This window comes from Sciurus vulgaris (genome assembly GCF_902686455.1).
Source record: "Sciurus vulgaris genome assembly, chromosome: 12".
In the NCBI taxonomy this organism is placed as follows: domain Eukaryota; kingdom Metazoa; phylum Chordata; class Mammalia; order Rodentia; family Sciuridae; genus Sciurus; species Sciurus vulgaris.
In genome coordinates, this window is record NC_136473.1 from 60,702,167 (window position 1) to 60,966,768 (window position 264,602).

Here is a 264,602-nt window from a genome sequence, read left to right on the forward strand (position 1 = left end):
AACTGGCGCCTTCCTTTTCTTTTTACACCCAGCCTCTTTTATCCTAATTTAACCATTCCTCATATCTTTGGTTTTGTTCAAGTTCCCCGCTAAAACTAATTCAGTATTCAAACTGGGAGCGGCTGGAACGGTTGGACGTGACAGACAAAACAACAACAACAACAAAAAAAACAACAAAACACAAAACAAAACAAAACAGAACAAAACAATCCAAATTAACCATCAACTGCAGACAAGAATCCCCGAGTGCCTAGGTCGGAATCACCCCTCCAGCTGCGGCGGGTCCACGTCCACCCAGGTGGGAACCAATAAAGTTGAGCGTATTCAAAAGGGGCCTAATCATCCAGGGCGTCTTGGACAAGCCTGGAAAAAAAAATAATGCTCCAAATTCCCTGAGGTTTTCTTCTTCTCTTCTCCAAGGAGTCTGCCCGCCCCTCACTCGCAGTACTCTTGTCTTGAGGAGAACGACTCGGGTTAGGCCGGGCGGGGAGCATTTCGGGTGCGGCGAGGACGGCGATTGCCGCGGACAGCTCCGAGAAGGCCCCCGATTCATGTGGTACCGGCGGCCGGAACTGAGGCCTCAGAGGTAGACGCAATGAAACCCAGACCCGCAGTGTTCGTGGATAATAAGCTCAAGCAGCGAATCATCCAGGTGTGTATTTTCCTTGGTTCGACTTCGCAGTGATCCCTAGCCCCTACCCCACAGCGTTGCTTTTCTTTTTAAGGGCGAACTCGACTAGCTTCCTGCCTTTTTCCCTTCCAGTCTGGGTTCGGGCGTGTGTCTGTGGACAAGTCTACTCTTTTGAGGGTGAGACAGGACCTTTTCTGTCCACGGTGGGGCGGAGAGTGGAGTTCGCCTTCCAGTGACAACCACCTTGGTTTGTTAAGTTGGGACAGACACTTTCTTCAGACGCCCACGTTGTACGAAGGCCTCAGAGGGTCATAAAGAAAACATTAATGGTCTATTCTCAAGGAGGTAGCTGTAAATTGTGAGACGGTAAAAATAGGAAGCACGGGTTAAACATTATAGTAGGTTCCTTACCTGTTTTTTGTTTTTTCATTTTAATAACCATCAGTTATTGGCAAATGATAGGTCAGCAAACCATCTAAATTTAAAGGAGGGAGAGATTTTCCTTCACATTGGAGTTTGTGACCTATGTACTCAACTTGTTTTGCCTTTACTTCATTAGTCACTGTGCACTTTCCTTTTAGGATCCTTTTCTACCAGCCTCGAAATGTTGGAAGTGGCCTTAGTTTTTGCTTCCTTGAACCTGCATCCTCCTTCCTCAGCTTCTCCTTCCTCATCCTCCTCACTTATCTTTCTGTATTTCGTAGTTATCTCATCCAGATTACTACCTTCAAATATTGTCTACATATTCATGACTCTTAAATTTGTATCAGCAGTCTAGGTTTTATCTTGGATTCCAGATTAGTATATCCAGCTGTCTAGTTGACTCTTCTCTTGAATGCCTGTCCAGTAGCTATCTCCAACTTAACATGTCCCAAACCAAGCTTTCGATTTTTCCTCCAAATATATCTTAGTGTTCTGTATTTTAGAAAATGACTCCACCCTTCATCCATTTGTTAACAAAAACCTCAAGAATCATTTTGACTCCTTTCTTTCACTCCTATATCCAATTCATCAACAATCTGTTTGACTTTATCTTCATAATAGTGTATATTCCAAATCCAAGCTCTTACTATTTCTCTCTCCAGCCATCCAATTCCGAACCTCTAATCTTCTTGTTATATAATTGCAAAAATCCATCTAACTGATATCTTTGATTCTACTTTTACCTAAAATCTATTCACTACATAGCATCCAGAGAAGTTGTTTTAAAGGCTAAATTGCAGCTTGTCAGAGCTCTGCTCAAAACCCTTCAATAAACCAAGCTCAGTAATCCTAGCAGCCCAGGAGGCTGAGGCAGGAGAATTGTGAGTTCAAAGCCAGCCTCAGCAACTTAGTGAGACCTTGTCTTTAAATAAAATATAAAAAGGGGTGGGAATGTGGCTCTGGGTTCAATCCCTGGTACCAAAAACAAAGCAAAACAAAATCCTTAAGTGAACTTTGAGATACCTGGAGTAAAATCCAATCTAAAAAAGCTCTATTTTTTTTGTCTCAGCAGTTTTCTTGCTTACTCTGTCTTAATCACCCTGACTTTCTCTGACAGGACAAGCACAGGACCTTTGCCCTTACTGTTTACTCACTCTTGAATTGCTCTTCCTATAGATATTCCCACAACTTACTACTTCATTTTCTTCAGGTCACTGAGCAGAATCAAGTGGTCTGTTCTCAGTCAGGCCCACACTTGACTGCTTTTCAACTTTTGACATTATCAACTTTATAGTTTTCACTTGCCTCAGCCTCCTGAGCTGCTAGGATTATAGGTGTGCACCACCGTGCTTGGCTTATTGAAGGGTTCTGAGCAGAAGTCTGACAAGCTCCAATTTAGCCTCTAAAACAATCTCTCTGGCTGCTCCATAGGGAATAGATTTTAGGTAAAAGTAGAATCAAAGACATCAGTTAGGTGGCTATTGCAATTATATAGCAAGGAGATTGGTTTGGAATTGGACGGGCTCATTTGATCTGACACTATTGTCAACAGATAATTTATTAAGCATATCTAGTACAAGACTCAGAATTTTCCTAAATGTACATTTCTTCCCTGAGAGTTTATTGTGAGGTTATGGAGACACACATATAATGGGACAGTTATCATTTATGAAAAAGAAAAAAAAAAGATGTAGGGTTTAGTTTCTATTTTTTAAAATTGTTTTCAGTATTATTTCAGGTCTTATTTGATTTAAGACAATATTAAGTGCAGCCTATTGTGTTTGTCACAGGGAAGCAGGGAGCTGAAACTGCAAGCCTCGATTTTTGTATTCTGACTGAAAGAAATTTTAAAGTCATACACCAACAGTCATGCAAGAGAACTTTATTATAAGAGAAATTGAGGTGAAAGTAAAGTAGAAGCAAAGTGAGACTTAAGCTCTTAACATGATTTCCAGCTAGCTTCCTTGCTTTTATTTTCTACAGATAAACTGCCACCATTTGATTTCTTGTCCACCCTTAAGAGAGTTTAAAGAAGGACCCTAATTTAAAGAGTACTTTGTGACCTTACCACGCATTTCACTGCTCATTGATAGCTACCACCTGACATTTTGAAGAACACAGGGGATGAGAGAACATGTTAACATAATTTTATCTTCTCTTCCAAGTCACTCATGACTTATCCCTCAGAAAGAGCTCAGATCATATCCCTACTCATTTCAGTGGTTCTAAGCTGAAGGCTGAATTAAGTGTAGATTTTCCACTCTGATTTTTAGTATTGGTCCACTTGACTCCAGCTTCATTTCCCACTTCTTCACTATCTGTCCTGTGTCTTAATTGTGGTTTAAACTCCTCATTCCTTCCTTACCCCCAACCCCTGGCAAACACCATTCTACTTTGTATCTCTATGATTTTGACTACTCTGAGTATGTCACATAAATGGAATCATGTAGTATGAATTTTTGCAGGCCTATTTCACTTAATGTACTTGAGGTTCAGCCATGTAGCACATATGAGAATTTCCTTCCTTTTTAAGACTGCATGCTACTCCATTGTATGTGTATGCTACATGTTGCTTATCCATTCATCCATCCATGGACATTTGGGTTGCTTCCCAGTTTTAGCAGTTGTGAAGAATTCTGCTATAAATATGAGTGTACAAATACTTCTTTGAGATTCAGGTTTCAGTTCTTTTGCATATATACTCAGGAACAGGGATGCTGAATTAGTTACTCCATATCTTTGCCAACACTTGTTGTTTTCTGTGTTTTTATACTGGTCAGCCTGATGGATGTAAAATGTTATCTGGTAGATTTGATTTTCATTTTCCTAGTGATTATCGATATTGAACAACTTTTCATGTGCTTATGGGCCACTTGTATATCTTTGGAAAGTCTGTTCAAGTCTTTTGTCCATGCGTGAATGAGTTGTTTTGTGTTGTTGAGTTTTAGGGGTTCTGTGTACCTTATGGATCTTATTCTCTTGTCAGATATGGGAATTGAAAATATTTTCTCATAGATGGACATAATACCTTTAGTTTGTTTATTTAGTTTTTTTATGTGGTGCACGGGAATGAACCCATTGCTTCACACATGCTAGGCAAGTGCTCTACCAATGAGTTACAGCCTCAGTCCCTGGGCCTTTACTTTTATTCATTTATTTATATTTCGTGGTAAGAATTGAACCCAGTGCCTCACACATGCTAGGCAAATGCTCTGCCACTGTGCCACAATCTCAGCCCAGTGTTTTTTTTTTTTTTGTTTTGTTTTAGTTATACTTGATAGTAGAGTGTATTTTGACATATCATACGTACATGGAGTATTACTTCCTATTGTGGCTGTGCATGATGTGGAGTCATATTGTTTGTATGTTCATATATTAACATAGGGAAGTTATGTCCAATTCATTCTACTGTTTTTCCCATTCCTGTCTCCCCCCCACCCTCAATCCTGTGAACCTTTATCTCATCCCTCCCATTGTGAGTTAGCATCCATATATCAGATGGAACATTCGGCATTTGGTTTTTTGGACTTGTCTTATTTTACTTAGGATAATAGTCTCCAGTTTCATCCATTCACTGGCAGATGCCATAATTTCATTCTTCTTTATGGCTGAGTAATATTCCATTGCATACATGTACCATCAGAAACTGACTTTGAACTTTAGAGCCTCCTGCCTCAGTCTCCCAAGCCTCTGAGAGTTACTTAATAGTAGGATTTGTGTGCCCATTGGGCATTGCAGATTCTCATACCTTTGAATCAGATTTACACGGCCATTCTTGTTTCCTGTTTTACATTGATATTTGCTTTTCATCACTATAATCTTTAAAAAACAAGTTTCGTGAAGATACAGTGCCATTTATGAGGCGATTTAATGTTGAAATGAATTTCCTCAAAGTTAGTTTCTGCAGGGTCAGATGACATATGTCACTTTGTTCCCTTATTTAAAATATCTGATCAGTTTACTGCTGTTCTGTTGTGTTTGGGAATGTAGAGTATAGCCTACACTCATTACTATAAAGATGTTCTAGTTATTTTTTTATTTTTTATTTTATTTTTTTTTGCGGTGCTGGAGATTGAACCCAGGGCCTTATGCTTGTGAGGCAAGTACTTTACCAACTAGATGATCTAGTTATGAATATTCTTGTGTTTTCATTCATGGTGATAATGTTAATTCTAATTTCATATTGACAATTATTTGGTGACTTTTTAAATGTTTTTGGTATACTTTATTAATGAAGAGTTTAAAGTATAATATGTTTCAATAGCTTGATCTCTTGTTTCTTGATAAAATCAGAGTTTGAAATATTAAGTGTTTTGTGTTTTTCATATTTTCTGTTTTAGTACCTCACCAGTAATAGATGTGGCAAATATGTGGACACTGGAATCTTAGCATCTGATTTGCAAAGAATGTACAGGTAAAGAAATGTAGTTTCTAGATCCTTGCTTCTTCACCTCTACCATTTTAGAAGTTTCCATGGAGCTTAAATTTCCAGTTGATATCAATGGCTGCTGGCATTACCTCTTTGATCCATATGCTTAGAATTAAATTCATGTTATATAGACATCTGTAAGCATCTATTATATGCAGTGAGCTATCCTTTTCACTAGGGGTGATGACTACTTTTTACTTTTCAGAATCTTACACAGTCTGGTCAGAAGATAGAGATATTACTTTCTTTCCTGCTTTATTAGAAAACAAAAACTATCCGTAATGATCTCTTTCAGTTTCCTATCTAGAAATATATCACTCAATGAGACTTCCCACTGAAGATTAAATTCTTTTTTTCTTTTTTTCTTTTGGTACCAGGGATTGAACGCAGGGGCACTTGACCAGCGAACCACATCCCCAACCCTGTTTCGTATTTCTTTTAGAGACAGGGTCACACTGAGTTGCTCAGCACCTCGCTTTTGCTGAGGCTGGCTTTGAACTCCTGATCCTCTTGCCTCAGCCTCCCAAACTGCTGAGATTACAGGCATGTGCCACCATGCCCGGCCTCTCTTTCACTATTAATCCCACCTCTTCTCTTTTTCATTGGTTCATTGACTCTGCTTCGTATGTTTCAGTGTATTTATATTCTTTTCCTCCTTAGCCTGTGAATTAGTTTGCTGTGGACTGCTATAACAAAGTATATTGATTGAGTGGCTTAAATAACAAATTTAATTGCTCACAGTTCTGGAGGCTGGAAGTCCAAGTGAAGACATCAGTAGCTTTGTTTCTTTGTCTTCACTTGGACTTTGCTCTGTGAAAACCTTTCTGTATCCTAATCCTAACACACCAGTCATATTGGGTTAGAGTCCACCCATGTGACCTCATTTTACCTTAATTATTTCTAAACCCTCTATCTCCAAGTACAGTTATGTTCTCAGGTACTGGGGATTAGAACTTTAACATGAGTTTGTGAGAGACACAATTAAACTCATTGCACAAGTAATTCATGTCCTTCCCAAATTCTTTTCCTTCTCATATGTGGATATATTCATCCATTCCAGCAGCCCCAAAGGTCTTAACCTATTTCCTTTTTGCTTAACAGTTCTTTAGTTTATATCTTTCCTCTCACATTGTACTATGAGCAGCCAGGAGAAACCAGGCCACATTTCAACATTTTGCTTATAAATCTCAGCAAAATATCCATTCTTCCTTACAGTTCTGTTTTCTACAAAAATGGAAAATAATTCAGCCAAGTCCTCTGCCCCTTCATGACAAGGAGCATCTGTCCTCCATTTTCCAAAGACATGTTTTTCATTTCTGAGACCTAAGAAAAACATCTTTAGCGTTCATATTTCTACAATCTGTTCCTGATGAATATATATCTTTAAGACTACTGAAGTTTCCTTTAGGTTCTTTTTTGTGATCCTTCCCCAGAATCCCCTTTAATGTCTATATTTCTATCAGTAGCTTCCTGAAAGCAATGTAGGGGTTTTTTGGTACTGTGGATTGAACCTAGAGCTGCTTTATCACTGAGCTACATCCCCAGCCCCTTTATAATTTTGTTTTGATGTAGAGTCACCCTAAGCTGCCCAACTGGCCTTGAATTTGTGATCCTTCTGCCTCAGCCTCCTGAGTAGCTGGGATTACAGGCATGCGCCATGGCGCTAGGGTCTAACTTGACATTTAAGTGACTCTTCACCCACTGGATAAAATTGAACCCCTTTTTCTAAAATAAACATATCAACTCTTCCAGCCTTGTTAATTTGCCACTTTCACATTTGTACTTTACCATTCAGTCTACAGAGCTTTATAGAGTATAGGCCTTAAAAGTTGAACAGCCCAGGCGTGTGCCATTGTGCCCAACCCTTTTTAGTTTTTATTTTGAGGGTCTCCCTAAGTTGCTTAGGGCCTTGCTAAGTGTGGCAAGGCTTCTGATTGTGGTCTTAAACTTGAAATCCTCCCACCTCAGCCTCCCCAACTGCTGGGAATAAAGGTGTATGCCACTGCACCCATCCCAAAATTACTTTTTTAAATGGCCATGATTTCATACAATATTTCTTTTATTAAAACTTTTTATTTTGATATAATTTCAAATAAAGAAAAATTGAAAGAATGGTAAACTTAAAGAAAAATTGAAAGAACAGTATATAGAAAGAGTACCCTTGTACTCTTTACCTAGAGTGCCTGTATTATCTGTCACCAAAAGAACAAAGATTTGTGTCGGGAGGTATCAGGGATTGAATCTGGGACCTCTAGTTTGCTAGGCAAGCACTTTACCAGTGACCTATACTCCCTATTCTTTTTTAAATTTTATTTTGAGACGTAATCTTGCTAAGTTGCCAAAAGGCCAGACTCAAATGTGGATTCTCCTGCTTCAACCAACAGAGTAACTAGAATTATAGGTGTGGCCATTGTGTCCCTAGAAGAGTAAAGACTTTCTATTACATAACTGTAGTTCATTTATTTAAACTAGAAAATATGTTGGTTGTACAATAATATTATCTAATTTGTATTCTTATTTTGCTTATTATGTCATTAATGTCCTTTATTATTTTGTGTTTTTTTTTTTTTTCCCTAGACCAGAATCTAATCCATGATCATACTTGGTTGTTCCATCTTTTTAGTCTTCTTCAATCTGTATTGGTTCCTCAGCTTTTCTTTGTTTTTCATGATTTTGACACTTGAAGATTATAGGATCGTTTTTATATCTTAAATCCCGAAATTTGGATTTTTCCTCTGTTTCCCCATGGTTAGAATCAGGTTATATTGTTTGAATGGAATATCATAGAAACAATGTGACCTCAGAAGCCACAGAATGTTTGTGATATTAATTGCTTAAGTTTGTTTTACTTTTAAGGTTATATTTATTGGGTCAATCTGTTTATTAATTTGATATAAATAATTTAAAAGAATTTACTCAAGTTTCATAAATATCTGTTCCTTATGAAGCTTTTATCTGCCATCTTTACTACATGATCTTGCTAGAAATGTTTAACTTGAACTTAAATAATGAGGAAATAAAAAATAAATCTAGACCTGGGGATATTTTATGAATTAACTGGTCTGAGCCTTTTAAAAATGTGTCTGTTTGCAGAAGATCCTAAAAATTCCACCAAGAAATTGCTAGAGCTAATAAACAAATTCAGCAAGATAGTAGGCTACAGAAGCAATCGTTTTCCTATATACCAAAATGAATGAACTGAAAAAGGCATCAGGAAAACAATTTTATTCACATAAGCCTCAAAACAAAAACAAAAATTTTAAAAACCCAACAAAACCCTAGGAATAAGTCTAACCAGGGAGGTGAAAGACTTCTACAATGAAAACTATAGACCACTGAAGAAAGAAATTGAAGTCCTCAGAAGATGGAAAGACCACCCGTGTTCATGGATAGGCAGAATTAATATTGTTAATATGACTGTACTACCAAAAGCAACATACAGATTCAGTGCAGTCCTCATTGAAATATCAATGACTTTCTTCACAGAACTAGAAAAAACAATCCTGAAATTCATTTGGAAGAAGAAAAGACCCAGAATAGATAAAGCAATTGTAAGCCAAAATAGCAATGCTAGGGGCATCATAATATCTGACTTCAAATTATACTACAGAGCTGTAGTAACAAAAATTGCATGGTACTGGCATAAAAACAGACACATAGACCAGTGGTACAGAATAAAAGACAAAGACAAACCCCACACATCTGCAGGCATCTGATCCTTGACAAAGGTATTAAAAACATACACTGCTGGGGAGATAGCTCAGTTGGTAAAGTGCTTGCCTTGCAAGCACAAGGCCATGGGTTCGATTCCCAGCACCAAAAAAAAAAAAAAAAAAAAAAATACACTGGAGGAAAGACAACCCTTTTAACGAATGGTGCTGGGAAAACTGGTTATCTACATGTAGAAGAATGAAACTGGACCCTTACCTCTCACCTTGCACAAAAGTCAACTCAAAATGAATCAAAGAAAGTGTAGGGTTAAAACTGCAGCATATAGGCACAGGCAACAACTTTCCCAATAGGACCTTTAAAGCTCAGGAAATAAGGACAAGAGTTAATAAGTGGGACGTCAACCAATTAAATAGCTTCTGCACAGCAAAGGAAACAATTAAGAATGTGAAGAGAAAGCCTACAGAATGGGAGAAAATCTTTGCTAGCTGCTCTTCTGGCAGAGGATTAATATCTAGAATATATGAAGAACTCAAATTTTTTTCACAAAGAAATCAAATAAACCAACTAATAAAATGGGCAAATGAATTAAACAGACACTTCTCAAGAGAAAAAAATACAAATTTCTAACAAATATATGAAAAAATATTGAACATCATTAGCAGTTAGGGAAGTGCAAATCAAAACTACAGAGATTTCATCTCACACCTATGAGAATGGCAGTCATCAAGAATTCAGATAGTTATACTGGAGAAAAAGGAACACTTGTACACTGTTGGTGGGATTGTAAAGAGTATAACCACCAAGGAAATCAGTTCAGAGGTTCCTCAAAAGAATAGGCATGGAACCACCATGTGACCTACCTAGCTGCCCACTCCTTGGTACTTTATCCTAAAGAATTAAGGTCATCACATTATAGTGATACATGCATACCCATGTTTATAGCAGCACAATTCACAGTAGCTAAACTATGTAAACTGCTTGGGTGTCCTTCAATGGATGAATGGATAAAGAAAATACATACATATATAGATATATACACTATAGCGTTTTATTCAGCCATGAAGAAAAATGAAATTATGTTGTTTGCAGGAAAATGAGTAGAACTGGAGACCATTATGTTAAGCAAAATAAGCCAAACTTGGGGCTGGGGAGATAGCTTGGTCGGTAGAGTGCTTGCCTTGTAAGCATAAAGCCCTGGGTTCGATCCCCAGCACCCAAAAAAAAAAAAAAAAAAAAAGCCAAACTCAGAAGGTCAAGGGTCATATGTTTTCTTTCATATGTGGAAGCTAAAGAGGAAAAAGGAAAAGAAAGATGGTGGTGGGTGTGATCTCATGAAAATATAAAGAAGATCAGGAGAGTCACGAGACTAGGGGGTGGGCAGAGGGGAGGGGGAAAGTGCTGGAGAGTGATACTGACCCAAATTATATTGTTATATTGTGAGTATATGTGAATATGTAACAACAAATTCCATCATTATGTATAAGCATAATATGCCAATGAAAAATGTGAAAGAGAAAATGAAAAAAAGTCAGTATCAAAAAAAGAAAGATGATTATAATTTAAATGAGTCTGAAGAGATAAGAAAGCAAAGTGAATGCATGAACCTTGACTAGACCCTACGTTAAAGGAAGAAAATCTAAGAACATCTTGGGGAAACAGTTTTGAAGAAATTTTAATGTAGATTGTTTATTAAATAATATTTTATCAATATTAAATTTCTTGCGTGTGCTAATTTTACTACAGTTATGTAGATGAATGTCATTTTTTACAGAGAGGCATGCTAATTTTTGAGGTGAAATGCCTGTAACTAATTTTCAAATGATTCTGCCAAAAATATTTTCTCTGTATATAAGAAGTAAAGTAAATCTGGCAAAGTTAACAATTTGAGAATACAGGTAAAGATTATATGGAGATATTCATTACATTCTTTCAAAATTTTGGTACGTTTGAAATTTCAAACTATAAATATTCTAAGAAAATGAACTAGTAAGAAAAGAATAATATTGAGAAAATGCAGGGTAAAAATATAAACATAAAAGTTCTTTAAAAATAGGTTCATGGGTGCTGGGGTTGTAGCTCAATGGTATAGGACTTGCCTAGCATATATGAGGCACTAGGTTCAGTTCTCAGCACTGCAAATAATACATAAGGCTGGGAGATAGCTCAGCTGGTAGAGTGCTTGCCTCGCAAGCACAAGGCCCTGAGTTCGATCCCCAGTACCGCCAAAAAAAAAAAGAAAAAAAATACATGGGGGCTGGGGAGATAGCTCAGTCGGTAGAGTGCTTGCCTTGTAAGCACAAGGCCCTGGGTTTGATCCCCAGCACCCCCCCCAAAAAAAAACAAACAAAAAAAACTACAAAACGGTTCATCAACAACTAAAAAGATACTTTAAAAAATAGGTTCATGTCAGTGTGAAGAGTGGCATATTTATATTTATGCAAAATTATGTGATTCATTTAGATTGAGTTTAATGAAAAAATAAGACCACTGTACTAAAATTTCTTCTTCCTTTTTTTTTTTTTTTTTTTTTTTTTCCAGTATAGACTATGGTCGAAGAAAAAGAAATGCTTTTAGGATTCAGGTAGAAAAAGGTGAGTCTTCTTGTCAGAGCTAAATCTATAGTTTGTAGAACTGTTGTAGCTCATGGCATTTTTGTTTGTTTATTTCAGTATTTAGCATAATTAGTAGTGAGAAAGAAGTGAAGAATCTGGCAGAATTAGAAGATGAACATGTGGCAAAAAGAGCAAGGCAAGGTGAAGAGGATAATGAGTGAGTATTACAAAATGGAGGATGTTTTCCCCCCTGAAATGTCATATTCATACTTGTAAAACTTTCAGTGTTACTTCATTGCCAATCTGGCCCTGTGTAATACTTATTTCTACATACTTTGTCTGCCAGATTTATAGGATGCTTACAGCTCCCCGAAGACTTCAGATATTTTCTTTTTGCTTTTCTATGGTGATTTTCTGTGAGTGTGGTATTCATTTTCCTTTCATAAGTTTCTACTCATCCTTGAAGAGTCTAGTTGAAGCTGGGTGCTGTGATGCATATTTGTAATCCCAGCTACCTTGAAGACTGAGGAGGAGGATCACATGTTTGAGGCTAGACTTGGCAATTGGCAAGCTCTGTCTCAAAATAAAATCTTTAAAAGAGACTGGGGATGTAGCTCACACTTAACTATTATGTGTGAGAACCTGGGTACTGTTAAAAAAAGGGGGGGATCAGTTGAGATGTTCTTAAGATACTCTTTTTTGGGAGGGTTCTGGAGAGTGAATGTAGGGGTACTTTATCACTGATTTACACCCATAGCCCTTTTTATTTATTTTTAAAATTCTGAGATAGGATCTCACTAGGTTGCCCAGGTTGTCCTCTAACTTGTGATTTTTCTGTCTCAGCCTTCCAAGTTGCTGAGATTATAGGTGTGTGCCACCATCCTGACCTTCTTAGACATACTTTTTAGTGTTTCCTTATATCCTTGTTTCAGATGTTTATTATAATCATTAGTACATCATATTGCATTCAAATTATTTGTGTACTTTTTAGCATTACCAACAGAGCTCATTGTTATTTTTGTTTTTCTCTGCCCAAATATAATGCCAAATACATTAAAAGTTGTCATTTAATTTTGTTGCTTAAGAAATAAAGTCAAGGCCATGCATGTGGGGACACACCTATAATCCCACTGACTTGGAAGGCTGAAGTGGGAAGATAGCCTAGTTTGAGGTCAGCCTGGGCAGCTTAGCCAGACCCTATCTCAAAATAAGATAAGGTATGGGGATGTTGCTTTGTTAATATGCCCCTGAGTTCAAACTACTTTTTTGAAATCAATCAATCAATCACTAAATAAATAAATAAAAAGGAAGAAATAAAGTTGAGGATTTTAAAATAATTGAAGTTATAATTGAGATAGAATAAGCCGTACATTTTAAAAGTGTACAATTTGTTGAGTTTTGACATATGTCTATCTCACTAAACCATCACCGTAAGCAAGATGCTAAAATTTCCCATCTACTCCAAAAGTTTTCTTGTTCCTCATTGTAATTTACTTTTCCTTCCATCCTGTTTCCAAGCAGCCACTTATCTGTTTCCTGTCTGTGCATGTTAGATTGCATTTTCTAGAACTTAGTATTTGCTTTATTTATGTGTAGCATCCTGAATGTAGGGTTTTTTGCTTGCTAGGCAAGCACTCTATGCATTGAGTTAAATCATCAGCCCTTTTTATTTTATTTTGAGACAGTGTGTCTTCCTGACTTCAAACTTGCCTTCTTCTTGCCTCAGCCTCTGGAATTGCTGGGGTTAATAGGTATGCACTGCTGTGCATGGCTCAGTATATAACTTTCTTTTATTTTGACACTGGGGATTGGACCCTGGGTGTTACTATTACTGAGCTACTGCCTCAGCCCTTTTTATTTTGAGACAGAGTCTCACTAAGTTGCTGAACGTGACCTTAAACTTGGGATCCCGCCTCAGTGTCCTGAGTTGCAGGGCTCATAGGTGTGTGCCACCTCATCTGGCTCAGTATATGCTTCTAAAATTTGGATTCTTTCCCTTAGCATAATGATTTCAAGAATGATTAGTTTTGTTTTGTAATTGGAAGGGATTCAATAGGTCCCTTAGAGGGGAACCTACCTCAGGACAATGGGGTCTTGACAAATGCCGTAGAAAAGGATTTCTAGGTGCATCAAATATGGAGGCACAGAGATTATTTAGGAAAACTAGGAATACATATTCAAAGGAGAATGGACAATGTGGAGAGTGAGAGATGCTTTTGGGATTCTGAGGCTCTTCTAAAGGAAACTTGGTAAACGATACCCATAGGAAGGTTTGTGGGAATAATATCAGTGTGGTGATCACATGATGTTTTAAGTTGCTTTGGCAGTTCTCAGGATCCTTAAGTTGATATCTCCATAATCTGATCAATAGGTAAGGTTAGGAAAGTCCCAATGTTACAGGTTTCATATCTCCCTGTCCTCAAATTATTATAAAAATACATGCCTTACTGGGCTAATTATTATAAAAATGCATGCCCTACTGGACTAATTAATACTTCAAAGGGCAATCTTTATTGGCGAATTCCAGTAACTTTAAGATTATAAGTAAAGATTTGTACATTTGCCAGAAATTTGTGAGTCTCAGACTTGGGAGGAATACTGGCTTTGGGAGTGAAGGTATGAGGAACATTAGTACAGACTTTTAGATTAGAGTTATTCCTTCCTTCCTTTATTCCTCTTTCCACTAGGGATTTAACTAAGAGGTGCTCTACCACTGAGCTACATACCCAGCCCTTCTAATTTTTTTTATTTTAAGACATGGTCTCACTAAGTTGTTGAGGCTGGCCTTGAACTTTCCATCTTCCTGCCTCCCAAGTAGGTGGTATTACAGGTGTGTACCACCATGCCCAAATGAAGTTGGAATCTTCTTTATCTTTCTTTTTTCTCCTTTGTGTTTTATAAAATTTCGTCTTTCCTATGTTGTAGATATATAATAGTTCATTGCTTTTTATTGGTGATTTTGGATATACCACAAATTTTTTTTATTCATTTGTCTATTCAAGAACAGTTGTATTATTTCCAGTTTTGGGCTATTATAAAGAAAGCTGCTAAGAGCATTTATATCCAGGTCTTTGAAAAGTGTTTGATTTCTTTTTTTATTTATTTAATTTTTAATGTTTTTTCATTAAAATATTTTTTATTTTTATAGACATATTTTGATTCATTGTACACAAAGGGGGTACAACTTTTCATTTCTATGGTTGTACACAATGTATATTAATGCCATTCATTTAATCATACATGTATAGGGTTATACTGTCTGTTTCATTCTACTGTTTTTTCCATCCCCACTCCCTCCCATCCCTTTTTCCTCCTACACCATCCAAAGTTCCTTCATTCCTCTCTTCCCCCCACCACCCCCCATCGTTATATATTGTCAAGCACTTATCTGAGAAAACATTCGGCCTTTGGTTTTTTGGGCTTGGCCTATTTCACTTAGCATGATATTTTCCAGCTTCATTCATTTACCAGCAAATGCCATGATTTTATTCTTCTTTATGGCTGAGTAATATTCCATTGTGTACATATACCACAGTTTCTTTATCCATTCGTCAATTGAAGGGCATCTAGGTTGGTTCCACAATCTAGCTATTGTGAATTGAGCGCTGTGAACATTGATGTGGCTGCATCACTGTAGTATGCTGATTTTAAGTCCTTTGGGTATAAACCAAGGAGTGAGATAGGTAGGTCAAATGGTGGGTCCATTCCAAGCTTTCTGAGGAATCTCCATACTGCTTTCCAGAGTGGCTGTACCAATTTGTAACACCACCAGCAATGTATGAGTGTGCCTTTTTCCCCACATGCACGCCAACACTTATTATTGCTTGTGTTCTTAATAACAGCCATTCTAATTGGAGTGAGATGAAATCTTAGGGTGGTTTTAATTTGCATTTCTCTAATTACTAAGGATGATGAGCACGTTTTATGTATTTGTTGATCACCTGTAGATCTTCTTCTGTGAGGTGTCTGCCCAATTCCTTACCCTTTTATTGATTGAGTTCTTTGTATTTTGGGTGTATAGTTTTTTAAGTTCTTTATAAACTTTGGAGATTAGTACTCTGTCTGAGGTGTGTGTGGAAAAGATTTTCTCCCACTCACATTATTGTTTCCTTTTCACATTATTAATTGTTTCCTGGGCTGAGAAAAAAACTTTTTAGTTTGAATCTATCCCATTTATTGATTCTTGCTTTTATTTCTTGTGCTATGGGGGTCTTGTTAAGGAAGTCTGGTCCTAAGCCAACATGATGGAGATTCAGGCCTCCTTTTTCTTCTATTTGGTGAAGGGTCTCGGGTCTAATTCCTAGATCCTTGATCCATTTTGAGTTGAGTTCTGTACAGGGAGAAATAGGAGTTTAGTTTCATTTTACTGCATATGAATTTCCAATTTTGCCAGCACCATTTGTTGAAGAGGCTCTTTTCTCCATTGTAAGTTTTTGGCACCCTTGTCTAGTATGAGGTTACTGTACTTATGTGAGTATGTCTCCATGTCTTCTATCCTGTGCTATTCTGGGTCTTTTGTTCTTCCAAATGAATTTCATGATTGCTTTTTCTGTTTCTATGAGAAATGTCGTTGGGATTTTAATTGGAATTGCATTAAATCTGTGTAGCACCTTTGGAAGTGTGGCCATTTTGATAATATTAATTCTGCCTATCCAAGAACATGGGAGATCTTTCCATCTTCTAAGGTCTTCCTCAATTTCTTTCTTCAGTGTTTTGTAGTTTCATTGTAGAGATCTTTTACCTCTTTGGTTAGATTAATTCCCAAGTAGTTTAATTTTTTTGAGGCTATTGTGAATGGAGTTGTTTTCCTCATTTCCCTTTCAGATGTTTCATCGCTTACGTATAAAAATGCTTTAGATTTATGCGTATTGATTTTATATCCTGCTGTTTTGCTGAATTCATTGATGAGGTCTTGAAGTTTTCTGGAGGAGTTTTTTGGATCCTCTAAATATAGAATCATGTCATCAGGAAATAGTGACAGCTTAAGTTCCTCTCTTCTTGTTTGTATCTCTTTAATTTCTTTAGTCTGTCTAATTGCTCTGGCTAGTTTTTTAAGTATGATGTTGAATAAAAGTGGTGAAAGAGGGCATCCCTGTCTTGTTCCGATTTTTAAAGGGAATGGTTTCAGTTTTTCTCCATTAACAGTGATGTTGGCCGTGTGCTTAGCATAAATAGTCTTTACAGTATTTAGGTATGTTCCCACTATCCCTATTTTGTCTAGTGTTTTGAGCATGAAAGGGTGTTGTATTTTGTCGAACGCTTTTTCTGCGTGAATTAAAATATCCATATGATTCTTATCCTTAAGTCTATTGACATGATGGATTATGTTTATTTACTTACGGATGTTGAACCATCCTTGCATTCCAGGGACGAACCCCACTTGATTGTGGTGCACAATTTTCTCAATGTGTTTTTGGATATGGATTGCCAGTATTTTGTACTGTCTTTTTTTGTTGTTGTTGTTGCTGGGGATCGAACACAGGGCCTTGTGCTCGCAAGGCAAGGACTCTACTGACTGAGCTATCTCCCCAGCCCGCCAGTATTTTGTTAAGGATCTTTGCATCTATATTCTTCAAGGATATTGGTCTAAAATTTTCTTTCCTTGATGTGTCTTTTCCCGGTTTGGGAATGAGGGTGATATTAGCTTCATAGAATGAGTTTGGTAGGGTTCCCTCCTTTTCTATTTCCTGGAATACTTTGAGAAGTGTTGGAATGAGTTCTTTGAAGGACTTGTAGAACTCGGCTGAGAATCCATCTGGTCCTGGGCTTTTCTTGGATGGTAGGCTTTTGATGGCTTCTTCTATTTCACTGCTTGATGTTGATCTGTTTAAATTGTGTATGTCCTCCTGGTTCAGTTTGGGAGGAGCATATGTCTCTAGAAATTTGTTGATCAGGCTGGGGAGATAGCTCAGCTGGTGCAAAGCTTGCCTCGCAAGCACAAGGCCCTGAGTTCGATCCCAAGTACCGCAAAACAAAAAAAAAAAAAAGAAAGAGAAAGAAAGAAATTTGTTGATGTCTTTGGCATTTTCTATTTTGTTGGAATATACATTTTCAAAGTAGCTTCTCATCATGTTATGTATTTCGGTGATGTCTTCGGGATATTTTCTTTTTCAACACGAATTCTAATAATTTGAATTTTCTCTCTCCTCTTTGTTAGTGTGTTAAGGGTTTGTCTATTTTGTTTACTTTTTCAAAGAACCAACTTCTTGTTTTGTCAAATTTTTGAATTGTTTCTTTTGTTTCAATTTCATTAATTTCATCTCTGATTTTAATTATTTCCTGTGTTCTACTACATTTGGTGTTGTTTTGTTCTTTTTCTAGAGCTTTGAACTGTAATGTTAGGTTATTTAGTTGTTGACCTTTTTATTCTTTTCTTTTCATTGCTCCATGCAATGAATTTTCCTCTTAGTACTGCTTTCATAGTGTCCCAGAGATTTTGATATGTTGTATCATCATTCTCATTTACCTCTGAGAATTTTTTTATCTCCTCCCTGATGTTTTCTGTTATCCGTGTTTCATTCGATAGCATATTATTTAGTCTCCAGGTGTTGGAGTAATTTCTATTTTTTATTTTGTCATTGATTTCTGATTTCATTCCACTATGATCTGAAAGAACACAAGGCAGTATCTCTGTTTTTTTTTTTTTTTTTTTTTTTTTTTGCTTTTCCAAACGGCTGCTTTGTGGTATAACATATGGCCTATTTTCAAGAAGGTTCCATGTGCTATGAGCACATGTTCCATCGCTCATTGATAGATGGAATATTCTATATATGTCTGTTAAGTCTAGGTTATTAATTGTGTTATTGAGTTCTGTGGTTTCTTTGTTTGGTTTTTGTTTGGAAGATCTATCCAGCGGTGACAGTGGTGTGTTAAAGTCACCCGAAATTATTGTGTTGTGGTCTGTTCAATTCCTGGAATTGAGAAGGATTTGTTTGTTGTACATGGATGCACCATTGTTTGGGACATAAATATTTATGATTGTTATGTCTTCCTGATTTTTGGTTCCCTTAATAAGGCAGTGTGAAATGTCCTTCTTTATCCCTTCTGACTAACTTTGGCTTGAAGTCCATTTTATCTGAAATAAGGATGGAAACTCCCACTTTTTTACTGAGTCTGTGTGTGTGGTAGGTTTTTTCCCATCCTTTCCCCTTTAGTCTATGGGAGTCTTTTTCTATGAGATGAATCTCAAAGGCAGCATATTGTTGGGTCTTTCTTTTTAATCCATTTTGCCAGTCTTTGTCTTTTGATTGATGAGTTTACGCCATTAACATTCAGGGTTATTATTGAGGTATGATTCATATTCCCAGACATTTGGGCTTCTTTTTGGTTTTTAACTTGGCTTGTTTTCTCCTTTGAATGGATTTTTCTCTAAGGTAGTTCCTCCCTTGCTGACCTACATTGTTGTTTTTCATTTCCGCCTCATGGAATATTTTTTGAGAATATTCTGTGTCGCAGGCTTTCTATTTGTAAATTCTTTTAACTTTTGTTTATCATGGGAAGATTTTATTTTGTCTTCAAATCTGATGGTTAGATTTGCTGGGTATAAGATTCTTGATTGGCAACCATGTTCTTGCAGAGCTTGAAATATGTTGTTCCAGGCCATTCTAGCTTTTAGAGTCTGGGTTGAGAAATCTGCTGATATCCATATTGGTTTCCCCCTATGTGTAATCTGATGCTTTTCTCTCACAGCCTTCAAAATCCTATCTTTATTTTTTTGTGTTCGGCATTTTCATTATCATGTTCCTTGGTGTGAATCTGTTGTGATTTTGTGAATTTGGTGTTCTGTAAGCCTCTTGTATTTGATTTTCCATTTCATTCTTCAGGCTTGGGAAATTTTCTGCTATTATTTCATTGAATAGGTTGTTCATTCCTTTGTTTTGTTTCTCTGTGCCTTCTTCAATTCTGATAATTCTTAAATTTGGTCTTCTCATGATGTCCCATAGTTCTTGGAGATTCTGTTCATGATTTCTTACCATCTTCTCTGTTGGGGCAACTTTATTTTCAAGATTAAATATTTTGTCTTCATTGTCTGAGGTTCTGTCTTCCAAGTGGTCTAATCTGTTGGTGATCCTTTCCATTGAGTTTTTAATTTGGTTTATTGTTTCCTTCATTTCAAGGATTTCCGTTTTTTTTTTTTTTTTTTTGAGAATCTCTATCTCTTTGTTGAAATGATCTTTTGCTTCCTGCAGTTGCTCCTTCAACTGCTTATTGGTATTATCATTCATTGCCTGCATTTTTTTTCTTATCTCATCCTTTGCTTCATGAATCATCTTAATCATGTATAATCTGAAGCCCTTTTCTGACATTTCTTCTAATATATTGTCACTGGATTCTATTAATAAGAATCTAGATTTGTTTGGATCATTTTCTTCCCTTGTTTTTTCATGTTGTTCATGTATCTTCCCCTCTAGCAGTGCAGATCTGGGGTATTGCAGTTTCCCCCATGTAGGCTTATAGTGACCCTATAGGTTTCCCAAACCTTTTCTTTAAGGTGGAGATCAATATTAGCAGTGCCCAGTTCAGACAGTATGCAACCCTAGACCATCTAGCCCCTATGAGAACGTTAACAATATTGTCATAATAAACAGATTGAGTTCAATTATTATCTTTAGTGTAACAAATAGATATGCAGTAAGTCTGCAGTTTCTAATGGAGGACAAAGAGAATGCAGAGGGGTGTAGGATGTAGCTGTTGATGGGATAAGAAAAGAATATATAGAAGTTCTAGGTAATAGAAATAGTGAGAGTGTAATCAAAAGAAGTTGGTTGTTAGTATGCGAAAAAGGAGGTGGGGTTTGGTCGGTCTGGTTTCTGGAGGCAGGGTGCAATCAGTCAGTCTGGGGCTCCTGGTGGTGGGGAGCAGTTTGTTGATGTGAGGGCCCCGGAGGCAGGGAGTGATATGTCGGGCTGACGGATTCTGGAGATGGGACTCGGTCAGTCTGGCCAGGGTTCCTACGGGGCCTGGCTATTGTCTCAAAATGGTGGCAGGCATGTGTAACCAAACCTGCAGGTACCGTGACAGTGAACTTCCCAGGCAACAGCGGGCAGCTGGTGTTCCACTTGCAGTCTGTGGTCAGTTTGCTGACTGCTGTGGGATGATGGGTAGTTGATCCTCTGGCGGTGGGTGATGGATAGGTGAAAGGCAGGCAATGGACAGGCAAGAGGCAGACAAATGGCAAATGATAGGCGCCTGACACTAAGCAATCTGCACTCAAAAAGGTGTCGATGTGCTGGCAGACTGCAGGTGATCGCAGTAGACAAATGGAGTAAATAGCAGGGGATCGATAAGCTGCAAAAACTGCCTCACCAAGAAACAGATATCCTCGGATTGAAACCTGAGTTACAGAGTGACAAGGAACACAGCCTCCCTCTATCCGCCATCTTGGATTTCCGTGTTTGATTTCTTTTGGTAAATACATAGAAATGGAATAGTTGGATTTTATGTTAGTTGTATATTTAACTTCATAAGAAATTTCCAGACTGTTTTCCAGAGTGTTTATTCTATTTTTCTTTACATTAGCAGTTTATGAGAATTCTATTTGTTCCAAGTATTACCAGTATTTGGTATGATTGGTCTTTAATTTTAGACAGTCTTTCTTCATAGTTTGATTTTTTTTTTTTTAATCATGAGTAGGAATTACATTTGTCTGATGCTTTTTTTGTATCTATTAAAACCTTAGTTCACTGGATAAGCCAAAGGGGAATGAAGGTCAAGGAGGGGGAATGGGAATAGGAAAGAGTAGAGTGATTGGAGATAACTTTCCTATGTTCATATATGTATATATGACCAGTGAAATTCCATATCATGTATAACCACAAGAATGGATTCTAATTAGAGTAAGTTATACTTCATATATGTATATGTCAAAATACACTCTACTGTCTTGTATATCTAAAAAGAACAACAACAAAAAATTCTTATGGGCTGCATGGTGGCGCACACTTGTAATCCCAGCAATTTGGAAGGCCAAGGCAGGAAGAATCCCAAGTTCAAGGTTAGTCTCAGCAATTTAGTGAGTGCCTGTCTCAAAATAGAAAGGGCTGGAGCTATATAGTTCAATGGTAAAGTACACCTGGTTCAATTCTTAGTACCAAAAAAGAAAAAAAAAATTATATGATTTTTTGTCTATTTTTTTTTTTAAATAAATAGTACCAGATATCAAACCCAGGTTCTCACATATAACAGACAAATACTGTACCACTGAATTACAATCTCCAAACCTTTTTATTTTGTTTTGAGACAGGGTTTCTTTTGCTAAGTTGCGTAGGGTAGCCTCACAGTTTTAGAAAGTATTTTAAATGTTTGCATTTGTTGTAATATTGGTCTGAATTTTTTGTTTCTTTTCTTTTTTTTCCTACCCCAAGTTGGGGTCTTACTATGCTGCTCACTATTGGGCCCAAGTGATCCTCCTGCCTTAACCTCCTGAATATCTGGAACTACAGGTGTGCACCACCATGCCTGGCTATTTTTTTTTTTTTTTTTCCTTTCCTTTTTTTTTTTATATGTGGCTTTATTTTTGGACTTTGAATTCTATTCTATTTATCTGTTTATCTCTATGTTTATCCTTATGTCACTACCATAAAATCTTTTGTTTTGTTCTATTTGTGGTATCAGGGATTGAACCCAGGTTGCCACTCATGCTAAGCTTGCAGTGTATCAGTGAGCTACATTCCTAGCTCCTAAATTTTATTTCTTCTTGTTTGTTGTATCTGTCAGGTTTTAGGTTATATTGGCCTCAGTATTAATTCAAAAGTGTTCTTTTGTTCTGTTTTATGACTCCTCCTTAAAACTTTTTCTTCTTAAGTGTCAATTTTGTTGATTTTTTTTTTTTTTTTTTTTTGGTGGTAGGGATTGAACTCAGGAATACTCTACCACTGAGTTATATCCCCAGCCCTTTTTATTTTTTATTGGGAGACAGGATCTCACTAAATTACTGAGGCTGACCTAACACTTGTAATCCTCTCACCTTGGCCTCCCAAGTAGCTGGAATAATGGGAGGCACCACCAAGCTCTGTAGTTGTGTTTTTAAAGAAATTTGTCCATTTCATCTGAAATGTGGAATTTGTTGGTATAATTATACCAAGAGTTTATTTTTATATTCTCTCTCTCTCTCTCTCTCTCTCTCTCTCTCTCTCTCTCTCTCTCTCTCTCGGTTCTGAGGATACCAACTATGACCTTGTGCATGCTAGGCAAGAAATTTACCACTCAGCACCGCCCCCCCCCCTTTTTTTTTTTTTTGTATCAGGGATTAAACCCAGGGCACTCAACCACTGAACCACATTCCAAGCCCTTTTTTGTGTTTTAAGACAGGATCTCACTGAGTTGCTTAGGACCTTGCTAAGTTGTTGGGGCTGGCTTTGAACTCCTGCCTCAGCCTCTCCACCTACTGGGATTATAGGTGTGCTCCACTGTGCCCAGCATTTTTTTTTTTTTTTTTTTTTTTAATTTAAATTTTGAGACAGGATCTGGCTAAATTGTCCAGGCTGGCCTTAAACAGGTAATACTCCTTCCTTAACCTCCTGAGTGGTTGGACTTACAGGCAAGCATGACTGGCTGTTTTCTTCACTCTTTATAGCTGAATCTTTTTTCATTTGTATTTACAATAATTATTTTAAATTTTAGATGTTAATGAACCTTTATTTTATTCATTTATTTATATGTGGTGCTGAGAATCAAACCCCACTGCCTCACACATGTAAGTGCTCTACCACTGAGCCACAACCCCAGGCCTGTATTTACCATAACTTCTTACCTAGTTTCATATTCATGGATATTTGGTTGTTTCTTATTTTACAGTATTGCATAATAAAAAATTCTTTAGTAACAGTATCTGTACAAATCTCATTGGTTTTGTTTTTTGGAACTGGGGATTGAACCCAGGGCTTCTCTTATGTGAGATAAGCACTTTGCCACTGAGCTACATCCCAGCCTCATTTCATTATTTTTTTTAAAATTTATTTTTATTTTAAACAAATGGTATACATCTTGTTTCTCTGTACATGAAGTAGAGGCATACCATTTGTGTAATCATACATTTACATAGGGTAATAGTTTTTGATTCATTCTGTTATTCTTTTCCTTCCCCCTATCCCTCCCTCCCATCATCTCATTTTTTATGTTAAATTCCTGAGATGGAATTTCTAGGTTCAAAGTTTTTTTTTTTTTTTTAACAACTCTAGTACATTTGAAGTTACTTTTACAAAATGGTTGCCTTAGTGTATACTTCTGTCAATTTTATATCAAAGAAACTTTTATTTTGCTGCACTCTTGAAATCCCAGTTATACTGTAACAGTATTGGTTGTCTGAAATGCTTGGGACCAGAAGTGTTTCGAATTTTGGGTTTTTTTCAGAATTTGTAATATATACATAGACACAATGAGAGATCCAGGGATTAGGACTCAAGTCTAAACATAAATTCATTTATGTTTCAGGTATACTGTATACACATAGCCTGAAGGTAATTCTATTCAGTATTTTTAGTTTACCAGCTTTTTGACTGTATCCTATCATATGAGATCAGGTGTGAAATTTTCTACTTTTGGTAGCATATTGGTGCTCACTCAAGAAGTTTTGCATTTTGGGGAACAGTATAGATTTTGGATTTTCCGATTAGAGATATGCAGCGTATTTACTCTTGGCTGGTTTTACAGGCAGTCATATCATTTTTGGTTTTCTTCTTTTTTTTTAAAGGGGAACTAGGGATTGAACTGAGGGGTGCTCTATCACTGAGCTCCATCTGCAGCCCTATTTGAACACAGCGCCTGCCCTTAAACTTGGGATTTTCCTGCCTCAGCCTCCCAAGTAACTAGATGTGTTTTACTGTGCCTGACATTTGTATTGTTTTTATTTGGAATCTTTTGATAACTTACTTGTGAGGTTAGAGTCTTTTTAGGTATTTTATATTTCCTTTGTGAATTGCTTGCTTATGTTTTTTTCCCCTATTTCATTTGTGAAATCATTAGGATTCTGCATAAAATAATACCTCTTCTGCCATGCAGTGGAAAACTTTTCATTTTGCCATGTCTTTTATTTTTGTTTATGTCTTGATTAGTGAAGTTGTGCATTTTTACCTATTTAAATTAATTAATATTTTCTTTTATGGTTTATGCTGATAGGCTTAGGAAGATCTCTTTCACAGGAATATATATGACAATTATATATACCTATTTTTGTTCTTCATGATATTTTAATTTTTTTTTTTTTTCCTCTTTTGGTACTAGGGATTGAACCCAGAGGTGTTTTACCACTGAGCTACATTACCAACCCTTTTTATTTTTTGAGACAGGGTCTTGCTCAATTGCTTAGGGCCTTGATAAAGTTTCTGAGGCTGGCCTCAAACTTGAAATCTTCCTGCTTCACCTTCCCAAGATGTGGGATTACAGGCATGCACCACTGTACTTGGCAATATTAACTCTTTAATCCATTTGGAATTAAATTTTGGGGGGCACATTTTTCCTTCCAAATAGTTGATAGTCTCATTTTTACATTGATTGGAAATGCCCTAAGTAGTATTAACTGGATTAAAAAAATTAATGTCTTAATTATAAAGGTATTTTTATAACATTTGTATAAACATTTTTACTTAGGAAAAGTTTTTTTATTTTGGTACTAGGTATTGAATCCAATGGTGCTTTTACCACTGGGTTACATCCCCAGTCCTTTTTATTTTTATTAGGGTCTCACTAAGTTACTGAGGGTCTTCCTGAGTTGCTGAACCTGGCCTCAAACTTGGGATCCTCCCACCTCAGCCTTCATGGTCCCTGGAATTACAATGTGGGGCCACCATGCCCAGTAGGAAAAGTCCTTTTTTATTTTTTATTTTTATTTTTTAAAAATATTTTTAATAGTTGTTGATGGACTTTTGTTTTATTTACTTATTTATATGTGGTGCTGAGGATCAAACCCAGTGCCTCACACATGCTAGGCAAGTGCTCTACCACTGAGCCACAACCCCAGCCCCGAAAAGTCCTTTTTTAATTTAAATATTTCCTAAAGAAACCATTAGGTGCTGGGGTTGTATCTCAGTGGTAGAGTGCTCGTCTAGCATGTGTGAGGCACTGAGTTAGATCCTCAGCACCACATAAAAATAAATGAATACAGTAAAGGTATTGTGTCCATCTATAACTGAAAATATTTAAAGAAAAACCATTAAATAGAAGCAGCGTATAGTAACCTGAAACTATTAGATATCAACTTTCAGGTATATTGAGCTGAGACTAAATTCTCAATTTATAGTTATTAGGAGTTAAATTTCTTTTTTGATAAATTATATGAAAAATTTCTTCACAACCTCATTCCTTCTGAACAAACACAAAGTTGTATTTGGTTGCCTGGCTTGAATTGTGAATTTGTTATTCCAAATGCTTAATTATAGCTTGCTGAAACCTGAGTTTGATACTCCTAAATGAGCCCCTTGGATCTGATGGGAATTTGTATTTCACTTTGATTTGTTGCTAGGATAAAGATAAAACTGCAATTTTTTTTTTTTTGTGGTGCTAGTGATTGAACCCAGGGCCTTATGCTTATGAGGCAAGCACTCTACCAACTGAGCTATCTCCCCAGCCCCCAAACTGCAATTTATTTAGCCTTTACTATGTACTAAGAACTTTGAGATGGATGTTACTTATTATTTTATAGATAAATCAGAGACATTAGGTACATATAGTCTACTAATTGGTTGTGCTAGATTTTTGTATCCCAGTTTCTCTGATCTTTCTTTTTTTTTTTTTTTTTTTGGGTGTTGGGGATCGAACCCAGGGCCTTGTGCTTGCAAGGCAAGCACTCTACCGACTGAGCTATCTCCCCAGCCCCCCCAGTTTCTCTGATTCTAAAACTTGAACTCTTTACCACCATAATATGTTATCATAGTATATTTAATTTGCTTTGGGTAGTAATTTTCTAGGATATTGGAGAAAGCATTTAAAATATTTTTCTTCTTTTTTTCTGAGGTACACTGAAAGCTCTTCTGAGGATTATTCACTTGCGGAAGATCACCCAGATCCACAGGTAATCTAAACATTTAATGGTCTCACCATGATTGTTTTTCTTAAACTTATGATACTTTTTAAGGAAAAAAATGAGTAAAAAAGTAGAAAAAGACTTTGGACATACTTATCAATAAATAATTGAATACTTCCTACATATTCTTTTGTTGATGAATTAACCATCCTTCCAGTGTTTGTGTTTATAGTCCATTATTAAGGGAAAAAGAATGGAAGGGAATAGCCAGAAATAAGAGCAAACAAATAGAAAGAGAATTAATAGTAAAATTGGAGAAAAGGATATATTTTCTGTCTAGGATTTACTGATGAATAGGCTTGACTAAAGAGATGTGAAAGTAATACATCAAGTTACTCATAACTTGTCTTCTGTTTTTTCCCTTGATAAATCAGTTTTTGGCTATATTAATCAAGTAATGATGACACACGGTTATATTTGGTTCATCTTTGAATCGATGGAATAGTAGTGACTCTCAGTGACTACCCATTCATTTCCATACTTGATTCTGTTATATTTTTAAAAAGCAACCATGCTTATATTATTTAATCATCAATTATGAATTGGCCCTCCATTAACTTGGAGTGGTGGTGAGAGTATATCTTTTTGAATAGTAAACGCTTATTTGTAAATCATCTTATAAATACCTATATATTCTGACTGTAAATGTCAGGTTGATGAAAGCAAAATGTAGAAACCTTATTAGTATGGATAATGTAACTTTTCTTGAATACCTGAGTAATTGATGCTAAAATCATGTTTCTGCCAGTCAGCAAATCACATGAACAGTTCGCTGCTCTCTTTATATCGGAAAGGAAATTCTGATTCTGTTTCACATACTCCAGAGGTGGAGCAAAGAGAAACTACTGCTTCAGCACCACGACTAACTAAAACAGGCTCCATTCCTTTGAAGACCCCTGCAAGAGAATCTGAGGGAGGATGGTTTATTGATACAACCCCAGATGGAAAAAGAGACAGTTTTTTCTTGGACCTATCAGATAAGAAAAGTAACCATAAGAAGCCAGTATCTGACATCCAGGTATTTTCATAGTGAACTTTTAGCCCCGTGTAGTTGGAATATGTTACAGTCTTTTCTTTGAATCATTATTAAGCAGACACTTGGGTTTTACAGGTCATAGGAACTTTGTAATACATGGAGTACCCTTCACACTATTGCTGTTATTGCCTTCCTAGCCTGAGTCTCTTTCTTGCCTTAAGTATTAAAATAGACTTCTAACTGAAATCCATTCTTTCTTGTTTCCCTTGGATTATTCTTCACGCTGAGATATCTTTTTTTTTTTTTTTTTTTTTTTAATGAGTTAAGTAAGGTCCTTACCATTCTTCTATTTACAGCCCTTTAGTTGTTTCATTCAGTCTCAAATCCAAAAACCATAAAACCCTGAATGATTTGGGTGTCCTGCTATCTCTTAATCTCATCTTCTACCATTGTCTTTCCTCACTGCCCTGCTTTGCTTTGATGATGGTGGCCTCTTGCTTTTTCTAGAACATACGAAGTGTCTCCTACTTGGGCATTAGCACTTGAACTTTCTATCTGAAACACTTGCCAGTTTTTCTTGTGGTTCACTTCATCACTTCACATCTCTTTTTTTCATGTCATCTTTGTAGAGAGGCCTTTCCTCTCGTGGGAGATAGCATATTGTTAGGTACTCTGTTTCCTAACCCTCTTTTATTTATTTAATTATTTTTAATTATCTAAAGTCATTTAGAATGTAAGTTTCTGGAGAGCAAGGACTTTGTTTTGTTTAGTACTGTGTCCCTAGCTAAAATATGTCTAACACTTGGTAACCAGTTTATTGAATTAGTAGTGCCAGTTGAACTTCCCAAGATATATTTACTAATGAGAGTTAAAAATTACTGCTTTAGTTATATATTGCACAGTAATAAATTTAGGAAGAAGGGATGATTGCTGCTGAAACAGTATTGATTTATGTTCAGTTCAGGATAACACCTTAAATCCTGTATACATAGATTTATGTGAAAATGTATAGAATAGGCAGGTGCCTTTATTTTGTTTGTTTTTGTTTTTAAGTTAATTCAGAGGCACTCTACCATTGAGATACATATCTGACCCTTTTTATTTTTTATTTTGAGGCAGGGTCATGCTAAGTTGCCCAGGTTGGCCTTGAACTTGAGATCCTACTGTCTCAACCTCCTCAGAGACTGAGATTACAGGCATGTGCCATAGCACCTGGCAGGCAGATGCCTTTTTAAAAACCTTTTAAAAAAGATTTGAAAGGAAACTTAGGAAATGTGTAGATTGTTAAATTATCACAAAATGAATATTCTTGGTACCTTTCTTAATGATTATTTTAATGCATAGCAGAATGCGAGGGGGTTTAAAACCATTCATCTCATGATTCAGTGACTGGGTATATGGGTAGTGCTAGTAGTCACATGTGGCTTTTGAGCCCTTGAGGTGTGGCTAGTGCAAATGAGGAACTGATGTTTTAATTTAAATGTGAATTTAAAGCTTATAGTTATTTCAGTTTTTGGAAAGTCTCAATATGTTTGAAACAACATGAATATGTCATTCTATGTTATCAGGGGTAAATTTTATAAAATTAAAGTACAAATCAAGTGTTTTCTATGAAAATTTAGTGTCAAAAGTTGAGGTGTACTATAAACTTAAAGTACACATTAGATTTTGTTTCTTATTATAAAACATAGAAGGCTGAGGATATAGCTCAGTTGGTAGAGTGCCTGCCTTGCATGCAGAAGGCCCTGGATTCAATCCCAGCACCACAAAAGAACAAAACAAACAAACAAAAAACTATAAAACATAGAATGTAAAGCATCTCATTAGTAATTTTTTATGTTAAGTCTGTGTTGAAATGAGAGTGTTTTGAATATACTGAGTTAAATAAAATAGATTATTAACTGGGGGTATAGCTTAGTGATAGAGCCGGTGCTTAGTATGTAAAAGGCCATGGGTTCTATCCTTAGTGCTCCCTGCCACCTCCCCGGGAAAAAAAAAGAAAAAAAAAAAAATTATTATTAAATGAATTTGACATGATTCATTTTTTCCTTTATATAATTTTGAGACACGGTTCCACCAACTTGCCAGGGCTGGCTTCAAACTTGAATTTCATCATCTTGCCTTAGCCTTGTGAGTCACTGGGGTTACCAGCACGCATTGTCTCACCTGACTCCATTTTTAGTGGCTACTAAACTATATAAAATTACATGTGTGGCTTGCTTTATATTTCTTTGGACAGTGTTGCACTAATTAGTTTCCAAACACAGCCATTGATTTGGGGAAAACTTTTCCCTTTGAATTTTTAATTAGTGTACCTTTTCCAAATGTCTTTGCTTTAATCATACATCAATGAAGAACATTATTATGACTGGGAAGACCTTGACTTTTATGTTGAATTATGCCTTATGTTTTAAACTACCAAGGCAACTTGGTAATCATGTTTTCTTGAATCATCAGATTTCAGCTAAAAATTAAAACTGTGAATTACCAACTCTAAGTAGACTCAGTGAGAGTAAAAGATGATTTTAGTGTCCTAAATGAAGTAGCTCACGATTCAGGAACGAGACATAGACAAATTAATCACTCAAATACAAAACTGACTATGTTAGCCTATAATACAGTTGCAAATACATTGTTCAGGGAGTGTGAGGAGAAGATTAAATATAATTAAAGAATATGGAAAGAAAGTTTCCAAATATTAAGATTTAAACCTATCTTTAAGGTTATGGGAAAGGAGGCCATCACTAGCAGATAGCGTCTTTAAACAGAGAGATTGAAAATCATTAACAGAGAAGTGCTATAGAATGAAGGCAGGAATGGACTTTTTTGTGGTGCTGGGAGCCCTGCTCATGCTAGGCAAGTGCTCTACCACTAAACTACACCCTAGCCCTAAATCTCATCTTACAAAAAGCAGTGTGTGTGTGTGTGTGTGTGTGTGTGTAAATTGGCATTGTAATTTAAAGTATGGCATATTTAAATTTATTTTCTTTCCAGGATTCAAAAGATTTTTCTTTTCTGGAGTGTGATAACAAAAGGAAGGGCAGGCTAAAAGGCAAAGGAAACAAAAGAAAGAAGGAAGATCTTCAGGAAGTAGATGGAGAAATAGAAGCTGTCCTGCAAAAGAAAGGTGAAGTACAAGTCTTGTGGGTAGGAGTGGTTGTGTTTGCCTTTTTTTGTGGTGTTGGGGATTGAACCCAGGGCCTTGTGCATGGGAGCCAAGCACTCTACCAACGGACCTATGCCCAGCCTGGGTGTGTTTGCTTTGAGAGAATTATCACTGTCCTGACGCCAAGCTGTTTTGCATGGGGGACTTTTTGTGTATAGAAACATTTATTGGAAAATATTTCTGTCTAATTGACCTTTAATTATGAGTTCATATTGAATCATTAATCTTTTACCTCCTCTCTTTTTGTTTACCAGCCAAAGCCAAGGGGCTAGACTTGCAGGTATCCAGTGTGAAGTTTGAAGATGTTGGAGGCAATGATACTACATTAAAAGTTAGGTCAAATTCAGAATTTTACCTCAAGTGGGTATATTGCTGATCACTTATACGAACAAAGTATGTCTCTTTGTTTATAAACATGAACTGGGAATAGAAACGGAGATTGGGAAGGTGAGAAGGGCAGACCTAATTTAATACCCTTTAGGATATTGAGAGAGAAAAGAAGAAAACCATCCTTTATCTTTTCACCTTTTAAAATTAGATAGTATGTAAGATATGTGCTTTCTACGTAATATTCTTTAACAGTAGTAATAATTAGTTTCACTGTTTTACTGTCTTCTCTTTTCTGGTTACTATGCAAATTTCTTTTTGTTATACCTTAAAGGTAGGTATTTTTATGGCTTAGGAAATAGTGGCCCAAGAGGCTATTGCTGAAGTCATCCAGTAGGTATCAGAGCCAGGATTCAAACTCAAAGACGAAGCCCAAAGCCTGTACTCTTATCTACTCAATTTTGTTGTTCTGAAGACTATGACATTTCATTCCACTTTGATTTTTTTCTGTCTTGGGCAGAGGAAGACATCTTTTGTGCTTTTTCCCTGATAGGAGGTCTGCAAGATGCTTATTCACATGCGCCACCCAGAAGTGTACCACCACCTGGGCGTTGTGCCCCCACGTGGAGTTCTCCTTCATGGACCACCAGGCTGTGGGAAGACATTGCTTGCACATGCAATTGCTGGGGTGAGGTTTCTGACACTTGTTTGCTTTTGCTGTTTTTATTGTTATTATTTTGTTTTTGTTTTTTCTTCTTTGGTCAACTGCAACCAGACCTGGTATCTCTTTGAAAGAAAATATGATCAGTGAAAAATGATCTCCCCCAGTTTTTAATTTCTCTTTTGGTGGTACTGAGTATCAAACCCAGGGGCACTCTGCCACTGAGATACATCCCAGCCCTTGTTATTTTTTTGAGACAGGGCCTCAAGAATTTATCCAGGCTGCCCTCATATTTGAGTTCCTCCTGCCTTAGCCTCCATTGCTGGGATTACTGACTTATCCCTTTTTCATTTACCTCTTTCATTCTGCTATTTGTGAGAGTTTTTAAAAAGTGAATACAGTTAGTGCTGGGGTTGTAGCTAAGTGGTAAAGTATTTGTATAAGCACATGTGAGCCACTAGGTTTGATCCTCAGCACCACATAAAAATAAATAAAGGTTTTGTGTTCATCTACAACTAAAAAAAAATAAAATACAAAGTGAATAGACCTACTTATTGCTCACCGCCCGACGTCCACCTCCTGATCACCTGCCATTAGCAGCCTGCCAGCAATTGCCTGCTGTCTACTGTTGTCTGGAAGTCCATTGTCACAGTACCCACAGGTTTGGATACATGTGGCCACTGCCATCCTGGGACACCAGCCAGGGCCTGCAGGTTTGTTGCCACCACTGTCACCATCTCAGGGAGTGGCCACCTCTGTCTGGGGACACAGGCCAGGGCCTGGAGATATATTCGGGTATCTACAGGTCTGGTTGCACCTGAGGTCTTTCTGCTCCGTGTGGTAGTGGCTGCCATCTGACTGCCTCTTTGCAGGGTCACTCTTTTGTGTGAGTGCATCCTTGGTGGTCTCTCTGCAATTGAAAGACCTTGGGACTGCAGCAAGATGGGGCTTGGGGAAGCTGAAGCCCAGGTCAGATTGCAACTGGGTTTGCATGGACCAGTCTGAGTCTGGCAAGCTTGTGGAAAGCTGGAGGCCAGGGTCATTTCCCTGGGGGGAGCAGAGGTTGAAGATACTGGAGAAAACCAGACTCTTCTCCAGCTCAGTGACTCCTGAAGTATGCAGGGCTAGAAGGGGCCAGCTACAACCCGTGGGAAGAATGGAAGAGGGGCATTTTTACTTTAAAAAAAGAATGGAAGAGGGGCATTTTTACTTTAAGATGAGGGCATCTTGCTATTGGCTCACCCACCCAACTGGTCTGGCACTCACTGGACTGGAGCTTACATCAGACTTCAGATAACCCCATCATAGGTGAAGAAGGGAAGCCAAGAAAATTTTTGAAAGCCAATGGAATCAATCATTCAATTTTCCATTGAGACTTGCCTTTTTTTTTTTTCACCTTTGTCTCATACCTTTTCCATCTTTGAATCCAAATATTTTTCATGCATCAATTTACTGTGGGAGTGGAATGTCTGAATAGTATATTATACTTTTGTTGTGTGTTCTTATATTTTTACTTTTTTTAAATCTGTATATATTTTTTCGCTCAACTGTCTCCCTGGATTCTCTTTCTCAACATCTCTCTTAATAATAGCCAACCTCTATTAATTCCTCCCTTGTTTTTTCTATAAATTTTTACCTCTATCTTCTCCCCTTCTCCTTCATAAACATCATATCTTACACTACTTCTGTTCCCTCATTGTCCATCATTTAAAATGGTAAACCCTTTTAGCAAACTTATTGTTCATACTGTAGACAATTAGTGATCACTTCATTTGTTATAATTGCAACAAACCTGTAAATACCTTAATAGGAGCCATTTGGTTTAAGGTGGTGTATTTGCATTGGGTGCTGTTAATATTGATCTCTTAAATGTAAGGTACTAGAAGCCTTCAGGGACACTGTAAGCGACAGGGTAGAATCTACATTGCCTCAGATCCATACCACTAGATGAGAAGACACACAAACAACCTGAAAAAACAAGGAACCAAAGTACCTCAAACAAACCAAAATGTTCCAACCATAGAATCCATAGATAACACAGTAGAAGAAATGTCAGAGTTTAGAAAATAGTTAGATTGATCTTTGAAATAAAGTATGGTATCAGAGAGAAAATATAGGAAGTGGAAGATCAATCAAGAGACAGAGATTTTATAAAAAGGAATCAAGCAGAAATCCTCAAAAATGCAATGGAAAGTATCACCAACAGACTAGACCACTTGGAAGACAGAAGAACCTCAGACAATGAAGATATAATATATACTCTTGAAAATAAAGTCAGCCTCACAGAGATAATGATGACAAACCATGAACAGAACTTACAAGAAAAAATGGGATTTATTGGAATAGATGAAGGCACGGAGATACAGACCAAAGGAATGCACGATCTTTTCAATGACATAATATTAGAAAATGTCCCAGATCTAAAGACTGAAATGGAAAATTAACTAAAAGAGGCTTACAGGATCCAAAATGTACAAAATTACAGCAGACCCACACCAAGGCACATTATAATGAGAATGACTGATATACAGAATAAGGATAGAATTTTAAAGGCTGAGAGAGAGAAAAAAATCAAATTACGTATAGGAGGAAACCAATTTGGATTTCAGGTGATTTCTCAACCCAGACCCTCAAACTGCCAGGAGGTCCTGGAATAACATATATCAAGCCCTGAAAGAAAATGGATGCCAACTGAGAATTTATATCCAGCAAAATGAGGCTTCAGATTTGAAGATGAAGTAGAAACCTTCCATGATAAAAGTTAAAAAGAATTCATAATTAGAAAGCCTGTACTACATAACATTCTCAGCAAAATATTCCATGAGGAGGAAATGGGGGGAAAAAAATGAAAATAGGCAAAGGGAGGAACTACACTAAAGGCAGGGTCCATCCAAGGAGAAACTAAGTCAAGTTAGAAACCAAAAATAAACCAAGAAACTGAGAATACAAATCATATCTCTATAATAACCCTGAATGTTAATGGCTTAAACTCATCAATCAAAAGACATAGACTGGCAGATTGGATTTTAAATAAAGACCCAACAATATGCTGTCTTCAAGAGACTCACCTCCTAGAAAAGGCATCCACAGGCTGAAGCAACATTTCATATTGCTTAAGGGAATTATACACCAACAAGACATAGCAATTGTAAATATTTATGCCCCAAACAACGGAGCGTCTGTGTACATCAAACAAACTCTTCTCAGTTTCAAGAATCAAATAGAGCACAATACAATAATACTGGGTGACTTTAATGCACCTACCTCTCTCACCACTGCATAGATCTTTCAAACAAAAACTAAACAGTGAGGGCCGGGGTTGTACCTCAGTGTTGGAGCACTTGCCTAGCATGTGTGAGGTACTGAATTTGAGTCTCGGCACTGCATATAAAGAAGTAAAAATAAATGTCCATCAAGAACTAAACAAACAACAACAACAAAAAACTAGAATTAAATAATATAATCTGTGATTTAGACTTAATGGGCATATATAGAATTTCATTCATCATTGAGGGAATATATTCTTCTCAGCAGCACATGGATCCTTCTTTAAAATAGACCCTATGTTATGCCATAAAGCAACTCTTAGCAAATGCAAAAAAATAGAAATACTACCCTGCATTCTATCAAATAATAGCAGAATGAAACTAGAAATCAACAATAAAATAAAAAACAAGCTACTACAACAACTGGAGACTAAATAGCAGCTATTGAGTGATGAATGGATAAAAGAAGAAATTAGGGAGGAAATAAAACAATACTTAGAGGTAAATGAGAACACTGATGCAGCATATCAAAATCTCTGGGACCTGTGAAGGCAGTGCTAAGAGGAAAGTTCATTGCATTGAACTCATACATTAAAAGAATAAAAAGTCAACAATAAATGATCTAACATTATATCTCAAAGCCATAGAAAATGAACAAATCAGCACCAAAAGCAGCAGAAGACAAAAATAATAATTAAAATCAGAGCTGAAATCAGTGAAATTGAAATAACAAACAATTGACAAAACAAAAAGTTAGTTCTTTGAAAAAATAAATTGATAAACCCTTAGCCACACTAACAGAAAATTCAAATTACTAAAATGTGTGATGAAAGCAGATATCACAACAAATACTACTGATATACAGAAGATAATTAGAGACTATTTTGAAAATTTATACTCAAATAGAAAATGTCAAAGACATTGACAAATTTCTAGAGACATATGAACTACCCAAACTGAAGCAGAAGGACATACACAATTTAAACAGATCAATTTCAAGCAATGAAATAGAAGATGCCGTCAAAAACTTACCAACCAAGTAAAACCCTGGACCAGATGGATTCTCAGCCAAATTCTACGAGACCTTCAAAGAAGAATTAGCACCAGTACTCTTCAAAGTATTCCATGAGATAGAAAAGGAGGGAACCCTTCCAAACTCATTCTGTGAGGCTAGTATCACTCTGATACCAAAACCAGACAAAGACATCAAGGAAAGAAAACTTCAAACCTGATGAACATAGATGTAAAAATTGTCAGTAAATTCTGGCAAGTCACATACAAAAACATATTAAAAAGATAGGGCACCATGATCAAGGGGGTTCATCCTTGGGATGCAAGGAGATAAATAAATGTAATGCATCACACATCAATAGACTTAAAAACAAGAATCATGATTATTTGAATAGATGCATAAAAAGCATTTGACAAAATATAGCACCTCTTCCTGTTCAAAACACTAGAAAAACTAGGGATATTAGGAACATACCTCAACATTGTAAAAGCTATCTATGCTAAGCTGAAGGCCAAAATCATTCTAAGTGGAGAAAAATTGAAAGCATTCCCTCTAAAAACTGAAATAAGGCAGGGATGCCCTCTCTCACCACTTCTATTCAACATTGTCCTTGAAACTCTAGCCAGAGCAATCAGAAAGACAAAAGAAATTAAAGGAATATGAATAGGAAAGGAAGAACTGAAACACTATTTGCTGATGACATGATTCTAGAAATTAAAGAAGACCTTAGAAGATGGAAAGATCTCCCTTGTTCTTGAATAGGCAGAGTTAATATTGTCAAAATGTCCATACTACCAAAAGTGTTCTACAGTTTCAATCTAACTCCTATTAAAATCCCAGTGATCAAGCAGTCATGAAATTTACTTGGCAAAATAAGAGACCCAGAATAGCCAAGGCAGTCCTTAGCAAGAAGAGTGAAGCAGGAGACATCACAATACCAGACTTTAAACTATACTACAGAACAATAGTAACAAAAATGGCATTGTATTGGCACCATAATAGACATGGAGACCAATGGTACAAAATTGAAGATGCAGAGACAAACTCACATAAATATGGTTATCTCATACTAGACAAAGGTGCTAAAAACATACATTGGAGAAAAGATAGCCTATTCAACAAATGGTGCTGGGAAAACTGGAAATCCAAGTGTAACAAAATGAAATTAAACCTCTATCTCTCACTATGCACAAAAATCAACTCAAAGCGAATCAAAGATTTAGGCACTAGAACAGAGACCCTGTGCCTAATAAAAGAAAAAGTAGGCCTAAATCTTTGTCATGTTGACTTAGGACCTGACTTCCTTAACAGGACTTCTAGAGTGTAAGAAGTAAAATTAAGAATTAACAGTATGGAGGAAGGAAGTACTGTATAGAGGGTAAAGAGGGGTGGGAGGGGTGGGGGGAAGGGAAAAAATAACAGAATGAATCAAACAACATTACTGTATGTAAATTTATGATTACACAAATGGTATGCCTTTACGCCATGTACAAACAGAGAAACAACATGTATCCCATTTGTTTACAATTAAAAAAAAAAAAGAATTAACAAATGGAGTGGATTCAAACTAAAAAGCTTCTCAGCAAAGGAAATAGTAACGTGAAGAGAGAGCCTATAGATTGGGAGAAAATGTTTACCACACACTTGTCTCCAGGATATATAAAGAACTCAAGGGGCTGGGGTTGCGGCTCAGTGGTAGAACATGCCTAGTGTGTGAGGCACTGGGTTCAATTCTTAGCACCACATATAAATAAATGAATAAAATAAAGGTCTGTCAACATCTAAAAAAAATTTTTAAACTCAGAATACCAAAAAACAAATATCCAATCAATAAATGGGCTAAGGAACTGAAAAGACACTTTAGAGAAGAAATACAGCCAATCATCAAATATATGAAAAAATGTTCAGCATCTCTAGCAGTTAGAGAAGTACAAATCAAAAGTACGCTAAGATTTCATCTCCAATCAGAATGGGAATTATCAAGAAATCAAGCAAAAATAAATGTTTGTGAGAATGTGGGGGGGAAAAGGTACACTCATACATTGCTGGTGGGACTGCAGATTGGTGCAGCCACTCTGGAAAGTAGTATGGAGATTGCTCAGAAAACTTGGAAAGGACCCCCACCATTTGAGCCAGCAATCCCACTCCTTGATTTATACCCTGAGGACTTAAAATCAGCATACTACAGTAATGCAGCCACATCAATGTTTATAGCAGCTCACTTCACAACAGCTAAACTATGGAACCAACCTAAATGCCTGTCAACAGCTGACTGAATAAAGAAAATGTGGTACATGAGTCTTATCAATGAATTTTTAAAATCTTACGAAAATTGAATACAATTATTGTATATACGATAAAGGTTAGGTAGGAAGCAAAACAGTATAGCTATAATGAACCTTTTTTAAATCATGCAGTTTAGGTTTTAGTTATTTCTTTCACTTTAAGCTGATAATTATTAAGAGCAGCAACATGAAAACTAAAGATAATACTTTTTTTGGTGGTGGTGCTAGGGTTTGAACCTAGGGCCTTGTGCATGCTAAGCAAGCACTCTGCCAACTGAGCTATCACTAGCTCCCCATACTGATTTTTATAGAGCTAAATTTATTAACAATTTCTTTTGAGTCATGTTCTTATATGATTTATAATGTTGAAATATGCTTTCTAAATGGTAATGAAAAACACTTGCTTTGCCAGATAAAGTTAGCATTCTTATTTTAGCCCTTTCAGGTTTTTCAGAAACTATATTGTTTAGTAAAATGCGAAATATCCAAGTAACTTCAATTAGTGGATTAGCATAGTAACCATTAACAAATTTATGCTTTGTCAAACAAAATCGTTTTTAAAGGGGAACTTGATTGGCTCATTTTTGTTGAATAATTCTTTTGTGTAACCCTTGCACTACAGACTTTGGTATGTAGTAGTAAGTACCACAAATCTAGTTTTAATGTGAGAGAGATATTAAAGTCATTCAGATGAATAAATGCTGTATACAGTAACAGTTATAAAATGTGGAAGACAGAAGTGCAGAATACAGTGTAGACTCTTGGAATACCCACGTTATAGTTGGGGTCAAAGAATGTATTGTTGAGGAAGTGAAATTTTCATAGACCGAAGAATGAGTAGGAGTTAGCCAGACTTGTTGCCAGTCATATTGATGGAACAAAAATAGTTTCTCTTCCTTTTCTTAAAAAGTCTGCCTCTTCTGAGGCAGTAAATGACTCTCTGGGTTAGCAAGGAGAGGAATGCTGAGTGTATGGAAAACAACTGTGTTACAACTCTTGCTATTTCCTGTCCAGTAGATAAATGACAAATACAGTTGTTTTGGTTCAACCCTGTCAGAGGAACCATTTCTTGAAATTCCAGAGAGAAAAGAATTTTGAAGTGTCATCTATAAAGTAAAAAGAAGTAGAAAGTATCTGCTTAAATGTGCTTACATAAATCCGTAGATTTTTCAAGAGTGTTTTTTATAGGGCCCACACACAAAGTTGAAATTCTTCAGGAAAATAGTCATTTTGGAAATGTGATTTTGGTGGAGTAGAGAGGATGAGGGAAAAGTCAGGAGGTTAATATTTGAATATTTGGTTATTCTGTTATGTGTTTGTGCACAGGAACTTGACCTGCCAATTTTGAAAGTAGCTGCTCCAGAGATTGTGTCAGGAGTTTCTGGGGAGTCCGAGCAGAAACTCAGAGATTTATTTGAACAAGCTGTGGTGAGTCAGTTAATTGCTTACATCGTTGTCAGATTTTATAAACTTGTATTTAAAGATCCTGCCTGTTGCTGATGCTGGTACTTGTTATCCCATTCACTGGCTGTTATTTCGTAAGCATAGTAATTTGTTTTGCATGTTGGCTAAATATTTAAAATGGATTTAATGATACAGATTATTGGATAAAAAATCTATTTCATCTGAAATGAAATAAAGATAGTTGATAGGAAATGTTGGACTTTCATACCCAGTAGTCATATATTGAAAATATATCATTCTTATGATATTTTCATTCACTTACTTTCCCCAACTTTAGTTACACCAAAGAACTACTAAACAATATGAAAATGTTATATATAGGATTATCATATTATAAAAGTAACCATAAACATGGCAGGATAAACTCTTCCCTATTTGTAATATGAAAGCTGTGAAAAGAAAAATTCTTTTACCAGAGAGAAATTTCAGATTGGATTTTATCCTAAGTGTAATTTGTGTTATTAAAATTTGGATGATGATATTTACATCCTATTAAAGCTTTATTTTCAGTACAGGATAGTGGCTACATGTCTGTACTTTCAGTAAGAAAGATGACTTCAAATCCTGTGCCATTGTGTGTGATGGTGAACTAGAGATTTAACCACTGTACCCACAATTTCCTTACTAGTAAAACAGGGTATTAATAATACCTTTGATTTCATGGAGTTGTTGAGAGTATTAAATGAGAGAATTCTTTTTTTTTTTTTTTTTTTTTTTTTTTGGTACTAGAGATTGACCCCAGGAATGCTTTACCACTGAGCCACATCCCCAGCCCTTTTTATTTTGAGACAGGGTCTCCCTAAGTTGCTTAGGACTTGGCTAAGTTGCTGAGGCTGACTTTGACCCTGTGATCCTCCTGGCCCAGTCTCCTGAATCACAGGGATTACAGGCATAAGCCACTACTCTCAGCTTGAGAGTTCTTACAAAACCTTTAATATAATGCCTTGTGCACATGCAGCCCTGTAAATATTAGACATGCTATTATGTATACTTACTTGAGCAAATACAAGGCACTGTAGCTAAAACTAAAAAGTAATGAATGACAGGTTTAATTTTATGTCCTTACTTATATTCAAAGTATGTAGTAGCTGATGAACCTGGCCAATACAACTGCTAGATGCTGATATGAAATTAGAAGAGAAATTCTTTCAATAGTAATTGAGAAAAATATTTTAAGATAGCACGAATGGAGACATTTGCTTGATTTGTTGTGTAAACTCGCAATGAGAAAGATGTGGGCAGCACAAGGAAGGAGCAGAGAAAGGGTGGGAAAGGCAGTTTGCACAGCTAATTTTCAGGTGTCGCCTACTTTCCAAAACCTGCCTGATTTAGTTTTTGATTTGGCACATACAGCCAGAGAACAAGTGGTAAATTTCATGTGTGGGTGGTTGTATTAAAGTTTCTTTGTAAACCAGTACTGAACCAGTATGATATCTGACAGGAGGTATTCAGTGAATACATACCACCTTTCACTGGTTCCCTCTTCCCTAGTGAAAGGGAGTACAACAAAGTATGTGGTTTCAAGAACAGATTCCAATTACATCAGGTAGTTCTTTGCAGAAAATGATATGCCACCTTTAAAGGCCAAATTTATTTTTATTTTTAAATTTTATTTATTTTTTTCCGTGGTGCTGGGGATTGAACCCATGGCCCTATGCTTGCAAGGCAAGCACTCTATGGACTGAGCTATCTCCCCAGCCCTGGCAAATTCTTATGTGTTTATTTTCTGAGAACTTTGCTCTTTGTAACTTTACTCTTTTGTAACTGAGTAATGTATCCAGTTGTCTTGGGTGCTGTTTTACAAACATTATCATGAGGAGTACTGGGGAAGAGAGCCAGCTAGGAATTATTCTTGCATGTGGCTTTAAGAAATTTTAGCTAGATTGACAGTCTGATTCAGCATAGTCAGTGTTACTCCTAACGACTGAATAATCGAGAATGATTTAGATTGAACATCTAGATATTTTCCTTTAAATTTTTCATTGAATGCTTAAGTCTCCCTTTTTTACGGTACATATTACAAAATTTATCATTTTTACCTTTTTTTTTTTTTTTTTGTAGTGTTGGGTATTGCACCCAGGGCCTTGTGCATGCGAGGCAAGTATTCTACCAACTGAGCTATATGCCCAGCCCCATTTTAGCCATTTTTAAATGTACAGTTCAGTGGCATGAAGTACATTCACATTTTTGTGTAAATAATCACTAGCATCCACCTCCAGAACTTTTTCATCTTCTGAAACTGAAACTCTGTATCTGATAAACAATAATCCTCCCTACCTACAGCCCTGGCAACAAACATTCTAAGTTAGCTCTTAATGAATTTGACATTAGGTAACTAGGTAATTCTTACTTCCTTACTTATTCAATCTGAACCCTGCCCAGGTTTTTTTTATGTTTGTTTGGTTTTGGTTTTTTGGTGGTACTAGGGATTAAACCTGGGGGCACATTATCCCTGAGCTGCATCCCCAACCTTTTTTTTTTCCTCCTTAATTTTGAGACAGAGTCTTGCTAAATTACCTAATCTGGCCTTGAACTTGTGATTCTCCTACCTCAGCCTCCCAAATAGCTGAGATTACAGATATGTGCCACTTGGTTCCAGTGCATCTCAAATTCCTATATAGCCAATTCGAAATAAAAGCTTGGACATTTTTATTTTGGTAGAAACATATAACACTTCTAAAAAATTGGGTTTTCTGACTTAAAGCTTTTATACTTACTGTTTATGTTTCATAGCATAGCACATATGTCTGATTTATAAAAAATTTCAATAGACTTGGCAGAAAACATGGATTGATGAAGACTAAATGTGTTACCAGATCTGTAGTTATTTACTGTCCTCTTTTAAACATCTTGGTTCTCTTCAGATAGATAAAAATCAGAAGTAACACACTATGAACTGCCTTCCTTAGGAGTTATTCATGTGGTGAATAGTCCTTGAACCTTTAAGATTTAAAAAATTGTGTATAGATGCATGTCTGTAATTCTGGCAACTTGGGGGCTGAGGTGGGAGGATTGCAAGGTCTGGGCTAGTTTGGTCTAGTGAAACCCTGTCTCAAATTTAAGAAAAACACGAAAAGTACTGGAATGTAACTCAGTGGTAGAGCAACCCTGGGTTTAATCCCTAGTACTGCAAAATAAATAAATAAATAAGCCTTGGGGGTGTAGCTCAGTGGTAGAATGCCTCTGAGTTCAATCCCAAGTACAGAAAGAAAGGAAGGGAGGAAGGGAAGAAGGGAAGGAAGAAAAGGAGGGAAAGAAAGAAAAAAGATGTATGTACTTAACTATGCATCAATATAGGGAATGCATTCACAGCCATCTTTTTTGACATTTTTATTTCTAGTCAAATGCACCCTGTATTGTTTTCATCGATGAAATTGATGCTATTACCCCTAAAAGAGAAGTTGCTTCAAAAGATATGGAACGAAGAATTGTAGCCCAGCTCCTAACCTGCATGGATGGTTGGTTTGAAACAATTAATTCATTTTAAGATAATAAATTTCTTAAAATAGTGTAGGTCATACACAAAGATAAAATATTCAAACCATAAATCTCATAGTGTAAATAAAGAAATTTTTTTCACAAAAAATTATGCCATTAATTTAAAGTGTATACTGTAGTTATTCTTAATGTGTTTCTATAAGTATATGCTAACATATTTTGCTTTTTTATAATTCTGAGATTGCATTATAGACATTCTTTAACTTACTATTTGTTCCTTAACAATATATCTTGTAAATGGAACATTGCAATGGGAACCATTTTAATCTCTTTTTAACTGATGCCATGATATTCTTTAGGATAGATTTACCATGTTGTACTTAAACATTCCCACATTAATGGATATTTGTTTTCAATTTTTTGTTTTGCAGTAGGTTAGGGAGAATATCCTTAAAAGAGTATTTTTGGTGCACATGTTTATTTCTGTGTGATAAATATTAGAAATAGAATTGATAGTTGAAAATTATACATTTTCAGTTTTCATGGGAAATGGCACATTGTATTCCATAAGACTTTGCAGTTTATATTTCCACTAGCATTATATAAAAATCAGATAGAACTTTTGGAATTAGAGTCTGCCTACTTTGAAATAGCACATTTTGGGTACACAAGAAAATTTGAAGTAGTACATGTTTTGTGTTCCTTGCCATGCCGGGTTGCAAGTTGCTTATTCTTCTATTTTATATATATCTAAAATTTTTCTGCTGTGTTTTTGAGGCCTGTGTTCTGAGAAAAGCCCTCATGTCTTTCTGTTAGCTAAAAAATAAACTGCATAGCTGGGAGCAGTAGTGCCCACCTATAATCCCAGCAGCTTGGGAGGCTGAGATAGGATGATCATGAGTTGAAAGCCAGTCTCAGCAACTTATCAAGGTCCTGAGCAACTCAGTGAGACTTATCTCTAAATAAAATACAAAAAAGGATTGGGGTTATGGCTCAGTGGTTAAGCGCCCCTGGGTTCAATCCCTGGTACCAAAAAAAAAAAAAAAAAAAAAATAGAGAATATACTGCATAAACGCACAATTTAATTAGTATATTACTATCTTCTTATTTCTTGTGAGGGAATATAACCTGACTCCTTGCTATTTAATCCTGGTTCAGTTGAGAGAAAGAAACTTAGGAAAGATAAGTTTTAAGCCCTACATTCTGTCCATCCTTGAAAATCCATTTCTAGATTAAGCCAGAGCAGCTTAAATTAGTCCCCCATTATTGTTATTATTATTCCAAGACATGTTACTGTCTTCCCTAGTCTCCTTGTGGTTGGATTGATGACCCTGCCTAAACATCCCATGCAATTTCCAGCTCTATGCTTTCACTCATGCTTTTTCTTCTATGTAGAATTTAATTAGCATCTCTCTCTGCTTTTTAACATCATATTCACCTTCAGTATTTACCTCTTCCATACACCCTCCCTTATTCCTCAGTTGGAATTCACAACATCTTCTGTTTTACTGTGGCATTTCATTTTCATTACCAATAATTATATTTCATAAAACTTGACTTACAGCCTATGTTCCTAATTATACACTTAATATTTCTGAATACATTGTGAATTGCTGAGAACAAAGTTTGTATTTTATCTTCTTTATACTTCTTATATATCAGACATTTAATGTTTGTTTTATTCAAAGCGGTAATACTTTGTGTCTACTCATTAAATGATTTCTGTAAGCATTATTGTTTTCAGTGTTTAGGTATCTTATTCACCACTTTTCTGTGTCTGGTTCTTACTAGATTTGAATAACATGGCTGCTACGGCTCAGGTCCTGGTCATTGGAGCTACTAATCGACCAGACGCATTAGATCCTGCTTTGAGACGTGCAGGAAGATTTGACCGAGAAATATGCCTAGGTATCCCCGATGAAGTATCCAGGGAAAGGTATATTGTAAGAGAATGATGTTTGTATGCTACTATATCATCTAAATATTAAATTTTTTGAAAGTAAGGGATAAGAAATACTATGTAGCCTTCTTTCTCAGTGAAATTGACTTGTTAAGAAAAAAATCCCACATCAAATTAATGCTTAAGAATACAACTTACTGGGTCTGGGGTTGTGGCTCAGTGGTAGAGCACTAGCCTAACACATGTGAGGCACTGGGTTCCATCTTCAGCACCACATTAAAAAAATAAATAAATAAAGGAATTATGTCCATCTACAAATGAAAAAACAATCTAAAAAAATAATACAACTTACTAATCAGTAGAATAGGTTTTTTTAGTAATAATAATAAACTTACGTATTCATACTTATTTGTCTGGTCTTGTTAACAATGGTTTGTGTCTTTTGCTGACCAGCTTTGTCTCGTCCAGTGAGTATAATGAAGACTTGGGTCTCAAATGAAGTTTTAAGGTCTTTATTTTTATGGGAAAGCTTCTGAGCCGAGTGCCTGGTTCTTCCTCCTCCTCCACCGCCGCCGTCTTCTTTTTCTTCTCTTGTCGCGCAGCTTTCTCTCTCCTTCTTCTCTTGTCGTGCAGTTTTCTCTCTCCTTCTTTTCTCTCGTGCAGCTGTCACTTCTCTCTTCTTCCTCTCTCGTCGCACCACGGCCGCCTCTCCTCTTTTCTCGTCCCGAAGCTGCTGCCTGCCCTCCTTGCCTTGCTTGCTCTGCCTTGCTTGCTCTGCCTTGCTTGCTCTCCCTGCCGCGCAAAGTACGCAGCTTTATGGGATATAACAGCCAATCACCTTAATGGGTCAGGCGTTTGGCTCGTGGAGACTTAATGGTGGGTAATGAGGACATGTACTGATCACGAGCTAAGCACGGGCGCAGAGGAGATCAGTCAGCCAATAGAAAGCACTTGCAGCTGGGCTTCTCGGCGCCATAGGGCGAGGCCAGCCACCACTGCGGGCCCTACAGGGCAACGGCCCCCAACAAGCTTAGGGTCAGTGTCTTGAGCTATGGAATAGAGCATTGCCATCTGGTCCACATTTAGGTTTAATCTGAGTACAGTGCTTTAATCTGTCATAGTATTTAATCCGTAATAGTAGCCTGACTTAGACCATGATCCCATGACAAAAAATGAAATGGCAGTCAGAATGTTGAATGTTGTCTATTTTTGCTGCAGGATCAGCCTTTCCTAGTAATTGGGGTGGAATGTTCATAGAGCATATAGATGTCCATCAATAACTAAAAATATCTCAAGAAGTACTGTTAGTTAAATAGAGTAGAAATCTAGTGAAGAAATGTTCTGAAATATCATGTTTATAATGGCTTAAGTTAATGACATTAAAATTGGTGTATGTGCAGAAAGTTATCCCAGCTCTGCCTCATGGTATCTGTGTTCTAGCTATTAAACATTTCTAAACTTTAGTTTATTTATTTGAATTACAGTAATAATAATTTATCTGTAGGATAGTAATAATATCTTAGCTTAAAGGTTTCTTGTGAGTACTGGATTAATGTAACCTAGCATATCTTTTTTTTGGCAGGTCCTGGGGATTGAACCCAGGTCCTCACACTTACTAAACAAGTGTTTTTCCACTGAACTTCACCCCTAGCTCTAGAAAAAATGTTTAAGATAGTTGTTAATATTTCTCTGATGTACTGGGATTGTGACTCAGTGGTAGAGTGCTTGCCTAGCATGTGTGAGGCACTGGGTTCGAGTCTCAGCACCACATATAAATAAATATATAAAATAAAGATCCATTAGAAAAAATATTTTCTGAACTTTTTCTGGAGGGTGGGGGAATGGGTAGTAGACATTGGACCCAGAAGCGCTTTATCACTGAGATATATCCCCAACCCTCCCTTTTTTCCCCTTAATTTTTAAATTTTTTTAAAATATATTTTTTAGTTGTAGATGGACACAATACCTTTATTTTATTAATTTATCTTTATGTGGTACTGAGGATTGAACCCAGGGCTGAACATGTGCTAGGCAAGTGCTCTACCACTGAACTACAATTTCATCCCCCTTAATTTTAAGACAGGTTCTCACTATGTTGCTTAGGATTTTGCTGAGTTGCCGAGGCTGGCCTCAAACTTGTGAACCTCCTGCCTTAGCCCCCAGAACTGCTGGGATTATAGGCATGTGCCACCAAGCCTGGCTTATTTTTCTGAACTTTAAAAGCATTTTATTGCAGACAATTTTCAGTGCACATAAAAGGAGACTCATGTAATTGTTCTAGTTCCTTTTTTTTTCTTTTGGTACCCAGGAGTGAACCCAGGAGTGCTTAACCACTGAGCCATAGCCCCAGCCCTTTTTTGTATTTTACTTAGAAACATGAGTTGCTTGCTACGTTGCGGAGACTGGCTTTGAACTCATGATCCTCCTGCCTCAGTTTCCTGAACTTCTGGGATTACAGGTGTGCACCATGTGCCCAGCCTAGTTCTTATTGCTCCAAAATAAACTATCCCAGAACTTAGTGGCTTAAAATAATAGTCATTTCATTGTATTTCATAATTTCTGTATGTCAAGAATTTTAAAAAGCCTTGGCCAGAGGCCTTTTCTATCTCTTGGTACCATATGATTCTAGTAACTAGAGATAGAATATTGAGGGGTGTCAGAACCATGGGTTTATATTCATCAATCTGTGTACCTATTTATTTGACCCATTTTATCTGTGTACCTACCTAATCACTCTCCTCCTCTTTCTTCTACTGCCACCCACGTCCCGAGAAAAAGGAAAAAGGTTTATTGTTTTGCTAGCAAACAAGAAACACAGGGGACTCCTGTCCCAGACTCTGTGATTCTCTCCTTTTTCTTCTTGTCAATTTAGAGCTTCTTGTGGCTAATTTGGGCTTCCTAACAGCCAGGTATTCTCATTGTGATAAAATGATTACATAACAGCTTGGGGCTGCAGCATGAGGTTTTGTTGACCAGGCCAAAGTGGCATTGCTGTTACTGACCTAAGCATAGAAATCATATACCATCACTTCCATCATACTAGATGGTTGATCAGTCACTAAGGTCAACCCAAATTCAATGGGAAGATACTTCGACCCTCTGTCACAATATAATGTGGATCAGCAATTAGTGAATATGCTCTAAAACCCTTACGTAATGAACCCCGATGTACTTACTATCCAGTTTCAACAATTAACATTTTTAGTATTTGTGGACTGTAAAAAGAATCAAAATGAACAAGAATATCCAGGTTTATCTTAACTATGTCTTGTGCCAGACCTGGAATCAGACATTGTTCTTAGGAGTATTGGTTCCTTTTAATAGAAAATGGTACTTGCACTTGTGTATGTGAGTGTGTGTGTGTGTTTGAAGTGGCACTTTGTAATCATACTCTGGGCACGGGGGATGTTTGTTACTTTGAACTTAGTAATTTTTTTCTAGGCCATTTCAGTGAATGAGGTAGCAAACACATTCATAGAAATACTACATATGCGTGAACTATATGTGTATTTAATAAAATACATGAGGAGTCTATACTGATTCTTCCAGTTCTTGTCTAGGACTTCCTGATTTTTATGTAATTTCATTGGTCTTTTGATCCATCTTATTGTTTTGTGAATGTATTTTTGGAATAGATTCTTAAAACAGAATTATTGGATCAAAGACGAATGTATGTGTACTTTTGGTCCCTATCACCTATTTTCCCAATAGGTTTGTACCATTTTTTTTTTTTTTTTTAAAGTGGTACTGGGGATTGAACCCAGGGTTGCTTTACTACAGAGCAACATCTCCAGCCCTTTTTAATTTTTATTTTGGGACAGTCTCATCAAGTTGCTGAGGTTGACCTTGTACTTGTCAACCTCTAGTTTGAGCCTCCCATATTGTTGGAATTATATGTGTGCACTACCATACCTGGCCATTTCTGCATTTCCACTATCATTGGACAGTTTTGTCTGTTTTTCCTCAATCTAACCAACTATATGCTGTCTGATCTTTACTTGTTTCCTTTCCTTTTCCTTTCCTTCCTTCTTTGATTTAACTCAGGACAGTTTATCACTGATTTGCATCCCCAGCCATTTTTTAAACATTTTGAGAAAGGATCCCACTTAGTTGCCTAGGACAAATTTCTGAGTCTGGCCTTGAACTTACAATCCTCTTATCTCATCCTTTGGAGCTGCTGGTGTATGTCTCTGAGTTTCTACTATAGAATTAGTACCTTCTCCTCCTCTTCTTCTTCTTCTTCTTCTTCTTCTCCTCCTCCTCCTTCTCCCTTCTCCCTCCTTCTTAAGATTTTTCGTTGTAGATGGAGAGATACCTTTATTTTATTTATTTTTATGCAGTACTGAGAATCGAACCAGTGCCTCACACATGCTAATTAAGTGCTCTACCACTGACCTACAACCCCAGCCCTCTCCCTTTTTTTTTTTTTTTTTTTTGCCATTTTATTTATGGAAGAAACAGGTTGTTGTCCTATAGAACTTCCCACTTTCTGGATTTGGCTCATTGTATCCTTTTTTTTTTTTTTTTTATAATGTATTTTTTTATTGTAAACAAATGGGATACATGTTGTTTCTCTGTTTGTACATGGCGTAAAGGCATACCATTTGTGTAATCATAAATTTACATAGAGTAATGTTGTTTGATTCATTCTGTTATTTTTTTCCCTTCCCCCCACCCCTCCCACCCCTCTTTTCCCTCTATACAGTCCTTCCTTCCTCCATACTTGCCCCCCTCCCTAACCCTAACTGTAACCCTAACACTAACCCTTCCCTCCCCCCATTATGTGTCATCATCCACTTATTAGCGATATCATTCGTCCTTTGGCTATTTGAGATTGGCTTATCTCACTTAGCATGATATTCTCCAATTTCATCCATTTGCCTGCAAATGCCATAATTTTATCATTCTTTATGGCTGAGTAATATTCCATTGTATATATATACCACAGTTTCTTTATCCACTCATCAATTGAAGGACATCTAGGTTGGTTCCACAGTCTGGCTATTGTGAATTGAGCAGCTATGAACATTGATGTGGCTGTATCTCTGTAGTATGCTGATTTTAAGTCCTTTGGGTATAGGCCAAGGAGTGGGATAGCTGGGTCAAATGGAGGGTCCATTCCGAGTTTTCTAAGGAATCTCCACACTGCTTTCGAGAGTGGCTGCACTAATTTGCAGCCCCACCAGCAATGTATGAGTGTACCTTTCTCCCCACATCCTCGCCAACACCTGTTGTTGCTCGTATTCTTGATAATCGCCATTCTAATTGGGGTGAGATGGAATCTTAGGGTGGTTTTGATTTGCATTTCTCTTATTACTAGAGATGTTGAACATTTTTCCATATGTTTGTTGATTGCTTGTAGATCTTCTGTGAAGTGTCTATTCATTTCCTTAGCCCATTTGTCGACTGGATTATTTGTATTCTTGGAGTAGTTTTTTGAGTTCTTTATAGATTCTGGAGATTAGTGCTCTATCTGAAGTATGAGTGGCAAAGATATTTTCCCACTCTGTAGGCTCTTTCTTCGCATTGCTGATAGTTTCCTTTGCTGAAAGCTTTTTAGTTTGAATCTATCCCAGTTATTGATTCTTGCTTTTATTTCTTGTGCTATGGGAGTCCTGTTAAGGAAGTCTGGTCCTAAGCCGACATGTTGAAGATCTGGACCTACTTTTTCTTCTATAATCTGCAGGGTCTCTGGTCTGATTCCGAGGTCCTTAATCCATTTTGAGTTTAGTTTCGTGCATGGTGAGAGATATGGGTTTAGTTTCATTCTGTTGCATATGGATTTCCAATTCTCCCAGCACCATTTGTTGAAGAGGCTATCTTTTCTCCATTGCATATTTTTGGCACCTTTGTCTAGTATGAGAAAATTGTATTTATTTGGGTTTGTGTCCGTGTCCTCTATTCTGTACCATTGATCTACCTTTCTATTTTGGTACCAATACCATGCCGTTTTTGTTACTATTGCTTTGTAGTAGAGTTGAAGATCTGGTATTGCAATACCCCCTGTTTCACTCTTCCTGCTAAGGATTGCTTTAGCTATTCTTGGTTTCTTATTCTTCCAGATGAATTTCATAATTGCTTGCTCTATTTCTGTAAGGTACGTCATTGGGATTTTAATTGGACTTGCATTGAATTTGTATAGCACTTTAGGTAGTATGGCCATTTTGACAATATTAATTCTTCCTATCCAAGAACATGGAAGATCTTTCCATCTTCTAAGGTGTTCTTTAATTTCTTTCTTTAGTGTTCTGTAGTTCTCATTGTAGAGGTCTTTCACCTCTTTTGTGAGATTGATTCCCAAGTATTTTATTTTTTTCGAGGCTATTGTGAATGGGGTAGTTTTCCTAATTTCTCTTTCTGAAGATTCATCACTTATGTATAAAAATGCGTTGGATTTATGAGCATTGATCTTGTAACCTGCTACTTTACTGAATTCACTTATGAGTTCTAAGAGTTTTCTGGTGGAATTTCCAGGTTCCTCTAAATATATAATCATGTCATCAGCGAACAGGGGTAGTTTGAGTTCTTCTTTTCCAATTCGTATCCCTTTAATTTCTTTGGTTTGTCTAATTGCTCTGGCTAGAGTCTCAAGAACGATGTTGAATAGAAGTGGTGAAAGAGGGCATCCCTGCCTTGTTCCAGTTTTTAGGGGGAATGCTTTCAGTTTTTCACCATTTAGAATGATACTAGCCATGGGCTTAGCATAAATGGCCTTTACAATGTTAAGGAATGTTCCCACTATCCCTATTTTTTCTAGTGTTTTGAGCATAAAGGGGTGCTGTATTTTATCAAATGCTTTTTCTGCATCTATTGAAATAATCATGTGATTCTTGACTTTAAGTCTATTGATATGGTGAATTACATTTATTGATTTTCCGATGTTGAACCAACCTTGCATCCGTGGGATGAAACCCACTTGATCATGGTGCACTATCTTTTTAATATGTTTTTGTATGTGATTTGCTAAAATTTTGTTGAGAATTTTTGCGTTGATGTTCATTAAGGATATTGGTCTGAAATTTTCTTTCCTTGATGAGTCTCTGTCTGGTTTAGGTATCAGTGTGATATTGGCTTCATAGAATGAGTTTGGGAGGGTTCCCTCCTCTTCTATTTTATGGAATACTTTGAGAAGTATTGGAATGAGCTCTTCTTTAAAGGTTTTGTAGAACTCGGCTGAGAACCCATCTGGTCCCGGACTTTTCTTTGTTGGTAGGCTTTTGATGACTTCTTCTATTTCAGTACTTGAAATTGGTCTATTTAAATTGTGTATGTCCTCCTCGTTCAGTTTAGGCAATTCATATGTCTCTAGAAACCTGTTGATGTCTTCCAAATTTTCTATTTTGTTGGAGTATAGATTTTCAAAATAGCTTCTAATTATGTTTTGTATTTCAATCCTGTCTGTTGTGATATTTCCTTGTTCATTCCGAATTTTAGTGATTTGGGTTTTCTCTCGTCTTCTCTTTGTTAGTGTGGCTAAAGGTTTATCAATTTTGTTTATTTTTTCGAAGAACCAACTATTTATTTTGTCAATTTTTTGTATTGTTTCTTTTGTTTCAATTTCATTGATTTCAGCTCTCAGTTTAACTATTTCCTGTCTTCTACTACTTTTGGTGCTGGTCTGTTCTTCTTTTTCTAGGGCTTTGAACTGTAGTGTTAGGTCGTTTATTTGTTGAGTTTTACTTCTTTTATTAAATGCGCTCCATGAAATAAATTTCCCTCTAAGTACTGCTTTCATAGTGTCCCAGAGATTTTGATATGATGTTTCTTTGTTCTCATTTACCTCTAAGAATTTTTTAATTTCCTTCCTAATATCTTCTGTTATCCATTCATCATATAATAGCATATTGTTTAATCTCCAGATGTTGGAATAGTTTCTGTGTTTTACCCTTTCATTTATTTCTACTTTCAATCCATTATGATCTGATAGAATACATGGTAGTGTCTCTATCTTCTTGTATTTGCTAACATTAGCTTTGTGGCATAATATATGGTCTATTTTAGAGAAGGATCCATGTGCTGCTGAGAAGAAAGTGTATTCGCTCTTGGTTGGATGGTATATTCTATAAATGTCCGTTAAGTCTAAATTATTGATTGTGTTATTGAGATCTGTGGTTTCTTTGTTCAATTTTTGTCTGGAAGATCTGTCCAGTGGTGAGAGAGGCATGTTAAAATCACCTAGTATTATTGTGTTATGGTCTATTTGGTTTCTGAAATTGAGAAGGATTTGTTTGACATACATGGATGAGCCACTGTTTGGGGCATAGATGTTTATGATTGTTATGTCTTGCTGATTTATGCTTCCCCCTTAAGCAATATGAAATGTCCTTCTTTATCCCTTCTGACTAACTTTGGCTTGAAGTCCACATTATCTGAAATGAGGATGGATACTCCAGCTTTTTTGCTGAGTCCATGTGCATGGTATGTTTTTCCCCATCCTTTCACCTTTAGTCTATGGGTATCTTTTTCTATGAGGTGAGTCTCTTGTAGGCAACATATTGTTGGATTCTTCTTTTTAATCCAATCTGCCAGTCTATGTCTTTTGATTGATGAATTCAGGCCATTAATATTCAGGGTTATAATTGAGATATGATTTGGTTTCCCGGTCATATGGTTCGTTTTTTTAAATTTTATTTATTTATTTCTTTGACACAACTTGTTTCCTCCTTTATTTGACAATTCCTTTAGGCTAATTCCTCCCTTTGCTGATTTGCTTCTTTGTTTTTCATCTCTTCCTCATGAAATATTTTGCTGAGAATGTTCTGTAATGCTGGCTTTCTTTTTGTAAATTCTTTTAGCTTTTGTTTATCATGGAAGGATTTTATTTCATCGTCAAATTTTCATTGTATCCTTGATATGTCACTTAACCTGTTCTTTTATTCCTGTATTTTCCTACAAACTGGATGTTAAATTCAAGGGTTTGGTTAGATGAAGCTTTGTTCTTTAAGCAAAATTCTTCCTTAGATAATGCTGGTATTTCCTGTGAATCATGTGAGAAGACTCATAAAGTAGTCTCTTCTCATGCTTTTAGTGACGTTCATCCTGGTTATTGGTTTTAAATTATTTTTTGAATTCTTTGGTTTCTCTTTCATTAACCAGACTTTTTTAGGTTGATTAAAAAATACAGGATGATAATTGGCTTTGAAAAATGCAAAGAAGGCTTGGCATTCTTTTCAATGACTCTTATTACAAGCCACATTTTGGAAACCTGAGAAGTTCTTATTTCTAGGGCTGGAAATTTTGAAACCCTAGACCAACAGTGGTCCACAAATAAGCTTCATACTCCACACCTATGCTTCTGAATCACTCCTAATGTCTGTATAATATGATTTGTGTTTATTTTTCCTGGACTTTGTGGAGTATGTAATATGGTAAAAAATCACTTGACTCATTCTTAGTAATGTTGAATTACTTTCAGAGAGGGTAATGTTTTCACGTTCCTTAAGTTTGAATAGTTTTTAAAGTTGGTGTTTGTAGGATTGCATAAGTATCAAAATAATATTAACATTTAATGCAAAATTTGACATTTTCCCTTTTATATTGGAGTTCAAATGTGAGAAGCCATGTAGAAGCCATGTTTTCTCATCTTTGTAGATTCACTTGGCACATAGTTAGTGCTTGTTTCATATTTATTGAATTAGGGACAAGAGTTGTTATTTTTCTTTTTTTAAATTTTTTTATAATATTGATAGACCTTTATTTTATTCATTTATTTATATGTGGTGCTGAAAATCGAACCCAGTGCCTCACACATGTGAGGCAAGTGCTCTACCACTGAGCCACAACTGCAGCCCCAAGAGTTGTTACTTTTCAATCTAGCTTCATACAAAATTTTTTTTTTCTCACAGCCTTTTTTCCTTAGTAGTTTTTTTCTTTTTCTTTCTTTTTTTTTTTTTTCCAGTGAAGGTACTTTTGTACATAGTCAAAAGCCAAAGAGTGATAATAAATTTTTTCAAAACATGGTAGTCCCCTACCTGCTTCCTTCTTCAATATTATACCAGAGCAGCAATACACTTCTTGTCATGTTTCTTATTGACCAGTAATGTTAATCATTTCCCATTGTTTTCTGTAGATACTTTGTATTAGGTAAATTCAGAATTTTCAGAAAAGTATCTTCAGACAGTATTGTGGGAGTGTAAATCTAACCACTGGTCTTCTGATATGGGCACTGGAAGGAGGCTAAGTAGTTGGACACATGATACATAGACTTAGACCTATTTTCCCTATGTAGTTGATTTTATGGTCCACAAACCTGGAGCTTCCCTTAACTGGTTCAGTTATATCCAAGATCAAATTTCTGGTGTTCTGTTGGTGGAAAACATGCAGAGCATGTGGGGTTTTAATACTTCTTATGCATATTTTCAGATAATTCCTGTGTAATACTGTAAAATTCTAAAAGAAAAATGTTTTGAACATCTTTGTATTCTTCCCAACACATAGTGTAGTTCTTAACAAGTAGATATCTACCATGATCCTTTCTGGAATAATGTGAGATGTAATCATGATTTAGCATTTGTTGAATGAATGAAATATTTGATCTTATATACTGCCTGTTATAATGTTGACCAACTTTAACATAATAAAGCTCTTCAAATAAATACATTTGACTACGTGTTTTTTCTGTTAGGTTAAGATCTGAAATTTGTTCTCTGTCTTTTCTACAGGATACTTCAGACTTTGTGCCGAAAACTGAGACTTCCTGAGACTTTTAATTTTTGTCACTTAGCACACCTGACTCCAGGCTTTGTTGGTGCTGATTTGATGGCACTCTGCCGAGAGGCAGCTATGTGTGCAGTCAATAGGGTCTTGATGAAGATACATGAACAGCAGAAGAAAGATCCTGAGATTCAGTGTTTGTCACCTGAAGGAGGCCAGGAAGAAAGACTGGGAACTGAACCCACATCTGAAACTCAGGTTACTTACAGATATTTATGTTATAGTAAATTCAAGTAAATGTTAGTTCTTTTTTTTTTTTTTTTTTTTTTTTTTTTTGTGGTACTGGGGATTTGAACCCAGGGCCTTGTGCTTGCAAGGCAAGTACTCTACCAACTGAGCTATATCCCCAGCCCTAAATGTTAGTTCTTTACAGAAAAACCTTGCCAGCCCATGTCAGGACATTGACATATATTTCCTAGTTAACTTTTGAGTAGGTGGACTATGGTAGTTTGCTAGCATAAACAAATCCTTGTTTCTATCTGCAGTCAGCTCTGGAGATCAGTTGTGTGAATGTGAGATGAAAATTTATCAGTCCAAGATCAGTGTTATATTTTTGAGTAAAATCTCAGTAAAAAAAAAAAAAAAAAAATATATATATATATATATATATCATTTTATAGTTTGCACAGGTGACTTCCAATATAATCTTGTGAAGAGAATATTATTTTCCCCATTTTATCATCAAAAACCTAAGCCTACGATGTTGGGACTTGCCCCAGGCTGCACAGCCTCTACTTTACAGAGCAGAGTCTTTAATCCAGGTTTTTTCTTTTCAGATCTTTTTTGTTGTTGTTATTGTTGCTTATTGGAAGTCAACATTTTTGTTAAAAATAACAACAGATTCATTCTTCTTATAAATTGCGTATAAGTTAGGATTTTTTTCTCAAAGTTAGATTTTTTTTTGTACCAGGGTTTAAATCCATGGGTGAACCACATTCCAGCTCTTCTCTTTTTTTTTTTTTTTTTGTTGTTTTTGTTTGTTTTTTGTTTTTTGTTTTGAGATAGGGCCTCACTAAGTTGCTTAAGGCCTCACTAAGTTACCAAGGCCGACTTCGAACTCATGATCCTCTTGCCTCAGCCTCTTGAGCCACTGGAATTGTAGGTGTGTGCCACCACACCCGGCTCAAAGTTAGAATTTTAAAGATTGAATTTCTTAGAGTTACTCATGTATTACACCTCTCCCTTCATGTTCTTCCCCAAATCAAGAATCTTGCCTTTGAAGTTCAAGATTCATAGTACTAGGAAAATTGCCTGCTCTATATTTAGTTAATAAACCATCAGGGAATTATTTAATGAAATTATACTGTCACCAAAGTAAGTAACTTTGCTTTAATTTCATCAGAATTTAGCTGCTTCATAAATATTTATAAATGAAACGGGAAATATCATGGTTGATGAAATGGATATTTGCCAACTCCTTGTGATTGCTATATCTAATCCTAATATAGTGTGTAGAAATTATTCTTACATTTGATTAGTTGATTTACCTTTACTTGATCAGGCATGTGAACTGTTTAGAATAAAATGAACACGTCTTGTCTCAAAGAGAGAAAGTTATTTATGAAGTTCACTGTAACTTAAAGAATATTGGAGTAATAATTTTTAAAAGTACAACTTGTAACTTTTTAACAAACTGATAAAATGTTATAACAAGCTTTCCCCCACCTCAATTATTTCCTTTAAGGATGAATTGCAAAGGCTGCTGGGGTTGCTAAGAGACGAAGATCCCCTTTCAGAGGAGCAGATGCAAGGACTATGCATTGAATTGAATGATTTCATTGTGGCTCTAGCCTCAGTCCAACCTTCTGCCAAAAGGGAAGGCTTTGTCACTGTCCCAAATGTGACATGGGCAGATATTGGTGCCCTGGAAGATATTAGAGAAGAGCTCACGATGGCAATATTGGTAGGTGTATCAGTTACTAAATGCTGTTGGTATGTTTGGTAAGTTGAAAATCAGAAATAAAGGTACATACACAATGACCAGGTTGTATGTCTAAAGTGACTTGACTATATGTTCTCTTTCTTCCTCTTTATTTCTACTTTTTCAATGAGTTTTATTTTTAGTTAAGTCCTGAATCAGGGTCCCAGGGTAGGGGTACAGGTTCCTCTTTACCACCTGTAAAGGGAAGAGGATCGGGAAAGTGGAGTGGAGCCAGTTCATATTTTCCCAGGAAACATAACCTTGTGCCTGGTTATCTCAGGTTGAGACCCCAGGAGGGCAGAGGGACTTGCACAAGTGTCAGTACCACTCACATACCTAGATCATGAGATCACTGCCTTTTCACAGCAGTGGAAATTCAGGTAGTCCTGCCAGCAGTTCCTTGTGAGGTTCTTTGTGGGTAAGTTTTAGTTACAAGGGGCATTCTTTTTCTGTGTATGATATTGGGATTGAACCCAGCAGTATTCTATTTGTGAGCTACATCCTCAATCCTTTTTTAGAGAGGAATCCTGCTAAATTGCTAAGGCTGACCTCAAACTTGGAATCTTCCTGCCTTAAACTCCTGAGTACTTGGGATTATAGGTATGCACCACCATGTGTAGGTCAGAAGGGGCATCCCCCCCAAAAAAACTAAGCATCTTTTATTCATTCATTCATTCATTCATTCTTGCATGCATGTGCTGCTGGGATTGAACCCAGGACCTTGGGCTTGCAAGGCAAGTATTCTACCTACTGAGATATAGCCCCAGCCCAACCTCTGTTTATAGACAATGTAAAAAGACAAGCCACAGTCTAGGGACATTCCCCCCCCCTGCAAATTAGCAATTTCTATTTATTGACAGCATAACAAATCGAGCCACAGTCTAGGGATGTAGCTCAGTTGGTAGAGTGCTCGCCTTCCATGCACAGGGCCCTGGGTTCAAACCCCAGCACCACACATACACACAAAAGACAAGCCACAAACCAGAAGAATTTTTTTTCAACACTTGTTAGTTAAATTAAAAAGTATTCTATATAATTATAAAACTGTAATAAAAAGACACATGAATCACTAGAAAAATGAATATACATTTCACAGAAGAAGAAAAGACAGTGACTGGTAACATAAAAAGATGTTCAACTTCATGTGTAAAAAGGGATTCTTTTTTTTTTTATTAAAATATTTCTTATTTTAACAGACACATTTTGTACACAAATGGGGTACAACTTTTCATTTCTGTGGTTGTACACAATGTAGATTCACACCATTCATTTAATCATACATATATATATATATAGATATATATAGGGTAATACTGTCTGTTTCATTCTGTTTTTCCATCCCCACCCCCTCCCACCCCTTTTTCCTCCTACACCATCCAAAGTTCCTTCATTCCTCTCTTCCCCCCACCACCCCCCATCGTTATATATTGTCAAGCACTTATCTGAGAAAACATTTGGCCTTTGGTTTTTTGGGCTTGGCCTATTTCACTTAGCATGATATTTTCCAGCTTCATTCATTTACCAGCAAATGCCATGATTTTATTCTTCTTTATGGCTGAGTAATATTCCATTGTGTACATTTATCACAGTTTCTTTATCCATTCGTCAATTGAAGGGCATCTAGGTTGGTTCCACAATCTAGCTATTGTGAATTGAGCGCTATGAACATTGATGTGGCTGCATCACTGTAGTATGCTGATTTTAAGTCCTTTGGGTATAAACCAAGGAGTGAGATAGGTAGGTCAAATGGTGGGTCCATTCCAAGCTTTCTGAGGAATCTCCATACTGCTTTCCAGAGTGGCTGTACCAATTTGTAACACCACCAGCAATGTATGAGTGTGCCTTTTTCCCCACATGCACGCCAACACTTATTATTGCTTGTGTTCTTAATAACAGCCATTCTAATTGGAGTGAGATGAAATCTTAGGGTGGTTTTAATTTGCATTTCTCTAATTACTAAGGATGATGAGCACGTTTTATGTATTTGTTGATCACCTGTAGATCTTCTTCTGTGAGGTGTCTGCCCAATTCCTTACCCTTTTATTGATTGAGTTCTTTGTATTTTGGGTGTATAGTTTTTTAAGTTCTTTATAAACTTTGGAGATTAGTACTCTGTCTGAGGTGTGTGTGGAAAAGATTTTCTCCCACTCACATTATTGTTTCCTTTTCACATTATTAATTGTTTCCTGGGCTGAGAAAAAAACTTTTTAGTTTGAATCTATCCCATTTATTGATTCTTGCTTTTATTTCTTGTGCTATGGGGGTCTTGTTAAGGAAGTCTGGTCCTAAGCCAACATGATGGAGATTCAGGCCTCCTTTTTCTTCTATTTGGTGAAGGGTCTCGGGTCTAATTCCTAGATCCTTGATCCATTTTGAGTTGAGTTCTGTACAGGGAGAAATAGGAGTTTAGTTTCATTTTACTGCATATGAATTTCCAATTTTGCCAGCACCATTTGTTGAAGAGGCTCTTTTCTCCATTGTAAGTTTTTGGCACCCTTGTCTAGTATGAGGTTACTGTACTTATGTGAGTATGTCTCCATGTCTTCTATCCTGTGCTATTCTGGGTCTTTTGTTCTTCCAAATGAATTTCATGATTGCTTTTTCTGTTTCTATGAGAAATGTCGTTGGGATTTTAATTGGAATTGCATTAAATCTGTGTAGCACCTTTGGAAGTGTGGCCATTTTGATAATATTAATTCTGCCTATCCAAGAACATGGGAGATCTTTCCATCTTCTAAGGTCTTCCTCAATTTCTTTCTTCAGTGTTTTGTAGTTTCATTGTAGAGATCTTTTACCTCTTTGGTTAGATTAATTCCCAAGTAGTTTAATTTTTTTGAGGCTATTGTGAATGGAGTTGTTTTCCTCATTTCCCTTTCAGATGTTTCATCGCTTACGTATAAAAATGCTTTAGATTTATGCGTATTGATTTTATATCCTGCTGTTTTGCTGAATTCATTGATGAGGTCTTGAAGTTTTCTGGAGGAGTTTTTTGGATCCTCTAAATATAGAATCATGTCATCAGGAAATAGTGACAGCTTAAGTTCCTCTCTTCTTGTTTGTATCTCTTTAATTTCTTTAGTCTGTCTAATTGCTCTGGCTAGTTTTTTAAGTATGATGTTGAATAAAAGTGGTGAAAGAGGGCATCCCTGTCTTGTTCCGATTTTTAAAGGGAATGGTTTCAGTTTTTCTCCATTAACAGTGATGTTGGCCGTGTGCTTAGCATAAATAGTCTTTACAGTATTTAGGTATGTTCCCACTATCCCTATTTTGTCTAGTGTTTTGAGCATGAAAGGGTGTTGTATTTTGTCGAACGCTTTTTCTGCGTGAATTAAAATATCCATATGATTCTTATCCTTAAGTCTATTGACATGATGGATTATGTTTATTTACTTACGGATGTTGAACCATCCTTGCATTCCAGGGACGAACCCCACTTGATTGTGGTGCACAATTTTCTCAATGTGTTTTTGGATATGGATTGCCAGTATTTTGTACTGTCTTTTTTTGTTGTTGTTGTTGCTGGGGATCGAACACAGGGCCTTGTGCTCGCAAGGCAAGGACTCTACTGACTGAGCTATCTCCCCAGCCCGCCAGTATTTTGTTAAGGATCTTTGCATCTATATTCTTCAAGGATATTGGTCTAAAATTTTCTTTCCTTGATGTGTCTTTTCCCGGTTTGGGAATGAGGGTGATATTAGCTTCATAGAATGAGTTTGGTAGGGTTCCCTCCTTTTCTATTTCCTGGAATACTTTGAGAAGTGTTGGAATGAGTTCTTTGAAGGACTTGTAGAACTCGGCTGAGAATCCATCTGGTCCTGGGCTTTTCTTGGATAGTAGGCTTTTTGTGGCTTCTTCTATTTCACTGCTTGATGTTGATCTGTTTAAATTGTGTATGTCCTCCTGGTTCAGTTTGGGAGGAGCATATGTTTCTAGAAACAAAAGGCTTCAGCCTTTTGAGTAGCTAGGTAGGATTACAGGAATGAGCCATTATGCCAGTTGAAATATTGCATCTTTATGTCTAAAATGTTCTTAGAATTTATAGTTAAGTGAAAATTTCTCAAAAGCAGTAACTTTTCTGTTTAACATCATGAAACTCATGTTTGAAACTGGTAATCCAGTCGCTGCTCATATCTTTAGGCCTTATGGCCAGTGTTGAAAATACATGTCTAGAGGTGAATTTGAACATACAGTATAAAAAGGACACTTGTCATGGATCACTGTATTATTCTTCCAGGCACCAGTACGTAACCCAGACCAGTTCAAAGCTCTTGGACTGGTGACTCCAGCAGGAGTCCTCCTTGCTGGTCCTCCTGGCTGTGGGAAAACTCTTTTGGCAAAGGTATGGTATAAATTTAACTTTAAATGTTACTTTTAGATAAATCTTTTGAATAATTTCCTTAGAAATCCATTTTAGCAAAACTGATCACTTTCTTCAGGGAAGTTTTCCCTTCTCTTTAAATTACAAAAATCACATAATTGAAAAAATGTTTAAATCAATCATAACCCCATCAGTTTTCACACAACATTTATCATATTTCTGTGTATTCTAGCTTTTTTGGGGGGGAGGGGGAAAGTACGGGTGAGCTACATCCATACCCCCCCCCTTTTTTAAAAATTTTGAGACAGTGTCTTGCCAAGTTGTTGAGACTGGCCTCTCCAGTGGCAGGATTATAGGTGTGTACCTGGTCTATTCTAGCTTTTTTGTAAGTATTTTTATATAACTATAGTTTGTAGCTGACTTTGTATACTACTTTGGTGTAGGTAAGTATTTTCCTGTATCTTTTTTTAACAGTTATTTTAAAAATTGTTTTTTAATAGGAGGAAATACAAACAAGCTAAGGGGAAAAGCACTGTTTATAATACCTTCCACTAATATGTTGTCAGTCCTCCCACATATTTTTCTATGCATATGTATCAAGAAAACTGAAACAAGATACTATACATTGATTTTTACAAATAGATTTTTAGACATGCTTTTGTCACTTAGCAATGTTTTCTGAACATCTTCCCATGTCAGTATAGATACACATCAATATTCATTTATTTATTCATTTGGTACCAGGGATTGAACCCAGGGACACTTAACCACTAATCCACATCCCCAGACCTTTTTTATATTTTATTTAGAGACGGAGTCTTGCCCAGTTGCTTAGTGTCTCACTGATTTACTTAGTGTCTCACTGATTTGCTAAGGTGGCTTGGAACTTGTGATCCTTTTGCCTCAGCCTCTTAAGCCACTGAGATTATAGGTGTGTGCCACCACACCCAACTCCACACCAGTATTTTAATGCCTGGATAATATTCTACCATTTTTTAATAATTTATAGTAATGATTCTATATTAGAAACAAAACTACCTTATATAATCTTTGCCTACATTTTGTGCTACAGAAGCACTCTACAGGCCTTTTATTTTTTATTTTGAGACAGGATCTCACTATGTTCTTCAGGCTGGCCTTCAAGTTTTGATCCTCCTGCTTCAGCCTCCTGAGTAGCTGGGATTACAGGCATGTGTCCCCACACCCAGCAGATTGTACTTTTTTTTTTTTTTTTTGGTACCAGGGAGTGAACCCAGTGACACTTAACCATTGGGCCACATCCCCAGCCCTTTTTAAATATTTTTTAAAAATTTGAGACAGATTCTTGCTACGTTGTTTAGTGCCTCACTAAATTGGTGAAGCTGACTTTGAACTTGTGATCCTCCTACCTCAGCCTCTCTAGTGCTGGGATTACAGACATATGTTGCCTCACATGGCTAGAATACACATTTTTTAAAAATTATTTATTTATTATTAGAGCTATTTTTAAATTAGTTTTTTATAGTCTTATGTACGTTTATATAAGTTTATATATATATATATACACACACACACACATATATATATATATATATAAATCTCCTAAGGGAGAATGCATGTTTTTAAAGCTTTGTGTACAAGTGTGTTACCAGGGTTTGAATCCAGTTCCTAGGGCATACTAGACAAGCACTCTACTACTGAGCCAGTTCCTAAGGCATACTGAGCCATGTTTCCAGCCCCTTTTCTTAAAAAATTTTATTTTGAGACAGGGTCTTACTAAATTGTCTAGGGTGGCCATCAACTTGCAGTCTTCCTATTTTAGCCTCCAGTGTAACTCAGATTATAGGTATGTGCTGCCTCACCTAGCTAAAGTTTTGAGCTCTATTATCAAGGTACCAACAAACAAATAATAGACTTCCTAAGAGTTTGTACCAGACCCCTATCAATACAGTATGAGTATTCTTTTCCCCATATCATAAATTTGCAGTGGTCCTTAAAATTGCTTTCAGTATTTGACAGTCTAATATATAAAAGTGGTATCTTAGAGTTTTTAAAATGTATTTAAAAATTATATTGATTGACTTTTTTTCTGAGTGGTCTGTTCATATTCTTTACCTATTCTACTGGTATAATATGATTCTTATGATCAATATGATTCTTTTATAATTACTATTTGTTAAGATCTGTTATATTTGTAAATACGTTTTTCAGTTCATTTTTGCCTTTTTAGCTTTATTAATCATGTTTTGACACATTGGTTTTTCTCATTCATTTGACCTTTCTTTCTTTCTCTTTCTCTCTCTCTCTCTCTTTCTCTCTCTCTTCCTCCCTCCCTCCCTCCCTCCCTCCCTTCCTTCCTTCCTTCCTTCCTTCCTTCCTTCTTTCCTTCCTTCCTTCCTTCTCAAACCCAGGGCCTTGTGCATACTAGCCAAGTGCTCCACAACTGAGCTACATCCCCATTCATTTTTTATGTGGGCAAATTATGGACTCTTTTTCTTTTAAGATCCCAGGTGTGGGAGGCTAAGGCAGGAGATTTGCAAATTCGAAGCCAATCTCAGCAGCTTAGCAAGGCCCTAAGCAACTGATGATTAATAATATTTTAGATAAATACCACAGCAGCTAAATAATTTTTGATTCTTTGGTACATATCAACCCATTTGTCCCATGAACAAAACTTGATTTTACGTAATTACTAAATTCCTTGCCTAGTATTAGTACTCTTATGGTATTCCTGTCAGGGAGCTAGGGGCAGAGGAGAGAACAAAGAACTCAGTATTTACATTTTTCACATTCGTTTCAGAATGTCAGCTAGAAAAGAAGTCATACATGTCACTGTGTAAATTCACCAGAGCAGTTCCTACTCATGCATGCCTCTGTTTTTGTTTTTGATTTCATTATATCTCTTTGATTAGTCTTGTTCACAGCAAGACTGGAGAAGTGTATATAATTTGAATGTCACAGATAGAAAATATCATAGATCCAAATTTTTCCTCCTCTTCTTCCTACACCAAATGGCCAGTAATTCAAAACCACTTTGTTTAATCACATTTCTGATACCTGACTTTGCAGAGCAGTGAACTTTACCTAGGATTCCATGGATAAACTCGAAGCTTCAGTTTATCCATGAATGTAGGACATATATTGTATGTTTATGTATTATTTCTGGGGAAGAATATTTACAACATTCATTAAATTCTCCAAGGAATGAATGACCACATGCCACAAAGTCAAGGAATAATAGAAAATGTCCTTGAATGGCATAGGCAAAGTGTTAACTATAGTAAAATCTTGGAACCATCTACATATCATTACCTGATAACTTAGAGTCAGATATAAAATTAGGTTTTTGGCTGATCTTGGTTGTTTTGTTTAGTCATAACAATAAAATGGTACAATTTTTTCTAAGCACCAGCATGTAGTAAGTAAATAGCATAAAGTAAGCACATGTGATTGCTGGAGCCAATATATTGGAAATTAATGAGGAAAACTGGAAAGAGAATAGTATGAACCATTTTGTTGTCTGAAGATATATAATGTAGAACCAAAAAGCTGCTGACACTTAATGCAGGATTCATTATGTGCAAGATTCCATCATAGTGAAACAAATTTTTGTTCACTATATTTCATTTAGAAGAGAAGATTTCCACCAATTTCAGAAACTATTTGGTGTTTCAGTGGGTTTAACCCTAGTTAGCTGACATATAGATGTTGAAAACCTGTGCCTGAGTTCCTTGATGTGTGTCCTGTCTGTGCTTTGCTTAAAGTTTTGAGCAAGAGGTAGGAAAGTCATGAAACTGGCAACAGACGAGAAAAATCAACAGATGTGGATAATTCACGTATTGAAATGCTTTTGCATAACAAAGCATTTAAGCATGTCATTGGTTCATCAGGCATTTATTAAACCTCTTCTTTGTCAGAAATTGTTTGAGGTGCTTGGGATAAACTAGTTAACAAGATGACTTTTCTAATGAAATTTGCTATCTACTTGGAAGAGAACAGCAGTAACAAGTAAAACAATAAAATTGCAGGTTCAGCTAAGGTATAATGGAAGCAGTGTTGTGATATGATTGGTAGCTACTTTAGATAATGGTGTTCAAGAAATGGTGACATTTTAATAATATTGAAAAACCAGCATGAAGAAGAAGGCAAAGTGGGGGAATAGTTTTCCAGATAGAAGGAAGAATAGTTACAGAATAGTTACAGAAGCCCTAAGGCATTTAAGGGCTTAGTGAGTTAGAGAGACAAGGAAGGAGCAAGTAGTTAGACTATGGAGAAGATGTCATGTCCCAAGACGTGAATCATTCGGCTCGTGAATCATGGTAAATATTTTGAATTGTACTTGAAGATGAATGGGACATGTACCAAGAGAATATGATCTCATTTACATTTTTACCAGAGTACACTTTTTTTTATTTCTTTTTGTACTGGGGAACGAACCCAGAGGCACTCAACCACTGAACCACTTCTCCAACCTTTTTTGTATTTTATTTAGAGACTGGTTCTTGCTGAGTTGTGGAGGCTGACCTTGAACTCTGGATCCTCCTGCCCCAGTTTCCTGAGCCACTGGGTTTACAGGCATGTGCCACTGTGCCTGGCTCCCAGAGTACTCTTAACTGCTGTGTAGAAAATGGATTGGAGGAAAGCAAGAATGAAAGGAAAACGGTTAAGGGTTTTTTATCTGTCCTGGCAAGAAAGGGTGGTATTCTAGATGAGGGTGATGTAGAGATGTAGAAAAAGTATCACACCCTCATATATTTTAGCATTAGAGCCAACAGAACTACCAGATGGTTGGGGTAACATGACAAGACATGGGATCAGGGGGATACAAAGGGTTTGGCCCCAAAATCATATTTACTGAGATGAGATGTGAGAGTTTGTGGGTAAGGTTTGAAGGGAGTTGGGAGAGAAAGAATCAGTTCTGTTTTATAAATGATAGGTTCAAATACTTGTGCAATTGGAGTGGAGATGCTGAATATATTGAATACAGATCTAGAGCTCAGATTTCAGATTCTAGTATGTAGGAATAGAAAAGAACTGTTCCTGATCATTTTGAAGTCCCAGTGGTTTTATTCCAGATTTATTTCTGCATTTATTCTTAGATTCTTCTACACATACATGTTTCTCAGTATGGACTCTTGGCAAAGACTTAGAATAAGTTTTTATTTTTTTTATTTTATTTTTTTTTTAGTATGGTACAGGGAATTGAACTCAGGGTTGTACCACTCACCTATGCCCCAGCTCTTTTTATATTTTATTTTGAGACGGGGTCTCGCCAAGTTGCCAGTCTGACCTTGAGCTTGTGATCTGCCTTGGTCCCTTGAGTAGCTGGGATAATACTGAGACTTTTGAATTTTAGTTTGTAGATTCATGGGTGATTGCTTTTACTGCACAAGGCATTTCTTAAATACAAAACTTGGAATCTCACATTCTAAACTAGAGCTCTAAAAGTATTTACAGTGTCATAAAACATGTTTATATAAACAAAATGTATTTTGCCATTCCCATATGATTTGTAGCCTGCCTTAGCAATTCTTTTAGTAAAAGCTAACATTTACTTTCTTTGGTTTTCCTTTTGTATTTTTCTTTTTCCCATTTTTCTCTTTTCCTTCTGATGAGAAAGAAGTATAAAAAGGGAGAAATAAAGCCAAATTATTATTATTTTGTTGATTATTTGTCTTATTGGTGGTGTCTTTTGTTTCCTCTTGGTAGGCTGTGGCAAATGAGTCTGGACTAAATTTTATATCAGTCAAGGGCCCTGAATTACTAAATATGGTAAGTTGTGCCATTATTTTAATTGGGAAAAGTAATGACCATGCAGATTACAGTATGAAACCTTCTCAGATCTTAATCACTGCTCTAGGAATGAGCTGATTTTGTTTTGCTGTGCTCCACTACTTGGGATATATAAATGCTTTTTTAATTAAATGTGGTAACCTCTCTGACCCTGAATCTTCACAACTAGAAAGAGAAATAATTTATTACAGTTGTTGACCGTTTTAGGTATATACTGAACACCAGATATTGATCGGACACTTCACATTTCTTATTCTTGAAAAATTCTGTGAGATATGAATTATTTTTTGTTCTGAAACACAGAACGAAGTTCTTGGTATGTTGATGCTATGTATCTTGCCAAAGGTTGGCAACTGAGAAGGCCAAGTAGTAGAGCTGAGATTTTAATCCGGATTATCTGGCTCCTGATCTGCTTCCCTATCCAGTTCTCTTGCGTTTCAAATGAGTTAAGTATTAGTAAATAGAAGTACTTTAGGGAAAAGAAGTCACTGAAGTCACTAAAGTGCCACCTTCTTCCTTCATTTAAGCAGTTTATGCCTCAAATTTAAGGACTTTGTTATTTCCAATCCATTCCTATGTTATTTCCAATCCATTCCTATGTAAGGAGTAAAATTGTCATGCAGTATTTGTAATATATTCCAACAAAGAAGAAATTAATGATATTTGACTTACAGGCTTTTTATTTTTAATAGTACTGGGGACTGAACCCAAGTGCTCTACCACAGAGCTACACGCATAGCCCTTTAAGAACAAGTTCTTTTTACTTTTTTTCTTATTTGTTCTTTTTATTTATACATGACAGTAGAGTGTATTTTGACATATACATCCAGGGAGTATAACTTCCCATTCTCGTGGTTGTACAAGAACAAGTTTTTATGCCTAACTAAAAACTGAAACCATATACTTATATAAAACTTGTGTATTACTTGGTCCAAATGTTATTGCTGCTTGTGAATTGCTCTATTTCTTGACCTCTATGTTTTGATTTAGTTTTAATGTACAGTAATCCATTGTGAAACCTGTGAGAAGCCTAGCTGATTCACTTTGACTCCTCCGTTGCTGTAGGACATCTTTCCCTTTTTTAGCAAGAGGTATAGAAATAAGAATAGAACAGTAATTTGATTTGAGTATTTAAAATACTGTTGAATTAATGAAAATTATTGCTGGGTATTTTATATGCACAAGGCATAAGTGATCAGCCCTAAAATAAAATAGAATACAAAGGATTTTTTGAACTGGAGAAAACCTTGTATTCTACTTAGTCTTCATTTTATGAATAAGGAAATTCCTAATAAATTTAAATAACAGTTAATTTTAGTAAGTTGAATCTTATGAAATTGGCTGTTTTTGTAGGTCAGCAGTGATTTAATGTCAACATTTGCATATGTTTAGTCTAATAACTTTTTGGACTATGACATTTATTTTTAAATGTCATTTGTAACTAGTTTTACTATCATTTGGCCCAAACCCCACATTGAACAGTGCTGCATTTTATTTATTTATTTATTTATTTTTGTATATGTTCAGTATGTTGGTGAGAGTGAACGTGCTGTACGGCAAGTTTTTCAGCGTGCTAAGAACTCGGCACCCTGTGTGATATTCTTTGATGAAGTGGATGCTTTATGTCCCCGAAGATCAGAGCAAGAGGTTAGTATCATAGTTTGGTGATTTGCAGATTGTTTTTTCTTTTATACACCATAAATCTTTTTTAGGTTCCAAGTCAGGTACTTTTTATCAAGTCATTCCTTGGGAACATTGCAATTCTTTAAATGAAGAAAGTTAGTAATTTGGAATCAGACCTTAGAGATAACAGTTGTATTCCATAATAATTTTTTTCCTATTCTGTGTATTATTTTGGTTGCACAATGTGTAAGTAATCCTGATTCACACAAATGAGTAGTTGGGAATGGAAGTGATAGTAACCTTGGATACTTTGCCTTGAATCTTGTAGTCTTACGGTACTCTTCAGTTATATTGGTTCTTGAGACAAGATATAATTTAAGACATCATGAACTCCAAATAGGATCAGATTATTAATTTTTAAGACCCAACACCATTACCTTCTGGGGAAGATAAATGACCTGCATTGATACTATTTGTTTCAACAACACTGAATCACAGTTCTTACACACTTCACTACAGAAATTATAAGAAAGAGTTGTTATCAGGAGTGCTATAATTTAAGAATTTGAAGCTTAGTAGAACAGCATAAACAATATGTAACCTTTGTGTATAACTGTAGAAATGAAAATGTACCTCATTTGTGTATAATGAATCAAAATGCATTCTGTAAAAATTTTAAAAATTTAAAAAGAAATCTTTGAGGCTGTGGTATTGGACAGTGGCTAAGAATGAACAGATGTTCTTTGTTTTCTCAGATATTTGTGGATGTAGAAAGTTCAGATGATATTTCATCAACACTACTCTGAGACTGTGAAAGGAATATACCTTTTACAAAAACAAAAAGAAAAGTGTGTCATGCTAGGAAAATATAACACCTAATTGTCAGAACATGTTCCATTTCCAATAAAGTACCCTTTACCTTCCTGAAAAAAAAAAAAAAAGAATATATAACTTTTTTGAAACAGTAAACTATTATTAATAAGTACATTTATTTCATGGTCACTGAGGAGATTACTTCTAAAACCTGGGACATCTTTTGTGATTTATTTTCAAATATTTATTCTGTGTGTTCTTAGATTGTGAAACATTAAATACCTCATTTCACTAAAACTCTTCCAAAGCATTCAAATGTTGCAAAAACAAAAATTGACTAATATGATTGTGACCCATGTAGCAATTTTGTTTCCTTATCCAACAGTCATCAGTACCATCACAGGTCATCTTTCTTATAGTTATCTCCGGTAGTGATGTCAGTGCCTGAGGCAGAAAATTATCCTTGGTTCTCCTGTTATATGTCCAGCTGGTTGGGGCTTGATTTGCTGTGGATTTTGCTCCTGTTTATTCCTTACTCTTTTAGTGCAAGTAAACATTTCACTTGTCCATTGCCTTTCAATGGTTTGCAGCTATTATCAGCTGGTAAATATAAATTTGGAGAGGTTTATTGGCAAATACTACTCTCAGAGAATTCTGCAGCCACATAAAGTATAAATTAGCATTTCTAATTTCTAGGTTATCTGCTGTCAAACATTTCTGTGCTCTGATATAGATGGTTGCTTTTTTCAACATTTTCCCCTGAAGGGATTCTAAAAATATTTCAAATTTGAATGTATTCCTTTTTAATTTTATTACTTATACATGAATGCATGCTTGCAACAACTTCGTGTGTAGACTAAAAGTCAGCCAGGTGCCAGTGGTACATGCCTGTTATCTCATTACCTTGGGAGACTGCAGCAGAAGTTGGAGGCCAGCCTTAGCAACTCAGCAAGACCCTAAACAACTTAGAAAGACTCTGTCTCAAAATAAAATAAAAAGGACTGGAGAGGTAGCTACTCGATAAAGTGCCCCAGGGTTTGATCCCCACTACCAAAAAGAGAGAGTAGAAGTCTTCCTTTCTGTTCTTATTACTTTTCTTGAAGGTTGCTATTGCTAATTATTCAGTGTTAAGTATATATGATACTAGAACTTTTTCCATAAATTCATGTATAGTTTATACTTTTTTGTATAAATGTATTCTATCTTGATGATTTTCCTATGTAATAACTTATCATTGAATTTACTTAATTATTTTAGATATTTGCATGGTTGTCTGGTTGTTTCTTTTACAGACAGAATTATTAAATATATTACATATTTGTGTGTACATGTGTGAATTTATGTGATAGAGTTTGAGAAGTGTAAATCATAGTTGAAGATGTATATGAATTAAATTTTAAAATATAGCAAATACTATGTCATCTTTCAGAAATCTATCAGTCACATATGCCAGCCAACTGTTGGGTGAAAATGACCATTTCCCCCCCTTTTTTTTTTCAACAAGGTTAATACCCATCTTTATTTTTTGTCAGTTTTATTGACAGAACACTAAACTTTAGTATGCATGTCCCTGATCACCAGGAAGACTAACAATTTTCAGTAAATCTGTATTTCATCTTTTATAAGTTATCGGATTATGTCTTTTCACCCTTTTGTTATTGGATGTTTTAAAAATTGGTTTTTTAGAGCTTTCTATCTTGGTACTGAAGTTGAACCCAGGGGCACTTTACCATTGAGTCACATCCCCAGCCCTTTTTAAAAAAATTTTGGAACAGTCTTGCTAAGTTGCTTAGGGTCTCATCAAATTGCTAAAGCTGGGCTGGCCTCTAACTTGTGATTCTCCTGCCTTAATCTCTTGTGTTGCTGGGATTATAGGTATGTGCCACTGGCACCTGGAAATTTATTAGAGATTTTTATGTATAATACATATTAGTCCTTTGTCCAGTTATGTATTCTGATACTATTTTTCTCCATCTTTTCATTTAAATTTTGTTCTACAGAATATAATAATTTTAAGAGTGAACTATCAATCTTACCTATTAGGAAGGTTGATATTAGATGAAGGAAAGGTACCTATTAGATCTTTGATTAAGTTTCATCTCTCCCTTTATCTAAGCCTTAGTTTCCTCATCTAGCCTGTGAATAACAACAGGATTGCTGAGGAATCCACTGATTACAACTTGTTTTATACAGTGCTGCCACATACTGACTCCTGAGGAAATGGTCATTGTTCTCTCTCTTTCTCTCTTTCTCTCTCTTGAAACTGAGGATTGGGCTATATCCCCAGACCTGTTCATTTTTTAATTTTGAGATAGGATCTTATTAAATTTCCCAAGCTTGCTCTGAAGTTGCCGTCTTCCAACTTCAGCCTCCCTAGTTTCTGGGATTATAGCTGGTATTCCAGGTGTGCATAAGCTACTGTGTCCAACTGTTCTTTTGTTTATTTATTTGTTTGTTTATTTTTTTGTGGTGCTAGGGATTGAACCCAGGGCCTAGTGCATGGGAGGCAAGTACTGTACCAGTTGAGCTATATCCCCAGCCCTGTTCTTTTATTTTTAAGGAGACGAAGTCTCAATATGTTGCCTAGGCTGGCCCCAACTCTTGGTCTCAAGTGATCTTCCTGCCTCACCCCCACCCCTGGAATTGCTGGGACTATAGGCACATGCCACTGTCATTGTTATATATGTCATCAAAAGCCTTCAGACTAGTAAATGCATTCTTTTAAACAGAAAAGTTGTTCTTTCTTTGTATTGAGGATTGATGGAACTATTCTTTCTTTTTTAAAGTTGAAAACTAACTTTACTTACAGCTATACTTTTGTAGGTACAGTCTTTGGATAGAAAGCATGGCTTTTGTATTAGGAGAGACTTTGGAAACAATATCTGTATGGCAGCAATGATTTCTGGAATTGTATCAGCTGTATGATTTACATCTCAGAAGTTAGGAGGTTCAGGATTTCCCTCCATCCATTGTTCTCCCACCATCCTAACTCCATGTAGAAAATGGTCTATCTTCCCTAGAGACAGAGCAAAGGCACAGGAATATAGAAATCATTTTATGATGAAGTCTTACGAAACTTCTTCCATAAGCTTCTCAGTAAAATTATTTTATATGAAGAGAGTTCATATTTCATTTGCCACAATGTTTAATTGGTTGGTTGGCTATTTAAACTTTTTTTTTTCTTCTATTTGTATATTTCTACGCCCTTTGCAATGAGAAATATTGAGGGTTATGAAAAGAGATAGGCTTAGAAGTACATCCAGGAACAGTTCTGTCTTGTGCTGCTGATTTCCCCCCACATGTCCATTCCTTGGTTTGGATCTAGAAGTCCTACAGTAATGACTCAGGTTATTTCCAAGGTCATAAACCTGGGCCTCTCTGATGTGACTCGGTATGAGAGTGTCAATAGTAAGCAAATAAACACCATTCATCTTAGTCCTAAGGCCGGTGTTCTATTCCTTGAGGAAACACTAGAGGCATTTTCAGTAAGATCTGGAATACAGCCAGGTGTCTGCAATCTCTGACATTATTCATCAGTGTATGAGAAGTGTGTCCTACGGCAGGGGTTTCAGACCCCTTAGTCCATAGACGGCCAACTTCATTGCGCTGGGCCCAAGGTGAAGCAGAACATCATGACGCAAAGGGTGTGGTGGAGGAAAGCAGTTTAAGACATGATGATCAGGAAGCAGAGAGATTTGATTTGTTTTATTTTTTTTTTTAGACAGGTGCAAGTGTTCGGGTGGTGAATCAGCTTCTTACAGAGATGGATGGTCTGGAAACACGTCAGCAGGTTTTTATTATGGCAGCCACTAACAGGCCGGGTAAGAAAGAGGAACATCTCACAGATGAGTCTGAAAAAACTCACATTTGTTAACAGTTTAGTTTATGTACATCTTAGTAAAAGAATATTTAAATATTGGCAATTCCTTTTTTGGTTCATAAGTTGAATAAAACCTTAGAAAGTTTTTGTATAAGCTGCAATAAAACATAGTATTATTGCCTGGATCCCACTAGATTTTTTTTCTCTGTTAGTGTTCAGAAAGTTGTTTTGTTGTCAGAACAGTCGAAACACATTTGTTAGAGCTTTATAATTATACGTAGTATTTGGGTTCATTTTGACAAAATAATACATGCAAGGAATTTGATTTTAATCCCTGTCTACCCCCTTTGCCTCCCTCCTCCCTCCCTCTATTCTCTCCCCTCTCCTCTATTGATCTTACTTTCATTTCTTTCTTTATTTTTCTTTGTTTTTTTTTTTTTTTTTTTTTTTTTTTTGGTACTAGGGATTGAACTCAGGTGGTTATCCGCTGAGCCACATCCCTGGCCCTTTTTTATTTTTATTTTGAGACAGGGTCTCACTTAAGTTGCTTGGGGCCTCACTAAGTTGCTGAAGGAGGCTGTCTTTGAACTTCCAATCCTTCTGCCTCAGCCTCTTGAGAAACTAGGATTATAGGCATGTACTACCAAGCCCAGCTATTTATTTATTTTTGATTGATATTTTCATATATATTTATATACATATACATACAGGTGAAATTTTGGGGGGTACATTTACATATGTATATGACATGATATTATTAAATTAATTCCATATTTCTATCCCTTTCCAAACGTCTTTCCTCCCTCCCTCTCATTCACCTTCTTTTACTCTACTGATCTACCTTATGTCTTTATGATATTCGATCTCCTTCCCTGCCACATTCTTTCCCTTATTTTGCTCTAGCTTCCACATATGAGAGAAAAAATTTGGCTATTGATTTTTCTGAGTCTGACTTAATTCACTTAACATGATTTTCTCCATTTCCATCCATTTATCAGCAAATGCCATTATTTCATTCTTCTTTAGGGCTGCGTAGGATTCCATGGTGTGTGTGTGTGTGTGTGTGTGTGTGTGTGTGTGTGTGTACACACCACATTTTCTTGATCCATTCATCTGTTGATGGGCATCTGTTTTTATCCCATAATTTGGCTATTGTGAATTGTGCTGCTATAAATATTGAAGTGACTATCAGTATTACATGTTGATTTTAGTTCTTTTAGATAATACCAAGGAGTGGGATAGCTGGGTCATATGGTAGTTCCATTCCTGGTTTTTTGAGGAATTTCCCCACTGCTTGCTATGGTGTTTACACTAATTTTCATACCCTCCAACAATGTATATCTTTCCCCCCATATCCTCTCCAACATTTATTATTGTTTGTTAAAACATGTTTTTGACTCCAGAAACATCCTAAAAATTTGTTCTGTGGTTTCTCTCAAACTTATAGAAAACCAGAACCACACACTCACTATAAAATTGAAAATAGATTTTAAACTGAAGTCATGTTCCTATACCTACCCTGAACTGTGATTTAAAATTGTTTTCACGGGGCTGAGGTTGTGGCTCAGTGGTAGAGCTCTTGCCTTGCATGTATGAGGCACTATGTTCTATTCTTAGCACCACATATAAATAAATGAATAAAATAAAGGTCTATCAACAACTTTAAAATTTTGGAAAAAAATTGTTTTCAATGTTTAACATTCTGTGAGGAATATAGAAAAGACTTCAAAAATGCCATAGATAACTTTTATTTGCTTAATGCTTTGCTCGTAATACGAGCCACTCTTTCATAACTGTTCCTACCATGTTTGTGGTAATTATATCTGTTAGCCTTGATAAGGTACATTTGTTGTTTAAGTGGATTTTTCAGTCATCAAGCTGGTATAATATTTTCCTTTCTTGTAAGTTAGTGTGGAAACCCAAACCATCATGAATTATTTACCATTTCATTTTATAATGAAAAATTGAGAGTTGGTATAGTTTATAGGTCAACTGTGGTAATAATGAAAAACAGGATCTGACAAAACAAGGTTTGAGTCCTGGCTATAACATTTTATATCTTATTAACTGTTCTGTTTCAATTCCTGCTGGTCTGACACCGGCTAGGTAGACTATAATTGAATTCTGACAATAGTGGAGTTATGTCAGATTCACCAATTAATGAGAATTCTTTGGAAAACTGTGCCTACTTTACGTGCCAGCCACAGTGGTCTTCTCAGGATACCTGCAGTTCTGACCAACCTGTTTCAAGTTTGGAGATTCCTATGACCCTCTTAGGTTTAATAATTCACTGGGACAACTGATAGATGGCAGGAAGGAGTTATATTTACAGTAACAGTTTTATTACAAAGCATATACATAGGGTATGGTCTGGGAGGAACATAGAATTTCCATGTCCCCATCCACCCCCTGTTGGAATCTGAGTGTGTATCACCCTCATGTACTAGGAAGTGTTATCATGCTTTGGTGACAGAGGTTTTGTTTTTTACAAAATGCACACAGTTTTTATTGGGGTTTCAATATATACATATGTTTGATGAACTCTATGGTCACATGATTGAACTCAGTCTTCCACAGAGGTCAGAGAAAGTTCAGAGTTCCAACCCTCTGATCATATACTTGGTCTTTCTTTTGACCTGTATTCATTCTGAAGCTATTTTTAGGGTTCCATCATGAGTCATCTTATTAGCACAAGGACATTCTTGTTGACTGGAAAATTGTAAGGATTTTTGAAGCTCCACCAGGAACCAAAGCAAAGAACAGATGTATTCTTTTTTTTTTTTTTTTTTTTTCTTTAATGGTACTAGAGATTTAACCTAGGGGCACTGTACCTCTGTGCTATATCCCCAGGCCTATTTTTTAATTTTATTTTGAGCCAGGATCTCACTAATTTGCTGAGGTTGGCCTCAAACTTTCCATTCTCCTGCTTTAGCCTCCCTAGTTATTGGGGTACCATGCCCAATCAGATGTGTTTTTTTTTATACTGGCCATATATTACTTCATCTTGCTGACGATCTTGAAAGTAATAATATCTAATCGACAGGCTTGTCACAAAGGTTAAGTGATGTTGATAATGTATCTGCTATATTGATGGCAAATACCAGGAATATATAATAATTTTCACAGTGTTGGGCAGTTTTGATAATAAAAATGGAAATAGTCATTAAGTCCTAAAATCTCAGTCATCCTAGAAGAAAACTTAAGGATCTCTCACATTTGTACTGAATTACATCCTACTTTGTGGGTTTTTGTGGGTTCTCTCTTCACAGTCCTCATTGTTTCCTTTGCTGTGCAAAAGCTATTTAATTGATGCCATTCTATTTATGAACTCTTGGCATTATTTCCAGAGCTGAAGGGATCCTATTTGAGAAAGTCATTGCCTATGTCTATATACCAGAGTCACTGTTGAGTTTTGTGAGTTCTTTATATATTTTAGATATAAGTCCTATATCAGATATGTGATTTGCAATATTTTGTCCTAATCTGCAGCTTGTCTTTTCATCCCCTTGACAGAAGAGATCCAATTTTTGAGTTTTTCTTTTGATATATTATGCTTTTCGTTTCATGTTGAAGAACTGTTTACCAAACCTTACGGTCTCATTGTTTTTTCTTCAGTATTTTCTTCTACAAATTTCATGGGTTTATATCTTAATATTTAAATCTGTGGTATACTTTAGTTGACTTATGTGAAGTTTAGATTAAGGTTTATTTTTTATTTTTATTTTTTTAAAATTTTTAGATGTCAATAGACCTTTATTTTATTCATGTATTTATATGTGGTGCTGAATCTCAAAAGCAGGGTCTCACACATGCCAGGCAAATGCTCTACCACTGAGCCACCGCCCCAGGCCCAAGGTTTATTTTTTGACCTTTGATTATTCTACTATTCCATCATTGTTTGTTTAAAAAAACTATCCTTCCTTCAATGTATTATTTTTATAACTTTGTCAAAAAATACTTGACATATACCAGCAATGAATAATTGAAATTCAAGGTATAATATCATTTGCATTAGCAGGAGTGGGAAGGAAGGATAGAGAAGGAGGAAAATAGAAAGGCTCAGGTATATATCTAACAAAATATATGCCCATCTATGTGAGGAAATTATAAAACTGATTAAAGAAATCAGAGAAGAGCTAAATAAATAAGATATTCGGTGTTCTTGGATGTGAAGATTCAATAATGTCAAGATATCAGAGCTTTCCAACTTAATCTGTAGATTTAAAACAATCCTAACCAAATTTCCAGCAAGTTATTTTGTGGAATTGACAAACATTCTAAAGTTTATGTGGAAAGGCAAAAGGATAACACATAATTTAGGAAGTACAAAGTTGGAAGATTGAGGTTGCCCAACTTAAAGACTTAGTATATAAGGTCCTGTAATCAAGACAGTGTGGAAAAATAGATAAATAAAGAAAAGAGTAGAGACCAGATGTAGACCCACATAAATATAATCAACTGGTCTTTGGCAAAGGATCAAAGGCAGTTCAGTGGAGAAAGGATAGTCTTTTCAATAAATGATGCTGGAGCAACTGCATACTCACATGCAAAAGAAAAGTAATAATCTAGACATAGACCTACACCTTTCACAAAATTAACTCCAAATGAATCACAGATCTAAGTGTACAGTGAGAAACAATAAAGCTCTTAGAAGGTAACGGAATAATTTAAGTGACATAGGGTTTGTTGGTAACTTTTTAGATACAACACCAGAAATGTAGTCCATGAATGAAAATATTGATATATTGGACTTCCTACAGTTAGTAACTTATGCTTTGCAAAAGGCATGATTAGGAGAATAAAAAGAGAAGCCACCAACAGTGATGCAATATTTGCAAAACATATCTATAAAAGTCAAAAACAATCCAGCTTAAAAATGAGTCAAATAACCTCACCCAAGAAGATGGATTGTAAATAAGTTTATGCTAATGATCAATATCATATATCATTAGGGGATTGCAAATTAAGACAAGAAATAGCGTTACATAACTACTAGAATGACTCAATTCCAAAATACAGTTAACTCAAACTGCAAGGATATGGAGCAATAGGAACTTCCTTTTCATTGCTGGAGATACAAAATGCTTCAACCACTTTGGAAGACAGTATGTCAGATTTTTTAAACAAAACTAAAAAACTTTTATCATATAGTCTCCAACTAAAATTGTGTATTTTTCAATTCCTTTTTACATTTCTGTCAGTTTTGCTTCACGCATTTTCTGTTCTGTTGTGCATGCCTGTTTAGAATTGTTGTCTTCTTGGTGAATTGATATTAATATCTCTTTCTGTTCCTGAATGTCTTCATTCCATTGAAGTACATTTTATTGCCTGCTAATATAACCACACCTGCTTTCTTTTGATAAGTGTTTACATGGCTTATCTTTTTTCATTCTTTTGCTTTCAGTCTACACTTACATCATTATATAGAATTGATTTTCTTTGTAAATAAGCATATTGTTTGGTCTTTTTTCTAATCCACTGTATCAGCTTCTCTCTTTTAACTGGTGTGTTTAGACCAATACATTTATTATGCATATGATATTTTAGGGTTTTAGATTGTCATTTTGTTTTCTGTGAAGTTTTTTTTTTTTTTTTTACAAGCTCAACTTATATTTTATTTATTTTTTTTCTTCTCTTTTTATTGTAAACAAATGGGATACATGTTGTTTCTCTGAACATGGCATAAAAGCATACCATTTGTGTAATCATAAATTTACATAGAGCAATGTTGTTTGATTCATTCTGTTATTTTTTCCCTTCCCCCCACCCCTCCCACCCCTCTTTACCCTCTATACAGTACTTCCTTCCTCCATACTTGCCCCCCTCCCTAACCCTAACTCTAACCCTAACACTAACCCTTCCCTCCCCCCCATTATGTGTCATCCTCCACTTATTAGCGATATCATTCGTCCTTTGGCTTTTTGAGATTGGCTTATCTCACTTAGCATGATATTCTCCAATTTCATCCATTTGCCTGCAAATGCCATAATTTTATCATTCTTTATGGCTGAGTAATATTCCATTGTATATATATATATATATATATATATATATATATATACATATATATATATATATATATATACCACAGTTTCTTTATCCACTCATCAATTGAAGGGCATCTAGGTTGGTTCCACAGTCTGGCTATTGTGAATTGAGCAGCTATGAACATTGATGTGGCTGTATTTCTGTAGTATGCAGATTTTAAGTCCTTTGGGTATAGGCCAAGGAGTGGGATAGCTGGGTCAAATGGAGGGTCCATTCCGAGTTTTCTAAGGAATCTCCACACTGCTTTCCAGAGTGGCTGCACTAATTTGCAGCCCCACCAGCAATGTATGAGTGTACCTTTCTCCCCACATCCTCGCCAACACCTGTTGTTGCTCGTATTCTTGATAATCGCCATTCTAATTGGGGTGAGATGGAATCTTAGGGTGGTTTTGATTTGCATTTCTCTTATTACTAGAGATGTTGAACATTTTTCCATATGTTTGTTGATTGCTTGTAGATCTTCTTCTGTGAAGTGTCTATTCATTTCCTTAGCCCATTTGTCGACTGGATTATTTGAATTCTTGGAGTAGAGTTTTTTGATTTCTTTATAGATTCTGGAGATTAGTGCTCTATCTGAAGTATGATTGGCAAAGATATTCTCCCACTCTGTAGGCTCTTTCTTCGCATTGCTGATAGTTTCCTTTGCTGAGAGAAAGCTATTTAGTTTGAATCTATTCCAGTGGTTGATTCTAGCTTTTATTTCTTGTGCGATGGGAGTCCTGTTAAGGAAGTCTGATCCTAGACCAACAAGGTGAAGATTTGGACCTACTTTTTCTTCTATAATCTGCAGGGTCTCTGGTCTGATTCCGAGGTCCTTAATCCATTTTGAGTTTAGTTTCGTGCATGGTGAGAGATATGGATTTAGTTTCATTCTGTTGCATATGGATTTCCAATTCTCCCAGCACCATTTGTTGAAGAGGCTATCTTTTCTCCATTGCATATTTTTGGCACCTTTGTCTAGTATGAGAAAATTGTATTTATTTGGGTTTGTGTCCGTGTCCTCTATTCTGTACCATTGATCTACCTTTCTATTTTGGTACCAATACCATGCCGTTTTTGTTACTATTGCTTTGTAGTAGAGTTGAAGATCTGGTATTGCAATACCCCCTGTTTCACTCTTCCTGCTAAGGATTGCTTTAGCTATTCTTGGTTTCTTATTCTTCCAGATGAATTTCATAATTGCTTGCTCTATTTCTGTAAGGTACGTCATTGGGATTTTAATTGGACTTGCATTGAATTTGTATAGCACTTTAGGTAGTATGGCCATTTTGACAATATTAATTCTTCCTATCCAAGAACATGGAAGATCTTTCCATCTTCTAAGGTGTTCTTTAATTTCTTTCTTTAGTGTTGTATAGTTCTCATTGTAGAGGTCTTTCACCTCTTTTGTGAGATTGATTCCCAAGTATTTTATTTTTTTCGAGGCTATTGTGAGTGGGGTAGTTTTCCTAATTTCTCTTTCTGAAGATTCATCATTTATGTATAAAAATGCGTTGGATTTATGGGCATTGATCTTGTAACCTGCTACTTTACTGAGTTGACTTATGAGTTCTAAGAGTTTTCTGGTGGAATTTCCAGGTTCCTCTAAATATATAATCATGTCATCAGCGAACAGGGATAGTTTGAGTTCTTCTTTTCCAATTCGTATCCCTTTAATTTCTTTGGTTTGTCTAATTGCTCTGGCCAGAGTCTCAAGAACGATGTTGAATAGAAGTGGTGAAAGAGGGCATCCCTGCCTTGTTCCAGTTTTTAGGGGGAATGCTTTCAGTTTTTCACCATTTAGAATGATATTAGCCATGGGCTTAGCATAAATGGCCTTTACAATGTTAAGAAATGTTCCCACTATCCCTATTTTTTCTAGTGTTTTGAGCATGAAGGGGTGCTGTATTTTATCAAATGGTTTTTCTGCATCTATTGAAATAATCATGTGATTCTTGACTTTAAGTCTATTGATATGGTGAATTACGTTTATTGATTTCCTGATGTTGAACCAACCTTGCATCCGTGGGATGAAACCCACTTGATCATGGTGCACTCTTTTTAATATGTTTTTGTATGCGATTTGCTAAAATTTTGTTGAGAATTTTTGCGTCGATGTTCATTAAGGATATTGGTCTGAAATTTTCTTTCCTTGATGAGTCTCTGTCTGGTTTAGGTATCAGTGTGATATTGGCTTCATAGAATGAGTTTGGGAGGGTTCCCTCCTCTTCTATTTTATGGAATACTTTGAGAAGTATTGGAATGAGCTCTTCTTTAAAGGTTTTGTAGAACTCGGCTGAGAACCCATCTGGTCCCGGACTTTTCTTTGTTGGTAGGCTTTTGATGACTTCTTCTATTTCAGTACTTGAAATTGGTCTATTTAAATTGTGTATGTCCTCCTCGTTCAGTTTAGGCAATTCATATGTCTCTAGAAACCTGTTGATGTCTTCCAAATTTTCTATTTTGTTGGAGTATAGATTTTCAAAATAGCTTCTAATTATGTTTTGTATTTCAATCCTGTCTGTTGTGATATTTCCTTGTTCATTCCGAATTTTAGTGATTTGGGTTTTCTCTCGTCTTCTCTTTGTTAGTGTGGCTAAAGGTTTATCAATTTTGTTTATTTTTTCGAAGAACCAACTATTTATTTTGTCAATTTTTTGTATTGTTTCTTTTGTTTCAATTTCATTGATTTCAGCTCTCAGTTTAACTATTTCCTGTCTTCTACTACTTTTGGTGCTGGTCTGTTCTTCTTTTTCTAGGGCTTTGAGCTGTAGTGTTAGGTCGTTTATTTGTTGAGTTTTACTTCTTTTATTAAATGCGCTCCATGAAATAAATTTCCCTCTAAGTACTGCTTTCATAGTGTCCCAGAGATTTTGATATGATGTTTCTTTGTTCTCATTTACCTCTAAGAATTTTTTAATTTCCTTCCTAATATCTTCTGTTATCCATTCATCATATAATAGCATATTGTTTAATCTCCAGATGTTGGAATAGTTTCTGTGTTTTACCCTTTCATTTATTTCTACTTTCAATCCATTATGATCTGATAGAATACATGGTAGTGTCTCTATCTTCTTGTATTTGCTAACATTAGCTTTGTGGCATAATATATGGTCTATTTTAGAGAAGGATCCATGTGCTGCTGAGAAGAAAGTGTATTCGTTCTTGGTTGGATGGTATATTCTATAAATGTTCGTTAAGTCTACATTATTGATTGTGTTATTGAGATCTATGGTTTCTTTGTTCAATTTTTGTCTGGAAGATCTGTCCAGTGGTGAGAGAGGCATGTTAAAATCACCTAGTATTATTGTGTTATGGTCTATTTGGTTTCTGAAATTGAGAAGGATTTGTTTGACATACATGGATGAGCCACTGTTTGGGGCATAGATGTTTATGATTGTTATATCTTGCTGATTTATGCTTCCCTTAAGCAGTATGAAATGACCTTCTTTATCCCTTCTGACTAACTTTGGCTTGAAGTCCACATTATCTGAAATGAGGATGGATACTCCAGCTTTTTTGCTGAGTCCATGCGCATAGTATGTTTTTCCCCATCCTTTCACCTTTAGTCTATGGGTATCTTTTTCTATGAGGTGAGTCTCTTGCAGGCAACATATTGTTGGATCTTTCTTTTTAATCCAATCTGCCAGTCTATGTCTTTTGATTGATGAATTCAGGCCATTAACATTCAGGGTTATTATAGAGATATGATTTGGTTTCCCGGTCATTTGGTTCATTTTCAAAATTTTTTTATTTATTTCTTTGACACAACTTGGTTCCTCCTTTATTTGACAATTCCTTTAGGATAATTCCTCCCTTTGCTGATTTGCTTCTTTGTTTTTCATCTCTTCCTCATGAAATATTTTGCTGAGAATGTTCTGTAATGCTGGCTTTCTTTTTGTAAATTCTTTTAGCTTTTGTTTATCATGGAAGGATTTTATTTCATCGTCAAATTTGAAGGTAAGTTTTGCTGGGTATAAGATTCTTGGTTGGCATCCATTTTCTTTCAGGGCTTGAAAAATGTTGTTCCAGGCCCTTCTAGCTTTTAGGGTCTGGATTGAAAAGTCTGCTGATATCCGTATTGGTTTCCCCCTGAATGTAATTTGGTTCTTTTCTCTCGTGGCCTTTAAAATTCTGCCTTTATTTTGTATGTTCGGTATTTTCATTATAATGTGCCTTGGTGTGGGTCTGTTGTAATTTTGTGTATTTGGAGTCCTGTAAGCCTCTTGAACTTGATTTTCCATTTCATTCTTCAGATTTGGGAAATTTTCTGATATTATTTCATTGAATAGGTTGTTCATTCCTTTGGCTTGTTTCTCTAGGCCTTCCTCAATCCCAATAATTCTTAAATTTGGCCTTTTCATGATATCCCATAGTTCTTGTAGATTCTGTTCATGATTTCTTACCATCTTCTCTGTTTGTTCAACTTTGTTTTCAAGGTTAAATATTTTGTCTTCAATGTCTGAGGTTCTGTCTTCCAGGTGTTCTATCCTATTGGATATGCTTTCTATGGAGTTCTTAATTTGGTTTATTGTTTCCTTCATGTCAAGGATTTCTGTTTGTTTTTTTTTCAATATCTCTAACTCTTTATTGAAATGATCTTTTGCTTCCTGTATTTGCTCTTTTAACTGTCGATTGGTGAGATCATTCAGTGCTTGCATTTGCTCTTTCATCTCATCGTTTGCTTCTCTGATCATTTTAATTATGTACATTCTGAACTCCTTTTCTGTCATTTCTTCTGCCATGCTGTCATTGGGTTTTATTGATGTAACATCTAGATTTGTTTGCAGCATTTTCTTTCCTTGTTTTCTCATATTGTTCAGGTGTAAGTGGACCGCTGAGATATTGCAGATTTCCTCTAGTGACTTACAATGTCCCTGAAGATTTCTATATATATCCCCCCTTAGCCTTCAGTAGCCTGAAGTCTTGGAGGAAGTTGATAATGTGGTGCTTCACAAGGAAGCTGCCTCTCTAGGAGTGGTGGCCTTCAGGTGGGGTATAATCCCTGCTAGTGGGCAGAGGTGCCTCCACTTGTTGACCAATGGTCATCCAAAGGGGACCTAGGCTGCGGGCTGAGGCAAGGCCTGTTTGGGCCTGAGTCTCTAGTTTTCTGTTAAGTTTTTCATCCTCATTTTTCTTTTATCTGCTTTAGTGTGGATTACTGGAACAGTTTTTACAATACTATTTTGATGTGTCCGTGTGTTTAAGTTTCTCTCTGTATAGCTTTTCTGTGGATGCAGCAGATATTATACCATATGTACATGTTTTACTTTATGTATTTAAAAGTATTTCAAAAGTGTTTTATATAAAGTTAACTGTTTTAAAGAAGTTTTTTTTAAAAAAAAGATGGTGAATTAGAAGAAATACAGTCCAAGGAAGAATTGGTGTGGGCTTGTTGGAAGAAGTAAGAAATGGTGCTGGGCATGGTGCCTTACTCTGGTAATCCCAGCAACTTGGGAGGCTGAGGCAGGGGGATCACAAGTTCAAGGCCAGCCTCACAACTTACTGAGGCCCTAAGCAATTTAGCAAGACCTGGTCTCAGAACTGAAAATAAAAAGGGATGGAGATGTAGCTCAATGGGTAAAAGGTCCCTGGGTTCAATTCCCAGTCCCCCCCCTCACCCCCCTCTCAAAAAAAAAAGTAAGAAGTGGTAAAATTGAATATATTTTGAAGGCTAAACTAATAATAGTTGGTGAAATTAGATGTGAGATGTGGAAAGGAAGTTAGATTTTTGGCCAAAAAAATTAGGTAAAAAGTTTTGTCACTGAGAGAGGAAAGTCTTGAGAAAAAAATGTTTATTTTCAGCTACAAAAATAACTTCAAGGGACTGGAGTTGTGGCTCAGTGGTAGAGAACTTTTTATTCAATTTTCTTTGCAAGTCCATACTTAAAACTCGTTAATGGTGAGAACAAGGCTCTTAGAGCACCTACTGAATGCTAGGTGCTCTATTAAGTTCTTTACTGTGTTTAATCTCACAGTAATTCTGCAAGAAAAGTACATGTAAACGTATATGGCTGTTTCAGAAATTAAGAAATTAAGGATTAAATAATTTTCCAAGGGTACTGATAAGTGGTAGAGCAGAGATTTGAATTTCAGTCTGACTCCAAATAATTGTAATTATCTTATGAGCTCTTCTGTACAAACCACTACAATAAGTAAGTTCCCATGTTATATCATTAAATCCTCACAGAAAAATTCTGAAATAGGTTCTAATTTACTTTGACCCCTGGGAAATTAAAAAACTTGGCATTATCAGATGGCCCCAGGAATCTACTGAATTGTACTTGTTCTAAGGCACATGTTCATTTCCTTTATATTCTGTACCATAGTCTCCTTCACATAATGGAATTTGTTATGTCTCCACTTGTGAACAGTGTCTTTTTTTTTTTTTTTTTTGACCTGGGTTCTATAAATTGACAAGCTCCATAAGAGAGTGGGCAGAATCAAGTCTCCGTGGTTGTAGATCTGATTAGTAAATGGTATGAAAAAGAGAAACCCATAGAGGGAGACATCAGTTTAAAAATAAAAGAACATGAAAAGCTTATCACAAAAACTGTAGTTTTTCATCCCCTGCCCTGAGGTAACCACTATCAATTTCTGAGCTATTTTGCCCTGTATCTCCTCTACATTTTCAAATATTCATACTGCTATTTCTTATCAGTTTTAGATACTGCCCACTAACTTCCTTTTAAGGAAGATGAAGATTTGGTATCTCACATGCACCCTGTCTCCACACTCACCCCCTCTCCCACCCCCACCGTATCACCCACATCATCTGTCCTCTTCTCCATCCTCCCAGTATTATAATATAGTTTTTTCAGAACTTTTGATTAAACCACTAGTCAAGTGTTCACATTACTATGACTGTAAATATTTCTGGAGACCCAAGCACGACACCCACTGATTAGATTGCCTTTTTCTAACTTTTTAGGCTTGAATTCAAGAACATTTTTTAAAAAATCTTTTGCTTTGTTTTCCATGTTCATGTTCTCACATGTGCTATAGAACAGTCAATATTGTTTATCCAGATGATGTATCCATTCCATGTGGTTGGTTAGTTGGTATCTCTCTCTCTTACTCTCTTATTCTCACTCTTTCTTTCTCCCCTCCCTCCTTCCCTTTCTCCCTCTGTCCTTCATCCTTCTAGTTGAGCCCAGGTACATTCTACTACTGAGTTAATCCCCAACCTTTTTTATTTTTTATTTTTTCCCACTTTTTAAAAATTGATGCATTGTACATACTGATTGGATTTTTTTGTTACATGCTCACAATACATAACATAATTTACTTATTTTTTTTTTGAGTCAGGGTCTTATCAGCTTGCCCAGGCTGGCCTCAGACTTTTGAGCCTCTGCAGTAACCTGTCAAGTAGCTGAGATTACTTCTAACCCAGCTGTTGATTGTTTCTTGAGACCTTCCTTCTGACGCTTTCCAGCCTACTCCAATCTAGATTGCTTGGTCTAGGCCTGTGCTATAAACAGTTCTTATTTCAGGGCTTTCCTTTACTGTTTTTCCTCTTGTTACTAATTTTATTTTCCTCTCCCCCAACATGTACTCCCTTATTTTGCTCAAGCTTATTTTTTTTTAATAGCTTTTCTAAGAAAGATCACATGGGCAGGCGGTGGTAGTTTGTTTTTGTGGGTTTTTGCTTATTTGATTTTTTTTTTTTTTAGTTCTTATGTAATTGAAAATGCCTTTAATTCCACAATCACTTTGATTGGGAGCCTGGCTAGCTCTAGAATTTTGAGTTGAAAATTAGTTTTTTTCATAATTTGCAGACATTGCATTTTTCTTTTAAAAGTTCTGTGTCATTCTGATCCTTTGTATTTCATTTGTGTGCTTAGCTTAGAATCTTCTCCCCCATTTTCCACCTTCTCTTTGTCATTTTTCCCCCTAGTTTTTCAGCTATTACTTTTTTGAAAGTAGTGTCCACTGTTCCATCTCCGATTGTTCTGAACCCTCTTCTCATGTGTGGTATACTAAAGTCCATACCCTGTCTGCAATTAAACCAGCTTCCTGTACTTAGCCAGAGAAGGTACTGCTCCTCCTTGTACACATCACTGCTAGGCCACAGGGACCCTAGTTTGAGTCTGTCCTGCACACATCTGTGCATTCCCTTCTTCAAAAACCAGCCCCTGTGGAAAATAGAGAGGCTGTTTATTTCCTTACAGTAAGATATTTAGACATTTAAGGTCCAAGTTAAACAGACTATCCCTCACTTCTAGTCTGACTGGTCTTGGATCACGGTTGAATGCTTCTTGGAGGCAGTTGGAACAATGACTTCATGCTGTGGTCAGGCCTGTACACCTTGCCCTTTGACAGAGCACTACCCTTTTAAAATTAACTTGGGCTCTGGCATATTTCTGCTGATTTGTAGGTATGCTGGTATGTAGTAGACTCATAATTGTTTAATCAGTCATAAGAAGAGACTAATTCTGTTTTATGTAGGTTGTCTGATATTATGATAATTCTCTTGATACATGGTCTCATTAGTTTGAGGATCTTTTTTTTTAAACCATTTAATTGAAATATATCAAAATTTATACATTTTTTATATTAAAGAGTAAAGTGAAATTTCTGCCTAAATTCTTTTTATCCTGTTGTGGTATATATGAATTTTCAAATATTATCTGAATAAAGTTTCCATCCTTGATGAAGTTTTTAAAAATTTACCCATTTTAGGCCTACATTTTAATGATTTTTAATATATTTGCAGAGTTGTACAACCATCACAATTTAGTTCTAGAATATTTCCATTCCTTAAAAAGCATTCATTTACTTGTTAGCACTCATTCTTTTTACCTCATCTCCAATTCTAGGTAACCACTAACTTACTGTATCAATAAATTTGCCTGTTCTGTGTATTTTATGTAAACGAAATCATATAGTGTGGGCTTTTGTTTCTGTTCTTTTACTTAACATGATTCTCAAGGTTCATCCATGCTATGGAATATCTCACTCAGTATGTTATTCCTCTTCATTGCCAATGATATTCCATTTTATAGCTATACCAGTTTTTTAATTTACCAGTTGATGGACATTATGAATAAAACTGCTATGAACATTCATGTGCAAGTTTTTGTGTGGACATATGGTTTAATTTCTCTTGGGGATATATACCTAGGAGTGGGAATGCAAAGGGATGCTGAAACCACAATGTTTGATAACTTCTACACTATAGACACAGAAGACCACTAGGCAGGTTTGTTGTGATGTACTAGTTGGATATCAAAAATGTTTTGCTGTGTATGTGTGTGTATATAATATATATATTATATACATATTATAACTTATTTTCAAATGGTACATCTTGCCATCCCAAGAGAAAGTTCGACAGCGGTTGAATATTCATAAAACTATTGAATAAGGATATACTTTCCATTAGGTGGTTAAACAGTAAAACTAACAGCTATAAAGAGGACTAATTGTGCCTCTTTGTGGAAGAGAAAATTATTGATTAAGTTGCAGTGTATTTATTAGAAACATGAACTTCATTATTTCTAGTTAGGCTTGTGTGTGAACAGTGGTCTTACCATTGTATGCTATAAGAGCTGTCAATTTCATGCTCGAATTAACTGTTGAAAGTGATTTAGCTAAAAACTGGATTCTGTAGAGAAGTCAGGGATGTTCCTAAGGAGCTTCGTATCAGGCACGGTGTGAGGCTTGTGGTGCTGCTGGCACCAAGAGTGCACGCACCAGGGAAGGAGAGAGAGCCTTCCTCTGGGGAGATTCAGGAAAGGAAGGTGGTGTGCTTTGAGAATTGCAATAGACGTGAATGGGGGTGGGGGGATTTCAGAGGACGACGGCACAGAGAGCAGAGAGGGAGGCATGAACGTCTGAATTTTTCAGGGAACAGTAGGAGATCTGGTAACTAGTGTTTTGGGGGCTGGGAGGATGTGGGAGAAATCAAATAGAAAGGAAGTTGGAGAGGTCCTGAGGGCTTTGCTGCCATGGTAAGAAATGTAGCCTCCATTCTGTAGTAGGGAGCAGGAGTGAGAGAATGGACTTGTGTGTTAGGCAGATAACCCTGGCAGCCTTGAAAGGGGGCCCAGGGAGGGGATGTTTACAATCTGGACCAGTAGAAGGACTTACATTTTCTTGAACTTATGGTTGAGGTAATCAGAGGTAGACTTGATGGAACCTGTACCTGTTTAGAGGGAAGGGAAAAACTTGTCTGGTGTTTTGGGGTGGCAGTGGGGGTTCATATGTGAGACTGGGAATCTTGGAGAAAGAGCAGGTTTGGGGCTAGAAGGTGGGGTGGACTTTTCAATTTCTTTTAAAAACTCATTCTTTAAAAACTTAAATTTCATTTAAGACTTATTCTCCCTTCTCCAGATATCATCGACCCTGCCATTCTGCGCCCAGGTCGGCTGGACAAAACACTCTTTGTGGGTTTGCCACCCCCAGCAGACCGTCTTGCCATCTTAAAAACTATCACCAAAGTGAGTAAAGAAAATGGCGTATTCTTTTAGTTCTCTCAGTAACTACAGTTACAACAGGTACTAATTCAGGATGACTGAATACTTTCTTTACTCTAGCTTTAAATATTTGTCCAGTCTAGATCTCCCAAAAAGGTAGGTGAACTATTTTTGGTCATTGAAAATCCTTTCATTTTTGTTTTTATTTGCTTAAGATGAAAGTAATTTAAATAAATTAGAAAACTGAGAAAGCAGAAGGATATATTTGGAGGTTAATGTTCAATGAATATATTAGACATATCACTGAAATGACATTTTCTATTCCTTTAGATGGTTGATTGTTGCTTCTAGAAGAATTAACATTAGCTCATGTTTGAAATGGAATAGAAATATTTGGAGCTGAAAAGTACATAGATGTAGGCCCAACATAAACATCCAGAGAAAAATTCAGTTTCAATAACACCATGTTGAATTCTGTCCTCCACATTCATGTATTTCAGTGTTTAAAAAAATATATTACACAAAACAGTGGGTTCATTTATAATAACCATATATAACATAGTTTGCTCCATTTCAACCCCCCAATTCTTCCCCTTTTCCTCCCCTCATCCCTCCCCCAGATCCCCTTCCTCTACTCTACTGGTCTTCCTTCTATGTATTTATCATTTTATTAATTTGTGTATTATAGCTGTATGTGAAAGCTAAATTCATTGTAACTTATTCACACGTGCATGTAACATAATTTAATTTCATTCCACAGTTCCTTCCCTTTCCCATCCTTCCTCTGTCCCCCTCAGTTCCCTTCCTCTTTTCCGTGCTCCCATTTGCACGAGGCTCTTGCATTTCTAAAATGCTTATTTCTCTCCAGTTTCTGCATATGAGAGAAAACTTTTGACTCCTGGCTTTCCAAATCTGACTTATTTCACTTAGCAAGATGTGCCCTATCAATTCTGCCCTTTCACCAGCAAATTATTTCCTTCTTTATTGCTGAGTAAATACCATAGTTTGTTCATCTACTCATCTGTTGATGGGCTCCTACGCTTGTTCCTTATCTTGGCTGTTGTGAAGTGTGCTGCTGTAAACATTGCTCTGCATGTATCCCTATAGTCTGCTGATTTTAGTTCTTTTGGATAAATACCAAGAAGTGGGTTAGCTGGGTCACAAGGTGGTTCCATTCCTAGTATTTTGAGAAGTCTCTATCCTGGTTCCCAAAGCAGTTGTACTAATTTGCAAATGCACCAACAATTAATGAGAGTACACTTGCCCCACATCCTCAACTTTTCCTTCAGAATTATAGGTTATCAATGACTTATTTGTACCCTATATCCTCAATGATCTGCAAATTAAATAATATGCATATATACTCACAATATTTTTAGCAAAATATAATATTTTTCAGTAAGTTGGGGAGCAGTATCTTCCCAAAGCAGATACATTTTTCTCTGGACAATATTTATAAGGATTATTTTAATCATAAACTACAGTGACTTGACTTTTGATCTGCATCTAAAATAAACACACCTAGTAACAAACTGTTACTCTCTATGTATTCCAACTTTTAAGATGCCTATATAGAGCTGGGCACAGTGGCACACGCCTGTAATCCCAGTGGTTTGGGAGGCTGAGGCAGGTGGATTGCAAGTTCAAAGCCAGCCTCAGCAAAAAGTGAGGCTCTAAGCAACTGAGTGAGACCCTGTCTCTAAATAAAATACAAAATAGGACTGGGGATGTGACTCAGTGGTGGAGTGCTCCTGAGATCAATCCCCAGTCTCCCCCATGCACCCCCTCCCCCCTAAAAAGAAAGATGCCTATACAAAATTGATGTTTTTAAGAAAACACTAATAAGAGTTGGATGCAAAATACAAAGGAGAAAGTAAGTCACCCCAGATTGCACTATGTAAATAATATATATTGACATTTAGTGCAGCCATCATTGCAAACCTCCATGCAGCAGGGTCGGTGAGTGATTAAATGAATAAAAATGAGGGGGAATAAACATAATATGTTATTTTTAAAAAATTAATTTTATTTGAGAATTAAAAGAACAAATTGAAAGAGATTAATTCTTAAATATTTCTTTATTATAGTAGGTTTTCTTAGTATTCCAGGAAATAGAAAAGGAGGGTTCCCTACTGAACTCATTCTATAAAGCTAATATCACCCTCATACCCAAACCAGGAAAAGACACATCAAGGAAAGAAAATTTTAGACCAATATCCTTGATGAATATAGATGCAAAGATCCTTAACAAAATATTGGCAAATCATATCCAAAAACATTAAGAAAATTGTGCACCATGATCAAGTGGGGTTGGAATGCAAGGATGGTTCAACATTCGTAAATCAATAAACATAATCTATCATGTCAGTAGACTTAAGGATAAGAATCATATGGTTATTTCAATTGACGCAGAGAAAGCATTTGACAAAATACAACACCCCTTCATGCTCAAAACCCTAGAAAAAATAGGGATAGTAGGAACATACCTGAACATTGTAAAGGCTATTTATGCTAAGCCCATGGCCAACATCATTCTTAATGGAGAATAACTGAAACCATTCCCTTTAAAAACGGGAACAAGACAGGGATGTCCTCTTTCAACATTTCTATTCAACATTGGCCTCGAAACTCTAGCCAGAGCAATTAGGCAGACTAAAGAAATTAAAGGGATACGAATAGTTAAAGAGTAACTTAAGCTGTCACTATTTGCGGATGACATGATTCTACATTTAGAGGATCCAGAAACCTCCTCCAGAAAACTTCTAGACCTCATCAATGAATTCAGCAAAATAGCAGGCTATAAAATCAACACACATAAATCTACAGCATTTTTATACACAAGCGACGAAACAGCTTAAAGGGAAATGAGGAAAACAACTCCATTTGCAATAGCCTCAAAAAAAATAAAATACTTGGGCATCAATCTAACCAAAGAGGTAAAAGATCTCTACAATGAAAACTACAAAACACTGAAGAAAGAAATTAAGGAAGACCTTAGAAGATGGAAAGATCTCCCATGTTCTTGGATAGGCAGAATTAATATTGTCAAAATGGCCATACTACCTAAAGTGCTATACAGATTCAGTGCAATTCCAATTAAAATCCCAATGACGTACCTCACAGAAATAGAGCAAACAATCATGAAATTCATCTGGAAGAATAAGAAACCCAGAATAGCTAAAGCAATCCTTAGCAGGAAGAATGGAGCAGGAGGTATCGCAATACCAGAACTTCAACTATACTACAAAGCAATAGTAACAAAAACGGCATGGTATTGGCACCAAAATAGACAGGTAGATCAATGGTACAGAATAGAGGACACAGACACAAACCCAAATAAATACAATTTTCTCATACTAGACAAAGGTGCCAAAAATATGCAATGGAGAAAAGATAGCCTCTTCAATAAATGGTGCTGGCAAAACTGTAAATCCATATGCAACAGAATGAAACTAAACCCCTATTTCTCACCCTGCACAAAACTCAACTCACAATGGATCAAGGACCTTAAAATCAGACCAGAGACCCTGCATCTTATAGAAGAAAAAATAGGTCCAAATCTTCACCTTGTTGGCTTAGGATCAGACTTCCTTAACAGGACTCCCGTAGCACAAGAAATAAAAGCAAGAATCAATAACTGGGATAGACGCAAACTAAATAGCTTTCTCTCAGCAGAGGAAACTATCAGCAATGCGAAGAGAAAGCCTACAGAGTGGGAGAATATCTTTGCCACTCATACTTCAGATAGAGCACTAATTTCCAGAATATATAAAGAACTCAAAAAACTCTACACCAAGAATACAAATAACCCAATCAACAAATGGGCTAAGGAAATGAACAGATACTTCACAGAAGAAGATCTACAAGCAATCAACAGATATATGAAAAAATGTTCAACATCTTTAGTAATAAGAGAAATGCAAATGAAAACTACCCTAAGATTCCATCTCACCCCAATTAGAATGGCGATTATCAAGAATACAAGCAACAATAGGTGTTGGAGAGGATGTGGGGAAAAAAGTACACTCATACATTGCTGGTGGGACTGCAAATTAGTGCAGCCACTCTGGAAAGCAGTGTGGAGATTCCTTAGAAAACTTGGAATGGACCTACCATTTGACCCAGCTATCTCACTCCTCGGCCTATACCCAAAGGACTTAAAATCAGCATACTACAGAGATACAGCCACATCAGTGTTCATAGCAGCTCAATTCACAGTAGCCAGACTATGGAACCAAACTAGATGCCCTTCAGTTGATGAATGGGTAAAGAAACTGTGGTATATATATATATACAACGGAATATTACTCAGCTATAAAGAATAATAAAATTATGGCATTTGCAGGCAAATGGATGAAATTGGAGAATATCATGTTAAGTGAGATAAACCAATCCCAAAAATCCAAAAGAGGAATGATCTCACTGATAAGCGGATGATGACACTTAATGGGGGGTGGGAGGGGAACAAGAATGGAGGAAAGAGGGACTGTATAGAGGGAAAAGAGAGGTGGGAGGGGTGGGGGGGAGGAAAAAATAACGGAATGAATCAAACATCATTACTCTATATAAATATATGAATATGCAAATGGTATGCTGTTACTCCATGTACAAACAGAAACAACATGTATCCCATTTGTTTATAATGAAAATAAATTAAAAAAAAAAAAAAAAAAAAAACAGATTACACCCTACTCCCAGAGTTCTTGCCAGTGCAGATAGGTCCCAAGAATTTGTTTCCAACAAGTCCCAGCTGACTTTACTGCTGCTTGGCTGCTTGTCCAGGGACACACTGTGAAACCACTGCCTCATAAGTTTCTCCTATGCTTATTGATAAACACGTTGCATTGACTGTTAGGGTACCTTATCATTCTGTACACCTGTTTGGCTCGAACTAGATTTTGAAATCTGGGAGTCCAGATGTCATTGATTTGAAGATGATGGTTAATATTCCTGTACCTTCTTAAACACTTGTTAATTACCTATCACATAAAAGTCCTAATTGATTAATTTATTATTCATTACTCTAGCTGGCAAAGCAGCATCCCTCAGATGTAGTTTGCAAATTCAGAAGTGCATTCTGGGGAATTCAGTGATAGAATATCAGATGGTAATAATAGAACTAAAGGAAAACATTTATCTGCAGAGTCAGGAACATATCTGAAATCTTCTACTGAGTATGCAAGGACTCTAACCATGAATATATATTCAGTTTAATTCCGTAATTATACCTTTATTTCCCCATTGCTAATGGTATGTCCTATTCTTTATTACCTTGCCTATATGTCCCATTGGATAAGAAGTTTTTGTTATTTCCCTTCATATCTAATACATTTTGGCAAGCCTATTTCTACAAATAAATGCTTCTTTGTAGTGTCTTAAAAAAAAATAGGTTTTCTTTCCTAACAGAAAGTTAAAAAAAAAAATTAGAAAACTGAGAAAGCAGATGAAATTATTATTTTTAAGTATACATTTCAGACAAATCAGTTAATAAGATAATCAACCACGATCATGTCCATCAGTCATAATCATAGCTTAATATTTAAATAGATCTAGTACTTGGAACAGCAATTTCACCACAATTGTTTCTAGTTAATATTGAATCATCTTTTGTTTGTATTTCCTCATTAGCCTTATTCTTTTATTCTGTTTATTAAGTGTATTTTTCTTGAATTCTTTCCATGATCAAATACATCTGTCTGTTGTCTTTATAGCTGGATAAAAGTTTAGCTGGAAATAATTCTTGTTTGGTCACAGTTTTCACTATTGTCTTCATAAGTATTGCAATGTGATTTTTGGATTCTGAATGTGTTTGTAAAGATGTCTGAGTCCAGTGATCTCACTCACCTGGCACCATGTCCCAGGGTTACACAGTACCATGAGAAATGGTGTGACTTTGTAATTCCTCCTGATTCTGATGAAATTCCCTTTTTGGTGTGTCTGAGGACTTTAACATTCTCTACGAATATCTTCTCCTCAGGCTGTTTTCCTTCATAGTTGAGTATCAGTGGACATTCACAAGACTTTGTCACCTTACCCTCTTTCCTCACTGCTCCTTCCTGGCAAGGGAGGTTTGATTATGAGTCATCCCTGATTTTTCTCTTTCCATTCCCCTCCATTTTCTTTTCTTGTTTTCTTTCTTTCTTTTTTTTTCTTTTTTTCTTTTTTTTTTTTATATATATATTTTGTTTTAGTTGTAGGTAATACCTTTATTTTATTTTTATGTGGTACTGAGGATTGAACCCAGGGCCTCATGCATGCTAGGTGAGCGACTAAGCCACAACCCCAGCCCACCCTCCATTTTCAACATTTGCAACATGTGGGTTTTCCTCTTTCTTTATTTGGTTGCTTTGAGTAAGTTTTTAAACTTCTAACTGTTTTTAGTATTTTCTTCAGATATTGGCAAAGGAAGGTCATGATCCAACTTCCGTGGGTCATCATAACCTGAAACTGCACTGGATAATGTTCATAACTATCTCCAAAAGAAGGGAGGACAGATGAGAAGAGAAGGCTGCTCAGCTTTGTGAGTTAAAAAGTTCCCACCAATGGAGGACAAAGGTGGAAGACAAGATGGTTCAACCAAAAACTGAAATTCAGCATGCCAGAACTAAGGCAGTATCAGGGAATAGCAAAAGGGGCTCAAAAGGAAACTCTTTAGAGTATTTAATTAACAGGACATTGGATAACTGTAGAGTTGAGGGAGAACAAGAAAGCAGGTAAATTCTCTTCATGAGCATTACCCAAGTGATGGTGTCTAACAGGAAGTTGGATTCATGGCTGGGAATTCAGAAGAGTCCTCTGGTTGGATTATGGTGTTGCCTGCCATTAGCATATTGCTGGTAGTCAAAGCTGTGAAAATGTATTGCTTAGTTCAGTGTCAAGACAGTTTTACCACCACCCTACTCCACATCCCAGGGAACATTTTGAATTGTCTTTGAGATGTTTGTCACCAGGAAAGGGAGTGTTGCTACTGTCAAATATCCTATAGCAAACGGGAGAGCCAAACACACAACCCAAAGAATTATCTAGCCCAAAATGCCAATATCCCAAGGGTAACAAAGCCTGCTTTGCTGTATATACTTATTTCTCTGTATCAAGCAAGTTTAATGGCATTTTCTTTGCATTTCTTTGGCTCCATCATGAGGAACTCCAAAAATGAAATTTTGTTCATTTTGGTTAATGTGTATTTAGATACATGTATATATAAGTAAGCACACACATATACACACACATGCAGTTTCTTCTATGAATTTCCCGTAGTCATGGTGACAAATGAAAATGACACACTTGCATATGGGATATCACCAGCTAAAGGCAATGAATAGAGTGCCATCCATTTTTAGATGAGAGGCCTGTGGTGTTCGGAGCCTTACAGATAAGGATCCAGTAGAATGATCACCTCATCATTTCAGAAACTGGTTCATTCTTGTAATGATACCCTCATCATGGAATAACTTTACACTTCCTTTTTTTAGAATTTCATCACCATTTCAAAAAATTATGAACCCTCTTACCAAGGTTTGAATGCTTCCACATATCTGCTTCAAGAATAAAATGATAAAGGAAATAATGTCATAAAATATTTACCTAAAATCAGCACTCTTTTACTTAGTTGACAAGTGCTCACTAAAAACTAAGTCTATCCTTGGGCAGACCAAGAAACAAAAGACACAGTCCTTAGCAGTAAGGAACTTGCCTTCAGATGAAAAGGTCATATGAATGTTTATGAAACAACAATAGACATATTAATCCACTCCTGAGGAGGGGAAATAAAGTGACTGAATAGCCTCCCAATTTCAGTTTTATCATAGAAGTATAAAGAAAAAAGTCAAGAAGAAAGCACGCTGAAATATTCCTTGTGCTCGCTGTGGGAGTAGGATTATAGGTGTTTTTGGCTGTCAGTGCTGTCCAGCCAGTGAGCACCAGGAACATAGCTGAGCGTGTGAGTCTGTTGTTAGAGAGGGAGAACGCACTCCAAGAGAACTGGGGAGAAAGGCGTTTGAGTAAGAGGGTGTTAAAAGGGGCTTGTGTTAGATTTGGGAAGGGTTTAATGTGGGGCCTTGCCCTCAATTGCTGTCAGAAAGCAAGTGTAATTCTTTGGTTTGTTGTCCTCTTAAATGTTACCTAGAAGGGAGAAAGACATGTGATTGGTAAAGAAACAGCCATTCTTTCTGTTGGCCAGGATGGGGGCATCGTTTGGTCATTTCTGTCTTGGACACTGTTCATGCTGTGTCCGTGCTCGGACGTTACAGAGTGGCCTGTTGTCTTGATCCATCAGGGTCATGCAGTGGCCTCATCTGAAGGCCACATTCTGAGGAATTGTGTCTGTTCAGCAGCTGAATGCCCCAGCATCCCTGTGGGGGCCCATCTGATCATCTCAGGCCACTTGTTGGATGTCAGGGGCTGCTTTTCTCTTTCTCGACTGCTTTATGTGTCCAGGTTTTCTATTCTGAAGATGTATGTACATATTCTGTTTGTTTGCAAGAAGAATCATCTGGCATAAATGTGGAGGTTAGAGAGGAGCTGAGAATTAGATAGAAAAGGACTACAGCCTCCAAGTACAGAGTTAAGCATATGGAAGGAAGGAAAAGCCCAAAAGAGACATTTTCATGGAAAATCAATTTGACTTTGAAAGCAACTTCTGTAACATTGTGGTTTAGGCCCTTCTCAGTCTCAGCATATGTGTGTGCTAAACACAGGTGGGTTTGGAGGAATTTTTCTCTTTTGCTTTAGAGTATATTTTTGTTTACATCTTGATTATGCCCTTTTCTCAGCCTTGGAAACTTGCTGAACAGAACTGCTCAGGAGGAGCAGTACCCACATCCAGCTATCCTTTCTGCCCTGCTGGTCCCCATCCTCTGATGTCTCTGAGGAGAGTGGTATACTGCAGCTTCACATTCCCATCTTCCCGTCTCTCTCCAAAGGTCCCGATTGCTTTTATTTAAAGAATGTGTGGATGGCTAAAGCAGGGCACAAGTAGAGGAAGGAAAATATCTCATTCCAGAGGGATAGTCCATAAGTCAGATTTCTGTCCACATAGATTCTCTGTAAATCAATAGAAAGTGAGATAGATTGGCTTTTCATGGGCCGAGTATGTAGCTTAGTGATAGCACACTAACTAGCCTTGTATGTGCAAGGCCCCGGATTTAATCACCAACATCACAAAATAAATAAATGTGTATATGTGCACGTTTGTATGTGTGAGAGTGAAAGAGCTACCTACTTTTTAAAAACATCTTTCAATGCTTAATCTATTTCACAGTTCCCAATTTTTGACTTTAATTTTCTAGGCTGTCCTATATAGTTTTCCCTGTCTGTTAATATCTGAGAGAATGGACTAAAATTCTGTAGTCTTGTTCTTAAAAGTATGATATGATTTGTTGATTGGACCAACTTCTTGGTATCTTTTGGTATCAGAGTTTCTTTAAGAAGGATAAGGATGATATTCTAATCTTTTTAAATATTTTATGGTGATGATTTGGGGTTTCTTTTTTCACATAAGATTTTTATTAGACATACAGTAAAGGAAAGTTTGAACATATTTTTCAGTGGCCAGTGTTAAAAATAAAGATTATTCATAAAAATAAGAATCACTTTTTTCCTATAAAAGGGAATTAAAGAATTATAAGAATTTACACCTCTTGCCATAGCTTCAAAGATTCCATCAGAGAAGTAAATTATGTGGGTGTTTTAAAAATTCTTAAAGAAGACCATACACATATACCCAATTTTACCTCAAGTGCAAAAGAATATATGTTCAAGGTAATTCAACTTTCATTTCTTCCTAATTCCCAGCCATGTTAGGCCACGATGATATGTTCAACAAGAGGCCTATTGCTAAAAACCACCTTGGACAAGTAGATTTTTCCACAACTTCTTTCTTGTGTCATTAAAACTTGTCCTTATTTCAGAAAACCACAAAGATTTTTTGATGTCTGCAAATAGTTTGAGAGAAGGCATACAGGCTTTAAAGTCATGATAAAAATGCCACTAAAAAGCCAGTATTCACAAAATCATGTATTTTTAACATTTTCTTGTTGGAGGTAACAGCATTCTTTTATAGTTCCAGCACCTCTGGAAGTTTTGGAAGGAGTATTCCTTGAGCCAAGGAATTCAAGGCCAGCTTATGTCGAGACCCTGTCTCAATAAATAGAAAAAACTCTAGCATCTCATAAGACTAAAACATAATATTAACATTTCACCTAAACATTATCTATTAAATTCTTATGACTGGTAATAGTATCTTATTAAATATTTGATATAATAGTAACTAGCATTTATTAAGTATTTACTCTTCTCTTGGTACTATTTTTATTCTAAACATAAGAATATTCTTACACTTTGAATCTACCCTTTGAAGTATTTAAATACTTAAATATTTTACTGGTAGGCAAATTGTCACCAAAAAGCAGGATACAAAGTCATGTTTTATGTGTATGTTCAAAGACTATGAAGAAATTGTAGAATTACTATTACTGTGTTATGGAGTTGTGACCGGTTCATTTATCCTTCTTTAGTTTTTCACAATCAGCTATGTAAATAAAATTAATCACTAATTCCAGATTCTCTGTAACTAAGAGTATATTTGTGTGACTAAATTAAATTTATAAAAATAGTAGTTTACCTTTAATTACTTTTTGTACATGTGGTTCCATAACAGTGCTTCATTCAGAATTAGAGAAAGTATTAGTGGAAATTAGCTATAATTCCTTTTCTCTAAATTGTGGTGCAATGTACATAAAATTTACTGTTTTTTACTATGTGGTTCTGTGGCGTTAAGCACCTCCACCCGGCTGTGCAACTTTATCACCATCTTTCCCATTCTCCCAAAGTGAAACTCTATTCCCTACGGCAACCCCTGGCAACAAGCATTCTACTTTTTTTTCTGAATTTGCCTACTCTGAGTAGCTCATAGAAGTACCTTTATGAAGAGGTAATACAATAAGTAGTGTAGGAAAACAAACTTAGTTACACATGATTCTAAGTATTTTATAGCCTAGTGCCATTTCAATAAATGATTCTACACATATTTTATTTTATACTTTTTTAAGATGCCATTAAAAAACATGATTCATCAGCCTTATTTCTACAAATGGGATAATAATGTTACTCTGGAAACTTTTGGAGGTATCCTATATAGACCACACCTCATGGTCCCAGAAAAAGGCAATCTGTTACTTTCTTTTATGTGAAAATATTTTTCAAATTATTTATTTTTTGAAGGATTAATTTGCTAAGCTTAAGAAAACTTGTGTGTCTCTAGGGGCTGGGGAGATAGCTCAGTCTGTCCCTGGGTTCAATCACCAGCACCGTGAAAAAAAAAAAAAAAAAGAAAAGAAAACTTGTGTGTCTCTAAATAGGTAATAGTTGGTTTTCTAAAAAATTCATAACCCATCTCATTTAGTTATTATGACTCATTATGTATTGAGCTTTCTTTCATAAAATATTTTACTTAAACAAAGGAGACCCTAAGTATTGAAAACTTATAACAGTTCTCAACATGCAGATGGTAGAAAAATTCCTCCTGAGTTCTCATGGAGAGCCGCAAAACATGTGGTGACCAATGTCTTCAACAGAATCCCTGAAGTAAATACAGAAGCCTCTCAGATTGAGCTAGAATGAGCCAGATCATTCTCTTATGTAAGTTGTGAGGATGTGACTCAAAGCCAGTTCATTTAGATATTGGGAAGAATAAATTCATTGTCTTCAGGTAATCCCTGGTGAATTTATTTCTTATGATTGGACTTTTGATTAAACAAGGCAGTAGATAGTTTGGGGTAAAAATCTCCAACAGCACATGGGGTATACATTGGGAAGAACCATGTGCCATGTGATAGCCAAGGTAAGGCTGGGAGGTTCTATGAACGTTAAACCCCTCATAATAGCTCATGCCTTCCTTGGTAGCCCTCACCCCCTTACCCCACACCTCCAAAAGTGATGGCTAGAGATGCGCAATAAGATGTGTTCCAGCAGGAGCTTTCTAACTCAGTAACTGCTTGGACAGTCCCAGTTCTTCTCCATTGCAGTACCCCTGTGATATGTTACCATCACTATTTAAACCAGTTCCCCCCTCCCTTCCCAAACAGATCATGAAATTATATATATTCAATTAGAGATAAGGTAGTATCTCCTTCAGTGATCAAAACATTTTAAAAGGGCTGGGGATACAGCTCAGTAGGTAGAGTGCTTGTATTGCAAGGCTCTGGGTTCAATTCCCAGCACTGCAAAAAAAAAAAAAAAAATTAATAGAGATTAAAGAATTTTCCAAGGATGCATTCAGTTGCAAATTTGAACTTTGGAACTCGAGTTTCTGTTGCCAGGTCCAATGTTATTTCTGCATTTTTTGTCTTCTTTATTGAGCCACAATGGACATATGGAAAAGTGAACATGTCATCAAGTGTTCAGCTCCATGAATTGTTACCAAAAAAGCCTCCATATGGAGAAAGAATATACCCTTCAGATTCACGGAGGGAGACAGTAGAATGGTAGTTACCAAGGGCCACGGACAGGTGTCAGAGTGGGAGGCATGGTGAACTAATGTCTAATGGAGGCAAAGTTTCATTCTGGGAAGACAAGAAAAACTTCCCAAAAATCTCTGGAGAATGTTGATAGTTACCCACCAATGTGGATGTACTAATACAAGAATCTTCATGATTTATCAGATCACAGCAGCTAACAGAGCTGTGGATTTTGCAGGTCTTGAATAGGCCTGTCTGGTAGGGGGTCCTGAGAGGCTGGTGTGTAAGTGGGCAGAGTGACTGGTGATTGTACAAGGTGGCGGCTCCAAACCTGGCCTCCTGGCTCTCTGACAGAATCCCACTCTGGGAGCACTCTGCAAGGCTGATATTTCGCACTAAGATAATAACTTTCATGGCATGTTTATGCACTTGGGTGTATGGGTCCTCTTACAATAGTTATTTCACAAGTTAACACATGCTACAAAGGAACGACTGTGTACAGTACAGATGTTAGTTATGAATCAGAACGATAAACACTGATGAGCATACCGTCTAGCTGCCATACATTGTAAGTCTTTTAAAACAGTGTTTTGTTTGCTTATGTCCTGTAAGCTACAAAAAATGTTTTTGAATGTGTACTGTTGTGTGCTTGGTACTTTGCAAAGTGTTGAGATTCTGAGATGTTCTGATCCTTGTCACTTCAGGTATCTCTTGATATGAGCTGAATGGGAATTGGCTCCAAAGTCAGGGTTGTTTTTGATACAGGATCAAAGAGAGAACATATTGGGCCCAGAGGCCTTGGGGCTTTCAGCGCAGAGCAGGTGGGTTAGTGCTCATTCCCACCCGCCTGGGTTCAGTACTATTCCCTCCTCACAGCCAGCCTGGGATCAGAAGTCAGCACTGCTCCAGTGACCGCCTTGTTTTATCAGGGAACAGAAGCGCTTCTTTGGGCTGAGGCTGTGGCTCAGTGTTAGAGCACATGCTTAGCATGCGTGAGGCACTGGGTTCGATTCTCAGCGCCACGTATAAATAAATGAGTAAAATAAAGGTCTATCAACATCTAAAAAAATATTTAAAAAATAAAAGAAGTGCCTCTTCACCTGTGGAGAGGTTGAGCTGCTGGGCTTTGTTCTTCCTGTTTGCTGGGACTGCACATGAATTCTTCAAACTTCATAACCACAAACGACTTGCCTCTAGCTTTCCCATGTTTGGAGTCTGCTCCTTACCTTCATTTCTCAAAATTGAAACTCTGTGGCACGCGTAGCACTGGTTTGGAAGTAACAACTGGTTTGGGAGTTGATCCTCTTCCCTGAGTTCAGCAGCCACTCCTCTTCCATAAGAGCCTGTGATGTGGATGTGTAAGGGTCTTTAAAGTCCCAACAAAAGCTCGTGTTTCTGTCTTCTTCAGAATGGCACCAAACCTCCCCTGGATGCAGATGTAAATTTGGAAGCAATTGCTGGTGACCTTCGCTGTGATTGCTACACGTAAGTGTTTAACCCTCTAGTCAGTAGACTCTGTGGGGCTGTTTCTTCCTCTGCAGAAGGAGGGGAATGATGCCCATCTCCCCGGTTGTTGGAAGGTTAGATGAGATGTCCTGTGAGGTTCTAAGGTAGGACCTGGCTGGTCCTTGCTGCTTCTTCACAGAATTCCTGGGAACGGGGAGTTGGGTCAGACGTTGCCTCTTGGCCCTCAAGGTTCCCTAACCACATTGCTGTCCCTCACACGTTGTGCTTTCAGAATGTTGGTGCAGATATTATACTCATGACTGGCTGCCACATTATCCAGGTGCCTTTGGAAGTGACACAAAGTACAAATGCCACATTGTCCATGCTGCAGAACCACAGGAGGCATTTTGTCAGCACCCCTTCACACCCACACAGCCTGCAGTTCCAGCAGGAAATCTGACATCTCTGCCTCAACTTTCATATCCTTGTGGTTGTTGTAGTTTTAAGGTTTTTCTTCCTCTTTTTTTTTTTTTTTTTTTTTTTTTTTTTTTTCTTTTTTTTTTCTATCAGGGATGGACCCAGAGGGGTCACACTGAGCCACATCCCCAGCCCTACTGAGACAGGCTCTTGCTAAGTTGTAGGGCCTTGCTAAGTTGCTGGCTTTGAACTTGTGGTCCTCCTCCCTCAGCCTCCCAAGCTGTTGAGGTTGCTGGTGTGTACCACTGCGCCTAGCTGATTTTCATATTTGTAAAATAAATTTGTTAGTTTTCCCAATTGGGGAATACAGGGAAGGAAGTGGAACACATGTTTTAACAGAGACATCACCCCCACCTGTTAGCCCGTTGATTGTCCCTAATATGCTTGGTTTTAGGACATACCTCTAAGGCATGGCCAAGTACGTGGTGCTTTCCCAGCCATGTAAGGCAAGGTAGTTTATGTCTTCATCTTTGAAGGCTTCTGGGGTTTGTTATTCAACAGTATAAATTTATGTCTAATAGCATATCCACTGGTAGTGATTAATGTGCCCAGTTGTTGCTAGTTCTGATTGTGGAATTTCAAGTAACCCTCTTTTATTCAAATATTTCCACTTGAGACCATGCTGATGATTTTTGAGGAGTGTGATCAGGATACGTGGTTTAATCTCTACTTTTTTCATGTGTGGTCATCTAGGACAGGGAATCTCAGTGTTTCTGCCAATCCAGCGATCCTAAGAGACATAATACATGGTGGCCAGCAGTCATATCTCACAGAGTGAAAAACAATGATTCACAGTGAAGGGGAAATAGTGAGGGTCTCAGGCAGGGATTGTGTGGGGCTTACAAATTAGTCTTCCTCCACTGAAGTAGGATGCATCTAACCCTCTAATTACTGATCATACCTATAATCGTGTTTTACCATGTGATCTTGCTTCTTTGAGAAAAGGTATAAGCAAGTAATGAATGATAAACACAGTTTTCATGGCTGAATTTACCCTGGAACAAGTCTTGTGGATCACATCAAATACAGCGTCAGATTATAAAGAGGCTGGTGTTCATATTGACAGTACACATTTTGGATTTTAGTGCCACCATCATCATTTTTTCTTTGTTGCTTATTTACTTCCTTGCATGTTTTTTTTGTTTTTGTTTTTATTTTTGATACTGGAGATTAAACCCAGGGCCACTTAACCACTGAGTTTGACTTTTAATTTACAATCCTCCAGCCTCAGCCTCTTGGCTCCTGTGATTGTAGACATACACCACCACACCCGGTGTTATAATAATTAATGCTTTTTTTTTTTTTGGCAGTGCTGGGGTTCAAACCCAGGGCCTTGTGCTTGCAAGGCGAGCACTCTACCAACTGAGCTATCTCCCCGCCCTAATTAATGCTTTTTGAAAGACACTTCACCACTATTGCCTTCAGTTGTCTGCATTAGTTGACCAATGTAGATTTAACATTAAGAATAAGAATGAATACCTCAGGATATTATTCTTGAATAATGTTAAAACCTCACACTTAGCCAAGCAACACATTGTATGTGAATAGTAATTTAAACTTTGGTGGTCTTTAGTTTCGTGTGTTCTGTGTATCATATAATAAAGATCGTGTGTGGAAATGAGGTTTTCAATTCTGAAATTTATACTCCTTCTCAAAGATTCTTTATAAATTGTTTTAATGCTATAATGGGCCATGTACCATGGGCCATGATGCATGCCTATAATCCCAGTGACTCAGGAATCTGATGCAGGAGAATTGCAAGTGCCAGACCACCCTTGGCAATTTAGTGAAATCCTATCTCAAAATAAAAAGTAGAGGTACTTTCTGTGATAAAGTACCTCTGAGTTCAATGTTCAGTACCAAAACAAACAAAAAAAGAAAGCTTTTAATGTGGTAAAACACTAACACCAGTGCCTTTCCTCCTATAACTGTGCTAAGTGAGCATGTTATTCCATGGAATAATCACATAAATGAGGGTCTATTATGTTTCCACTCAGCTTGACTTTGAATCAAGGTGAAATTTTTCATTTTGTGTTTTTCTCTTTTCAACTTGGAGGTTTTGTTTTTTTCTTTCCTTTTTTTTTTTTTTTTTTTCCTTTGTGCTACTAGGGTTTGAACATAGGGATACTCAACCATTAAGCTATATCTCAAGTCTTTTTTATTTTTTATTGTTGAGATAGGGTTTGGTTAAATTGTTCAGGCTGGCCTTGAACTTGGGATCCTTCTGCCTTTCACTTTTCTGAGTAGTGGATTATAGGCTTACACTACCATGCCTGCCTCATAATTGACTTTTTATATAAGCTTACTTTAGATATTATGTAATATATGAGTTTGGTAGTCACTTGACCTTATAAGTCAAAATACTACAGTAAATATATGTAAATTTCTTTCGACAAGATCTTTTATATTAATATTTGCTTATGGCTCTTAGGAATGTTTATTTCTCATTGCATTGCTTAATCCATAAGGCTGAAAAAATAGTCTCTTTCCTAATTGTTTAATATATGACCTTAGAAAATTGTTACCTGGCTCCTTTTGGGGCTTTTGTAGTATCTAAGAATAAATAAGTATGAACACTTCATGTGTTACAGGGGTGCAGACCTCTCTGCTTTGGTACGAGAAGCTTCTCTTTGTGCCCTGAGACATGAAATGGCAAGACAGAAGAGTGGAAATGGAAAAGGTATGATTCTCACCAGTCTCTCAATTTGTCACTGACTAGTTAAAACCACTGTTGCCCTGGAAAATGACCAGTTTTTAGTGTCTGTTTTCTGTTATAATAAAGCTTAGCATGACTGATGTGATCCTATAATATGTATAATTAGAAAAAAATGAGAGATTATACTCCATTTATGTATCATCTACCAAAATGTGTAAATGCATTCTACTGTCATATACAACAAATTAGAACAAATAAAAACATTTTTTAAATAAAACATATTTTTAATGAGACCTTTAGAAACTGTTCTATAATATTATAAAACCTGTTTTTGATAGTATAATAATAGCAAAGCTAATCATTATCTCTCTAAAATCAAGAGAATTATATTTTGTCATCATATACAAGCGATTAAGTAGAGGCAAGTCTATTCACTTTCTTCATTATGGGTGTTCCACTTACCAATTCTGGAAATTCTCATCCTTTTGCTAAAGTATTATCTACTTTCCTGTTAAAATGCAACCTGGGAAAGAGAGAAAAAAATGCAGCCTAAATTGCAGAGATTAGAAATATACATGAGATGCAAAAATTAGAATACCTTTCCATACTGAGATTTCCTTTCAAAATAAAAGATGGGCTGGTTGTATAGCTCAGAGCAGAGCATTTGCCTAGCATGCACAAGACCTTGGGTTCCATCCCAGCACTACACCCCAACACTACAAAAAATAAAAAGGAAAAAAAAACACAAACTACTAGTACTAATAATAAGTCCATGTAGTCCATTATGCATTCACTTGGGACCATCTCAACAGCTTTGCAACATCTTTCACTTTTGACAATGAATGTGTTACGAATGAAAAGATTTGTGACCTTCATTCCAACCATGCCATGTACTCTTTACTTTGCTTGGCTCCTGTGAACAGTAATTTGGCCAGTTGCAGTTTGTGAGTGTGTCTGCAGTTTTGCAGAATACCTTTGTTCACAGAGATGTACTTTGTCCTCTGCACTTGTACTTTCATGTGAATGTCAAATGTATATTGCATTTCTCTCTGTAGATTTTCAAAATATGTCTTTGTGCATTTATGTTGATTTTCCTTTTTTTCTTGCCTTGTAAGAATCTCAAAACTGAATTCTTTTTAATAGTTAAAGCAGCACATGCTTAGGTTAGATTTGACAACACACATATCTTCATTATTAAGTCCCTGAGGTTTTTCTTGAGTAATTTTTTAAATTTAAATTTCTTATTTTACAGACTGCATTTTGATTCATTGTACATAAATGGGGTACAACTTTTCATTTCTATGGTCGTACACAGTGTAGATTCACACCATTCATGTAATCATACATATACATAGGGTAATACTGTCTGTCTCATTCTACTATCTTTCCTTCTCCCACCCCTCCCACCCCATTTTCCTCTACACCATTCAAGGTTTCTTCATTCTCTCCCCACTGCCGTCTGCCATCCCCTTCCCCTCGTTGTGTATCGTCATCCACTTATCAGTGTGTTGGTTAATTTCAAGATAATTATCTAGTCATGTGTAATGGCACATACCTGTAAACCCAGGTACTCAGGAGGGTGAGGCAGGAGGACCGCAAGTTCAAGGCCAACCTTAACAATTTAACGAGACCCTATTCAAAATTAAAAATAAAAAAGAACTGAGGATGCAGCTTTGTGATAGAGGATCTCTGTGTTCATTACCCAGTACATCCAAAAGAAAAGAAAAATCAATTATCTAAATTTCTTGTATTTCTTTTTGGAAATAGGTAATATATCTGTGAGCAAAATTAGAATTTTTTTTGGTGGTGGAGAATAGCCAGGTATTGAACTCAAGGGCACCACTAAGCCATATCCCCAGTCCTATTTTGTATTTTATTTAGAGACAGGGTCTCACTGATTTGCTTAGTGCCTTGGTTTTGCTGAGGTTGCCTTTGAACTTGTGATCCTCCTGCCTCAGCCTCCTGAGTCACTGGGATTACAAACCTGTGCCACCATGCCCACTAATTAGAATATTATGTAACATGAAAAAAATCAAAAATCAAGTATTCTATCTGAAAGATGAATCTGATTATTTTCTTGTTATATGTTTGGTTACTAAAAACTAACAGACCCCAGCACACGTATTGGTGCTGCTACTATTAATTTTATTTGAATATTGTTTTATATATGTTTATAAAAAATTCTGACATCCTTGGTTTATACTTACCTACAGCTTTACACCTCTGCCTATGTGCTCTTTGGGGACTTTGCACTGATATCTTACCAAAACCAAAGTTAGTAATACTATTCAACTTCTGTGTATGTTTAGCAACACATTTTATTTTATGTTTAGGTAATAATTCCTAATTCTGTGGAGAAAATTTATTATTTTTAATTGTCAGATGAGGCATCATATTAATATTTGAAACCAAACTGTATTTTTAACATTAAATATTTTATTTCATTTACTTATTTAATGGGTAATCTGTGTGTTATCCAGTGTTTTGATACTTTGGTATATGTATATTAAATATAAATGATTTTCTAACTCACATCATATTTTATGTTATGCACTGTTAAATATTGTGAAATTTCACTTTCCTTTCCCAGTCAAATTTATTTGAATCATCATGAAAAAGAACAATTTTGCTCCTTCTTCATAAACATCAGCATTGAGTTAAGTAGAGCAAAGATGGCCTACAAAGGATTATTTATGAGTAATAAGTCTGTTTGGGTGGCACTGCATTATAAACCTATGAGCTGGATGTTTCTGGCTTGAATACTTTTTGGGGAAAGAATAGAATCAATCTCCATCATTCATGTCCTCAGTTTTCTTTGATAGCTTAGACATTTTCCAAGAGAAATTAAGATATAACTCACAGTTAGTGTTCTCTACTGAGAGGTATATATTTATGCATTTTCTTCACAGGTGAGCTCAAGATTAATCAGACACACTTTGAAGAAGCTTTCAAGAAAGTGAAACCATCTATATCAGTAAAGGTAAGAAACATACTTCTGTGTCTTAAAAAAAGATTAGAGGTCAAACCAGTAGACATAAACTTGTGAATCATAAACTATTTTTGTATATCATTTCTTCTGAAAGAAATTGCATGTTAAATTTTGACTAGGAAACAAGCCAAATAATGACCTTTGTGAGTATTCGGGAGAAATTTTAATTCTTACTGGAGCACAGTTCTTCTCTATGTTCCAGCTCCTGTTCATTTCAGAGATAATGACCACTCGTGTATGTTTCCACAATCTCAGAATTCTTACTCATTGACATTCAAATATTATTTGACCTACCCCACCTTTTTTTGATAAATGGTTTCTTATTGTCATGGAGCTGGTCTATACCCAAACTAACCCATAGAGATTACCCTTATATTTCAGGGAAGTGAAAATATCTTCACCATAAAGGAGAAAAAATGTTTAAAAAAATCACTCTGACTTCTTCCATAAAGTGCCAGACCTTACGTGTTTCTTCCTGTATTCAGGTTTTTTATTGGCAATAAGCTAAAATGGTTGCTCTAAGTGAAATTAGGTTATCATGGTGATTACAGAAGGTTGGAATAGAAATAGCTAACTTTAAGAAATGTCTCCACTGGACACAGTTGTGATGTTTTATTTGTTCACTTGGGATTCATAACTTTCCAGAATCTGCTTTAGCTATGAAGACTGTTGGTTGACTGTGTTAACCTTCTCTTAAATCATTAGTCATTTATCACTCCAGATTCAGCAATTCTCATTATGATTATTGATTAAAACTCTTTAAGTCAGAGTCCAAAGCAGTTGCATAAATTGAGGTGCTATGTTTCAGTGCCCCGTGGTCCACATGTTATGTTAGTTGACCATCTTATCACTTTAACTAAAATGAGTAACCCATAAAGGGTTTAGGCTGGTGTGGTATCCTGTGGGCATATGACTTTTTCAGCTGGAGTAAGGAATAGCTGACCTCACTGGACTGTCTTCTAGCTTCCCTGGAAAGCAACAGTCTGCATTGAATTCTCAGCATCTTGCATATGAGGGAAAATGTTTTTCTTTTACTGAAAATCCTTGAGTAAAATACAGTCTTACTCATTATAATCAGAGCAGTTTTGTCGGTGATATTGTTGGCCCTTTTCATTCTGATGTACAAGAGAACAGGGGCATAATTTTTCTCTCAAAGATTTGATGGTAGAATTTTTTTTTCTTTTAATGGAAATTATTTTTTACTTTGAACCTGGGTTTTAGTTGTTAAATTGTTAGGACATAATGATTTAGCTCCACATTTGTCTCTCTCATCTCTAGCCTTACTTTTTTTACATTGAATTTTAATTTATATACAGTAGCATATAAGCTTAATTATACCATTACTTGAGTCTTGCCCATTGTTACCAGCACTACCATCAAGGAACAGAACATTTTCATCAGTTCAGAAACTTCTGTGTTCTTTTGTAGTCAATCCCTTCCCAAACCCAACTCCATATAACCAGCCACTGATAGAGTCTGCCACCATATCTCATTTTGCCTGACTTAGAACATTTTATAATGAAATTGTAAAACTAATACTCATGTCTAGCTTCTTTTGCTGAGTGTGATGTTATGATATTCATCTGTTCTGTTTTTCAGTGGTTGAGTCCATTCTGCTGCTGAGCTGTAAGCCTTTGTATAAATAACCCATGATTTTTCTTATCCTTTTACCTGTTAGTGGACACTTGAGTTTTTCCAGCTGTGGCTTTTATGAATAAAGCTACTTATGGATAGTCTACACACACGTACCTATTTGCATGAACATGTGTTTTTATTTCTCTCAAGTGAAAAACTAGGTGTGAGGAATTGCAGGGTCATATGGTGAGTGTATATTATTACACATACACTTTAAGGAAACTGACAGTTTGTTTTCTACAGTGGCTGTTCCATTTCATATTTTTTGAGCATTCCCTTTCTCACTAACACTTGGATACAGTGATTTAATTTTAGCCATGTAGACATTCTCCTGAATGGAAATATCTGGTATCACATTGTATTTTAAATTTCCATTTCCATTTAAATTATGGAGCATATTTTCATATACTTATTGATCATTTGGATATCTTATTTTGTATTCTCATCTTTTGCTCTTTTTAAAAAATTAGAGTTATTTGTTTTCTTATTGAATTGTAGATAGATTCTTAGTTTTTCCTGAGTTGAAGTCTTTTATGAAATATACATATTGAGGATATTTTCTCCTAACCTGTGGTTTATCATTTTACACTTTAAAGGTACCTTTGAAGAACAGGAGGTTTTTGTTGTTGTTGTTGTTGTTGTTGTTGTTTTTGATTTTTTTGGTTTTTTTGGATACAGTTAAATTTTTATTTATTTTGCATGGTTTATGTATTTCTGCCATGAGAAATCTTTCCTATCCCAGATGTGCAAAATTTTTTACCTGTATTTTTTTTCTTTAGAAATACTGTAGTTTTAGCCTTTACATTTGTATGTATTTTTCATTTCAAATTGTATTCATCGATCAGTATGTGTGGGGGACTTGTTCCAAGATCCCCATGGGTAACAAAATCCATGGATACTGAAGTTCATTCTGTAAAATGACATGGTGCTTGTAAATTGTGCACACACCCTTCCATATATTGTAAATCAAATCTAGAACATTTATATAATGCAATGTACATGCTATGTAAATAGATGTTGCAGTGTATAGTTAAGGAACTAATATGTTCCTGTATCGTACAGACCTTTTTGTGGGGTGTATAATATTTGTATGACGTCTGGTAGGGATGGTAGTTACTTTTTTCCATGTGACTATCTACTCTGGCTCTGGCGAAAAGATGTTTCTGTCCTCATTGAACTATCATGCTCTATTTATTGCTCTCATATGTATGAATTTATTTTGTCACTTTCTTCTGTTCATTGAGCTTCATCTCTGTACCATTATGTCTTTTTGCCATTGTCTCAGTCATTACAGATTTATAATAAGTCTTGAAGTTAGGTTGAGTACATGTTCCAACTTTGTACCCCCACCTTTTTTCCTGTTTTAGGTCCTTCATATTTCCATATAATATTGACATTTGGCCTATTAATTTCTACAGAAAAAAACCCTGATAGGATATTGAATGGCATTTTATCAAATCTGTAGGTCACTTGCAAGAACATCACTTGGAAGGGTATATGTGTGTTCTAGTAATGTGACTTGCTTCTGTTGTTTTCTGGGTATCTTTGGGGAACATGTCATATACTTTATATATTGATTTCTGGAAAGCACCTAAGGATCAACTACTTTACTTTTTGAAAAAAGGCATAGTATTAATTTTGAGTGAATGTAAAGGAGAAAACTTACATGGATTCTTACTGTTTGAACCTTTGAAAAATAAGAAGTATCTTCAAGGTCAAAAGGCTTCCTTTCTTTTTTTGGCTTACTTAACTAGTCTTATTAAAGACCCTTCTCAAAGTAGTCATAATGATTGCTCATGGGGAAGGAGACTGAGTGAGTGGAGGATGACATTTAATATTTTAAAAATTATAATTTTAAAATATTTTTAAAATCACAGTTATAAGTTGTAGGAGGTCAAGGTAGTAACGAGAGTTGTCTCTGTGAAGGATTATTTTTATTTCTTTTATTCTGTGTTTGTAGTAGATAAGGTTTTGTAACAAAGATACTTACAACAAAGGAATTTCTTTAGTCTGATTAAACAGAAGGTTCTTAAGATAGCTTTACTATGTTATTTAATGGTGATATTGAGAAACAAAGACCTTTTCGTCCTATTTAAGAGTTAAATCAGTATTTTAATAGTTCCCTTTGGAACAATTTGAAAGGTACTTGAAAAGTTTACTTTTTTCAGGAAATGGTTTTTTATTTTGAATGAAATATTTACTCAGTCACTGTGTCTCGGGCTTTCAGCGCTGCTGTCTCAAAAATACCATAAACTTGTGACTAATAAACAACAAGCATTTGACCAAGGTGTAAGGAAATAGACACACTCTTATTCAGTTGGTGGGTTGTCCATCATTCCAGCCCTTGTGTATAGCAGTTTGGCATGTCTGCCATTGTAACAGAAGGTGACCCACCAACTCTTTTCCATGAATTTAATCCTCACTAATATATGTAATAATAAAGATTAAAACTAAATATTCATATAATGAATTATGACATAACTTTTCTAAAACCTAAGGAATATCTCCCAAATATATCATTACATTAAAAATGTAGGAATTGTATGTATGAAGTACTACCGTGTTTTTTATAAACAAAAAGAAATAGAGGATAAAATAATGAATTATAATATTTGTATATTTAGAAGGAGAAACTGGAAGGATAAATTACATTGGTTGTGGGGGAGGAAAGTATGGGAGAGAGTCTTTTTCCCTTCATATTTTTATATATTTTTAATTCTTGTAAATATTGTACTTATACAAATGAAAACTTTATCACAGTTGCCTTTTGAAATAGATTTCAAAGGACTAGGATACAAACAAAAACATGCAACAAGTTTTTCTTTCAGATAAATATATAGAAGGAGAATTACCACTTAAGACATTCCATTATATACCTTTCAGAATGAAATAAAATTTAATGGATTGACAGCACCAAACAATACCAAGGATGTGAGACAACTAGATTGTTACTTATAAACTTAAAATGGCACATCCACATTGGAAAATATTTGTTGTTTCTTGGAAATGTAAATATACTTTAAGAATGTTCTGTTTTTGCCTTGTGTTTTCATCTGGATTCATGCTGCTTTAGAATTGTGCCTGCTTTACTAATTAGATATTGGCATAAAAATCTATTTATTTATTATTTATTTATTTACTTAAGCTTTATTTTTTATGTGGTGATGAGGTTCGAACCCAGTGCCTCACAAGTGCTAGGCAAGTGCTCTACCACTGAGCCACAATCCCATCCCCTCTTGATTGATCTTTCAAGGCAAAGTTTAATGGACAGTGATGAAAGTCACGTCAAATACACATTCTCAGGTCCTGGGGATTAGGGCTTGAACCTCTGAATTTGAGGGGCACACCATTTGGTGTGTAACCATCCGTGATCAGCTCTATATTCTGTTTTCTCCCCTCCTCTCAGGATCAAATGATGTATGAAGCTTTGCATCGCTCCCTCAGCCAGTGACATATTCAGCAGCTGCTTGGAGGAGTCCATCCATCAAGCCAGCAGAGCAGACCACCTGCTCTCAAGTGTCCATTTCAGTTTGACCCAGATGTGGTCTCATGTAAGCTTTTTATTTTCAAATGAATGTATCGAAACTAAAGCTGAAGATCCTTCTCATCTGGCCAACTTCCCTACTTTATCTTTAAGACATGTTTTTTAAAACTGCCAAAATAAAACTTTATTCAAATAAAATTTTTATTTTGAATCAATATATTCAAAAGCTGCACATTTTCCCCCTGAATCCTCTGAAAGTATGTGGCCAACCCAAGTTCATTTTCAAGTTTATTCATGTGAACCTCCTACACACCATAACCAACCATCAAAATCAGAATATTAGCATTGGCACTTTGCTGCCATCTAATCCACAGGCCCCATTCAAGTTTCTCCAGCTATCCTAATGAGTTGTTGAGTCTCTTTGGTCTTATAATGTGAAAACGTTTCTCTGGCTTGACTTTTTGCATCCCCCAATTTTTTATTTAGTGCCCAGTATTGAAGCTAAGACTGTGTTCATTCTGAGCACGTGCTCTGTATTCAACCTAGAAGTAGACGTGCATGTAACGTCCCGGACATTCAGTCTCCCAAGACCAAAGTAAGTGTCAGGCTGGGAAAAACCAAGTGGACTTCAGGAGCTTCTCTCTACCTCCATCGGCACAGCAGCTCTTCCCCACATCCTCCTCGCCCAAGTGGAGCTCTTCAGTGCTTCTGATTGTCCTCAGACACCAATTATTTAGACATGTTCCTGAAATCTGTCCCTTGGATTTTCACAGCACCACCCTAGTGTAGGCTGCCATCACCTTTCACGACTCCTGCTGTGGCCCCTAGTTCATCTCCTCCAGTCTCCTGTACATGGACACCAGGTTGCCTTTGTAAATACAAACTGATGATGTCACTGTCTACTGGACAGCTTCATCATCGGGTGGTATATGGATTTTGTAACCTGCCATCAGCCCACCTTTGGCAACTGTCCCTTCTCTTTCCTTGACTAGGTTTATTGCCATTCCTTTAAAACATTATGTTCTTTCACACCTGGGCCTTTGCTCATGAAGTTTCCTCTTCTCAGAATGCCTACTCCCTACCCGCCACAGAGCAGGCTTTTACTGAAATATCATCACCTGAGAAGCTTCACCCTGTCCTGCTTTCTGCTCAATCTACATTTTGTGCTGACCTCACGATTCCTATATGTCGGCCATTTTAAGCATAAGATTGAGACTCTCAGTGGCAGGGCCCATGCTCGTCTGAACATTTATAGCAGATGACAATAGAGTGAAATCACTTTAAAAAATTTATATATATATATAAATTATATATATAAATAATATATAATATATAATTTATATATATAATTTATATATTAAATATATATATATTTTTTTAGTTGTTGATGGACCTTTATTTTATTTATTTATTTATTTATTTATTTATTTATATGTGGTGCTGAGAATCAAATCCCCCCAGTGCCTCACACATGCTAGGCAAGTGCTCTACCACTAAGCCACAAGCCCAGCCCTGAAATCACTTTTTAATTGGATAAGGGAATCAGTTAATCCTGAGGCACAAAGTGGTTAATATTGGAGAGACTGATGGAGATTTGATAAAACTGGCATCTTTGGAGGAGAAGCTTCCTCTGATGTTAGCCATTGCTGGTCAGAGCTGTGGTAGCAATTTTTCTTTTGTGCTGTGGAGCCTATGGGCCTGAGATGGTCAGGACATTCAAAAGTGTTTCTAAGATCCTGACCTACATTAGCGTTCTGTAAAACAGAAAGCTTGAAAGAAGATTATAGATATTTACTACAACTGAAATTCTAATTAACTTCTTTTGTACAGGCAGCAAAACCTGCTCTCCCACTTTGGCTGATCCTGAGCCTGGTAAGCAGTGGGTCAACTTTGTAGGTTTTGCTAGCTTGATCCCTGTGAAAACTAATATTGTAGAAAACTAAATGAGTTTACAGTAACTGAGGGCTTTGGAAGGGGAGATACTATGTGAGGGAATTATCTGAGTTCAAGAAACTATAGGAATGTTGTTCCATAGCACATTGGAAATAAGTTCTTCAACTTAAAAAAAAAAAAATCCCTATTTGAAAAGGAGATCAAAAGCAAATTAATTCAGACTGAGGATGTTGCTGTACAAGGTCCTGGGTTCCATACCCAGTACCTCAAAGAAAAAAAGGTAAATTAATTCAAGAAGCTCTTTTTAAGCACCTAGTGTAAGAAAACCCACGAAAATCACACCGGACACAGGAAATCACATAAGAGGGTTTATTAAGCAAACAGTGCCTCCCTGTAGGGTAAGAGAGAAAATGAGAGGAAAAGAGAAAGGGTGCTCACTAGAAAGAGTGGAAAAGCGAGGAGGAGAGAGAAAGCAAGTGAATGGAGAGAGAAAGCAAGAGAAAAGATGGTGGGGATGCTATCCTTAAGCAGTTTAATTCCACCAGGTCAACAGGGAACCAATAATGGAGAAGGATACTTGCAAGCTGACTGATGAACCAGTAGCTAGCTAGGATGTTCACAGACTGACAAGTAGTTGGGAGGCAGGGAAAATGGCTGCAGCAGAAAGGGCTGCGAGGAACAGCTTTCAGACTGACAAGCTAGGTTGTGATGCAAAGAGCAGGGGAGCAGCTTTGTATTACACCTAGCTCATGTCTAGTTTTGTTTCGTTTTTGTGTTTTAAATTGTTTTTGTAGTTGTAGACAGAGTGCCTTTATTTTATTTGTTATGTGGTGCTAAGTATTGAACCCAGTGCCTCACACATGCTAGGCAAGCGCTCTTCCACTGAGCCACAACCCCAGTCCCGTCATGTCTGGTTTTTTAAATTGTCTTTTCTATTTTCAGTTCACTGAAAAATCAAACCCATTTGTCCCATTGTCCTGGATGTGGAACATGTATAAAAATTAAAGATAGTACATAATTTATAATTTTATGACATAATAAGAATATAATTATAGTCAATGGTAACTAATACAATAATATATAAGCTCTGTGTTATGATTTCCAACATATTTTAATGTACCTTCATTGATTTCTTTGAAATATTTACAGAATTGGAAATTTGGGATTATTGAGTTAAAGTAACAGATTCTCAAGTGCTCAGATTCCTGTATTCATTTATGCCCACTTTAATTTGGTACCTTGCATAGCTCTGGTTTAAAGCATCTTGTTGTTTAAGAAACAAAATGTCATCAGCTTTATCACCTGGAAATATCTGACAGAAGAAAAAAGAGGAAGGTGGATTTGTGAACATTAACCTACTATTACACCAAAGTGAATGGATGTAACTATTACAGACACTTTTAAAAATATGCAAACCACTACCCTGCAAAATCATATGAAGTTTCCATTACTTTAGGTCAAAAAGATAAAATAGAGCAGTGTCAGGTGTTCTGCCAAATATGATTTCCCTTTGTGCCTTGTCACTTGGCATCAACAATGATCACCTCACACCTGCTCTTATTTCATCTGTTTCTTCCTCACTATTCTCCACCTAAGCTTGTTTGGAAGCTTATCCCAGACAATGTATCACTTAATTCATATGTATTCTAAACAAGTTATTTTTAAATGGGTAGGGTGGGAGGTGAAGAAATAGCCTAATCCTATCATCCAGTCTCAGGAGTGAAAGATTTAAGAAAATGGGCAAATCTTGAACTCTAGGGATGGTGGTAAGTGCTCACATCTCTTCTCAGGCATAGTCAGTAGCCAGGGCTGGCTTTGTAGTTTTTAATCCAGTTGAATTCTAGAGAACAATGGATATATCTTTCACAAGACTGTATGACCCAAGTAATGTTACCATTGGAGTTTATTTTACAAAGTATTACCCATGGTTATCTCCTTGTCATCTCCTTGAGCTAATGGGAGAATTGTATTGTATTGCCATACAATTGAATTGTAATGCCATAAAAGGCCTTAAACATCTGTCTCAACTGGATGATACAGGATTCAACTAGGGTTCACAATTACACTCCCTGGACCCTGCTGCAGAGCCTTGTATCATAGTCTCCAGCTGGGGCAATTCAGCCTCAGCTTGTTCAGTGTTCTTGGAAGATTCTGATTTATACAGATAATTATGAAAAAACAGGGTAGCCCAGTGTGGTAGCACATGGCTAAAATCCCAGAGACTCAGAATGCTAAAATAGGATTGCAAATTTGAGGCCAGCCTCAGCAGTTTAGTGAGAGGCTGTCCAAAAAAAGGATCAGGGGTTGGGTGTGGAGGAATGCTAGGGATGTAGCTCAGAGGTAAATTGCCTTTGTGTTCAATCCCCAGTCTGCAAAAAAGAAATAACCAGTGGTTTGAAGCTTGGGGAAAGGTAATTAGAAGTAAAAGAAAATGAAGTAATCTGTGTTCCTCTCCTGCTTAATCAGATCTCATACCTTTCGTAAGATCTGTGTTCAGAAAATGACATAATTGCCAGGTGCAGGAGCACACGCCTGTAATCCCAGCAACTCTGGAGGTGAGGCAGGAAGATCGCAAGAAGACCAGCTTCAGCAATTTAGCAAGTCCCTAAGCAACTTAGTGAGACTCTGTCTCGAAATAAAAAATAAAAAGGGTTGTGGATATAGACTCAATAGTAGAGCACCCCTGAGATCAATCCTCAGTACCAAAACAAAAAAAACAACAACAACAAAAAAATTGCAGTATTAGTGTGCTCTGATGATGGTGTTGAGAACAGGGTGATATCTGTGCAGCTAACTGTCTTAATCACCAGGATGCTGGCAGTTGCGACTGCACCCTCAAGAGCCAATACAGCACAAACAGGACTGCTGGGCGCCCATTCTTATCGAGGTTGTTAAGAGATATTTGTCTGAGGAATGTGCAGCTGCCTGGAAACCTTATCTATCAAGGACAGGGGGCCTAACCCCGACTCATCTCCTGCATAGTTCACCCCTTCCCTCCTTCCTTCTTCCTCTAGGACCGTTCAGTTCTGGTGGGACCCAATGAGAATCAAATAGATTGGCGGGACCCAACCAGAGGAGGACTAATGTTTAGCTGTTCAAATGTTAACCAATAACGTACAGGTCTTGTGTGTGAATGCTTGGAAATCTCTTAAATAGAGGGTTTTCTCGCCCCTCGGGGCCACTCCCTCCCCCCAGCCATTGTATCGGTCTGAGGGGCTGGTTGTGGTCCAGGCTCGAGCTTGCTTTAATGCTCAAGCATTACCGTGTGTTCACTTTGACTCTCCGGGGATTAGTCGGAATGGGACCCTAACAATGGGTGTTCTGGTTCTCTGACTTCTAAGAGTAACCCACCAGATACCTACAGAGGTCCAAGTGGGGCAGTTCAGGCTCTTTGAGATAGACAAAAGCAGGCTTGAAGTTCCTGAAAAGTAACTTAGGCAACTATTACCAATGAGAACCATACATTACAGGTTATTATTCTACAGCATGCCTAAAGTTAATGAGAGTACATTGTTTAGCTATGTGACCTGAAAAATTGATGATCGAAGCAAGAAACTGGAATCAAGTGAGGCTAATGGGCTTATTAAAGTTTGCCTTCTGTTTTCATGGGGCTCAGGCCTAATGTCCAGATCCTTTGCCTGGAAAATTTTGCTGCACCAAATTCTCCTTTCTTGCACCTGCTCTGCAAGGCCCACAGGTTTTCCATTTCTGTCTGTCATCATACTCTTACTCAAGAGTAGGGCAGTGCTAACCTAAGTTCCTCCAGGGTCAATTCTTGACTCACCTAATTTTCTGCCCTTCCTACTTTTCTGAGACTCCATTCATTTTGATGGATTCTACAGAGTCAAGAGGCCCTTCGAAGAGTATCTGGTCTGGAGCAGTTGAAGCCTCAGTCAAAGCCTACAGGTAGCCTTGTTTATCTACCTCCTTCCACCCATTCTCAGGAAACTGGGAGGAAGTGCCTACACTAAAATGAGAAAGTCAGTGAAAGGAAAAGGAAGACATTTCCAGAAAAATGAGATGATAGGGAAGTTTGGAAGAGGATTGCAGTGTTTTCTGGAGGACTACCATTCCAGACTGTGCTGACTCAGAAGACAGACTCATGTAAGATTATGACCATAGAGCAACCAACTGTGTTGGTATGTGAAGACAAAATGCCAGGTATACCCAGCCCACTACATGCCCTGCTTCTCAGAGCACGTGGGGATACGGATGTCTCTCCCAGGCATGTCAGCTTCAGGCCACCGCCACTGTTGTGAGTTGAGGCAGAAAATCCACAACTGCCACTGTCCTTTGACCACATTTTTGCTGGACATCACACCCTCCCTCTTGACCTTACCAGAGGGTCTCCAGAGACATAAGAGCTGAAGCCCCCACCTCTGCTCAGCACATCTGCTAAGAGCTTGTACCCTGGGGGCACAATTGCCCTTCCCTGACCAACCTAGGTCTGTGGTTGCTACTCAAGCTTCTCAAAACTCAACATTGTTTTTGGAGATTTGCTTATAAGGAATTAAGGAGAAATACAAGAAAGTAACACCAAGGTTTGGATAATGGTCGCCTGTGTCAGGTGGGAAGAGGCATGCAATGGATTGCACCCAGGATTCTTTCTTTGAAAGTGATTGTTCTTGAGACTGTGGTTGTATCTCAGTGGTATAAAGCACTTGCTTAGCATGTGTGAGGCACTGGATTCGATCCTCAGCACCACATAAAAATTAAGGTATAAAAAATACAATAACATTTTTAAAAAGTGTTCTTAACCCGTAGTAGTCAAATGGGATTCACTTTATTATTTCCTCTAAGCTATACATAAGTATTTTGTATCTTTTCTGTATTTATATTTTACAATAAAACCAGTTTTTAAAAGTTGGATATTGCCTTTGGAGGAATAAACACAAATAATTATTTCTACTGAAATAATTGGCTGAGGGAGAAGTGATTCAATTGTCTAGATGGTTTCATGTGAGTGACTGACCGCTTCAGCTCAGCTTAGCTAGCAGAAGGCAATCATCAGACCTATAAGCCTTGAATTTCTGCCAGCCTTGACTTACCAAGCAAATGAATCCACCTTCAGGAATATGTGTGATTTAGTGAGGCATGGCACACACCTGTAATCCCAGCATCTTGGAGGGTAAGGCGGGAGGAACACAAGTTTGAGGCCAACCTCAACAACTTAGCGAGACCCTGTCTAAAAAAAAAAAAAAAAAAAAAAGAGGTCTAGGAATGTAGCTCCACAAACTCAAAGCAACAGGGCAAATCAGTCGTGATCTAAAACTTCAAAAACATTGAAGCAAAAAAAAAAAAAAAAACCTTTCCTCATTTGAAATTGCTTTATCTTGAGCATTTGTTACACTCTTAAGGAATGGAGCCCCTTTTGTACACTATATATGCTCTATCCTGAAACAGAACAGAATGTTTATTCATAAATTGGCCAAATGTTAGAAGATGGTAGTCCTAGGTTTCAAAAACACCTACGATATAATTTTAGATATTTGTGGTATAAAGCAGCAGGATGGTCTGAGTTGTAGGGAGAGGTGATTGGCAGTACGGGAAAGTGATGTAATCAGTGTTCTGTACATGAATAATCAAGTTCAGGGATCTTCCTGGGACATGCCCACAGAAAATGGTGTTTTTAAGTGCTCTGAGGGTGCAGTTTTCAGTTTTCAGTTTCTGTCTTCAAAATTGACCCTTTGTACACATTTGTATGAGAGGTGGATGGTTTCAATGACTTTCAGATAACCTCCAACTTCCTGAAAAAAATTTGGACAACTGTTACCATCTTGATCCATCAGTCAAAGATATTGTCTATAATAAGGCAATAGGACCACACTGCTTAGCTGTCTGACCTCTAAACTTGCCAACAAAGCAAATAACTAAAAGCAAACAGCTTAAGAATTTCTTGATCTTTTCCCTCAGTTACAGTAATGCCTAGGTGACTAACTCATGTGGCAATCTCCCACCATCCTTCAGCCCCTCACTGGGACCCACGGGAGCCAAGACCTTGAATGCCGGGCAGACAGTGGCAACGTCCCAGCATGGGGATGTCTCTAGTACAGTGAGGAGGACAGAGCCCTAGTTACAGACCACCACTCAGGCCTGTGACAGGCTTGAAAGGAAGGTCAGGGAGCTGCACTCACCCAAGCACAAGGTGGGCCAGGTACCAGTATTTTGTATGTGGTTCGATGAAGCGGCCAGGAGGAAGGCTAAGGGAAAGTGGCACAGCTGGGAGGGGATCCCGCCGTGGGCATCTGTCCAGAGCTTTCCACCTTGGTGCCCTTTCACCTCATGAGATGGTGATTTTACAGTCAGGGTGGGCATCTGGGAGGGACAGGAGAGGGGTTTCAGTAAGACCTGCTTCACAGCCCACTTTGATGACAGAAATCACCCGACCTGAGTGGAGGGCAGTGGGGCACAAGTGTGGTCCCAGCTAAGCAGGAGGCTGAAGCAAGAAGATGGCTTGAGCTCAGATAGGGAGAGCCAGACAGCAAAACAGTGAGGCCCTATGTTAAAAAGAGAAAAAAAAAAAAAATCACCCCAACCTATCTGACCTGTGAAAAGCTTCGAGGTGAATGTCGAAAAAGCATTCGGAGTGGTGGTCTTGCGGCGGTGGGATTCTGGATGGCCTGTACACCTCTTTGCTCTCTTTCTGTGAATTTTGGCAGGTTACTTTAGCATCAGAAAACTGAAGTGAAGCACTGTTCCCAAGCAGACTAACAAACTGCTCTCTGGAACCTAAACTGGCAACCTGTCCCTGGCTCCTTGCACCTCTTTCTTGTACTAACCCAAACCTGTCATTAAGAGCATCTAAGTCCTCTCTCCTTTCATGGGTCCCCCACTTGTGCCTTGTGCCATGCAGGGGGTATTGTGTAAGACTTGAACTGCTAACCTTTTCATCGTGGTGCTCCATTTCCTTAAAGAAAGGGCTTCAGTGGTAGGATTAGCCCTACTCTACCTCTAGCTCTGGGCAAGTTCCTTTCACTGCCTGTGTGTCACTTTGTCGGTGGTCAAACAGGATGTTAGTGACACCTGCATCCCAGGGACAGTGAGGGACCCAGCAACTTAGGCCCCTGGGACTCAGAGAAAGGCACAGAGAGGTGTGACACCAGGGAATGGCATGGCAGATCTGCAGGGCCCTCCTGTCCTGTCTGTCCCCTCAGGACAGTGACCCTTTGTGCAGGGGCCTTCCTGGGTCTCCTTGCCTAAGGGCTTTCCCTGCACCCCCACCCCCAGCAGACCAGAAGTGTCCCCACAGTTGGCTCTCTACAAAGATGGACAGGAGTTGGTGAGTGTGCACCTAGCCTCCTCAGTCCTCACGACTTTTGGCTCTCGTAAAGTCCTGATGCATGATAACTCACAAAGCAAACGTGCAGCCACATGAAGTACTCTAAGGTGGCACTGCATCACCATTGGTGGGACTTGTGAGGCACATTCCCTTCAGTGTCCCCCTTGCCCACAGGGTGACTTGTTCCATGACCTGGTTGGTGTCTGGGACCTGGTTGCCCCATGGTTACCTGCTCCTGTACTGACCTGCCCTTTCTGACCTCTTCCCACTCCCTCACCATGGTCCTGGGATCATCTCCCAAAGAAGTCACTTGTACCCAATGCTTGTCACAGCTAACGGTTTCTGGTGAAGCTGAAATTCAGGCAGTTGCTGAGGACAGCCTTTTTCAAAGCAAGGTGTTGAGATGAGGTCTGAGTGTGGGGACGAAGCTGCTGTGCAAGTGTCCACGTGGAGGGAGCCATGGAGTTGCTGACCCTCAGCAGTGTTGAGTGTGTGCACAAGAGAAAGAAGCCTGCTGTGCTGGGACAGTGAGTGGGGAGGGGCGGATAGTGAGGGAGAGACGGCGGGAGCCAGGTCCTCGGGGCTCCCCGTCCTGTGGGGTGTTTGTGTCGGCTGGCATGAGAGGTCTCTCTTCCTCTTTCCTTGTCACCACCCCACTGCCTCCTGACACATCACACTCCCTCATGGGAGGTTCAGTTGTGAAACCCACTTCATGTGGCCGTTGCAGCCCTAGGACAGGTGTCTACGAAGATCAAGCAGTGAAAAGACCAAATCCTGTCCTCTTGAGCTCCAGGAAACGCCAGGTGGGAATCGCCTGGGTCCAGCTCTGACGTCTGTCGGTGCTGGCTGGTCACGGAAGCACAGCTCCTGTTGCCCAAGCTCCTGGCCTGAAGCTCCGCTGAGGGAGCGGCATGGGGAGGCTGGTGCAGCTGCAGAGTGGGCCCTGGGAGCTGAGCGCCTCCTGCCAGGCCCCTCAGCAGCACCTGCAGCAGTCCACAGTCCACGGGCAGTCCACAGGTCTCTCCAGCCACCAGGGGACAGGGAGTCAGTGTTGAAAATGAGCCTGTCTAAGGCAGGGCGGGCTGTGACTCCACCCATGAATAATATTTGTCTTTGCTACTGTATGTGAAATGGGCCTTCTATGGACTATTTGTTGTGTATACTTACGGGAAAATTAAAGAGTTTTGCTGGATTAAAATTACTTAAATTCATAGAAACAGTTTCTGAAAAATGTGGGGAACAAAAAAAGCAAAATGGTTCCTAGGTGCTGGGGAGGGGATGGAGAGCTATTTAATAGATTCAAAGTTTCAAATTTACAGCATGAAAAAGTCTCAGAGACTGGTTGTACAATAGCGTGAATACATTTAATACTACTGAGCTGTACTCTTTATTTTTTAATTAAGTTTTTATTTTAAAAATATTTTTAGTTGTCAATGAACACAGTACCTCTTATTTTATTTATTTATTTATTTTTTATGTGGTGCTGAGGATGGAACCCAGTGCCTCACACATGCTAGCAAGCGCTCTACCACTGAGCCACACCCCAGCCCCTGAGCTATAGTTTTAAAGTATAGCAATGGCAAAGTAGCAGGATATAAAATTAACGCTAAAATCAGTTGCATTCCCATGTGCCAATGATGAAGAAGCTGAACGAGAAAGTAGGAAAACTGTCCCACTCACAGTAGCCTCAACAAATAAAATACTTGGGAATCGATCTAACAGAAGAGGTGAAAGACCTCTATAATGAAAACTACAGAACACTGAAAAAGGAATTAAAGAAGAACTTAGAAGATGGAAAGACTTCCCATGTTCTTGGATAGGCAGAATTAATATTGTCAAAATGACCATACTACCAAAAGTGCTATGCAGATTTAATGCAATTCCTATTAAAATTCCAATGTCATTCCTCATAGAAAGAGAAAAAGAAGTCATGAAATTTATTTGGAAAAAGAAGCAGCCCAGAATAGCCAAAGCAATCCTCAGTGAGAAAAGTGAAGCAACAGCCATCACAATACCAGATCTTAAATTATGCTACAGAGCTATTGGAACAAAAATGACATGGTATTGGCTCGAAAATAGGCATGAAGACCAATGGTGCAGAATAGAGGACACTGAGATAAACCCATATGAATACAGGTATCTCATACTAGACAAAGGCACCATAAACATACATTGGAGAAAAGATAGCCTCTTTAACAAATGGTTCTGGGAAACCTAGAAATCCATATGTAGCAGAATGAAATTGAACCCCAGTCTCTCACTCTGCACAGAAGTCATCTCAAAGTGGATCAAGGATCTAGGCATTAGACCAGAGACCCTGTGCCTACTAGAAGAAAATGTAGGCCCAATTCTTCGTCATGTTGGCTTAAGAACCGACTTCCTTAATAAGACCTTAAAGTACAAGAAGTAAAATCAAGAATCAATAAATAGGATGGTATCAAACTAAAAAGCTGCTTCACAGCAAAGAAACAATCATGAACATGAAGAGAGAGCTTACAGAATGGGAGAAAATCTTTGCCACCTGCACTTCATATAGAGTATAATCTCCAGGATATATAAAGAACTGAAAAAACATAATACCAAACACCCCAATCAATAAATAGGCAAAGGAACTGAACAAGCACCTCACAGAAGAAGAGATACAAATGGTCAACATCTCTAGCAATTAGAGAAATGCAAATTAAAACTACACTGAGATTTCATCTCCAGTTGAATGGCAATTATCAAGAATACAAGTAATAATAAATGTTGGCGAGAATGTGGTGGAAAAGGTACACTCATACATTGCTGGTGGGACTGCAAATTGGTGCAACCACCCTGGAAAGCTGTATGGAGATTTCTCAGAAAACTTGGAATGGAACCACTGTTTGACCCACTTATTCCACTCCTCAGTATATACCAAAAGTATTTAGTATCAGCATACCACAGTGTTGCCACTACATCTACGTTTATAGCACCTCAATTCCCAATAGCTAAGCTATGGAACCAACCTAGGTGCCCTTCAACAGATGAATGGGTAAAGAAAATGTGGTATATATAAAAATGGAATATTACTCACCCATAAAGAATAATGATAGAACTGGAAAAAATCATGCTAAGTGAAATAAGCCAGTCCCAAAAAACTAAAGGCCAAATGTTCTCTCTGATATGTGGGTGGTAACATACAATGGGGGTCGGGGGAATAGAAGTTCATTGGATTAGTCAAAGGGGAATGAAGGGAAGGGAAGGGAGATGGGAATAGGAAAGACAGCAGCATGAACTGGATATAACTTTTCTATTTTTGTATATGAATACAAAACCAGTTAATCTCCACATCATGTACTATCACAAGAATGGGGTCCTAATTAGAATAAGTTAAACTCCACATATGAATAGTATGTCAAAATACACTCTATTGCCATCTATATTTAAAAAAACAAAAAAGTGAAAAAGTGTAGCAATGGTATAATTTGTGTACTGTACCACAAATTTATTGAAAAAAAAAAAAAAAAAAAAGAAAGAAAAATAGACACCTCCCAAAAAATACTCAGACAAAAATTTGGCCATCAAGCATTAACTGCTACAGTTTGGAACCACTGCAACCTAACCTGAGCTGCTGGACCTTTCAAATGACAGCTACTATGCCCTCTGGCAATGGGAACCAGCACAACCAAAGCCCACGCAGGGGACAAAGAGTGTGTGTCCTTCTCCCGTGATCGCCAAGCCATGGCAGTCTGAGAGGTAGGCTGGCAGATAAACTCAGAGTACCTAGCTGCTCCAGTCGCACAGGCCATGCAGATCCCGTCTTTCACCCCCATGGCTGCTCTGACGTCCTCCATCTGCACTCACAGACCAGGGCTCTTCCTGTGCCCTGGGACTGGGTTTGACTGCTGAGGCTTGTTAAGCAGCAGCTAGTCATCTTCCTGGTCATGAGGAGTCCTCTGGTTTGGGATCTCACAATGTTCAGATGGCCACCTTTCTTGCTTGTTGACAAACTGGGCCTCACTGGGTTGGCCTCTTCTCCTAGCAGAGCAGTTGCATGATTGAAACTGGGCTTTGCAGACTTGTGGAGTTTGGACAATCCATGTGCCTGTGCTAGATCTGAAAACTGTTTGGTTAAGGGTGAGCTCCAGGCCATAAGCTCCTGACCTGACTTCTGACTCAGCACCTTCTGAGCAGTTGATTGTGGAAAGAGCTTGAGGAGTTGACAGACTGCACACCCCATGACACACTCCCACCCTTGCTGTGATTCATGGCTGGCCTGCTCCCCTGTTCCTGGGAGTGGTGGAGCTGATATGATCTCTACAAAACCCACGTGTTAGAGTCATTAGGAGGAATGCTCTGGATGCGAGGGAAATGTTCGCTGTCAAATCCTCTGCAAAGTCATGCAGTGTAAATTTAGGCCCTCGATTTGAATCATGGCTATTCGACTTTTGACACATTGCTTATTCTTTCCTATTAGTTTCTTTGGCTGCACAATGAGGATAATGCCATGTGAGGGTTAAACAGACCTTAGGTAGACTGACACAGTGCTTGGCACAGGGCAGGAGCCCCATAGGATATGTGAGTTCCCAGTTAAGGTTCTTTGGACATAAGTTGTCACCTTTGTGTACATAGTATTTTAGTCCTAAAATAGTTTGGATCCTTAATATATAATTCTGTGCGGTAGGTTAAAGTTCTCTCTACACCCTTGCTTATGTCATCAATTTACTCAGCAAACTTTTCCAGAGCCAAGGTAACCTTCAGGGCAGCCAAGTCCAGATGGGCCTGGAGGAATGTCACTGTTTCTCCTCCAAGCAGCTGTGAGTTGAGCTGGTTGCAGGGCACAGCTCGTGGCTTCTCCTGGACAACAGGAGACAACAGGAGTGAAGGGGCCCAGCCCTCACCACAGAATATTCTCCCAATTGTAGCATCTCTGACTGACACTTTAGACTCCTCCATTCCCGTGTCACATGATTGCCCAACCCCTCACTGCATACATGAACAGACAGAGGTTCTCTGTGGATACAGCTGAAGGGTTATGTAAGAGGGTATCGGCAAAGACTTGGACTTAGAGCAAGTGGGGTGCAGTTCAGGTGTTGATTTTGCCTCCAGTGTGAGGTCAGCCTTTCGGCAAATAACACATTCTTGGATTCTCAGTTTCCTCATTCTTTGAAAGGGGAATATTATGCTAATTAAAAGGAGACAATGGTGCTAAATTGGATTGGAATAGGATGGTCATTTTCCTAATCTATGACTACACCTGTCTGAGCCTGTGAAAAAGGAGACAAAGAGGGGTCAAGGGGATGCATCCATATGGTGCTCACGTGGTCAACTCAGGGAGCTTCTCCAGAGTGTTTGGGGATGGCTGCCTAAGTGTGAGTCCAGCCACACATAGTCAGGTGCTCCAAGCTGATGAGCTGAGATCCAACTTACTTACCAAAGGACTAAGGGGTCTGAAATTTTCTTTTAACCCTCTTCTCTGCTGCCCCCAGACTCCTAGTGGAAACAAAGGGCTTTAAGCAGTCAAAAGCTCCCCTGATGGCCCTGGGGCTGGGCTGGGGCTGAGCATGGACAGAAGCAGCTGCTCTGAGGGAAGGCGCACCCCTGCACACAGAAAGTGTCACACAGCAGGGACATGAAAACTGAGGGGCAATCTTCACATGGGTGGAGTTTGTCATTCAATCTTGGTTTTTGATGACCCGACTTGTTTTTATATATGTATTTTTGAGACGGTCACAGGAAATGAAGAATTGCTATTACAAATTGAAGGGCGATGGAATTAAATTAGAATCTGAAGTTGTTCTTTTCACTCTAAAAGGGTCCTCAAAGTGCGTGTGGTAGGGGGTGGGATGAGATGCCAGGCTGATGTATGGTCACGTCTCCATGAGGAAATCCCATCGTGATCAGGGGCTTCTCTGGGGCCTCTGACCCCTTGGGTTGAGGAGAGTCCTTGGGTAGTGAAAGTATAAGGAAGACTCCTCAGGGTGCTGAACCCAGGGACCCCACTCTGGGAGGCAGAGGTGGGTGCAGCATGAAGAACCAGCCCTGGGAGGTGGGGATTTGGAGTTCGGTGTGTGGTCAGGGAGGCCTCTGAAAGGGCAGCGGGAGCAGGGCCTTCTCCTTGTTGGTGCTGAAGCAGACATGAGCTTACAAACAGGAAAGGTGACTTGAATGTGCTTCTTCCGAAGAAGACAGAAGGGAACCCACTCCCGAGCCTACGGAGTGCCCAGCCTGGAGGGGAAACGGGTTTCTCAGTGTGTGTTTATGGCCAGGAGGGAGATTACCGTTTCCGTTGGGACGGGAACGGGACACCCTGTTAGGCCAAAAGAATTCTCGGCTGCTCACGTGAGGCTCACACCACTACCTGGACAAATGAAGGATCATTCTGGACCTTACGAAATCCCCCCCAAAGCTCAGTTAGGGCCTTTGAGAATAAGCTCGCAGGGGAGGGGATTACTGAGGCCCTGCTTGGATTAGAAAGTGCTGATCCACAGGACTTAGCATCTACTGTTGACAGTCGCATTCCCCCCGTCTTTCACAAAGCATCCATTCAGTCCTCTTCCCCAGGGACCACAAGGACAGCGATGTGTGCCTAGTAACCCCTGATATATGGACGACTTGTGTTTCCTTGGGTTCCACCTTCTTCCCAGAAGGTGCTGTTAATTCCAGCAGCCCCACCTAGCCACGATTCCGGAGGACCAATTCACACGTGTGTGAGAGCCACTGCCTTCAGAACTGTAAGGTGCCCACTGGGTGCCGCCTGGAACCTCCCCTCGGTGGAGTCCAGTTACTGGCTTCCTGAGTCACGTGCCAATTCAGATGAAACTTGGCAAAAGCAAAGCTGTCCTTTCTTGGATGACGCTCCTCATTCTTGTTCCTCTATTAGTAGCTTTCCAAGCAAGAAGTACCTCCCTGATCTGACCTGCATATCCTCATACTGGCCAATCCTATCCCTCTTCCCCAGTCAGGAACCCTTGGAGCTGTTCTAATTTTCCATTGCTAATGCTCCCCACCCACTGCAGACACTGTAGCCACTGTGGGGCTCTCAGCTAATCAGCCTAGACCTCCCCTCCAGATGGTTCACTGCCCCCTCTTCCCTCTGCAGGCTTCACCCATGCTGTTCCTGCCTCAGAACCAAGTACGGAAAGGATCTAAGGCTAGAGTAACACAGGGGATTCTGAGGGTAGTTTTCTCAGGGCCTTCCCAGTCTTAGGTCATCAGACTGTTCTGCCTTCATTCCGAATGACTGAAGCTCCAGGAAGATTTGCCTAACCAGAAGCAGCCCATTTCCTTGTAAATTGAAAGTCCTTCCAAGTCAGCAGGGCAGTAGCATAGAAGAGTGTAGGCTTTCACAGATGTGGCCTCAGGCTAGTCACCTGAACATGGGCCTACAGTTTCTTCACATGGAACACGCGGAGGTAATATCTAGCTTGTCAGGGTGGTGGGTTAGAATGCTGATCCGTATGTACTGCTGGCTGAGCACTGGTCCAGACATGCACCATCCTCCCGGTCATAGCCACATATTAACCCTCCCTTTTTTGTGAAGTCCCTTGGTGAACTCTGCTGACCAGAATGTGCATCTCCTAGTACTGAGGTATCCGATGCTCCTTTGTTTAAGACTCCTTTTTTTGTTCTCACTCTCCAGTGCAGTATTTGGTAGGGAATTTACAAAACGAAGGAATGAATGCACTTTTACTCTGCATTCAAACAGGAATATTTCATAGTAGAATTTTACATTTGAAGGATATGAAAAATAACATTCCCGAAGACATCCCCCAGGGAAAAAGGAGGATTAGTGTGGCCTGGGAGGAGGGAGTAGGGAAGAAGGTACACATTCATCCCTTCCCAGTGACAATGGGTCCCGAAGGGAAGAGGCCAATACTGAACACCGACTTTTCACCCTCCCCCATTGCAGAGGCGTCCTGGAAGGAGGGAAGCTAGTCGTGAGGCTCTGGGTAACAATGGATCCCAGAGGAAGAAGATAAGCGGTAAGTGCCGAGCTCTGGGCTTTTATCCTTTCCCAGTAACACTGAGTCCCGAAGGGAAGGCGAACAAATAAACTCTGGGCTCTAAATTTTTATCCCAGTAACAATAAATTTCAAGCTTTTACAGCTGTTTTCCTGAGTTAGATTTTTCACCTGAACAACTAGTTTTCTGACAGCCCAATCTCATGGCCACAGTCATTAACGATTAAGTCACACTAAACATTCTGCTATGATTAACTCTCATTTTAACCTATAAAAACCCAGACCCCTCTGTAAGCCGGAACCATTTTCTATCCAGAACGTTACCCCTCTGATGCCTTACTCTGCTGCTGAATAAAAGGCATTGGTGATTCATGAAGTCTGCTTCCGTCCCGGTTGTTTATGCTTTCATTATGGTGTCAAAATCATTTTGCTTATTTTTGCTCACAACATTGTTAAGCATTGGGGAAGAAAACCACAGACATCTATACAGAAATGCTTGTCTATAGGAGGTGGTCAGTAAGGCAGTCAGTGGAGTGATCACCTGTTAGTAGTGGAACATGTGTTTGATCCTATTTCTTTCTCTCTCTCTTTTTTTTTTTTTTTTTTTTAGTGCTAGGAATTGAACCTAGGAGTTCTCTACCACTGAGCTACATCCTCAGCCTTTTTTATTTTGAGACAAGGACTTGCTAAGTTGCTTAAGACCTGGGTAAGTCACTGAGGCTGGCCACCAACTTTTGATCTTCCTACCTCACCCTTGTTGGGATTACAGTGGTCTGTAAGGCAGTGGAGTGAGCATCTATCTGGTAGTGGAACATGTTTTTTGATTCTTTTTGTTATTCTTGGGCAGGCTCATCAGACATACCATGGGGAGTCTGGTCACGAGTTTTGAGTCTGAAGTCACAGTGTTATTTTCAGATTCTGTTTCTGCAATGTACTCAGTGTGACCTTGGACCAGTTACTTAATCTCTCTTAGCCTTGGTTTTCTCATCTACAAAATGAAAATATTAATACATCATAGAAGCATTGAGACTTCAATAAAATAAAGCATTTAAACACTTGGTATAATGGTTAATTTGAATTGTCAACTTGATTGGATTAAGAGATGCCAATGATTAAGAGACTTCTGGGTGTGTTCATGAGGGTGTGTCTAGGAATGATTGGAATGAGGGATACTGAACTGAAGTGGAGACCCTTCCTAAGTGTGGGAATCACCACTCCATAGGATGGAATAAAACTTGAAAGAACAAGGAAGCAGGTGCAGAGGCAAGTTCGACTCTTCTTGAATGGGTTCTTGATTGCTGCTTCAATCATCTGAGGATATCGCACTCTTGTTTCTTCACTCTTCCATAGCAGACTCTGCCAATGATTCTCCAGGGAGGTTCCAGAAGCCTTGGTCTCAGACTAAGGTAGCACTGTTGATCTTTCATGTTCTGGGCTTCTGTGTCTTGGACTGTGCAGCTGCTAGTTCTTCCAGTTCTCCAGCTGCAGATGGCCATTGTGGACTATCCAGCTTCTGGTCATGTAAACCAATCTAATAAATCCCCTTTTTATAATCATACTTCCTGTTGATTCTATTCCTCTAAATAACCCTGGCTAATACACTTGGTATAGGTGAAAAGTAAGAATTCTCAAGAAATGACTGTTGTTTTCAATTTGTACGAACACCCTCTGATTTGGCTATTTGTTTTAGAGAAATCTTCTCAAGTTCAAGGACTCTCTCTGGTGGTCTCAATCCTTTATCAAGAAATTGCTCCGAGTTCAGCACTGACCCTGTGAGGTTTAGCAATAGAGAAACAGAAGATCCCTCCTGCCCCTGAAGAGCTACAACCTCAAGGGGAAACAAAGAGTGTCTATTTACAAAACAATGTGGTTGCAGTCAAGAGAAAGTAATCACTGGTCCTCAGGGTCCAAAACATAGTGTCTACTGTGGGGTGGAGGTGGACCAGAGAAGGCCTTGAGGCTTGAGACAAGATTATCAGACCAGTAATGGGGAACAAAGTTGAGACAGAAGTGATTACTAGTGTGAAGCCACTGCATGATTTCTCAAGCCTTATTCCTTGAAGGTTCTAGGGCCCAGCCTTCCTACTGCCCCAATTGATAGATTTCTTAAAGAATGAACTGAGTTGGCATGGGAGCCAGACTACTTAGACCTCCTAGGAACTCTGAAACTTCCATCTAGCAAGAAGTGATAATTTAAGGGGAAATGAAAATATGGGGAGGGATGCTAATGTACTCTATGTATCTGTTAGGTAGAATTCAGAGAGATTTCAGCACTTCTGTGGCAGCTGTAGCCATAGGCTAGAGTTCTATAGGTGAGGGGAGAAGAGTGGTAGAGGAGAATATAGTCTGTTTAACTGTACTGTGAAATCCATGGGTCTGTTTCACAGATACTTTGTTAGTGACAGAGTAAATCTGAATTGCAAAGTTGGTTCTATTATCCTTCTATACTTTAGATCAGAGGTTCTTTAAGCAACAGATTCAATGTTACTAGGAATTTCCCTGGGCTAAGGAGTCAGAAAGGAAAGCAAAGCACTGTGGGCTGAAACTGGTCCTGTAAAGCAGGTTTGCCAGTCCCCAGAGGATTGTACTCTCCATACTCGGCTGCCTGGGAGTTGCCTGCCACTATGAAATAGCCATATATTTCAACAATAGTTTCCCATATTGCACTACATTCCCCCAAGTGACCCATCTGAGGGAATCAGGACTGCGGGTCTAATAGCCCATGATACTGGGCTCCTTGCACTAAATACCTGCCATCAGCCCACAACCAGTTTCCCCTGGAATGAAGATCATGGAAGTCTATCAGTTAAGCTGTTTAATATGTTCGAGAGAGTGTCAGTGCATCTGAAAGGAAGTTGGATGTTGGCCACGATTAAGTTCAGTAAGTACTTTATTCATGAGTTAGGATGTACAGAATTCAAGCAGAACTAATGTAGGTCTCATGTATAAGAGTGAAAATTTAAATAAGTAGCTCCTCTTATTGTTTAAGACATTTCCATCTCAATCATTTATACTATATTAACTTTGGCCCTTCTTAAATTATTATTATTTTTTGGAGTGAAATTTTAAAGAAAGTTTCCCCTAATACCCAAGTAACCATGTTATAAAGACAGTGAAATACAAAAATGCAACAAATACTAATATACTGTGATTAACAGCTCAGTTCATTAGCTGTTTTAATAAAGTAAAGCTTTATAGTGAAAATAACACACTAGAAATACTCTTTATGATATGCTTACAAAATGACAGAAATGGGTGAAGACTCTCCAGGTACAATAATACAATGAGTGAGTAAAGCTGAGCATGAAGGAGTAAGGCTGACTGTTTAACGCCTGATTAGCTGCTGCTGCTTTTTTTCCTGTTTTGTGATGGAGGGGCTGAACCCAGGGCCTCAGGCATGCTGCAGGCAAGGGCTCCACCACTGACATATATCCTCAGCCCCAGATTAGTTTCATAACAGCAGGAAGATCCTAGTTTGAAATTGTGTCATGACAGTTTCTAAGCATCACTGATCTTCAGTTTCAAAATGCGAAAATTCCACTTTATCAGCTGTTATAAAGCTTCAGAGAGGAATTCCTTTGGGCACGGTGATATTTACTCCAGTACCTCCTTCCCTTTTGGATGCCTCTTCATTCTTGAGTAGGGACTTATTGAGTCATCCATCACAAAATCATACAGAACTCTCACCCAGGAGTTGTAGTGGGGGAGGTTGTCGTAGTACTCAGCTGCTATTTTCCTCACCTAGAAGGGAAAAAAAGGCAGCGAGATGAATGGTGAGTGTTACTGGGGCCTATGGAGAATGACTGGTGAATGTCGGACCCAAACGGAAAAGGACAAAATGCCAAATCCCCCAAGGGGAAGTAACTTTGATCCTAGCCCTTCCAAACTTCCAAAAATTCCTTCCTAAATAAGAATGATCTACAGTAAACCCACAAGTATAAATAAACCTTGATTATAATCCATAGTGAATTTATGTCAAAGCCAGTAGTGATCAGTTTTACAGCTAGGACAGAAAGATACCATCTTTCCAACAGTGTAAAATGACTGCCATTTTAGACCCTGAATAAACACTACAGTTGAGAGACTCTTGAAGTCTGAAATCATACTGGAAGATTATGATCATAATTAAAACAAGTTGATAATGTGTAAATATTTCAAAGACATGAAGTGGAAAATCAACAAATTCTTTAATGCTGAGAGTTAGAAAATGAAGGAATCTGCATGTATAGAATTCAAACGTTGCCAATAAATGTAAGAACCCAGAAACCACTCTGGACTCAGGAATTCACATAAGGGAGTTTATTAAGCACAGACAGAGTTCTCCCTGAAGGGTAAGAGAGAAAATGAGAGGAAAAGAGAAAGGGCGCGTGCGTAGGAGAGGGAAATGGAGGAGACAGCATGAAAGTGAGGAGAAGAGAGAGAGAAAGTGAGGAGAGGAGAGAGAAAGCATGAATGTGAGGAGAGGAAGAAGACAGAAAATGGCGGAGAGCTATCCTTAAGCAGTCATATTCCCCCGGTCTAACAGGGGACCAATAACGGAGAAGGACACTTGCAGCTGACTGATGAACCAGTAGTTAGCTAGGATGTTCACAGACTGACAAGAAGTCGGAAGGCAGGGAAATGGCTGCAGTGGAAAGGGTTGGGGAGCAACTTTATATTACAATAAATCCCTGATGTTTCTGTACTTCACAAAGTTGTGAGAAGATAGGAAAATACACAAAATGTTTTGTGAACAGCAGTTGTTCAGGAAAAATAAGTAAAAAATGAACTTAAAAATGAATATATTAAAGACACTGTGATAAAAATGTTCCACAATTTGTAAGAGATGTTTGCACAACTCTGAGATGCTAGAAACCACTGAATTATAGACTATTAATGGGTGGATCACACCTGAGTTATAATTCAATATACCTGTTAGGAATCCACTTTATTATTGTATATCTATTAATGATGTAATAGCTATATACAATGTGACTACTATAATTTAACTATGCAATAAACACAGGGTAGTTACTGAGAAAACAAAGCAAGATGCTCCTTGAAACACCACTGGAGTGGCAGAACTAGCAACTTTAGGGCTATTTGTTATGAACTAACAAAGGAATAAGACACCATGGAAGAGAGGGGAGAGTGAATTGTCACTGAAGTTCCATGGGCCTTAAGCCTAGTGATGTGTGAATGAACTAAGTTTTCAGTATTGGAAATGTTCCAGAAAATTACAAGTAAAAGTATGTGGTTTATGATGGAAAAAATTGTTTTGTTTTACAGGGTTACTGGCCTTCTCTTTAAACCATATCTCCTGCAGAAATGATAAAAATGCACTTCCCCAGTGACAAAGGAGGCAAAAAAAAGTTGTATTCTCTCTTCAGGGCAAAATGACACCCAGCACCTGGGAGCTGGCATCATCACTTCAGACAGTAGTGTGCTGTTTTTTTCCCATTTTTATTCTGAAAATGTCACACCTACTGAAAAGTTTAAAGAATACTACAATGAATTCATATGCCCTTAACCATTTTACTAATGATTAACCCTGTGACATGCTTTCTCTCTACATATACTATATCATTTATAATAAGCATGCATACTTTTTCTCTTTTCTAAATCTTTTGAAGGTAAGTTGCAGACATTAGGTGACATCTTACCTCTAAGAGTTTTCCCCTAAGTATCCCCAATGGACATTCTCCTACAAAAGCACAATATCATTACAGTAAAAATACAATATACTAAGTCTGTTGTCCAGGGAAAGAGATAGTCCCTGCCTGGGGAAATTTATGGTATTAGAAACTGCTGTCCATTAATTTTGCAGATCAATTATATCAATTATGCAGAATACCTGTATTTTTTTTTTTTTTTTTTTTTTTTTTTTTGGTACTGGGGATTGAATGCAGAGGCTCTCAACCACTGAGCCACATCCCCAGCCCTTTTTTAATATTTTATTTAGAGAAAAGATCTTGCTGATTTGCTTAGGCCTCACTAAGTTGCTGAGACTGGCTTTGAACTCACCATCCACATGCCTTAGCCTCCTGAGTCTCTGGGATTACAGTTGCATGCCACTGTACCCTGCAGATATCTGTACTTTATCATAAACCAATATATAAGTTTTAGCAAAGCACATAGGGTTGATAGTGATGAAGGTTTCATGAACTGGTGTCTACTTTGCACAGTATTTCTGAATTAGTTTACTAGATAACAGATTTTATATATCCCTCAACACTTTTGAACCCGAAGTGTAACCATGAAGCTTAAGGGTCCATGAGAGTGAAGCCTTTGTTAAATTAGGTTGGCAGACACAGGATTCATGTTCTTGTTTTTATTTTTTATTTATTTATTTATTTATTTATTTTATTTATTTATTTTTTTTGTGTAGTGAGGATTGAAATCCAGGACCTCACACATACAAGGCAAGTGCTCTACCACTGAGCTACACACTAGCCCAATTCCCTTTTTTTTCTTTTTTGTTGACAGGTAGTTTAGATTGACAAAATATACTAGATTCTTTAAAATGAGTGAGTCAAAACTAATTTTATTATATAGCCATCAGAAATCAGAATATGTATCAAACCCTTTACTTACCAGTGGGAGGTTTTTTCCAGGAACATTGGGGAAGTCGATGTTCATTGTGGTAACCCACATTGAAGATGAGTAAATTCAGAGGCCCATAATACGAGTAAGTTTCATGCCCCTTTAAGAACATGTAATGTTCAGCTATGAAGTGTCCAGACCAAGTGTGCAAACCCAGACCAAGCAGGGATGCTGCCAACATGTAGACTAAAGATTTAATTCCCAAAAAGTAGTAAACTATGATGTCAAAAGTGATCTGGGCCACAGGTAAGAAATTGGTTTGGGGTCGATGGGCAGAGGTCGAAAAGCATAAAAGAGAGGTTGAAGAATAACCCATATAAACTTTCTGAAAGTGGTACAGAAGAACCAGCTCTCAAAGTCAGTAGGAATATCCACATCGATGCCGTCAGCTCCAAGATAGCGATGTTGATCCATGTGATACCTCTTAAAGGAAATCAAATATGGAACCCCAATAGGAAGATTGGCAAACATTTCAAACCAGCGATTCCACAGGGCCTTGTGGTGGCCAAAGGCAAAATTGTGGGAAATCTCATGAATAGCCAGAGTCATTGAGTGGTTAATACAGCTGCCAAAGACGTAGGCCCAAAATATGACCCATTTCCAGTCCAAGTCTTTTACTAAGTAAAATGCAACCAACTGGGTGATAACCATCATAATTATAATCCATATCAAGTTGGAATCGGGTTTCATCAAGGATTTTATCTCTGGATATTTTGCTGTAAGGAAAAGAAAATCAGGAATGGAGAAAAGTACCTAGTTACTACTCAGCAACTATAATTAACACATTAACTAGACTTTCATCTCCAATCATAATATTCCCACTTTTAGAGACTTTACCAAATATTTATCTACTACAGGGAAGGAGTGTATTCTGATAGTAAAGTTTATAAAATACTATGACACAATTTAATATTCATGTAAGAAAAATTAGCCCCAAAATATAGAAGTGCCATATTCTTTTGTGTTAAATGTTTTATCTATGTTTAGATAGATCTTCAGCATCTTTACCTTAAAATGATTAGATCAACACATTTGACAAAGGCTAGAACACAATATACATTCTGTAGGTATTTTAAAACCACGAAACTTATATTCACAGTTCCTCAGACAAATCACTCCCAGTGAGTCTGGAGTGAATTTTCAAAGTGGTAACAGTATATAAAAGTCAGTAGTACAAGGAAGTCAATATAATGAAATGGAGAGAAAGAATAATCTTTTCAACAAATGATGCTGGAACAACTGGTTATCAACATACAGGAGAAAGAAGCAGGATGCCTTCCTTAGACCATATGCAACAATTACTCAAAATGTATTGTAGACCTCAATATAAGAAAGCTATAAATCTCTAAATAAAACATTGAAGCTACATCATCATGGCCTTCAGAGTATCTTTCATACTATATGAAAAGCACAAGTGATGAAATAAAAAAGTAGATAAATTAAAGTGTATCCAAATCTCTTCTGTTACAAGTGATACCATCAAATAAGTGAAGATCAGGTATCAGGTAATATGATACCTCCAACAGAATGCAGTTTTCTAGCAACAGATTCCAAGGAAATCAATAAGGATGAAATCTCTGGTGAAGAATTTTAAAGAATGGGGCTAGGTGGGGGCAGCATGTGGTACACACCTGTAATCTCAGTTACTCCGAAGGCTGAGATCTTAGCCTGTTGTGGACATATAAACAAAATCATACCAAAGGTAGTCTAAGGTTCATCCATGTTCTAGTATGTGTATTCCAAGTTCAAGTCCAGCTGGGGGGACTTAGCAAGGCTCTATCTCAAAACTTAAAATATAAAGGACTGCGAATGTAGCTCAGTGGTAGAGCATCCCTGGGTTCAATCCCCAGTCCCCCCTAACCCACACACGCACCCCCAAAACTGAAAATACAATCCATAGAATGAGATAATATATTTGAATGATCATCTATCTCACAAGGTAATTGTCCAGAATATATAAGGTAGTCTTAAAATTTTATAATTAATAAATATGATTTAAAAATGGACAGAGTCCAAATGGACATTTCTCCAGAAAAGCAATATAAATGGTTCATAATCACATGAAAGATACTTATCATCATTAGTCATCAGGAAAACAGAAATTGAAACCACAGATTCAATTTCACACCCATTAGAATGGCTATAATAAAAAAAAAGACAGGCAATGACAAGGATGTGGAGAAACTGGAAACTTCATAATTGCTGGCAGAAATGTAAAATGGTGCAGCTGGATTGGGGTTAAAGGTCAGTAGAGAGCACTTCTCTAGCATGCGTAGGCCTTGGGTTTGATCCTGCACCACAAAAAAAAATTTTTAAATTAAAAGTGCAGCTCTTTTGGAATACATTTGGCAGTACCTTAAAATGTTAAGCATAGAATGATCAATTACTCAGCAATTCCACTCCTAGATACCTACCCTAGAGAAATAAGAACATACATCCATTCAGTACTTTACACATGAATGTTCACAGTAGCCCAAAAGTGTAAACAACCCAAATGTAGATCAGCTGAAGAACAAGTGAAATGTGTACAAGCCACGCAAAAGAATATATTACTTGACCACAAAAAGGAATTACATTCTGACACATACCTTAGACTACATATGGTATGATTTTGTTTGTATGTCCCCAACAGGCAAATCCATAGAGATGGAAAGTAGATTCGTTGTTGCCTAAGACCAGCAAGCGGTAGTAGAGGGATAGGAGAACTGCTATTGGATTCAGAATATTTTTTAAGCTAATAAAATGTTCTAGAATTCAATGGAAGAACATTAAAATGCAAACCAATTGTTTAAGAACACATTTTGGCCAGGTGCTGTGGTGCATGCCTGAAATCTCGCCTGCTTTGAAGACTGAGACAGGAGGATCACTTCAGCCCAGGAGTTCAGGGACAACCTGAGCAAAATAGAGAAAACCTGCCTCCTATGAAAGTATATAAAGGGAGGAAAAGGGGACATACTGGGAACTGAATTAGAGCAAATTATATTCCATGCTTTTATAAGTATGTCAAAATAAATCCTAATGTTATGTATAACTAAAATGAATCAACAAAAAGAAGGAAAAAGTATAAATAAAATTAAATGGTGGTGATACTTTTAAAATTCTGTGAGTACACTAAAAAACAGCACATAGTTTAGGTGAATTTTATGATATGTGATATATCTCAATAAGGCTGTTAAAAACACACCATTTCTCTGCGAAAGTGTAGTAAGGGAAGTATTTCTTGTGATTCATTCTTTTTAGGGGTTGGGGGGTTACTGGGGAATTGAACTCAGGGTCTCACTCATGGAAGGCAAGCACTCTACCCCTGAGTCACATCACCAGCACTCTTATGATTTATTCTTATTTTATTCACTAATAATTGACTAGTCCCTAGCCCTCATTAATATCAAACAGATGCCCTTTGAGTAGTATTTCCCTTCCCATCCTAGTTTACTGCTGACATTTATAGCCATTGCAAAATACAATGAACTTTCAGTCTTTTGAAAGCACTGTAGCTCAGTATTTTCAAATGATACAAGCATATACTGATACCTGAGAGATCAAGTCAAGTGTGCATCCCTTGAGAAAATGACTCACCTTTTGCCAGCTTCTCAGTCAGTATTTATTGAGTCCTACACTCTGTGAGGCACTGTGTGGTATAATTAAGGAGTATAATTAAGTTTATTCATTTACAAAATGTTCTTGAGTGTCTTTTAAGTGACATCTCCTATCTTGAGCAAAAATGAGACGATCTTCATGAGAAATCAAGTATGAAACTATTACAGAACAATAAGAGGAAGTATTTAACCATATTCTAAATAGTGTCATGTAGATTTTAACAAAAAACTGGTAATTACCTATGCATGGGCGAGAAATGTAATGAGGAGAAACAAAAGCACAAAGCAGGAAAGATATACTGAAACATTCTTACAACCTAAGAGTTAATTAGGCACACACAAATTAAAACAAAATTCCAAGTATTACCCTGATGATTCTGAGTGGTAGTTTTGATATTTTATTGAAAAAAAATAAGTTAAAGCTCATACACACACACACACACACACACACACACACACACATATACACACACACAACTCTTTCTACAGCTGCCTATTTCACTGAACATAATCCTCCCATTCCATCAATTTTATGCAAATGACATAATTTCTTTCTTCCTTATGGCTGAGTAATACTCTAATGTGCAGATACTCCACATTTTCTTTATTCATTCATCTGTTGATGGGAACCTAAACTAATTCCATATCTTAGCTATTGTGAATAATGTCACAATAAGCATGGTCTCTTTGGTATGCTGACTTCATTTCCTTTGGATATACTCCCAGAAGTGAGATAGCTGGATCACATGACAGATCCAGTTTTAGTTTTTTGAGGCACCTCCATGCTGTTCTCTATAATAGCTGTACTAATTTACAATCCCAACTACAATGTATAAGGGTTCTTTTTCTCCACATCCTTGCCAGCATTTTTTAACATAGTAGCACTTTTTAATAATAGCAAGTGTTATAGGTAAGATGGTGCCTCATTGTAGGGTTTTTTCCTTTCTGATCTTTCCACTTTTTAAAATTTGTGCATTATTGTACATAATGATGGGACTTGATGTTATATATTCATACATGCACTTATTGTAGTTTTGGTTTGATTTTTCCTGATGGTTAAGGATATCAAGCATTTTTTCCATATATTTGTCAGTCATTCATATTTGTTCTTTTGAGAAGTGTTTCTTCAGATAATTTACCTATTTTTCAATTGTATTACTTATTTTGTTGTTTTAAGTTTTTTGAGTTCTCCATATATTCAGGATATTAATCCTCTATCAAATGAATAGTTGGCAAATATTTTCTTCCATTGTGTAGGTTGTCTCTTCACTTTGTTGATTATTTCCATTGCTGTGCAAAAGCTTTTTAGTTTGATATAACTCCATTCGTTGAATTTTTGCTTTCATTTCCTGTGCTTTTGGGGTGATGGGATTGCATTGAATCTGTAGATAGCTTTGGGTAGTATGGACATTTGACAATATTAATTCTTCTAATTTATGAACGTGGGAAGTCTTTCCTTTTTTGGTATCTTCAATTTCTTTCATCAGTGTTTTGCAGTTTTCATTATTGAGGTCTTTTATGTCCTTGGTTAAGTTCATTACTAAGTAACTTTTTATAGCTATGTGAATGGAATTGATTTCCTATTTTCTCTTAACAAATCCATTATTGATATATTAAAAAGTTACTGATTTTTCTTGTTATGTTGCTTAAGTTGTTCTTTTTTTTTTCTTTTCCTTTGGGAAGGGTGATCAGGGATTGAACCACTGAGCCACAGCCCCCTTTTTTTTAAAATTTATTTTTACTGTAAACAAATGGGATACATGATGTTTCTGTTTGTACATGGAGTAACAACATACCATTTGCATAATCATACATTTACATAGGGTAATGATATTTGATTCATTCTGTTATTTTTTCCTTCCCCCCACCCCTCCCACCCTCTTTTCCCTCTATACAGTCCCTCCTTCCTCCATTCTTGCCCCCCTCCCACCCCCCATTAAGTGTCATCATCCACTTATCAGTGAGATCATTCCTCTTTTGGATTTTTGAGATTGGCTTATCTCACTTAACATGATATTCTCCAATTTCATCCATTTGCTGCAAATGCCATAATTTTATTATTCTTTATAGCTGAGTAATATTCCATTGTGTATATATACACCACAGTTTCTTTATCCATTCATCAATTGAAGGACATCTAGGTTGGTTCCACAGTCTGGCTATTGTGAATTGAGCAGCTATGAACATTGATGTGGCTGTATCTCTGTAGTATGCGGATTTTAAGTCCTTTGGGTATAGGCCAAGGAGTGGGATAGCTGGGTCAAATGGTGGTTCCATTCCAAGTTTTCTAAGGAATCTCCACACTGCTTTCCAGAGTGGCTGCACTAATTTGCAGCCCCCCAGCAATGTATGAGTGCACCTTTTCCCCACATCCTCTCCAACACCTATTGTTGCTTGTATTCTTGATAATCGCCATTCTAATTGGGGTGAGATGGAATCTTAGTGTAGTTCTGATTTGCATATCTCTTATTACTAAAGATGTTGAACATTTTTCATGTTTGTTGATTGCTTGTAGATCTTCTGTGAAGCGTCTGTTCATATCCTTAGCCCATTTGTTGATTGGGTTATTTGTATTCTTGGTGTAGAGTTTTTTGAGTTCTTTATATATTCTGGAAATTAGTGCTCTATCTGAAGTATGAGTGGCAAAGATATTCTCCCACTCTGTAGGCTCTCTCTTCACATTGCTGATAGTTTCCTTTGTTGAGAGAAAGCTATTTAGTTTGAATCTATCCCAGTTATTGATTCTTGTTTTTATTTGTAGTGCTATGGGAGTCCTGTTAAGGAAGTCTGATCCTAAGCCAACAAGGTGAAGATTTGGACCTACCTTTTCTTCTATAAGATGCAGGGTCTTTGGTCCGATTTCAAGGTCCTCGATCCATTGTGAATTGATTTTTGTGCAGGCAGGGTGAGAGATAGGGGTTTAGTTTCATTCTGTTGCATATGGATTTCCAGTTTTGCCAGCACCATTTGTTGAACAGGCTGTCTTTTCTCCATTGCATATTTTTGGCACCTTTGTCTAGTATGAGAAAATTGTATTTATTTGGGTTTGTGTCCATGTCCTCTATTCTGTACCATTGATCTACCTGTCTGTTTTGGTGCCAATACCATGCCATTTTTGTTACTATTGCTTTGTAGTATAGTTGAAGTTCTGGTGTTGCGATACCCCCTGTTTCATTCTTCCTGCTAAGGATTGCTTTAGCTATTCTGGGTTTCTTATTCTTCCAGATGAATTTCATGATTGTTTGCTCTATTTCTGTAAGGTTGTCATTGGTTTTTTTTTTTTTTTTTTTTTTTCAGTACTGGGGATTGAACTCAGGGCCTTGTACTTGCAAGGCAAGCACTCTACCAGCTAAGCTATCTCCCCAGCCCGCCATCATTGGGATTTTAATTGGAATTGCATTGAATCTGTATAGCACTTTTGGTAGTATGGCCATTTTGACAATATTAATTCTGCCTATCCAAGAACATGGGAGATCTTTCCATCTTCTAAGGTCTTCCTTAATTTCTTTCTTCAATGTTTTGTAGTTTTCATTGTAGAGATCTTTTACCTCTTTGGTTAGATTGATGCCCAAGTATTTTATTTTTTTTTGAGGCTATTGCAAATGGAGTTGTTTTAATTTCCCTTTCGGCTGTTTTGTTGCTTGAGTATAAAAATGCTTTAGATTTATGCGTGTTGATTTTATAGCCTGCTATTTTGCTGAATTCATTGATGAGGTCTAGAAGTTTTCTGGAGGAGGTTTTTGGATCCTCTAAATATAGAATCATGTCATCAGGAAATAGTGACAGCTTAAGTTCCTCTTTTCCTATTCATATTCCTTTAATTTCTTTGGTCTGCCTAATTGCTCTGGCTAGAGTTTCGAGGACAATGTTGAATACAAGTGGTGAAAGAGGATATCCCTGTCTTGTTCCCGTTTTTAAAGGGAATGGTTTCAGTTTTTCTCCATTAAGAATGATGTTGGTCATGGGCTTAGCATAAATAGCCTTTACAATGTTCAGGTAGGTTCCTAAAATATTTTATTTAGAGACAGTCTCACTGAGTTGCTTAGGGCCTTGCTAAGTTTCTGAGACTGGCTTCGAACTCGAGATCCTCCTGCCTTCGCCTCCCAAGCTGCTGGCATTATAGGCATGTGCCACCATGCCCGACACCCAAGCTATTCTTTTTTCAAATTTAAATTAAGTTTTTATTTTGCGTTTTTAATTGTGTATAGTAGTGGATTCATTGTGACATATTTGTACATAACATAATTTGGTTCATTTCTTTCCCTAATACTTCCCCTTTCTCTTCTCTCCTCCCTCACCCCGATCCCCTTCCTCTATTCTACTGGTCTCCCTTTTATTTTCATGATATTCCCCCCTTCTCCCCTTTTTTTTCTAAGTTCCACATACAAGAGAGAACGTACAACTGTTGACTTTCTGGGTCTGGTTTATTTCGCTGAACACAATGTTCTCGAGTCCCATCCATTTTCCTGTAAATGACATAATTTTGTTCTTCTTTATAGCTGAATAAAACTCCTTTGTGTATATATACCACATTTTCTTTGTCCGTTTGTCAAGGGATACCTAGGCTATTGTGAATTGCACTGCTATAAACATGGATATGCATGCATCACTATTGAAGGCTGACTTTAGTGCTTTTAGCTAAGTTGTTTTTGATCCTCCTGTATTAGCCTTCAGAGCCTCCAACCACCATAGTCATGAGCCATCACACCCGCTGAAAAGCTGATTTTTTGGTATGATTTTGTATCCTGCTACTGTACTGAATTTGTTGATGGGTTCTAACAATCTTCTGGGGGAGTCTTTAGGTTGTTCTATGTATAGAATCCTACCATTGGCAATCAGGGATCATTTGACTTCTACCCTTCTTATTTGCATTTCTTGTATTTTTTTTTCTTGCTTGTTTTTGATAAAATTTCTAGTACTTTGTTGAACATGAGCAGTGACAGTAGCACTCTTGTCTTGTTTTCCTGATCATAAAGGAAGTTCTTTTAGCTTTTTCCCATTCAGTATGACACTGGCTGTGGGTTTGTCACATATATCCTTTATTATATTAAGGTATGATGCTCTGTTCCTCATTTGTTTAGGTCTTTTATCATGAAGCAATGCTGAACTTTATCAAATGCCTTTTCTGCCTCTGTTGAGATACTCTTGTTTCTTGTTCTTCATTCTATTGATTTGCATATATCAAACCATCTTTGCATTACTAGGATGAGACCATCTTAATCATGGTGAATGAGCTTTTTGATGTTTGTTGAATTAGACTCACTAGGATTTTCTTTTGCTGAGAATTTTTTTATCTATGTTCATTAGGGATAGTGGTCCCCAGTTTTATTTTGTTGTTGTTGTTGTTGTATCCTTGCCTGGTTTTGGTAATAGGGTAATTCTGGCCTTACAGAAAGAGTTTGGAAGGATTCTTTCCCTTTTAATTCTTTGGAATAGTTTTGAAAAGAATTGGCATTAATTCTTCTTTAGAAGTTTAGTAAAATTCAGCAATGAAGTCATCTGGTTCTGGGGTTTTTCTCTGTTGGGAGATTTTATGTTACTGATTCAATCTTACTGGTCTATCCAAGAGATTTATATCCTTATGGTTCAATTTTGCTAGATCATATGTGTCCAGAAATTTACCAATTTCTTCTAGGTTTCCAGTTTGTTAGTATACAGTTTTTCATAGTAATCCCTAATGATCCTGTGCATTTCTGCAGTACCAGCTGTAATGTCTCCTTTTTCATTTCTAATTTTGTTTATTTGGATCTTTTTCTTGGTTAGTCGAACTAAAGTTTTGTCACCTCTCAATTTACCAACTTTTTGTTTCAGCGATTTTTAAAAATAGTGCAAGGATTCTAATCTGAGGATTGCACAAGCATCCTCCTACTGAGTTATTTCCCCAGCCCTTCATTGATCTTTAGTATTTTTCTGTTAGGCTCTATTTTGTTTATTTTTGTTCTCATCTTTGTTATTTCCTTCCTTCTACTAATTTTCTATTTGATTTGTTCTTGCTTTTCTAAGTCTTAAGGTGCATCATTAGGTTATTTGAAATCTATTTTTAAAAAATGTAGGCACTTATTGCTATAAAATTTCTTAGTATTATTGCTTTTGCTGAATCATAAGTTTTGGCATGTTGCATTTCCAGTTTCTTCAAGAAATTCTTATATTTCACTTCTGACCTATCATTTGTTCAAATGTATGTTGTTCAGTCTCTGGTTATTTGTATAATTTCTAAAATTTCTTTTGTTGCTGACTTCTAGTTTTATTCTATTGTGATCAGAAAAGATATAGGATATAATATCAATTTTTTTTTGAATTTTTAAAGACTTGTTTTGTGGCCTAATACATGGTCTATTCTAAAGAAAGTCCCATGTGTTAATGAAAAGAATGTATATTCTGCAGCTGTTGAAATGTTCTGTAAATGTTAAGTCCATTTGATCTACAGTATAATTTAACTCTGATGGTTCTTTTTTTCCTTTTTTTTTTTTTTTTTTTTTTTTTTTATGCTGGGAATTGAACCCAAGGGTGCTCTTAACCACTGAACCACATCCCAAATCCTTTTTATTTTATATTTTGAGACAGAGTCTTGCTAAATTGCTGAAGCTGGCCTTGAACTTGTGATACTCCTTCCTCAGCCTCCCAAGCAGCTGGGATTACAGGCGTGGGGACCACTCCTTACCTCTTGGTGTTCTGAAATATTTGTTCATTTAATGATGTCCCAAAGGTCTTGAATGTTCTCTTCATCCTTTCTTTTCTTTTTCTTTTGTCTGACTAGAGCATTTCAAAAGACCTGCCTTTATGTTCAGATATTTGTTCATTTGACCTAGTCTGTTAATTGAGGCTTTCAACTGTATTTTTTTATTTGACTTATTGAGCTTTTAATTTCCAAGATTTGTGTTTGGTTCTTCTTTAGAATTTCTCTTTGGTGAGAGATTCGTAGTCTGAATTTTTTCCCAATTTAATTTGATTGCTTATCTGTGTTCTCTTGAATCTAATTGAGCTTGTTCATATTCTTTTTTTACTTTTTGTGGCACTGGGAAACGCAGGGTGCTCTACCACTGAGTTAAACCACAAGCCCCTTTTATTTTTTGAGATAAGATCTCACTAAATTGCATAATCTGGCCTTAAACTTGCAATCTTCTTGCCTCAGTCTCCCAAGTAGCTGTGATTACAGGTGTGTGCCACTGTGCCCAGCTAGCCCCATTCTTTCAAATTCTTTACCAGGCATTTCATTCTTATTTTTTAAAAAATATTTTTCAGTTGTGGATGGACACAATGCCTTTATTTTATTTATTTTTATATAGAGCCAAGAATCAAACCCAGTGCTTCACATGTGCTAGGTGAGCGCATTACCACTGAGCCACAACCCCAGTCCATTTCATTCTTATTGATTTCCTTGGAATCGCGTTAGAATACTATGTTCTTTTGAATGCATCTTATTGCCTTATATTTTTCACATTTCTTGTGCTCCTATGTCAAGATGTTTGCATCTGGAGGATCGGGTATCTCTAATTTTGTGGGGTGCCCTTCTTGGGCTTTCTCCTGAAGACACATGTTGAGGTGTCACTTCTTATGATGCAATGTTGGCTTTATTTCCAGCTGGGCACCACGCTGGAGTCAGTTTATCGCTTCTTTGCTTGTGAGGAATGACTTTGGGTACAGTATGTCCTGTGGCAGAATCAGGGAGACCCACTGTCTCTGGTGGCTACATGACAGTGGGGACACTCTGGAAATTCAGATAAATGTGGTAAAACAGCAGTGAGTGTGGGCTGCTCACTGTGTGGTCACTCCTGCAGTGGGTTTCATGGCAGGCAACAGGGCCTCCTCATGCACTGTTGAGCAAGGGCCTACTACGCTCGAGGGCCTGTGGCACTGACAGACCTAGCAGTAATAAGAGGCCTGAAGTACTTTTCCTTCAACCACTTTGAAGTTTGAGCCCAGATGCTGCATGAAGAGGTAGCGGTAGGAATCAGAGCATCCGCTCTGTGGCACTCACACCCAGCCCTGACAGCAATGCAGGGCTGGACAAGAGGCAGGTATGGAGTGGCAGTGGGAAATAAGCTGGAGGGGCACCACTTCCACACCAGTGGGTACCCAAGGGCAGGGCAGCTGCTGGAGCCATGAATTTTACCCCAGCTCCTTCAGCTGTAATGTACACCCAAGATGGGACCTTGACTGAAGCCTGTTGAAGTTCCTCTCTATCTGCTTTGTTCATGAACAACTGGGAGCCAGACTGCAGGTGGAGCCTTAAATGACTTATGACATGAACTCTAAATATAAAGTTAAAGTACACAGATGTTGGTTGCTAAACAACGCATCTATGTTCTATCAAGCTTCTCCACCCGTACCCCCCAAAAAAACAGGACAGAAATTTCAAAAATCTCTTATCATTTTTAAACACAACATTAAAAAATCTCCAGATTCTTATCTTTCCGAAGGTTATTCCATCTCACACTCCTGAAATGGAAGGCTGAGCATAAGCCTACTTGGAAATGTTATATTTTCATTGAGAAATAAGTAGTCCTTTAACTATCTAACTGAAGATGTTCAATGAAAATAGATTTGTGGGAAAGAAAAAGGTTCAGTGTTGAGATAAGCACCAATTAGCATCCTCTTGCTTCTTTATTTTCTGACTATTGAATAGATGGTTAAATCTCTCTAAATGAGAGTCAGCTTTTAAAAGGATGGACACCAGATTGTTCCTATGTAACATGAACATATATAAAATGTAGTAAATGCAGTCTCAATCTAAGTATGTATAATTTGCAAAATAAGTTTTAATTAAGAAAGAGGAATTTAAGAACCAAACGTCACTTAAGCACTGCCTTTAATAAGCAACTGTAAAGGTTAACCTACCCAGTTTAGTGATTCCATTGTTAAAATCTATTTCAATGAGAGTTGCTAACTCTTATTTGTGAAAACACAAATTTTCTAAATTACTTGTGCAAAACTGAGCAGTTTTTTTTTGTTTTGTTGTTGTTGTTTTTTTTTTTTTTTTTTTTTTTTTTTTTTTTTTTGCGGTGCTGGGGATCGAACCCAGGGCCTTGTGCTTGCAAGCAGTTGCTTTTTCTTTTCACCCAGCAAACGAATGTTGAAAAGAAAAACTAGGGCAATAATGTGTATAAGAGAAAATTCCTCATATCCTTTGTTCCACTCAATAGGTTCTTCCATTGTTAGAGAAATAGCAAAGTTGAAAGCATATTCTTTGGAGGAAATCTAACCCAGATTAGAATCCTTCTTTTAGCATTAATTTGTTTGTTCTTAGCTCATCTTTTAAAATGCTGACTTAGTCAAATTGCTAGGAGGGAGGATTTATTTGAATAATGTTTGTAAGGTACTCAACCCAGTGCCTCGCCTATCATTAAGAGCAGGCTGCCTGCAATGAGAGAAATCTCTGTTACCTAGAACCCCCAAATACTCTAGAAAGTCTGGCCTAAAAGGCCTAAATATGTAGTTAAGAGATCATTCAAGTTTCATATCTTGCCTATTTGACAAGTCTTCCATTTTTCATTTTTTACACCCACAAAACAGGGATGGATGAAAAACGTCTATGAAACTATCCCAGACCTGTGAGGGCGCGAGTGCACGAGGACCCCTCCTGTCATTAGAACTGCGGGTCCCTCAGCAGGAATGCCTGCAGCATTGGACCACGTAAGCGGGCCTCTAGGGGATTCTGGGATCCTCCCGCAACCCGCCCCAGTATCAGGTCCTGAACCCCACACGCTGGCAGCTAGACTTCGCCCCGGCTCCAGGCAGTTCGGGGAGTAGGCAGCAGCGACAGCGCCCACCCGAGGGCACAGGATCTTGCATCTGGAGGCAGGGGACCCGCGCGAACACAGGCGCTGGGGGTGGCTCCCGCGCGTCTTCACCGAAGGGCGGGTGCAGGGCGCAGGGATCCGCGGGACCCTATCCTTTTTTTTGCCTGCGGCGCCAGGAGACCAGCTCTGCGCCTCAGCTAGGCCTCCGCGTGATTGGAAGAGCGGGAAACCCGAGCAGCCGCAGAACGCACCGGGAACTGGCAGGTAATGGGCTTCAGGAGTCACTGGCGAGCATGCATGAAAAGGGAAGCCAGTGGTCCTCACCCAGGATCTGCTGGTGCCGGTCAGCATGGGGCTGATGGGTGTAGCCCCACGCGAAGTCTCCTTGTGACACGCGGCTCCCCATGGCGGCGACGGCCACAGCGGCTCGCAGGCCGACTCTGGGCTCTCGCTCCCGGCCCGCCCCTTCCAGAAGGCAAGTGGAGGTGGCTGTCTGGATCCTGTCTGCAGGTGGCTGGACCCGCCTGCGAGAGTCAGGTAAGGGCGGAGCCCCGAGACCCGGCCCCGCCCCTGGCCCGTGCGCCTGGGAGCGGCTGGAGATGCCAGTGCTTGGAGGTTCCCAGGAGGGGCGGGTTTCCGCGGCTCTTTGCCTCGGAAGCCGAGGTTCTAGGACTCTTGGAGCACCTGAGACTCCTGGCTCATCCGGCACATGGTGCCGGTGCTGGAGCCCAGGAAAAGGTGTAAAAGGAAAGAAAGGTCTCCAGTTAGATGAGGCTGCAGCTTTAGCTTCTCTGTAGGGTGAGGGTCGGGCAGTACTCCGAGGAGGCTGCAGCACCACTGAGTCAGGAGGGTCCTTGGCATTAATAAGTGGCTGCTGGGGCAAGTTCTACTCCCTCCCTCCCTCTCTCCCTTCCTTCCTCCCCCCTCTCTTCCTATATTGAGACAGGGTCTCGCAAAATTGCCATGGCTGGCCTCTAATTTTCCATCCTTCCTCCTCAACCTCCGCAGTGGCTGGGTATACAGGCCTATACCACTGTGTCCCGCCAGATTTTAATTTTTAAGAATGCATTGTCCATTATACCATTTTAAACTGCCTTCTGAATCTGACACGTCAGTGGGAAATGCTGAATGTATGGCAATTAAACACCAATAAGAAAAAATAAAGCATTCTTGTGAGAGGGGGAAAAATGATGTGGAATTTGTGGTTCTAATGTAACCATTTCATTTACAAGATGATTGCTCAACCTTGCATATATGCGTACCAAGTTATCAACCCCAACCTCTTCTTGAAAGAGGGAAAATTTTGTATTACCATTTCAGCCCCGTGTGGTGGCTCACACCTGTAATCTCAGCAGTTGGGAAGGCTGAGACAGGAGATTACCAAAGTTAGCTCAGCAAAAGTGAGGCACTAAGCAACTCAGTGAGACCCTGTCTCTAAATAAAATACAAACTAGGGCTGGGGATGAGGCTCAGTGGTCGAGAGCACCAGAGTTCAATCCCCAGTACCCTCCCCCCAAAATAAATTACCATTTCTGTTCAAAAAAGGAAGAAAGATTACAAACAGAAAGATAACCAGACATGATGTGCCCCCTAATGAAAGGGAACACACACACACACACACACACACACACACACACACACACACCATACCACACTAAATTGGTCAAATTCCTGGATCAAACTGCTAACCTAGAGAAAATAAAGACAGAAGAACATGTGAAAGTCCACCACAGGAATGCATTCAGCAAAAGACATCTATGAGAAACTATAGGACAGCATCCTAGGTTTTGATTTTGGTTTTGGTTTTGCAGCACTGGAGACGGAGTCCAGGGCCTCACACATGCTAGGAAAGTGCTAAAGCGCTCTACCACTGAGCTACATCCAAATTATTATTATTATTATTATTATATTTTTTATTTTAATTTTTTATTTTTATTTATTTATTTTGATTCATTGTACACAAATGGGGTACAACTGTTGCTTTTCTGGTTGTACATGAAGTAGAGTCGTACCATTTGTGTAATCATACAGGTACATAGGGTAATGATGTTTGTCTCATTCTGTTATTTTTCCTGCCCTCTACCTCCCCACCCCTCTTTTTCCTCTCTACAATCCATCCTTCCCCCATGCTTGCCTCCCTCCCACCCTCCGTTAGGTATCATTATCTGCTTATCAGAGATTGTTCGGCCTTTGTTTTTTTGGGATTGGCTTATTTCACTTAGCATGATATTCTCCAACTGCATCCATTTACCAGCAAATGCCATAATTTTATTCTTCTTTATGACTGAGTAATATTCCATTGTGTATGTATATACCACAGTTTCTTTATCCATTCATCAATTGAAGGGCATCTAGTTTGGTTCCACAATCTAGCTATTGTGAATTGAGTAACTATGAACATTGATGTGGCTGCATCACTGTAGTAGGCCGATTTTAAGTCCTTTGGTACAGACCAAGGAGTGAGTGGAATAGCTGGGTCAAATAGTGGTTCCATTCCAAGTTTTCTAAGGAATCTCCACACTGCTTTCCAGAGTGGCTGCACTAATTTGCAACTCCACCAGCAATGTATGAGTGTACCTTTTTCCCCACATCCTCGCCAACACCTATTGTTGCTTGTGTTCTTGATAATTGCCATTCTAATTGGGGTGAGATGAAATCTTAGGGTAGTTTTGATTTGCATTTCTCTTATTACTAGATATGTTGAACATTTTTTCATATATCTGTTGATTACTTGTAGATCTGTGAAGTGTCTGCTAATTTCCTTAGCCCCTTTATTGATTGGATTATTTGTATTTTTGGTGTAAAGTTTTTTGAGTTCTTTATAGATTCTGGAGATCAGTGCTCTATCTGAAGTGCATGTGGCAAAGATTTTCTCCCACTCTGTAGGCTCTCTCTTCACATTGTCGATTGTTTCCTTTGCTGAGAAATTTTTTTAGTTTGAATCTATCCCAATTATTGATTCCTGCTTTTATTTCTTGTGCTTTGGGAGTCATGGTAAGGAAGTCTGGTTCTAAGCCGACATGATGAAGATTTGGACCTACTTTTTCTTCTATAAGAAAATAGAACAGGGTCTTGCTACATTACCCAGCTGGCCTCCAACTTGTGATCCTCCTGCCTCATTCTGTGGAGTAGCTGGGATTACAGGCATGACCACAACACTAGGCCTAGGTTCCTTAATAAATAAAATGCAAGGAAAAAAATGAAAGAACATATCAGTCAAATGCAACGTGTTGACTTTATTAAGATTCTGATTCAAATTTTTTGTTTTGTTTTGTTTTTGTGGTGCTGGGGATTGAACCCAGGGCCTTGTGCATGCAAGACATGCACTCCACCAACTGAGCTATATCCCCATCCCTCAAAACTTTTTAAAAAATTTAAATGATATCATTTAATTCATATATTAGATAAGTGAAGGTATTAGGAAATTATTATAAATTTTTAAGTGTGATAATAGCATTGTGGCTATAGTTCCTTTAAAGATTTTCTTATCTTAGAGACAAATGCCAGATAAATACCAGGGGGTATATCTAAACTAAAACAATTAAATTAAGGTACTTGCAATTAACCATGCAAAGTTGTGCTAAGCCCGCACTAAAAATGGAGAAGTTATTTATATATTAATATGCATCGATTTCCAAAATTTACTGTTAAATGCAAAATAGCAGGTATGAAGGGAGGTGTGTATAGATATAATATAGTACATGCAGATTTTGAAAAAATGTCGATTGTTTTTAAATGTGAATTTTGACACTCTGACAGAAGGTAAAGATCTTGAGCTACAAAATTCTGTGGATTCATGCCTATTTAAATTATCTTTAAGCATGCTTTTCAATTTGTTTCTCAAAAATTTTTATTAAAGATGTATGCTCATAATCCCAGTGACTTGGATGCTGAGTTTGAGGCCAGCCTCACCAATTTAGAGATACTCTAAGCAATTTAGTGAGACCCTGTCTCAAAATAAAATATAAAAAGGACTGAAGAAGTGGCTCAGTGGTTAAGTGCCCCTGGGTTCAATCCCTGGTACCAAAATAAATAAATAATTAAATACATAAATGCCCATTTTTCCTTCTTGTATTTGGAGTCAAGCCCAATCTCTCTGCCCTATTTTTTTTTTTAGTTGTAGACAGACACAATACCTTTATTTTATTTATTTGTTTTCAGATGATGCTGAGGATCGAACCCAGTGCCTCACACTTGCTAGGCAAGTGCTCTACCACTGAGCCACACTCCCAGCCCTTTGCCCTCTTTTGATAGTATTGACACCTATGCCTAAATAAAGTCTTCTTTGCCAATTTAAGAGTCAGAAAAGAATTTTTTTAAACTTTGGAGCTTAATAATTATATATAGTAATGGGTTCATTTTGACAAAATCATACAAGCAAAGAATTTGATTTTAAGCCCCATTCCCCCACTTCCACCCACCCCTTCCCCTGTTTCCCTCCTCTTCTGTCTTAAATTTCCTTTCTTCTCCATATACATAAAGGGGAAATTCCCTTTGGTACCTTTATGCATGAATATAACCTGCTTTTGTTAAATTCATTCCATATTTCCTCCCCTTCCCCTCATGATCATTCTTTCTTCTGCTCCACTGATCTTTCCTGTATCTTTATGATGTCTGGTCCCCCTTCCCCACCTTCTTTCCTTTGGTTTGCTCTAGCTTCCACATATGAGAGAAAACACTCAACCCTTAATTTTTCTGAGCCTGACTTATTTCACTTAGCATGATTTTCTCCATTTCCATCCATTTATTGACAAAGGCCTCTATTACATTCTTCCTTATGACTGAGTAAAACTCTATTGTATATATGCACCCATTTACTTAATCCTTTCATCTATTGATGGACATCTGGGTTGATTCCATAATTTGACTATTGTGAGTTGGGCTGCTATAAACATTGAGATGGTTGAATTGCTATAGTACGCTGAGTTTAGATCTTTTGGATAAATACTGAGGAGTGGGATAGCTGGGTCATATGGTGATTCCATTCCTAGTTTTTTTAGGAATCTCCACACTGCTTTCCAGAGTGTGGAGACCCTCCAACAATGTACCTTTTCCCCCCACATCCCTCAGCAGCATTTATTATTATTTGTGTACTTAATAATAGCCATCCTGCCTGGAGTGAATGAGATCTTAGTGTAGTTTTGATTTTCATTTCCCTTATTGCTACAGACACTGAACATTTTTTCACCTATTTCTTGGCCATTTGTGTTTCTTCTTTTGAGAAGTTTCCATTTAGTTCTTTGACCATTTATTGATTGGACTATTTGTTCTTTTGGTATAGAATTTTTTGAGTTCTTTGTATATTCTATATTTTAACCCCCTGTAGAGTAGCTGGCAAAGATTTTCTTCCATTCGGCAGGCTCTTTCTTCATGCTCTTAATAATTTCCTTGTCTGTGCAGAAGTTTTTTAATTGATGGGATCCCACTTATTGATTCTTGGTTTTATTTCTTGAACTATCCAGGTCCTGTTGAGGAAGTCTGTGCTTGAACCTATAGGATGGAGTGTTGACCCTATGTTTTCTTCTAGTGTTGAAAGGTTTCTGGTCTAATTTGTAAGTCTTTGATAAATTTCAATTTGACCTTTGTGCAGGGTGTTCCTTCCCTTTCCATTTCATGGAGTAATTTGAGAAAGACTGAGGTTAGTCCTTTTTTAAAGATTGTGTAGAACTCTGCTGAGAATCAACCTGGTCCTGGGTTTTTCTTTGTTGGAAGGGTTTTTTGTTTGTTTTGTTTTTATTTTAGTACTAGGGATTGAATTTAGGGGCACTCAACCACTGAGCCACATCCCCAACCCTATTTAGTATTTTATTTAGAGACAGGGTCTCACCAAATAGCTTAGTGCCTCAGTTTTACTGAGACTGGCTTTGAACTCAAGATCATCCTGCCTCAGCCTCCTGATCCACTGGGATTTTAGGGGTGTGCCACTGTGCCAGACTTGTTGGTAGGTTTTGAATTACTGTTTCAAATTCACTAATTGATATTGGTCTGTTTAAGTCTTCTATATCTTCCTGGTTCAGTTTGGGCAAGTCATACATATCTATCATTCTATCAATGTCTTCTAGAATTTTCAGTTTATTGGAGTATAAAATTTCAAAATAGTTTCTAATGATCTTCTGAATTTCAGAAATGTATGTGATAATATCTCCTTTTTCATTTCTAATCTTATTGATTTGGGTCGTCTTTATCTTTTGATTAGTTTGGCTAAGGGTTTATCAATCTTATTTATCTTTCCAAAGAACCAACTCTTTGTTGTGTTGATCTTGTTGGTTTTTTTAAATCTCAATTTTATTAATTTCAGTGCTGATTTTTATTATTTTATTGTCTTTTACTTTGGAATTATTTTATTCTTTTTGTAAGGCTTATTTATTTGGAATCAATCTTCCCCCCCCCCCCCAATGTAGGTACTCAATACAGTGAATATTCCTCTTAGTTCTGTTTTCATACTGTCCTAGAAATTTTTAAAGTATTTTTATTAGTTGTTGATGAACCTTTATTTATTTATTTGTATGGAGTGCTGAAAGTCGAACCCAGTGCTTCACACATGCTAGGCAAGTGCTCTACCACTGAGCCACAATCCCAGATCCATCCCAGAGATTTTGATATGTTGTATCTTGGTTTTCATTTGTTTCCAAAAATTTCTTCTCTCATTTCTTCTTTGATTCATTTTTCATTTAAAAAATATCATTTAATTTCCATTGTATTTTAGTGGTTTCTATATTTTCTTGCTGTTGATTGTGATGGGCTGACAGATCTGGCTCCATGAGAATGTTATAGACCAGACAGACTCCATTTTGCTTTGAGACTCCATGTTATGTAGGAAATAAGCTTCTCCCATGGGAACACCCCACCTCTGTACCCATCAACAATTGCTTAGCTTCTCCCATGGGAACACCCCACCTCTATCCCCATCATCAGTTACTTAGTGTGACATGTTTAGCAATACAAAATGACAATTCTTATGTAATGAAAAATTGCTCTCTTTTGATCTCTATTGTTCCTAACCAATGTACCATATAAACGGTAATTGTGTGGATGGTAGTAACCATTCTTTAGTTTGTACCTAGGTGACCCACTTCCCCCTCTGTTGATGATCTCATGATGTTAGTTTGTAATTTTTAATCATAGCCACAGACACTTATGATTAATGTAATTTTTGGTGTAAGAACCCCTACAACCCTGTGTTCGGGCCTGTTCTCCCAATAGCCATTTTTGGGGCATTGTGTGAGACAGTCAGCCAGCTGGCTTAATAAAGACTCTCAAATTTGGAATTCTCAGTGGTGATTGGTCTGTTCTTAAGTTGTGCCCCATAACACTGATTTCAGTTTTATTCCATTATAGTCTGATAGAATGCATGTGATTATATTGATCCTTTTGTATTTTAAGACTTATATTGTACATAGAATATGGTCTATTTTGGAAAAGGTTCCATGAGCTGCTGAGAAGATGAATTCAGCTGTTTGGGGGCAAAATATTCTATAGATGTCTGTTAGGTCCATTTGGTTTATGATATTTTCAGGTTGGATATATCTTTATTGATTGTATGGGTATGATTTTTTTAGTTTGCACTTTTAAAAGCTCTTAATGTGTACTAAGAACAAAAAAATAAACTAAGAGAAGTATAAACAAAATACTTTGGAGTTTTAAGAGTTTTTAATGCATTATCTAGTTTTCATATCTTCTTGTTGCTCTTGCTAAATTATTTGTAATGAGACAATCATAAAAGTTATTCTGGAACACCCTAGTCAGTCTGCTGTTAAAAGCTGTGGTAGATCTGAATAGTCTCCTAGATGATATTAGAAAATTTCAGATGAGAGTAACCATACTTTTGAAATGGACATACTCTTCTAGATAAATGTTTCCCTTCCCATTTTTTAAATTTTTAAATAGGCAATTCACTTTTATGATCATTTTAGTAAGGATTCACTTGAGAGCTAAAAATGATATTGACAGGTACTAGCCTATGGAAAGCTTGGTCAGCTTTTAATTCATAAAAGTACAGAAAACATTTTTTTAAAAATATTTTTTAGTTGTTGATGGACCTTTCATTTGTTCGTTTGTTTATTTATTTATTTATTTATATGTGGTGCTGAGACTTGAACCCAGTGCCTCACGCATGCTAGGCAAGCACTGTACTACTGAGCCCCAGCCCCAGCCCCAGAAAACATTCTTTATTCACTTCAACCTTTTAATCACTATAGGTTTATAGATAAAAGGTCCATAAAAATAGAAGTTCCAGAAATAAGTCCTTGTAAGTGTGTGAACTAGAAGTTCAGTGAGGAAAAGTTTTCTAATGAAATTGAACCCACTTCCCACTGAAAATAAAGTTAGTCCAACTTACTTTATAACTTAAATGTGGAGCATGAAACTAAGAGACTTTTGGACTTAAGCAACTATATTACTTAGAGAGGTTAGGAGAGGATGTCTTCAGGTGCAAAAGCATAATGAATACATATTTTTGGTTGGGGATGTAGCTCAGTGGTAGAGCATGTGCTTAGCATACAAAAGGCCCAGCGTGCAATCCCCAGCACTAAGAATAAACAAAAAAGGAAAACAAGATAAAACGTATTTCAAAAGTAAACTACTTCTTTGAATTCAAGAACTGTTAAATCAGACACCATAAACAAGAATGAAAGACAAATCAGAAACTGAGAGAAGACATTTCTAACATAATCAAGAAAGGATTAGTAATTAAAATGTGAAGGACTCTTAAAAACCAAGAAGAAAATAGGGGTAGAAGGGTAGAAAAAAGTGAGCAAAATAAAGAAAGATTTAACAGAAAAGGAAGCACTAACGCTATCTCAAACTCAGACACTATTCTAGGTAATGGCAACAGAAGGAACTTACTGCAGGGCACTGACTACACAAGGGAAGGATTGTTGAGAGGCAAATGGGGACAGGGAGGACAATATGAAAAACCACTCCTGATCCCTCCTCAGGTAGGAGAACATGCTGCATTACCCAGCGAAAGCAGGAGCCACAGTGGTCAGACACAGCCGGAGCTGGAGCAAAAACTGCAGTAGGTGAAGCCTAAGTAGGTGAAATCACTGGCTTCTCCCTCCCTTCTTCCCTTTAGTGCCTCCCACTAGCCAGTCTCATCCAGAATTCAGCTGGCATTGGAGCCTGGGAAACAGAACCTACTGGGGCCAGGACAAGAAAGTTCTGAGACATGGGTCTGAAGGCAAAAGGGTGCAGACTGGTGCACATGACCCAGGAAGATGTGAAAAAAAAAAAAAAATGCCCACCTTTATTATTAATCAAGGACATGTAAATCGAAGGCACAAAACAGTATTTCAGTATATTTCAGAAACTCATTTCCAGAATGGAGGGCTCTGTGAATCCATTATAACTGGTAAAAATTTTACAAAGCTACTACAACAACTACTTAGAGTCGCTATAAATTGTCACAAGGGCATACAACAAATGAAGAAATATTTATCCAAGAAACTTAAATCTTGGTAAGAATAGCAAGTGTCTATGGCACTTGAGGCATGATCTGCTTTCTATCCCTCAACCCCAGCTTAGCAGACCAGATGCGCCACTCCAGGTAGGCGTGGCTTAGATAAAGCTCCTATTGTTGCTTGTGTTCTTGATAATTGCCATTCTGACTGGAGTGAAATGAAATCTTAGAGTAGTTTTGATTTGCATTTCTTTAATCGTTAGAGATGATGAACGTTTTTTCATGTTTGTTGATTGATTTTGTTTCTTCTTTTATGAAATGTTTGTTCAGTTCCTTAGCCCATTTATTGATTGGCTTATTTATTTATTTATTTTTGTGCTAAGTTTTTTGAGTTCCTTATAAATCCTGGACAACAAGTGTTGGCTAGGATGTGGGGGAAAAGGCACACTCATACATTGCTAGTGGGACTGCAAATAGGTGCAACCACTCTGGAAAGCAATATGGAGATTCCTCAGAAGACTTGGAATGGTACCACCATTTGACCCAGTTATCCTACTCCTAGGTTTATACCCCAGAGACTTAAAATCAGCATACTACAGTGACGCAGATGGAACCAACCTAGATGCCCTTGAACAGATGAATGGATAAAGAAAATGTGGTACATATACACAATGGAATATTACTCAGTCTTAAAGAAGAACGAAATAATGACATTTGAAGGTAAATGGATGAAACTGGAGAATATCATGCTAAGTGAAATAAGCCAAACCCCAAAAACCAAAGGCTGATGTTTTCTGTGATAAGCGGATGCTAATCCATAATGGGGGGTGGAGGATGAAGGAACTTTGGATAGTGCAGAGGGGAGTGAGGGGAGGGAGGGGGTATGGGGGTGGGAATGATGGGGAATGAGATGGACATTATTACCCTATATACATGTGTGATTGCACTACCAGAGTGACTCTGCACCATATTCAGCCAGGGAAAGAAGTTGCGCTCCATTTGTGTACAATGTGTCAAAATGCATTCTACTGTGATGTTTAATTATTTAGAACAAATAAAAAAAAAAAAAAGATAAAGCTCCTTATCTCCCCCAGTCCTGGTAAGGACCACAGTGTCTCCCGGGCAGGGTAGGTTGCCAGCATTACCTGCTCTGTGTCATAGAGGCTAAATTCCAGGGGAGTGAAGCCATGTAATCAAGGACGCCATTCACCTTCCCGTACCTGACTCATTCGTAAGTGGAGGCTCTACACCAGTCGTGGCAGGCTGAGTCCTCAGACTCATCACTGTTATGGTTGGGATGTGAGGTGTCCCGCAGCAGCTCATGTGTGAGACAATGCACGGAGGTTCAGAAAAATGACTGCGTCATGAGAGCCTTAACCCAATCAGTGGACTAATCACCTGATGGGATTAATTGAGAGGTAACTGAAGGCAGGTGGGTGTGACTGGGGAAGGTGGGGCATTGGGGGTGTGGCTTTGGGCTATATATTTGTATCTGGTAAGTGCAGTCTCTCTGCTTCTGATCATCATCTGAGCTGCTTCCCTCCGCCTCACTCTCCCACCTTACTTTGAGCCCCAAGGAATGGAGCTGACCTTCTATGGACTGAGAACTCTGAAACCATGAGTCCCCAAATAAACTTTTCCTCCTCTACAGTTGTTCTGGTTGGGTCTTTTAGTCACAGCAGTGAAATAGCTGACTAAAACAATCACCTTTGCCCCACTTGCTTATAGGAAGGAGGTTTCCCAATGGAAAGGGCATGCCAAGAAGACCAGAGGCAGCCAACCCGGTCTAGCACCTGCTTGTAAAGTCAGGCTGTCCTTAAGAGGGAAGCAAGCCAGTTCTCTTGCCTTTATTTCTCCACTGGTAGACTAGGATTTTGTCGAAGCAGAAAGACAGGGCAGAGGAAGAGAGAGCTTCAAAACTCACCGCAAACAACTGACAAAGAGGACAGAATGCGGGAGTTTCAAGCCTAAGAATGCGTGCCAAACAGCGAGCATTTTGGTGGTAAGTAAATAGGAGGGGGCTGGCAGATCCATGAGGACAACAAGCTAAACCATGCACCAACTAGGTTACCAGAGAAAACCAGGGAAAGCGACAGCTGAGAAGAGCCCTCCAGGGGTCAGAAGAAACTTCAAAGGCTGGCCTCAAAAATCTATCCCTGGGACTCTGGATGTAACTCAGAGGCAGAGGTCCTGGGATGCCTGGGATTTCATCCCCTGCAACAACAGCACATCTAGGAGGCTTAAAGTCCCTAGTAGATGGACACAGTCAAGGTGTCCAAGCTTAAAGAGCTTGCTTCCTACAATGGAAACTAGTTCTGTCTATGAACTGCTTCCACAGCTCCACATTCATACCTCCCAAATGGTGCTGGGATTGGCTTCATGACCAAGATCTATGAAGACATCAGGGAAAGAGTGTCATACTCAGTCACTTGCATCCAAGTGCTAAGACTGTGACCTGCCAGCTCTTTCCTTGAGGGGCTGAAAATAGTGGAAGGGGACCAAGATGGAAGCTACAAATCAATACCTCAGGGATTGAGAAATGTGGACAGAATTGCCAGACAGGTGGCAGCTGCCAAGAAGGAATTTTGCTGTGTTCACGAATTGCCTCATTTAAAAAAAAGCCGACCATATGAAATGTTGATGAGAATGGGGAACAACTGGAATGCTCATACACGCATGACAGGGAGTTAAATGTTATGAACGAGTTTGGGGTTTGGTGTTTCTTATGAAGTTTGACATACACTTGCCATATGCCTGGCTCAGCCATTCCTCTTCAAGTTTCTTTCCTTAGAGAAATGAAAACATGTTCATGCAAAGATTTGTACATGACTGTTCATGGCAGATTTATTTATATACACCCAAAGCTAGAAATAATGTGTGTCTATCAGTAGGTGATGGGATAAACAAATTCTGATCCAGCGTATCCATATGATAGAAATCTATTTAGTGATGAGATGCATCTACATGTTCAAGTTTTAAAATATTACATTGAATGAGCAACTATACTTGAAAGAATACAAGGCTGTCTGACTTTTATGTGAAAGTGTGAAAAGAAATCTACTCTATAGTGATAAAAATCAGATCAGTGTTTGTCTGAGGCTGGAGTGGGTCTGGGGATCCACTAGGAAGGATCAAAGTAAAACATTTAGGTGGAAAAAATTTCTATTTTCTGATTGTGGTGATGTAGGTATATTGCATTTGTCAAATTCAAAGAACTATACACTAAAAATCGGTACATTTCATTTTATTAATGTATCCCTTAACAACAGTAATAATGATGACAACACAACCATCAGTTCTTTTTTTAAAAAATATTTTTTAGTTGTCAATGGACCTTTGTTTTTTATTTATTTATATGCAGTGCTGAGAATCAAACCCAGGGCCTCACATATGATAGGCAAGCACTCTGACACTGAGCCACAACCCCAGCCCCCATCAGTTCTTTTAAAGTCTCCTTTGTCCTTACCTCAGTCAAGGTCCCAAGATTTGGTTATAGCAAATTCATACTATTTTTAAAAGAATGTAATTTATGCAAAGCATAGTAATACGTGCCGGTTCATCCCAGTAATCCAGGAGGTTGAGGCAGGAGACTCAAATTTGAGATCAGTTTGGGCAGTTTAACAAGATTCTGTCCCAAAATTAAACAAAAAAGGTAATTCATATGCTTTTTCTTTTTGTTAGTGTCTTAATCTATTTGGCTTGCTCTAACATTACCATAGACGGTGTGGCTTATACACAATAGAAATTCATTTCCTCCATTCTGGGGGCTGAGAAGTCCAAGATCAAGGCAAGAGGAGAATTGGTGTGTGGTGAGGGCTGCTTCCTGCCATCTTCTCACTAGAACCTCACACAGCAGAAAGGGTGAAGGAGTTTTCTCAGGTCTTTTTTATAAGGGTACTAATCTCTATCATCCTCCAAAGTTTCCATTTCCTAATATCCTATCTGGGGAATTAGAACTCAACATGTGAAATTTTTTTTTTTTTTTTTTTTTTTTGGTACCAGGGACTGAACCCAGGGTGCTTAACCACTGAACCACGTCCCCAGCTCCGCCCCCCCCCCCCTTTTTTTTCCCCAGCCCTTTTTAAAAAATATTTTTTATTTAGAGACAGGGTCTTGCTGAGTTGCTTAGGACCTCGCTAAGTTGCTGAGGCTGGCTTTGAACTTGAGATCCTCATGCCTCACCCTCCCCAGTTGCTGGGATCATAGGCGTCACCACCGAGCCCGCAAGATATGAACTCTGAGGGGACACAAACATTCAGTCTACAGCAGTTAGTGTAATTTTTGAATAGGTAATAATTTCCATGGTTCAAAAATAGAAAAAGATATAGGGGGCTGGGAGTGTGGATCAGTGGTCAAGTGCTTGCCTGGGATGCACAAAATCCCCAACAACCCCACACCAAAGTATCTAGTGATAAGCCAACATACACCTATCATATGACTCAGCCATTCCACTCCCAGCTACTTTCCCTAGAGAACTGAAAGCATTCAAGATCACTACATAACTATTCATGGCAGATTCAATTGATAGTGATCTAGAAACAACACACATATCTATCAGCAGGTGACAGGATAAACAAGTTCTGGAACGGCATATCCACATGATCAAATATTTCTTAGTGAAAGTATACATAATAGTATAATGTATAGTAGTACCATTTTTATCTGAGTCTTGGGATGGTGGATATCAGTGATGGTGATGAAAAGAGGAGTGAAAGTAAAAGCTGTTAGAAGAACTGACGATTGTTATCATCTTCTTAAATTAGTATTGAAACACACCCATTTTTAAGGTACAGTTCTTTTTTTTTTTTTTTTTTTTTGCGGTACTGGGGATCAAACTCAGGGCCTTGTGCTTGCAAGGCAAGCACTCTACCAGCTGAGCTATCTCCCCAGCCCGTAAGGTACAGTTCTTTAATGTTTATTTATTGGAGCTGGAGATCGAGCCTGAGCTGCACTTATGCTAAGCATGTGTTTCTCCACTGAGCTCTATCCCAACCCCTCGTTCTTATGGGACAACTGCACTATGTCCATATCACTACTGCCACAGAGCACAGAATGCTTTCATCATTACCACGGTTAACTCGGAAATCATATTCCCCTTGCTATATTGCCCAGTCCCCCATTGATATCAACTCATGTATTTTCTCCAGAGTTCTTTATGCATACACATTCAACTAGATAGCTGTATACTTCCCTCTTTTTTAAACGCAAAAATTAGTAAAATATTCTACTTTCAGATATTCATTCCATGTTCGCACAGCAAGATTTTTCTTTAGTATATAAAGAACTTTCTCATTTTACAGCTGCCTAATATTCTCTTGTAAAGATAAATCACAGCATATTTAGCAGACTCTTATTGATGGATATTGTGATTTTTTTAATAGTTTCTTTATTCTCAAATCTAAGTGATCAGTCTCATACTGGTGGAATTTTAATACAAAACTTTTTTATGACACTAAAGGTGATGGATGACACTGTTTCTAAATGTTTGGGTTGGCAGATGGCCACGACCTCTGCTGGTCTCAGAGTGAAAGCTGTCCCTGGCCAATGCTAAATTTCTTATTCCTTCCAAACCTCCCCCACCCGACCCACTTTTCTTTGTGATTGTTGCAGGGATGGGGAGCTAAGAGTTGGTTAGGGTTTAGTTTTAAAGTAGCAGGTGTGTCCTGCAGTAACACTCCTCCCATTTGGATGTTGATCACCTCACTACTTGGCGATCTTGTTAAAATGCAGATTTTGAAAAAAAAAATGCAGATTTTTGGTTCAGAATGTGACCTGAGAGCCTACATTTCAGAGAGGCTCCTGGGTGACTCAGGCTGTTGTTCTAGGGACCACACTTGATGGGGCAATGACCTACAGGGAACTTCTTTGCTTTTTTAGAAAGAAATCTCTATAGCATGAAATTCACTGAGCTGCTTTGTGCAAGCTGTGCGACATTGGTCTTCATCGTCTCTAACAACAGCAAGTTCTTAGAACCTTTGTGAAGTGTATGTGTCACATGCAAAACCCCATCCAGACTTGGGTTCATATATTATGACAGTTTTAAAAAAAAGTCTGGTACATCTCAAATGTGGTGAACAACTGCCACATTTCTAACACACAGTTAGTTGTATCATGCATATGTTTAAATTGGTGCAATAATAATAATTGGTGTGACTTCCTTAACTTTCCCCCTTCTACCTGTTTTTTTTTTTGACCTGTCATTTCTCATTTTATTTTATTTTTTTCATTGTATACAAATAAATAAAACTTTTCATCTCTATGGTTATACATAATGTAGATTCACACCATTCAGGTAATCATACATGTACATAGGGTAATACTATTTCATTCTACTATCTTTCCTTCCCCCACCCCCATCCCATTTTCCTCTACACCATCCAAAGTTCTTTCATTCTTCTCTTCTCCTGTGCCACTGCCCCCCGTTTATGTATCATCATCCACTTATCAGAGAAAACATTAGGCCTTTGGTTTTTTGGCTTGGCCTATTTCACTTAGCATGATATTTTCCAACTTCATCCATTTACCAGCAAATGCCATAATTTTATTCTTCTTTATGGCTAAGTAATATTCCATTGTGTATATATACCACAGTTTCTTTATCCATTCATCAACTGAAGGGCATCTAGGTTGGTTCCATAGTTTAGCTATTGTGAATTGAGCAGCTATCAACATTGATATGGCTGCATCAATGGGATGCAGGAGTGGATAGCTACGTCAAATGGTGGGTCCATTCCAAGTTTTCTGAGGAATCTCCATACTGCTTTCCAGAGGGCTGAACCAATTTGCAACTCCACCTGCAATGTATGAGTGTGCCTTTTTCCCCACATCCATGCCAACACTTATTATTGCTTGTGTTCTTGATAATAGCCATTCTAATTGGAGTGAGATGAAATCTTAGGGTGGTTTTAATTTGCATTTCTCTTATTACTAGGGATGATGAGCACTTTTTCACATATTTTTTGATTGTCTGTATATTTTCTTCTGTGAAGTATCTTACCAGTTCCTTAGCCCATTTATTGATTGGGTTCTTTGTATTTTGGGTGTAAAATTTTTTTGAGTTTTTTATAAACTTTGGAGATTAGTGCTCTCTCTGAAGTATGTGTGAAAAAGATTTTCTCCCACTCTGTAGGCTCTCTTTTCACATTATTGATTGTTTCCTTTGCTGAGAAAAAACTTTTTAGTTTGAATCTATCCCATTTATTGATTCTTGCTTTTATTTCTTGTGCTACGGGGGTCTTGTTAAGGAAGTCTGGTCCTAAGCCAACATGATGGAGATTCGGGCTTACTTTTTCTTCTTTTTGGTGAAGGGTTTCAGGTCTAATTCCTAGATCCTTGATCCATTTTGAGTTGAGTTTTGTGCAGGGTGAGAGATAGGGGTTTAATTTCATTTTACTGCATATGGATTTCCAGTATTGCCAGCACCATTTGTTGAAGAGGCTATCTTTTCTCCATTGTAAGTTTTTGTCACCTTCGTCTAGTATGAGATAACTGTACTTATGTGGGTTTGTCTTTGTGTCTTCTATCCTGAACCCTTGGTGGTCTACCTGTCTATTTTGGTGCTGATACTATACCATTTTTGTTACTATTGGTCTATAGTAGAGTTTAAGGTCTGGTATTGTGATACCTCCTGCATCACTCTTCCTGCCCAGGATTGTTTTGGCTATTCTGAGTCCTACCTGTTTTACTTAGGGTTTTGTGTGTGTGTGTGTGTGTGTGTGTGTGTGTGTGTGTGTGCATTGTATTGTTTTGTTTTTTGGTACCGGGAATTGAACCCAGGAGCACTGAAACACTGAGCCACATCCCCAGCCCTTTTATTTCGACACAGGGTCTCCCTAAGTTTCTTAGGGCCTCACTAAGTTGCTGAGGCTGGCTTTGATCTTGCAATCCTCCTTCCTCAGACTCCCCAGTCACTGGGATTACAGGCATACACCACAATACCTGGCTGTTTTATTAAGTTTAAAAACTTCTTGCAGCAGCTGTTCTGGGTAAGCAGTGAAAGCACATTAAAGAGAATGTAAAAAGAAAAAGGAAATGGAGGGAGAGCTCATGGACCAGCGATGGATGGGTTCAGCACAGGATGGGCACATCTTGCGGGGTGGCGGGGAAATGGTGTCAGGCCACCACAAGGGTCTGGGTTTTATAGGGCTTAGCAGATCCAGGTCATGGGAGGAGTTTTGATGGTGAGGTTAATTTAGGGCGAGGCAGGAGGGCTGGTAGGGAAACAGTAAGGGAAGTCCTCCCCGGGGTCTGTTCTCCACATCCTACAAGCAGTTTTATTTTACCTTTTCTGGGGTGAAGCAATAGAGATCAGAATTTACATAATTCGTGAAAGTCATATTTAGTGGTGACAGCCTCGTTTCAAAAGCAGCTAGAGGCCAGGCACTAGTAATCCAGTGATGCACGAGGCTGGAACAGGAGGATTCCAAGTGTGAGGCCAGCCTCAGTAACTCAGCAATTTATTGAGACCCTCAGGAATTTGGGGAGACCCTGTCTTAAAATTAAAAGACAAGGGATAAAACTCAGTAATGAAGTGGCCCTGAGTTCAACCACCAGTATAGTGGGTGGGGAAGCAGCAAGAATGTCTGACGAAGAGCTAAAGTATTGCTTCTCCTTTTGACTCCCTCCTACAATAATAATAAAATTAAATGCCAACTATTAAAGCACTAAATGTTAAGCAATCAATTGCCTTAACAGAACAGTCTTTTACATGTTTATTTAGAAATCTACAATAGGGTCGTAATTCAAGTATAATGATGAATGAATCACCATGCACAGAAATCCTTGCTAGGGAGCTAAGTGCAGTGGCTCACAGCTGTAATCCCAGTGACTCCGGAGGCTGAGGCAGGAGGAATCCCAAATTCAAGGCCAGCTTCAGCAACTCAGCAAGACCCTGTCTCAAAACAAAAAGGGTTGCAGACGCAGTCAGTGGAAGAATGTCCCTGAGTTTGATCCTCAGTACCACCAAAAAAGAAAACAAAAATAAAAACAAAAACCTTTCTTAGGACTAATCTATGCTGACAAAATATTTGAAAAAAAAAAAAAAAACAAAAAAAAACAACACTTGTTTTTCTCTGCTGGAGATGGAACCCAGGTCCTAATACATGCCAGGCAAACATTTTATCACTAAGCTACAAACCCAGCACTCCTCCAAAAAACACCTTATTTGAAAAATTAATTCAATTTTTGTTTTGTGTTATGGCTGTATCAACTCGAATTGCTTTTGGAATCAGAGAAATTCGATCAATGAAAGAACTATACACAGACCCATAAAAGGTAGGATAGAAAACATAAATATAGGTAGAAAGGACTAAACAAGGGTGGCCATGACTTAAAGTTCAGATACAAAGTTTGCTTTTGCATGGATTTAAAGTCCAGATTTAAAAGTCTTTTCACATGCCTTGATCATGACATTTTCCACAGGTGCACGAATATGATACAGCCTAAATTCACAAAGTGGAATAATCAAAGAAGAAAATGACCTCCTTCCCTGTCCTGGTAATGGTCAACATGTCAGTAAATGACCTTCATCCCAGTAAGGGTCACATGTCCACATAACAACACAAAGTAGAACTGAAAACATCTGTTAGATCATGTCACTGTACTATGATCTTACATGTGTAAACAGGCCTTGGTAAGGTGAAGTTAGCACATCCGCTCAAACACCTATTCTACCCTACCCTGCCTCTGAGTGTGGACTTCTTTCTCCCTCCCTCCCTCTCTCTCTCTCTCTCTCTCTCTCTCTCTCTCTCTTTCTTTTCTTTTTCTCTCAATAAATTCAATCTGTACCTGACTTTGACCCATCCTTAAATTCCTTTCTCTAACAATGTCAAGGAGCCTCACTGCCTGAATTGAGAGGTCCACCTCCCTTTTAGGGGACCACTCCTCAGGATTCTCATCCTGGTGGCACACAGGCAAGAGACTATATTTTTCGCCCATAAAATTTAGCCCCATAAACTGTTAAAAATGTTTTCTTCAAAATTCACATATATAACTGGGTATCGTGGTTCATGCCTGTAGTCCCAGATACTTGGAAGACAGGCAAGAGGATCATTTGAGTCTAGATGCTTGAAGCCAGGCTGAGCAATATAGCAAAACCCTGTCTCAAAGAAAGAAAGAGAAATAACTCACATATATAAAATTTATTATTTTAAAGTGTACAATTTAATGGTGTCCAGTATATCAACAGTTGTACAACCATCATCATTATCTACTTTCAGAACATTCATATCACCACAGAAAGAAAGCCTACAACCATGATCTGTGACTTCCATTCTCCACCTGCTGCCAACCACTAATTTACTTATTGTTTCTATGGATGTGCATATTCTGAACATTTGGGTTTTGCTTTGCTTTTTGGAGGGTACAGGAATTGAGCTCAGGGGATTATGCATGCTAAACACATTTTCTGCCACTGAGTTATGAAATCACATGTCTGAAATCATGTTTGTGTCTGGCTTCTTTCACTTAGCATATATCTCGAAGTCCATTCAGGTTTTAGCTCATAACTAAAACAGCTGGGATTTTGATAGGGATTGTATTACATGTGTAGATCACTTTGGGAGTACTGCCACCTTAACAATACGAACTATTTCAATTCATGAACATAGAATGTCCTTCCATTTCTTTGAAGTCTCTAATTCTTTCAACAATATTTTGTAGTTTTTGGTGTACAAAGATCATGCTTCTGTGATATTTATTATATGTGTTTTATTCTTTTTGATTCAATTATAAATGAATTTTTTTTTTTTTTTTTTTTTTTTTTTTTTTTTTTTTTTTTTTTACAGTGCTGGGGATTGAACCCAGGGCCTTGTGCTTGCAAGGCAAGTACTCTACCAACTGAGCTATATCCCCGGCCCTGAAATTGTTTTTTTAAATTTCATTTTCCAACTGTTCATTACTAGTGTCTAGATATACAATTGATTTTCATATGATGATCTTATACCTGAATGTTCACTGAACTTGTTTATTTGGTCTAGTAATTCATTAGTGTATTCCTTGCATTCAATAGCATGTCATCCTTGAACAGAGAGTTTAACTTCCTCTTTTCATACTTCAATATCTTTTATTTCATTTTCTTGCCTAGTTGTCGTGGCTAGAATCTCTAGTAAAATGTTGAACAAGAAGTGGCAAGAATGGAGAGATGACAATAGAAGTCACTTGGTATGATCTGTGTGTACTTTGCTACAAAAGTTGAAAACCAGTTTACATATAAACTCTAAGTTTAACAAAAAATTTAATGTTAAAAAAATCAAAAAACAAACAAAAGCCCAAAGGGTAAATTTATACTGTCATTCACCATGTCATACCTTCAACTCATTTCTGACCTAGTTTATGGTACATTTGCACTTTCAGAAATCCCTGACTCAACATTCTCTGTCAAACCAAGTCCATTCTTTTTGCAAACTTATGAGGAGAGGAAGACAGAATTTCTAAAAACTTAAGTAAATAACCAAATTAATAGGAGACTTAGACTTCTGATACCTGAGTTTTCTGTGTTAGTATTATTCCCCAGCTTGGTGTCTGATTCTTTGAGTCTTTGCCTGTGGCCAATCCCTCAAGTCATGTAATGCTTAGGATATCTCATTAAGAAATTAATACTGGGACTGGGGCTGTGGCTCAGTGGTAGAGCACCTGCCTAGCATGTGTGAGGCACTGGGTTTGATCCTCAGCACCACACGAAAGTAAACAAATAAGATAAAGGTACTGTGTCCATTCTACAATTGAAAATTTTTTAAAACTTAAAAAAAAGAAATTAATACTACTTGTGGACAAAAGAGTATCACTTCATTTAGGTATTTGCTGAATGTTCTGAGTCAGAGATTGTACCCTTGAATTCAGTAAAACAATGTATTTGAAGATTCTTAATAGTTTGAAACAATAAAAAATTATTTCCTTTTAGCCAAAAAAATGTGCTCTCACACTTCAGTCTAAACTCTCGAAAAGTTTATATCATCTGTAACTAGAAATGAGAATTCTTATTTTGTCTAGTGATTGAGTTAACTATGAGAGTTTACAACAGTCAAACCATTTAGATTAGATATTGTTATACTCACCAAAATATCTTATGTGTAGCAGAAAGACAACTTTTTTTGACTCTTTTTTCCAGAAATTAGAACACTTTATTATAAACATTTTCAGAATATAAACTGATTTTTATGTTGAGACTCTTCAAAACTTTTAAAACTATATGTAATGTAAGTTTATTATTATTATAATGTATTTCATTTTCCACTTTCCAACCTGGAAAATACACTACCAAATTAGATCTAACAAAGAAAAAATAAATCTAAATTGCTGGTTAGTGAGAACCAACAAACTTAAAATGAATACCAAGTCTATTCATCCTCCAATTTAAAATAAATCATCTTCCGAGGGAAAATAATCTCACAATCATAGCAATTTGATGAATTAAAACAGAGCCATTCTCCTAAAGAGAAATCAGATTATATGTAAGAAAAATGTAGTAGTGCTTTTAGAAAATGAGGAAAAGGAGTAACTCCCATGTTGGGGAGCAAGCACACAGAATGCTTCATGTTCCTGTGGTATTTCTTCTTTTTTTGTATCTTTTTAGTTGTCAGTGGACCTTTATTTTATCTATTTATTTACATGCACTGCTGAGAATTGAACCCAGTGCCTCACACATGCTAGGCAAGTCCTCTACCATTGAGCTACAACCCCAGTCCCTCTGTTAAGGTTTTCTAAAATAGTACCTGTTCACAAAAGAAAAGAGATAAGAACATGAACATCATAAAACCTACCTCCTTGACTCTTTTTTCAATTTAACCTAAGGAGAACCATGTATGGAATTTCAAAATCCAAGGATGGACTGGTCCCAAAGCATGTCTTCCTCCGTCCTTTCCTTGCCTTGGTCCTTTGCTTTTCTGTGCTTATGATCTTTTCTCTTAGAGGCTACATCTCAACTTTTTTTCTCTATTTGTTAAGCTTTTCTGCACTGATCTGTGCAGTTTCTGTCTTTACCTTTGTTTTCTTTCTTTGGATGCCCTTGTGTCTGTCTAAATACAATTCCTCAGAAGCTCTTTTCATCTGATGGGTGAGCAGCTCCTCCTCTGGTTTTTCTCTGCCATCTTCTGGGTGCCTTTTCTTCCTCTGATGTACCTGTTTATGTCTGACTTGATGGGCACTGGGACAATTTCTTGAGAAGAGGTGCTTGTGAACTCTGGATTCTACCTCTTATGAACCACAATTATATTATTGCTGAATAAGGTTCATGGACACTTGTTTCTTTGAGGAACAGTCCTTGGGGAACTGACAGTACTCAGAGAGTCTAGTCTCAGCCTGCCATACTAAGCTGATAAGCACTGAAGTAACTGGTTTTCCACTGTTTGTGAAATATTGCATGATCTTGGGTAGGTCTGGGCAGTTCCAGATGGGAATTTTTAATCAAACGTTCTATATCTGGATCTGGAATCAGTACTCTCTTCTCTGTACCTACAGGTTTCCAAATAGTCCTCTGTCACCTATCTGAAACAAGTCTGTGGCTCTAAGCCTCTGGCTTTTTGTATTTCAATATAATCTTCAAATTCATCTTGAAAAGGGTCATATGACTTCTTTGCATGCTTCATTATGTTGACAAAAGGGATTCTCCTCATCAGGAACTTGGTAAGATATCTGATCATATTTGCCCATTAATTGCTTCAAATTTTCAGCATGAACTTTCTTTATATAGTGAGGCTGTGTAAGAACCAAGGGAACTCATAATGGGAACTCATTTATTATCCAAACTGAAGCATTATTCGACAGATGTCTTTTATAAAAACTATATGGGCACCACTTCAGGACCCTGACCCACCTGCACCCCATGTGGACTCAGCACCCACCTCTGTGGCTCCCCATCTCCCATTGCATTTGGAAGCTGTTGCAGCCATCTTGGATTATTCCCAAGTGAAAACCTCCATCTTAAGGTGCGGCAACTGCCATCCTGAGATGCCGACTGGAGACTGGAAACTCAGTGTCAGGGACATCAGGCTACTCTCATGCATCAGGCTACTGAAGATTGGGAGGTTTGAATAGTATATGACTGTTGTATTGTAGATTTTTTTCTTTCTTTTAAAATTTCTTAAGTTTTTATTTCTTTATTTTTCTTGCTCTATTTTCCTTTTGTTTACCTGTTTCCTCAGAGTCTTTTTCTCCCTTTTCTCATGCTAAAAATCAAATTTTTTTTATTCTGTTTTCACTCTTCCTATGATCTAATACCTCTATATACTCTCTTCTTATCCCATTAACAGTTACATCCTACACCCCTCCCCATCCTCTTTGTCCACCATTAGAAATTGTAGTCCTCCTTGCAAACCCATTGGTTATTCTTTAGGTATACTGTAGGTTATATTGTAGGTCATCCTGTTTATTATGACATTACTATTAATGTCTTCATAGGGGCTATTTGGTATAGGGCTGCATATTGTTTGTACTGGGTGCTGCTAATATTGATCTCTCCCTTAAAGGAGAGGTTTTGGAAACCTGCAGGGTCACTATAAACCTATAGGGGGGAAACTGCAATACCTCAGATCTGCACTGTTAGAGGAGAAAATACACAACCAACATGAAAAAACAAGAAAAGAAAGTGTTCCAAACAAACCAAGATGCTATATTAGTAGAATACAATGACAGCATGATAGAAGAAATGTCAGAAAAGGAGTTCAGAATGTCCATAATTAAAGTGATCTGTGAAGCAGAGGATGAGATAAAAGAGCAAATGCAGGCAGTGAATGATCCCTCCAATAAATAGTTAAAAGAAAATGCAGGAAACAAAAGACCATTTCAGTAAAGAGACAGAGATTCTGAAAAAACCAAAAAGAAATCCTTGAAATGAAAGAAACAATAAGCTAAATTAAAAACTCAATGGAGGGGCTGGGGAGATAGCTCAGTCAGTAGAGTGCTTGCCTTCTAAGCATAAGGCCCTGGGTTTGATCCCCAGCACCAAAAAAAAAAAAAAAAAAAAAAAAAAAAAAAAAAAAAAAAAACACCTCAAACTCAATGGAAAGCATCACCAACAGACTAGATCACTTGGAAGACAGAACCTCAGACAATGAAGACAAAATATTTAATCTTGAAAATAAAGTTGATTAAACAGAGAAGATGGTAAGAAATCATGAACTGAACCTCCAAGAACTATGGGATATAATGAAAAGACCAAGTTTAAGAACTATCAGGATTGAGAAAGGCACGGAGGTACAGACCAAAGGAATCAGCAACCTATTCAATGAAATATCAGAAAATTTCCCAAACCTGAAGAATGTAATGGAAAATCAAATACAAGAGGCTTACAGGACACCAAATGCACAAAATCACAACAGATCCACACCAAGGCACATTATAATGAAAATGCCTAACATACAAAATGAAGATAGAATTTTAAAGGCTGCCAGAGAAAAGCAACAGATTACATATAGGGGTGTAATGGTTAATTTGAATTGGATTAAGAAATGCTGATGATTAAGAGGCTTCTGGGGGTGTCCATGAGGGCCTGTCCAGGAATGATTGGCATGTGGGATAGTGAACTGAAGTGGAGACCTTCCCTAAGCATGGGCAGCACCACCCAATATGATGGAATGAAAGCTGGAAGAACAAAGAGGCAGACGTAGATGCAAGTTCAGTTCTTCTTGAAGGGGTTCTTGATTGCTGCTTTGATCATCTGAGGATATTGTACTGCCGCTTCTTCACTCTTCCAATGTGGCCTCCACCAGTGATTCTCCAGGTAGTTTCCTAGAAGCCCTGGTCTCAGACTAGAGTTGCACTGTTGATCCTTTTTGTTCTGGGACTTCTGCATCTTGGATTGTGCAGCTACTGTTTCTTCCAACTCTCCAGCTGCAGATGGCCATTGTGGATTATCTAGCTTCTGGTCGTGTAAGCTAATCTAATAAATTCCCTTTTAATAATCATACTCCTGTTGATTCTGTTCCTCTAGAGAACTCTAATACAAGGGGGAAACCAATATGGATATCAGCAGATTTCTCAGCCCAGAGGTGTCACCGACCAGCGGGACACAAAGTGAAACACGCACCACACTCTACTTGCTTGGACGGAAAGGACCTTTATTACAGGAAGAACACTCACTTATATACAGTTAACAAACCAATCAGAAACTTGTTGCCAAGGGTAAGTAGGTCTTGGAATATTACTATTGGTAGCTTAGGCATGGTCTGACAGGGATAGCCAGTGTGCTCATCTTCCTGTTTACAGCGAGAGACAAACTGTAAGTCTTGGAATATTACTATTGGTAGCTTAGGCATGGTCTGACAGGGATAGCCAGTGTGCTCATCTTCCTGTTTACAGTGAGAGACAAACTACACGCCCACTGGCACTGTGCCAGCTGCCATCTTAGCTTGGTCTTAGCTTGGTCTTTGTGGCGCAACCCCGGGTGTCGCCCGCCACACAGAGGACCTGGAACAACATATTTCAAGCTCTGAAAGAGTATGGTTGCTAACCAAGAATCTTATACCCAGCAAAACTAACCTTCAGATTTGCTGACAGAATAAAATCCTTCCATGATAAACAAAAGTTTAAAGAATTTACAAATAGAAAGCCTGCACTACAGAACATTCTCAGCAAAATATTCCATGAGGAGGAAATGAAAAACAACAATGTAAGTCAATAAAGGGAGAAACTACCCTAAAGAACAAGCCAATCAAAGGAGAAACCAAGCCAAAATGACCAGGAATACAAAGCATATCTCAGTAATAACCCTGAATGTTAATGGCCTAAACTCATCAATCAAAAGACATAGACTGGCAGATTGGAGTAAAAAGAAAGACCCAACAGTATGCTGCCTTCAAGAGACTCATCTCATAGAAAAAGACATCCACAAACTAAAGGTGAAAGGATAGGAAAAAAATATCATGCACAAGGATTCTGTAAAAAAGCGAGGGTTTCCATCCTCATATCAGATAAAGTGGACTTCAAGCCAAAGTTCATCAGAAGGAATAAAGAAGGACATTTTGTACTGCTTAAGGGAACCATAAATCAGGAAGACATAATGATCATAAATATTTATGCCCCAAACAATGGCTCATTCATGTACGTCAAACAAATCCTTATCAATTATAGGAACCAAATAGACCACAAGACAATAATACTGGATGACTTTAACACACTGCTCTCATCACTGGATAGATCTTCCAAACAAAAACTGAACCAAAAACCATAGAACTGAATAACACAATCAATAACTTAGACTTAACAGACATATATAGAATATTCCACCCATCAATGAGTAAATACACTTTCTTCTCAGCAGCACATGGATCCTTCTCTAAAATAGACCAGATGTTATGCCATAAAGCAGCCCTTAGTAAATACAAAAAAATAACTACCTTGTATTCTATCAGATCATAATGGAATGAAATTAGGAATCAATGATAAAATAAAAAACAGAAACTACTCCAACACCTGGAGATTAAATAATATGCTATTGAATGGTGCATGGATAACAGAAGACATCATGGAGGAGATAATTCTTAGAGGTAAATGAGAATGACAATACAACATATCAAAATCTTGGGGACACCACGAAAGCAATACTAAGAGGAAAATTTATTGCATGGAGTGCATTCAAGAAAAGAACAAAAAATCAACAGCTAAATGACCTAACTACATCTCAAAGCCCTAGAAAATAAAGAACAGAATAATACCAAAAGTAGTTGAATACAGGAATAATTAAAATCAGAGCTGAAATCAATGAATTGAAACAAAAGAAATAATTCAAAAAATTGACAAAACAAAAAGTTCTTTGAAAAAGTAAACAAAATTGATAAACCCTTAACCACACTAATGAAGAGGAGAGAAAACTCAAATTATTAAAATTTGTGATGAAAAAGGAAATATCATGACAGACACCATTGAAATATATAACATAATTAGAAGCTATTTTGAAAATCTATACTCCAACAAAATAGAAAATCTAAAAGACACTGACAAAATTTTAAAGACATGTGATCCTCACAAACTGAATCAGGAGAACATACACAATTTAAACAGATCAATTTTAAGCACTGAAATAGAAGAAGCCATCAAAAGCCTACCAACCAAGAAAATCCTGGGACCAAATTGATTCTCAGCTGAGTTCTACAAGACCTTCAAAGAATAACTAATATCAATACTCTTCAAAGCATTACATGAAATAGAGAAGGAGGAACACTTCCAAACTCATTCTGTGAAGCTAGTAGCCTGATACCAAAACCAGAAAGACGCATCAAGGAAGAAAACTTTAGACCAATATCCCTGATGAATATAGATGCAAAAATCCTTAACAAAATTCTGGCAAATCACATACAAAAACATATTAAAAAGATAGTGCACCATGATCAAGTGGGGTTTATCCCAGGAATGCAAGGTTGGTGCAACAATCTGGAAATCAATAAATGTAATTCTTTACATCTATAGACTTAAGGTTTAAGAATCATGATTATTTCAATAGATGAAGAAAAGACATCTGATAAAATGTAGCACCCCTTCATGCTGAAAGCACTAGAAAAAATAGGGATAGTAGGAGCATACCTCAACATTGTAAAGCCATCTATGCTAAGTCCATGGCCAACATCATTCTAAATGGAGAAAAACTGAAAGCATTTCCTCTAAAACTGGAATAAGACATGGATGCACTCTTTCACCACTTCTATTCAACATCATCCTTGATACACTAACAGAGCAATTAGACCAAAAAAATTAAAGGGACATGAATAGGAAAAGAAGAACTCAAGCTATCACTATTTGCTCATGACATGATTCTAAATTTAGAGGATCCAAAAAATTCTACCAGAAAACTTCTAGAACTCATAAATGAATTCAGCAAAGTAGCAGGATATGAAATCAACATGCATAAATATCATGCATTTCTATTCATAGGTGATAAATCCTCTGAAAGAGAAATTAGGAAAACTACCCATTCACAATAGCCTCAAAACAAACAAACAAACAAACAAACTTGGGAATTGATTGAACAAAAGAGGAGAAAGACCTCTACAATGAAAACTACAGAACACTAAAGAGAGCCTTAGAAGATGGAAAGATCTCCCATGTTCTTGGATAGGTAGAATTAATATTGTCAAAATGGTCATTCTACCAAAGGTGCTATACAGATTCAAATGCAATTCCAATTAAAATCCTAATGAGGGCTGGGGAGATAGCTGAGTTGGTAGAGTGCTCGCTCTCGCAAGCACAAGGCCCTGGGTTCGATCCCCAGCACCGCAAAAAAAAAAAAGTTAAAAAAAAAAAATCCTAATGACATTCCTCATAGAATAGAGAAAGCAAACATGAAATTCATCTGGAAGAATAAGAGACTCAGAATAGCCAAAGCAATTCTGAGCATGAAGAGTGAAGCACGAGTATCACATCACAATACCAGACCTTAAACTACTACAGAGCAATAGTAACAAAAATGGCATGGTATTGGCACCAAAATAGACAGGTAGACCAATGGTACAGGATAGAAGACACAGAGGCAAACCCACCTAAATACAGTTACCTCATACTAGACGAAGGTGCCAAAAAGTTACAATGGAGAAAAGATAGCCTCTTCAACAAATGGTGCTGGCAAAACTGGAAATCCATATGCAGTAAAATGAAATTAAACCTCTATCTCTTACCCTGCACAAAACTCAACTCAATTAGATCAGAGACCCTGCACCAAATAGAAGAAAAAGTAGGCCCGAATCTCCATCACGTTGGCTTAGGACCAGACTTCCTTAACAAGACTCCGAGAGCACAAGAAATAAAAACAAGAATCAATAAATGGGATGGATTCAAACTAAGAAGCTTTTTCTCAGCAAAGGAAAGTATAGTGTGAAAAGAGAGCCTACACAGTGGGAGAAAATCTTTTCCACACACACTTCAGACAGAGCACTAATCTCCAAAATTATAAAGAACTTAAAAAACTTTACACCAAAAATACAAAGAACCCAATCAATAAATGGGCTAAGAAAATGGGCAGACACTTGGCACAGAAGAAGATATACAGGTGATCAACAAATACATGAAACAGAGCTCATTATCTCTAATAGTAGAGAAATGCAAATTAAAACCACCCTAAGATTTCATCTCACTCCAATTAGAAGGGTTATTATCAAGGACACAAGCAATAATAAGTTTTGGCATGGATATGGGGGGAAAAGGCACACTCATACATTGCTGGTAGAGTTGCAAATTGGTGCAGCCACTCTGGAAAGCAGTATGGAGATTCCTCAGAAAGCTTGGAATGGAACCACCTTTAACCTAGCTATCCCACTCCTTGGTTTATACAAAGGACTTAAAATCAGCATACTACAGTGATGCAGCCACATCAATGTTCACAGCAGCCCAATTCACAATAGCTGGATTGTGGAACCAACCGAGATGCCCTTCAATTGATGAATGGATAAAGAAACCGTGATATATATATATATACAATGGAATATTACTCAGCAATAAAGAATAATAAAATTACGGTATTTGCTGGTAAATGGATGAAGTTGGACAATATCATGCTAAGTGAAATAGGCCAAGCCCAAAAAAACCAAAGACCGAATGTTTTCTTTGATAAGTGAATGAAGATACATAATAAGCGGGGAGGTGTTGGGAGTCAGGGGAAGAGAAGAATGAAGGAACTTTGGATGGTGTAGAGGAAAGTGGGGTGGGAGGGGGTGGGGAAGGAAAGATAGTAGAATGAAACAGTATTACCCTATGTATATGTATGATTACATGATTGGTGTGAATCTACATTGTGTACAGTCATAGAAATGAAAAGTTGTATCCCATTTGTGTACAAGGAATCAAAATGTGGTCTGTAAAAAATTCTTTTAATAAAAAAATGTAAAAAAATAAATCCCAGATATGGAATTGTTGGACAAAAAAATCTTAATAAATTATTTTCAATATGCTCAAAGAGCTTAAGACCATGTGCAAAGAAATAAAGGACACTGTAAGAATAATGTCCCATCATACAGATAAATTAATGAAGAGAGAGAAATTATAAAAAGGAACCATGGATAATATTTTAGATTTCATGGAACCCTGGATAGATCCTGGGAACCCCTGGGACCATACTTGGATAATCAGTACTCTAATCCTGAAAAAAACTATATTGCCACAAACACCAGAACTGAACTTAAGAGAGAATTTTTTTTTCAGTACTGAGAATTGAACCCAGGGGCACTCTTACACTGAACTACATTCCCAGTCTTTGTTATTTTTTATTTTGAGACAGAGCCTCACTAAGTTTCCAAAGCTGGCCTCAGACTTTGATCCTCCTGCTGCAGCCTCCCAGCAACTAGGATTGCACGAATGAGCCACTGCATCTGGTGGGAGTAAAATGATTTTATAGTGTTATTGGTGGAAGGAAAAGGGAGTGTGTGTCTGTGTGAAATGAGGTGAAGAGAGATGAAATTTTCTGTCTTGCTTTTTTGTTTGTTTGTTTGTTTTTTGATTCTGGGGATTGAACCCAGGGGTCCTCAACCACTGAGCCACATTCCCAGTCCTTTTTTTGCATTTTATTTAGAGACAGGGTCTTACTGAGTTGCTTAGGGCCTCGCTAAGTTGCTGAGACTGGCTTTGAACTCACAGTCCTCCTGCCTCAGCCTCTCAGTCACTGGGATTACAGGTATGCGCCACCATGCCCGGCTCAAAATTTTCTTTTTTCACAGTAGAAACATGAGACTCTTTCATAGTCAACAAATAATATCAAATAAAAGATCAGTCAAAATGGAAAGGCCAGAATGGAGGAAATAAGGAGAGAGGAGGGGTGGCTCAACAGCAGCGCAGGTTTATTTGGGGTAAACCTGCGGAAGCGGGTCCCAGGGAGACAGTTCTCCTTACCGGGTATTGTCTAGGTTTAGGTCAGGCTGGCTGTTGCTCTGGGTCAGAGTGACTGGGCATTGACAGTTGTTCTAAGGTGGAGACTATGTTCCCAAATGGCATTGCCCAAGTTCTCCCTAACAGATGACTTGACAGGATGCCGCTGCGGAGTGAAAACTGGGGATTGTAAAAATCATTTCATGTGTTAAAACCGTTTCATGTTTACAAGTCATCAAGTGGAAAAATAGTTATTAACAGGAAAAAAACGAGGCACCCTCTAACACGAACTTGGAGAACATTTCTTGTCTCTGTAGACTGCAATGTTGCTGCCAATTTCTGAGATGAAATAACTTTTTAACAAGAACATATTTATGAAGAAAAAGTTAAAGTCAACTGTTGTTACAATTTCCAAGGTGCAAATGAAATTAGTTTATTATTTGAGTTTTGCTGCATTGAATCTAGCTAGTTCTAAGATTCATGTAGCTTTTGTTAATCATCTAGAAACTCAATTGCTTACGAGCGCTTACTAGTTTAGTTTGAATATGTGAGACTAGGTAATGAGGCTATGAACAATCACATGAAGTCAACTAAGAAAGCCCTCACACGGCCAACGATCTGAAGCAGGCTCTGAAGAAGAGAGGGCAGGACTGCCAAGTTAGAGTTGATGGTGTAGGCAGACACAAAGTTCAGGAAGGAGCAAAGATTTAGCTCAAGCACTTCTGAAGAGAGACCAGGTGTGTGGGCAAAGGTAAGAGGAATAGAATTTCCCCTGTTTTGAGCAGGGAGATCATGATAATGAAAAATCACTTGAAAAAGAAAAAGATCACTCATCTTTTGAAAGATCTGGCACAGGGACAGTTAGTTATTTATTGTAAGCACTCTAATTAAGATCTAAGATTCAGTTCTGAAAATTTCTCAGGAGATAGCTGGAAATCAATGTAGATGAATCCCAAGGAAAGAAGTCAAAGATAAAGGAAAAGCTTATAAATGAAGCTTCATCTGACATTTGTGGTTCACACTGGTAAAACCAAACCAAACCAAAGCAAAAAAGAGGAGGCCCCAAAGACAAATTAGAATAGTGGCACAAAAGCCAGTACACAAAGCAGTAGTCAACACTGTCACACATGCACAGCGTCCACTCTAGTGCTTCTCCTTTCATGGATGTCCAGTAAATACTGACTGACAGCACAAACACAAAGACTCAAGAGAGCTTACAAATATTTTTTGTTTAGGATTCAGAACTAAAGTGACCACAGGAATAGAAATACACTGAATTTCCCCAAAGCCAGCAATATAATAATCGGTGCTAGAGATGTATGATAACTCGCAACTCAAAAATATATCATTTAATGGTCAGTTTTAAATTTAGGGGTATTTTAAAATAAAGCCTCAAGGCTAGTGGGAAGAAATTTTGTTTCTCTGGTTATTAAGACAAAACAAACATCCTGGCAATTTGGCAATTTTCTCAAGATGGTAAGATAAAAATCCAGAGCCTAGTAAGAAAGATGATTGTAAAAAACTATCCGGGCTCACAGAAGCTGAAGTGGAATGATGCTTAGCAGAGCTGGGGAGAGAGGGAGCGGGGAGAAGTGGGCACCAAGTTACAGTTGGGAGCAAGAACTTCTGGGGTGCTACAGCACAGTAGGGTAAATATCAATAACAATAATGTACTGTACATTTCAAAAAGGTGGCCAGGAATTATTTGAAATCTTTTCACCATAAAGATATGATGAAAGTTTTGAGAAAAGAAATCCCTAGGTACATGTCTGATTACACGAATGGTATGAATCTATCTACATCGTGCACAACCATAGAAACGAAATGATGTACCCCATTTGTGTACAATGAATCAAAATGCAGTAAGAAAACAAAGAAATAAAAATTTTTTTTTAAATATGAAAAAAAAAAAAGATGGGCAGAAAGGAGACAAAGGGAAGGAAGAGAGACTGCAGCTTTAAGTCCAGAAGCCCCATTATCAAGGGTACTCATAGTTTTACTCCCCAGGCCTGTTCTTCCTGCCCTGACACTCCCAAATTCTTGAGATATCTATAAATCTTAAAAGTTACTATAAGTTCACTCATCTATGAAAATTCTCTTGTTTTAATGTTTATGAGCCCTTTAGTTAGCTTATACAATGTGTTTTCAGATTAGATAAAGCAAAGGGAGATGAATTTTAGGAAACCAATAAAAACAGGCACATTCCAAACATTAGACAGATGAGACAATGTCAACCTGAAGATCGGGAAGAAGGCCAGACCTACACAGACTGTCTTGTGATCACCAGGCTGACACCATCCCCACAGACCTTCCCATGCCCACCCCTCACAAATTCTCCTTTAAAAGAAGAGACTGAGACCCCAAGAGTGCTGCTTCTCACTCTCCAGATAGACCGCATTCTGCCCTGAGACTACATATCTTCACCTCTCACTTCCTAATGAAGTCTTTTTTTGCTAAAACCTGACTCATCCTTACATTCTTTGCTGTGACATGTGAGGAACCTGGAAGATGCCGGGAGTGGTCTTTTCTGCCGAGGGAGAGACCTCAACCCCCATATGGGGACAGTTTGAGTAAATAGTTATGTTTACCTGGATTTGAACACTGTACATTTCCACCTCTTACATAAGAATGCCTTTTTTAAAATATATTTTTTCGATGTCAATGGGTCTTTTATTTTATTCATTTATTTATATTCAGTGCTGAGAATCATGCCAGTGCCTCACTAGGCAAGTGCTGCTGAGCCACATCCACAGTCCTTGCATGAAAATAAGTTAACACTTTATAAAAAATTTCTATCTACGTTGTATGAATAACTAAGCTTACTTGGTTACTATCTTGTGGGTGTGTATACGCTAGACGAATATATGTGATCTTCAATTATCTGTGGGTAGAATTACAACAAATTTTACATTCTTTGGGTATGTCATCTAGATATTCTCTTGGAAGAAAATATAAATTCATTTGAACATTAGCCTGAGAAGAGCAGGAAGAAAAATTCTGTTCCCAGAACTCTTCTAATGTACCCTAAAAGGAGAACACCTATTCTGATTATTGTTTTTTATTACTTGCATTATTATTCTCCTCATTTATATAGGGATTGAATGTTGATTAAAATGAAGGAGACCTGATGCATTATTATAATGGCTATCTAGCTCATTATATACTCACTTCAGATCACCTTATCAATTTTTATTCTCATACGAATTTTCTTGAGTCACTCATTTTCTTAAAATGGCCTTATAATCTGTAAAAGACCTAGGGTGAATTAAAAACTTTAAAAAATTAAAAAAAAAAACTTTTTCTAATCTCAAAGATAAATATTAAGCACCAATTTTCAGTACTATTATAATTTATACAGAAAACACTTTTATTTCACAATAACGTATTTTCTGTTGTATTCTCAGAGGAGTGAACTGTTTAAAGAACTTTCATTTATTCAACAGATAAAGTGCTTATATTGTATCGCAGACTATCTAAGGCCTTAAGGATTCATGATGAAAGGAGGTTTACAGTCTCTTCCAAAAATAATTCCAATGTTATAAGTACAATAATGATGCAAAGGGAACTTAAGACATACTGGCTGAGTAAAGTTTCAGGTAAGAATCACAGAAGGCAATACTTGAGGTGTATGTTGAAAGGGCAGATGTTTCATAGGAGAGGAAAAACAAGATAAAATAGATGCCTGGAAGACCTGAGATATTTGTGGTGCTAAAAAACCTCATGTTTGTTTCACTCAATCTTTTTTTTTTTTTTTCCCAGTTGTTGATGGACCTTTATTTAATTTATTTATTTATATGTGGTGCTGAGGATTGAGCCCAGTGCCTCACACATGCTAAGCAAGCAATCTACCACTGAGCCACAGCCCTAACCTTGTTTCACTCAGTCTTAAGTGCAAGATGCTTGAAGCAGGTGGTTGGGAGAAACTTCTCTCAACTATTATCTTTGGCTCCTAGACTCAAATATTATGAAATGGGATTTATATGCATAGACCTTCCATTTAATACAGTATAGTATTCAATTTATGCCAGAGTTTATCAACTTTCTATTATTATAACAGACACCTGAAATAATCAATTTATGAAGGTAATCGTTTATTTTTATTCATCATTTTGGGGGTTCCAGTCCGTCGTTGGGCTGATCTATTGTTTTCAGTGGTAAGTGGGTGTCTGGGGGCCACATATCGTAGAAGGAGAGTGTGGCAGGGCAAAACTGTTCACATCATGGCAGAAAAGCAAGACGGGGAGAAAGAGACTAGGGCCTGACAATCACATTTCAGGCCACACCCCCAGTGAACTAAGACCTCCCACTAGCGTCCCCCTCTTAAAGGTCCCACCACTTACTAATAATAGCACCAAGTTGGGGAACAGGCATTTAACACCTGGTCTTTGGGGGACACTTCAGATCCAAACTATAGCACATGATGATATGGTTGGTTTCTTTTATGAATTGATGATGATGCCAAAAAACAAAAGTTGTTTTGGTTTTTTATTTGCTCCCTCCATCAAAATTTGCCAACCCTGAAGGTTCTCAAAAGCAGTTTCTTAAATTTGACTGATTTATGAAATAAGAGTGTCAGAGGTAGGGGGAAGATTCGCCAATAACCCGGAACATTTTGAACTTTACATTTTGAAAGTCAAACTCATCCTGTGTCGCCCCTCTCTAATTTCTTCATTACTTTGTGTGTCCTTTTTTCTATAATCTGTAATCCTAACAGCTCTGGAAGCTGAGATAGGAGGATTTCAAGTTCAAAGCCAGTCTAGGAATTTAGCAAGGTCCTCAGCAATTTAGCAAGACCTAGTCTCAAAATAAAAAGGACTGGGAATATAGCTCAGTGGTTAAGCATCCCTGGGTCTAGTCCCCATTACCAAAAAAAAAAAAAAAAAAATTCATTATCTTGAGAAAATGTCCTGATTAACCTAACACTCTTGTATTTACTGTCTTTGCATTTGTTATTCTGGTCCTTTGTAAATGAGCTCAGGGAAAAGGCATTCCAGATCCAAAACCATAACAGAAGGATATTTGAAGTTAAATACTCAACTACTATATTTGAAATATCATTCTAATCACATATTCCTTAGATCTTTGTTGCTTTAGAAGAAATTATCATCAGATCATATTTGAAATGGAATAGAAATTTTTGTAGCTGGAAAGTAAATAGATATAGGCCCATTAAAAACATCAGAGAAAAACTGAATTTTGAAACCCCCACATTGAATTCTATCCTCTATGTTGGCATATGCCAACTTTGAAGATGCCTATACAGGTTTGGCTTTGCTGGAATTTTAAACAATAATAAGCAATGCATGCAAGATACAAAGGAAGCAAATCACTTAGATTGCAATCCTGCAAAATAATGTATCTTGATAGGGCAATTTCTTTGCAAATATCTCTATGCAGCAGGGTTGGATGGGGGATGGTTGAGTGAGTGAGGAGGGGGAATAAACTTAAACACATTATTTAAAGAAAGTTAATTTGATTTGAGAATTAAAAGAACCAAATGAAAGACATTATTAAACTTCTGGTAAATGTTTCTTTTCAGCAACAGATTCACATTTCTAAAGTAACACTCTAAAGGTTAAAAAAATTAGAAAAGCCAATGAACAGATAAAGACATAATTTTTTTGGAACACATTTTTTATGGGCATTAGTTCAATGAATGAGATCATTAGCTTCTTCCAGTGCCCAAATTTTTTTCTCTGTACATGTATATATATATAATATATATGTATGTATATACACATAGTAATATGTGTATGTATATAAATATCACATATATACATATATGTATATATACATGTATACATGTATATACATGTACATTTAATATATACATACACATACATAATATATGTTAAATATATGCACATACACACAAATATATATATCCAGTTTTATCACATTTATATTTTGTTCTATAGCAATAATCTTAACCACATATTTGAATAGATCCTTTATTCACAGCAGCACTTTTGTCACAGTTGCAAAATTTTTTCTATTTTCTTTATTTTGATTCAACTTCTGAAGGTTCTATTTGCTCATTAGATTTATTCTGATTATTAATAGTGTATTCTGTCCTGTGGGGTGGCACATCCTATAATCCCAGTGACTTGGGAGACTGAGTCAGGAGGATACCACGTTCAAAGCCAGCTTCAGCAACTTAATGAGACCATAAGCAACTTTGCAAGACCCTGTGTCAAAAACAAACAAACAAACAAACAAACAAACAAACAAAAAAACAAAGAAAGAAGGAAAGAACTGAAGATGTAGCTCAGTAGTAAGGTGCCCCTGGGTTAAATCCTTAGTACAAAAAAAAAGTGTATTCAATTTTATTACTTGAATTCTTTCCATGATTAAACACATCTGTCTGTTGTCTTTGCACTTGAATGACACATTAGCTGGCAATAAATTTTGTTTGGTCACACAATCTTTCCTATTGCCTTTATAACATTGCAATCTGATTGTTGGACTTTGAATGCGTCTATAAAGATGTCTGAGGCCAGTCTGATCTTTCTTTTCCTCTTGGTTGGTGTCTCACTTCTTCTACTGGGATCGCTCCAAAATTCTTCTATTTGAAGTTTAATAAGTAAAACAAGACATGTCAGTTCTAGGTACTTTATGTTGTTTCTGGTGGTGGTGTTTTATTTAGTGGCAGGGAGCGAACATCTGGTGTTTCCTTTCATTCTGTAAATTTATTCTTCCTTCATTCCAGGGAATGTTGAATGTTTGAGGACTCTTTTTACTCATTTACTGAGTTTACTTGTCCAAGGTCACCAATTGTTCTTATGTTAGATCCCATTGACATTCTACATCCCTTCCTCCTGCACTGTGAACAGCTCGTCTTCCTTCTCCCTCTCTCCCTCCCTCCCTTCTTTCCCTCTACTGCCATATTTCTTTCTGTTAATGGTTTTTCCCCTTCCCTTTTTACCTTCTGAGTTCCTCCGTTCAGACCTTCTTTGTCCTAATAGGGAGTGAATGAGTTCTCCTGTCCCGCTTCTCACTGTTTGGAACTAGTTTTCCTACTTCTCAGACACTACAGTTTGAGGCCTGGCTAACTGCTTTGCATCCCCATCATTATAGACTTGGGACAGGAAGGTGAGCACAGCTGCTCAGGTAACCCTTCAGAGGAGTCTTGAGCTTACTGTCTTCTGAGAGATACCCCATGAGATGTCTTAAAGCTGCCACTCTGGTGATCACACTCACCTGGCACCATGCCCCAGGGCTGCTCGGCTCCATGGGAAATGTTATAACTTGGTAATTCCCCCTGAGTCTGCTGAAATCCCTTGATTGGTGTGTCTGAGGACTTTCTTTAACATTCTCTAGGGATATCCTCTCCTCAGGCTGCTTCTTTTCATATTTGAGTATCAGTGGACATTCACAAGATGTTGTCACCTCACCCTCTTTCCTTACTGCTCCTTTCCAGGGATAGAGACTTGATTATGAGCCACCCCAGAAATTTCTCTTTCTATTTGAAAGAAGCGCATGGAGCCACAGTCAAAGCAAATCACCCGAGAAGTCCCGTTTTATTTTAAAAATGCACACACCTATATAGAGCCGGGAAGAGGCTGATTGGTTGGGGCATGAAATGGGAGAGCCTTGTTGCTGGGGGGTGGGGCGATGGTTGATTGGGAGAGCCTTGTTGCTAGGGGTCTGGGTAGGGTGTTGAGTGCCCACTGGGTGCAAGTTCGCGCCAGTGGGAAGAAGTTATGAGGAGTAAAATCAGGAAGAGAAGCTCGGCCAGCGCCATGTTGGCACCTAAGGGGGGGTGACCTTATACCATTCCCCTCCACTTTCAACATTTGCCACATGTAGCTTTTCCCCTTTCTTTATTTGATTGCTTTGGGAAAAATTTTTAACTTTTTACTTCTTTAGATGTTGACAAAGGAACACCATGATCCAACTTTCATGGGCCATCATAACTTAAAACTCCATATAATCATGTTCATAACTATCTTCAAAACAGGGAGGACAGATGAGAAAAGAAGGCTGATCAGCTTTGTGGGTTTAAAAAGGTTCCACCAATGGAAGATGGTGTGGAGGACAAGATAATGCAATCAAAACCTGAAATTCAGCATGCCAGAACTAAGGCAGTATCAGGGAATAGGAAAAGGGACTTTTAGGAAAAGGGAAATTGTTTAAAGGTTTTAATTAATAGGACATTGGATAAACTGTAGAATTGAGGGAGAAGAAGAAGGCAGGTGAATTCTCAGCTTGGACAACTGAGAGTGGTATTTACCAGGATCAGGAATTTGCCAGGTGAGCTACTGTAGCTTCAGTTGCATGAACATTACCCAAATTGTGGAGCGTGGTGATCTGGATCAGAGTCCTTGATTGTCTCATGGCTGTGGTGCACCTGCAAATGCTGGGAACTTCCTGTACAAAGAGTATGGGTGGGGATTGTCCAGTTTCTATGGACATGAAGGCTCTGTGCAAAGCATGGAAGCTGTTCCAGTCCTGGCCTAGATCTCTGACTCCAGCTCCCAGGGATAGAGAATTCTTAGCATAGGAAGATAACCACAATGTTTCACCAGTACTGTGACCTCCAAGTCTACCTGCTTAATAGAAAATTTGAACAATGGACTTCCTGGGTGCCACAGGCAGCTCCTATCATTGCAACCGTGGAATAGCTATAAATATGTTTCTAGCCCTGTAACTTTCTAGTGCACAAAGAACAATGCCTCTGTAGTCTTTAATTTCCTGATTGTGAGACCATATGTAATACATGTGCTGGGCCAGCCCTGGGTCATTGTTCATCTATTGGAGATCAATGTCCCACCTGATCCCAGCTTTTGCTCTAAATGTGTGTGTGTATGTTTCTTAATCCCCCATCACCCCTCACCAGTTTTTAGGGTTCAGCAGTGCAGGCCACAGCACCAAGCGATGATGTTTAAGAGGAGGCTGGATCCATGGCTAAGATACCAGGAGAGTCCTGTGGTTGGATTATAGCTTTGCCTGTCATCATCACATCAGTGGTAGTCAAAGCTATGACAATATGTTACTTCGTTCAGTGTTTGTCAGGACAGTTTTATTACCATCTGTGTTAGTCAGCTTTTTGTTGCTGTGACCCAAATACCTGATGAGAAAAACTTAGAGGAGGAAAAGTTTATTTGGGCTCTATGGTTTCAGTCTGACTCTATTTCTCTGCGCCTAAGGTGAGACAAAAAATCATGGGGAAGGGTGTGGCATGGGAAAGCTGATCAGCTCATGGCATCCAGGAGGCAGAGTGAGGGGGGACATGAGTGAGTGAGGCAGAAAGAGAGAGAGAGAGAGAGAGAGAGAGAGAGAGAGAGAGAGAGAGAGAGAAGCGCCAGAGACAAAATATAATCTCCAAGGCACACCCCCAGTGACCTACTTCCTCTAACCATGCCCCACTTGCCTCCAGTTATCACCCATTAAGCCATTCAAAATATTAATCCATCAAATGGATTAATCCACTGCAGAGATAACAGCCTTTATGACTTAATCATTGCCTAAAAGCCCTACCTTTGAACCTTGCTGTATTGGAGAATATGTTTTCAAAATAGGAGAACTTTTTAAAACATGAGAACTTTTTGAATTTCCATTTTCAAATCATAATACCACCCCACTTCACATCTTAGGGTACATTTAACACTGTCTGGGAATGTGTGTCACCAGAAAGGGGAGTGATGCTGCTGTCAATCATCCTACAATGGACAGGACAGCCAAACACAACCCACAGAATGACCCAACCCAAGGCACTAATAATGCCAAGGTTAACAAAGCCTGCTTTACTTGCATATACTTGTTTCTATGTATCAAGCAAGTTTGATGAGCAATCCATCCCGCATTTCTCTCTCCCTTTCCTTGGCTCTGTCATTAGGAACTTTGGTAATGAGATTTTGTTTTCTTCGGCTATTATGTATGTGTGTATATGCATGCTTATACAAGTAAGCACTCATACATACTCCCAGTTTGTTCCTATAAAATTCTTGTAGTCATGGTGACATAATGAAGATGACACACTTGCCTGCAGGATATCATCAGCTAAAGGGAATGAAGAGAGTTCTGTCCATTTCTACACACGTCAGAGAGAGGCCTGTGGTATTCAGAGTCTTACAGATTTGGACCCAGAATTATGATCAACTCATTCTTCCAAATACATTTCATTTCTCAAACAGTACTCAGACCATGAAGCAACTTTGTATTTCCTTCATCTGTAAGGATATTTCAGTGCTACTTACCACAGTCATCAGCCCTCACACAAGGGCTGAATGCACGAAGTATGTACTTCAAAGATAAACGATGAAAAAAAAGATAATAGAATATTTACCTAATACGAGTGCTATTTTAGTCAGTCATTAAGTGCTCACTAAAAACTTTAAGTCTAGGGGCTAGGGATAGAGCTCAGTTGGTAGAGTGCTTGCCTCGTAAACACAAGGCCCTGGGTTCAATCCCCAGCACCAAAAATCTTAAAAAAACAAGAACAAAAACAAAACCCTGAGTCTATCCTTGATTCTGTGTGTACTGTTGGGCAGACCAAGAAACAAAAGACACAGACCTTAGCAGTAAGGAACTTGCCTTCCCTCTCCAGAGGTCACGAATGCATTTGTTCAAAGGTTACTGATGGCTAAAGCATGGTACAGGTAGAGGAAGGAGAAGATGTCATTTCTAGGCAATAGTCCATAAGTCAGATTTCTTTTCACGTATATTCTTTGTGAGTCAAACAAAATTGAGAAGAATTGGCATGTTCAGCGTTCACCTGTTTGGTTTTAATGTTTTCCATCTTTTCACTTTAACACTTCCCACGTAGTTTTATGTTGTTTTCCCTTTTTTATTAATACCTGAAATATTACAGAGAGAATGGAATAAAACTCTTGAGACTCAGTCTTTAAAAGTCTGAAAAGACTTATGGGTCACAGGAACTTCTTAGTATGTTCTGAAATCTAAGTTTCTTCAACAAGGCAAGGATGACATTCTACTCTTTTAGATATTTTATTTAGCATTTCTGGTGATGATGTGTTGCAACAAGAGGCTTATCACTAAAAACCACCTTGGACAAATAGAAGATTCTCCCATAACTTCTATTTCTTCTTTGTAAGCATTATTAAAACTCACCCCTATCTAAGGAAACCAGAGGGTTTATTTGACATCTACTAAATACTTTGAGAGAACCTGGAGTCTTGAAAACCTTGATTTAAAAAAAAAAAAGTATGGGCTGGGGATATAGCTAAGTTGGTAGAGTGCTTGCCTTACAAGCGCAAGGCCCTGGTTTCAATCCCCAGCACCACAAAGAAAAAAAAAAAGCCACTAAAAGACTCAAAATTCTTGGAATCATGTATTTTTAAAGATGTATCCCATAAGATTAGCACATGTATTAATATCTCAGTTAAAAACATTATCCATTATATTGTCATGACTTGAGAATATGTGATATAATAATAACTAGCATTTATTAAGCACTTGCTATGTCCAATATTTTTACTGTACATTCATGAACATGCTTAATTCTTGACCCTGCTCTCTAAAGTGTTTGAAATTAAATATTTAAATATTCAAATAAATATTATTTCTATTTTATTGATGAACAAGCTTTATTTCAAAAAAGAAAGAGAAAAAATTATATGTTTCTACATATATGTTCAAAGACTAGCAAAAAATTCCATGGGCTGGGGGGATAGATCAGTCAGTAGAGTGCTTGCCTTGCAAGCACAAGGCCCTGGGTTTAATCCTCAGCACCGCAAAAAAAAAAAAAAATTCCAAAGCCATACCATATTATGGTGATATAATTATGTCAATTTTTTTCTTCTTTAATTTTGTAAATGAAGATCTTCTCTGGGCTGGGGTATGGCTCAGTGTTAGAACACTTTCCTAGCATGCAAGAGGCCCTGGTTTCAATCCCCAGCACCACATAAGGAAATAAATAAAACAAACTTTAAAAGAAAATCATCATTGCTTCTGGAATTTTTGTGACTAAGAGTAGATTTGTGTGATCAAATTAAAATAATTATTCAAATAAAAGTAGTAGTATACCTTGAATTACTTCTTAAATTGGAGTGTTCCATAACATATTCCTCATTGGACTTATTACAAATTTTACTGTAAATTAGTCATGATTTCTCTTTTCTAATTGTGGTGAAATACACATAACACAAAATTTACTGTTTTCTAGTACATGGTTCTGTTGCATTGAGCATATCCACACTGTTGCGAAACCATCACCGCCATCCAACTACCTTCCCATGTTCCTAAACTGAAACTCTCCACTCGTACAAATATAAATCATGGTCCACCTCCCTGCGGTCCCCGGCAACACCATTCTACTTTGTGTCTCTGAATTTGCCCTCCCGATGCACCCCAGACAAGTGGAATCAGATAATATTTTTGGATTATAGCTTGTTTTAAATTTTTTTAAATTTATTTTTTATTTTTACAGACTACATTTTGATTCATTGTACACAAATGGGGTACAACTTTTCATTTCTCTGGTTGTACTCGATGTAGAGTCATACTATTCATTCATACATGTACATAGGGTGATGATGTCTGTCTCAGTCCACTATCTTTCCTTCTTCCCCCACCCAATTTCCCTCTACACAATCCAAAGTTCCTCCATTCTTCTCTTACCCACTGCCCCTCCCTCTTTTATGTATCATCATCCTCTTCTCAGAGAAAACATTTGGCCTTTTATTGCGGGGGTATTGGCTTATTTCACTAAGCTTGATATTCTCCAACTTCATCCATTTACGTGTAAATGCCATAATTTTATTCTTCTTTATGGCTGAATAATATTCCATTGTGTATAGATACCACAGTTTCTTTATCCATTCTCTATTAAAGTACATCTAGGTTGGTTCCACAATCTGGCTATTGTGAATTGAGCAGCTATAAACATTCATGTGACTGCGTTAGTGTAGTATGCAGATTTTAAGTCCTTTGGGTATAAACCGAGGAGTGGGTCCATTCCAGATTTTCTAAGGAATCTCCATACTGCTTTCCAGAGTGCTTGAACCAATTTGCAACTCCAGCAATGTACAAGTGTGCCTTTTTCCCCATATCCATGCCAACATTTATTATTGCTTGTGTTCTAATTGGAGTGAGATGAAATCTTAGGGTGGTTTTGATTTGCGTTTCTCTAATTACTAGAGATGATGAACACTTTTTCATATAGTTGTTGATCACCTGTATATCTTCTTCTGTGAAGTGTCTGCCCAGTTTCTTGGCCCATTTATTGATTGGGTTCTTTGTATTTTTTGGTGTCAAGTATTTTAAGTTCTTTATAAATTTTGGAGATTAGTGCTCTATCTGAAGTGTGTGTGCAAAAGATTTTCTCCCACTCTGTAGGCTCTGTTTTCACATTATTGATTGTTTCCTTTGCTGAGAAAAAGCTTTTTATTTGAATCCCTCCCATTTATTGATTCTTGCTTTTATTTCTTGCGCTATGGGGGTCTTGTTAAGGAAGTCTGGTCCTAAGCCAACATGATGAAGATTTGGACCTACTTTTTCTTCTATTTGATTCAGGGTCTCTGATCTAATTCCTAGATCCTTGATCCATTTTGAGTTGAGTTTTGTGCAGGGTGAGAGATAGGGGTTTAATTTCATTTTGCTGCATATGGATTTCCAGTTTTGCCAGCACCATTTGTTGAAGAGGCTATCTTTTCTCCTTTGTAAGTTTTTGTCACCTTTGTCTAGTATGAGATAACTGTACTTATGTAGGTTTATAACTTATTAAAAGACTATTTTCCTTCTCATAATTCCTTTGGCTCAGCTTTCTGTAGTCCCAAACTTGAGATTTTCATTAGAATATTTTTCAAGATATAAAATAAGTAGTGAATGAAAAACAAGTAATTACAAAAAGTTCTGAATATTTCATATTCTTGTATCATTTCAATAAATTATTCCTCGAAATACTTACAAACTTGAAAAAAACATTTTTTTAAAAAGTTGATATCAATCTTCCTGCCCCAGCCTCCTGAACCACTGGGATTTTAGGCATGTGCGATGGCTTCTAAGCTTTTTAGTATGCCATTAAAAAAATTTCTGATTGTCCTCTCTGAAGAATAAATAGAATTCACTTTTTTTTTGTTGTTGATCCTTCTTACTATAGTTTGTAAACACTGCCACATTTCAGTGAAGAGTATTTAGATTTTAATGTCACAAAGATTCTTCAGCCCTTCTCGGTGTCTCACACCTACAGTCCCAGTGACTCAGGAGGCTGAGGCAGGAGGATTGAAGTTCAAGCCAGCTTCAGCATTTAGTGAGGCCCTCAGCAACTTATCAAGACCCTGGGTCAAAATAAAATATAAAAAAGGGCTGGGGATGTAGATAAGCACCCCCTGGGTTCAAGCCCTGGCACACACACAAAAAGATTCTTTAGCTCTTATTTCTACTAATGGGAAAATGTCACTCTGGAAACTTTTGGAGGTGTGGGATGTAGACCACCCCTCATACCTCCAGGAAAGGGCAGTTTGTTACTTTCTTTTAAATGAGGATATTTTTCAAGCTATTTATTTTTCTAAAGGATTAATTTCCTAAGAATTAGAAAAATTCTGAGAATGTCTAAATTGGTAACAAGTAGTTTTCTTGAAAAATTCATAACCCATCTCATTTATTTATTATATCTCTTTATATATTGAACTTTCTTTGGCAAAATATTTTACTTAAACAAAGGGAGCCCTAAGTATTGAAAGTTTATAGCTCTCCCAATATGCAAATGACAGAAAAATTCCTCCTCTGGATTTTCTTGAAGAGCGCATAAAGATGTGACATACAATGTATTCAACAATAACCCTGAATATCCTCAATCCCTCAGACTGAGCCAGATCATTCTCTTATATAAGCTGTGAGGACATGACTCAAAGTCAGTTCATTCACAACAATGTTATGAAAGGCCAGAGAAATCCTCTCTGAAGGGACACAGGACTTTGTGAAAGTTCAGCTCACTAGGATATTGAGATATTGAGGAGAACGATAGAATTTAGATATTGAGGAGAACAGAATAATTATCCCTGATGAATTTATTTTTTGTCATTGGACTTTTGATTAAACGAGGCAGTAGTTTGAGGTAAGAGTCTCCAACAGCACATGGAATGTACATTGGGAAGGACAAGGTGTGCTAGGTGATAGTCAAGATAAGGCTGAGAGGTTCTACAAACATTGAACCCCTCATAACAGCTCATGACTTCCTTGGTAGCACCCACCCTATTAGATATGGAAAATGAAAAAATCCCAAAACAGTGAGGCCTGAGAAAAGAGAATGAAAAAGAAAGCCATACATTGATAGCTTTCCCAGTGCATTCTTTCCCAGTGACAGAACAATCCCCAGAAAGGAAGCCAAAGCATTGATCCTTAAATCCTTCCCCAGTGACAGTACAGTGGGACCCTGAAGGGAAAAAGAGAAACACTGAATGCTGACCCCAGACCCTACATTCTTCTCCAAATAAAAATATTGCCCAGTAAAAACAAATTTTCAAATTCTCACAAACCTGTTTCCTGAGAGCCCAAACTGATATGCTCACTAGAGCACCCCTCAAAAATAACCTATATAAACCCAGTCCCTTTCTTTGTTCAGTGGCTTTTTTTCCACCAGGAAAGTGGGTCCACCGTCACCATTTCATCCCTGTATCCCCTGTTCCTGTGTGAAACTTCGTTCCTGAATAAACAACCGAGATGATTCATGAGGTTTGTGTCCTGCCTGGTCTTTTTGTGCTAACAAACCCCTTCACCCCACACCTCCTCCAGTGGTGGCTGGAGATGCTCAGCGAGGTGTGTTCCAGCAAGGCAGACCTTCCTACTGCAGAAACTGCTTGGAAAGTACCAGCTCTTCTCCACTGCAGTAATCCCTGTGATATGTTCACCATCACTGTTTAAACAAGTTCCTCCCTTCCTTCCCCAAAATAGCATGAAATTAAACATACTCAATTGGAGAAAAGGCAGTATCTCCTTCGTGATCAAAACATTTAAAAATAATAATAAAGATTAAGGAACTTCCCAAAGGTGAATTCAGTTGCAAATTTGAACCTTGGAACTCAGGTTTCTGTGCTTTAGGTCTTCTTCATTGAGGTACAATGGACATATGGAAAAGTAAGTATTCAGCTTTATAAAATGTTACAAAGGAAGCCTCTAGATCAAGATTCCTTCACATTCAGGAAGGACACATTAGAATGGTGGTTGCCAGGGGCTGGGGGCAGGAGTCAGAGTGAGAAGGAGTTAGTGTTTAATGGGGACAAAAAAAAGTTCTGAAAATGGAGAGTGCTGATGGTTGCCCACCAGTGTGGAATACCAAATGCCACTGGATGGAATACTTAAAATGGCTAGATGATAAATTGTATGTTATGTGTATTTACCACATGTGAAAAAAATGAAAGTATTACCAGATCCACAAAAGCGGCCCCTCTGCTTCCTTCCAGTTTCTATTGTACCCATGCCCTCGGCAGGGTTAATCTCTACCCTGGCTATACTGAAAATCATTTACACTAAAAAATGCTTAGGGCTCATGCAGTTGACTCTTTAGCACAAGCATCCTTCATCTCAGTTACAGAAGGTACAGGGAGAGTTTGTTTCCCAAAGGGATTGATTGGGCAATGAACACTTTCCTGACCCTATGGTAGAGGAGGCCTCACACAGCAGTGGCTACTTGTGCTATGCAGGTCTTGTAGGTCTTGATCAGGCCCTGCTGCGGGGTGGGTCTGAGAGGCTGGTGTGTAAGTGGGCAGAGTGAATGGTGATTGTACAAGGTGACGTCTCCAAACCTGGCCTCCTGGCTCTCTGACAGAATCCCACGCTGGGAGCACCCTGCAGGGCTGATATTTCACACTAAGATAATAACTTTCATGGCATGTTTATGCACTTGGGTGTATGGGTCCTCTCACAATAGTTATTTCATGAGTTAACACATGCTACAAAGAAACGACTGTGTACAGTACAGATGTTAGTTATGAATCAGAACGATAAACAAACACTGATTAGCATACCGTCTAGCTGCCATCCATTGTAAGTCTTTTAAAACAGTGTTTTGTTTGCTTATGTCCTGAAAGCTACAAAAAATGTTTTTGAATGTGTACTGTTGTGTGCTTGGTACTTTGCAAAGTGTTGAGATTCTGAGATGTTCTGATCCTTGTCACTTCAGGTATCTCTTGATATGAGCTGAATGGGAATTGGCTCCAAAGTCAGGGTTGTTTTTGATACAGGATCAAAGAGAGAACATATTGGGCCCAGAGGCCTTGGGGCTTTCAGTGCAGAGCAGGTGGGTTAGTGCTCATTCCCACCCGCCTGGGTTCAGTACTATTCCCTCCTCACAGCCAGCCTGGGATCAGAAGTCAGCACTGCTCCAGTGACCGCCTTGTTTAATCAGGGAACAGAAGCGCTTCTTTGGACTGAGGCTGTGGCTCAGTGTTAGAGCACATGCTTAGCATGCGTGAGGCACTGGGTTTGATTCTCAGCGCCACGTATAAATAAATGAGTAAAATAAAGGTCTATCAACATCTAAAAAAATATTTAAAAAATAAAAGAAGTGCCTCTTCACCTGTGGAGAGGTTGAGCTGCTGGGCCTTGTTCTTCCTGTTTGCTGGGACTGCACATGAATTCTTCAAACTTCATAACCACAAACGACTTGCCTCTAGCTTTCCCATGTTTGGAGTCTGCTCCTTACCTTCATTTCTCAAAATTGAAACTCTGTGGCACGCGTAGCACTGGTTTGGAAGTAACAACTGGTTTGGGAGTTGATCCTCTTCCCTGAGTTCAGCAGCCACTCCTCTTCCATAAGAGCCTGTGATGTGGATGTGTAAGGGTCTTTAAAGTCCCAACAGAAGCTCGTGTTTCTGTCTTCTTCAGAATGGCACCAAACCTCCCCTGGATGCAGATGTAAATTTGGAAGCAATTGCTGGTGACCTTCGCTGTGATTGCTACATGTAAGTGTTTAACCCTCTAGTCAGTAGACTCTGTGGGGCTGTTTCTTCCTCTGCAGAAGGAGGGGAATGATGCCCATCTCCCCGGTTGTTGGAAGGTTAGATGAGATGTCCTGTGAGGTTCTAAGGTAGGACCTGGCTGGTCCTTGCTGCTTCTTCACAGAATTCCTGGGAACAGGGAGTTGGGTCAGACGTTGCCTCTTGGCCCTCAAGGTTCCCTAACCACATTGCTGTCCCTCACACGTTGTGCTTTCAGAATGTTGGTGCAGATATTATACTCATGACTGGCTGCCACATTATCCAGGTGCCTTTGGAAGTGACACAAAGTACAAATGCCACATTGTCCATGCTGCAGAACCATAGGAGGCATTTTGTCAGCACCCCTTCACACCCACACAGCCTGCAGTTCTAGCAGGAAATCTGACATCTCTGCCTCAGCTTTCATATGCTTGTTATAGTTTTGGGAGGATATATATATATATATATATATATATATATTTCTTATTTGAGGGTAACATGGATTAAACACATGGACCACTTAACCATTGAGCCACTTCCCCACACCCTGCCCCCATCTTTTGAGACAGGATCTGGGTAAGTTGCTTAGAGCTTCACTAAGATACTGAGGCTAGCCTTAAACTCTCAATCCACCTGCCTTAACCTCCTGAGCTGCTGAGGTTACAGGTGTGTGCCACTGTACCCAGCTCTTCATGTATTTTTAAGTAAATTTGTTGTTAATTTTCCCAATTTGGGGATACAGGGAAGGAAGTGAAACACAAGTTTTAACAGAGACATCGCCCCCACCTGCTAGCCTGCTGATTGTCCCTGATATTCTTGGTTTCAGGACATACCTCTAGGGCAAGGCCAAGTATGTGGTGCTTTTCCAGCCTTGTAAGGCAAGGTAGTAGTTTGTGCCTTCGTCTTTGAGGGTTTCTGGTGGTCTGTTATTTAGAAGTGTAAATTTGAATCTAATAGCATATTCACTGGTAGTAAGGTTCCCAGTTATTTCCAGTTATGCTAGTAGGGTGGAATTTCATGTAACCCTCTTTTATTCAGATATTTCCACTTGAGACCATGCAGATGATTTTGGGGAAATGTGGTCAGGATACAAAGTTTAATCTCTACTTCTTTCATATACAGTCACCTAGGAGAGGGAATCTCAGTGGTTCTACAACCCCAGTGATCAATACAATACATCAATACATGATGGCTAGCAGTCATGTTTCACTGAGTAAAAGGCAGTGAGTGATTCTCAATGAAGGGGAAATGATAGGGTCTCAGGCAGGGGTTGGGTGGGGCTTATGTAAAGTCCTTCCCTCCATTGAAAAAGGATATATCTCAGTCCCTAATTGGTTTTGTTTTGTTTTGGAGTGGGTTTTTTTTTTTTTTTTTTTGGTACTGGGGATTGAACCCAGGGGTGCTTAACCACTGAGCAACATCCCCAGCACCTTTTGTTTTTATTTTGTGACAGAGTCTCGCAAAGTTGCTTAGAGCCTTGCTGAGTCGCTGAAGCTGGTCTTGAACTTTCAATCTTCCTGCCTCAGACTCTCAAGTTGCTGGGATTACAGGCTTGCACCACCACACCCAGTTTCCCACCCACTAATTGTTAGGGTAGTTTTAGAATGAATGCACTGGTTCCAGGGGTCCTGATGGACTAGGTTCTACCACCTGTCCCAAGATGCCAATCGAAGAGACGAGCATGCAATGAAGTCAGGAAAGGACTGTTATCAGTATGACTCTGTCAGGAAGACAAGTGGGCTCAGGCATCTCCAGGCCTGTCTTCAGGGGTACTGACAGGAGCTGCCAGGTTATAGAGCAAGGGGGCCAGAAGTATGCAAAATCAAGCAATCTTGCTCAAACTGTTCAGGTTGATTATTATCTCAGGATCGGTCAGGTGGGGCCTTGTCTGAGTAGAAAAATTGCTGCTGCCTAGAGGTAGTTTAGACTCCGTCACAAGATATTTATTCATCAGACCTGTTGTTCCTGGAAGCCAAAGTTACTGTAGGAGAGAATGACTCGGAGAAAAGGAGGCAGAGGCAAAATGGAGGCAGAGGTGTTAAGTTTGTATCCTGTTTTTAATTAACCATCAGGTATCTGTCAACCCAAATGAATTCAGGAGTCAGTGCTTTTAGCAAAAGCAGCCTGTAAGTTCTTGTTACAATAGCAGTCTTTGACTAAATGATCTCACTACTTTGAGTAGGAGGAGATTTAAGCAAGTTGTTTATAGTTTTCTGTGAGGCAGTTTTGATGTCAGAAATTACCCTGTGCAGAGTCTTGTGGATTACACCAAATGGAGTGTCAGTTCATAAAGAGGCTAGGGCTAAAGTTGATGATATAAATTTTGAATTTTAATATCATTGTCATCAAACTTGATGAGGCACTTTACTACCAGCCTTCAGCTACCTGTTTGCCTTAGTTAATAGTGTCTGCACCAATATCAACTTTAACATTATAGGCAGGAATGAATACCTCAGGATGTCTTTGGTTTTTGGTTGGTGGTGGTTTTTTTTTTTTTTTTTTTTTTTGGTACTAGGGATTGAACCAGAAGCACTTTACCACAGGCCCAGTCCTTTTTATTTTAAGACAGAGTCTTGCTATGTTTCCTAGAGTCTCACTAAGTAAGTTGCTGAGGCTGGTCTGGAACTTGTGATCCTTTTGCCTCAGCCTCCTAGGTAGCTGGGATTACAGGTGTGCAACACTGTACCCTGTCTGGTTATAATTCTTAAATAACATGATAACCTCACACTTTACCAACAGAAATGTTGGATTGGGTTAGTAAGTTAAGCTCTATCAATCTTGAGTTTTATATATTGTGAGAATCATATCATTATATAAAAAATGAGTTCAGTGTCCAGAAATCAGGGTTTTAATTGCAAAATTCAAACTCTCAAAGAATCTTTATGAATCATTTTAAAGCTGTAATGTTGCAAAACCTGTCAACACCAGTGTCTTTCATTGACCTCATGCTGTGCCAACTCAGCTGCTGTTACATGATTTAATTGTATAAAGGAAGGCTTGTTATGGTGTTTCCATGTAATTTGAGCTTGAGTCAAGTGCATCAAAGACTTTCTAGGCTTTGTTTTCTCCTTTTCAACTTGGAGCCATCTCAATGACTTTCTATATAAGCTTACTTTAGGCATTATGTAATATACAAAGGTGCTAGTCACCACTTCACAAAGGTGCTAGTCACCACTTCAGCACAGCTCTTTTAAGGGAAAACGTACAATACATTGCATGTAAGTTTTCATTGGCCAGATGTTTTACTTTTTTATTTATTTATGTTTTGCTAAGAAACTGGCAGTCTTCCTTTCATAATTATCATTACTTAGCATATCATTTTTCCATATTTGCCATTAGCACAAGCAAAGCTCTTTTACTCAACAGATAATAACTTAATACTGCTGGGCGCTGTGATGCACACCTGTAATCCCAGTGATTCAGGAGGCTGAGGCAGGAAGATTGCAAGTTTGAGGCCAGTCTCAGCAACTTAGTGAAACTCGGTCTCAAAACAAAAAAATAAAAAGAACTGGGGAAAGTAGTTTGGTGGTAAAGCAGCCTGGGTTCAACACCTAGTACCAAAAACAAACAAAGGAATGAAACTTAATATCATGCTGTGTCACCATGGATTTTTCTCCTGAGAAGCTAATTGTCCTTCATGTCCTGGACTTTAGATTCTCACTGTGCCCTGCAAACCATTAGTGTACTGGGAAGAGAGGAGGGGCTCTTCCTCCCTTGCAGATTATATACAGAGGGGGCAGTGCAGATGGAATAGGTTCAACATGGGCTTATTCATCCCTAAACTATCCATGTTTTGTTAGTAAAAACACAGGCTTAATAAAATAAAACAACAATAGTATATTAAAGAAGATAACAGTTTATTTCCCCCTTGTATAACAGTCCAGGTACAAATAGTCCATGACAAATACTGCTGTGGGTGTCAGAGATTCTGGCTTCTTCTATCTTGTTGCTCAAACATCCATAATATTTGATTTTCACATATAGTCCAAGATGCCCCAGCCATTATCACATTTCCAGTCCTTCTAGCTGAATGCTCATATTAACATTTGTTTCTGTGGCACTCAGGATAGAAAGGTTTACTTCTCATTGCTTTGCTTCCTGCATGCTTCCCTGTCTTCTAAAGGTTAGAAACATTTTTTTTTTCATATAAGGGAGTTTATTAAGCAAACAGAGTGTCTCCCTGTAGAGTAAGAGAGAAAATGAGAGGAAAAGAAAGGGAAAGAGAAAGGGCGCACACAAGAAAGAGTGTGAAAAGCGAGGAGGAGAAAGTAAACAAGTGTGTAGGAGAGAAAAGCAAGAGAAAAGATGACAGGGTAGCTACCGTGAAGCAGTTGAATTCTGCTGGGCTAACAGGGGACCAATAGCAGAGAAGGATACTTGCAAGTTGACTGATGAACCAATAGCTAGCTAGGATGTTCACAGATTGACAAGTGGTTGGGAGGCAGGGAAAATGGCTGCACCAGAAAGGGCGGGGAGAGCAGCTTTGTATTACATTCCCCCATTTCTGTTTTTATAAGAAAATCTTTTGTTCTTCAGTTCTTTCCCACCTTCTCTCTCCTTCCTGCCTGAGTGACTAGGGATGGTTTTGCAGGTGAGATGTAAAAAGTCCATTCTCCCAGGGGCAGTCTTCAACCTCCAGACTTCCAGAGGCAGATGGTCTCCATGGACCTCATTTCCTTGATCCGACTGATCCCCTATTTCTACACCAACTGCCTGTCCCCAATTCTGGCTTCATTCACCCCTCTAATTTTAGGAACTCCTTTGCTGTAGGGAAAGGGGGTCGACGACCGCTCTGGCTTCTTTGAGCTGGAAGCGGGCGGCGTAGGGCAAGCAGTTTGGAGTTCCCTTTTTAGAAATCGGATCAATTGAGGGGTCCATGGTAGAAGTCCGGTTGGGGAAGAGCAGGTTGTAAAGGCATCTGGGGATGGGTGCTTCAATCTGAAGTCTGGTGTTGCATGCAAAAAGCTGAGCATCCGGGTGAATGGAAGGTGGGGCTGTGTCCGGGGGTCACTGGAGCGTCAGATGGGTTTCCACTTGCTTAAGAGACAGTGGAAGGACCCATCCGAGTCATGGCACCAATGTAAGTGACCCCACGAAAACCACTCTGGACACGGGAAATCACATAAGGGAGTTTATTAAGCAAACAGAGTGTCTCCCTGCAGGGTAAGAGAGAAAATGAGAGGAAAAGAAAGGGAACGAGAAAGGGTGCACGCAAGAAAGAGTTTGAAAAGCGAGGGGGAGAAAGTAAGCAAGTGTGTAGGAGAGAAAAGCAAGAGAATAGATCTAGAAACATTTTAAGTGAAAGCTGAATGTTCTTTCTTACTGATCCTAATCAGTTTGTGCCATCTTTATTGGTCATCAGTTTGTTCCATCAGTTAAACAATCAGTTTTCTGATTGTTTAATGTATGACAATATAAAATTGCCACCTGGTTTCTTTCTGGACTTCTGCAGTATCTAAGAATAAATAGACAGGAACACATCTCTCATTACAGGGGTGCAGACCTCTCCGCTTTGGGATGAGAAGCTTCTCTCTGTACCGAGACAGAAGCTAACAAGACGGAAGAGGGAAATGGAAGAGGTACAGTTCTCTCTGTAATCTCTCAATTTATCACTGCAAATAGTTAAAGCCACAGTTGTCCTGGAAAAATGACTATTTTCCTGCATCTATTCCCTGTGATAATAAAGCTTACATTCTAAAATGAGACCTTTAGAAGCTGTTCTGGAATATTATAGAAACTCTGTTGTTGACAGTATAATAATAGCAAAGTTAATCAGTGCCTCTCTAAAAGCAACAGAAATATATCTTATCATCGTACACAAGTGATTAAGCAGAGGCAGGTGGGTCCATTACTGTCTGCATTATGAGTGTTCCACTTATCAATTCTGGAAGTCCTCATTTAAAGTGTTAGCCTCTTGCTTGTTAAAATGCAACCTAAATTAGACAGGTTAGAAACACATGCAACAAGCGAAAATTGAGTAACTTTCCATATATCGAGTCTTTCTTTTCAAAATACAAAAATGGGCTGGCCTAGCTTGCATAAGGCCCTGGGTTCCATCCCAGCACCATAAAAACATAAACAAACCAATATCCATGTGTTTATGTGAACTTTAAATCTGTAAGGCTCTCCATTTATTCAAAAGATGTCTTTTTGTATTTGTACTGTTCTTTCCATTTTTCTTTGGCTACCAAAAATCTTAGAGCTAAGTTGGTTTACAATTACAGCAACACATGCTTTGCCTAGATTTGTCAACACACATCTTCATTATGAAGTCCCTGGGTGTTGTGTTTTGCTTTTTGGTTAATTTTAAGTTTCAATGGTCTAAACTTCTTTTATTATAAGCTATGTTCAATTCCTTTTGGAAGTCAGTGGTATATAAATAAACAAAATTAGAATATCTTGTAAAATAAAAATCAAATATACTACCTGAGAGCTGAATCACCCTTCTGGCATATGTTTAGTAAATAAAAATTAAAGGACCCCTGCACATATTCTGGTGCTGCTACTAATAATTTTGTTTGACTGTTGTCATACATACATATATAACAAATTCTGACATCCCTGTTTTGCTACAGCTTTCATTTCCAGCTACTTGACTTTAGGGACTTTGTACAAGTGTCTTACTAAAACCAAAATCAATAATGTTATCCAGATTCATTTGATATATTCAACAATGCATTTTGTTTTTTCTTTTAGGTAAATATACTGTCCTATCTGTGTGAAAAGTTTTCTATTTTAAGTATAAAATTGTTATCAGGTAAATTCTTATTAGTATTCTAAACTAAGCCATGTTTAACATTTAGCTCTTTTATTTTAGTTACTTATAAAATTGTCTAATCTTATAAAGAAATACAATCCTCATCTAATCCAGTGTTGTGTTATTTCATATGAATATAAAATATGTCTTGATATTTTAACTCCTTAGTATCTAATCATGTTATGCACTCTTAAATACTATGGGATTCTACTTTCCATCCCCAGTTAAACTTATTTGAAGTGTCTTGAAAAAGAACAATTTGGCTGACGTAGCGCGCCCAAGATGGCGGCGCAGTCGTCGTCGGGGGTGGCGACGGCAGCGGCAGAGGGGGCGGCGGCCCTGGCGGCAGCAGAGAGGACAGCCGTGACGGCTGCGGTGGCGGCGCGGGACCTGGGCCGGGGGGAATGAGGCGGCCGCGGCAGGCCAGCGGCGGAGCCGTATAGCAGAGAAGCAAGCGGCTTCCTCTCCCTGCTTCCCTGGGTCGAGGCGGGGGCGCCCGCGCGCGCGGCCGTCAGGAGCGGGCTCCCCACCCCTCGACTCCCGCGACCCGCACCGCACCCCCACCCGGGCCCGGAGGATGATGAAGCTCAAGTCGAACCAGACCCGCACCTATGACGGCGACGGCTACAAGAAGCGGGCCGCGTGCCTGTGTTTCCGCAGCGAGAGCGAGGAGGAGGTGCTGCTGGTGAGCAGTAGTCGTCATCCAGACCGATGGATTGTCCCTGGAGGTGGCATGGAACCTGAGGAGGAACCAGGTGTAGCAGCAGTCCGTGAAGTTTGCGAGGAGGCTGGAGTAAAAGGGACATTGGGAAGATTAGTTGGAATTTTTGAGAACCAGGAGAGGAAGCACAGGACGTACGTCTATGTGCTGGTTGTCACAGAAGTGCTGGAGGACTGGGAAGACTCAGTTAGCATCGGAAGGAAGAGGGAATGGTTTAAAATAGAAGATGCCATAAAAGTGCTGCAGTATCACAAACCTGTGCAGGCATCATACTTCGAGACGTTGAGGCAAGGCTATTCCACCAACAACGGCACCCCGGTCGTGGCCACCACCTACTCGGTTTCTCCTCAGAGCTCGATGTCAGGCATCAGATGACTGAAGACTTCCTGTAAGAGAGGAAAGTGGAAACCAGACTGAAGTGCAGACCCTCCCTCTCACCCTGCTCTTCTCACCTCCCTCACAGGCCTCCTCTTTCAAATAAGGCATGATAGGCAGCAGAGAAAGGGGTACTGATGACGTTGCTGTTTGGTGTTCAGTGATGGGCTTTTTCTTCTGTTTTCATTGAGGGGTGGGAGCTGGGTGTGTAACTGTAATTACCTTTGTGCATGACCTGTCCCTCCCTTCACACCCTGCACCCTCTCAAGAAGGGCAAACAGCTTTCTCCACCTGGGGTTCTGAAGTGTTCTGTTCGTCTCATCCCAGCCCTGGCCAGGCATTTTCTTTGATTTTTAATTTTTTATTAAAATATACCAATGTGAGATGAAACTTTTCAAGAAATTGTCCTATAATGTGCTGTTCAGTCCAGTAGGTTGGTCACTTTCACTGCAGGCTACATTTATCTACACATTATATACTGGAAATATAATATGTAAATAAATGACTTTTAGAAAGAAAAAAAAAAGAAAAAGAACAATTTGAGTTCTTCATAAACATCATTATTGAGTTGAGTTAAACAGCACAAGGAAGTCCTACAAAGTGTTAACTGTTTTTTAATGGTAAGTCTCCTTGGACAGCCCTGGATTAAAATCTGATAAGCAGGGATAGGGATGTAGCTCAGTGGTAAAGCACTTGCCTAGCATGTACGATGCCCTGGGTTTAATCCCTAGTACTACAAAATAAACAAACAAGAATTGGTAAGCAGAATGTATCTGGCTTGAATATTCTTCTGGAAAGGAGCTCATTTCATCACTCGTCTCCTCAGTTTTCCCTTGAAGAACTGAACACCCTTCAAGAGAAACTAATAACTCATGGTCAGTGAACTCTACTGAGACTTGTCTATTTGTGGATTTGCTCCACAGGTGAACTCGAGATTAGTCACACTTTGTAGAAGCTTTCAAGAAAGTGAAACCATCTATATCAGGAAAGGTAAGGAACACTCTTCAGTGTCTAGAAAAGGGCATTATAAGTGACACCAGTAGATAGGTACTCAGGAACCGTAAAATTCAGTTTTACAGATAGTGTCTTCTATACAATTTATACTTTCTTGAAGAAACTTCCTGTTACATTTTGACCTGAAAACAAGCCATTTGTCCTTCATGAGAGTGCTCTTGAGAGGTTTTAATTTTGTGTCTTGGTCACTGGAGCATAGTTCTCATTAGATTCTCTAACCTCTACTTATTCAGAGGTAGAACAGACACTTGAGTGTGTTTTCACAATCTCAAGTGTTTTGTCATTAATGCTGTTTTGTTTTGTTTTTGGTACTGGGTGCTTTGTCACTGAGCCTCATTCCTAGTCCTTTTTATTTAGTTTTTTTTTTTTTTTTTTTTTTTTTTTTTTTTTTAATTTTGAGACTGGGTCTCATTGAGTTGCTGAGACTGGCCTCGAGTTTATCATCTCCCTGACTTAGCCTCCCAAATGGCTGGGATTACAGGCTGTGCATTGTACAAGCTACAATATCAGAATTTTAATGTCTCGTTCAAGTACTATTTGACCTACCTACCCTTTTTGACAGATGGTTTCTTATGTTCTTGGAACTAGACTGAACTAAAACCAAGCTATAGAGACTTAGTTATGCATTTAAAGGAAGTAAAAATACTTTCACTAGGAGGTAGGAAGAGAATCTAAAGATCACTCTGACTTTTCCTTACATAAACACCAGGATATACATTTTTCTTATTGTAATCAGGCTTGCTGTTTACAGACGTGCTATAAGGGAAATTAGATTATCGTGATGATTACTGAGGGTTGAAATAGAAGTATCTAATCTTAAGAAATGCCTGAATTGGAAGCAGTTGTGATGTTCTATTTGTTCACTTGGGATTCGTAACTGTTTCCAGAATCACCTTAGCCGTGAGAACCTGTTTGGCTGTGTTAAACTCCCTTTAAATCATTAGCCATTTATCACCCAGGTTCAGCCATTCTCATTATGATTATTGATTGACATTCTCTAAGTCAGAGTTCAAAGCAGTTGCATGACTTGAGGTGCAGTGTTTCAGTGCCCCATGATCACATGTTGTGTTAGTTGACCATCTTATCGCTCTTAACTAAAGTGAATAGCCTGTTAAGAGTTCGGGCTGGTGTGGTATCCTGTGGACACATGACTTTTTCAGCTGGAGTAAGAATGAACTGGCCTCACCTTGACTGACTCTTCACCATGTCTGGAAAGCAACAGTCTGCCTCGAATTCTCAGCATCTTTTGTACTAGGAAAAAATGTTTTTCTTTTACTGAAAATTCTTGAGTGAAGTATAGTCTTACTAATTATAATCAGAATCAGTTTTACAGGTAATATTGTTGGCCCTTTTCCTTCTGATCAACAAGTAACTGTTCTGTCTGGGGTGCTTGGTTCATTGTTTCTGTTTAGCAAAGAATTGAAGAACAGGACACAGAGATGGCAAGGAAGCAGCAGGTTTATTGGAAAAACAACATAAAAGAAGGGACCCCGTGCTTGGGAATTCAGTAGGGGAAGTTTTGGTCTGTTCTTTTATGGTCTTTGGAATGCCTCCTTTCCTTACCTCCTCCCTTGTCCTCACCCTCCTCACTATTATTGATTGGTGCCCCCTCTGTCCATGCATCTGTTTTAGTTTTTCTATTGGATCTCCTGTTTAGGAGCATCAGTACACAAGTCTATCTGATTGGGTCCCCTGTTTGTGTCCGCAAGTGCTTTTGTCAAGCAGGAAGTTGACCTCATCCAAAGACCCTCTCCATGCTCCTTTGTTCTGGCCCTGCCCCCAACCTCCTCACTTTTCATCTTGCCCTGGCTGCCTAAGCCCTTTCACATCTCCCTGGACACTAGGGATATAATTGTCCTTACAAAGATTTGGTGGTGTAATTATTTTTTCTTTTAATGGATTTTTTTTTTTTTTTTTTTTTTTTTTTTTTTACTTTGAACCTGAATTTTAGTTGTCTAACTATTTCTCTATTCCCTGGAATAGAGCCCATGTAGGATCTAGATACAGGGAGGTGAGTTGGGTTCTCACAGACTAAGGGGCTTGAACAATAGAATTTTTATATTCTCACAGTTCTAGAGACCAGATGTCTGAAGTTGAGATGTTGTCAGAATTGATTTTTCTGAGGCCTCTCCCTTGCAGATGATCTCTTCTCCTGTGTCTTCATGTGGTCTTCCCCTCTCTGCACATCTATGTCCAAACTTCCTCTTTCTTATAAGGACACCAGTCATTTGGGTTAGGGCCTAACTCTGTGGCCTTATTTGACCTTAATTACTCCTTTAAGGTCCCTGTTTCCAAATACAGACAAATTCTGAGGTCTTAGGAGTTAGGACTTCAACCTACCAATTTGAGGGGTCCACCACTTAACATACAACCAACTGTGATCAGTTCTATATTCTGTTTTCTCCCCTCCTCTCAGGATCAAATGATGTATGAAGCTTTGCATGGGACCCTTAGCTGGTGATATATCCAGCAGCTGGCTTGAAGGAGCCCAGCGAGCAAGCCAGCAGAGAAGACCACCTGCCCTAAGGTGCCCAGTTTTAGCTTGACACAGTTGTGGTGTCGTGTAAGCATTTTATTTTGAAATTAATGAAGCCAATTTGGAGTTGAAGATTCTTCTCATCTGGTCAAAATGTGGGAAAACTCAATGACAATTTTTTTTTAAACTGCCAACACAAAACTTTATTCAAATAAAATTTTTATTTTAAACCATCTTGACCATACACAAAAGTTACAGAGAATTTTTTTCACTGAGAGTAAGTGGCCAATCTGATGTCCCCTCATTCCCAAATACATTCATGTTGATTTCCTACACACCAGGATATTCTGCATAACCAACCATCAAATTTAAATAATTAACCTTGACACCTTGTGACCATTTCATTCTCAGGCTCCATTCAAATTTCTCCAGCTGTCCTAATGATAAGCCGCATACCAAAAGAATCCAGTTTAGATTTAGCGATTCCAATGAGTTGCTGAGTCTGTTTGGTCCTCTTGCAGCGTGGAAGAATTGTCCCAGCTTGTCTTTTGGCACTTTTGAAGGTTGTAGGCCAGTTACTTTGTAGAATGCCTTCAGCATGCACTTCTGGGATGTTTTCTGATGTTGGACTCAAGTTATGCATCTTTATGAGAATTATCTTGAAGTAATGCTGAGGCTGTATACACATGGGTTGGGTTTCCTACTTTTCTTCTAAGTTTTTACTCCACCTCATTTTACAAATCATTTGAGTCTACTTTTAAGAACATAATTGCTAAAATGAAGAAAATATGAATAAAGCAAAGCAAGTCAGGGTTACAAAGATGAATAAGGAACAGTTCTTTTTTTTTTTTTTTTTTTTGAGGATGAAGGACACAGATATCTAAACAAAGTGTTACAATACTCAGTGAAAGGGCATGAAGAGGAGGGTGCCATAAGATCCCAAAAGAGAGCGCACCAAAAAGAAAAATATAAGCCAGGAAACCAGGATCATTGTAAGAGAGACAAGTGATTAAGAACGAAGGGAGCCGGCCTCGGTTGCCCTCACCTAAAATCCCAGTGGCTCAGGAGGCTAAGGCAGGAGGATCATGAGTTCAAAGCCACCCTCAGTAACATAGAAAGGCCTTAAGCAGCTCAGTGAGACCCTGTCTCTAAATAAAATATTAAAAAGGGCTCAGTGGTTAAGCTCCCCTGGGTTCAACCCCTGGTACCAAAAAAAAAAAAAAAAAAAAAAAAAAAGCGTGAAGGGAAAAATCAGAAGTATGTGCCAGAATGTCTTAGTTATTAAATTTGAATAATAGATTTTACTCCATGGTTGGTATCACCCAGATCAAAATAGACTGGCTTACCAAGGATGTTGGTTATGAGAAAAAACCAAGATCTTCCTGGCAAGTGAATGTTAGGTCTAAGTAGCAACTTTCTGGTAGTTTTGCTTAGTCTAGACATAAGGTGATGCAGGATTAAATGGGCCTTATGTCCAACACTTTTGCAAGTCAGCAGTGGTGTAACTTGAATAGCAGGCAGTTATTGGACAGAAAAATGACCAGTTGATGTCACAATGGATATTGCCAGCACTTCTCCAAATTCAAGGGGAGATAATTTTTGAGCATGCTCTGTGTACTATTAGATACTACTGTCATGTGTTTTATGTAATGCCCCCTACTTATACCAGGGATCACATAGCATCATCTCCATTTTATCAAAAACACAGGGTTAAAGCTTGTTCAAGATGACTTGCTGTTTTAGTTTTTTTACTGTTGTGACTAAATGATCTGACCAGTACAATTGTAGAGGAGGAAAGGTTTATTTAAGGGCTCACGGTTTCAGAGGTCTTAGTCCATAGAAGGCCGGCTCCATTCCTCGGGGCTTGAGGTGAGGCAGAACATCAGGGTGGAAGAGCGTGGCAGAGGGAAGCAGTTTGCATCATCAGGAAGCAGAGACAGAGAAAGAGAGACTCCACTCTCCAGCTACAAAATATATACCCAAAGCCATGCCCCAATTCCAGTCTCCTCAAGCCACACCCAACCACTTCAATTAATCTCACCATGGATTAATTCACTGATCTGGTTAAGACTCTTAAAACCCAATCGTTTCTCCTCTGAACCTTCCTGCATTGTCTCACATGTGAGCTTTTGGGGAAGACCTCACATCCAAACCATAACACTTGCTAATCCAGAACAGTCTGAATTCTAATCTTCAGCTGTTTAACCTTTCTCTTGTGAAAAAGACCCAGTCCTGCGTTCAGAAATATCTGGAACTACATTGCTTTTCTAGCATTATCAAAGCTTCAGACATCTTATGAAACACTTTTTGTGCAAAGCACTGCTGACATAATGGCACATGAAGTCAGAACTTCCTACCCAGTTTGGTGCATGTGGCAGATACAACAAATTGTCTCCAGACACCCATTCTTCCTTTCTCCCTTTGGGTGTGAAGGGATCTGGTTGCTAGAGTGACTAAGGTCTGGCTGCTGTGATGTGCACAGGTGCAATGGGTGAAGCCTTTGGTTGTTGCTTAAAAGTCTCTTGAGGAGGGCTGGGGTTGTGGCTCAGTGATAGAGCACTTGCCTGGCATGTGTGAGGCACTGCATTTGATTTTCAGTACCACATATAAATAAATAAATAATAAAGATCCATTGATCACTAAAAAAATATTTTTAAAAAGTCTCTTGAGGCGATTTGATTGGGCCAGTGGCTCATGCCAGTAATCCCAACTACTTAGAAGGCTGAGGCAGGAGGATCACAAGTTTGAGGCCACTGGGGTAACTTAGTGAAATTTTGTTGTTTTTTTTTTTTAAAAAGAGAGAGCTGGGATGTAGCTCAGTGGTAGAGCACCCCTGAGTTCAATCCCCAGTGCCTCAAAAATAGACTTGAACTGTCATTAACTTGGAGCAGCACTCATCCATCAAAACCTATAAGCAAAGGCTCTGAGTATGTTGTCAAAAAGTCACAGAGCAAAACTGGAAACAACCCAAATGTCCACCAGCAGTAGGATGAATCAGCATGATGGTTTCTTGCCCTAGAATACAACCCAGTAACGACAGTCTGTACGCAGTGACGGAGTTGACACTCACCCATGCTGAATGGAAGAAGCCAGACCCCAAATCATCCTGTATGATTCTACTTAGTAACACTGATGGTCCCCAGCTTACAATTTTTCAATTTTCCATGGTGTGAAACTGACACACATTCAGTAGGAACTATACTTCAATTTTTGACTTTTGATCTCTTCTTGGCTGACAGATTATGGACAGTACTCTCTCAGGATGCTGGAAGTGTCAGGAGCCATAGCTCCCAGTCAGGCAAGCTACCACCAGAGCAAACAAGCAGTACTCAACCGTGTCCCATATTGCGAAGCCAACATGTTTGGTAAGTTGGGTACATTAAGTGTATTTTCTATTTACATTTTCAATTTAAGGAATGTTTCTCAGGACACAACCCCATCATAAGTGAAAGAACATCATCTAAATCTACAATTCAAGAAAACAAAACTAATCATCACCATTAGAAGTCAGGCGGATGGTTGGTTTTGGAAGGGAGCATGAAATGAAATGGCCCTGGAGTACTGGCCACACTCCTGATCTGAGTGACAGTTCTTCCTGGGTTCTTCTTTCATAAAGGTTCTTGGCGCCAGACGCTCATCTGTACTCTTTTCTGCAAGTATGTTCACTACATTTAGAAAGGTAAAAAACTGAAGCCAGGTATGGTGTGTGATGGGCTGACAGATCTGACTCCATGAGAATGTTATAGGCCACCAGACTCCTTTTTACTCTGAGACTCCATGTTATGTAGGAAATAAGCTTCTCCCATGGGAACACCCCGCCTCTGTCCCCATCATCAGTTACTTGGTACAACATGTTCAACAATATAAAATGACAATTCCTATGTAATGAAAAATTGCTCCCTTTTGATCTCTATTTCTCTTAACAAATGTACCATGTAAATATAATTGTGTGGTTATTAGTAATCATTCTTTAGTTTGTACCTAGGTGACCCACTTGCCGCTCTATGGATGAGCTCATGATGTTAACGTGCAATTTTGAATCACAGCAACAGACACTTATGATTAATGTGATTTTTGGTATAAGAACCCCTACAACCCTGTGGTTGGGGTTGTTCTTCCAATAGCCATTTTTGGGGCATTATGTGAGACAATCAGCCGGCCGGCTTAATAAAGAATCTCAAATTTGGACTTCTCAGTGGTGATTGATCTGTTCTTAAGTTGTGCCCATAACATGGTGGTATGTACAATTCTTGATTCTTCAATTGATTTTGAAAACAAAGGATTATAACAAAAGTTGAAAGTGACAGGAGGGCTAGGATTGTGGCTCGGCAGTACAGCGCTTGCCTAGCATGTGTGAAGCACTGGGTTCGATCCTCAGCACCACATACAAAACTAAATAAAAATAAAGTTATTATTAAAAATAAAAGTGACAGGAGTTTCAAAGTTGAAATTTTAGTTTACTTAAAAGTAAAGAACACTACAAAGTTTAGGATGCTAGAGGCTAAACTAGGCAGCCTCCCTCCTTTTGCCCTGCACCTGGATAGAAGTGAGAAAATGAGGTCGGGGGAGAAAGCAGGGGTTGGATGTTGCTAATTGGATTAGCCTACTTCAAATGCCATTCTCTCTTCCTGGGCAAACTCCATTTGTGAACTTGAACTTCAAAGACTTATGTAGCCAGCAAGGTTATCTGGGTAAACGTCACCTTCTGGAATGTTCTTTTGATAGCATATGACAATGTGCAATTTTCTTCCAGGTAAGCCTTGCTCCTGATGGGAAGAGGGAGGGACACAGCAAAGTTTGTTCCAGAGAACTCTTCCTTAGAAGTGAAACTAAGAAGTCCATGTTACACCACATCTGGGGAAACCAGAGGAACTTCAGGAGCTTCCCTCCACCTCCATCGGCCCAAATCCTCCTCACTCAAGTGAAAATCTCCAGTGCTTCCAATTGGTCCTCGGTCACAGTTTATTTAGACATATTTCTGAAATCTGTTCCCTTGGATTTTCACAGCACCTCCCTAGTGTAGGCTGCCATCAGTTTTCACGACTCCTGCTGTGGCCCCTAGCTCATCTCCTCCAGTCTCCTGTGTGCTGACACCAGTCTGCCTCTCCTAAATATAAAGAGATGATGTCACCGTTACCTGAACAGCCCTCAGTGTCCTGAGTTCATTGTCTGGTGGCACATGGACTTTGTAGCCTGCCATCAGCCCACCTTTGGCACCTGTCCCTCCTCTATCCTTGACTGAATTTATTGCCATTCTTTGAAAACACCATGTTCTTTCACATCTGGGCCTTTGCTCATGAAGTTTCCTCTTCCCAGAATACCTCCTCCCTTCCCACCACAGGGCTGGCTTCCACTGAAATATCATCACCTGGGAAGCTTTGCCCTGTCTCTCTGCTTTCTGCTCAATCTGCATTTCTTTAAAAAATTTAAATTGTACAACTGTTTTTTTTTTTTTTTAATTTTGTGGTTGCAGATGGACAGCATGCCTTTATTTTATATTTATTTTTATGTGATGCTAAAGTGAACCCAGTGCCTCACACATGCTAGGCAAGTGCTCTGCCACTGAGTTACAGCCCCAGTACTCAATCTGCATTTTGTGCTGACCTCACGACTCCTACATGTGGGCTGTCTTAAACACTAGATTGAGACTCTCAGTGGCAGGGCCTCTGTTCTTCTGTACATCTGTAGCAGTTGACATGTAGAATGAAGTCGCTTTGTAATTAGAAAACAGAATCAGTTAATCCTGTAGCACAAAGTGAAGAGATTTGATGGAGATTTGATGAAACTGGCATCTTAAGGCTGCCTGAAGAGAAGCTGGCCAGACTTTGGAGGAGAAGCTTCCTGGATGTTAGTTATTGCTGTTTGGAAACACAGTAGCAATTCTTCTCTTGGGTTGCCAGCCTATGGGCCTGAGATGGTCCAGGGCATTCAAAAGAAAGTGTTTCTAAGATTCTGACCTATATGAACATTCTGTGACACAGAAAGTTTGAAAGAGAAGATTGTAGATATTTATTACAACTGACATTCTAATTAACTTCTTTTGTATAGACAGCAAAATCTGCTCTCCCACTCTGGCTAATCCTGAGCCTGGTAAGTAGACAATGGGTCATCTTTCAAACTCCAGTAGGTTTTGCTAGCTTGATAACCGTCAAAACTAATATTGCAGAAAAGTAAATGAGTTCGTGGTAATAGAAGGTTCGGGGAGATACCGAGTGAGAAAATAGCCGACTTCAGGTAGCTATCAAAATACTGTTCCACGCGAGGCAGGACACCTGTTCTTCAAATTAAAAAGGCCTGTTTGAAAAGGAGATCCAAAGCAAATCAATTCAACAAGCACTTTTTGAGCACCTACCTCATTTCTGATCTTTTAAAAGTCTCAGTTTTCTAAGAACTTCACATTAAAGTAACAAATTCCCAAATCCTTTTTTATTTGCCTCTGTCTGTTGTCTAGCTCAGATTCGTATATTAACAATAACATTTATGCCCACTTTAATTTGGCAACTTCCATGGCTCTGGCTTGAAACATCTTGTGGTTTAACAGACAAAATGTCACAGACCTTGTTGCCTGGGAGCACGTGATAGAGGAAAAGAGGAAGTGGATTTGTGAACATTAACTTACTAATACACCAAAATTGAATGCATGATTTAACACATGTTTTCACATGTATATAAAACACTGTTCTGCTATTTAAACCACATGAAGCTTTCATTATTGTGGGTCAAAATGATCAATTGCAGTTGGGTGTGGTGGCACACTCCTGTAATCCCAGAGACTTAGGAGTCTGAAGCAGGAGAATGGCAAGTTCAAAGCCAGTCTCAGCAACTTAGCAAGACCCTGGTAACTTGGCAAGACCCTATCTCAAAATAAAAAAATAATAAGGGTTAGGGATGTGGCTCAGTGGTTAAGCACCCCTGGGTTCAATCCCCAATGCCCAAAAGAATAAAAGATCAAATACAGCAATGTCAGGTTTGCCAAATATGATTCCCCTGTGTGCCTCGTCACCCAGTTTCACCAGTGATCACCTCACACCTGCTCCTGTTCCATCTTTTCCTTCCTCATTATTCCCCTTCCTGGCTTGTTTGGAAGCATATCCTGACAAGGTATCACTTAATCCATAATATTTTATTTTATTTTTGAAGAATAACGTGAATATTGACTGTAGGCTTTCTTAAAAGGGCCATCATACCCTACAGGTTTTATACAAACCACTACATGCAAAATTCTCCAAAAGTTCTTCCTCTCTCTCTCTCTCTCTGTTTTTTAATTGGTGCATTATAGTTGTACATACTGATGGGATTTGTTGTTACATATTCGTACATGCACACAATGCACAATATAACAATATAATTTGGCCAATATTATTCCCCAGCACACCCCTCTCTTATCCATATGTATTTTAAAAAATTCATTTTGGTTGTTGATGGACGTTTATTTTTATTTATTTATATACAGTGCTGAGAATTGAACCCAATGCCTCACACATTCAAGGTGAGTGCTCTACCACTGAGCCACAACCCCAGCCCCCCATATGTATTTTAAACAAGTTATTTTTAAATGTGTAGGGTGGAAGGTGGAAGGTGAAGAAATAGCCTAATCCTATCGTCCAGTCTCAGGAGTGAAAGATTTAAGAAAATGGGCAAATCTTGAACTCTAGGGATGGCAGCAAGTGCTCACATCTCTTCTCAGGCATAGTCAGTAGCCAGGGCTGGCTTTGTAGTTTTTAATCCAGTTGAATTCTAGAGAACAATGGATATTTCTTTCACAAGACTGTATGACCCAAGTAATGTTACTATTAGAGTTTATTTTGCAAAATATTACCCATGGTTATCTCCTTGTTATCTCTTTAAGCTAATGATTGAATTGTAATGCCACAAAAGACCTTAAACATCTGTCTCAACTGGATGATACAGGATTCAGCTAGGGTTCAAAATTACACTTCCTGGACCCTGCTGCAGAGCCTTGTATCATAGTCTCCAGCTGGGGCAGTTCAGACTCAGCTTGTTCAGTGTTCTTGGGAGATTCTCATGTCCCATGACAGGGAAGATCCCAGAAGACCCACCCTTACAGTTTAGAGATAAGGATCCTAACCCAAGGCCCAACAATCACCTGCCCTGGAGCTCAGGACAGGGGTGGCTGGAGCGGGTGTAGTCATCAATTTCAGATTGCTTTTGCTTTGCAAAAACTTGCTCCTCCCAAAGGAGCAAGTGGGCAGTACCCATGATGAAACCAGACACATGGGGTGTGGTTCCTGATGCTCCCCTCAGACCTCATGGATGTGTCTGCCAGAGCGCAGTGTCCTGTTAACCAGTGGGCAGGGAGAAGATTGCCAGGTGCGGAGCAGTGGTGTAGAATTGCTGCCTCTCCTATTTTCAGTGTTTTTAGCCTCAGAAATGGCTTACAAGACCACCCAATGTTCCTGCTGGGGAGCCCCCCGCCAAGGTGTAATGTCCAGATTCTAGTCCTGGACGCTTGCAACCAGCATTGGATGGACTCCCTATATCTGTGCCTGTACTGCAGGGCCTGCAGGTTTCCCATTCCTGTCTCCCTTAGGGCACCCCAAGGGTAGGCCAGGACTGGTCTAAGTTCATCCAGAATTAATTCTTGACTCTTCTAGTTTTCTTAGACTCCATCCACTCTGATGGTTTGTGCTAAGTCCAAAGGCCCTCAGTGATTGCTCTGGTGCAGCCAGAACCCCAGCTGATAGCCTCTAGCTAGCCTTGTCTGTCTACATCCTTCCACCCATTCTCAGGAAACTATGGGAGGATGTGTCCCATGAAAATGAGGAAGTAACCAAGGGGAAAGGGCGTCATCTCCAGAGGGGTTAGAGGAGCCAGGGAGAGAATGGCTATGCTCTCGGCAGAGGGCAGCTGGTGCAGACTCAGAGGACATATAACTCAAATTATGATCGCAGAGCAAACAGCTGCCTAGTTGAAGACAAAATGCCAGGTGTACCCAGCCCACTACACATCCTGGTTCTCAGAGCACCTGGGGACACGGATGTCCCTTCCAGGCATGTCAGCTTCAGTCCACTGCCACTGTTTTGAATCAAGGCAAAAAATCCACAGCAGCCATTGCCCTTGGATCACATTTTTGCTGAACAAGCAGCAGCTCATTCACACCCTCCCTGTTCCCCCTCCCCAGAGGGCCTCTGGAGACCTGAGAAGAGCTGGAGCCCCCACCTCTGTGCAGCTCATCTGCTGGGAGCTTGCACCTAGCAGGGCACAATTGTCCTTCCTCCACCAAGATAGGTCTATGCTTCCTGCTCAGCTTCTCAAAACTCAACGATTTTTTTGGAGATTTTCTTATAAGGAAGATAATTAAGAAGACATGCAAGGAAGTAACACCAAGGTCCGGACAATGTTCACCTGTGTCGGGTGGGAAGAGACATGTGATGGAGTGTACCCAGGGATCTTCATTTGAAAGTACTTGTTCTTTTTCTTAACCCATGATAGGCAAATGGGGTTCACTTTATTATTATCTTCTAAGTTGTACATATGTATTTTGTATCCTTTTCTGTATTTATATTTCACAATAAAATTTTTTCAAAAGTTGGGCATTGCTTTCTCCTGAAATAATTGGCTGAGGCAGAAGTGATTATGTTCTGAATTGTCTAGATGGTTTCATGTGAGCAGCTGACAGCTTCAGTTCAGGTAGCAGAAAGCAAATGCCAGGCCTTGGATCTCAGCCAACCGTGACTCACTGAGCAAATGAATCCACCTTCACGGTATGTGCAATTTAAACAAGCATTTGTGCTCACCTCCATCTCAACAAGAAATGTGTCTGAGACTTGTCAGAGGTACAAAGAAAATCTAAAAACAGACACCTTTGTCTCCACACTTTGCGCCTTTTCTGCCTTCTGCTTTTCCTTGCCCTGCAGCCACATGCAATCAGCTGGCTGTTTGGTGAGTCAGCACACAAATATTAAAATTTCCTCCTGTGTTCTTCACATAGACCACCCGCCCCACCCTCCAACTCACAGGAGGGCTTGATTGAGACATTTTGAAGTTTGAAGTCAGGTAGCAATGGTGATTGGCCTGAATAGGGAGCATTGTGTGATTAAGACTCAATGGATAAGGAACAAATTCCAGGAACCCTCCTTACTTCTGCTTAGCATGTAATAAACCTGGAGGAAAAAACTACTTAGGAATTATTTAAAGTCTCAATCTCGAAGACTTCTGTGTTTGTTTTCCCCTGGAACCTAGAATGCTTTGGGGTGGCAGATTAAAAATCAAGCAGTGTTCATTGCAGGTGATTCTAATGATTATTAAATTAGCATCAGAGAACAGTATGGTAATTTGCAGTTCATAGTCCACCTGTACCTTGAAATTAGAAACTGGAAGGACATTATTATTAGTGGGAGGAGAGATTTCATTAATTTGTTCAAATATTTATTGACTGGCACCTGAGCTCGTTGGTGGCAATTGAGCTATGTGCCAAACCAAAGTCCCTTTCTTGTGGGAGGGGAGAGAAGGGTGAGTCAATATATCCATATGTAGATAGATACGTGTGCACGTGCAGGTGCGCGCACACACACACACAATTTTAAAAGTACCAGACAGGTAGAAAAAGTAGGATAAAGCTTTGCAAAGGGCTGACTATGTAAGTAGTGGAGGTTATTTTACAGAGATTGGTCAGGACAGGTCTCTGGTAAGATGATATCTGAAGGAAGTGGGAGAAGTCATGCAGCTTTGGGGGCTAAGAGTGTACAGGGCAGAGGGAACATCAAGGGCTAACCTCTAGCCATTTCACACAGTCACAGATATGGGCTACTATAATTTGGATCTAAAAGTCCCCCAAAACCCATGTTTTAGAGATAAGTTCTCCATCCCAAGGCACCATTGGGAGGTAGTGGAACCATAAAGTGTGGGGCCCAGTGGGAAGGTTAGGTCTCTGGGAACAGGCCCTCAAAGGGGGTTGTGGGACTCCACCCTTCCTTTCTCCTTTCTCACCGGGAAGGCGGTGGGTGGGCGACTGTGAGGCGAATGGGCACCTAGCACCTGGAGCCCCTCCCACATGATGTATTGTGGAGCACAGGCCCAAAGCAATGGTGCAAATCGGTGGAGGACTGAAATATCCAACACTCTCAAAATACACTTTCCTTTATTCAAGTTGATGTATCTCAGGCATTTGTTACAGTAATGTTAAGCTGGGTGTGCCTGCTGTGCAGCGAGCTATACCCTGAAGGAACAAATTTTGCAAAGAGAAAGGGTTTATTCACCAGGTGATCGAACGTGAAAAAACTGAAAAGACGGGAGCACCAGGTTTCATAAACACCTCCCTGAAAATAAAGTTTTGGGTATTTGTGGATGTGTAGCAGGGTGGTCTGCATTGAAAAGAAATGTGACTGGTGGTGGGGAATGTGTTCTGCGCAAGCGTAATAAGTTCGGCCCTCTTCCTTGGACATGTGAACAGAAGGCGGCACCTGGGCACCTCGAGGGCTCTGAGGATGGAGTTTTCAGTCCTCTGACTTCAAAAGCGACTCTGTGGACACCTGCTTGAGAGCTGAGTGGTTTCAAACGGCTTGAGCTACTTCCAAGTTCCTGAGAAACAATTCGGGCAATCATTACCTTCATGACCACCAATACATCAGAAGTGTTTTCTGTAGCCAAACTTAATGAGAGTACATTGCTGAGCCCACGTGACCACTAAAATTGTCAGTAAAACAAGTAAAAGCTAGCGAAGCTGAGGGGTTTATATCTCCCTCGGATACAGTAATGCCAAGGTGCCTGACTCATGTGGCATTCAGCCACCATTCTTCCCTGGGACCCACCGGAGCCAAGACCTTGAATGCCGGGCAGACAGTGGCAACGTCCAGCATGGGGACGCCTCCAGTACAGTGAGGACAGAGCCCTAGTTACAGACCACCACTCAGGCCTGTGACAGGCTTGAAAGGAAGGTCAGGGAGCTGCACTCACCCAAGCACGAGGTGGGCCAGGTACCAGTATTTTTTATGTGGTTCAATGAAGCGGCCAGGAGGAAGGCTAAGGGAAAGTGGCACAGCTGGGAGGGGATCCCGCCGTGGGCATCTGTCCAGAGCTTTCCACCTTGGTGCCCTTTCACCTCATGAGATGGTGATTTTACAGTCAGGGTGGGCATCTGGGAGGGACAGGAGAGGGGTTTCAGTAAGACCTGCTTCACAGCCCACTTTGATGACAGAAATCACCCGACCTGAGTGGAGGGCAGTGGGGCACAAGTGTGGTCCCAGCTAAGCAGGAGGCTGAAGCAAGAAGATGGCTTGAGCTCAGATAGGGAGAGCCAGACAGCAAAACAGTGAGGCCCTATGTTAAAAAGAGAAAAAAAAAAAAAAAAAAAAAAAAAAATCACCCCAACCTATCTGACCTGTGAAAAGCTTCGAGGTGAATGTCGAAAAAGCATTCGGAGTGGTGGTCTTGCAGCGGTGGGATTCTGGATGGCCTGTACACCTCTTTGCTCTCTTTCTGTGAATTTTGGCAGGTTACTTTAGCAACAGAAAACTGAAGTGAAGCACTGTTCCCAAGCAGACTAACAAACTGCTCTCTGGAACCTAAACTGGCAACCTGTCCCTGGCTCCTTGCACCTCTTTCTTGTACTAACCCAAACCTGTCATTAAGAGCATCTAAGTCCTCTCTCCTTTCATGGGTCCCCCACTTGTGCCTTGTGCCATGCAGGGGGTATTGTGTAAGACTTGAACTGCTAACCTTTTCATCGTGGTGCTCCATTTCCTTAAAGAAAGGGCTTCAGTGGTAGGATTAGCCCTACTCTACCTCTAGCTCTGGGCAAGTTCCTTTCACTGCCTGTGTGTCACTTTGTCGGTGGTCAAACAGGATGTTAGTGACACCTGCATCCCAGGGACAGTGAGGGACCCAGCAACTTAGGCCCCTGGGACTCAGAGAAAGGCACAGAGAGGTGTGACACTAGGGAATGGCATGGCAGATCTGCAGGGCCCTCCTGTCCTGTCTGTCCCCTCAGGACAGTGACCCTTTGTGCAGGGGCCTTCCTGGGTCTCCTTGCCTAAGGGCTTTCCCTGCACCCCCACCCCCAGCAGACCAGAAGTGTCCCCACAGTTGGCTCTCTACAAAGATGGACAGGAGTTGGTGAGTGTGCACCTAGCCTCCTCAGTCCTCACGACTTTTGGCTCTCGTAAAGTCCTGATGCGTGATAACTCACAAAGCAAACGTGCAGCCACATGAAGTACTCTAAGGTGGCACTGCATCACCATTGGTGGGACTTGTGAGGCACATTCCCTTCAGTGTCCCCCTTGCCCACAGGGTGACTTGTTCCATGACCTGGTTGGTGTCTGGGACCTGGTTGCCCCATGGTTACCTGCTCCTATACTGACCTGCCCTTTCTGACCTCTTCCCACTCCCTCACCATGGTCCTGGGATCATCTCCCAAAGAAGTCACTTGTACCCAATGCTTGTCACAGCTAACGGTTTCTGGTGAAGCTGAAATTCAGGCAGTTGCTGAGGACAGCCTTTTTCAAAGCAAGGTGTTGAGATGAGGTCTGAGTGTGGGGACGAAGCTGCTGTGCAAGTGTCCACGTGGAGGGAGCCATGGAGTTGCTGACCCTCAGCAGTGTTGAGTGTGTGCACAAGAGAAAGAAGCCTGCTGTGCTGGGACAGTGAGTGGGGAGGGGCGGATAGTGAGGGAGAGACAGCGGGAGCCAGGTCCTCGGGGCTCCCCGTCCTGTGGGGTGTTTGTGTCGGCTGGCATGAGAGGTCTCTCTTCCTCTTTCCTTGTCACCACCCCACTGCCTCCTGACACATCACACTCCCTCATGGGAGGTTCAGTTGTGAAACCCACTTCATGTGGCCGTTGCAGCCCTAGGACAGGTGTCTACGAAGATCAAGCAGTGAAAAGACCAAATCCTGTCCTCTTGAGCTCCAGGAAACGCCAGGTGGGAATCGCCTGGGTCCAGCTCTGACGTCTGTCGGTGCTGGCTGGTCACGGAAGCACAGCTCCTGTTGCCCAAGCTCCTGGCCTGAAGCTCCGCTGAGGGAGCGGCATGGGGAGGCTGGTGCAGCTGCAGAGTGGGCCCTGGGAGCTGAGCGCCTCCTGCCAGGCCCCTCAGCAGCACCTGCAGCCAGTCCACAGTCCACGGCCAGTCCACAGGTCTCTCCAGCCACCAGGGGACAGGGAGTCAGTGTTGAAAATGAGCCTGTCTAAGGCAGGGCGGGCTGTGACTCCACCCATGAATAATATTTGTCTTTGCTACTGTATGTGAAATGGGCCTTCTATGGACTATTTGTTGTGTATACTTACGGGAAAATTAAAGAGTTTTGCTGGATTAAAAATACTTAAGTCAAATTCATAGAAACAGTTTCTGAAAAATGTGGGGAAAAAAAAAAGCAAAATGGTTCCTAGGTGCTGGGGAGGGGATGGAGAGCTATTTAATAGATTCAAAGTTTCAGATTTACAGCATGAAAAAGTCTCAGAGATTGGTTGTACAATAGCTTGAATACATTTAATATTACTAAGCTGTACTCTTTATTTTTTAATTTTTAATTTTTAAAATATTTTTAGTTGTCAATGAACACAGTACCTCTTATTTTATTTATTTATTTATTTTTTATGTGGTGCTGAGGATGGAACCCAGTGCCTCACACATGCTAGCAAGCGCTCTACAACTGAGCCACACCCCAGCCCCTGAGCTATAGTTTTAAAGTATAGCAATGGCAAAGTAGCAGGATATAAAATTAACGCTAAAATCAGTTGCATTCCCGTGTGCCAGTGATGAAGCAGCTGAACGAGAAAGTAGGAAAACTGTCCCACTCACAGTAGCCTCAACAAATAAAATACTTGGGAATCGATCTAACAGAAGAGGTGAAAGACCTCTATAATGAAAGCTACAGAACACTGAAAAAGGAATTAAAGAAGAACTTAGAAGATGGAAAGACTTCCCATGTTCTTGGATAGGCAGAATTAATATTGTCAAAATGACTATACTACCAAAAGTGCTATGCAGATTTAATGCAATTCCTATTAAAATTCCAATGTCATTCCTCATAGAAAGAGAAAAAGAAGTCATGAAATTTATTTGGAAAAAGAAGCAGCCCAGAATAGCCAAAGCAATCCTCAGTGAGAAAAGTGAAGCAACAGCCATCACAATACCAGATCTTAAATTATGCTACAGAGCTATTGGAACAAAAATGGCATGGTATTGGCCCAAAAATAGGCATGAAGACCAATGGTACAGAATAGAGGACACCGAGATAAACCCATATAAATACAGGTATCTCATACTAGACAAAGGCACCATAAACATACATTGGAGAAAAGATAGCCTCTTTAACAAATGGTGCTGGGAAACCTAGAAATCCATATGTAGCAGAATGAAATTGAACCCCAGTCTCTCACTCTGCACAGAAGTCATCTCAAAGTGGATCAAGGATCTAGGCATTAGACCAGAGACCCTGTGCCTACTAGAAGAAAATGTAGGCCCAATTCTTCATCATGTTGGCTTAAGAACCGACTTCCTTAATAAGATTCTTGAAGTACAAGAAGTAAAATCAAGAATCAATAAATAGGATGGTATCAAACTAAAAAACTTCTTTATGGCGAAGGAAACAATCATGAATATGAAGAAAAAGCCTACAGAATGGGAGAAAATCTTTGCCACCTGCACCTCAGATAGAGCATTAATCTCCAGCATGTATAAAGAACTCAAAAAACATAATACCAATCACCCCAATCAATAAATAGGCAAAGGAACTGAATGGACACCTCAAAGAAGAAGAAGTACAAATGGTCAACAATATATGAAAAATATTCAACATCTCTAGCAATTAGAGAAATGCAAATTAAAACTATACTGAGATTTCATCTCATTCTAGCCAGAATGGCAATTTTCAAGAATCCAAGTAACAATAAATGTTGGCAAAGATGTGGGGGAAAAGGTATACTCATACATTGCTGGTGGGACTGCAGATTGGTGCAACCACTCTAGAAAGCAGTATGGAGATTCTTTAGAAAACTTTTAATGGAAATACCATTTGATCCATTTATTCCACTCTTTGATATAAACCCAAAGGACTTATTATCAGCATACTACAGTGTTGTGGCCATTCAATGTTTATAGCACCTTAATTCCCAATAGCTAAGCCTGGGAACCAACCTAGGTGCCCTTCAAGAGATGAATGGGTAAAGAAAATGCAGTATATAAAAAAATGGAATATTATTCATCCATAAAGAAGAATGATATTATGACATTTGCTGGTAAATGGATGTAACTGGAGACCATCATGCTAAGTGAAATAAGTCATTCCCAAAAAACTAAAGGCCAAATGTTCTCTCTGATATGTTGGTGCTTACACAATGGGGAGGGGTAGAAGTTCATTAAATTAGTTAAAGGGGAGTGAAGGGAAGGGATTGGGTTGGGAATAGGAAAGACAGCAGCATGAACTGGACATAATTTCCTATGTTTATATATGAATACACGACCAGTGAAACCACATCATGTAGTAGAATGGGCTCCTAATTAGAATAGACCAGTGAAACTCTACATGATGTCCTTTCATATTTGAAATGAAAATAAAAATGTGGATTTTTGACATTTATAGAAAAAGGAGAGATTATGAGCTACAGAATTGTTGTAGGGATTGACAGCTACTTTAATTAGGCTCCTAATTAGAATAAGTTATATTCCTCATATGAATAATATGTCAAAATACACTCTGTTGCCATCTATAGCTAAAAAAACAAAAAAGTGAAAAAGTGTAGCAATGGTATAATTTGTTTTGTGTATTGTACCACAAATTTATAAAAAAGAAGAAAGAAAGAAAGAAAGAAAGAAAGAAAGAAAGAAAGAAAGAAAGAAAGAAAGAAAGAAAGAAAGAAAGAAAAATAGACACCCCCCAAAAAATACTCAGACAAAAATTTGGCCATCAAGCATTAACTGCAACCTAACCTGAGCTGCTGGACCTTTCAAATGACAGCTACTATGCCCTCTGGCAATGGGAACCAGCACAACCAAAGCCCACGCAGGGGACAAAGAGTGTGTGTCCTTCTCCCGTGATCGCCAAGTCATGGCAGTCTGGGAGGTAGGCTAGCAGAAAAACTCAGAGTACCTAGCTGCTCCAGTCACACAGGCCATGCAGATCCCGTCTTTCACCCCCATGGCTGCTCTGACATCCTCCCTCTGCACTCACAGACCAGGGCTCTTCCTGTGCCCTGGGACTGGGTTTGACTGCTGAGGCTTGTTAAGCAGCAGCTAGTCATCTTCCTGGTCATGAGGAGTCCTCTGGTTTGGGATCTCACAATGTTCAGATGGCCACCTTTCTTGCTTGTTGGCAAACTGGGCCTCACTGGGTTGACCTCTTCTCCTAGCAGAGCAGTTGCATGATTGAAACTGGGCTTTGCAGACTTGTGGAGTTTGGACAATCCATGTGCCTGTGCTAGATCTGAAAACTGGTTAAGGGTGAGCTCCAGGCCACAAGCTCCTGACCTGACTTCTGACTCAGCACCTTCTGAGCAGTTGATTGTGGAAAGAGCTTGAGGAGTTGACAGACTGCACACCCCATGACCCACTCCCACCCTTGCTGTGATTCATGGCTGGCCTGCTCCCCTGTTCCTGGGAGTGGTGGAAGTGATATGATCTCTACAAAACCCACATGTTAGAGTCATTAGGAAGAATGCTCTGGATGCGAGGGAAATGTTCGCTGTCAAATCCTCTGCAAAGTCATGGAGTATGAATTTAGGCCCTGTATTTGAATTATAGCTATTTGATAGACAAGTTTTTTATTCTGTCCTATTAGTTTCTTTGGCTGCACCCTGAGGATAATCCCCACGGGAGTCAAATATTCCATAAAGCCTTTCTCCTTAATGCTGGGTGCTGACCTCTTGAGCTCTTTCCCTGTGCTGCTATCCAGTTCCAGATACAGACAAGGGCATAGGTTTAGGGGACCTTAAGAGCCTTCCTGGCCACTGGTGCTCAGTGATTACCTGGCAGGCCAGAGCTACATTGAGGGGTCTATGCCTTTACAAGCAGATGTGACAGTACATGAAGAAGTCCCCAGACCACCACCTGCTGACTTGTGTCATGCCCTATGTTGATTGTTTCATATCACATCTTATGAAAAGGTAAAAGGTCAACCCATCAGGAGTGAAGGAAGCTTTGGGCAAGTTATAGCATGCCAATGTGGAAGACACCACAGGAAGTAGAGCTATGGATGATAAAAGATGAGGGTGACATTGATCTTTTTGGTTCTGAGGAGGAGGAGGAAAGTAAAAGAAGCAAAGAGACCAAGGGAAGAATGTCCTGCATAGTATGATTCAAAGAAGGACAGAAAACCTGCACTTGCTGCCAAGTCTTCCATCATACTAGATGTGAAACCTTGGAATGATAAGACAGAGATGGCAAAATTAGAGCAGTATATCAGAACCATTCACACAGATCACTTGGTCTGGGGCTCTTCTAAACTGGTTCTGTAGGATATGGTGAAGATAGTAAAGCTGGAACAGACATGCTGATGGAACAGACCACAGCTTTGAGACTATGTGTTGCCCATGGAGGTGGCTGCCTTTAATGAGACCTACAATCCATCCAGGATCATTGCACTTAAATGAAACTTGACTTCTCAGTCTTCTGAACTGTAAGGGAATAAAGTACTGTTTGTTAAAAAAATATAAAAATAAAAAAAATAAAACTTGAAAAGATAAATAAGACTAGCACAGTGCCTGGCACAGGGCAGCAACCCCATCAGGTTCATTAGTCCCCACTTAGGTTCTCTGAGGATAAGCTGGCACATTTGTGTACATAGTCCTTTAGTCCTAAAATAGTTTGACTTCTCAATTGTATAATTCCATGAGGTAGGTTAAAGTTCTCTCTACACCCTTGCCTATGTTATTAATTTACTCAGCAAACTTTTTTGAGCCGAGGTAACCTTCAGGGCAGCCAAGTCCAGATGGGCCTGGAGCAATGTCACTGTTTCTCCTCCATGCAGCCGTGAGTTGAGCTGGTTGCAGGGCACAGCTCGCGGCATCTCCTAGACAACAGGAGACAACAGGAGTGAAGGGGCCCAGCCCTCACCACAGAATATTCTCCCAATTGTAGCATCTCTGACTGACACTTTAGACTCCTCCATTCCCGTGTCACATGATTGCCCAACCCCTCACTGCATACATGAACAGAAGTGCTTTGAGGACACAAATTGTTGGTGGCAACGACTTAGAATAAGGTGGTTCAGTTCAGGTTCTGCTTATGCCACCGCTGTGAGATCAAGGTGGTCAACTTAAGACAAGTGACCTAACACCTCGGAGTCTGTTTTTTTCTTCCTATAAATGGTTTTATGATTATGTAATTTAACTCATGCATTTTAAAAGGAGAGAAAAGTGCTAAATTGGATTAAATTGGATAGTTATTTTCTTAATACATGGTTTTAGTTGTTCCTGAATCTGTGAAAAAGGAGAAAACATAGGGGACCAAGGAATATGGATGTATTAATATGGTCAACTGGGGGAGCCCCTCCAGAGGATTGAGGGGATGGTGACCTGAGTGGGGCTGATGAGCTGAGATCCAACTCACTTAACAAAGGACTAAGGGGTCTGAAATTTTCTTTTAACCCTCTTCTCTGCCGCCCCCAGACTCCTAGTGGAAACAAAGGGCTACAAACTGCTTTAAGCAGTCAAAAGCTCCCCTGATGGCCCTGGGGCTGGGCTGGGGCTGAGCAAGGACAGAAGCAGCTGCTCTGAGGGAAGGCGCACCCCTGCACACAGAAAGTGTCACACAGCAGGGACATGAAAACTGAGGGACAATCTTCACATGGGTGGAGTTTGTCATTCAGTCTTGGTTTTTGATGACCCGACTTGTTTTTATATATGTATTTTTGAGACGGTCACAGGAAATGAAGAATTGCTATTACAAATTGAAGGGCGATGGAATTAAATTAGAATCTGAAGTTGTTCTTTTCACTCTAAAAGGGTCCTCAAAGTGCGTGTGGTAGGGGGTGGGATGAGATGCCAGGCTGATGTATGGTCACGTCTCCGTGAGGAAATCCCATCGTGATCAGGGGCTTCTCTGGGGCCTCTGACCCCTTGGGTTGAGGAGAGTCCTTGGGTAGTGAAAGTGTAAGGAAGACTCCTCAGGGTGCTGAACCCAGGGACCCCACTCTAGGAGGCAGAGGTGGGTGCAGCATGAAGAACCAGCCCTGGGAGGTGGGGATTTGGAGTTCGGTGTGTGGTCAGGGAGGCCTCTGAAAGGGCAGCGGGAGCAGGGCCTTCTCCTTGTTGGTGCTGAAGCAGACATGAGCTTACAAACAGGAAAGGTGACTTGAATGTGCTTCTTCCGAAGAAGACAGAAGGGAACCCACTCCCGAGCATACGGAGTGCCCAGCCTGGAGGGGAAACGGGTTTCTCAGTGTGTGTTTATGGCCAGGAGGGAGATTACCGTTTCCGTTGGGACGGGAACGGGACACCCTGTTAGGCCAAAAGAATTCTCAGCTGCTCACGTGAGGCTCACACCACTACCTGGACAAATGAAGGGTCATTCTGGACCTTACGAAATCCCCCCCAAAGCTCAGTTAGGGCCTTTGAGAATAAGCTCGCAGGGGAGGGGATTACTGAGGCCCTGCTTGGATTAGAAAGTGCTGATCCACAGGACTTAGCATCTACTGTTGACAGTCGCATTCCCCCCCCCGTCTTTCACAAAGCATCCATTCAGTCCTCTTCCCCAGGGACCACAAGGACAGCGATGTGTGCCTAGTAACCCCTGATATATGGACGACTTATGTTTTCTTGGGTTCCACCTTCTTCCCAGAAGGTGCTGTTAATTCCAGCAGCCCCACCCAGCCACAGTTCCAGAGGACCAATTCACACGTGTGTGAGAGCCACTGCCTTCAGAACTGCAAGGTGCCCACTGGGTGCTGCCTGGAACCTCCCCTCGGTGGAGTCCAGTTACTGGCTTCCTGAGTCACGTGCCAATTCAGATGAAACTTGGCAAAAGCAAAGCTGTCCTTTCTTGGATGACGCTCCTCATTCTTGTTCCTCTATTAGTAGCTTTCCAAGCAAGAAGTACCTCCCTGATCTGACCTGCATATCCTCATACTGGCCAATCCTATCCCTCTTCCCCAGTCAGGAACCCTTGGAGCTGTTCTAATTTTCCATTGCTAATGCTCCCCACCCACTGCAGACACTGTAGCCACTGTGGGGCTCTCAGCTAATCAGCCTAGACCTCCCCTCCAGATGGTTCACTGCCCCCTCTTCCCTCTGCAGGCTTCACCCATGCTGTTCCTGCCTCAGAACCAAGTACGGAAAGGATCTAAGGCTAGAGTAACACAGGGAATTCTGAGGGTAGTTTTCTCAGGGCCTTCCCAGTCTTAGGTCATCAGACTGTTCTGCCTTCATTCCGAATGACTGAAGCTCCAGGAAGATTTGCCTAACCAGAAGCAGCACATTTCCTTGTAAATTGAAAGTCCTTCCAAGTTAGCAGGGCAGTAGCATAGAAGAGTGTAGGCTTTCACAGATGTGGCCTCAGGCTAGTCACCTGAACATGGACATTCAGTTCCTTCTCATGGAAAGTGTGGAGGTAATAGCTAGCTTGTCAGGTTGACGGGTCAGAATGCTAATCTGTATGTACTAACTTGCAGAGTACTGAGTCCAGACATGCACCCTCCACCCTGTCCCAGCCATGTCAACCCTCCCTTTTTTGTAAAGTCCCTTATTACTGAATTCTGCTGAACGGGCTATGCATTGCTCAGCTTTCAGTGTTCTACTTTGTATCCTCACTCTCCAGTGCAACATTTGGTAAGGATTCTATAAAATGAAAGAATGAGTGCAATTTTGCTATGGATTTAAGCATGAATGTTTCATATTAGGATTTTAGATTTGTAAACATTGGAAAAAACACAGATTATCTGTCCAGAACATGGAAGTGATCAAAGGCAGTAGAGTGAGCACCTATTTGGTAACAGAACATCCATTTTTGATAATTTTTTGCTGTTCCAGGGCACCCTTACCAAGCCTTGGGGAGCTTGGCCAAAAGTTGATTCTGGAGTCACGGTGTGATTTTCAGATTCTGTTTGTGCGATGTACTTAGTGTGACCATGGACCAGTCAGTTACTTAATCTCCCTAAGTCTTGGTTTTCTCTTCTACAAAATGAAATATTAATACATTATAGAAGTGTTGATATTTCAATAAGATAATGCATATAAACACTTTCATAGGTGAAAAGTAAGAAGTCTCAAGAAATGTCTATTGTTTTCAATATATTGTACTTACCTGAAGGTTTGTAAGACCTTCTGTTCTGGATGTTTTAAGTTTAAGCTTCTGAAGTTCTATGACTCTCTACTGGTCTTACTCCTTTATCAAGTAACTACTACAGCACTGATCACGTGAGCTTTAGGAACAGAACAGTGTTGATTTATACAACAGTGTCATTGGAGTCGAGATAAGAGGGAAGTAATCATTGGTCCTCAGGGTCCAAAAGACTGGTAAGGGCTATGGGGTGGAGGTGAACCAGGGAAGGCCTTGAGGCTTGAGACAAGATTATCAGACCAGAAATGGGGAACAAAGTTGAGAGAAGAAGAGATGAGTAGTGTGAAGCCACTGCATGATTTCTCAAGCCTTATTCCTTGAAGGTTCTAGGGCCCAGCCTTCCTACTGCCCCAGTTGATGGATTTCTTAAAGAATGAACTGAGTTGGCATGGGAGCCAGACTACTTAGACCTCCTAGGAACTCTGAAACTTCCATCTAGCAAGAAGTGTTAATTTAAGGGGAAATGAAAATATGGGGAGGGATACTAACGTACTCTATGTATCTGTTAGGTAGAATTCAGAGAGATTTCAGCACTTCTGTGGCAGCTGCAGCCATAGGTTAGAGTTCTATAGGTGAGGGGAGAAGAGTGGTAGAGAATAGAATACAGTCTGTTTAACTGTACTGTGAAATCCATGGGTCTGTTTCACAGATACTTTTTTGGTGACAGAGTAAATCTGAATTGCAAAGTTGGTTCTATTATCTTTCTATACTTTAGATCAGAGGTTCTTTAAGCAACAGATTCAATGTTACTAGGAATTTCCCTGGGCTAAGGAGTCAGAAAGGAAAGCAAAGCACTGTGGGTTGAAATTGGTCCTGTAAAGCAGGTTTGCCAGTCCCCAGAGGATTGTACTCTCCATACTCAGCTGCCTGGGAGTTGCCTGCCACTATGAAACAGCCATATATTTCAACAATAGTTTCCCATATTGCACCACATTCCCCCAAGTGACCCATCTGAGGGAATCAGGACTGCCTGTCTAATAGCCCATGATACTGGGCTCCTTGCACTAAATACCTGCCATCAGCCCACAACCAGTTTCCCCTGGAATGAAGATCGTGGAAGTCTATCAGTTAAGCTGTTTAATATGTTCAAGAGAGTGTCAGTGCATCTGAAAGGAAGTTGGATGCTGGCCACGATTAAGTTCAGTAAGTACTTTATTCATGAGTTAGGATGTACAGAATTCAAGCAGAACTAATGTAGGTCTCATGTATAAGAGTGAAAATTTAAATAAGTAGCTCCTCTTATTGTTTAAGACATTTCCATCTCAATCATTTATACTATATTAACTTTGGTCCTTCTTAAATTATTATTATTTTTTGGAGTGAAATTTTAAAGAAAGTTTCCCCTAATACCCAAGTAACCATGTTATAAAGACAGTGAAATACAAAAATGCAACAAATACTAATATACTGTGATTAACAGCTCAGTTCATTAGCTGTTTTAATAAAGTAAAGCTTTATAGTGAAAATAACACACTAGAAATACTCTTTATGATATGCTTACAAAATGACAGAAATGGGTGAAGACTCTCCAGGTACAATAATACAATGAGTGAGTAAAGCTGAGCATGAAGGAGTAAGGCTGACTGTTTAACGCCTGATTAGCTGCTGCTGCTTTTTTTCCTGTTGTCTTGTGATGGAGGGGCTGAACCCAGGGCCTCAGGCATGCTGCAGGCAAGGGCTCCACCACTGACATATATCCTCAGCCCCAGATTACTTTCGTAACAGCAGGAAGATCCTAGTTTGAAATTGTGTCATGACAGTTTCTAAGCATCACTGATCTTCAGTTTCATAATATGAAAATTCCACTTTATCAGCTATTATAAAGCTTCAGAGAGGAATTCCTTTGGGCACGGTGATATTTACTCCAGTACCTCCTTCCCTTTTGGATGCCTCTTCATTCTTGAGTAGGGACTTATTGAGTCATCCATCACAAAATCATACAGAACTCTCACCCAGGAGTTGTAGTGGGGGAGGTTGTCGTAGTACTCAGCTGCTATTTTCCTCACCTAGAAGGGAAAAAAAGGCAGCGAGATGAATGGTGTTACTGGGGCCTATGGAGAATGACTGGTGAATGTCGGACCCAAACGGAAAAGGACAAAATGCCAAATCCCCCAAGGGGAAGTAACTTTGATCCTAGCCCTTCCAAACTTCCAAAAATTCCTTCCTAAATAAGAATGATCTACAGTCGACACACAGGTATAAATAAACCTTGATTATAATCCATAGTGAATTTATGTCAAAGCCAGTAGTGATCAGTTTAACAGCTAGGACAGAAAGATACCATCTTTCCAACAGTGTAAAATGACTGCCATTTTAGACCCTGAATAAACACTACAGTTGAGAGACTCTTGAAGTCTGAAATCATACTGGAAGATTATGATCATAATTAAAACAAGTTGATAATGTGTAAATATTTCAAAGACATGAAGTGGAAAATCAATAAATTCCTGAATATTAGGATTAGAAGAAAACCAGAGAATTAGCTAATGTGTCCAGTTCAATTTAAATGCTAAAATAAGAAATCCTTTCATGTCTTTGTATGTACTCTAGAAAGTTGTGAGAAAATGGAAAAACACACAAAGCACACCAAAAATAAGCAAAAAGTAAACTTAAAAGAATGAAAATATTAAATAAAAAAATCTCAATATAAAACAACTTTTCAAAATTAATTACAGTGATAGCTGCACAACTCTGAATATACTAAAAATCACTGAAATGTATACTTTAAGTAGGGGAATTATGAGTTATTTTAATATAGATGTTAAAAAATACCCACCCCATTATTGCATACATTTTAACCATGCAATAGTTATATATAATGTAAATACTATAAGTTATGCAGCAAATAACAAGACAGTTATTGAGGAAAGAAAATACTCCTCAATACACAGCACAGGAAGAATAGGAAAGGCAAGACTAGTAAACTCTAGGGATGTTTGTTAGTTTAAGTAAATAAGAAGGTATCAAGGAAAGGAGAGGGAAGTAAATAGTCACAGGTGTACTTTGGGCCTTAAGTGATGACTGAATTAAGTTTTGAATTCTGGAACTATTCTAGAAAAGTGAAAGTACTGGTTTACATTAAAACAAAACAAAACAAAACCCCTTCAAGTTCAAAGGGTGACTGGCTTTCTCTTTAGACCACATTACTTCTAAAAAATTATAACAATAACTTTCCTCGTCACAGAAAAAGGCAAACAAAGGCTGCACACTCTGTTTGGTCTACCATATAGTCACCAGGACACCAGGTAGAGCTGGAGCTAGCACTGCATCGCAGCACAGGCTCACAACCGTCTTCCAACAGTTGTGTGCTATTTTTTTCCCCAAATATTTTATTTTGAAAATATAAAACTTATTTAGAAATCAATAAATTATAAAAGGAACACTAATGTGTCCTCACCTATTTTTACCAGATTAACCCTATGACCTGCTTTCTATGTATACTATGTATACTGAATTGTATATAACAAACCCACAAAGTTTGTTCTCTTTTTTGAATCTTTTGAAAGGCAGAAATATTATGTGACAACTTAACCCTAATATATCATCCCTGGATATTTCAACATGTATCTACAATGGACATTCCCCTACAAACCACACTATCATTACAGTAAAAGTACAATATACTAAAGGTCTGTGGTCAAAAGAAAGACAGAATTCCTGCCTGGGATAGATTACAGTATTGGAAACCGCTATCCATTAATTTTGCAGACCAATTATGCAGGATATCTGTTTATCATAAACTAAACAATCTTAGGTGGTTTAATAATAATCATGGTTGCAAAGGACTTAGTTTTCTATTTCTGAATTACTTTACCAGATAACATATTTTTATATATCCTTCAACATTTTTGAACCCTAAGTTTAACCATTAAAAGTTTAAGGGTGGTTATCCTTTATAGAATTAACCTGGCAGACACAGGATTTATATCCTTCCCTTTTATCCCACTCCTTTGATGAGCAGCTTAGGTTGACAAAATGAGCAAGCCAAAACAAATTTTATTATTTAACCATCAGAATATGTATCAAACCCTTTACTTACCAGTGGGAGGTTTTTTCCAGGAACATTGGGGAAGTCATGATGTTCATTGTGGTAACCCACATTGAAGGTGAGTAAATTCAGAGGCCCATAATACGAGTAAGTTTCATGCCCCTTTAAGAACATGTAATGTTCAGCTATGAAGTGTCCAGAAATCGGGTGCAAACCCAGACCAAGCAGGGATGCTGCCAACATGTAGACTAAAGATTTAATTCCCAAAAAGTAGTAAACTATGATGTCAAAAGTGATCTGGGCCACAGTATTGATAATTTCCAGGTAAGAAATTGGTTTGGGGTTGATGAGCAGAGGTCGAAAAGCATAAAAGAGAGGTTGAAGAATAACCCATATAAACTTTCTGAAAGTGGTACAGAAGAACCAGCCCTCAAAGTCAGTAGGAATATCCACATCGATGCCGTCAGCTCCAAGATAGCGATGATGATCCATGTGATACCTCTTAAAGGAAATCGAATATGGAACCCCAATAGGAAGATTGGCAAACATTCCAAACCAGCGATTCCACAGGGCCTTGTGGTGGCCAAAGGCAAAATTGTGGGAAATCTCATGAATAGCCAGAGTCATTGAGTGGTTAATGCAGCTGCCGAAGACGTAGGCCCAAAATATGACCCATTTCCAGTCCAAGTCTTTTACTAAGTAAAATGCAACCAACTGGGTGATAACCATCATAATTATAATCCATATCAAGTTGGAATCAGGTTTCATCAAGGATTTTATCTCTGGATATTTTGCTGTAAGGAAAACAAAAAACAAAAATAAATCAGGAATGGAGAAAAATACGTCGTTACTCAGCAACTATAATTAACACATTAACTTTCATCTTCAATCATAATATTAGACTTTCATTTCCAGTCATTATATTCCCACTTTTAGGACTTTACCAAATATTTATCTACTAAAGGGAAGGGGTGTATTCGTTAAGTTTATAAAGTTTATGACACAACTTAATATTCATGCAAGAAAAATTAGCCCCAAAATACAGAAGTGCCACATTCTTTTGTATTAAAATGTTTTATCTATGTTTAGATAGATCTTCAGCACCTTTACCTTATAAAATGATTAAATCAACACATTTGACAAAGGCTAGAACACAATATACATTCTGTAGGCATTTTAAAACCATAAAACTTATTTTCACAGTTCTCTCAGACAAATCACCCCAAGTGATTCTGTAGTGAATTTTCACAAAATGGTAACAGTATATAAAAGTCAGTAGTACAAGGAAGTCAATATAATGGAGAGAAAGAATAATCTTTTTCAACAAATGATGCTGGAACAACTGGTTATCAACATGCAAGAGAATGAAGTTGGACCCTTCCTCAGGCCATAAACAATTATCTAAAAATGGATCAGAGATCTAACTATAAGAAAACTATCAAACTCAGAATAAATTGAAGTAAATCTTTTCAACCTTCATGGTTTCTTACATACCAAAACGAAAGCACAAGTGACAAAAGAAAAAAATAGATACATTGGTACATCAAAATCTCTTCTGTTGCAAATGATACCATCAAAAAAGTGATAAGTCACAAAATGGGAGATCATGTTTGCAAATCATCTATCTCATAAGTGAACTGTATTCAGAATATATAATAAAAACTTGGCTGGAGGCATAGCTCAGTGGTAGAGTGGGTGCCTGCCATGGCAAGGCACTGGGTTTGATCCCCAGCATGGGAACAAAACAAAACAAAAAAACATACAAATGGCTAATAAGCACATGAAAGATGTTTAACATAATTAGTCAGTAAGAAAAACAAACTGAAACCACAGATTCAACTTCACACCCACTAGGATGGTTATAATAATAAAAAAAAAGAGGCAATAATGAGGATGTGGAGTAACTAATTTTTTTTTAATTTTTCTTTTTTTTTTAGTTGTAGATGGATACAATACCTTTGGTTTTATTTATTTATTTTTATGTGGTGCTGAGGATCGAACCCAGTGCTAACACATGTTAGGCAAGCACTGTACCACTGAGCCACAACCAGTCTGTAACTGAACTTTCATATACTGCTGGTGGGAACGTAGAATGGTGTCAACTGGAGAAACTTTTGGCAGTTCTTCGAAATGATTAACAACCCAGCAATTCTACGCCTAAATACCTACCCAAAGGAAATGAAAATATATCCATTCAATAACTTGCACATGAATGTTCACAGCATTATTTGAAATAGCTGAAAAAGAGAACAGACCAAATGCCTACCAACCTAAATAAAAAGTGGTAGATCCATAAAAAGACAATTATTTAGCTACAAAGATGAAGTACTGTCAATTCTATAACACGGATGAACCTTAAAAATATTAAAGGAAGTGAAAGAAGCCAGTCAGAGAAGATCAAGCATTGCATGATTTCATTTATATGAAATGTCCCAATGAAGTGAATCTGTCAAAACAGAGTATAAGTTGCCTTCGCCTGGTGGGGGTGGAAAAGATGGGGACTGCTAATGGGTTCAGGGCCTCTTTTGGGATAATGAAATGTTCTAAAATTAGATGATAGGGAGAATTTCATAACTGTGAATATACTAAAAAATTTTATACTTTAAATGGGTGAATTTTATGTGATTTATATTTCAATAAAGTTGTTAAAAATTGCTTCCCTGTAAAAGTACAATAGTAATGAAAGCATTACTTGTGACTTATTCTTATTTGACTCTCTGATAATGATACAGTCCTGAGCCCTCAGGACTTTCATTTGTTTTGGGGGTAATGGAGATTGAACCCAGGGCCTCTTGCAAGCTAGGCAAGAATTCTACCATTGAGGTACATCCCCAGTCCTGTAAATGTAAATTTAAACTATATAGAGGTGATTGTTAAATATGTCTATGTTCTAACATGCCTCTCCCCACTCCCCTGAAATTGTAGAATCTCTCTTTTCATTTAGACATAGTTTAATCACCAAATTCTTATCTTTCCTAAGATCATGCCATCTCCCACCCTTGAAGTGGATCACTGAGTAGTATTTACACCTGCTTGGAAATGAATTTTCATTGGGAAATACTGCAGTCCTTTCAACTTTTCAACTGAAATGGTTCAAATGATAGTCCATTTGTGGAAAAAAGGTTTTTGTTGAAATTTGCATCAATTAGCACCTTCTTTCTTCCTTGATTTTCTGCCTATTGAAGAGATAATTATATTCCGGAATTTTTTTTTTTTTTTAACAATTCCTGTGGGACATGTAGATAAAGCACAGAAATAAATGTAGCATGTGCATTCTCGTATCAAGTATGTGTAAGTGATTTGCAAAATATACATTTTAATTAAAAAAAGAAATCTAAAAACCCAAAGTCACTTAAAGAACTACCCTTAATAAACAACTGTATCTTTAGTAATAAGAGAAATGCAAATCAAAACTACACTAAGATTCCATCTCACCCCAATTAGAATGGCGATTATCAAGAATACAAGCAACAATAGGTGTTGGAGAGGTTGTGGGGAAAAAGGTACACTCATACATTGCTGGTGGGACTGCAAATTAGTGCAGCCACTCTGGAAAGCAGTGTGGAGATTCCTTAGAAAACTTGGAATGGAACCACCATTTGACCCAGCTATCCCACTCCTCAGCCTATACCCAAAGGACTTAAAATCAGCATACTACAGAGATACAGCCACATCAATGTTCACAGCGGCTCAATTCACAATAGCCAGACTATGGAACCAACCTAGATGCCCTTCAACTGATGAATGGATAAAGAAACAGTGGTATATATATACAATGGAATATTACTCAGCTATAAAGAATAATAAAATTATGGCATTTGCAGGCAAATGGATGAAATTGGAGAATATCATGTTAAGTGAGATAAGCCAATCCCAAAAATCCAAAAGAGGAATGATCTCACTGATAAGCGGATGATGACACTTAATGGGGGGTGGGAGGGGGACAAGAATGGAGGAAGGAGGGACTGTATAGAGGGAAAAGAGAGGTGGGAGGGGTTGGGGGGAAGGAAAAAAATAACCGAATGAATCAAACATCATTACTCTATGTAAATATATGAATATGCAAATGGTATGCTGTTACTCCATGTACAAACTGAAACAACATGTATCCCATTTGTTTACAATAAAAATAAATTTAAAAAAAAATAAAAAAATAAACAACTGTAAAAAAGTTCAGCTCCCAGGGACTCAATTTTAAAAATCTATTGTAAGGGCTGCGACTGTAACTCAGTGATAGTGCACTTTCCTAGCTGAACATGTTTACCAGGAAGGGAAAGGGGAAAAAAAAAAAACATTTCAGTGCAATTTACCAACACTTATTTGTGAAAACCCCAAATTTCTAACTTCAGATACTCGTGCAAAAATCAGCATCTTGATTTTTCTTTTCACTGGGCAAATGAATGTCGAAAAGAAAACCTAGGGAAATAGTTGTGTATGTGAGAGAGTTCCTTATAGTCAAGTCTCCAACTATTAGTTTCAGAAGTAGCAAAAATTAAAAACATATTTTTTGGAGGCAATCTAAACGGATTAGAATCCTCCTTTTTGCATTAACTCAATTCATTTTTACCTCATTATTTAATGCAGACCTAGCCAAATTTCTAGGAGAGAGGATTAAGCTGGGTAATGTTTGTAAAGCATTTAACCAGTGACTAACATATCATTAAGAGTAGTCTGCTAGGGATGGAAAAAAATGTTACACAGAGGGCCCAAATACTCCAGTTAGGCAAGGCCTAAGTTAGTTTGGCCTAAAAGGCCTAAATTAGCAATCAATCGGGAAACCTACAGGCTATGGGGCATATCTTGTCTATTTGGCAAGTCTTCCATATTTCAGTCTTTTCTTCCACCAAACCGGGATGGAGTAAAAATGCCTTATGAATTCTACCCTTCTTGCGCCCCGGGCTTGTAGGAGAAGCACGCGGGGAGCCGTCCGATCTAAGAAGACGCTAGGTCTCAAGGTCAGGTACAGGTCCCTCGCCCCCACTGCCCTCCGCACTGGACCACGTGAGCGTGGCTCAAGTGGCCCCGGGATGCCGCAGGACCACGCCCTGCACCGCACACGCCAGCAGCCCGGCTTCTCCAGGGAGCCGGCGGCAGCAACGGCGCCCACCGAGCACAGGATCTTCCGGCTGGAGGGGTGGCCAGGGGTGGTTCCGCCGACCCGTGGCCCCAACCGGTCGGCTGGGCCCGGCTTGCGAGTCTGCGCTCGGGGACGCGCCCGCGCCTCTTCTCGGAAGGGCACGAGCAGCGCGCGAGGTCGCGCGGGACCCCCTGCCTCCCCGCGCGCCTGGGCCCGAAGCCTGGCCCGGCGCCTCACACCGGCCTCTGCAGCGCGAGCGGAAGAGCAGAGAGCCGGAGCTGCGGCGGGACGCGCGCGAAGCGGGCTGGTAACGGGCCTCGGGCACCCTGGGCCGCGCAGGGCCCGCGCCGAGGGCCATGCACGCACATAACGGGGCGCCGCCGGTCCTCACCCAGGATCTCCTGGCGCCGGTCAGCGTGGGGCTGGTCGGTGTAGACCCACTCGAAGTCTTCCCGAGACACGCGGCTCCCCATGGCGGCGGCTCGCGGGCCGGCTCTCGGCGCTCGCTCCGGGCCGGGTTCTTCCGAGGCGACTGCAGTGGCGGCGGCTCCTAGGTTTGTGTCTGGGGCGGCGGGCGCGGCGTCCGAGACGCGACCAGGGGCGGAGCCCGGGACCCCGCCCCGCCCAGGCCCGCCCCGCCCCCAGCCTGGTGGGGAGAGGCTGCCTCCGGGCGCCGCGTCCGAGTTCCCCGCGCGGGGCCGGGATTCCACCGCTTTTTACCGCCCGCGCCTGAGGTTCTGGGACTCGCGGAGCCCTTGGAATCCCTGCAGGTGCCGGCGCTGCGCCCAGGAAAAGGTGAAAAAGGAAGAAAAAGGCTCCAGTTAGATGAGGCTGCTGCTTTAGTGCCTCCGGGGGTGGTGCGGGGGTGGAGAGCGAGGAAATACCCCGAGGCGCTGCAGCCCCATCGCGTCAGGAGGCTCTTGGGCGTTAATAGCTGGCTGCTGGGACAAGTTTTGTTTAATGTTTAATAGCAAATTGTCCATTGAGCCTTTTTTTTTTTTTTTTCCCTTTGGCTGCGTTCTGGAAATGATGCATTGAAAGATATGAGTGTGTGGCAACTAGAAATTAATCAAGTAAAAAAAAGCACAAATTTTGAGGGGGGAAAAGGGTATGGAATTTGTCATTCTGATGTTATTTCTGTTACAACGTGATTGCTCAACCTTGCACCTGTGTGTCACAGAAGTCATCAACCACAACCTCTCCCTGAAAGAGGGAACATTTTGTTTCAAAATTAGTTACCACTTCTCCATCAGAAAAGAAATTTTAGGGACAGGAGTGTAGCTCAGTGGTAGAACATAAGATCAGCATGGCAAAAGGCCCTCTGTTCAAGCCCCAGCACTTTTTTTTAAAAAAAAGCAAGAAAGGGAAAAAAAGAAAGAATCTTGTACTAAGATTACAAAGATAACCAGACATGCTGTACCTCCTAATAAAAGAACACACCGTAAACACACACATACAGCGTACAAACACCAAAGCACACTCCCACCCCACCCATACACATACCACAGCATATACAATCCAAATCTGATCAAGTCCCTAGGTTGGACTACTAATGTATAGAAACTAGAAAGAACAGATGAACATGTTGAACCACACCACAGGAATTCAATTGGCAAGATCTAACTGGGAAACCTTATAGCACAACTCCTGGATTTTTAAATAAATAAAGGAAGGGAAACCTATAGATTAACTGTGGCTTAAAAGATGAATGAACTCATTCCAGTGTGTTGACCTGATTTAGATTCTGACTCAAGTAGTTTAAAAAGTTTGATGTGAGATCATTAATTTTTGATTGGAGAGGTGAATTAAGAAATTATCATTAACATTTAAGAATGATAATAGTATTATGGTTATCGTTTCTTAAAAGAGCTTTTATCATTTACAGATTCCTATCAGAAAAAAAAAAAAAAACTACAACTAAACTATAGTACATGTAATTATCATATAATGTTACACTATGATACCACTAAAATAATTGTGGAATTTCTTTATGTATTTATATGAATTGATCTGCAAAATGTACTGTTAAATTGCAAAACAGCAGGTATGAAGGGAGGGGTGTGTATTTATAATACATACGTGTGTTTCCTTGGATATGTATAAAATATGTTTATGTAAGCAAGAAATAGTTACATTGTGGTAAAATAAGTAGGGGAGGGGGTCTGGAAGGAATTTTTTTCCCTCTTAGTCCTTTCATATTTGAAATGAAAATAAAAATGTGGATTTTTTGACATTTATAGAAAAAGGAGAGATTTTGAGCTACAGAATTGTTGTAGGGATTGACAGCTACTTTAATTACATCTAGGCATGCTAAATCAGTTTGCATTTTTAAAATTTCTTAAAATGTAAGCATAGCCAAAAAGATAATTAAGAGAAGTACAAATACAATGCTTTGGAGTTTAAAAATTGTTAATACATTATCTAGCTCTTTCATCTTTCTCTTACTTTTGCCAAGTAATTTTTAGTGAGGCAATCATACCAGTTCTTCTGGAAAGACACTGTCCAGTCTACTGTTAAAAGCTGTGGTAAATCTGAATAGTTCCAGTTGATATTAGGAAATTTGAGATGAGAGCAACCATACTTTTGAAACTGACACATTTTTCCACACAATTGTTTCCTTTTCCATTTGCTTAATCTTTAAATCAGCAAATCATTTTTATGACCATTTCAATAATGATTTAATTGAGATCTAATAATGATGTTGAAAGGTAGTAGCTGTGGGAAGCTTTGTCAGTTTAAATTCATAGAAGAGAAATTAGCTGGGCATGGTGGCGCTTGCCTGTAATCCCAGTAGCTTGGGAGGTTGAGGCAGGAGGATTGTGAGTTCAAAGTCAGCCTCAACAACGGTGAGGTGCTAAGCAACTCAGGTGAGACCCTGTCTCTAAATAAAATACAAAATAGGGCTGGGGATGTAGCTAACTGGTTGAGGGCCCTTGAGTTCAATCCCTAGTACCAAAAAAAAAAAAAAAAAAAAAAAAAAAAAAAAGAGGAGAAATTAAAAATACTTTATTCATTTCAAACAAACCTTAAGCACAATATTATATCTGTTTCTGGACATCAAGTAACAAACCCAGTCCACAATTAATTGCCAACTTATATCTTTTCTTATATATTTTTAAAATATATTATTGGATTATAAAAGCACATTTGAATTTACAATTAAAACATTCACAGATTTGTTTTTAACTAAAGTGGACCTAGTGTAGTAGGAGAAACACTCCATCTTGCCTGTATGTCCTCTGCTCAACTGGCCTCACTCTGTGTAGCTGGGCCTACCCAATCTTGGGGACATCATGTGCTCCCACCTACTGCTGGCATCTTTAGTCCCATGTGGTCTCCAGCCAGAGTTTGGACCTGTCTCCCCTAGGTCCCTATTCCTTCCAGTACACAGACCTCTCAGGACTTGGGGCCTCCCTTCTTTGGAGCAATGCTCACTCTCAGCTGATTTCCTTTTCTGTGAGGGGTTCTACATGGTTCTGTGGGATTGTCCTCAGGCCTGTCAGTTATACATTTCCCTTATTGATTACTAATGTAATCAATAATGTAAGTGCTTAAGCACACTGCAAACATGGCTGCCCTTTGAGATTTTAGGCTTTCTGGTTATACCAAGAAAGCCAGGCAGGCATTCATACCTTCTGCTTGCCTGTGTCTCAACTTAGCAGGAATGCAGTATTGGTAGAAGCACAGATGGCATGAGGAAACTGTATGGAGGTCTCAAAAGAAGCAGAAAAAAGGTTTGATAAAATTTAACATCTATTGGCAATAACTGTGTAGAAAATCCAATAGAATTGAATTCTTGGAATAAAATGAAAGAATTTTACAAGGTTATTAGGTGGAAAATTAATGTACAAACAAAATTTTGTACTTTAATACACCAGCAACAACCAGTTCAAAGATTTAAAGAGAAGGCACTTATGGTAACATAAAAATGTACCTAGAAACAAATTTAACAAGATTTATGAGAACTTCAAGATCAAATATGTGTGTGTGTGTGTGTGTGTGTGTGTGTGTGTGTGTGTGTATGTATGTAGAGATGGAAGAATGGAAGGATCAAGAACCCCTAAGACAAATCCAGAACAAAACAAGGTAAGGTGGTTTACTTTGCCAAATACTAAGATTTGTATACAGCTTTAATTTATAGTAAAGAAAGTGTCTTAATCTGTTCAGGCTCTTCTAGCACATTGCTATAGACTGGGGGTGGCTGATAGACAATAGAAATTTATTCTTACAGTTCTGGAGGCCAGCAAGTCCATGATGAAGACACCGACAATTTCTGTGTCTGGTAAGGCTCTTCCTGGCATCTTCCCTCTGTGTCCTCCTGAAGTGGAAGGTGGAAGACAGCTCTCTGGAGTCTGTTTCATAAGGGCACTAATCCCATGCATGGGGGTTCCACCCTTATGATGTAATCACTTCCCAAGCACCCCGCCTCCTAATACCATATTAGGAGTTAGGTTTCAACACATGAATGGTGGTGGCAGCACCAACTCGTAGTCTGTAGCAGATAGCATAATATTAATTCTGGAACAAAGCACATCGTAGTAGGACAGAATAGGATCCAGAAATAAATCCTGTCAGCATGTATAACTAGAAGATCAGTGAAGAAAGGGAAGAATTTTCATATGAAATTGAACCCAACTCATGTTAGTTCAAGTTATTTTATTACTTAAATGTATAAGATGAAACTAAGAAACTTTGGAATTTAGGAGAATATGTTCTTTAGGGAAGTTCAGAGGAGGATTTCTTAAGATGCAGAGAGCACAAACCATCAAGAAAGAGCATTTGAAAAATAAATTATGTAATCGAATAACTTCAACAAAATGCAAAGTAAAAAGACAAATCACAAACAGAGAAGATATTCCCAGTACACAAAATCAGTAAAGGGTTAGTACTTAAAGTATATGAAGAACTTTATAATAAGAAGAAAAGGGAACTGGAAGTATTTGTAGCTCAGTGGTAAAGCACTTGCCCAGCATGTGTGAGATCCTGGGTTCCATCCCTACCACTCATAAAATAAAAAAAAAAAAACAAAAACAGGAAGAACAGAAAACTAAGCAGAAGAAATAAAGAAGGATTTAACAGAAAAGGAGGTACTGGTGTCTTGGTCAAGGTCTAACCAGAAAATAAACACCATTCCAGGTATTTGTAACAAGAAATTTATTACAGGGCATTGGTTACCTAGGGGACAAGAGTTGAGAGGTAATGTGGACAGGAAGGACAATGTGGGAAGTCACTCTTAATCCCTCAGTTGGAAGGCCTTCTCAGGTGGGAGAATGTGGAATGCATTACCCATGAGAGTGGGAGCCATAGAGGCCTGGCCTGGCCAGAACTGAAGCAAAAACTGCTGCAGGTGAAGCCTAAAGTAGACAAAGGGAGGGAGAAATGACTGACTTCTCTCTCTCTTCTTTGGGCCTGTGGCATCTCAGTATATTATAGTGGGAGTTCATGATGGAGAAGGCCTGTTCACCTCAGTAGCCAGGAAGCAAAAAGAGAGGGTAAGAAGTCAATGTCCCATATCCCCTTCCAAATCTTCACACCCCCCCATGACCTAACTTCTTCAACTAGGCTATACCTCCTAAATGTTCCACCATCTCACAATAGTATCACAGGCTTGGAGACTAAACCACATGTGCCTTCGGGTTGTATTCAAGATTCAAGCTATAGCAGACATGTAAATAAAATCCATGATATAATACTATTACAGAAATTCTCACTTCCAAAATGGAGGAGTGAGTAGCTCTGTGAATCCATCATATCTGATGGAAATTTTATAAAACTACTACAACTACTTAAAGTCTCTATAAATTGTCCTAAGGGTATACAGCAAATGAAAAAATAATTTATCCAAGAAAACAAATCTTGGTAAGAACAGCAAGTGTCTGTGGCACTTGAGGCATGACCTGCTCTCCCTTCCTCAACCCCAGCGTAGCACGACAGATGCTCCACTCTAGGCAGGTGTGGCTTAGATAAAGCTCCTTATCCCCCCAGTCCCTGTCAAGGACCACAGTGTCTCCCTGGCGGGATAGGTTGCCAGCATTTCTCATACTGGTCTACCTGCTCTGTGTCACTCCAGGGGAGTGAAGCCACGTAGTCAAGGACTCCATTCACCTTCCCATACCTGACTCATTCATAAGTGGAGGCTCAAAAGCCATCACCTTCACCCCACTTTCTATGGAGGGAAGTTTCACAATAGAAAAGGCAAGCCAAGAAGACCAAAGGTGGCCAGCCTGACCTGGCACCTTGCTTGTAAAGCCAGGGTGTCCTGAGGGAAGCAAGCCTCTGCCCAGTCTTCAATTCTGAGGTGACTTGCTGAGATGGGAGAGGCAGGCCAGAAGAAAAAGAGAACCCCAGTGCTCTCTGTAAGGAACTGATCCTGTTTAGGTCAAAATGTGGGGAAATTCAAGCCTAAGGATGCATGATAAAATAATGGGCTTTTGGTGGTAGGCAATTAACAGTGGGCTGGCAGATCCATGCAGCAACAAACTAAACCATGCACCAACTAGGGAACCAGAGAAAACTAGGAAAGGAGACTGCTAAGAAAAGTCATACAGGAGCTGTGCACAGTGGTGCATGCTTTTAATCCCAGTGACTCAGGAAGCTGAGGCAGGAGGATTGCAAGTTTGAGGCCAACCTCTACAATTTGGCAAGATTCTGTCTCAAAAAGGGGTCACGATGTAGCTCCTAGGTTCAATTCCCAGTAACAAACAACAACAAAAAGAGCCCTCCAATTTTAAAAGACTGGCCTCAAAAACTATCCCTGGAAAGTAGCTAAAATTTATTTGGATCAGACTGTGGACAATTTATGATCCAGAATATTGTCAAAAACAATCGAGCAATTAGCCTGCAATTAGAGGAGCCCAACTAATGCAGTTTTATACCTACAGAAAAAGCCCTCTTAACAGACCAAGGGAAGGGGTAATCAAAGAGCCCACTGTTATCTCAGCATTACTGTGAGCATAGCCAAGGCCCCCTGAGGAGCAATGTCAGGTCACATTGAGGGGTATACAAGATTCACTAAAATAGATTCACTTAACAAAAATAATTAAATGCCAGGTGCAGCGGCATATGCCTATAATCCCAATGACTGAGGAGGTTAAGACAGGAGGATCACAAATTCAAGGCCAGCCTTAGCGACTTTGTGAGATTGTCTCAAAAAAAAAAAAAAAAAAAAAGTGGGAGGTGCTGGGGATATAGCTAAGCGGTAAAGTGCCCCTGCGCTGAATAAAGAAATCACACAAACTGGAGGTGGTAGTGACGGTTGCTACAATATGTCATCTAAACTGTGTATGGAGGAAAAAACCAAGAGACATCCAAAGAAATTGGGCAGCAGAAGTGGAGAGAGGTGGTAGACCACTCTATGAGAAGGCCCTGATTTCAGATTTTAAAAAGTCTCCAGAGCAGCCAGTTAAATATGTTTAAAGAAAAGCATGCTAAAGGAGTAAAGGAAGTTGGGTTCACGTGTCTCATCACATAGAAGAAAAAACTGTCCAACTCAAGCAGAGATGATGCAACTCAAAGAACAGAGTTTTAAAATACAAAGAAACGTAAATGAGCAGATTCAAGGAAAATGTTGTGTGGACAAGAAGATAGCCATCCACAGTTCCAGGGGAGAGATCTGGAACAGAGTCTTCCCTCACAACCCTCAAAAAGAATCCACTCTGCTAAACCCTTGCTTTCAGACTCCCAGGCTCTAGAACTGTGAAACAGTAAGTTCCTGTTATTTAAGCTATCCAGTTAATGGGTTTGCCCCAGAAAACTAATGTAGGCACCAATCTGTCATCCACTGCTAGTGTTTCCAAATAAGTCTGAAAATGTTTTAATATAAAATTTGATTCATCAATAAACATGAATTCTGAACTCAGAAAATAGGAAATTCAATTTTGGGGGATTTTCCAAAGATGGCAACCATGGTTGCCGTCTTTGAAGTGATATCACAGTGAACAAAAAATACCCGTGATGGGTCCATGCGTAGTCCAGAAGATATAAAACAGATTTGTGTGCATCATCTTCTACTGTATCACCATTTGTTAAATAGAGTCTAAGTGATACTTCTCTGTAGAAAAATACTTTTGAAAGAAGCTATTCATGTGGCAAAATTGCTGACAGAGCAGACTGGTGGAAAAGGCCATTCTTATATTTCCCACATATATTTGTCACTCCTAGAGGATTTAAAAGAGACCCAGCCTATAAGCCAAAGCAAAATATCTGTGTCAGGAGGCAATCTTCTGAGAAGGATCTGGGAGCATAATTCTGACTCCTATTGTAGTGGACAATGTGGTGAGTGATCTTTCACTTCCTTCTGCTGAGAAGAGCCAGACACCTTTGCTTCCTGTTGGTCTGATCTCACAAAAAGCTACATATGCATTTATGGTCTATGCAGGAAGCAGTGTTAACCCTATCTGTTTATCTGCACACAGGACATCAAAAGGAATTCAAACTTCAGATTTCATGAGAAAAATTTCAGGTGGCAGGCATGAAAGTATGGCACTAAATATATCATAACTGGATAGAAGCTTGGTTTTTCTTTTTGTTTTGAAGTTTTATCAGAGGCTCCCAAAACTAGGAACAGCAGGGGCAAAATGGTCTATGTAGGACATGCAGGCTGTCTTAGTCTATTTGGGCTGGTATAACAAAATACCATTAACAGGTAACATTTGTTTCTTATGATTCTGGAAGCTGGAAAGTCCAGAATCAAACTACTGGCAGATTCAGAGTCTGGTGAGGACCTATTTCCTGGTTCATGGATGGCCATCTTTTTTTCCTTACACATGGTGGAAGCAGGTAGTCACCTCTCTGGGGACTCTTTAAAAGAGAACTAATCCCATTAATGAGAATGAGAACATAAGGAATCATCACCATCCCTATCCTCACCTGTGGAATGACTTTTCTTTTGTCTTTCTCCTAGGCATTTTCTTCAAATTATATTTTAAGCCAAAGAATTTTCCCTTCCTCACGCTATGAAAACCTGATGGAAAGAGAATTCTTGGGATTACAATATGAAAATTGGCCAGATGTAGAGACAGAAAGAATAATAAATGTTAATAGGGGTTAGGTGAGGGGAGTGATGAGGAGTTTTTTTTTTAATGGATACAGAGTTTCTGTTTGGGCCGATGAAGAAATTCTGGAAATAGATAGTGGTGATGGTTGTGCAACTTTGTGAATACATGTAGTGCCACTGACTCCTGTACTTAAAAATGGCCAAAATGATAAATTTTGTTATGTGTATTTTGCCACAATTAAAAAAAAAAAAAAAAAAAAAAAGATGAGCCAGGTGTGGTGTATGCTTGTAGTTCTAGCTACTGATAGGAAGATTGCTTGAACCCATGAGTTTGGGGCCAACCTGGGCAACACAGTAAAAATCCTGTGTCAAAAAAACAAAACAACAAAAGCAAATGGCATCTTAGAGAAATGTGGAACTTGATCAAGCTCATCAACATCCATGTAACGAGAGTACCGGAAGGAGAAGACAGAAGGAGCAGAACAAAAATTCAAAGAAAAAGTAGGTTGGTAAGTATCCACATTTGATGAAAAACATTAATCTACACATCTGACCAACTCAGTGACCTCCAAGTAGGATGAACACAAAACAGAGATCTCCACTCAGACACAACATAATAAAAGGCTGAAGGCCAAAGACCAAGATGAAATCTTAAAGCACCAAGAAAAAAATTACATCACTGATAAGAAGATCCCAGTAAGAGTCACAGCTGACTCATCAGAAACAATGGAACTGGAAGCAGTGGTATAGTACTGTGGTTTAAATGTGATTTGACCCCTCCAAAACTCACCCCATTTCAAGGTATTAAGAGGGTGAAAATCAGCCGGGCACAGTGGCATAGGCCTGTAATCCCAGTGGCTCAGGAGGCTGAGGCAGGGGATCATGAGTTCAAAGCCAGCCTCAGCAATTTAGCAAGGTGGTAAGCAACTCAGTGAGACCCTGTCTCCAAATAAAATACAAAAAACGACTGGGGATTTGGCTCAGTGGTTAAGTGCCCCTAAGTACAATCCCCAGTACCAAAAAATAAAGAGGGTGGAAGTCCAAACCAAGTATGGGATTTATGGGTGGGTCCTCTGGGCAATTAGGATTAAATAAAGTCATCAGGGTGTAGTCCCCCATGGTGACTATTATTATTATTATTAGGAAGGAGATGGGCTAAAGGAGGTACATACACATGTACTCCCTGTTTCTCACCACGGATGCCCTGTGCTGCCTCAGAACTCTACCAATAAGAAGGCCATTACTGGATGTGGCCTGCTATAGTTTGGACCTTGAATGTCTGCCACAGGCCCATGTGTTGAAGGCTTTGTCCCCACCCTGTGGTGTTACTGAGAGGTGGTGGAAACTTTTAAGAGATAGGGCCTAGTGGAAGGAAGTTAGATCATTGGGGTGTGCCCTTGAAGAAGACAGCAGAACTCCACCCTCTTCTCTTCTCTCTTTGCTTCCTGACCACCAAGAGGTGAGCGACTTCTTCCATCACATGTTCCAACCATGATGTGCTGCCTTGTCACAGGTCCAAAGAAGCAACCAACCAACTGACCATGTAATGAAATTCAAAACTGAGCCAAAATAAACCTTTCCTTCTTATAGGTTGAGAAATACAGGTATTTGTTACAGTAATAGAAAGCCAATTAACACAGCTCTTAGACCTTTAACTGGAAGCATGAGCCAAACTAAACCCCCTTTCTTTGTGACTTACCAATGTGTGGTATTATGTTATTATCAATAGAAAATAGGCTAAGAAAGATGGCAATTCAAAATGCTGAAATAAAATCAAGAATTTTATATCCAGCCAGGTTTGTTGGTGAGGTCTTTATAAAGGTAATTAGGATTAGATGAGGTCATGAGGATTGAGCCCCCTCAATGGAATTAGTGTATCAGAAAAAAAAGAGTTATAAGAACTCTTATCTCCCTCTTTCTCCTGATCTCCTCTCTGTCTCTCCATAAACACACACACAGTGAAGAAAGACCATGTGAGCACACAAGAAGGCAGCTATCTACATGCTGCCTAGGAAACCACCTAGGAATAAATCTAAGTAGGTGCAAGACCTCTACAATGAAAACTGTAGAACGCTGAAAGAAATTAAAAAAGACCTCCCATGTTCATGGCTAGGCAGAATTAATATTGTTAAAATTGCCATACTACCAATCCCCATGAAAATACCAATGGCATTCTTTACAGAATTAGACAAAACAGTCCTAAAATTCATTTGGAAGAATAAAAGATCCAGAATAGCCAAAGCAATTCTAAACCAAAAAAGCAATGCTGGAAGTATCACAGTACCTGACTTCAAATTATACTACAAAGGGGCTGGGGCTGCAGCTCAGTGGTAGAGCACTTGCCTTGAATGTGGGCGGCACTGGGTTCAATCCTCAGCACCACATAAAATAAATGAAGATATTCTGTCCATCTACAACTAAAAAGATATTTTTTTAAAAAAGTATACTACAGAGCTATAGTAACAAAAACTGCATGGTACTGTCATGAAAAGAGACACATAGACCAGCGGTACAGAAGAGAAGACAGAGACAAACCCCACACATCTCCAGTTATCTGATTCTTGACAAAGTTGCCAAAAATACTTATTGGAGAAAAGACAGCCTTTTTAATAAATGGTGCTGGGAAAACTGTTTATTCATATATAGAAGAATCTAGATCCTTATCACCCTGCACAAAAGTCAACTCAAAAAAGATCAAAGACCTAGGAATTAGATCAGAAACTATGCAACTTCTAGAAAATGTAGGATCAACGCTGCAGCATATAGGCACAGGCAACAACTTTCTCAATTGGACCCCTAAAGCTCAAGAAATAACATCAAGAGTTAATAAATGGGATGACATCAAATTGAAAAACCTTCTGCACCAAATGAAACAATTAAGAATGCAAAAAGAGAACCTACGAAATGGGAGAAAAATTTTGCTAGCTACTCTTCTGACAGAGGATTAATATTTAGAATATATTAAAAACTGAACACCAAGAAAAACAAATAACCCTATTAATTAATGGGCAAATGAACTAAATAGACACTTCTCAAAAGAAGAAGTACAAGTGGCCAACAAATACATGAAAAAATTTCAATGTCATTAGCAATTAGGGAAATGCCAATCAAAACTACACTGAAATTTCATCTCACACCAGTCAGAATAACAGTCATTGAGAATACAAATAATAATAAATGCTGGAGAGGATGTGGAGAAAAAGGAACTCTTAAACTGTTAGTGGGATTATAAATGAGTACAACCACTGTGGAAATTAGTAAGGAGGTTCCTCAGAAGACTAGGCATGGAACCACTGTATGACCCAGCTGTACCACTCCTGAGTATCCTAAAGAATTAAAGTCATCACACTACAGTGATACATGCATACCCGTGTTTATAGCAGCATAATTCACAATAGCCAAACTATGGAACCAGCCTAGGTGTCCATCAACAGATGAATAGATAAAGAAAATGTGGTATACACGTATAGTGGAGTTTTATTCAGCCATAAAGAAAAATGAAATTATGTCATTTTTAGGAAAATGGAACCAGAGACCATTATCTTAAACAAAGTAAGCCAAACTCAGAAGGTCAAGGGTTGTATGTTTTCTCTCATATGTGGAAGCTAGAGCGGAAAAAGGAAAAGAAAGGTGGGGGATGGGATCTCATGAAAGTCAAAAGGATATCAGGAGAGGCAAGAGACCAGGGGGTGGGCAGAGGGGAGGGAGATAGGAAGTGTTGGGGAGTGATAGTGGCCAAATTATATTGTTATATTGTGTTCCTTTTTGAATATGTAACAACAAATCCCATCATTAGGTACAAACATAAAGCGCCAATAAAAAATTGTTTTAAATGTGGAAAGAGAAGACAAAAAGTCCAGAAATAAATTCTTTCATGTCTGAGCAATTGATTTTGATAATCAAGATGATTGAATGGTACTGGGACAACTGGACATTCACATGCAAAAGAATACAGTTGAACTCCTTTCTTATATCATGCACAAAAATTAGCTCAAAGTGAATCATTGACCTAAATGTAAGAGATAAAAGTATGAGATTTTTAGAAGAAACTATAGTGATACAGCTTTATAACCTTAGGCTAGGCAAAGTGTTCTTAGATCTGACACCAAAAGCAGAGTGACAAATGAAAAATAAAATAAAATGTTGGCATGGATGACCGGAAAAAGGCACACTTTTACATTGCTGGTGGAGTTGCAAATTAGTGCAGCCACTCTGGAAAGCAGGGTGGAGAATCCTCAGAAAACTTGGAATGGACCCTCTCCTTGGCTTATATCCAAAGGGCTTAAAATTAGCATACTATAGTAATGCAGCCACATCAATGTTTATAGCAGCTCAATTCACAATAGGTAGCTTGTAGAACTAACTTAGATGCCCTTCAACAGATGAATGGATAAGGAGACTGTGGTATATATACACAGTGGAATATTATTCAGCCATAAAAAAGAATAATATGACATTTGCAGATAAATAGATGGAATTGGAGAATATCATGCTAAGTGAAATAGGCCAATCCCCAAAAAACCAAAGACTGAATGTTTTCCCTGATTAGTGGATGATGATATATAATGGGGGCGGGGAGTGGGGTGGGGGTGAGAGAAGAATGTAGATTATGTAGAGGGATATGAGAGGGAGGGGGTATGAAAAATGGTGGAATGAGACAGACATCATTACCCTATGTACATGTATGATGTATGAATCTACATCGTGTACAACCATAGAAACGAAATGATGTACCCCATTTGTGTACAATGAATCAAAATGCAGTCTGTAAAAAATAAAAAAATTAAAAATTAAAAAATACAAAAAAAGAAAAAGAAAATAGATAAACTAGACTATTTCAAAATTTAAAAATTCTGTGTTCAAATGTCACCAAGAAAGTGAAAAGAGAACGCACAGAATGGGAGAAAATATTTGTAAATCATATATCCAATAAGGGACTTCTATCTAAAATATATAATGAATACTTATAACTCAATAATAAAAAGACAAACAATTAGCAAACAAAAGCAAAGGATAGGAATGGACATTTCTTCAAGAAAAATATGCAAAGGGCATAAGCATATGAAAATGTGCTCAATGTCATTAGAACTCAAGTAAATGCAAATCAATACCACAATGAGGTACTACTTCCTAGCCAGTAAGTCTGCATCATCTGCCATCATGTGAACAAGTGAGACTTCAGATAATTTCATATCTCAGTCTTTAAGCTGTTCCAATGAATACAAAGTGGAGCAGAGATAAGATGTCTCTACTGAGCCCTGCCACATAGCAAAATAAATGCTATGTTTATTTTGTATGACTTAGTTTGGGGGCATTTTGTTTTGCAGAAATAAAAATTATACAGGTTTGTTTTTTCCTTAAACAATTAACATTTGTTTTGTCACTGTTCTGGAGTCTAGAAATCTGTGAGCAAAGTACCAGCAGTTTAGTTTCTTCCTGGTCCCCTCTTCTTGACCACGGAAGGTCATCTTTTCACTGTGTTCTGACATGGTCTTTCTCTGTGCATGTGCATATTCATAGTTAAATTTTTCTTGAATCCTTTGCTCCTGTTTTATTATCTTATGGAATTTCATCCCAATGTTTTATACTTTTATTTTTGTAACTCTATTTATTTTCCTTGTTGTATAACATTCTATTATATGACTATACTATTTGTCAATTCTCTTGAGGGATATTTGAAACAATTCTAGTTCGGGGCTATTACAAACAATGTTCTTTTAAGCATTCTTTTACATGTTTTCTGGCGTAACTTCTACCCAAAGTAGAATTGCTGGGCCATAAAGTATGCATATCTTCACATTTACCAGGTAACATGTATATTTTAAATCTTGAAAATAGTTTATAGATTACCATATTCTCTGAATAAATTTATGTATATGGATTTCAATTAAAAATTTTTAATTTCATTCAAACTTGGTGTAGCATGAGCCTTGGTGTTAATGCATTTACTTTGATTATGGTTAAAATTATGATTTGTTTTTCAAGTTAGTTTACTTTTTTTTTTTCCCACAATGGGAACTGGAACTGGATTCAAGCTGGTGCCATTTGACCTCAAAAGAATTCCCCAAAGTAGATGTATACAAAATGCCAGAGGGAAAAAATGAGGCAATGTGGTGCTGAGTCCAGGGGTAGCCAGCTGGCAGAGGAGCAGTCAGTGACAGTGCTGGCAGGTCATGCCTCCTTCTCGTAAGTGCAAGTGCACACTGCACTGCCGTGGGTGAGTGTCAAGATGAGTTTCCCATCACTTAGCTCCCACACAAGTGTAGTCTCCTGCCTGTCCCACTTCTGCACATTGACAAGTTTTCCTCCATCCAGCGTCACAGTGGACTTGACCTTCCTGTCATCTGCTGTAGTCTCATCAAACTCCACCCCCAGCTGAAAGCTGATCTCCGTGTTCTTAAAGGTGCTCTGTGTTTTTAGGATGATGGTGTCCCCATTCTTTTCGATGATTGTGGTAGGCTTGGTCATGCTGGCCACTTGCCTGGTAGCAAAGCCCACACCAAGTGACTTCATGTAGTCATCAAAATTCTTGCTGTCCCCTAGTTTCCAGGTGCCAAGGAAGTTGTCCACCATGGTGAGGCTGGGCTAGGCTGAGAAAGAAGCTGTGAGAGATGTAAGACTTGCAGAGACTCTGGGACCAGCCTACTTTACTTTTCATTGGATGGATAAGTACATAATAAAAAAATCAAGACAATGAAATTAGTTCTAATCTTATTTTTCATTTTCATAGATATAAGAATTGAGAAAACATATTCATATATATAAGTTAAAGAGAAGTTTTATTAAACCAATGCCATCAATTATTTAACTTTTCATGAATTACATAATACACTCTGTGTGTGTGTGTGTGTGTGTGTGTGTGTGTGTGTGTGTGTGTTGCTGGGAATTGAACCCAGGTCCTCATGGTTGCCAGGCAGTGCTTTACCACTGAGCCATATCCCCAGGCCCGTGGCATATTTTTATAAGAAATTATTTTTAATAAACTCTTAAGTCATTTAATTCCTTTTTAAATTTTGTTGAAACCAAAGCATGGGAAATGATCTGGGTTGTAAAAATGTTTATTACCTATTCATTAGCAGTATTCTCTTCTCAGTTTGGGGGACATATATAGAAAACCTGTCTCCAAATTATTAAATGGGTATTAATAATAAATAGGACTCTTTTACTTATAGGCAACTTTATTAACCCAACATACTGAAGAAGGATTTCAAAATTTGAAATACTCTAAATTTTTAATAAACCTTTGACAATACACTGTTTTTAAAATTGCTTTTATCTTATGTGCTTTAGCATGGTGTTACACACCTGTAATCCCAGTGGCCTAAGACCCTGAGGCAGGAGGATTGCCAGTTTGAGGTCAGCCTCAGCAACTTTAGCTAGACCCTATCTCAAACTACAAAATAAAAAATAAAATAAATGGCTAGGGATGTGGCTTAGTGGTTAAGCTCCCCTGGATTCAATCCCTGAAGCTATTAACAGTGATGTATTTAGGGCCAGTATGCAAGTACTGAAAGTTAAATCATTGCAAAATTGTGAGTTGGTTGATGTAACATTGTTCCCTTGAAATTGGCCACTGTAGGAGTATTTATAGCATAGAACTCTGTAATTACTATACATCATGGCTTCTTCCCTCCTGTGCAAGTCTGTTGTAAAACATTTATCAGAACACCGTTGGAAGTATGTCTGTTTGGCACATAAGTGGTAAAAACTCTGAAGAAAAATATGGAAATGATTATACCAAACTCAGAATACTGGTTACCACTTGTCTAACTTCATTTTATATTGCTGTAACTGAATACCACAGCCTGGATAATTTATAAAGAATAGAGGTTTATTTAGCCCACAGTTCTGAAGGCTGGGAAGTCCAAAAGCATGGCACCAGTATATACTCAGCATTTGGTGAGAGTCTTCTTTCTGCATCAAAACATGGTAGAGGGTATCACCCTGTGAGACAGAGCAACCAAGTCAGAGAGTGCTTGCTTTCTGTCCCTCAGTAACCCATTAATCCATAAGTCAGTTAATTTACTTATGAGGGCAGTGCCTTCATGACCCAGTCACCTCTCAAAAGTCTCGCCTCCCAAAAGGCCCACCTCCAAATACCATTAACATTTGCATTTGGGGATTGAGTTTCCAACACATAAAATTCAGGGGACATATTCAAACCGTAGCACCACTGAAAGGAAGGGAAGGGATATAATTTCTGAGGAACACAGGGCTTCTGGGATCAGTCATTTCTTTTTCTTGGACTGGCCAGTCTAGTACATACTGCTGTACAAAGGACCACACATTCCCATTTTTGAAATGTGTATTTTGTCACTCATTAGAGATCTGTGTATAGGAAGAAATGAGGGGACCCACCAGCCAGAGGCCAGGGAGCAGAACACCAAGTCTAGACATCAGTTTCTTCTTTAAGACCACCCACAGTTCACAGCCTCCCCCTAACTATACATACTTCTTCCTAGAATTGCTTTGGGATTCACAGCAGGGAAGGGCCTTTTGCTCATGACTAACAAACTTCAAAAGGTTGGAACATTTGAGAATGAATTCAAATATATATATATATATATATATATATATATATATATATATGCTGAAAACAAGGGAAGTCACAATCAGAAGGATGGAAAGGATGGAAGGGGCATGATGCTTGTAGAACATTAAAGATTTTGTTATTGTTAGCTGCATTTTAATCATTAGACTGAGTTCTGTTACTTATGAAGGGTTGGTTTCTTCTTTCTTATGTAGTGTTTGTTTTACTTTTTATTCTCTACACTGTAAATATAAATTTTCATACACTACTTTTTTAAAAATATTTTTTAGTTGTCGATGGGCCTTTATTTTATTTATTTATGTGTGGTGCTGAGACTCGAACCCAGTGCCTCACATATGCTAGGCAAGTGCTCTTCCACTGAGCTACAACCCCAGCCCCATACACTACTTTTTATGCTACTTTTTACAATTATTAAACAAAAATTAGTTTAAGAGGAAATAATATTATTTATGCTATGCTATATTTCACAATAAATTTTAAGACCATAAATTTCATAAAATTTTTTATTTTGTACTATAAATATCTGCTCACTAAAAAATTCCTAGACTGAAAGTAGAAAGTCAAACCATCTTGCAGCTAGGGTCTTAATCCTGTGGGAAAGTGCCTAAAGCTTTCTGAGGGCTGCTGATTTTAAGTGGTAGAGTGCTGGGACAGAAGACTGAATTTGAAAGGGTTCAATAGGATGTTCTGAATATCCTGGTCAGATATCCAGGATGAAGGGGGGAGGTAGAGAGGAAAACACTGTATTGTTCACATTTGTTGATGACAATGTCTTAAAAAAACGAAACCTCTTCCTAGAAGCAGGGGGATTCTGATAGGGTCTAAATGTTTACCAGCAACATGACAGGCTCAGGCAACATGGACAAACAGCTATGTAGAAAGAGCCCTAAATCTATGATCAAGGTGGAAAGAACAGTACTTAAGGACAACATTTCCATGACAATTGCTGAAAGTTCAGAGTAGCACATGGGTTCTTCTCCTTCTCCTTCTCTTTTTCCTTCTCCTCCCCTTCTTCTCCCCTCCCCCAGCCACTCCCCTCCCCTCCTCCTTCTCCTCCTTCATTTTTGTCCTCATTGTTGTTCTGGGGATTGAGCCCAGGACAGGCTAAGCATGTGTTCTACCATTGAGCTAAACCCCCAGTGCTCTTCTTTCTCTTTTAATTGTAGGAAAATATTAACTTTTTACAGTACCCATAAAGAACCTGTAGCTGACAATGTGGAAGCGAAAATGGTCTTTTTTGTGTCTTGGACAGACAGAAAGAGACCAGAAAATGGAACTTGGCAAATCCCCCAAAGCAGTCTCAGATCAGAAGCCATCCAGGGCAGCCAGTCTGCAAAGGACCAGGGTCTGGATAATGGTGACTTCTTACAGCATATTGGGAGGCTATGACTGGGGTTCTGGTTCACAGTTTCTGCTAGTCTGAAATAAATACTAATCCTCAAATATGGAAAGCTCACCTGAAGATTCCCCTTACCAAATGTTATTATTATTTTGCTATTATAAATGGTTTCCACCAGTATATCATCTAAGTGTTAAGGATTTTTTTTTTTTTTTTTTTCGGTACTGGGATTGAACCCAGGGCCTTGTGCTTGCAAAGCAAGCACTCTACCAACTGAGCTATCTCCCCAGCCCTAAGGATATTTTTGAGAGTTCCTTTTAAATATTTTGAGCCACAGTCTCACAGATTTGGAGCTCAGAATTTATAAAATAAACAAAATAGGGAGGAAACCGGATGATGACAAGAGGTTTTCCTGTCACACAGAAAGGAAATAATACTTTTTTTTTTTTTTTGGAGCTAGCAGGAGAGAGAGAATGCATTCCCTTAAAAATCAAGACAAGGCAAGAAAGTCCACTCCCCTTGCATTCAACATTGTATAGGAATTTTAGCCAAGGAAGTAAGGCAAAATACATATAAAATTATAAAGATGGGAAAGGAAATTGTAAAATGTGTTATCTTAAGATCACTTAGAAATCGTAAGGAAACTATAAAGACGCCTACTAGTAAAAGTAAATGAGTTTGGCAAGGTCATTGGATAAAAAGTCAAAATGCAAAAATCAATGGCAACAATCAAATATAGCAACAAGTCATTGGAAATTGAAGTTAAAAGCCACTTATGAAAGCATCAAAAGTGTGAAATGCTTAGGGATAAATTTAATGAAATATGTGCAAGACCTATATGTGAAAACTCACAGTATGGTTGGAATAAATGGGAAGATATACCATTGCTCATGGAATTATTAAGATATCAAATCTCAATGGACTCAGATTGAATGTGATTCCAATGAAAATTCCAGAAACTGTCAAATTGATTTTAAAAATTGGAAAGGAATGCAAAGGATTTAAACAAGACAGTTTTGAGAAAGAAGTTGAAGATTTATAGTGCTAAATTTAAAAATTATAGATATTTTAAATGCTAATGTAAGATAGTATGGCATAGTGTAAATACAGACACACAGATCAACTGATCAGAGTAGAATCTGTAAGTGGCCCATTCGATTTTGACAAAGGGACAAAAAATTTGAATAGAGAAAAAGTATTTTTCAACAATTGTTGCTG

The 264,602-nt window shown here is 38.5% G+C and overlaps 4 protein-coding genes, 1 long non-coding RNA gene and 3 pseudogenes across 11 annotated transcripts; 4 read left to right on the top strand and 4 right to left on the bottom strand.

The window, feature by feature from the left end:
- Positions 1–507: 507 nt before the first annotated feature.
- Positions 508–136,544, top strand: NVL (nuclear VCP like). Of its 4 annotated transcripts, XR_013758188.1 has the most exons (28): positions 508–652; positions 5,395–5,468; positions 11,694–11,746; positions 11,825–11,924; positions 26,657–26,714; positions 27,475–27,744; positions 30,697–30,829; positions 31,123–31,199; positions 31,749–31,883; positions 39,746–39,847; positions 43,224–43,341; positions 45,113–45,257; positions 55,883–56,132; positions 57,619–57,837; positions 62,090–62,194; positions 67,862–67,924; positions 69,473–69,592; positions 74,103–74,202; positions 90,564–90,670; positions 104,510–104,586; positions 107,616–107,704; positions 110,590–110,660; positions 115,711–115,855; positions 117,619–117,660; positions 123,595–123,826; positions 132,837–132,909; positions 133,505–133,594; positions 134,111–136,544. XR_013758188.1 is itself a non-coding variant. In XM_079106652.1 (23 exons), the coding sequence occupies exons 1-23, from the start codon at positions 596–598 to the stop codon at positions 115,753–115,755; spliced, it is 2,568 nt and encodes an 855-aa protein (XP_078962778.1). In that variant the 5' UTR covers positions 508–595; the 3' UTR covers positions 115,756–116,003. The 4 variants fall into 4 exon arrangements, 2 of the variants coding, with proteins under 2 accessions (XP_078962778.1, XP_078962779.1); XR_013758189.1 differs by lacking the exon at positions 123,595–123,826; XM_079106652.1 differs by lacking the exons at positions 117,619–117,660; positions 123,595–123,826; positions 132,837–132,909; positions 133,505–133,594; positions 134,111–136,544 and having other exon boundaries at positions 115,711–116,003.
- LOC306641555 (sphingolipid delta(4)-desaturase DES1-like) lies at positions 135,761–153,236 on the bottom strand (annotated as a pseudogene). The gene is made up of 3 exons (XR_013766847.1): positions 153,131–153,236; positions 139,462–140,186; positions 135,761–136,629 (listed from the first exon to the last, which is right to left on the bottom strand). The product of XR_013766847.1 is annotated as a sphingolipid delta(4)-desaturase DES1-like (transcript).
- Positions 153,237–170,541: 17,305 nt separating this feature from the next.
- On the bottom strand, positions 170,542–177,011 carry LOC306641557 (lysine-rich coiled-coil protein 1-like; annotated as a pseudogene). Its single transcript, XR_013766848.1, has 2 exons — positions 175,182–177,011; positions 170,542–171,093 (listed from the first exon to the last, which is right to left on the bottom strand). The product of XR_013766848.1 is annotated as a lysine-rich coiled-coil protein 1-like (transcript).
- On the top strand, positions 173,285–217,379 carry LOC306641577. Its single transcript, XR_013758201.1, has 6 exons — positions 173,285–173,363; positions 201,771–201,847; positions 207,356–207,441; positions 210,639–210,705; positions 213,146–213,256; positions 216,445–217,379. It is a non-coding gene; the product is annotated as an uncharacterized lncRNA (long non-coding RNA).
- On the top strand, positions 208,927–210,232 carry LOC306641560 (diphosphoinositol polyphosphate phosphohydrolase 1). Its single transcript, XM_079106708.1, has one exon. The coding sequence runs from the start codon at positions 209,197–209,199 to the stop codon at positions 209,713–209,715; it is 519 nt and encodes a 172-aa protein (XP_078962834.1). The 5' UTR covers positions 208,927–209,196; the 3' UTR covers positions 209,716–210,232.
- A 12,758-nt stretch (positions 217,380–230,137) lies between the features above and the next one.
- Positions 230,138–231,749, top strand: LOC306641962 (elongation factor 1-beta-like; annotated as a pseudogene). The gene is made up of 2 exons: positions 230,138–230,180; positions 231,053–231,749. The product of its transcript is annotated as an elongation factor 1-beta-like (transcript).
- A 4,819-nt stretch (positions 231,750–236,568) lies between these two features.
- Positions 236,569–245,469, bottom strand: DEGS1 (delta 4-desaturase, sphingolipid 1). The gene is made up of 3 exons (XM_079105991.1): positions 244,891–245,469; positions 239,474–240,216; positions 236,569–237,440 (listed from the first exon to the last, which is right to left on the bottom strand). The coding sequence occupies exons 1-3, from the start codon at positions 244,970–244,972 to the stop codon at positions 237,294–237,296; spliced, it is 972 nt and encodes a 323-aa protein (XP_078962117.1). The 5' UTR covers positions 244,973–245,469; the 3' UTR covers positions 236,569–237,293.
- A 14,064-nt stretch (positions 245,470–259,533) lies between these two features.
- Positions 259,534–260,131, bottom strand: LOC306641775 (fatty acid-binding protein, heart-like). The gene has a single exon (XM_079107007.1). The coding sequence runs from the start codon at positions 260,065–260,067 to the stop codon at positions 259,666–259,668; it is 402 nt and encodes a 133-aa protein (XP_078963133.1). The 5' UTR covers positions 260,068–260,131; the 3' UTR covers positions 259,534–259,665.
- Positions 260,132–264,602: the final 4,471 nt, after the last annotated feature.

Coding starts and splice junctions, on each gene's coding strand:
- LOC306641775 (XM_079107007.1), bottom strand. CDS start 260,067: ATGGTGGACAACTTCCTTGGCACCTGGAAACTAGGGGACAGCAAGAAT.
- NVL (XM_079106652.1), top strand. CDS start 596: ATGAAACCCAGACCCGCAGTGTTCGTGGATAATAAGCTCAAGCAGCGA. Junction 11,747..11,824: donor TAGGATTCAGGTAGAAAAAG/GTGAGTCTTCTT, acceptor TGTTTATTTCAG/TATTTAGCATAATTAGTAGT. Junction 39,848..43,223: donor ATTTATTTGAACAAGCTGTG/GTGAGTCAGTTA, acceptor TTTTATTTCTAG/TCAAATGCACCCTGTATTGT.
- LOC306641560 (XM_079106708.1), top strand. CDS start 209,197: ATGATGAAGCTCAAGTCGAACCAGACCCGCACCTATGACGGCGACGGC.
- DEGS1 (XM_079105991.1), bottom strand. CDS start 244,972: ATGGGGAGCCGCGTGTCTCGGGAAGACTTCGAGTGGGTCTACACCGAC. Junction 240,217..244,890: donor CCGGCGCCAGGAGATCCTGG/GTGAGGACCGGC, acceptor TTTTCCTTACAG/CAAAATATCCAGAGATAAAA. Junction 237,441..239,473: donor CTGGAAAAAACCTCCCACTG/GTAAGTAAAGGG, acceptor TTTCCCTTCTAG/GTGAGGAAAATAGCAGCTGA.